Source organism: Xenopus laevis, chromosome 3S (genome assembly GCF_017654675.1).
Source record: "Xenopus laevis strain J_2021 chromosome 3S, Xenopus_laevis_v10.1, whole genome shotgun sequence".
Lineage (NCBI taxonomy): Eukaryota > Metazoa > Chordata > Amphibia > Anura > Pipidae > Xenopus > Xenopus laevis.
The window spans coordinates 34,838,937-35,117,993 of NC_054376.1; the positions used below are offsets into that span (position 1 = coordinate 34,838,937).

The 279,057-nt window shown below is 40.1% G+C and overlaps 4 protein-coding genes and 1 pseudogene across 4 annotated transcripts in view; 3 read left to right on the forward strand and 2 right to left on the reverse strand.

Annotated features, from left to right (window-relative positions):
• The first annotated feature begins 55,461 nt into the window (after window positions 1–55,461).
• Window positions 55,462–73,772, forward strand: erlin2.S (ER lipid raft associated 2 S homeolog). The gene is given in 12 exon segments (NM_001092777.1): window positions 55,462–55,499; window positions 57,507–57,623; window positions 58,512–58,593; window positions 59,865–59,911; window positions 60,948–61,009; window positions 62,626–62,751; window positions 62,893–62,966; window positions 67,286–67,344; window positions 69,849–69,940; window positions 71,068–71,157; window positions 71,285–71,364; window positions 72,750–73,772. Coding segments are annotated over 11 exon segments (993 nt in total). The 5' UTR covers window positions 55,462–55,499; window positions 57,507–57,516; the 3' UTR covers window positions 72,924–73,772.
• Window positions 73,773–74,786: 1,014 nt separating this feature from the next.
• On the forward strand, window positions 74,787–86,225 carry LOC108712298 (annotated as a pseudogene).
• A 27,106-nt stretch (window positions 86,226–113,331) lies between these two features.
• LOC108712783 (adhesion G protein-coupled receptor A2) lies at window positions 113,332–226,009 on the forward strand. The gene is made up of 19 exons (XM_018255206.2): window positions 113,332–113,860; window positions 171,548–171,619; window positions 195,796–195,867; window positions 197,335–197,406; window positions 200,274–200,345; window positions 201,634–201,797; window positions 201,974–202,187; window positions 203,476–203,640; window positions 210,486–210,684; window positions 210,909–211,058; window positions 212,189–212,350; window positions 212,606–212,824; window positions 216,116–216,305; window positions 216,551–216,759; window positions 217,129–217,256; window positions 217,385–217,508; window positions 219,947–220,092; window positions 220,653–220,742; window positions 221,709–226,009. The coding sequence occupies exons 1-19, from the start codon at window positions 113,622–113,624 to the stop codon at window positions 222,916–222,918; spliced, it is 3,897 nt and encodes a 1,298-aa protein (XP_018110695.1). The 5' UTR covers window positions 113,332–113,621; the 3' UTR covers window positions 222,919–226,009.
• Window positions 226,010–227,384: 1,375 nt separating this feature from the next.
• Window positions 227,385–236,399, reverse strand: brf2.S (BRF2, RNA polymerase III transcription initiation factor 50 kDa subunit S homeolog). The gene is given in 4 exon segments (NM_001094270.1): window positions 227,385–228,867; window positions 232,060–232,381; window positions 233,577–233,636; window positions 236,150–236,399. Coding segments are annotated over 4 exon segments (1,191 nt in total). The 5' UTR covers window positions 236,304–236,399; the 3' UTR covers window positions 227,385–228,212.
• A 14,018-nt stretch (window positions 236,400–250,417) lies between these two features.
• Window positions 250,418–279,057, reverse strand: part of rab11fip1.S (RAB11 family interacting protein 1 (class I) S homeolog) — a 30,881-nt gene continuing 2,241 nt past the window's right edge. Inside the window, exons 2-6 of the mRNA XM_018255207.2 lie at window positions 268,955–269,388; window positions 266,924–267,632; window positions 260,773–262,164; window positions 254,366–254,456; window positions 250,418–251,043 (exon numbers count right to left, since the gene is read on the reverse strand). Coding sequence (XP_018110696.1) covers window positions 250,834–251,043; window positions 254,366–254,456; window positions 260,773–262,164; window positions 266,924–267,632; window positions 268,955–269,388 — 2,836 coding nt within the window. The 3' untranslated portion in view covers window positions 250,418–250,833. The remainder of the gene's footprint in view (window positions 251,044–254,365; window positions 254,457–260,772; window positions 262,165–266,923; window positions 267,633–268,954; window positions 269,389–279,057) is intronic.

Genomic DNA, 279,057 nt, shown 5'->3' on the forward strand with positions numbered 1-279,057 from the left:
AGGATTTCCTCAATAACACTTTCTGACATTCTTCCTAGTCTTTGCTGACTTTGTAGAAAGCCAAAACTTACATCATTTTATTACTTGGCCACACTAAAGTTTCCCAACTGTTTTTATCCTATCCATTAATTACATGCTTTCTTGAACAAATGTCCCTTTAATTAAGCACTGTTCTGCTCACTGTTCTGCTGTCATTACTTCAACTCTGTGTGGCCACACATAGACCAATTATCTGGCTTTCTGCTAGATCAGCACTTGGGACAATGCGTAGGGCTTTCTGCTGTTTTGGCCACACACATCTACTGGCAAGTTGCACTCCCTCAGTGGCTCATGGACCTATCAATCATAAGAGTATCCCCTATATGACTCAAGATTGACTGTATAAACACTCCAAGGGGTGTCAACAAGCATCCAGATTTTCCTTTTTCAGACACAGTATCTGCTGAAATGGGACTTTAATCCCCTACAGGCAAAGTCCACTTTTCTATCCTTATCAGATTGGACTTAAACTCTGCTTTGAGGCTGCTTACGTCTGAGTAGCTAGTGAAATGGAACACATTTTCCAAACATGCCTTGTGAGTGTCTCTAATGAAGCCTGAGACTGCTGTAACAAGTCACAATAATAGCATATTTTTGGAGAGTTAATATAATGCTGACACTCCAGTTTTGGTCAACCATTTCCTTGTCACTTTTGGCCAGGATAGAAGGTTAATGACTTGGGTCCATCAGTAATTGCTGTGGTATTTCATAAACCAAACTACCCCGAATGGAGCTGTTCCATATAGAACAACTATTGGCCAATCAGTTACTTTGTACCACTTACATACCTTTTCTCTAGTCTCAAGTACAAGCTTGAATGTGGCCATAGATTTACCTTCATATAGGACAAACAATCGTTCGGTGCCATCTACTGACCTGCCACTAACCATTCAGATCAAATAAAGTAGTAAAAGAACAGATCAGACAATGTTCTGCCCCTGACAGCAATCGTGTGAAAGTTATGTCCGACAAAAGCTGGTGACAGTCACCCACTGATATCATCAGATCGGCAATACATACAGAGATATTATCGGTAGCCGAGAAATTTTCTAACCTGTCCGATCAACTGAATGACCGTTCACCATCTCAATAAAAATGTCAGGACACTCCACACACTGCCCGAAAATCGTTTCAAAATGAGATTCGTACGATCAAATTTTTGCATCTACCATATATACTCGAGTATAAGCCGAGTTTTTCAGCATCCAAAATGTGCTGAAAAAATCTACCTCGCCTTTTATTTGAGTCAGAGATTGCAGTCACTTTTAATTATTCCTAGAGACTGCAATATCACACAGCGCCCTCTGTTGGTTATATGAAAGAATAACAGTGCGCCCTCTGTTGGTTATATGAAAGAATAACAGTGACTGCAATATTACACAGCGCCATCTGTTGGTTATATGAAAGAATAACAGTGATGGCAATATCACACAGCACCCTCTGCACATGGTAGTGGGACAGTGGGACAATGCACACAGTAATCCATTTGGCAATTCTCTGTCACCATCAACTTTGCAAAGAAGTCCAGTTGATCGCTGGGGGGGTTACTTTGGCGGAATGTGCGCTGCTGGGAGACAGGGCTGTAGTTTTGTCTAGGCTTATACTCGAGTCACTAAATTTTCCCAGTTTTCATAGGTAAAATTAGGTACCTCGGCTTATACTTGGGTCGGCTTATACTCGAGTATATACGGTATTTCCAGCTTTAGTTAAATATAAATATATGAAATCTACTTCCATATCCAGATTCAATTTACTACTTAGCTCCTCATGGGTGCAAATAAAATGAAAGCGATTTTCTTAAAACCTTAGTGCATCTTCCTAATTTATTGCCCATAATGTATTTCTGCAATCTTGTTCTCTTTATAAATACGGGCACAAATCCAATTCATTTCTAGTTGGTTTCTTAATTAGTTCAGATGACAAACTACTGTCTTTTAATTGAGATAGAGTTTTTAGAAATACATTTATTTAGCCCATTAAGGATGTCTTCAAATTAGAACTATACATCTTTTCCAGAAAAGCATTAATAAGAGTTGGGTTTTTTTTTTTTTTATTAAACACAAATGATGCTGATCTAAACAGGATACGTTTTTCATGCTGCTCAAAGGACAAAAAAATGGGTGCGAATTGCCATGTTTTGCCCACAATGCATTTTGATTTCCTAGCATTCCGACATAATTGTGTTTCCTGTACATCGCTATGCTCCATGCTCCTGATTCCATTAAAATTTTAACAGGTTGGGTTGGGTAATATTTGACATACAGGATAACAAATGAGATCCCCTGTGACTGAGCATGCTATGGATCTCCAACATAGGTGCAAACATCACAATGGCACACTCTTCCTCTGAAGATGCAAGCACTAGTCACCTATGCCTCCAGTCTACAGTATGTCTGTCCTACCCCATTACATTCTCCTGATCTTTGCCTGACTGCTTTTATCATCTGCTTTGTTCCTGACTCAGATCTCTACTGCATAAATAAGCATTTATTTACAAAAATGATCCCAATTCCCAATCCCAATTGGGTTACATGTTTTTTATTCAGTTGCTTGACTGGATAGATGGATAGACATTGTTGTCTCTTTTCTATGGAATAGACTTTTCGTTCAAAGGAAAATGATTGGTCTGTATAGGAGCTGAGCATAAAGTCAGAATCAGGTTAAACATGTTATTGTTCTTGGGGAATGAACAGACCAGATGGCCAATTGGCTCTTATCTCCCTTGATATTGTACAGTATGTAATATTCAAAAGCCCTTATGAGTTACATGTGGGGCTCATCTGTGTCCCAGTGTTTGGGATTTATAAATGCTGAGAAGCCTGGGGTTATATGCACAGATTGGTAAGTTCTTTCATGACTAAATGATGCCAAAATGTTAGGTTCTCTTGTGTTCTCTTTTTATTGTACGAGCCTAGAGATACTCTGATTTAGAGGCTCCACCAAATAAATGTAAAACCAGCAATAACTGACTGAAGGGCTTAGCTTAACTTTATATGTTTCCAATTAAACCCATAGACACTAGATCTGCTTAAAAAATAAAGGTCACTAATAGAAAATTAATTGGATAAAATAAAGGCACCACGCAAAATGCACACTCTGGGGCCATTTCTGTCCGGTGCAAGTCCCTCCGCCTGTTAATGTCTTTGTGTTAGGCCTACTGTAATGTATATCGAAGAAGGGTTTCTGATGGGGCTGTAACTTTAACAGTGGTCTCTGGTTACTTTTCTCTCAGACAGCTGAGCTTTTAAAGAGTGACTGGGTCCTTCAAATTGTCAGAGAATGATTAATGACCAAACAGGCTTGAAATTACCCTGATTGCCAAGCCTTTCCCATTGTTCCTTTTGACGCTTAATGAGTTCAGACATACTTTTGCAAACCGCTTTTCATGACTCCTGTTTAGTCTCAGGGTTTAGCTGCTCTGCTGGCTGCATGAACTGCTCTCCAGACCCCAGTACCTTTAGCTCTGGCTAATAGCCTGTCATCATCCACAAACAAGAATTCTGGAACATGAGGCCGCTTTAACCCCTTCCCTCTTCAAGCCGCTTGCAAGAACAGGGTTAAAGCTGAATACTTTAGTGGATAAAATTATTCAGCAAACAGCTGCATATCCATGTATTACATTTAAAATAAACTGCTGTTTTGATAACTGTATCCTCTTAGGCCTAATATAAGAAGGCATTAAATCATGGCATGAACCCAACCCAAAGGAAACTAGTTTGGTGATTAACTCCTTGCTCTTTGATTTGCCCCAAAATCATATTTCTTTAGCCGTACATCTTACCATACTTGATGATTATACATCAGTGGTCCCTATATTGAAAAAAAAAAACGGAGAAAAAATCTGATGGTAATTTCTACAATGACACTAGCATGGTTCTAGAATACTGGCAGTTTTGGCAGCATCTGATCCAAAGGCCACCGATATAAATAGACTTTACAAAATGGTCCAAGTATAATATATTGCCTCAACATTTCAAGTATAGTTCCTCTCCGCTGTCCTTTTTAGATGTGTTTTCTATTATTTGTTCACAGTCATAAAGGGAATAATGAATAGTAGTTTTATAGACATAATAACATCACTTTGTCAGTATATCATAGACATTATGGTTATACTGTTCCTATTACCTTGAACGACTTTATCATGTTGTCTAGTATTAAATCACCCGTAAGTGCAATATTTGGAGTTTTCTTTTCTTTGCCATGTTCGTGAACATTACACATTGATTTTTTCATGAATCTGCTGCCCAGCTGCATCAGGCCTTTGTAATGGAATCCGCTCCCAGACCAGCGGTTCTTAAAATATGGGACTGACCCTCCTTGAGCATGCTGAAACAGTGTACAGGTGTTGCCCTTAAATTCCTTGAACTCCCAGATAAAGTCTAATCAAAGATGAACCTTGAGCTACCTTTATCTCTACTGTTATTTCTACTGTTTTTTCGTTGCTAATTTCTGAAAACCTTAAAGAACCTGATACAGATCAGGCCAATTTCCTTCTTCAATAGATAATGCATTTAAAAAGAAAAAAATCCCAATGTAAGGCCAATAGGTTTATGATCTTACCATTAGTGCTCATGCCCCAGACCTACAGCTCAAGGTATATACATAGCCTTACGCGTTTCATGCCTTTAGGCCTATGATTAAGTGGCCTAAAATAAAGTTCTCAGTTCTTTTACAAGCCTGTCTATTGGATCTGTGAGTGCCTGCCATTTTCTCCTTTGGTTCAATTTCCTTCTTTACCTTTACTGGAACATTGGTGTAAACACTTTTTTTACTAGTTATTCCTGGAACTATAGCAGGGTGAACAATGTGACACTGTAAAAGCTTCAACCATTTTTATGATGTAAGTGACCCTTACCAAATGTAACCACTTTAGAGGGTAAAACAAGGCTGAATATAAAGCTGCTGCCTCCATAGGGAGACTTGATTGATGAAGTTCCTTAATTACCACTACCTCAGCCCCTTCATCTTAGAAGTTGTATTGCACATGTGCAGAGCCTGGAGCACAGATGTTCTACAGCTCTGCAGTCCATCACATTTTACTAGAAATCTTCAGCTTCAGGCATGGGAAAGCATTTAGGTGCTGTTATGGGCACAAACCCACTGGGGTATGTATGATAAATACGTCTCAGGCCTGAACCCAAAATGCTTTCAAACCACTGCTCTATATGTTTGATTGATCTATCTATCTATCATATCTCTATATCTTCTATCTATCATATCTCTATATCTTCTATCATCTATCTATCTATCTATCATCTATATTTCTATCTATCTATTATCCATGTATCTATTATCTATCTATCTATCTATCTATCTATCTATCTATCATCTATCTATCATCTATCATTTCTATCTTGCAGCCCTAAAGAATGGGCTCATGGGTAGGTTCTCTGTCCTTTTAATACCTATAGCTAATTTGTTGTTTTTCTTGTGAAAGAATTGTAAACTTGGCAGAGCCAGTCTTTTTGGAATATATGAAGCATTCAAATATAGGAAGAGATCGTCCAATAGTAAAGTAGAAGCCAAAAGTATGTAATAAAATTACTGACTGGCTTATATATGTCCTAATAAAGTATTTACATACTTTTGGCTTCTACTTTACTATTGGATGATCCCTTTCTATATTTGAATGCTTCATATATTCCAAAAAGTCTGGCAAGCCCTTGGACTGGGGGTTACCTTAGAAAGAGACCATTCTATAAGTTATTCCTTTTTTTTTTTTTTTTTACTTTCCATTCTTTATTGTTTATTTTGTAATTTTTGACAAGAAATGAAGCCACACCCTTTTTCTATGCAGTGATTTGGAAGAGCCTGTCCCTCATTTGAATTAAAGGGGTTGTTCACCTTTGAGATAACTTTTAGTATAATGTAGAGAGTAATATTCTAACACAATCTGCAATTATTTTTTTTTTGTGTGTTTTTTGAGTTATTTAGCTTTTTATTCTGCTGCTCTTCAGTTTGCAATTCTAGCAATCTGGTTGCTAGGGTCCAAATGACCCTATCAGTCATGCATTGATTTGAATCAGAGATTGGAATATGAATAGGGAGGACTTTATTAGAAAGTAATTAATTAGAAGTAATTAAAAATAGCAATAACAATAAAGTTGTTGCTTGACTTGTATTTGTTTTATGATGGGGTTAGTGACCCCCATTTGAAAACTGGAAAGAGTCAGAAGGAAAGGACAAATAATAATTAAAAAACTATAAAATTATAACTAATGAAGACCAGTTGTAAAGATGCTTAGAACTGGTCATTCTGAAACATACTAACAGTCATTTAATGCATTAAATTAATGCATTAATTCCTATTATTATTCTAGTATTCTTCTTAAGGAAAAGAGTCATAGTCCTTTCTCATGTTAAAAGATATTTATTCGCTTTATACAACAAATTGTGCATGTTCCTTCTGGAGAAGTATGTTGTTGGTTGCATTTAAAAAGGGTATGACTAAATATGGGTAGAACTTGCTTTTCTACCCAGATTAGCTTTAAAAGTACTTAACCAAAGGGTTTCTTTTCATGCTATATGAGAACATAATGGTATAGACTAGAGTAATCCACCCAATGGTTAAATAGATACTTCGATATTCCTTTCCCAAAACAAATTCCATCTCTGGAAGCAGACCTAATGACTTGCCAGGGGCTATGGCTATCATCAAGTGTCATGTGGCTGTCAGCGTGATGTCATGATGCTGGTCAATGAAAAATTGACATACAGTGTAGGGGTCAAGTACAGCTGCTGCTTCAGTCTGTTTTTGTCAGGCCAGGTTTCCTAGGCCAATAATTGATTTTAGGAGTTCAAGTGATGTAAATTCCTGCTTTAGAAAGATTTGATTAATGAGGTGCAGGGGAGAGAGTCATCACTAGTAAGGCACTGCTCAGAGGTGAAGGGGAGGGGTGTTGCTTGCAAATTTCAGGGTAGATGAGTCTAAAGTCAAGCTCAAGGGAGAGGTGGTGGGGGGGACTGTCACTCGTAAGAAGTGGGGAGAGCACAATAATGCTGAAATTATGGCAGTAATGTTTTACTGTAGTTGAAAACATGGCAAATTGCAACTTTTTTTGTATTCGTAAGTAGTAGAGAAGATATGGTGCAAACTATTAATCCTACTTATGTTGTTGTCTGCATGTAGAAGAGCATTCTAGCAAGCGCAGTGTAATGGCATTTTGTTGGGAGCAGTCAAGTTGAATAATAAAAACTTATATTTACCATATCTAAAAGCCAATAAAAGATGATATTTACCACATCTAATAGGCAATTAAAAATTATATTTACCATATCTATCATCTCATTTCTATACCACTCTCTAGCTATAAAGCTGTTATACAGGAAATTTGGCCACCGATGTTGATGTCTGCAGTGTGCATGAAAAGAGGCACAAGCTAGCAAGCACAATGCAATGGCAAGCTGTTGGAATCAGTTATAAATAAGAAGGTATTTACCATTTCATTTCTGTATAGCTCTTGTGCCACCATATGGAGCAGCAGTAACACCCAAGGCTACAGAGCACAGACGGCTAAGGCCTAAGGGCATGATCAGATTCGGGGAGATTAGTCGCCCGGAGACAAATCTCCTCTTTTTTGGGTGATTAATCTCCCCAAACTGCCTTCCCCTTCCCTTTCCGGCTAGAATGTAAATCGATGGCGGGATGGCACTCGGAGTACTTCGTTTTCCAAAGTCACCCAAAGTTTCCTCGTTTGGCAACTTTGGGCAACTTCGGATAAGGAATCGATCAGAGTGCCATCCCACCGGTGATTTACATTCTAGCCGACGGAAAGGCTTTTCGGGGAGATTAGTCACCCGAAGAAGAGGCGATTTGCCGATCTGAGCATGTGTCTCTGCCCTAATGCACAGCAGACATCATAGCCACAGTCATTACTTGTGACCCCCAGGAGCAGTTTAGAGCTTCATGGGGGGAGTATAACACAGCCCCAAGCCATTAGCGTGATCTCATTCTATTTCTAGCAGTCCAGCTATTTCTCAACAAGGGATGACAGAATCTACCTCAAATGCACTGCGAGGAACATTTAACAAATGTAAGGGGCCCATGCACCCAGAAGGGTGAGTGTTTCACATATTTCATCTAAATTTTATTCCCGTCCTGTCAAATATCCTGTCACTTATCTCCCTGGATTAGGCGGGAAAGCTTTACTAAATGTCCTCCATAGGAAAGAGCCAGCTGTAATAAAAGAATTGGATGGAATGTCCAGTGTCAGGGGTCACTGCAGCTTATTGGCATTGTTTCCCACTTCTTTTTGAGTGATACTAACTCTCAATGAGATACTCCCACCAAAAGTTTTTCCTCTTTTGCCAGAAAAGCCATTGTTGTGCTCTCCTTTGTTTTACTCAACACGAGGCTTCCAGACGCAAACACAGAAGAGGATTCAGCTTGCAGTCGAGTGCTAAAATCAGAGAGCCATTTTCAGAAGATTTGTCACCCGCAGTTGTGCATAAGGCAAGGCTAGGGCCAAACGCGGCTGAAATCAGCCTGCTGAAATCCGCAGGCCGATTTCAACCCCCGATCGCTAGCTGAATACTCTTCTTTTTTTGCGTATGGAAGTCGAGTGTCGGAAACACACTCAGCGAATTTCAGCAAATAAACGCAGGAGTTTGCTCGTGCCGGAGCTGACACAATGCTTCCGGACACAAACACAGAAGAGTAGTATGTTATCAGTCAGGGGCTGAAATCAGTCTGCAGATTTCAGAAATCTGATTTCGTCCTTTGCAGCCACTTTTCTACGTGTAACGAAATCTTATTTCCTGTAAATCATCACTTCCTTCTTGTTATCAGTCTCAATTGAAGAGAGAGAGAGATTTTTTTGCATAAGATACAAGGGAAATATCTGTTTTGCTAAAGTACCTTATGCCATTTTATAATGGCAAATATTTATTCATAACCACATGAGAATAGGGAACCCTTAATAAGACTTAAAGGGGCTTGCTTGGTTAACTGGTGAGATCTGAAGCAGAGGCTCATTATAACAAATTTATAAATAAGTACTTTTCTTTGTATGACTTGTGAATTAACAAGACGCTATGTATAGCAATGACATATAACAGTGATCCCCAAACAGTGATTCTTGAGAAACATGTTGCTCTCCAACCCCATGGATGTTGCTCCCAGTGGCCTCAAAGCAGCTGCTTATTTTTGAATTCCAGGCTTGGAGGTAAGTTTTGGTTGCATAAAAACCAGATGTACTGCCAAACAGAGCCTCCTGTAGGCTGCCAGTCCAGATAGGGGCTTCCAAATAGCCAATCACAGCCCTTATTCAGCACCCCAGGAAACATTTTCATACTTGCATTGCTCCCCAACTATTTTTACATCTGAATGTTACTCATGGGTAAAAAAGGTTGGGGACCCCTGCCATATAGGCATGTATTCCCACAGTATACCAAGCCCTAGAAACAGATGACAGTGGAATATTCTGTAAATGGAATGTCCCTGGATTAGAAACATAAGATTTCAGTTGACTTCCCCTAAAGTATGTAAAGGAGGGGTGAGAGGGGTCAGTTTCTTTGGCTCCCCACAGGAGAAGATGGTGGGGGTGTGAAGCAAATAGCCTGTGGATCAAGGATCTTAGTGAATGAGCCTAGACATTTATAGGGTTAGTGAGTGTGCTACAGGTACTTAAGAAATATAAAGTAGAGAGTAGGCTTCCCCTAAAGTATGTAAAGGAGGGGTGAGAGGGGTCAGTTTCTTTGGCTCCCCACAGGAGAAGATGGTGGGGGTGTGAAGCAAATAGCCTGTGGATCAAGGATCTTAGTGAATGAGCCTAGACATTTATAGGGTTAGTGAGTGTGCTACAGGTACTTAAGAAATATAAAGTAGAGAGTAGGCATGAGTACAGGTACCTTGAGGTCCCATAAAGAATACAATGGGTTTTGTAAGGAAAGTCATGCTGTGAAAGTATTACTGGCTTTTTTGTCTAAGCAGCCATTGTCTCTCAGGCTAAATGTGGCTAACTGCAGGCTAATAAAATCTTCCGACATTGCCTGTGTCTGGAGGTCCTGCCTAATCAATATCTGTCCCAAATCTAATGCAGATATCGATTGGCCAGGTTTGAAAAACCTGTCGGGCAAGGATCACATAAGCACATTGGTGTGGTCCTCTACCAAAGGGACTCTGCAGATCCCCTATATGAGCCAGTCATTGGCCCAGGGGCGAAACAATCAAAAAATTTGGCCACCACGTGGTGGCCAAATCAGGTATAGATTCCCTCAATTTGTTACCTAGCCAGGTGAGTAAATCTTATTATAAATATCTAGCTTAACTGTTCACAAATCCATCTGTAAGCTCCGACATCTCCCCTGTATTATTATATTTCCCGTTATAAGAAGGCAATAGGGGACATGACCCAGAAGTCCTCTTGTGTGATGTCACTAGAGTGTGGTCAGCCAAACTGGCTCATGCATGCAACGCTTAACAGAATGGCCAAATGCATATGCAATGATACAAAAGAATGACATCAGCATCAGCATTCCTTTGTATTAAGCACAACTCTGCAGGAAATGCTGAGGGCAAGGTTCAGGAAATTAGACTGGTGTATTCATTTTAATAAGGCAGAGAGATTTGGAAAAATCAAAGGCATCCACTTATGGAGAAGGTTCAGAAGATGTGAAAAGGGACCAGATATGACATTAATTGACTTACCCTGATGTGTCATTTAGTTCAACAAGGGCAGCTAATCTATACAGGAAAATTTAAAGGAGTAGTTCACCTTCAAGATAACTTTTAGTACGTATATGTATAGAATGGCCAACTCTTATCAACTTTTAATATGGTCCTCATTTTTAAGTTTTTTCTAAGTTATTTCTTTCCAGATTTCAGACGGGTATCGCTGACTCCAGTAATATTATTATCTTTGGTTACTTATCTTTCTATTTAGGTCCTCTCCTATTTCAGTTTTGCATGCAACCTACTGCTTGGTTGCTAGGAATATTTGGACCCTAGCAACCAGATACATAGCTACTAAAATTCTAATATAAAGAGCAGTTGAAGAAAGAGCTAGATAATTAAAAAACCACAAAAAGAATAATTAGAAATGAAGAGCAATAGTCCCCAGGCACGACAACATTTTACACTACAGTCTTCCACCACCCCTCACTGCAATTACTAAACCTTTCTGGTGCCAAATGCGTCAAATAAGATTTTTTGTGTTTTTAACTTCATTATAAAAGTTTTTATGCCTTTATTTATACTGTACTGTACCACTAAGGTGAACGTGGGAAAAGAACAACTAGGAAAGTTTCTTCACATCTTCAAATGAATATCGTGGTGGTAAAGACTTAAAGAGCTAGAAGTTCAGTAGATGGCTAGGGTTGCCACCTTTTCTGGTAAAAATACCAGCCTTTCTATATTTTTTAACCTTTTGCCCTGTTAATAACATTGGTATCAGAGATAATATTCACTGGTCAGGCCTGTGAAATACTATACCTCCCAACTGTCCCGTTTTTCGCAGGACAGTCCTGATTTTGACAGCGCAACTCGCAGTCCCGGATTGTTACTGAAATGTCCCGACTTTCTCTTTGATCTCCTGCACTGAACAGCTAGAAAATGATACAAAGTTTCTAAAACGTAATTGGCTTTTGGCACATTGCAGGTGCACTTTGATACTTTGTAAAAATTTAAGATAAGCAAAGAAACAATTGTAACAATTTAAGATAAGCAGGTCTCTTGGGGAAACGGTGACTTGCAGCTTAAAGGGCAATTCACCTTCATTAGCAAAACTATAATAACACATAAAAACCACAGAAATGCTTTCAAACTTTCATAAACTGCCACATTTTGTAAAATGAACCTGGTCATTAGGGGGTGTGGCCACAAAAATGGCCGTGCTCCGCGCAGCAAATCCCTCTTTCTATTTCCGAAATGTTGGGAGGTATGAAAGGTGGCAACCCTACAGCCAACTGAACTGCACCTTGAAACGTGAACTTGTTTAGCACTTAAAGGACCCAAGATTAAAAACAGCAAACCTATGTGAGTTCTCCAAAGGTTAATAGATTGCCTATGTACTGTACTACAGAATATAATGTACACAGAATATTTGCTTGTTTTCTCACAAGGGAAGCCCATGCAGGGAGGTTAACACAAGAGGTCACCAAACAATTGTTGTCTTAACAGAGCACATTGTCTCTGAGCTGTTATCTGGCCTTTCTGATCACAAACACCAGCAGAGTTCTCAGCTACTTCACCATGCAAAGTCTCCTTTCATCTGAGCCCGGCCATAAACATCGGCCTACAGAATCCCAAGCTCGGAAATGACTAATACCAAGTGCTGCTTGGTGCATGTAAAGTTGAGTCCCACTCAGCCAATAACACAACATTCCTTTTGTGTTCAGCGTTTCCTTTTTCATCTTGATTTATATACTGTTATAGAATTATCTTATAACATTGTGTGGTGCAGGCAGGAGCAGGGCTTAGTTTATTCCATTGTGTGGAACCTGCCAATGTGGTGTTTATTATTGTAACTATATTTTTGTTCTTCTATTGACCAATGAGAGCACTTGAGAATATCAAGTTAAGGCAAACATGTACTGAGAGGACTATGATGCAACAGCAACTCTTATACCTGGAGTTTATTCCTCAACTCCACCCTAGTGTGGCTCCATACTACTTATATGTTATAGAACTAAATCCTCATTTTATATACTAAATTTACTGTACCAGCCCAGAAGTCCAGCAGCCTTGTAACACTAATGATCCATGCCTAAAGGGCAGAGACACATGCTCAGATTCGGGGAGACTAGTCGCCCGGTGACAAATCTCCTCTTCTTTGGGGTGACTAATCTCCCCAAACTGCCTCCCCTGCCTTCCTGCTGGCTAGAATGAAAATCGCAGGCGAGATTCATTTTCCAAAGTTGCTCCGAAGTTTCCATGTTTGGCAACTTCGGACGACTTCGGAAAACGAAGTGCTCCGAGTGCTCTGGGCTAATCTCCCCGAATTGCAGCGTGTGTCTCTGCCTTAAAATTTGTCTATTGCATCTTTTGATCCTTTTAGGCCACCACTTAAATGGGCCAGGAAGCTATTAAGAAGCTAAGTTTAAGATTTTTTAGGCGGAATTCACTGCTATTTATGACGTTAAAGGGGTGTTTTTTAAAGTCAACTTATAATATGTTATAGAATGGCTAATTCTATGCAACTTTTCAATGGTCTTTTTTTTATTTATTTTGTTATAGTTGTTTAATTATTTACCTTTTTCTTTTGACTCTTTCCAGCTTTCAAATAGGGGCTACTGACCCCGTCTAAAAAAAGAAATGCTCTGGCAGGCTATATGTGTATGTGTTTTGTCATACGCATTAGCAAAGACTTATCATAGGTGATAAACATCCCATGTGAAAATTACCTTAAATGAATCAATTAAAAGAATCTGCTGTTGCAACATTTCCTGGAAGGGCATTCCAACACCTCACTGCCCTCAATGTGAAGAACCACCTACGTTGCTTCCAATGAAAGTTCTTTTCTTCTAGTCTGACCTCTGGTACGGTGATCCTCTTTATGGGTAAAAAGGTCCCCTGCTATTTGTCTATAATGTCCTCTAATGTACTTGTAAAGTGTAATCATGTCCACTCGCAAGCGCCTTTTTTCCAGAGAAAACAACCCCAACCTTGACAGTCTACCCTCATCATTTAAGTCTTCCATCCCTCTAACCAGTTTATTATTATTATTATTATTATTATTAACATGTATTTATATAGTGCCAACACATTTAGTAAATTTGTAAAGTAAATGTGATTATACAACTAAATCGCATGAATTATATACATAGAACATATGGAGTTACATACATCACAATCAATACAGGAACAAAAAGGTGAGGAAGGCCCTATGCAAAAGAGCATACACTCTAAAGGGAAGGGAGTAATACACAAGGTGTGGGAGTGGGCAAGATCAAATTAAGTGGGTGAGAAATGTGGTACTGTATGTGGTGTTGCGTTTGGTAGTTAAGCAGAGTGAGGGTAGGCTTCTCGAAAGAAGTGCATTTTCAGAGATTTCTTGAAAGCAGAAAGGTTGGGAGAAAATCGGACAGACCGTGGGAGAGAGTTCCAGAGGAGGGGTGCAGCCCTTGCAAAGTCTTGAATGCGAGCATGTGAGGAGGTAATGAGAGAAGAGTTGAGTAGCAGGTCAGTAGAGGAGCGTAGTAAGCGGTTGGGTGAGTATATAGAGATGAGTTCAGAGATGTAGGGTGGTGCAGAGTTATGAAGTGCTTTGAAAGTCAGTGTCATTAATTTGAATTTGATTCTGAAAGGTAACGGAAGCCAGTGCAGTGATTGACAGAATGGCGAGGCAGAGGAGGAGCGGTTGCTGAGGTGTATGAGCCTCGCAGCAGTGTTCATTATGGACTGGAGAGGTGACAGTCTCTGGAGGGGAAGGCCAATTAAAAGAGAGTTACAGTAGTCTAGACGCGATATGATGAGAGAGTGAATAAGAATTTTGGCAGCATCTTGGGTGATAAATGATCGTATTTTGGATATGTTCCTTAGGTGGAAGTGACATGATTTAATAAGTGACTAGATATGAGAGTTTAGTTGCACTTAGTCTCTGCACTCTCTCCAGCTCATTTATATCCCTCTTAAGGACTGGAGTCCAAAACTGCACTGCATACTCCAGATGAGGCCTCACCAGGGACCTATAAAGAGGCATAATTATTAGTGATGGGCGAATTTATTCGCCAGGCGCGAATTCGCGGCGAATTTGCGCGTTTCGCCGCCAGCGAATAAATTCGCGAAACGCCCGCGAAAATTCGCGGCAAAAATTCGCCGGCGTCAAAATTTTTTTCTCGAAAAAACGGACGCAGGCGCCAAAAACGGACGCCGGCGTCGAAAAACGGGCGCCGGCATCGAAAACGAGACGCCGGCGCCGTTTCGCGAATTTTTCGCCGTTTCGCGAATTTCGCGCAAAATTCGCGAATTTTTCGGCGAAGCGAAACGGCGCAAATTCGCCCATCACTAATAATTATGTTTTCATCCCTTGAGTTAATGCCCTTTTTTATGCAAGACAGAACTTTTTTTTCTTTAGTAGCCACAGAATGACACTGCCCAGAATTAGACAACGTGTTATCTACAAACACCCCTAGATCTTTCTCAATTACTGTTCATTTTCACCTTTATACTATTCACTGGGTGTTGCTTGTTAGTATATCTGCTGGTGACACTGTAGCTAGTAAAGACAGTTCTGTAAGGGTCAGGACACACGCTCAGATTCGGGGAGATTAGTCTCTTCTTCTTCAGGGCGACTAATCTCCCCAAACTGCCTCCTGCCGGATAGAAAGTAAATCGACTGCGGGATGACACTAGGAGTGCTTCTTTTTCCAAAGTTTTCCGAAGTCACCTGAAGTGGCCTCACAAGTATTTTGTTCCTAAGCGAGAAGCCATAACATTTTGGAGCTGCCCAAGAACGTACAAAATTCTACAGCTTATATAATGTGCATAGCTAAAGCGACTAACTGCACTAACTCTTTTCACAGAGATTACTGTACTTACATAACAATAGCAGCTGTAAACTGCTCCATGCTGTGTAGGGGATACATACAGTAAAATGCAAATATAAGAACACGCACAAAGATTCTGCCAGGACACTGTTGACCCAAATGCCATAAGTGTTTCTGAATATCATGTCCCAGAAATGATGATACCATTGTTCACATTTTTAATATTCCATTGTCACAGGCATGGTGCAAGCGCATCAATCTTAGCATATAGGTCTGGCTTAGCTGGAAAACCAGATATTTGGGAAAACACAAGTTAGGGTAGCCTAGAATTGTATGTGTGGTGTTTTGCCATGATGGACTTTCTGTTCATAAGTGGGAAGTTTGAGGAAATTTAACGAGCGTTGACTGATATCTATATGGCTATTGCTTTTGGACTGGCTAATAGTCTGGGTAAGGTGATATATTTCGCTTTCATTTTATTTCCACCAGATATTGTGACTTTGGACTGGTTGAGTATAAGTAATGATGGGAGAATTTGTGGCATTTCGCTTCACCAAAAAATTTCCACGAAATTTGTGAAACAGCGAAAAATTTGCGAAACGGTGAAAATGCGCCGGCATCCAAAAAAACGACGCCGGCGTCCATTTTTTTTGACGCTGGTGAATTTTCGCGGTGCTTACGCGAATTCACGCCTGGCAAATAAATTCGCCCATCACTAAGTATAAGTCAAGTTAGTAGTTGGGTTGATGATATGGCTTGTGACAAGTGATTTAGGTATGAGTTTGCTTGGTGGTTTGAGATAGTACTTGGTGGGCTACCAAAGCTCACCAGAATACTGACATTAATATATCCTTTCAAATATCTCTTTTCAAGGAAATTGCTGCTCCAGTTTGAAGGTGAGCAGAACTAGTGAATTCACGGAGTCATGCAGGACTATATATAACAATATAATATATATTATTGATGTATGCCATAATAAATGGGGGGCAGGAGAAAGCCAAGCTGAGCTATAAGCGACTGCTTCTTGCTGAAGAACTTGCTCATTTGAGCAGCTTCCATAGAACATTGCACAGCTGCAGCATATAGTCCTGTCTGCAGGTGAGGCACAAGGTACCCGTATATGTACTGTAGCCTCGTGTTACACCCTGGCTCTGCTGTTGAATAAAGCTCAGCAATGCATTTTCATGGAAGAATTTAAATATCAATTTTATGGTATGACTAGATCAGACCTCACTTCTTATTTAACATGGGTTGCCGACAAATATATATTACACTACAGGTAACTGATATCTACGCAAGAATAACAGTTTCAAGGTAACAGTCCACCATATTTACAAGGAGTTTCTTCCCGAATCCCAAGAAAAGCCTCTCTTTTTCTCATTTACCTCGAGTCTGCCTCACCCTCAATCTCTCCCTCTGTCAGTTAGCAAGTCGGCCTGGCGCTTGGAAGTCACTAAAACTATTTACAGTTGAGTCAGAAAATCAATCACGTAAAACACAATCAACATAGTGCATTAAGGGCAATAAAATTGATAGGATATTAGTGAGCCAGTAGCCGGGTAACAAATATGACAAACCAAATGGCTAATAACCAGCAGTAAAATTTAGATGATCTAATGAAAATGAATCAGGCCAAAAAATCCATGTGCAACAGTAGTCATAAATAGCAATATTGACATATTTGTGGAATCAATTCCACTCCCATGCATTATCAGTGTGTGCTGCCAAGGCTTGAGATCATCATCATACATTAGCAAGAAAAAAATGAATGGCTTTGTATGTGTGCTTATGGTTTTTTAATAATCCTGAATTTGTTTTTGTTATTAATCTATTTTTGCTGTAATATTGACAAACCAGTGTCACACATACGCTCACATTTAACTGCAACTGCTTATCATTGGACAGCTCATAATGCAGGCACAATATATGCACTTAGGCTATAAAAAAAAGAACATGTGCCATAGATAAGAAGTGTTCTGATTGTGGGGCAGCCTCCAAAAGAGGACAAAGAACCGGCTATTTATTTTGCACTTTGCACAGTGTTGTGCATTCTACAAATAGCTGCAGGCTCTGTGTTCCCCTTCGGAGTGGATTTTTGATCCAGCACTCTGTACAGAGTAAGTAGGTACTGAGGGATGAGCACCCCCAGAGTTTATAAATGAAATCCAGGCCTAAAGCACTAAGGTTCCTATCAGTGATGAGCAAATATGTCCCAAAAAAAAAAAACGTGGAAATTCGCCACAAATCCATGACTGGCGAATTGCCCATCGCTAGTTCCCATCAATGGTGAAACAAGACCGTGCCGGGCTCTACCGCCGGAAAATTTGGAGGGGCCCGGTGTGCATTACCTCGTAGCGCTCTGCTGGTTGTGTCCCCCCTGCCACATGTTTGTGAAAGCACGCGTGCGTCAATTTAAAGGAGGTGAGATTTTAATACTATAGAGGAAGCTGACCCTGGGGTCTGCTTCCTCTATAGTTACTCCACTGGTTCCTATATATCTATAACCTTGTTAATGTGAATGTTGCTAATTAAGTGTTAGCACACATCAATTTTTAAGGATGGAAATTAAGTATTATATAGGGAAAAAGTCACCCCCTGCTGTAAAATATAAGGATTTTTTAGGACACCTCGGAGTTCAATGACCATATAGAATCATGAGGCAGGGCATGGAACTCCAAGGTGACTTATAGCATCCTTATACTTTAGGATGGGGGCTATGTTATTTTTCATAGCTCAGGTCTTGTAGCACATATGACATCACTGAGCACTGATTATAATCGATGACATCACTAAGCCCTGTTTTTAAGGATATAGGTTATAGGTTGCATGATATTCATGGCTCTTGTGTATTACAAAGGACTGTTTATAACAGTAAAGACTGCAAGGATCCATAGCTTTGGCACAATGACACAATGCCCAAATTTATTACTTCATTTTGGATAACTGACATTTTCCCCGATTTCTGATGTTCTCTTGCAGCCCAAAAATTAGCAAATAGGTACACTTGGTCTGCACTTAGTAAATGATCCCTGTAGAGCAAGCAATACCTTTTATTGGTATGGCATACCTACGACAGGTATGGGATCCATTACCCAGAAACTCGTTATCCAGAAAGCTCCGAATTATGGAAAATCCATTTCCCAATTTTATCCAAATAATCCTTTTCTCTGCGGTAATAAAACAGATGGCTAATAAAACAGAATGGCTAGAAAGATGTTCTTCCCAGAAATGTCACCTACAGTAAATCTACATTGTAAAGGAAATACATGTGACCCCCCCTTCTTACCAACCAGCTTTTTTGACATTTGGACATTGATCACATTGCAGGATAGTAAATGAGAGCTTGGTTTCTCTCTTCATCTTCTAACATTCTGGACTCCCAAAATTGTATCAGAGCAATACATCAAACCAATATTACCTTAGTCACTAGTTTCTGTTTTCAAATTTAAACTTAATAGCAGAAATATCTTCACTTTTCTCATCTTCTGAAATTCCCAGATATTCCTAGAAGTGGTCATTTATTAGGATATCTTTGCTCTCTTCACCTTCTGAACCTGCTCATAATCCCAGCAGTGGTCATTACCTAGTGCTGCAATGTAGTTGTTTTCCTTGCCCTCTGAACATGCTCATACTCCAAGCAGTTGTCACTACTCAATGCTAAAATATCTTTGTTTTTCTACCTTCTGAACATCTTCATAATCCCAGCAGTGGTCATTACTCTATGCTAGTATGTGTCCATACTCCCAACTCTTCTGAACCTCCACATATTCCTAGCAGTAGTCACTACTCGATGATGGAACGTCTTCACTAGTCTCAGTTTCTGAACCTCAAGGTTTTCCCAGCAGTGGTCATGACTCAATGCTAGAATATCATCATACTCCTAATTCTTCTCCTGTTCATATTTTCAGCAGTGATCACAATTTAATGCTAGCATGTCTTCACTCTTCTGACCTTCTGAACCTCCACATATTCCTAGCAGTAGTCACTACTCAATGATGGAACATCTTCACTAGTCTCAGTTTCTGAAGCTCAATGTTTTCCCAGCAGTGGTCACTACTCTACTCTAATGCTAGAATATCACTCCTGACCTTCTAAACCTCCATATATTCCTATCAGTGGTCACTATTCAATTCAGAACCTCCTCATATTCTGGCAGTGGCCATTACTTAATGATGGAATGTCTTCACTAGAGTTTCAGTTTCTCATTGTCTTCATTTTTCTCTACTTCTTAATCCCCCAATATTACATTAGTGGGTCAGGACTGGAATAGCTTCAACTTAACCTCTCCATCTTCACAGCAGTGGTCACTATTACATAAATATGTTTTTTTCCTTTCTGCAAAACCGTAGCTGAAGTGCAGTTCACACCAACATTTCCCACAAATTCTGTTATTATTTTGAAGTCTAGAAATTCCTTCTGCAGTTATTTCATTCTATACCAATTGTGCTCTTCATAAGAGTGCCTTCAATCAAGTCAGCTGACATTAAAAAGCCTAGTCTGACTGAAGGCCCTTGAACGACATGCCTCAAGTTTCTGGAATGCATTTGCACAATACATTTTCCAAGCTTCTAGTTTTTATAGAATCAAACTCCTCCTGCTTACCCAACTCCTTCAGGGCTTCATGCAGACAACCTTCTGCATGAAGGTTACTATATGTACTGCACTGCAGCCCTCTGATACATGTATACAGCTTTTTGCTCTGCAAAATTAGAGACATTAAATAAACCCTAAGGAAATGATCTACAGCTCCAGAGTTTAACTTACTCTATAAAAATAATTCATGGCACAAACTGCTAAACCAATTGTGCCTGAGTAATTGATTGCCACTAAGGTTACAATCTGTTTAATGCAAGAACTCCACTTTATGTCTATCTCTGACATAAAATCTTGCAACCAAATCAGAGGCAAATCTGACCTCTTCTGCTTGATTGAAAAAAAAAATCTCTTTGGGGTGAGAGGTATATCATATAAATAATATTTATTATAATTTTTAAAATTGTAATCTCTATTGTAAAGTATAAGGATATTAGAAGTCACCCTATGACTATACAACTGCACAAACTGCAGAATATATCCAGCAGTGAGTGGAAGGGCTTGCTTTAAAAAAATAAATAAAATGAAGGTGAAAAACAATGTATGTTTCAGATCAAACGTTAATAAAGATACATCCCATTACTGAACATTGGTACAGTCAGAATTATAACAAGCAGCGATCTTGCTAATGGAAATGTACAGAGAATGTCTGTTTCTCTTCATTTCCCTTAAATCCTTATTTTTCAAGTGGATACACCTCGCTCAGTATATTCAAACAGGGAACAATAAATACAACATTGTGAATCAATACGAATGGTTAGAGTGCTTGTGGGAGCTTACAATCACTAACGTAATCACAAAAACATAGGCTTTGATGTTCGCTGTATCTCAATTTCAGTTTATCACTTGCCATTCCCCTCATCACACAAAAGTATAAGATACACTAGGCAGCAATCATTTGTAAAGCTATAAATGTCTTTACATATATTCCTACTGGTGCAGCCATTTGTCTGAGTGTTATCCAAGGCAGACATTTGTAGGCTCAATGAAAGTTTGTCCGCAGCTCACAAAGATCACATGGCAGCATGATTCATTTATTCACAACTAGCCCTCTCCATGCTCAGGAAAGTTTATATTAGTTTCTGTGGATTCCTAGACTTACAGCAAATATTACACCATTTATTACAAAACTCCATATGTTTGGAGTCTAAGGTACAGAGATAGATTTCAAAGATTCACCACCAGGAACTGAACCAAGGGTTCCCCAAACCTGAATGGTAAACTGCTAAGCTATCTTCACGGGGGGGGGGGGGGTAGTAAATATCATTCAGCACTAAAATGGTATGATTTGGAGCAGATAAGGAATCAGAGGCTTGATATAGAAACTGGGATTTTTTGAAAGCTTGCTATGGTCATCACCTCAGCAACAGTCACCCATTGATACATGCAGAGAAATTATTGTTAGACAACAGAAATCTTTTAACCTTGACCAAACCCAACCTTGACCAAATGGCCGATCGTCATGGTACAAAAAATGTTGGGACGATCCACACACACTGTCTAAAAATCATCTGAAACTTCAATTTGTATGACTATATCTTTGCGTCTATAGCCAGCTTAACCACCTGAACTACAATGGGGCAGATTTACTAAAGGGCGAAGTGGCAAATGTTGGCGACAATTTGCTAGCGTTACCGCCCGCAGGAACTTCGCCGATTTACTAATGGGTGCAGGAGGCGCCAATTCGCTAGCAAAAGAGATAGGCGCTAGTGCTCATTCACACTCTATTGCCAGGCGACAATTCGCTCTGGCGAATTGACATTACTCTGCAAATTCACTGAAACGCGGATGAACGTTACTGAACGTTACCTCTTTGCTAGACTTGCCTTCGCCAGCTCAGACCAGACGAAGTGCACTGGAGTGCATAGATCTTCCTCAATCTTCTGTCACTTACATCATATTCTTTAGTGGAAAAAGCATCAAAGTTTAAAAAACGCTGGTGTCTTTTCCTTTTTTCAGAGTGATAGCCTGCAAAAGTCTTTTGGGTACCTGGTTTCCCCCATACATTTTCTAACATATGGAACATTAACTATACAGTGGGCTCATGTGTAGGGGATTATAACAACTCTAGTGTTCCCCGGACTTGTGTAATGTAATGTATTTGCTGCAACATATAACATAAAGACGTCCATTCAACTTTAAATTTCACGCCGTAAGCAAATGAACCTGAGCACAAGACCTCTAGCGAATTTGCGATAGGCAGAAATGAACGCTAGCGCATCCTCGATTTGAATTGCTCACATTGGCGAGGTAACGCTAGTGAAAAGTCTGCAGCATTCGGTGTCCACAGCAAAACTCCACAGTTTAGTGAATTAGCGTTGTCTGAGCAGATTTGAAGTGTATTGATGGGTGTGAATCGGTCACTGGCGACTTTTCGCCGGTTAGTGAATCTGCCCCAATGAGCGGAACAGTATCTCAAGTGGGATCTATGAAAGCAAAGTTTGGTCGTATGGCACCCAATTAATGAGACTTCCACTTCCCACAACATGGGGCAAGGTTCGGTAGTTTTGTCTTTGCTGCTGTTCAACATGTCTTCCAAATTACTGTTCTATCCTGTTCACTATCCACAGAGGTCTCCTAAGAGGGAACAGATCTCACATGCCAGAAGGCGTGACCTCGTTTACACCATTAGCTATATCTGCCAATAAACCAGCTGGTTGGAAATAGAATCCCCTTGTCGTGTGATATTAATCAACATTAGGGCAACCCATTTATCACATCCAATGAAGTAAATAGGGCTGATGGCTTTCAGATACGGAGAAAAGTAAGTATTGCAAATGAGGGCTTTGCAGGATTTATCACAGTTAATCGAATTCTGCCTACTGATAGCATCCTCCGTGTTCAGGCAAAAAAAAAGAAAGAAAAAAAAAAGCACTGAAGATGTAAAGATCTCATTTCATCAGGAAGAGGAAGAACGCTATAAAATGAAAAACATATTTGCATGTCTAAACCAAAATCTTTATGTCTTCTTTAAAGCTCTTTATGAGTTTTCCTTAATTTTTCCCTTCAATAACCTTATTTTGTTTGATTCCTTGCCCTTAAACTGCAGGTCTGGCTGTGCTTCTGATATCCCAGCTCTCCCTTTTAACAGTGCTGAGCAATGTAAATCATTACACACAGCTAAGCAAAACAGCTTGTGTTATTTAGTGCAGCCTAATGTATGGAGCTACTGTATGAAAGGTCACTTCAGTATTAATTCTCTGCTGCTTCTATACCAAGTCTAATTTAGGATGCACAGCTTGTGCTGACAGCAGGATTTTTCTGTGCTGTTAAGGCTGTTAGGAAACACAGATCTGTCGGCTCTTTGTGATAGCCTGAGATTTAACACTCGGTGGCTGCAGTTCTACTAAATGCTGCTCAAACTCAAGCAAACATAGAGGAGAATTTACAGTGTTGTCTAGTTATTTAGAAAATGCAGAATTTCTGCTGACTCATTAGAACATTTGACTGTATAAAGTAAAGATGAGTTCCACCTCCACCATTAATGTTCAATGCCACAACCTCTCCTCTGCCATATGCTCCAATTTACTATTCTACCGGTGGGCTGCTGAGAACCCAAGCTTGTTTGTCTGACACCTTTCAGAGATGCCTGATACCTGCTGACCATCTGGGCATGTAAGAATCTCTCTGGGTGAGAGCCAGCTTCACCAGACCATTCTGTGTTTCTATATAATTGCTTGTGGTTATTTCAACTGAAAATTTCCTTTGTTGATGACCCTTCTTCTTGCGTGGATGGTGCATTGGAAGATAAAGAAATGACCTGCAGCGTTTCCTCATTGATCCATTCTTTTAAGCCATAAGCCCCAATGAATAGATCAGTTTCATGTGGCAACCCACATGGACAATCAGATTACTCAATATCCAGAAGGATGATTGGTCAAATACCTGCAATATCTCCCCATGTGTGTCCACCTTAAAGATCATATAACATAGATAAGTAGACACTTCTTGTAGTAGACTACAGACAGATTTCATGGTTTCATAGATTTTGTGAAGCAAGATGATTATTATGGCACCCAGAGGAAATAGTGATGGGCAAATTGGTGGAGTTTCGCCAATTTCCAGCGAAATGGCGTCAGCCAGCGTCTCGTTTTTGATGACGGAGTCCGTTTTTGACTCACTGGCAAATATACGCAAATTTATTCGCCGGCCGTGAATCACGGGAATTTGCCGCGAATATATTTGCCCATCACTATTAGGAAAGATTACAACTTATTTTTAACTAACTACAAGTTGCAGCTTCTGGTCTCCCTGTGTGTCCTCAACTTAGTTGCCTTGTTATTACATCTGCATTAGCCTTATTATTACCTACAAAGACAGCTTCAATGAAAGCTTTTAAGACCACTTTATCTTATTAGTCAGTATACCAGGGTTGAGGTGTTTTAAGACTACCACTAGCAGGTCTGGATTGGGATTCAAAATAGGACCTGGCATTTCAAGACCAAACAGCCGCCCGTCCGCCAAAGAAAAAGTAACTGTCTTTGGCAGCCTCCAAGGCATTTGCCGCAATCCATAGATTGTCAGACCAAGCCTGACCCCTACTGTGAATGTGGTCCACATTTCTAGAAACTTGGGCCACATTCAGATTATGGCTAGTGGTAGTCTAACATGGCCTAGTAGTTTATCTAGGGCAGGGATAATGTCTGTTGAGTGTGCACAATATTGATCCTAGTAGCTTTGGGTTCCATGATGATGAGAAAAGCCAATAGACACATCATACATCAATCATTTCATTTATCAATACTCAACACTGACTAACATGCTAATTGATTCCCCTGGCTGATCTCTTGAACGTCCTTAGTCTTCAAGAATTATGTCAGTCATTTTATCACTGAGATATATTAAATGTGGTTTTATCCTTAAAATTATTATTACAGTGCTTGAATACAGGCATTCAACACCCGTACCCTGGGTCAGTTTGAGATAAAGGGAAAAGGGCCATTAGCTTTGTTCCCCTCCTCTCAAAGGGATTGCTCGTGTCACTAAAATCAATGGTAAAAGAACAAATTATGTATAATAATAACAATTATAGATATTTTTAGAGTCTTCGGCATCACTAAGGTCCGGCCTTTGTTTCTCTGACTCCCATTTTCCCTGTCATGTAAAAAAAAAAAAAAAGCAGTACAAATGGAACTGTTAATAATGTCTGGTAAATAATATTGCCATTTAGAACAAGGTATTGAAACAGAATTGCAGAGCACAGCATTTAACATCAGTAAGGCAGAAAATCTATGTGTGAGGGGGGATGTCAATTCAGCATGGGGATCAGCCGACAGCCAGGACGTATCCGTCACATTGCCACACAATCATTTACAGTATGTCCTTTATAAGGTCACCAAAAAGCAACACAGTAATTACTCACAATCTATACCTCTTCCCTCATTACTTATCATTAAGCTTCTCTGTTATCCATCACTGTTATTGGCTGCAAATAGGACGGCAAATGAGGGCTGCTGCCTTAGCTGAACGCTCCACTCAATATGATTACTGGCTGGATGGTATTTCAAACCCCTGTCTTCTGCCACATTTGTAACAAAAACTGAAAGACACATTCAAAGGCATGAATCCGTATAGATTTTCTTGGGGATGGTAACAAAAAAAGTCAATACAACCTTATTTCATTTCATTTTATCTTGGTAATAAATTGTGTTCTCCAATGATGTCAAACACTACACAAACACTGAATAATAAGAAACGTTCACGCCGTGATGTAAGTTGCCCCCCTTCCAAAAAAAAAAAGGCTACAGCAATATACCATTACTCTTTGGGGGTTACGCAGAATAAATCTGGAGATGTCCAATCTAAAAGTTGCAGGTTGTGCTCTTGCTAAATACACGCAACAGCTGTGCCTATGTTTTATCACCTTGTCTAGTAAGAACTCGAGTTCAAAGCCTCACTTGTCATGCATCCATTTAGACTGAGGAGGTGAATATCTCAAGCGGACACTTCCCTGAGCCGATTCCAGCCTGTCAGGCAATGATTAATTGGTGGTGGGGACACTGAAAGGCTTTTACAACCAGGTGCAAGGGAGCCAATTTTATCTTTAACTCCTTGAGAGCAAGATGATGCTAATGAACAACCTATGGAGAAAAATAACAGGGCACCAATACATGACTAGGAGCTATGGCAATTCAAAAACAGGCAGGCACCACTTCGGAACATCCATCAAACAAATAGAAGAATCCAAGAGCCAAAGTTCAAAAGATATTTCTTTATTTTTTCAACTTTGGCTCTTGGATTCTACTATTTGTTTGATGGATGTTCCGGAGTGGTGCCTGCATGTTTTTGAATTGCTGAGAATTACTCCCCTATGCTGAAGGTCTGGGGCATGAGCACCGGACCCAACTGGGAAAGCGATAAGCTTATCCTGATGATCCTATTGATTCTTACTTTTCATAACTATTTTCTGAAATATATAGGAGCTATGGCAAAAGAGTTCTGCAAGTTACACGGACTCCTACAAGTAACCACAAAAACATACAGAGGAGAATGAGAGGATATAATATAAGAAGAAGCTGGATGTATCAACATAGCATCATATAAGTGGTTATTTCACATATTTTGTTCATGTTATTGATGGAGCTTAAACTTGCCATTGGAATTGTGAATATTCTAAGCAATGATTGGCTACATGAATAGATTCTAGTCCTGTCTATTTTGGAGACACTATAACAGTGAGCACTTGCATTTACGCATAGTACCACTGGCTCTTAGGCAAATGGTCAATATCCAAAAATAATGTATCACCGCACAAAGCCATAGCTTTATTGCTAGGCCTGTGGAACAACTTTTTTGGTTGATGGGTATCATAATGCAGGTATTTAGCCACACATCCATGGAGTAGTTTGTTCTTGGAACACAATGGAGTTCATTCATTTGGGTGGTGTCATGTGCAAAGCCAACATACAAGGCTGTATCGCTGCAGAACCCTAACTTTCTTTAGCAAATGGTGATTATAAGGTTGGGTGTAGAAGATGTCAGGAAGGCCTTATGTGTAGGCAAGTATGACCCGGAATCAGAATAATCATCATTAATAATTGGTGTGCCATGATATGTCAATGAGCTTAGTTTACACGTCCCTTGTAATTTATACAGGTAAAGGATCTGTTATTCAGAAAGCCCTCAATTATGGGAGGGCCATCTCCCCTTGACTCAGTTTTAACCAAATATTAAAAAAATGTTTGATTTTTCTCTGTAATATTGAAACTCTACATTGTACTTGATTCCAACTAAGATATAATGAATCCTTATTGGAGGCTTAACAATCCTACTGGGGTTTATGTAATGTCTAAATTATTCTTTTTAACAGACTTAGGGGGTTATTTATCAAAGTCTGATTTTATCTCAACATTTTCTGCTGCAAAAAATCAAATCTGCTCTGGTTTTTTTTTTTTTTTGCTTATTTATTATTACATTTTCCCAACAATTTACTTTACTGGAAAAAATCAGATTTTCAAATTTTTTTGGGCTTTTTCACCCGAAAACTCCGATTTCTTATGTTTTTTTGCACGAAAACTCAGAAAATGTCAAGGTATTGCACAAAACCCAGCCCACATAAAAAAAACATTGGGACTTCTCCCATTGACTTATATGCAACCTCGACAGGTCTGAAATGCAGGATTTTCTGATTCCGATTTTTCCATCCTCGGGGTTTAATAAATTCCAAAAAAATTGTGATTTTTAATAAGTCTGATTTTTATAAAAAGAAATCGCGTTTTTTTCAGGATTTTTGCATTCGGAGTTTAGTAAATAACCGCCAAAATGTATGGAGGCCAAATTACAGAAAGACCTCTTATCCAGAAAACCCCATGTCTTGAGCATTCAGGATAACAGGTGCCGTACTGGTAAAGCAGTGGCCTGCTGGGAAAATGGCACCTGCTGTTTTCTAGATGTTGCTTAATGATGCAGAAAAGCACAAAATGTGTCCACTTCAGTAAATTATCATTAATATATATAGGGCCCTTATGTGCAAATGCTTAAACCAGCTTCCTTCTCTAACTTTGTATTACTCGCTTCCAGAGGGGACATTTGGATATGGAAACCAGGTGGCCTAGTTTGCTTTAAAATAGCTTTAAAATAGCACCCTACCAATCACAAAAGACCCAGAGAGACAACAGCTATCCTATACTTTTGGGATATCTGATTAGAGCCTATGCCAACTGGTTTGATTACACTACAGAAATGCAAGTACATGCAGTTTAAGGTCATCCAATGATCCCATGCATGCAGAGATCCATTGACCAAATCATATCGTAGACAAATCCAAACACGGACTAATGAAGATACAGGGCAATCAGAAAAAGTCCATGTTTAAACAAAGAGATGGGCAATCCCAACGTGTTTTGCAGGAACAGTGAAGAAAGAGGAGATTGAGAGTTCACTCAATGTTGAGGAGGGCAAGCTTAAAAAACTTTTAAAAATAGTACAGCTGATAGGAATACAATAGAACACTACCAGTTTGTAACAGCATTAGGCTTAAGTTTTCTCAGCACCTGGCTGGGGATCTCTTTAGGGTTAAAGAGCCGGGAAGCAATATATACACATGTCATGAAATATGGCTGCAGACCAATACAGATGGTGCAGATGGCCCTGCTTGTAAGTGCTTGCAATCATTAACATTTATTTCAAAGGAGCCAAACATATTTGTGGCGCTCGTACAACTGTCCATCTAATGAAATTCAGACGCCCAGCCAAAATATATATAGAAACAGTGCAACAGAGTAACGGAGAGTAGAGTGTTTATCCTGCCTAAATGATGTGAGAGGGAAAGTTTGATAGACAGGGGAAATGCTGGCTGAGTCTTAGTTACGGGTTGAGTGTAGTTTAAGTTGGTCATTGGTTGGGTGTATGGATTCAGTGGTGGTGGTGAGGCCCAAATTGAAACACACTTGTCGGAGTCGGGTTATGTATGGCTCTTATGTTATTATAGGTCCCGGGATCCCCACTGCCACAGATACTACTGTATTATTACCCCACTGCTAAAAGGCACTCTTGTACTATTCTACCCACAGATGCTATAAACCAGCACTAGCACCGGCACTTCTGTGCTATTACTTCTACTGCTATAGGTGTATACAGTGCGATAATTCCCCAAACTACAGACACTGTGCTGTTAATTCCACTGCCATATACAGTATGTTAGCATAGAGCAGTGAAACCTAATGAATGGCTTGTGATAACATGTTGCTCACCAACCCATTTGATGTTGCTCCCAGGGGCCCAAAAGCATGTGCTCATTTTTTAATTCTTGACTTGGAGGTAAGTTTTTGAGGCATAAAGACCTTATGAACTACCAAACAGAGCCCCCTGCAGGCTGCCAGTCCACATGGTGCTGCCAAATAGCCAATCACAGCCCTTATTTGGAACCACTTATGAGCTTTTTTCATGCTTGTGTTGCTCTCCAACTTTAAAAAAGGTTGAGGGACCCCAGGCATAGAGTACTAGTATGGGTGCTGTTACACCTACAGAAACAGGTGCTGCTGTGTTTTCTCTCTATTGGTGCTATTATGCCCCATTGCTGCAGATGGCAACAGCTACAGTTGCTTTTCCCAAGTTGCCATCACAGAAACTTCATATATGTTTTACCATGAATTATATACTTTTTCACCAGTGGGAAAGCATTTGGAGGATATTAGTATTCTGCTGAAGAGGTGATGTATCTCAGGCGACTCATCTCCTTGTGTGCCATTGCCCTTGTGCCCACTATGTGGACCTCCTATGCGATTATCTTTACTGCCGCTACCAGTGCAGGAACTAGGGTTAAGCAGAGGAGTGACAACTAGGACACAGTTTTGGACTGGAATGCCAGGGACCCACCAAAAAACCTTAGACCCTGGGCCCATCCTCCAATATAAGTTGTTTCTTCCATTTGTCACATAACCTTTTTATTCTCTTAGGCCCCGGACACACATGCGTTTTTACCGCGTATAAACACGATTTCACAGCACGGAAACATGGCGTGGTTTTAAAAAAAAGCCAACCGCTGCGTAAATACGCTAAACGCTTTCAAAATTAGGCAGTGGCGAACTACTAGCATATTTATGCTGCGGTCCGCTTTTTTAAAAACCAGTGGCACGGACCGTGTTGCAAAAACGGATTTGTGACCGGGGCCCTTAGTACTTTTTCTTTACATTATACATTTACATTATTTACATTATATATTCAATTTTTTTTCAACTATTTGGCCCCTTTGTTTCCATACAAATTTAGAGAATGGACAATAAATTTTAACAAATGCTTATGAGCAGGAGGGACACATACTTCTTCTCTATGGCTACCCCTACTCCAGGCCCTCATGACCTGGCCGCCCACTCCTGATCATGCGCACTACCCAACACTCCATCACCATGAATGCGCACTCATTCACGCGCATGGTGAATACCTACTGTGTCAACAATTAAATACTCTTCCTATCTATTCTCTATGCAAGACAACTCTGAAGACTGATAATATCACCAGGATAGGGTGCGAGGCAATAATAAATATACATCCTACCCACCCAACCACACACACACCAAAAGTTTACTGCTTTAAATTTTCCATCCTGTGTTGTAGGCAAAGGCTTTCCAGTGCCACGGCGGCTGGACGGCTGCTTCCTGCTCTGTGTAGGAGCCACATATGACGCTTTTATAATTACCAAAAACATATGGCAGAGCTCAGCATAAAAGAGATACAAATAGCTGAGCGCTGAGTAACAAAATAAGACTGATTAATTAGCTGTTGAAAAACACAGTCCAGTTTATATTCTCAGTTTCTCCAAATGGAAATTTCAAGGGACAGGTTGAGAAGGGAAGTCTGCTGGATGAATTTCGATGATGTGCGCGTTCAAAGCGATGACTCCAAGAGCCCCCTCTTCTTTTATATACAAGTAATCATTTAGTTGCAGAGTCAGGTGGAGTAATTATATTGAACTAGGGGTCAAGATATATTTTCTGCTCACACATTTCTGTGTTAAAAGTAGTTTTCTTTGCTTGGGTATTAGCATTTAAAGTTGTTCTTCACGTCAAGTCCTCCCAGTGCATTGTCAATAATCATTAATCACCCTTTGCTTTTCTTATATCCCACAAAGATATTTATTTAAAGGGATACTGTCATGGAAAAACATGTTTTTTCCAAAACGCATCAGTTAATAGTGCTGCTCCAGCAGAATTCTGCACTGAAATCCATTTCTCAAAAGAGCAAACAGATTTTTTTATATTTAATTTTGAAATCTGACATGGGGCTAGACATTTTGTCAGTTTCCCAGCTGCCCTAGTCATGTGACTTGTGCCTGCACTTTAGGATGGAATTACTTTCTGGCAGGCTGTTATTTCTCCTACTCAATGTAACTAAATCAGTCTCAGTGGGACTTGGCTTTTACTATTAAGTGCTGTTGTTAGATCTTCCAGTGAGCCGTTAACTTGTGTTAGGGAGCTGCTACCTCGTTACCTTCCCATTGTTCTGTTGTTAGGCTGCTGGGGGGGGGGAGGGGGTGATATCACTCCAACTTGCAGCACAGCAGTAAAGAGTGATTGAAGTTTATCAGAGCACAAATCACATGCCTGGTGGCAGCTGGGACACTGACAATATCATATGTCTAGCCCCATGTCAGATTTCAAAATTGAATATAACAAAATCTGTTTGCTCTTTTGAAAAATGGATTTCAGTGCAGAATTCTGCTGGAGTAGCACTATTAACTGATGCGTTTTGAAAAAAACATGTTTTCCCATGACAGTATCCCTTTAACGTAACTATCGAAATCCTCCCACCCACCCCCAAATTATTATGTTAACTGTCAAGGTAAGGAACCTGTCATAAAAAAATTTGCAGAAAACTAATATCCACTGTTGCACGTACAAAATTGGCTGCCTCGGTTACAAATGGTACAGACTTTTAATGAAAAACTGCATAATAAGAATACAGTAGAACCCCCATTTTACGTTTTTCAGGGAACCAGAAAAAGTTGTTGTAAAATCCAGGAAAATGTAAAATCGGGGAAATGTAGTATTCATAATATACAGAAGGGACCACAAATAAACAATGTATAATGAGGGAAAACTTAAAATCAGGGGACTTAAAATGGGGGTTCTACTGTAATAACATACCGGTATAGGATCCATTATCCAGAAACCCATTTTCCAAATGATGGGAAGGCAGTCTCCCATAGACTCCAATTTAATCAAATGTTTATTTTTAAAATGTTTCCTTTTTCTTTGTAATATCAAAAAAGTAGTATTTAATTGATCCCAACTATGATATAATTAATCCTTATCGGTAGGAAAACAATCCTATTGGGTTTAGCAGACTTAAGGTAGGGAGATCCAAATTGTGGAAAGACCCCCTTTTATAGAAATTTAGATTTTAAATAAATCACGTAAATAGTTTTTCTGAAAAAACGATTTTTGTATAATAATGAAAAAATATATTTTTTTTTCTAAGCAACTTTCAAATACACATACATTAAACATTTCCTATGGTTTTACATTATATGATTAAGGGGCCGATTCACCAAGGGTCGAATATCGAGGGTTAATTAACCCTCGATATTCGACTGGGAATTAAAATCCTTCGACTTCAAATATCGAAGTCGAAGGATTTACCGCAGATAGTATGATCGAACGATCGAAGGATTATTCCTACGATCGTACGATCGAAGGATTATTCCTACGATCGTACGATCGAAGGATTATTCCTACGATCGTACGATCGAAGGATTATTCCTACGATCGTACGATCGAAGGATTATTCCTTCGATCGAACGATTAAATCCTTAGAATCGCTCGATACGAAGGATTTAAATCCACCGATTGAAGGAATATCCTTCGATCAAAAAACTTAGGAAAGCCTATGGGGACCTTCCCCATAGGCTAACATTGAGTTCGGTAGGTTTTAGATGGCGAACTAGGGGGTCGACGTTTTTTTTAAAGAGAAAGTACTTCGACTATCGAATGGTCGAATAGTCGAAAGATTTTTAGTTCGAATCCTTAGATTTGAAGTCGTAGTCGAAGGTCGAAGTAGCCCATTCGATGGTCGAAGCAGCCCAAAAAACACTTCGAAATTCGAAGTTTTTTACTTCGAATCCTTCACTCGACGTTAGTGAATCGGCCCCTAAATGTAATTGCTATTAAATGTGACATTTGTTTATCCAGTTCTGTTCTCTGTGTTTGTTCTACTTTATAGGGGACATTTACTTTGACCCCGGACCCATTGACTCAAAAGCACACACTCACACTCACACAAAAAGCACTTGAATCCGGAGTCTGCCTAGGTAGTGTTGTCCTGCCCTGCACTTAGTAAATAGACATGTCAACTCCCCCAGATTTCCTGGGAGTTACCAAATTTTGGGCATCCCTCCCCCTCACTTCTGTCATGATAAACCATTTTAACATGCCCAGAGTGTCCAATGTGCCTATTCACAGTCAGCAATTTTCTATGCTCCAAAGCTCTAAATTAGGGATGCACCGAATCCAGGATTCGGTTTGGGATTCAGCCAGGATTCTGCCTTTTTCAACAGGATTTGGATTCGGCTGAATCCTTCCTTTGCATATGCAAATTAGGGGCGGGAAGGGAAATTGAGTGACTTTTTGTTACACAACAAGGAAGTAAAAAATGTTTCCCCTTCCCACCCCTAATTTGCATATGCAAATTAGGATTCATATTCGGTTAGGTATTCTGCAAATCTTTCGCGAAGGATTTTGGGGTTTGGCCGAATCCAAAATAGGTGATTTGGTGCATCCCTAGTCTAAATTGCTGTGAGTAATTCCTGGCATTGCGCTAAGCTACCCCCCTGCATCAATTAGAACACACCCCTTTCCCCCGCAGTGTGCTGAAGATCCCAAGGCTTCACATCTGTAAATCACTAGAACTTGCAACATCGTTTCAGAAGTCAAATACTGCTTGACATTACATCTACAGATAAAGTTATAACCATTGCAGTTTTTAATGTATATTTGGAACTCATTTGGAACTTTTATGTAGGGACCCATAAGTGTAATGGCCCTTATGGCTTAATTTCCTGACAGTGCCTTGGTTCTCTGTTGCTGGGCTAACACCCATGTAACTTTTGGTACCTTATTTGCATACCCATTTCATTGGCTCTAGGTTGATGACCATATCCTGCATCACTGTAACAAAGTGCTTTGCAGGGGGAGGTCCTTCCTCTTTGGCCTGCAGCAGTTGATCTGCGTGGAGGTGCCTGGAGGCAACAAGCCCCCAGAAGTGTTAGGCCCTAAAGGGACAACCCCTTTAGTGAAGTACAGAGACCCTGTGAACAAGATGAAGCCAGTGTGTAGTGTAGCTCCTGTAATAGCACTCTATAGAGAGAGTGAGGCAGTGAGGCTTAGTTAGAAAGAGCAGCTCAAGCTCCAATTAGGAGGATAGAAAGGAGTAGCTCTCCTCCAGGCTTTGCTTTGCTTGTAGTGAAGGGACCACAGTACTGATAAGGGAATCAGGTTATATTTTATCCCTGTTCTACGTCTGCTGTAGGGGAACCGGGCTACATGAGGTAATGAAAATCTGGTGATCCTTTAAACTCCCAGTGCTATTCCTACTATGGTGTCTTTCTTTGCTGTGTCTGCTTCTCCTGTGAATGTACTTGGAGAATGTACTTTGACTACCTAATGTGTGAGTATGATAACCCTGGGGCACTTTATGCCTGAATAAAGCCTGTTCTACTTTTTTGCAAAGAACCCCTGGCGTCCAACTCTATTCTTTTGCAAGTTTGACAGTAGTGAGTTGTAGTACAACAGAGTACATGATCTTAACATTTAGCAAAAGCCCATCCTGTCGAAAGAGGGTCTTGTGTAGCCCATGCTCTACCACACTCGTTGGTATTTGTCATATTCAGCCTGAAAGGGACTTCTTATGGAGACTTGTTGGGGCAACAGCATGGCTGCTGGGGTAAATTAGTGAGACTAGAGATCCCATTAGACACTATTAATTTAATTAATAATTAAATCTTCTACAGATTTGGAAGAACATTTCTGGGCCTCAACAAGGAGTAGGCAGAAGAGGCAAGTACTTAGGGCACAATGGTGGGGGGAGCTATGAACATACTTCTTCTGCCAGTCTACCCTTACTTACACTGTAACTGCAACAGCTAACTGAGGGAGCAGCAGGATTTGCTAAAGAAGTAGAGTAGAAATATTGTACATTATGTATTGGCCTTCTGTACCAGCTAAAGGCAAACACATTACTTTAGCAGGGAAGATCTGTGTCTCCAAAGAAGCCCCAGTAGCTCAACATCTTCTTTTCTGCTGATTCACTGCACATGCTCTGTGCTGCTGTCACTTACTGAGCTTAGGGACCCACTCACAATATACAGTACACATAGAATATAAATGGCACAATATAAGACTGATTAGTAAAATATTCAGATTATTGGTACATGGCAGCTCAGAAACCAGCACAAGGCCTGGATCATTATTATTACAGAGATGCTGAAACTTTAGGCTAAAATATGGAATTACTAGCCATATTCATTTTTAGGGTTTAGCTCTCCTTTAGGGTAAGGCCACGTGAGGAGATTCGGGGTGATTTTTTCACCTGGCGACTAATTGCCTCGTCTTCTGAGCGACTATCTCCCCGAATCTCAGGAGGCTACTTTGGGCGATTATTGAAAACGCATAGCCGCGTGTGCATTAGCGCAGGCGACTTTTCATTGTAGCCTATGGGGGAAAACGCTGAGGCAGTTCGGGGAGATAGTCGCTCAGAAGACGAGGCGATTAGTCACCAGACAACAAAATCTCCCCGAATCTCCTCGTGTGGACTAGCCCTTAAGGTTAATGGTCCAAGAAAGATTAATCACCTGCTACAAATCTCTTCTTCTGCAGGCGACACACTTCCTATAAATGCTTTCCCACCAGCGATAAAGTGATTGGCCTGGGGTAAAACCCATGTGTTTCCACTTGATGCAACTTCAGGCGACTTTGGAAAATCAAAGCGACACTTGGATTTTACTGAAAGCAAATCGGAAAATCTGTTCCTCTTCAGTGACCTTAGAGTAGTCATTTCTTCTGTAAACCAGGCATTGTGGGACCTGCAGCATGCACCAGCACACCGCCAACATTTTTCCAGGATTGTGACGTCACCGGAAGTGATGTCACTATCACATGCACATTTCACTCTGTTGACATCACTGAAATGTTCTGCACATGCTCACATCGGATTTTTGCCTGCAAATCATTTAAAAATGTCAGAAATCCTAAGAAATTGGGGGAACGCGAAGAGTGATTGGAGACCCGAAGACAGTGTGAAAAATCTGCGGAGAAAATAGGAGGGGCTGACAATTCTGCTACTGCAAAATTCCAAACCTATGCATCTAAAATGGATCTTCGGTTGTGAGATTTGGGGAATGGGATGGGTGAATATTGTCGTGATAGGTGATAATTTGAGATAGAAAGATGCGTATCTAGAAGTACTGGAGCTCACAGCAATATTCGTCATCTGCTCAGCCCCAGCTGTCAGCATAACTATCTGTGAATAGGAAAAGTAAATGTGAAACATTAAAGCTCTCTATTCATGAAACAAGGAAAATAGAGAAAAAGATTCTTATACTTTTGAGTTATGATTATTGAAAGAAAATCTTCGCTCTTCATATGTATTATCCTGCCTGTGCCGTCACCTGTAAAATCAGTATATTGATTTAGCGATGCCAGATTTACTCTCAAAATCCTACTTATCGGATCATATTTTTTTTAGAGAATTCTCAAAAGAGAGGACTTTTGAGGACATGAAAACTCAGCAGAAATGTTTAATGTCAAACTGCAGCTGCAAATATTTATATATAAAATGGGAAAGAAACGGGGATTTGTTCAAGGGCAGGCAAAATATGTCACTCGATAATCTTAAACTCAGAATACAAAAGAAGTAAAGTGTATGAGGAAGGGTAACAAAAATTGTATAGTGATGAAAGGCTGCTCTGTATAAAATCAGACCAGATATCGTTTTATAGTACAGATACTGAATTTGATATCTGGAAACTCATTATTCAGAAAGCTCCAAATTTCCCATAGACTCCCATAGACTTTTAGGGGCCGATTCACTAAGCTCGAGTGAAAGATTCGAATGAAAAATACTTCGAATTTCGAAGTATTTTTTGGGTACTTCGACCATCGAATGGGCTACTTCGACCTTCGACTACGACCTTCGACTTCGATTCGAACGTTTCGAACGAAAAATCGTTCGACTATTCGACCATTCGATAGTCGAAGTACTTTCCCTTTAAAAAAAACTTCGACCCCCTACTTCGGCAGATAAAACCTACCGAAGTCAATGTTAGCCTATGGGGAAGGTCCCCATAGGTTTGCTAACCTTTTTTTGATCGAAGGATTTTCCTTCGATCGTTGGATTAAAATCCTTCGAATCGTTCGATTCGAAGGATTTAATCGTTCGATCGAATGAAAAATCCTTCGATCGATCGATCGCAGGATTAGCGCTAAATCCTTCGACTTCGATATTCGAAGTCGAAGGATTTCAATTCGAGGGTCGAATTTCGAAGTATTTTTAACTTCGAAATTCGACCCTTAGTGAATCTGCCCCTTAATCAAACAATGAATTTTTTTTAAAGATTTCCTTTTTCTCTGTAATAATAAAACAGTAAATTATACTTGATCCCAATTAAGATATAATAATTGTTACTGGGGGTAAAACAATATTAATGGATATCATTAATATGTAAATGATTTTTAGTAGACTTTGGCGATCCAAATTATGGAAAGACCCCTTATTCAGAAAACACCAGGTCCTGAAAATTCTGGATAACAGGTCCCATATTTGTTATATTGTAGATTACATTAAACTCAAGCCGACAGACCCTGATAATTAGGGAGTGCTGTCAATCTTGAAAAGTGAAGTGGTTTCAAGAAAAAGAGGTTCTTCAGCCTTCTCACTAATGTGTTATAGTTTGCTAACCTCTTCTATGAAGAGAAAACTCTTGAAATAAGTAGCCTAATTGGATAGGGGACTCAGAAGAGGGCATGGACCCCCGGGTATTAGTTAGCAGCACTAACAAAGGAACACATGGAACGTGAAGAGAAGATGAAGACAAGTGTATGAAGAAAAAGTGCAATGTGAAATTGCTGAGAAGCTGACCCATTAAAGCTGTAATAGCTGCACCATTTTTCAGAATTAAGCCCTGTTTGGTGAGTGTCATTTGCATGAAAAAAAAACATGTATCTTCCTTAACAGGCAGTTGCGGCTGTGCATGTGACAATCCTCCATTCTGTTCTATGTAGCAGCGACCTGCATCATGAATTGTTTTGTCATAAATAATGTTGTACACACACTCAAAGATTTGCACTGATAAGAATGTCCTTTATTTCCTTTCCCACCGAAGATAAAACAGTGACCACACAGCCCCCTATTCCAAACACTTCCTCTGCCTGACAGAGGCCAAGAATGATTACTGCCCATTAATGGGGCTAATGAGATCTAACGTGCATCCGTATAAGGAACCTGCTGTTGGAAGCACATACACGGCCCTTAATGGCTTCTTGTCGCCTTCATATATTTGATGTATGTACATTAGGTGTTCTATTATGATGGGAAAAAAAGGCGGATGACAGACGACTGCAGGAGAGGCAGATATAAACGGTATGTTCCCTTTTTTATTTCATCTTTAATTCCCGATTATTCTGCTATCTGTGTGCGTTTGTCTTATATAAATAGAACATAAAGGGGCAAATTTACTTACCTCCGAAGATGCGCCAGCGTTGGCTTTGCCGCACTTCGCCAGGCGTAGTTTCGCCAGTGCTGCTCAAATTCACTAAAATCCTCAGGGAGGCGAAAGGTAGCGATGTTGCGCTAGCGTTAATTTGTCAAGCAAACTGAAGTTACGCTAGCGATGCCTAATTTGCATACAGCACCAAGTTAAAGTACAATGGACGTATATGTAGCAGCAAATACATTACACTACACAAGCCTGGGAAAGCTTCATAAAATAAAATAAGAGTTGTTATTTTGCCCTATACATGTGCCCACTGTAAGGAAATGTTGGGGGGAAGGAGGGTACCCCCAAAAAAATTTACGATCTTTTTCAGCCTTTCACCCTTTAAAAAGTAAAAGAAGCCAACATATTTTGAGACTTAGAAAAAATTTCAACAATTTTTTGAAGCAAGTCCTATCTACTCTATTGCACTTCGCCTGGTCTGAGGTGACGAAGGCAAGTCTGGCGCAAGAGGTAACGTTCACTAAAATCTGCAAGTTAGTGAATTAGCGTAGTTACGTCCCTTCGCCAGAGCGCAACTTCGCATGGTGTAAGGGTGTGAAGTAGCGCTAGAGTAGGTCCACTTCGCTAGCAAATCGGCAAAGTGGAAAAATGACATCACGCTGGCGAATTTTCACTAGCGTTAGCCACTTCGCCCTTTAGTAAATTTGCCCCATAGAGCTTAAATAGAACATATAATATCAACAAGAATGAAAAAATGTTATAGACAATAAAATACACATGAATTCTATCTACCTGCAGTAGACTGATAGAAGCTAACTGGATATTGGCTGGATTTAGGACCTGGTGCTGCATTTTGTTAAGCATAAACCCTTTAGATCTGTAAAACAATATATATATGTGTGTGTGTGTGTGTGTGTGTGTATAGATTTGTTCAAAGATCCGCACTACCACTTTTTTGTAAATCAAAATAGTGTTTATTTGTTACATGTCATTAATTCAACATTTCGGCCCACATTAGGGCCTTTTTCAAGGATGTGGGCCGAAACGTCAGATTAATGACATGTAACATATAAACACTATTTTGATTCACAAGAAAGTGGTAGTGCGGATCTTTAAACAAATCTGTATACTACATTTGATCCAGCACCCAGATTTACCTTCATAAATCCGGATTGGAGTGTGTCTGCTTTGAATTGAATATATATATATAAGCACAGCAAAACGGCTCGTACTCACAGGATTTACAAATAAAAATAAGGTGTTTATTTGGCAAAAACAACTAAAGTTTTGGCTAAATCACTTGCCTTTATCAAAGTGCTTAAACAAAATAACTGCAACCATTTAAAGCCCCTGTGGCGGGAAAGGGAATTAAGTGACGTCACCACACCATACTAACGGGGGAAAAAATGAAAGTATATATAATACATGTGAAAAACACAACCAAATAAAATATAGTAAAAAAGGAAAGTAATCATAGTTGTTCCTATCAGTAGACAATCGATACAGCAATATTGTAACAAAGTAATCGTGTGAAGCATATCGAGCAATCATAGTACAAAGTTTCAAGAATGTTTGTTTTAAAGAAGTCGGAACAAAATTACTAGTAGAAGTATCTCAATTATAGCAGTAAGCCAACATACCACCGTATAAACTTATTTAAGCAATTAATTATATTGATAATGGCTTTTTGATTAATACACTATTCATGAAGCCGTGACGTAGCTGCATGTGGTATACACCTAAATAACTAGCAGAAAGGTCTTCACGTCAAGGGTCTGCTGTGCTTACATACAATTGTTTTAGCTTTTTGCACCCAAGCATTGTAAACCTATACACGAGTTGTGCTGGCATCTACTAGTATATATATATATATATATATATATATATATATATATATATATATATATATATACTGTATATAATTCATGGAATGGGTGGCACTCCGCTTCTGAACATCACCCAGTCGCACGGTTAAAGTGTAGTATAGTTTCAAGAAGAACCAGCAACACAGGGTTATTTATATTAGTGAAAAAAGTGTATTTGGTAAGGAATCTGAGGCATAATATATATATTAAACCACAGAAGAAGTGTTAGTTACCCCACTGGTACCTATATAGCATGTTAAATCGCCAGTAATTAACTAGAAAATGAGCGCAACTGAAATATTTTCACTTGGTGGTACTGATCTGCCAAGAATTACCTGGTTGATGAAACTTAGAGAATGATTCACAAGCCCAAACAGCCCCCCATAGCCCCAGTGGTCAGTCAGTTCAGGTCAAGGCAGCACCTTGTTCAGAGGAAGAAGTTGAGGTCAGGGAAATAGCAGTCAGTGCCCAGCCTGCAAATTTGTTGTGATCCAATTGTTTGGCTCATATCCCTGCTTCATTTAAATAAACAATTTTCATAGTAATATCCTTTCTAGTAGAATGTGCCCTTGGGTAATCATAAATAGAAAAATATTTGAAAAACTAAGGGCCTTATCTTGGGATCCTGCGATTCACGGGGCCCACAAACAACTATAGAGGAAGCAGACCCTGCAGCTGCAGGGGGGCCCAGGAGGAATAAGGGGCCCCATGAGACCCAAATAATGAGCAATTTTAAAATTTATTGGTAAAACAGGGCAACCTCTGGATATATTGGGGGCCCTAAAATTAATTTGCTTCGGGGTCCACTAACATCTAGTTACACCACTGAAACCAAACAAACCATACATGTTAGGTCACATGAGCCGATAAATAGACAAAGTTCTGTCTTTTCCTCCCACACTTCTTCCTGTTACCTTCTTGTTCAAGCTGCATTATTTCTGGTCATGTGAGCACAGAGAATATCATAAAAGGGGGTTCAAGGGAAAAGATGTAGAAGAACAATATTTACTTAAATATACATTCCAGTTTGTTAAAATTCTTTAATATGCCACTTAATATGATGTAAACTCTCTGTTGGTTAAGTACTCATTTTGGGGGTATAGTTTAATTTTAAATGTGCTTGGCCTGCAGATCAATGCAAAGCAAGATTCAGCCTACCCCTGTGCCTGCACCTTGAGCAACTTACATAGGCCCACATGCAGACAGATTTAGGGGGGCAGATTTGCTAAATTCACTAGCGTTGCCAACCGCAGGGACATCGCAAATTCACTAACAGGCGCAAGCGCCAATTTGCTAACAAACCATCCATCGCTAGCTCTTGGACCCTATAACCAGGCGTATTTTCGCTCCAGCGAACGGGCGATAATCCGTAAATTCAGTGTGGATTTTACTGAACGTTACCTCTTTCGCCAGAGTTGACTTCACCACCTCAGACCAGACGAAGTGCTAAAAAGAAGCCAGATCTTCCTCAATCTTCTGTCACTTACCTGTGTGCCGAAAATGCATTAAAATTCCAAAAACAATGGCGACTTTTCCTTTTCTGAAGCGGAATTGCCTGCAAAAGTCCTGACAAACTTTTTTTGGGTAACCGGTTTTCTCCAGACATTTCATAATATATTGAACATTCATTTTACAGTGGGCTCATGTTTGGGGCATTATATAAATTCTCTTGTCTTTATTAAGGTTCCCAGGACATTTGTAATAAAAAGTGGTAACTTCAAGCATTTGCAGCGAATAAAGCAGCAGAACTCCGGTATTTTTGAAAAATTTGCAAAACTTTACTCAAATGCCATAGGCAACGTTTCGGGCTACACAGGCCCTTTGTCAAGCCAGGCTCGCACTTCCGAAGTATCGCTAGTGAAAAGTCGGCATTCGGCGCCCAGGGCGCAACTTCGCATATTAGCGAATTTGTGTAGTGGTATTGAATTTGCACCTGGCGAAGTGGTACAATGTGTGTGAAGTGGTCGCTGACGACAATTCGCCTTTCAGATCAATGCAATCGTATTGAATTTGCAGCTGGTGAAGTGGTACGATGTGTGTGAAGCGGTTGCTGGCGACAATTCGCCCATCAGTAAATCTGTCCCATGTAGAATGTATTTTAGTGGCAAAATGCATACTCACGCATTTCAGTGCTGAAATACACTTTGGTGTGTATTTATCACCCTTTGATAACTATGCCTTTGAAAATCCCATAGAAATGAATCTGAGAATGGTGGTATTTCATTCTAGTGGACTGTGGTGATCTCTAACTTCACTCTTTGATTAATATACCCCAATGTCTGCCTGCACCCAAGCCAATGCATTGGCTCTGGGTGCAGGCACAAGGGTACGTTGTAGGGGCTGAATCTCAGCATATATTTATCTGCAGAACCAGATTTAGCCTGGTATGGCCCTAGCCTAGACTCTTGTATTGTTTAATGGTATAAGAGATAATGCTGCTTTTGAAAAGTGGGTGTATAGTGCTTCCTTCTTTCTTAAGGTGGCCACAGACGCACCAATAAAATTGTATGAAACTAAATTTTATACAATATTCGGTGCGTGTATGGTGGGAGATGAGCTGAGCGATATCGGCAGAAGACTTAGATATCGGTCGGCTCGTTAGTCGGCTCGTTGCCTTTGAAGGCACCTGAACATCGGCCATTGTTAGTGCTCAATCGTCAGACACAGGTAGAATTCTATTGTTTCTATCTGTATATCTGACCATTCAGCTCTACATGTGTTTGTTGAAACAAAAGATCTTTTACAGGAAATATAGTAATTGTTAAGTCTATGGCCACCTTTAGTCTCTCCTGTAGTGATGGGCGAATTTATTCGCCAGGCCCGAATTCGCTGCGAATTTGCGCGATTCGCCGCCAGCGAATAAATTCATGAAACGCCCACGAAAATTCGCGGCAAAAATTCAAAAATGAGACGCCAGCACAAATTCGCCCATCACTACTCTCCTGTATATTGTAGCATATGTTTTCCACAGCTACACATTTAGTTGGTTTGATTTATCCACCAAACTGAATCCTTTACAGTACTACTTGGCACTGCTGAAAAAGAGAAAGGCAAAACAATTAAATAAAAAAAACCCTCCTGCATCTGCCATTCAAAATCAGTAAAAAAAGAATTCCAGACTACTGAATGGCAATCTCTTATTAACTCTGTCATTAAAGTCCATAATAGTTTGCATATCCAAGAATATATAAGTTATTGATGGAAGCTACCATTATGCCTCACCACTCAGCACTCCATAGCTTTACTGCTCCTTTCTACTTTGCTGAAGGTGGAAACACCTTTTCTTGTAATCGAATGGGGTGACCTCTGTTCTTTCTACATTGCAGTGATGAATGAAGTCCTCTAAGATTTATCTGGGTTGACCTCAAACATATTTGTTATCATCTCAAACATCTCAAACAACCCCAGTTTTGACAGCCTTTCCTCCTAATTTTGCTGTTCCATTATAGTTATGAATTTAGCTGCACATCTCTGCACCTTCTTTGCAGTTCTGTAATATCCTTTTTCATACACAATTGTACTGTGTGTCTTCCCAGGGATTTATGAAGAAGCCGAAGTATGCTTTTATCCCTTGAGTCAATACCTCTTTTCATACATGAAAGTACTTTGTTGGTTTTTATAGACACTAACTGACGGTGCATACGGTTGCAAAGTCTGTTATACACAATAACCCCGAAATCCCTCTCAATTAAAGAGCCTTCAAGTACCGTCCCATTCATTTACTTTATAAGTACTGTGCATTTTCTTTTCTTTCCAGCTGTACCTTTATCTCTAATAAACCTCATGTCCTTGATCCCCTAGATTATCCCAGTCACTCTGTAGAATGGAAACGTCATGCATAGATCTTATTATTTCATGCAATTTGTATTATCAGCTGTCACAGGAACCATTGCTTCAATGGCAGCTGCAAGGTCAGTTCTCCATAAGCTAAAAAGAAGGAGATTTGAGCACAATCTTAACTGCCTTGAGAAATGGCACATTTATCAGCACTCTATATCTACATATTATACATCAGTTGTCTGTCCAAGTACAAATATTTTATCCAAACTCAACAGGCCTTCATATACCTAATATCTTCCATACCGATGCTGTATTACAATCTTTTACAATAAATCCAATCTGCAGAGCCTAAAAGTCTACACACATACCTCTATGGAGAAGGCAAATTTGTCCCACAACATTTATTTTTCATAAAACCATGGAAGGTCACATTTCTAATTTTTGCATCCCCCTGTTACAGTGTATAGTTTAGACCCTTAGCTATAAAAAAGTGTCCCCTAGCTATAAGAAAAGGCTGGGGACATGTATATTTGAAACAGAGCTCCAACTTTAACCATTTAACTGGTAGGTTAGACATCCCCAACTGAGAATCAGCGGCACTAATTGATGTGCACAGTCATCATCTCATGGACCAAAATCGCTTCCAAACAGTGTGTAAAACTTACATACAGTTTACTGTGTAGGGGACTGGTAAATTAGCCACCCGTATTATTTAACAGGAATCCCACCCTGATTATATAGACTTCTAAAACACAGTTAGGAGGGGGAGCTGTTTCCTGATCCTGTAGTTAGCTATGCCCTCTGCAGTTTAATAAGTGTCCAGTAGATGGCCATGTACCCAGGGTCCATTTTGTTAATCTCCTTACCTGAGCAGGCAGGAAGGAAAAAGGGGAGCCTAGACAGGTCAGGTCTAGCAAGGATAGGCTACTCATCATAACAGGTCACTCTAGGAGTGACAGATAGTCAGGCTACTTAGCTGAGAAGCCTGAGGCTCCGCCGAGGAGTGTGAGTGGGATTAGGATCCTGGGTACTAATTGCCCAGAGTAGGGACTAAATTTCAGCCTTTTTCCCTGGGTTCCACTTAGGGTAAAGGCTGAAAAATGGGTGTACCTTCATTGCTAGTGTGTATTCTCTTCACTTGGTGGGATTAACGCTAACCATTGGTGGGTGTGAGTATATATGCCTATCCACAGTTGCTCTATGTTCCTGCTTATCTTTATGTCAACTCCTATGTGGATTATTATGTTGAAAAAATAGGTTCTCTGGTTAAACTTCAAGAACCACTTGCGCCCAATTTTTGTGCACAGCACTCAATTACAATAGTACAATACACTGCCTCCACAATGTTGCGAGGGCTCAACCCCTGAAAAATAAGGTCTCATCCAGAGCAAGGAGAAAGGGCCACTCAGTTTACTAAAGCGCTACAACTGTAAACCATATACTATATTTGAAAATGGGGTTGGATAATTGCTTACAAAAATCATATTTGAGTTAATTTTTAACATTCCGTAATCATCCACTCTAATGTACTTCAAGTTGAAACCAAAGATCTGACTGGTTGCCTAAAGTAGCTGCACTTGTTCAATATACCGCCACCCCCCAGTATTCAAAAATACATCTTTTTTTAAATATGACTTTAATAAATTTGTAGTTGCTTTTACATGGAATTTAGACCCACTAAATACCGATCACCAGTCTGAACTTCTTTTCAGTTAAGTAGTTGGAACTCTACTCTATTAGACTGATGGCAGTACCATGTCATCGATTTAAAATCCTGAAGATACATCCTTTCTTTATTTTATTTAATTATAATGATTGTTAAAACAATTTTATTTCAGTCTAATTGCACATTAAATTAATACAATGACAATCATATTGCTAAATGATTCCAGCACAATACAATTCTTCACTGTACTGGAAACAGAAGGAAAAGACGGCTATTACAAAATGAATGTTAAATCATCCTCTGGGATACAATCAGAATGATGAGGTTAAATCAGACTACAATATTACGATCAGAATAATCATCATAACTGCCACTGTAGTTTGTGGTAGTGTGACACACTGTTAGGGAATCTCGTAGACTTTGGAAATGTCACATCACACTGGATCATACAGCAGAGGTTGTCGTGTGGGTGTATGTGCAAATGTTTATGTGTAGGGAAAGAAGCAAAATAAGAGAAAGTGAGATGGACCTGGTCTGAAGGTGCAGATGTTATCTAACCTATTATTCTGATTATTTTAAATGAAGACAGCAGTCTCTGTTCAGTTTGTTGGGCTTATCAAGGGCATATAGGATGCTATCAAGACTGAGTCAACTGGCCAACATAATTGTCTTTTGAAAGTTGTTGATAGCAATTTCGTCATAATCAGACCGATGAGGTGAAATCACAGATTCCAAAACATTGGAATCAACATCAACAAGCAGCAATTACTAGTCCCTTGTTTGAAATCTGATAGGTTGATATGGGTTACTAGACATAGTGCAAAGCTTTGGTCACTTTAGGAAGGTACAAAGGGTTGGTTGGTTCTGCTTTTCAGAATCTCTTATTGGGTTTTATATTAGACTATATATTCACATTGCACTTGTCTGTCTATGGTAATTAACCTGTCCATGTCTAGCCAGTCCTCGTCCAGTCGTTCCTCAATGGATCCCCTGTCTCGCTTACTGGGAGATGAGTTTTAAGAATAATGAAAATATGTAAGTGCTCAGTTCTGGACTAGCAATAGGTAGATTCTGGCATGTGCCCGAGAGGCTCTAAGATCCCTTAGACCTATGGGGGCTGCTTGTGCCTCTCTGAATTTGGACTTATAGGTGCAAATGCATAGGTTGAGCCATAATAGGGTGCCAGCAGGATTGACTGAACAGGGTCAGGTTGAACATTTCAGAGTTAAATAAGACAAAGAAGTCTGTTGAGACAATATCTGGCCTGTAGGTACCAATGTGGCTAATGGGAAGACAAAACACATGGAAAACAGAGTAGAACAAAGCACAAGTACCTTACTCATTGGAGACTAACCATTAAGATCACATTTACGGATTGAAATTGAACATGACTATACAAGGGCTATAGGACATAACTAAGGACGGGCAGAAACAGTTAATATCTGCTGGAAACAAGAATGCTAAGGACATAGCAAGACAGGCTTGACAGGAGCAGTGGAGACTGGAACAAAGAAAGGTGGCCTTAGGCTACAGATACAAAGCTTAATACAACGTGGCAGGACATAACATGGAATCCTTTTAATGGGCAATATCTAACAGGAACACTGCTTTTTAAAGAGCAACCAAACAAGAGCAATGTGAAGCCACATGCATGACACCAAGCATTCTTGCCTGCCAGGAGTGAGACACTAATGTGCTCAAACAATAGCCTTGATATGACATAATCTCACTCCCCTCATTGCAATTTCCCTCTTCTCAATGGATGTCCATGTGACTTAGGTATAAATTATAGAATGAAATCACCTGAAGGTTCTTTACCGTAACCCTAAAAGTACATAAAAGAGTAACAGCCTAATATTTGGTCCCCGTGCTCTTCGACTCAAGAAATAGGTAATGAAAAGTAGGTCACCCTTTATTTTGTTGTAGTCTACTTAAGTGTGGTTATACTTTCAGGGAAATGCCTCCTGTGTCAGACCACCGGGATAAAATATTCAAAGTAGGGTTTGGCTTCCCTCCAACATGATGTGTGGGCAGTCATCAGGTGGAGGAGAGAGTAGGAAAGTTTAGGGCTCCCATACAGTTAATTCTAATTGCTGGAAAGAGAGTCAAATAATGATCTGCCCCTATAGGAAAACCAAAATATTTGTAGCAGCATATGATTTTCTGGAATCCATTAGAATTTGCCCTACATTGTTATTCCTACATTCTAGCAGCAGAAGAGTTAAGGGTCAGGGAGAAGAACTGCAGGCTCTTTAAGTGCCGTGTGAGAAAGGAAGGGCTGTCGGACCTCATTAGTTGTCAGAATCAACAATACAGAGCTGACAATGAAGGTAATTTGGAGCCTGTTGGCCATTAATCATTTCCATGACAAGCCTGACGGGAGCATGGAGCCTCTGTTCAGTTTAGGGTTACATGTGTGTCTGTTTATACATGTGCATTACTGATGGAGCTTCTCATGTCAGGGAGGAAAAAAGACTCATTAGTCAGGAATCCTGCGCTGTTAAGTGGAATCGGTGACAAGGTCCAACAGTTGCCACAGATGTCACAGGGATACACAGACAGAACCATCTTTGTTCTCCAAGGCAGGACAATCAAGAAGAAAAGAGGAGCGACACAGAGGCTGAGTGACACATTTTAGCAGGAAAATCATTTAGAGATGCCACTGTGATGACAATAAAGGGCGTTAGACACAGGACTGGCTGATTTACACTTGTCAGGAAGGTTACCTATTTTACATTGGAGGAAATGTGGCTGCCACCTGTGCAAGTATAGTTACAAATAGCCTTGATTTTCAAAGAGAGGAATGTTCTGTTAACCCAGTGGTTTTACATTATTTTCATAGAGCTGGTCTATCTAGCTGGAGGCTTGCAGGCCAGATGTGGTCATCCAACAGACTTTTATGGCCCCAGAATGCTCCATAGCTGCACTGGATGGCATTAAACTATATCATCCTATCATTGTAATCTGGTACCCAAACATGTAGTATCATTGTCACATTCTTGAGCTTTTTTTCTAAGAGGCATGCCTCTACCACCCCAGCAAACCCAGAGGAAGGGTTAGACTGAGCCAGTGGGACACTACTGACCCTCTATATAGAAATATCTGTGATAAATGTCTTAAAGACTTAGTGGCCATGTATATTACAAGTATAGTAATATCAGGCACTTTTGCTTTTCTTATCATTCTTAGAATTATATTCTTGAGCTTTTTTCCAAGAGGCATGCCTCTACCACCGCAGCAAAACCCAAGGAAGGGTCAAACCTGGCCAGTAGGACACTGGGGAAACCCCCAGTGGGCCCTGCCAACCCAGACCTGCTCCTTCTGAAGCCCTGAATGCTGCCGCGTTAGTGTACTCTGTTTTTCCAGCACAGGGTGCATTAAGAATAACTGAAAATACTACACCATATTTTGTCCCTGTTTTTTCTGCTTTGTCCGTTTGCTTTAGACACTGTTCCACAAGAAAATATTGTTATATATTTTTATATGCGATATTTTTTTAATGCCACAATTTTTCTACCATACCTACACGGCAGGGCTCAAAGTACAAAAAAAAAAATAGAGGATTGTGCCTGTTGTTTTGCACCCAGACCTGCAGACAGCGAATGACCCCCCAAGCTTTACTTTATACACTTGCCATTGATTGGCTTTATCTACGTGACTGAGCGAGTAGCCCATATTTTAGGGGCTGCCCTTAAACAATAAAACATATAATAGTTCTGACATCTCCATTTGCCACTTACAATAAGTGCTGGATCTCTAATAAAGGCCTACTTCCGTTTTCTGACAGCTCCACTGTAACTCTAAATAGATGTGTTTGCCACTAACATGTATAAAGCAGTTACTGCTTTGCAGATTATATCATCTGCCGAATAGGCATTTGCCATATTGCTTTGGAGCAGTAGATCACTTATTCTGACGTTACAGCAAGTTAGAAGTAATGAGCATATTCTCATTAAGAGAAGTGTGTCACATGATCATGATTTGTTGTTTTACGCCTGGTTTCACTGATTAAACGGCAAAGTCGTGTCCCCTAAAGTGACTGGCAGCGGTTTTGAGTATAAATCTATACCCTAAGCTTGTGTCAGTGATAGCTGCAGGCAAGGAAGTCCTGGGTTATATGTAACTGTACTGTAAAAAAAATCCTTACCCCTGTCTTTCTGTCAAACTGCCCAGGGGCACAATATCAGTAGAGCTGAGACTTAAAGGAGACATTTTGTTTAAAAAATAAGACTGTACCAGTGTGTTATACTCACTTAGACATAGAAGAATTGTGTTTAAATTAGTAGTGTTTCCCTGCTGATTTACTGAATATTTCTGAAAAAACCCTAATAATCCCTCCCTTGTCTTCCACTTCCTGCTCCCTGAATTCCCAGGCTGTGTAGGGGAGCTGGCAGCACTCAGCTCATTGCACTGTAGGACAGGAACCAATCAGCGGCTAGCAGGACCTGATAGAGAACTGAAGCTTGTATGTGCTTGTGTGACTCCTACTCCTCCTACTGTGCTTCTGGCAGGGACCATTAGGACAAAATTACCGGCACACAAGTCATTAATTGTGAAGGATAAAACGTTGCTTTATTTTAGCTGCGGACTAGTGATGTGCGGGCCGATCCGATACCGAGGGACCCACGGGACCAGCGGGACCCGCGGGTTCGGGTCGACCTCAAAGGGGCTGTTAACTCAACGGCGAACAATCCCTTTAAGTCTGTAGCCACTTACCCAAATGGGCTTTATGTTTGTGTTCTGATTAGTGATGGGCGAATTTGTCCTGCTTCGCCACAAATTTCGAGACTTTCCCTCAAAATTTGCGAAATGGGCAAAAAAATTTGCATAATGCTGAAAATGGGCGCTGGCGTCACAGTTGACGAATTGTCGCTGCATCGATTCCGTCGCCAGCGTCGAAAAAAAAGAAGCTTTGACACGAATGTGGAAATTTGCCGCCTGGCGATAAATTCGCCCATCACTAGTTCTGATCTTTATGTTATGCCCATACTGAAGAGGCCTGTGGTCAATGTCTCTGTTCCAAACAGGCTGTTAAAAAGCATAATTCTATTACTCTATGGCTTTTTGTTACCTGCTGTTATTCCTCAATGTTTGGTTACATCAGAACAACTGATAGTCTGCACTCTCTGCCATTATTATTATTTTGTATTTATAACAAGCCATCTGCATGTAATATATTGTTTAATTGACTTTTCAAAGCATTACTATATTGCCTGATATAGCCACTGGTGATGTACAGACCAGCCCAAAACCAGTAGGTTTGGATAAAAAAAAATCCTCAATTCTGCTCATAGCCAACATTAGTGTGCCATCTATTTATCTAGGATGGGCTTAGGTTGGGGTTTAGGTTGCACACATCTATTTTCATTGTACAGCAGCACTGCAGAATATATTGGCGCTTTATAAATACATAATAATAATACATCAGTACATATGAATCAGGGGCCTCATTTGCTATTTGTAGGCACAACAGGGACAATAATGTGCAAAAGGCACAGTGCAGTTAACTTTTTGAGACAAGATACCCTGTTCACTTTTAACACTGTCTTGCCAGCAGGGAGATTGTATAAAAGAATGTGATTATCCTGCCCATAATGATGCCCATGCAACACAAGTTCCATTTATAAGCAGAAGCAAGATGAGGGTATTACTGGGTTGGATTATGATGTGAGTGATTATGGTAACTGAAGTTCAAGGGCAACCAAAATGGGGCACCTGCGCCAATTTTTTCACCATGGCCTTATTGTACATGTACCAAAGAGGCAAAAAGGCATCCTATACATACATGTGCCGTCAGGAGGGAAAAGCAAATGTAAGCTCTTCTGGAACAAACCATATCTCTCAGTTTACATTTTAGGTCATAACTTGTATAATCCCATTCCAAAACAGACACATGGATAACGCCTGGTACTTTATAAATAAACAACAACGATAATAACAAAACAATGTATTTTCCAGGTGAAGGCCAAATCCCCCCCCCTCCCGTGCTAACAATAAATCGCCCCGGAGTGATATCTGATGCTTAACAGCCTCCCTAGATGGATTCCTTACTATGCCAAATCCACAAAGGATCATAGAAACTCCAACATAACTGTGTCTGTCCTTCCTCATGTATATTAGTCTAAACCTGTCACCGTAATTAGGCTTTAAAGTACATAGTTTGTACTATGTAAATAAAAATACACAGGCACACAAGGCATCAGTCTACTCACAGACCACAAACTTCTAATTGGAAGAAATAACTCCATGTGCTGAAATAGATGTTATAACTGGGGGAGGGGGGGTCTTCAGTTAATAATGTAGTTTCCTTTAACACATTTCTTCTGTCCACTCCCCTATTGCCACTGAAAGAAACTACCTTGCTAGGTGTTATTAATAGAATACAGAGCTTTCTAGTTTTAGGATTGCCACCTTTTTCTTTGGTAAAACTTGGACATGGGGGTCAGAATGGTAAAGATTGCAGAATTAAAGGAGAGTGAAAGTGCTCTATACAACATAAGGCCCCTACAGAGGAGTCCCTGAACCCCACAACCCACACTCCTGAACAATGGTCCGTCTCTGTAACTAATCATAAATAGTATAGTAGCACAGTGGGGTTCAGGTCTAGATTTGTGGGCAGGCACACATCCCGGGCTCATTAAGCCTCTCTTTAATTGTGGGAGGTCAGCCAAGAAGTGCAGATACAATAGATATCTGCCCATGTTGGGGTTTGTTCTGCCCTTAACTCTCTGGATGTTAAAGCCAATCCGGTTCTAACTTCCATTTACCTGGTAGTATTCCATAGCGTGGGTGGTATGGACTAAGAGGGAATAATAGGTGCTATGGGGCTCTGTAATGTTTGTAGCACTTCCATTCTCCATTAGGATATCATTTTGTGGCATGCTATTGGATGGAGCTTACTTGCAGTAGATCTAACATACCAGAGCAATGTAATAAAAGGTGCAGAGTTTGCTACAGGTCTAGTCCCTAAGCAAATATCTTATCTGGCTACTAGACCTGGGCAAAATTTGCACCTTTTGTTTTCCAGTATGTCTAAGTTATGCCTTTTGCTTTTATGGTGATTAAGGGGAGGCCCATAATATAAAGTGAGAATACTGTAGTAGAAGTAGAAAGACATATAGGATCCTGAATGGAGAACAAAGTATTCCTGAGTCTTGCTTTGTACAGAGGGAAGGATCATGGACTTGCTGTGTTTTTTCTTGAAGACCTTTTACCAGTCATCCAACGAAACAAAATTTCTACCAAACTATAATTCAAGTTAAATCGGAAGTGAGAGATAGGGATAAAAATGGTCCTTTTCCTTGCATAAATTGCAATTGCTGTTCTAATGTCCAGAAAGGAGAATTTCTATACCATCCCAGGAAGGGAACTCCGATATTCCCAGACGGTTCTCTTGTAATTCCACATATGCAGTGTATGTCATCAAATATCCATGTGGGCTTGCATATGTTGGACAAACTACGAGGACCATCCGGGAAAGTTTCCGGGAACATAAGTCTGCAATTAGAACAGGCAAGAAGGAACAAGCAGTTTCTGGCCATTTTATTGAAAAATGCCATAATGATAACCAACCAAGGTTTCAGGTCATTGTTATAATTCAGCCAAAACGTTGTGGTGGGAATAAATTGAAAGCTTTACTATACAGGGAGGCCTATTGGATTAGGAGATTGGAGACACTCACTCCATTTGTCTTGAATAAAGAATAAAGAAGGAAACCCCCTGGGCGCAAAAATCCAGTGTGCGCATGCACATTTCAATGATGTTAGTGGAGCGGAGTGTGCATATACAGAGCGCTTTTTTGGTGGCTTCGAGAAGAGGTTCTGCGCATGCATGTAAAGCAACTTTCACTGACGTCACAAACCTAAAAAGTATTTGGCGGCTCACTGAGCGTGCCATGAATCCCTCCCGCAAATCCATTTAAAAAGTTGACAGCTCTGTGCATGTATGGTGGGAGACGAGGCAACCAATATCGGCAAAAGACTTGGATATCGTCATCTTGTTGATCGGCCAAATGGGTTACACATTTCATTAAAAACAGGGATGCCTACCTGCCTAAGCTGATGATATATTGATCGAACCGCGTCAATGTCCAAATTTATTGTGATGCAGTAAAGCATTATTTCTGCCTTATCAGATGATTGCCGTGAGTGCTTTCTTCCTCTACAAACATATATGTTTTTCGGTTAGTATCAGGCTTATGCTATTAAGGAGAGGTGAGTGCCGGCATCAAATATTTGTGTGCGTGTGTGTATATATATATATATATATATATATATATATATTTTTTTTTTTTTATACTGTATATTAGGGTTGCCACCTTTGTCAGTGGCTAAACTTGAACAAAGGGGGCCGGGCAGATAGCATTGGGGGATGAGCAGTGATGTTGGGGTGGGCATGATGACTTAAGAGGCAGGCACAATGATGTCGTGGAGTTATGAGGCCGGGTCAGGGTTATTGCATCACTTATATGCAGCTGGGTGGATTTCTTTCCAGTTTTTCACTTTTTGACAAACTGAGGTGTACAGTTGAAACCCACAAGGCTGGAAACCCTACCTCTATCTATCTACCCTACCTCTGCCCGATGAGTCAGACCAATCTTTTAACTACAGGTATGGGTCCTGGGATCTATTTTACAGAAATCAGTTATCCAGAAAGCTCTGAAAATACATATTCAGAAAAAACTATTTTTTATTTTTTATTGATTTGCTTATTACTTTAATAACAAGAAATGAGCTGCACTTGATAAGCCATGTCAAGGTGAGTATCTTAGAGTTTAATTGGTTTTCCTTTATTGGCCAGATGATTGCTTGGGTTTCACAAGTTTGAGAAACGAACAGAAAGTTGAGACCAGAACAGGCCTTAAAAAAACCAAACAAAACTTTTTACCCCGTGGAATCTGGGAAGGGGGGACAGTGACTCACCAGGGAGTGTCCGTGACATCAGAGGCAGGGCTATGACGTGGTGATTGGCCGGTCACCACATCAATTATAGGAAATCCTGCTCTGTTTTCCTAATTTGTATAACCAGGCAGGCAGTTTTTGAGCCCTTCAAAAAACATTTATTTTATTTATTTTTTAATGTCCATCAAACTCTGAAATTTCAATCTTATGTCCCTAGGCATAGAAACACTAGTATGGTACATCTGCCAGTATGACTAATAAAGCATATTTAATAACCATTATTTGATTGAATGATTTATTAAGGAAAAAAAACCCAAGTATTGGATAAGTTATCCTTACTTCCAGTGCTAGCCTGCCTTGCTTATACAACCAAAAATCGGAGCTCTGGTTCCACCTGCTGGCAAGTTGCTACATTTGCACTTCCGCCATTAAAAGGTCAAACGCGCCCTTAACAAAGATGTCTGCTTGTTCGGCAGCCAGGGTAAAAGAGATGACGTTCACCGGAGCGACACCCGGAAGAAAGTGCAGCTCGTGCAGGTGTTGCAGAAAGAAGATTAGGATCGATCAGAAGCGGTGCTCTAAAGGTCGGGAGGGGTCTGTTTATGTGTAGTCTGTCTCTAGCACAATTTATAACGTGGAATTCAGTTCATTGTGGGTTCTGGGTGTACTGGTGAGGCTGTGACATCAGAGCAGGGGGTTTATATTGGCACTGGGAGCTTAAAGGCCAGCTTTATCTAATTCTCTTATTAAGTCCTCGTTAATAAGGATTTATTTTTAAAAGGAACTTACAAATTGCAAAGACATTGGGCAATTGAAACTAGATCGCAGTTTCTAGAGCATGTGCCCCCTCCTTGTCTGTAAGCCAGAGCCAATAGTGGAGATCTGGTTTATTATATAGTATTAGTTGTTTTATGTTGTTTTAAAAAGCAATGTGTTGTATAATATACTGTGTGCACAGGCACTATACCCATTCAGCCCTTGTAGGGCCTTCTTTCATTTTACTAGATACACTGAACTCTGTATAAACAGCTCCCTCCCTTTGTTGTGGCTGTCTGGGCTTACAGATAAGCACAAGACAGTTGCGGGGTTATCAGTGCGCTGGTAATAGAATTATCTGCCTTGCGGGTTGGAAACACTCTCCTTGTTTGTCCCAAGAAGTAACAAAAACGTATTAAATTAATAAAGTTAAAAACAATATATCCCCTTAAAATGGTAAAAAAAAATGTCTAGTATTGCTGAGACAGTGAGCAGATTTCTGACAGGGAGAGGGACAAGCAGGAAAAGTTGCAGCTGAATTGCTGCGCTGCAGCCTTGTCTGTTTTAATGCATGCAGATATTCCTCTTCTTTTAAAGATGAACTAAAACTTCTGGTTTTAGTTAAAAAAAGACATGCCTGCTGGCATGTCGCATTTCCTTAGCCTCTGCTCTTCTTGTGTCTCAAAGGGCTTTTCCGTTAAATGGTTACAGTGATCCCAAATAAACTACTTTAGAGTTCATTATTTTGCAGCCACATGGATGTAAGTGTTTGTACATTGCCCCATGTATATACACTCTCTAGTAGACAAGTTAGTTGTTAAAGGGAAAGTAAACTTCCTCTACTGACGTGCCCACATTCAGTTTTTCTGTAGAAAAGGTACATAAACACTTTCTGAACTATATATCTTTACACAGGCATACTTAATTTAACAGATTGAAGGAAGGCATGATAGGTTCTTGAACAAAACATTTCCGTAACCACCCTCTTAGGCTCACAGTGTATGCAGCAGTGCTCTCTCACTTTTTTCTATTGTGAAGGGATGGATTCTGGCACATGAACACCCACTGTTTCCATAGTGGGTGGCAGTGGCGTAATTAGATGTTAATGGGCCCAACAGCACATTCATTTTAGGTGACCCCCAACATATCCAGAGATTGTCCTGTAATACCAAAAAAAGTTGAAATTGCTCATTATTTATATCCCTCCTGGGCCCCCCTGCAGCCACAGGGTCTGCTTCCTCTATAGTTACGCCCCTGGTGGGTGTTGCACGGATTCTCTGCAAAGCAGAGGGACCTTGAGTCCCAGAATCAATTCCTTCATAATGGATCAAGGTGAAAGAGGTGTTGCAGAACACTGTGGGGCTCATTTATCAACACTGGGCAAATTTGCCCATGGGCTGTTACCTATAGCAACCAATCAGAATGCTGCATTCATTGTTCTTCTTTCAGCTGGCTTTAAAAAGCTAATCACTGATTGGTTGCTATAGGTAACAGCCCATGGGCAAATTTGCCCAGTGTTGATAAATTAGCCCCTGTGAGGCTAAGGGGGTTGGAAAATGGTTCTAGAGAGTATCATGGTTTTCTTTCAGTCTCTGGAATCGCGTATGTCTGTATTAAAAAAAAAAAAAATACATTCATATTTATATCTGGCAGTTCAGATAGTATTTATACACCTTTTCTGCACAATCCCAACAGAATTAGCTCACATCAAGAAGGGAATTATATTTTCCCTTTAAATAGTTTGCCTTTGATTTATACCATGTGTGCCATTGTGCTGCTGCACAGCATAGAAATGCCTTTTACAGCACTTTGTGATTTCTGTTTCTTTTCCATAGGAAGCTGAGAATGTCCCACGCTGGAGCTATTGCTGCCCTCGGAGTGGCACTTATTGCTGCTGCACTCTTCTCGGCTATTCATAAGATAGAAGAGGGGCATGTAGGGGTGTATTACAGGTAAGCACAAAGCATATGATATTAGGTGTATCAATGGTGGTACAGTATGGGTCATAGATACTGCTAGGCGGTGGTATGTTTAATTTAAAAATGAACATTGAAAGTAGACTGAGCTTTTCCTTCCTATAGCCCATCAGACTGTTTTGCCTGCCTTAAAGTGGGGGCTTATCTCCAATATGAGATAATCATCCCTCCTCAGGCTGCACACAAGAGAGTCTTGTCCCCTACATGGTAGTTTTACATTAGTAGAGAGAATAAATAATACAACATTACTAGAATTCTGATTTTAACTGATTTTTTCACCGCTCGCATCAGCCCCTGTAGAGGGTCCATCCAGTAAGAGCCTAATTAGTGAGAAATTTCAATGTATCTTGGTAAAATAGCTCAACTTTGACTTTGCTGTGGGGCTCATTGACATCTAGTTACACCACTGGCCAGTTGAGCTTACTATTTATTACATTCACACACACACTATGGTCAGCTTTATTAGAAACCAACTAACCTGTCTGTATATCATTGGAATGCAGGAGGTAACCAGGGTTATCCGAAGTTCACATTTATATTTGTATGCAGAAAGGAATTAATTGTAAGTGCACTGTTTTGCTGGCTCTCTTTTTAACCCTTTCCCTGCCAGAATCATAAGTTCTACCTCTTCTGCATGGAAAGTGAAAAGCCTACTGATGACACTGAATCTACGTTTCAGGGTTTAAGATTAAAGTGCGATATTAAGCATTGTGCCATTCCCAAATGCTGGCAGGGGTTGGGTTAAACAGGGATTATTCATGTTTACTTGAGGTACATGTATATCTAAGACACAAAGACACAGCAGGGCTACTTATAGTGGTGAAACCCCAGTGAGTTTGAACCACGTTTTCTTTCTTTCTGTAGGGGAGGAGCCTTGCTGACTACCACCAGTGGCCCTGGGTTCCACTTAATGCTGCCTTTTATAACCTCATTCAAATCTGTGCAGGTATGGAGAAGACCACACAACTCAGTGTTTCATCTTGTCAGCCCTGGGTGTTGGACAGGGTATCCTTGTGTAACCCCTTTCTGAATTGTAGTGATTCACGCCGTTACACTTGGATTATCTGTAGCATTCATCTATGGCTGATTTGTATCCATAAGCTTTTGTGTGGTTCTGTTCTCTAAGGTAACACTGGACAAGGCGCCTTATGTTTAGCAAAAGCTTGTCCCCATACAGTTCTACACACTGGGACTTGTTTTCTTTGGGAGGCGTTGCTTTTTGAAACTGTGTATTTTTAATGGGTTATTCATCTGCTGGGAATGCAGGGACTTGTATAACTAGCTTTGCTTGCTATTGTTCTCGTGAGTTAGGCAGCATGTGACTCTTAAAGTTTGTTTATGAGCTTTAAATCACATTCAAAAAATCCCATATGCATGAGCATGACCCTGTCTTTTGTGCAACATTCAGAGATGCCAGGAGTTTTCTGTATGAGTAGTTGCAAAAATGGTGGGGTGAATAGCAAACCAATAAAGGCATTTCTATTACTGAAACATAAGCAGAAACTACCATGTTCAGGATAATGTTTTGCTGTAGAAAATATTGCTTGCAACCAGGTTGAGTTTGCTTTTTGGGCCCACACATGGAGCAGTGCAAACTCACTTGAGCAACACTATCTCATACCTCCCAGCTGTCCCCTTTTTTGAGGGACTGTCCAGATTTTAACAGCTCAACCCACAGTCCTAGATTGTTACTGAAATGTTCTGACTTTCTCTTTGATCTCCTGCATTGAACGGCCAAAAAAAGATACAAAGTTTCTAAAACGTAATTGGCTTTTAGCAGAGAGCCCAGAATAGATACTTTTGTCATAATTTAAGATAAGCAAAGAATCAATTGTAACCATTTAAGATAAGCAGGTCTCTTGGGGAAAGACTTGCAGCTTAAAGGGCAATTCACCTTCATTAGCAAAACTGTAATAACACATAAAAACCACAGAAATGTGCTCAAACTTTCATATCCTGCCAAATTTTGTAAAATGAACATGGTAATTAGGGTGTGTGGCCACAAACCGTAGCCACAAGCAAGGGCTCTGCGTGCAGAACAGTTGTATGAGATGTTCCAGTTGTTGGTTTGACAAGTATGTTTGTATAATTCAGCCCGCCATTGGGTGCTGCCTGTGGGTAACTGCTGTGTAAGAGATAATTGGATCCATTGATGTCCATGTTTGGATTTGTTACTTAAATCATTTAGGAAATTGATCTTTATCATTATTCCTACAGAGTACACTACAAACAGATGAGGTAAAGAATGTCCCCTGTGGTACCAGGTAAGGACTGAATCTTTTCCTGAAAATGCTGTTCCTGTTAGGCCAATGATGTTCATTCTGGTGACTTTCAGTTATTACTATATTAAAGAAGAAGGAAAGGCTAAAACTAAGTAAGCTTTATCAGAAAGGTCCATATAAATAAACCAGTAATCCCTCAAAGTAATGTTGCTCTGGGTCCTCTGTCAAAAGAAACACTGCATTTCTTTCCTTCTGTATCAGACTTCCTGTTTTCAGCTTAAACCTCCAGGGCTTGGGCTTGAGCATGCTCAGTTTGCTCCTCCCTCCTCCCCTATCGGCTGTAATCTGAGCCCAGAGCTATGAGCAAGCAGGAAGTGATGTCACACCAAGCTAATATGGCAACTACTATCCTAAACAAACAGAGTTTCTAGAGCTATTTACTCAAGTATGGTAAAGCATTCTACAGAATAAATATAGTGTTACAGATTGCACTATTGTGGCTAATCTATTGGCAATAAACTTCTTCGGTAGCTTTCCTTCTCCTTTAAGCCTATTCCTTATTTTATGTAGTGCAGCCAGTTTCTTGATACCCCCCCCCCAGACAAAATTGTTCAAGCATAATTGGGAAATGTCCATTTGCCTCTGAAGCCAAATGTGTTAATAAAGGAAATGTAACCCCTTTAAAACAAATGCAATGTCAAATTGTTTAGAGTGCTCTTCTGAGCACTTTTGAAATTTATATTTTTATTCTAGTTGTGAAGATATTAGCAGTTTTTACACTGTAAACAGTTGAATGTATTTGAAACGACGACACCTGCTGTTCATTATGGCCAACTGGCGGCGTTGTACAAAACTGAGTATATTTGCTGTAGAAAATGGCAAAAATGTTCAGAAAAGCAATTTTACATTAAGTGGGTGTGTACACATCCCCTTTAAATGGAAATGCCTTTTTAATGCTAGCGTTTGAGTATCATATATTGTAAAGATTTCATATGCAGTCAGTGTGGGTATTTATTTGTTCTGTTTTATTTTAACCTTAATCATTTACAGAATTCCTCATTTCAAAATTCTCTTGCAGTGGTGGTGTCATGATTTATTTTGACCGAATTGAAGTAGTTAATTACCTAATTTCCAGTGCTGGTGAGTATTTGAAGTGCCTAGAAAGAGCTGAGAACTTCCTCTAAGTGGCCAGTGAATTAGAGTCAGCCTTTTCCAATTGGTTGCAGAGGTTACTGAATGTTCTAGTTGAGCTAAAGCATGACTAGACAGAGTGTGGATTTTGAGCTAGATTGGTCTGGCTATAGCCATGCTGTTGTTGGGGCAGATCACATCCTTTAAAGGAACAAGTCATTATAAAAATAAAAACTGGGTAAATAGTCTGTGCAAAATAAAAAAATGTTTCTAATATAGTTAGACAAAAATGTAATGTATAAAGAGTGGAGTGACTGGTTGTGTAACAGAACACTACTTCCTGCTTTGCAGCTCTCTTGGTTTCCACTGATTGGTTACCAGGCGAGAAATACGTGTAATAGAAAAAAGTTAGTCCTTCAGTTATGTTCACTCCTGCCAGTCCTATTTCAGTCTCTCCACTGTACAAAAAGTGGATCAGCGCCTAAGGCTACGGAGAAAACAAACAACAAAACAAAAATATGGTGTAGTAATTTTGAACAATTAAGTTTGTCACCATGTGTTGGATTAGGAAAAGAAAGTGCTGTTTAAGGTTAGTTCCCCTTGAGATGGCAAGTCTTTACTTCAAAAGGGTAAAAAATATCCTGTGCGAGTTCCCTTTAAACGGACGAAAGAGTTTTCCATGCATGCATGAGTGCTTAAAAAGCTTCCACCAAATCTGGCTAATGTGTAAGTAGGTACTTTAGCCAGATTCGGTGGAAGCTTTTTAAGCACACATGCATACATGGAAAACTCTTTAGTCCGTCTAAAGTAACCAATCAGTGACTTGAGGGGGTCATAACTGTTGCTTTTGAATCTGAGCTGAATGCTGAGGATCAATTGCAAACTCACTGAACAGTTATGTCCCATGTGGCCCCCCTTCCAGTCGCTGACTAAAGGTGGCCATACACGGGCCGATAAAAGCTGCCGACAGACCGAGTCGGCAGCTTATCGGCCTGTGTATGGGGGCCCCCGACGGGCTTCCCCGATCGAGATCTGGCCAAAAGTCGGCCAGATCTCGATCGGATGGGGTTAAAAATCCCGTCGGATCGCTGCCGCATCTGTTCGTTGATGCGGTCCCGCGATCCGACCGCCCGTTTGCGAACGTGAAGGATCCGATCGTTGGGCCCTAGGGCCCACGATCGGATCAGCCCGATATTGCCCACCTCAAGGTGGGCATATCGGAGGGAGATCCGCTCGTTTGGCGACATCGCCAAACGAGCAGATCTATCGGTGTATGGCCACCTTTACTCTGAGTTAGAGAGCTGAAAAGCAGGAAGTAGTATTCTGGTTATTATGTTAGACATCCAGTCACTCCAGCCTTTATAGATTACATTTTTGGCTAACTAACTATATTAGAAACATTTTTTTATTTTGCACAGCCTATCGATGTACCCAGTTTTTATTTTTACACTGAACTGTTCCTTTAAAGCATACCTTATAATGAAACAGTTCATTTGTTGCACCAGTTTTACCAAACCCAGACAGTACCTGCCTAGTCTCTGCTAGGATATTGCAGTGTTGAGGGGATATTAATTGAAACACCATGGAGCACAAACCTGTTCTGCACCTTCTCTTTCCCCCTCTAGTGTATGATATAGTGAAGAACTACACTGCCGACTATGATAAAGCTTTGATATTCAACAAGATCCACCATGAGCTGAACCAGTTCTGCAGTGTCCATAATCTGCAAGAAGTGTACATAGAGCTATTTGGTAGGTAACTGGAAATTTCCTCAGTAACCCATAACCTTGTGGAGCTTTCTCTGATCCTTCTTCCTAAACTAACCTTCTTTATAAACCCTACAGTTTATGTGATTGGACCAGACATTTAATGCTGTATTGTCCTTTCCCCAGACCAGATTGATGAGGATCTGAAGCTAGCGTTGCAGAAAGATCTCAACTTGATGGCTCCTGGGATTATAATTCAGGTACCTTGTTGGTGTTTCATAATGAATTGCTGATTGATTGTTATTGAGGCCAGTACATATACAATGTAGCAGCAATGTCCTAATCAGGCCCTATATGTATAGCTGCACATTATGACTGTGATACCTCTGAAAAACTGGGGCTGTCTCTTTTATTTGGGTATTTAAACCTGCCTCAGTCAAAGAGACTGCCTGCAGGGAAATTCTGATGTCAAATGCATTGCCTTTGAGATAAGCCCATTAAAATTATATAGTGCTAATCCCTATGTGTCCTGACTGCCTACAGCCTTGATACCAGGGATTAATTAGTTGGTCAGAGTGTTGTTACAGCCATCCATGTTCAAGCAGAGCAGAGAACATACACACATACATACATACATACATACATACATACATACATACATACATACATACATATTGGGAATTACTGCAGCCACATTTTCTTTTCGCATTATGGCTGATGGATTTAAAGGGCTGGTTCACCTTTAAATTAACTTTTAGTATGTTATAGAATGGCCAGTTCTAAACAACTGTTCAATTGGTCTTCATTATTTATTTTTTTTATATTTTTTTTTATTATTTGCCATATTCTTCTAACTCTTTCCAGTTTTCAGATGTGGGGTCACGGACTCCATCTAAAAACAAATGTTCTGTAAGGCTACACATTTATACTTACTGCCACTTTTTATCACTCATCCTTCTATTCATCCCCTCTCCTATTCACAATCCAGTCTCATATCAGTGCATGGTTGCTAGGTTAATTTGAACCCTAGCAACCAGATTGCGGAAATTGCGAACAGGAGAGCTGCTGAATAAAAATCTAAATAACTCAAAAACCATAAATAATAAAAAATGAAAACCATTTGCAAATTGTCTAAGAATATCATGTTGTACATCATACTAAAAGTTAATTAAAAGGTGAACCACCCTTTAATACAAATAAGATTTAGTTCAATAAAGAATTTACTTTCCTTTTTGGTCAAAAGCAAACTGTATTTTCACCCCCCACCACCACCTCTATTACCATTTCAGACAATACGATGGTGATCCAAACTTCTTAGACCACTGGTAATAACACTTGTTACATAGTATTTTGAAATACACTGCTTGTGGCACATAGGAGGAAGCATGGTGCAAAAAAAAAGGAAGAGAAATCCACATTTTATCCATATAGGGCATGTTTATCATAGGCTGAAAATAGTGTAGAGATACACACACACACACACACAAACACACACACACACTTGTTGTGCTCAGACTAATAGCAGTGTGTTTAAGAAAGTGAATAAATTATCCTTATAATAGCTTGTATTTCCATACATGCAAATGCATTGGGAACACTGCACATTCTATTCCAAATAAAAACACAGATTTGTGTTATTCCTTTACAGAAAATGAAGAAAAGGGAATATTAGGTTGTTCCACAAAACAGCAGCGTCTGCATTCTCCTTTATAGACTCAAACATTCACTGTATAAACTGAAAATGTTTTCATGATTTTGCTTTCCTTTGAATCACTGAACTAATAGTTAGTTGAAGAAGAAGTGTTACTGAGAACTGCTGCACATCTGTGTTGTATGGAGTCCACCAACTTCCAACAACCTGTTACATTCCACAATTCTTCTGCATTTCTTGGTTTTGCATCAGAAACAGCATTTTTCATGGCTGGCCACTCCGTAACATCAATCTTGTTGGTCTGGAACCAAGATGTTGTTTGTTTACTTGTGTTTTGGGACATTTCCTCTTCGACATAAGGCAACATGACCTCTTCAAGTATTCTGATGTATTGAAACTGATCCATGATCCCTGGTATGTGATAAATAGGCCCAACACCACAACATCCCCATATCATGATGTATGTGCCACCATGTTTCACTGTCTTCACAATGTACTGTGGCTTGAATTCAGTGTTTGGGGGTTGTCTGATAAACTATCTGCAGCCCCTCGACCCAAAAAGAACAATCTTGCTTTCATCGGTCCACAAAAATGCTGTGCCATTTCTCAATGTGTTCTTTGGCAAATTGTAAGCTCTTCAGCACATTTTTTTTGTCAACTTTACGGGAGCTTCTTGCCGATAGCTTGGCTTCACATAGGCGTCTTCTAATTGTAACAGTATCACAGGTAACTTTAGACCTTCATTGATCTTCCTGGAGCTGATCATTGGCTGAGTCGTTGACATTTTGGCAATTCTTCTATCCATTCCAATGATAGTTTTCTTCCACGTCTTTCAGGTTTTGGTTGCCATTTTAAAGCATTTGAGATCCTTTTAGCTGAGCAGCCTATCATTTTCTGCATGTCTTTATATGTTTTCCCCTCCAATCAGCTTTTTAATCAGTACACTGTTCTTCTGATTTTCAGAGAGAAATACACTATAACCAGAATGCACAACATTTACTGCCTTTCTTCCTTAAATAAGGGCCGTAATTGACACCTGTTTTTTCACAGAATGAATGACCTCACTAATTGAAATCCATACTGCTATTATTTGGAACAAGCTATTATTATTATGAACACTGCTATTATTTTGAACAAGCCTCAATTAATGATCCAAATCCACAGAAAACCAACAGACCCAACAGTCGTGACATGCATGCATGCTGCTGATCCTATTACTCTACTACACCTACTAGTAAATTATTTGCCATGTAGAAATATAATTTTTTTACCAAAAAGGTGATTGATCAGGTTAGTGATGTTGGACTGCTATTATTCTGAACATACACACACTGAACATGTCATTTATACCAGATGTCAGTAACAACCCAAGTAATCAACACATACAAAGAACTCAAAACACATAAGTCCATAAATAAAGTTATGTGTAGTAATGTGGAATGACACAGGGAATAAGTATTCAACAAGCTACTGAAATGTATTTAATACTTAATAGAAAAGCCTTTGTTGGTAATGACAGCTTCAAGACGCCTCCTGTATGGAGAAACTAGTCACATGCATTGAGATTTTGGCCCATTCTTCCACACAAACAGTCTTCAAATCTTGAAGGTTCCGGGGGTCTCTTCTATGAACTCTGATATTCAGTTATTTTTTTCATATAGTTAATGAATTTAGGTCGGGTGATTGACTGGGCCATTCTAGCCGCTTTATTTTCTTTCTCTGCTGAGAGTTTTCTTGGCTGTGTCTTTGGGATCATTATCTTGCTGAAATGTCCACCCTTGTTTCATCTTCTGGTAGATGGCAGCAGATTCTTATCAAGAATGTCCCGGTACATTAATCCATTCGTCCTTCCTTCAGTTATATGAAGTCTGCTAGTACCATATGCTGAAAAACAGCCCCAAACTATGATGTTCCCACCTCCAAACTTCAGGTGTTTTTGGGGTGATGTGCATTTCTCATCAAAACTCGGTATGTGCAATGACAGTTCAGTTTATATATTCAGTACTATACTCTCCCAGAATTTCACTGGCTTGTCCAAATGTTGTGCAGCAAAACTTTCAATGCGCTTCAACATGCTTTTTGCTCTGCAGTGGAGTTTTGCACGGTGAGAGGCCGTGTCGGTTGAGTGCATTACTCATTGTTTTCTTTGAAACAACTGTACCTGCTAATTCAAGGTCTTTCTGAAGCTCTCTGCGAGTGATCCTTGGCTCTTGGGCAACTCTTCAGATTATTCTTTGTCTTTAGAGGAACACCTGGTCGTGGCTGGTTTAGGGTGGAATAATGTTCTTTCCACTTCTGGATTATGGCCCCTGGAACATTCAGAAGCTTAGAAATACGTCTGTAACCAATGCCATCAGTATGTTTTGCAACAATAAGGTTGTTAAGGTCTAGAGAGAGCTCTTTGCTTTTGACCATCAGGAGATGCTTCTTGTGTGATACCTTGGCAACAAGAAACCTTGTTATAGGCCATCAATTAGGACCAAAACTGATATTCATTTCCACTAATAGGTGGCAGGATTGCTTTCTAAATACTGACAAATTTCAGCAGGTTCATTGGCTTTCCATGCCTTTTTGCCTTTTCTTCATTTGTTCAATACTTATTCCCTATGTCATTCCACTTTACTACACATCACTTAATTTATGAACTTGTTTGTTTTTTGTATGTGTGGATTACTTGCGTTGTTACTGACATCTGGTGTAAATTTCATGTCAATAGCCCCGTGAGAAAAATGTTGAATGTGTTGAAATGTTGATGTTGTATTATATCCGCTGGCGCTATGAGGTCTATAGCATCCATTTCATATCCAAGTATTCTCTTAAAATCTCTGAGTGCTGCTGCTGTCATAATTAAGATGAGATGCAAATAAAAAGAACTTGTATAAACCTGCACATATAAGGGTGTGTAATAACAACTGTTTTTCTTTGCAGGCTGTGAGAGTTACCAAACCCAACATCCCCGAAGCCATCCGAAGAAACTATGAGCTCATGTAAGAAATTAGCACTTTTAAATGAAAAATAACAGACAGATTTATCAGATATCAAAGCAGGAAAATCTAAATGGCTCCCAGCAGTTAGATTTTTTTTTTCTCACTCTGGGGTGGTACCACTTCAAATACTTACTCTCTTCTAATTCAGACAGTTCTTTACTCTCCAGCACAGAAACAAAATAGAAAAACTGGGCATTGTGCTTGGTGCAGGGTTTACCTGTCTTATGATATCTGTATTTGCTACTCTTGCTCTTTGCAGTGTTCAAGCACATTCTGTTCCCCAAGTTCTAATGGGGTCGGATCACCCCTTCCTCAAAAGCTTCCCTAAAACAACAGATTAGTTAAGCAAAGCTATGTTGGCGAAGTAAAGGAATCTAAGTAGTATCTCTCTATAAGATATCACAATCTCACATACCAAACTTCATTTTATTTTTGCATAAAGCATTGCTAGTCTGGAACATAAATCTGAGATGCAGAAATGTGGGGAAATTCTTCTTACCATTCCTTTTAATTATGAATGGTAACTAGTTATATAAAAAGTCCAACATATGTATTGCACACTGGCTGAAAAACAGCGATTAAGCTGTACTGGGTGCGTTATCTCTAAATGTGGCGAGTCACTCCACTAAAAATATGTATATTGTCCAACGAGATCGCACACCATGATATAAAAGTTTAAAACATAGCGTTTTATTTCGTAAGCATAAAAACAGCCAAGATAAGCTTAGGTATACTCATCCATATGGAGATCTGTGCAATGTTTCGGGTGCTTGCTGCTCCCTTTCTCAAGCTGGTCTCCATGCAGTGCTAGGACTACAGTTCCCAGAAGCTCACTTAAAGGAATTGTACAGTGTAAAAATAAAAACTGGGTAAATAGATAGGCCGTGCAAAATAAAAAATGTTTCTAATATAGTTAGTTAGGCAAAAATGTAATGTATAAAGGCTGGAGTGATTTGATGTTATAACATGTCAGTCAGATCACTACTTCCTGCTTTTCAGCTCTCTTGGTTTACACTGACTGGTCACCCTGGTTACCAGGCAGTAACCAATCAGACTTGAGGGGGGGGCCACATGGGTCATATCTGTTGCTTTTGAAGCTGAGCTGAATACTGAGGATCAATTGCAAACTCACTGAACAGAAATGTACCATGTGGCCCCCCTTCAAGTCGCTGACTAACTCAGAGTTATAGAGCTGAAATGCAGGAAGTTGGATTATGGCTGTTTTATTAGACATCTGTTCACTCCAGCCTTTATATATTACATTTTTGGCTAACTAACTATATTAGAAACATTTTTTATTTTGCACAGCCTATCTATTTACCCAGTTTTTATTTTGACACTGAACTATTCCTTTAAGCCCTTCGCGCGCAGCAACGCAGTGTAAATACGTTTGTGCGCAGGCAACGGTGTCAGCATGACGGCGCGGCGCAGAAGCGTCACGCCGGCATAATTTCCCTCACCATGGACGTTTCAACAGTGGCCACCATTTTAGAAATGGGCTCAATATGCAAGACATTATTGTTTCAATACACAAAAATAGAAGAATGGCAAGATACATACATTGATAATATCGGCATGATTATGAGCATCTTTGAAGGAATAGAAATAGTTTATACATAATGCATAAATAAACAGATGTTATAAGCATCCCTGAGGGATAAAGCTAATTGATGAATAAATGAAGGTCAAAATCCTTATTCAAGCCCAATGGGCTAAGGGTTTTTAGCCTATGTATCCATTGAACTTCTGTCTTTTTCAGTAAGAGTTAGGGATGCACCGAATCCACTATTTTGAATTTGGCCGAACCCCCGAATCCTTCGTGAAAGATTCGGCCGAATACCGATCCGAATCCTAATTTGCATATGCAAATTTGGGGTGAGAAGGGGAAAACATTTTTACTTCCTTGTTTTGTGTTAAAAAGTCAGGTGATTTCCCTCCCCGCCCCGAATCTGCATATGCAAATTAGGATTCGGTTCGGCCTGGGAGAAGGATTCGGCTGAATCCGAATCTTGCTGAAAAAGGCCGAATCCTGGCCGAATCCCGAACCGAATCCTGGATTCGGTGCATCCCTAGTAAGAGTACCCTATCACCTCCCCTACGAGACTGGGGTACCTGTTGAATCACCCTAAATTTTAAATCCTCCCAGTCCCTGGATCAACTTGTACTAAAATCTAATCTTCCATAACCCTGTATTCTTTCCCTTGCTAAAAAGCCAACCGACCCCTTCTTAAAGCTATACTTGCTTTGATATTCGTCGTCCTTTACTGCTCATTCCATGCTCTCCATCAGTCATTCGCCAAAGGGAGTATCGTGAAGCTTTGTAACATCTTTTCGGCCTCCTTATTACAAGTGATATCACAGTAATATTGAGACCTTCAAAAATTAAGAAAAAGAAGGGGTTACTGGCTGCAGAGATGAGTACATGTGCACACAAAATATATGTAAGTTCTAGATTCCTTTGTCTGGAAAGTTATTGATTTCCATTTGTCGCATGTTGTCTGCAGGGAAAGTGAAAAAACCAAACTACTCATTGCTGCCCAGAAGCAGAAGGTTGTGGAAAAGGAGGCCGAGACTGAGCGGAAGAAAGCCATCATTGGTGAGTGACAGGCACAGAAACATTATTAATAGAGTCTACTGTTTCTTCATGCTGCCCAGATCCCTATAGGAAGAACTGGTGGTATACTCTTCCGCTCTTGTAATTTGGCCACACACATTGGGGCTCATTTATAAACACTGGACACATTTGTCCATAGGCAGTAACTCATGGCAACCAATCAGTGATGGTCTTTTTTTTCAGCCAGCTGCTGGTTAACCAGTGAATGCAAGCATTTGATTGGCTGGCAAGGGTAACTACCCAAAGGCAAATTTGCCCTGTGTTTATAAATAAGCCCCTTTGTTGTACTGTCTATCATAGATACGGGATATTTGTGTAAAACTGCTCATGACGTTCTTCTTAGCTGTCATTTTCCTCACTGGCTAGAGCGAAGATAAAAGAGAGCTTGCCATGTTGCTGAGCAGCAGATGCCACTGTTTTAAGTTCATTAAATATAGTAGGAAAAAAATTATGTCAGTATTTGTTTTAAAGGAGAAATCAACCTGTTCTGAAAAAAAACCCGTACCCCCCAACCCAGGTAGACCCTCCTCCCCCCAGGCTAACTACCACCCCCCACCCCCAGGGGAGATGCCCCATACTTTATACTTACCTCTCGGCGCAGATTCTTCCAGCGAAGTTCCACGCGCCCATCTTCCGGCTCCTCTGTAAGCTGACTGTGAGATCGGTATTTCTGCGCATGCGCAGTTGGAGCAGTTTGACGGTTTGCGCAACTGCGCAGAATTACACGGAAATTGCCAATCTCCCAGTCATCTTACCGAGGACGCAGAAGATGGACGCATGGAGGGTAGTTAGCCTGAGGGAGGGGGGTCTACCTGGGGTGGGGGGTACAGGTTTTTTTTTTAGAACAGGTTGATTTCTCCTTTAATGATGATGCTCAATGTGCAGAGAAGAGTCCTATAACATTTCTCTGGTCCGTTCTAAGCAGAGCAATATCACAAGAAAGGCTATCACTTGCTTGACTTTTAACTGCCCTACTTTTTAAATAATTTTACTTACAGACATGGAAGTACCAGTTTTGTAGCACGTAGGCAAAGCCACTACCATGCAAGCTTTCTCTGCACAGCAACAGTAAATCACAATAACAAGCTTTGCTTTGTGTCTCCCAACAGAGGCAGAAAAGGTTGCACAGGTGGCACAGATCAAATACGGGCAGAAAGTCATGGAGAAGGAAACGGAGAAGAAAATTTCTGAAATTGAAGGTGGGCGTTGGGATAAAAAACCAAAGAGATAATTACAACACCACAGAGCTAACAGTGGCGCTTATAGGAGACTGTAAGGTCAGCTTAGGCCTATTGGAAAACAAACAGTGTCTACTTTTCTTGACAGATTTTGCGTTTCTTGCACGAGAGAAGGCGAGAGCTGATGCTGAGTATTATACTGCACAGAAAGCAGCTGAGGCCAACAAGGTTTGTAAACTGATACTGCCATCAGTTTAATTGTCCTTCGTACCTTTCCTTCTCTTTGCATCTCCTGTCTGTCCTTCCTTCTAAAACTTTACCTGCACAATTGGGGCTCACAATTAAAATTCCCCAATAGCCAATGCCAGCATTCCACACAATAAACTGTACATTCTCCTCTCCAGAATTAGGCCCAGACCGGGATTCCAAATAGGCCCCGACATTTCAAGTACACAGAGACTGGCATCTTACAGCAGCCCATCTGGCTGTCTGGACCTGCACAGTATATAAAATACACTGTAAATTTTCAATTCAATTTCCAGTGAATTGCCTATGCTGAAGGTCTGGGGCATGAGCACCCCGGAGCCGCAGTTGAAAGCAGTAAGCTTATACATATATATGTCCAAGGATTTTCCAGCTTCTCGTGTCTCTAATCAGTATATAAAATACCCAGGTTACAATGCTGTTCTTGCTGCATGTCTATATATGAGCAGTTCAATGCTGTGCTATACCACACTTTCTAATGTTTAGGGATGCTCCGAATCCACTATTTTGGATTCGGCTGAACCCCTGAATCCTTCTCTAAAGATCGCATACCGAACCGAATCCTAATTTGCATATGCAAATTAGGGATGGGAAGGGGAAAACATTTTTTACTTCCCTGTTTTGTGACAGTCACGTGATTTCCCTCCCCACCCCTAATTTGCATATGCAAATTCAGATTCGGTTCAGCCGGGCAGAAGGATTCGCCCGAATCCGAATCCTGCTGAAAAAGGCCGAATCCTGTATTCGGTGCATCCCTACTAATGTTTGTGTTAAAAGTGGCCCTTACTGATGCATTAATGGTTTTATTTTGGGTTCATAAACACTTATGAACACAAGGATTGTGGCTTGCTGCTCTTGTGCTCTTTTCCTGCTAAATATATCCTGGGTAGTTGATAAGGGATTGTGTCCTCAGATAGGAACCTGCTGTATCATCTTTGCTAAGTTCCACTATAACATAAAATGTCACATTTTGGGGGCCACTATATCCCCATTATGCAATAAAGTTTGCTAAGTTTGCCCAGGAGCAGTAACCCATAGCAACCAATAGGATATTTGCTTTAACACAGGTGACCAGTAAATCATATTTGGTTGCTATGGGTTACTGCACCTGGGTAAATTTAGTGCCTTTTATTACATAGCCCCAAGACTATAAGGCCTGTTTAAACGTTATTATCTGTACCCCACTGATAAAGGCATTTATATGCTCTATGCTTAGGGCTCTGCTACCCTTTGCCTCTGTCCTGCCCCATGTACATCTGCCTAAACCCTGCACTCATTTCTTTAACTTCATCCCTATGTCACTACCCCATGAATAACCACCTTCTTCATTTCTCATTCTCTCTGTGCAGCTTAAACTAACCCCAGAATATCTGCAACTCATGAAATACCAAGCAATTGCGGCCAACAGTAAGATCTATTTCGGCCAAGACATCCCAAACATGTTCATGGACAGCAGCTCGGCAGGGCCTCGCGTTCAATCTGCGAAACGTAATGAACCCGCAGCAGCTGAGGAGCTAAAGTAAAGCCTGGAGAGCTCAACTTTTTTTTTAAGAACAAATCTTCAAATTGGAACAGCTATCTTTTTTTTTTTTTTTTAAATTAAAAAAATTTGTATGTAACATTCAAACATATTTCTGTAACACCTGCAGTTTCAATGAGGTAAGAGGATGTTCACTGTGGATCTATAGGAGCGAACGCTTTTGTATTTCATCAAGCGGAACAAACCAAATTGCTGACATCAAAGGTCACAGGTATTATAAAATATACATTCAAGGTTTAAAGTATTATTACTAAAAGGCATATTTTTGCTTATAGTGAACTATAAATATTTGGCAATGTTTTTAAACCTGTAGGAAAAGAATTGGGCATGCCTAGGCAGTAGCCATCTGTCTATAAACAAAAACTCCCCAAATTACTCTCAGTTGTCCCCTGCGAGAATCACCTGCAAGCATCAACACTTGTGCTTTCAAGTGAGAATCAAGAGCTGAAAGTGGCTTTCTCATAGGGGACACCCGATGAATGTGTAACTGTCTGCTGTTTGGCCCTGTCAAACTGAGCAGGGAAGGGGCAAGAGATGCTTCCTCTTCAGTAACATGCTGAACGGATATAAGCTGTGAAAAATCTGAAAATCAAAAGAAAAAAACTGAAATCTAAAAAGATGTAGAGCTCAAAGAGCAGTCTGATCAATTTTGTGGTAGAATAAATGTCCCATTAAAATGTATAGGTAAAGTTAAAAATAAATACAGAACCTGCTACGTTCATGTCAGAAATATTCAACATCTGTTCAACTATAGCTCTCAGTAGCCTTCCACTGATGTCAGAAATGTTTGTTCAGTCACAGATGGACATCCCTGTTGCAATAAAGGACATCTGGAACATTAATGTGAAGCAGCTCAGCTTATTATGAACCTGTAATACTATTAGCAGCATATGTGTAAGCATATCCCTCCCCTAGATGCTCTGCTCCGTTTCATCTACAGACTCTTACAAAGACATATTCTCTTGATGTTGGAGGATGCTGAAAGTTAGGGTAGGACTACACGGACGTTTTCAGCGCAATCCGACGCACTGCAACAAAACGCATGCGGCAAATCACATGCGACGGAAATAAAGTAAGAGATAGAAATGTCAGATGAAGTCGCAGCATTGATACGACACGACTGTCGGACGCAGACGCTGTTGCGCCAGTATGCGACAGTCGTGTCGGATCAAGGCTGCGACTTCATCTGACATTTCTATCTCTTGCCTTATTTCCGGCGCATGCAATTTGACGCATGCGTTTTGTCGCAGCACGGCGGATCGCGCCGAAAATGTCAGCGTAGTCCTACCCTAAGGGGTGGGAGCTGTAGGTTGGGAGTTACATTACTAGTCTTTTAATACATGCATCCACCTCATGTCCACCCATCTATTAAAAGAGAACTGGAGCCTAAAGGTGGCCATACACGGGCAGATAAAGCTGCCGATATCGGTCGTTTGGACCAATTTGACGGCTTATCTGCCTGTGTATGGGGGCTTCCGGCGGGTCTTCCCAATCGATATCTGGCCACGATATCGATCGGGAAGGTTTGATTTTTAACTGACCGACCCGTCGGAGCCCCTTGGCGTATCGAAATTCGATGGTTTGGCCGAACATTCGAATTACCCCCGATATAGCCAAGCAGTTAGTGGCATATCGGGGAAAGATCCGCTCGTTTGGCGATGTCGCCAAACAAGCCGTTCTTTGAGTCTATGGCCAGCTTAAGAATAAAAAGGCCAAAAATGCTCTATTTTATACACCGATTTTCCTGTATCAGCAGAGAGGTTCAGCAGCTTTATGACAGTAATGATCCAGGCCATTTACATTTGTCCCAACTTCCCATCTTGGATCTTGTTAGGCCATCTTTTGAATGTCGGTGACACTGCACATGCTCAGGCAGCTAAATTTAGGAGTCATCAGAAATCATCAACAGACTGAGTTTCAACTGTCAATTGAAGTGAAGCTACTGATTTCTGTGCTGCCATGTAATGTGAACCTGAATTGAATACTAAATTAAATACTAATCACACTTGTATTGTCATTAAAGGAGAACTAAAGCCTAACTAAAGAAGTAGCTAGAAATGCTGTACATGATGTTTTGTGCTTCTGCACCAGCCAAAGACAAACACAGCCCTTTAGCAGTAAAGATTTGTTGTCTCCAAAGATGCCCCAGTAGCTCCCGGTCTTCTTTTCTGCACCCAACTCCTGCATGAAGACAGAATGAAGAGAAACGGATGCTGAGAGAGGAATAGTGAACATAAACTTGATCATTTCAGAAACAATACAGAATATTTAATTGAATTGTATTAACAAAGTTTCTTATTCCAGAACGCTGAAGATTATATTAAATTTTAATTTTCGCTACAGTTCTTTAATAAAAAAAGTGAATATAGTTTCCATATAGATATAAACACAAATGTTGTTTTATTTTTTTGTTGCAGTGGGATCTGTTTACTTTTATTATATAGACAATTTGATTAAATGGAGCATTTTAGATGATTTGCTTCACATTTAGATCATATGAACTTCTCAGGGAATTTCATCTTTGGGCAGTTGCTCTACATTCCCATGGCTCTATTATGCAGACACATTTCTATTGTACACCTGTTCTCCCTTTATCATGTTTATGTTGGCTTTTACTTTGCACAGCCAGTCTCTAGCTTCTTGCAACAAGCCCAAAGCCCCTTTTACCATCTTATAGTCACTCTGCTCCCCCTGCAGGTAATATGATGGTATGAAAGCTGCAGTGCACAGATTACCGTATGCAGCAAATTTTTGTTGTTTGTAAACTTTATAGGGCTGCTGTCGGCAACTTTGGGCGATTTTAAGTTTTAGTCTTACTCCATATGATTGGTGCAGGAGGTCTGTAAAGGAGCTGTAAACCAGCTGCTGTTCTGAACAGTTTTGCAATTTATTTAAAAGGAGAACTAAGCCCTGCGTTATTCTAAGCCCCCTCCAGAACCAGTGGCCCCCTTCCCATACTGCACCACTGGGAATCCCCTAAAAGTGCCCATTTGTTGTTGTTGTGAAAATCATGTTGGCACAGAGGGGCAGGAGGAGCTTGTGCATATTCAGGTCCTCTTTTGCAATGATAGGAACTTTCTCAGTTGAAGCCTGTCTGGACCTGGTGTCAACTGTGCATGGTCATATTGAAGAGAAGAAGAATAAAAGCAGCACAAAGTGAAGTACACCAACCCTGCTGTGCTACTCTGCTTTTTGTTTGTTTGTTGGTTTTTACAGCGTATGGCCATTTTTAGAAGGTCCCTACTGGGGTGGTTTGGGAGGGCTCTGGAGGCGAGGTCAGTTATAATTTAGTTTTTAGTTCTCCTTTAGGAAGGCCTGAAAATAATCTTTCCCGCGATGATTCTCACAATGATCTGGAGTTGCAGGGTAAATTCCCTGTGCTGAAGGCCCGTCAACTACAGCACATCTAGATCAGAAGATGGTCCAGAAAGATCACAAGGTGGACAATTTGGAAGGCTTGCATCATTTGTGTTGTAGCCTAGGGCTGCTGAACCTCTGAGCTTCTAATTTAGTAGAGGATCTCTGATCTAGTCCCATTATCTGACCCGTGCCATTTTTAATAATGTCCAAGCATCAATTTTTTTTTTTTTTATGCCATCAAGCACAAAGTCTTCATGTATTTTTGATTTGCCTTGTCAATAATATATATTATTTTATGTATTTTAATTATATATAATATATATTTTATTTCAAAGGCACATGAAGGGAAACATTAGGCACAATTTCTTTAGTTTTGTATGAGGTTATACAACACCTTTGTTTCACTGTTAATTTCACATTTGCACGTAGATGAACGTTCTCAAATCTCAATAAAGTCAAAGGTAGGGAAGTGCAGTAGTTCAACGAGTTGATAAATCATCTTAAACCCTTGTTACTTTAGGTTGTATGAGCGTAAATCAAACAATACACTCTGAACTCAAGGGAAGCGTTTGTTTTTTCTTTATGTCTCGAATGATGTTATAGCAAATATTTGATGTACTGAAATCAGGCAAAATCGTTTCTTGGCAAGTATCTAAATATTTATTTATGGTAAATAGGTGTGTATTCTATTGGGAGAAGATTTATCCAAACTGAAGAGACAAATCTGCAAAACATGCTCAAAAATATTTCTACAAGGATTTTGGAATGCTCCTTCCTACCTATAGATGACCATACTTTGAGGATAGTGGGCCAAATGAATGGATATTGGTCGATTTGCTCACTCGTTGTAATAGCCAAATAGCCTTGTTCTGCCAGACTGAACTGACAACCTAATTTGGCAGATAGGAAAAAGAAGCTTAAAGGGATACTTTCATGAGAAAAAACTATTTTTTTTCAGTTAATAGTGCTGCTCCAGCACTGAAATCTGTTTCTCAAAAGATTTTTTTATATTTAATTTTTAAATCTGACATGGGGCTAGACATATTGTTAGTTTCCCAGCTGCCTGAGTCATGTGCCTTGTGCTCTAATAAACTTCAGTCACTCTTTACTGCTGTACTGCAAGTTGGAGTGATATCACCCCCTCCCTTCCCCCCCCCCCAGCAGCCAAACAACAGAAAAATGAGAAGGTAACCAGATAGCAGCTCCCTAACACAAGATAAAAGCTGCCTGGTAAATCTAAGAACAGCACTCAATAGTAAAATCCAGGTCCCACTGTGACACATTCAGTTACATTGAGTAGGAGAAAGAACAGCCTGCCAGGAAGCAGTTACATCCTAAAGTGCTGGCTCTTTCTGAAATCACATGACCAGGCAAAATGTCCTGAGATGGCGCCTACACACCAATATTACAACAAAAAATACACTTGCTGGTTCAGGAATTAAATGTTATATTGTAGAGTGAATTATTTGCAGTGTAAACTGTGTAATTTAGAACTAAAAACATCACAGAAATCATGACAGAATCTCTTTAAGCTTGTCTAACAGTATATAGCCCGTCAGCCAGAAAGTGACATCAGCAGATTACATTTTCAGTTTAGACAGAATTGGATTTTGATCCAATGGGCTCAATAGATGGTCTGTCAAAACTGCCACCTTAAAGTGCCATGACTAAAGAGCTGGACTGTCAGGCAGTATGGTTAAAACTAGCCAAAGTGTCTGACCAAATCAGCATGTATGATCATCCAATGGAACATACACAAAACATATGGTGGAGGTGGAAGCATAGCTTGTTGTGTTGGCAGAGCACACAAATTTGATAGGCAGCCAACTGCCATTTGCCGGTGTGGATCTACTGTGCATGCGCCGGAACTCACAAAGTTTCCGAAAAAGAAATCTGAAACTTTGTGACTTTTGGGCGCATGCGCAGTTGGAGGCATTTTCCGGTACGGAGCTACTGCACATGCGCCTGAAAGTCACGTAGTTTTCGATTTCTTTTTCGGAAACTTTGTGACCGCCAAATGCCTCCTACTGCGCATGCGCCACCATATGCCGATGACTACAGGAAGAAGAGCGCTCGGGAGAAGATGGCTGCCGTGAACTCTGCTGGAGAGGACCTAGAAGGAGGGGTAAGTAACAAGTTAGGGGCATTTGCCCGGGGGGGGAGGTAGGCTGGGGGGGAGGAGAGAGGGGGGCCTACGCAGGGGAGGGGGGAGGGATTTTTTCGCCTAGGGGTTGAATTCTCCTTTATTGATTGCTATGAGCTACTGTTCCTGGGCAAACATGGTTCCTTTTATTCCATAACTCCATATACCTGCTAGAAAATTATTTAACCATGAAATAAACCCAATAAGATTGTTTTGACTCTAATACGGTTTAACAATACATTAGTTTGGAACAAGTACAAGGTACTGTTCTATTGCTGTTTTAATACTACAGAGAAAAAGGAATTATGTTTTAAAAAATGTAATTATTTGATTAAAACTAAATCTACGGGAGATGACCTTTCCATGATTTAGAGCTTTCTGAATCATGGGTTTCCAGATAACGGATCCGATACCTGAACTTTTGGTTTGAGTTTTAACTTACAGAACCCTCCTCCTAAATAGGTATTACTACACCCCTCTTTCCTTTTGACTCCTTGTGGTGCTACACAAAGCTAATAAGTTCAAGAGATTCCACCGCAGTGGTTATGATGATTTATATTCATTTCAGTGCTAGAGATATCTGCTTTATGTCATAAAACAGGCTGTCTGCTATGTCTGACTAATGAGAAACAATCCATGCCACAGAGGCTTACGATATTATCTTCTGGGTAAAATAAGTAAATTTTATGAAGGTGGAATCAGCTGTTGGAAAGAGAGAGCAGAAATCCCTCAGACCACATAAAACCTCAGCGCAACGGAGGGACCAATTTAAGTACAGAGCGAGGATACCAAGAAGAGAAGGAAAGCAATATAGCACATTTTAAAGGACAAGTAAAGGCAAAAAAATAAAATCCCAGTTTTACTTTCTTTAATGAAAAAGAAACCTATCTCCAATATACTTTAATTAAAAATGTGTACCGTTTTTATAAGAAACCTGACTGTATGCAGTGAAATTCTCCCTTCATTTACTGCTGTGGATAGGAATTGTCAGATGGTCCCTAACTGCTGAGCAGGGAAACAATCATACTTATGAACAGCAGGGGGAGCCCCCGCCTTACTTCCCAGCCATGCAAAACTCAAGCAGCTTTGTTTATGAAGATCCCTAAGCAGCCCAGACCACACTGAGCATGTGCACAGTCTTAGTCTTGCAAAGATGTTTAACAAAGTTAGAAGATGGTGACCCCCTGTAGCCAACTTTGAAAGCATAAATTATTTGTTTGATTAGGCTTGTGGTGCAGTAAGTTCATGCTTATATTTAGTATACAAAATACAGCATTTCTAGCCTTATTCTATTTTAGACTTTCCTTGTCCTTTAAGGTGAGGTGGTTAGTGGTGTCAGGGAATATGGCAGGACTATTGAGTAGGACATGAATCCAAAAATATCTTTTTAGGCACCCTGCCTCTATATAATGCTTAGGTAATAAAATAATATACCAGAAGAGAAGTATTGATGTATCCATGGGAACTCTCAGCTCTATGAGTCCTATGTTCAGCATTAGAATAGATCCAGCGATGATAACTTTGATTCACCTGACACAGATGTAGGTTAGGGGTGCATAGCGCTCTTATTCAATAGGGATGAAAGATAACAGCCTGCAAGTTATAAGAAGATAATAATAAAATAAGAGAGCCAAAAAAGAAAACACCAAAACACTGGAAAGTACAAACTGTTTAAAGTTACACATGAATTGATGTCACAACCAGGGCCACCATAAGAAATCGCAGGGCCCCATACAAAATAATTTCCTGGCCCCCTAGGCTGCACCCACCACAAGCCCCACCTACAGGTCCGCCCTCCCCACCCCACAGGTCCACCCCCCACCACACACTAAAACCTTGGTAGCTATGGTTCCCACAAACATTTGTGGTCAGGGCCCCCCCATTAAAAAAAACATTTATGGTCAGGGCCCCCCATTAAAAAATATTGGTGGCTAGGACCCCACATGGGGAAAAAATTGGCGGCCAGGGCCCCCCCCCCAAGTTATAAGAAAATTGGTGGCCAGGGCCCCCCTTAAACGTCCATGTAAAAAACATGAAGTTTAAAAAAAAAATGGTGCCCAGGGCCCAACCACACAACAGGGACCACAAAGGGTTACCTTTAGGGGGGCCCTGCCATGTTGTACTTACTTCATTAGTGTGGCCCACCTGCTGTCAGTGAGCTGCCAACTACAGAAGGGAGGAGGGGAGCACAGGTGGCTGCATCTTCTTCCAGTGAAAGCATTTTCTTCCCTTATTGGTCACAGAATTTCAAGTCCTGGTAAAGCTGCATGGTGATTGGATGAGCTGGAGGAGAAGTTCAAACCTCAGCTATCCAATCCCTGAGCAGCTTAACCGGGACTTAAACTCAGTGACCAATAAGGGGAAGTAATGGGCTTCCCCTTGTGCTCCCGCCCTGCCTTCCCGAAGTCGGCAGCTCTCAGAAAGCAGGGGGGCCCGACTAATCAAGAAAGTGTGGCGTGGCTGGACCCCCCTTACCTTCGGGGCCCCCTTCAACTCTCCCCCCTGTCCCCCCCTGATGGCTGCCCTGGCCACAACACCAGGAACCAGCCTTTTGGTGACATATATGTGTTAAAAAACAGTTCCAGGGGCTTTCTGTGCAGTCCAGTTTTCATGCAAATACAGAACCATGAATTGAGATCCAGTTTGTGTGTTTCACTGGTAGACAGCTCAATTAGGGGTCCCCAACATTTTTTATCTGGGAACTACATTAAATGTAAAAAGAGTTGAGGAGCAACACAAGCATGAAAAATGTTCATGAGGTGCCAAATAAGAGCTCTGATTGGCTATTTGGCAGTCTCTATGTGGTCTGTCAGCCTACAGGAGGCTTTGTTTGACAGTACACACGTTTTTATACAGCCAAAAGTTGTGCGACATTTTGCTCTCGTGCCACTGGTTTAAATGATGAGTTGCTGCTGTAGGAAAACCACACTAGTGCAATTTAGCACCTTTGTTATTAAATTAGCCCCACAGACTTATAGCCCTGTGTTTCGGTCCCACACAGGAACCTTTGATGAAGGTTTCCTTGATAAAGGTTCCTGTGTGGGACTGAAACGTTGGACTAATAAACCTTTTTCTTTTTATCCTCATTTGGTGTTTTGTATAAATCCTGCAAGTGCCATCACTTTATATCTTTTATGCATGAGCACCCAGGGGCAGTAACTCCCTATAAACCAATATGACGTTTGCTTTTAAACAGCCAACCATAAAATGCTAGCAGCTAATTGATTATAGACCAGTAGCTTAATTTGCACCTTTTATTACATTTACCCTTAAAATTAGAAGTTGGGTGCTACATACCTTTGAATGGAAATATATTTTTAAAATATGGTAAATGATAGCTTGGATTGTTATTATTGTTTGAAATTAGTTTTTTGTCTGTAATACTGCTGGTTAGTACTTTTCAGCTTTTGTCTTATTGTCCAGGCATCAAATGGCACTTTCTTGGGCATCAGCAGAAGACACACATCAACAAGTTAAATAGTAAGACCCTTTAGTGGCACCCACTGAAACATGTTTAGGAGGGTCATGAGTCACAAGTAGATAAGATCATTCTATAGACTTTCAAAGCAAGAGAGAGCCCTTTGAACCTATTATTTGGCTATAAATCATCTTTTGATGTACTGAATCTAACTTCACAGGTGTCCCAAATCTCTATATTCTGGAGACCATTGACACAAGATAACACAAGATAACAGCTGCCTGGTAGATCTAAGAACAGCACTCAATAGTAAAAATCCATGTCTCACTGAGACACATTCAGTTACATTGAGAAGGAAAAACAGCAGCCTGCCAGAAAGCATTTCTCTCCTAAAGTGCAGGCACAAGTCACATGACTGGGGGCAGCTGGGAAATTGACAAAATGTCTAGCCCCATGTCAGATTTCAAAATTGAATATAAAAAAATCAGTTTGCTCTTTTGAGAAATGGATTTCAGTGCAGAATTCTGCTGGAGTAGCACTATTAACTGATGCGTTTTGAAAAAAACATGTTTTCTGATGACAGTATCCCTTTAAAGGAACAGTTCAGTGTAAAAATAAAAACTGGGTAAATAGATAGGCTGTGCAAAATAAAAAATATTTCTAATATAGTTAGTTTGCCAAAAATGTCATGTATAAAGGCTGGAGTGACTTGATGTCTAACATAACAGTACAGAACACTACTTCCTGCTTTTCAGCTCTCTAACTCTGAGTTAGTCAGTGACTTTAAGGGAGGCCACATGGGACATACATGTTCAGTGAGTTTGCAATTGATCCGTAGCATGCAGCTCCGATTCAAAAGCAACAGTTATGACCTATGAGGCAACAGTTATGACCAAGTCAGCAACAGCTGGATATTCAAAAATGTACATCCTTGATAAAAATGCATTGCTGAATACCCAGCATCCTAACTGACACAGGGAGTAGAGATCTTTTAAAAAGCTAGGATAATTTGTTCATGTAAATAGTGATTTAGTAAAATACACGGCCCAGGAAGACTTGGCAATATTAGGAATAGTAGACATTTTGCCGTAAGATCTCCTGCATTAGCAGCCCATTAGCCTTATTAACCATTCCCACAGTGTGGACTTTACAATATCCACACAAGATATTTGTTGCATATACACATTCTGTAGATCTGGTTATTGTTTTATGTACATGCGATGGGGGAATAAGAAATCGGTGAATGAGTTTCCAGTGTTACACTTTAACTTAAAGGAACAGTAACGTCAAAAAATAAAAGTGTTTTAAAGTAATGAAAATATAATGCAGTGTTGCTCTGCACTGGTAAAACTGCTGTGTTTGCTTCAGGAACTCTACTATTGTTTATATAAATAAGCTGCTGTGTACAGTACCGGGCCTGGCCGGCCAGGCGCCCTAGGCAACCTGGCCAGCAACTGCGCCAAATAGGCACACGCATGCAGAGCAGTGAGAGTAGATGCGCATCAACGCGAGTAGCACCAGAACTTACACGCATGCGCACCAGCGCGTACAAACACGCATGCGCACCAGCGCGTACAAACACATGCGCACCACGAAGTGCACCAGCGAGAACAGATGCGCATGTGCAACAGAACAAACAGGAATGGGCAAGGGCAGAGAGGGGACCGGATTAGGGAGGCAGAGAAGGTACGTGTCTGGCGCCCTCCCCAGCTTTGCGCCCTAGGCACGTGCCTACTCTGCCTACCCCTAGTTCCGGCCCTGGCTGTGTAGCAAAGGGGGCAGCCATTCAAATGAGAAAAGGCTCAGATTACACAGCAGGTAGCAGATAAGCTCTGTCTGTCTAATGGTGTTATCTGTTATCCATTAGTTAACCTGTGCCATATAGCCGTTTTTCAATTTCCGCCATTGCTCCACAGCAGCTTGTTTATATGAACTATGGTAGTGTTTCTGAAGCAAACAGATCAGTTTTACCAGTGCAGGACAACACTGCATGATATTTTCATTGCTTTAAAACACTTTCATTTTTTTGGTGTTACTGTTCCTTTAAATTTCTCCTTCTACACTGTTTCAGGTAAGCATGGCCTTGCACCGGCTGAAACCGTAGGGCTTGTTAAACATATCAGAGAGAAATACCCCTGCCTGGAATTTGTGGCGCTGATCACAATTGGGAGCTTTGGTTATGATCTAACCCAGAGACTCAACCCTGATTTTCAGGTAGGGAATGGGAGTGGGGTGTGATATCAAATGGGAGCTATGGTTGGTGCTGGAAATAGGTTATTTACTTGCTATAGCTGAGGGCTTGCAGTCTGCTAAGGATATGTTTGTGCCAAAACACAACAATTGATATAGATTAGTAAAGCTCATGTCTTTAAGGCTACAACCATTGCTGCAATCATTGGTGTCAGATCCAATTTCTGGGATTAGAGACACAAATCCATTAGCTACTGTTGTAGGCTAATGCATGTTCCAGATATTTCATCCAACTCCTCCTGTCAAACTTAGGGGGGTTATTTACTAAACTCCGAATGCAAAAATCACGAAAAATTCCTGATTATTTTTTTTAAATCACAAAATTTTCTGAATTTATTAAACCCTTAGGATGGAAAAGTTAGAATCTGAAAATCCGGCATCTCAGACCTGTTGATGTTGCATATAAGTCAATCGGAGAAGTCCCAATGATTTTTTTGGTGTGCGCTGGGTCTAGTGCAATACCCCGAAGTTTTCGGGTGAAAATTCTAAAAAAATTTGAAATTCATATAAAAAAATCCGAATTTTTTTTTACCGCAAAGCAAAGTTTGTGAAAAAGTAATAATAAATAAGCATGAAAAATCTGAGCGGATTTGATGGGAGTTTGTAGCAGAAAATATTGAGATAAATTCGGACTTTGATAAACAACCACTTTAGTGTACGGTGTAGGCTTTATAACAGCGATCAGCTTGCAGTACTTGTATATAGTAAATATGAATTAATACAGATAATGTTTCTTATATAGATGCTGCTGGCTCAGCGGGCTGAAGTAAGTGAAAATCTGGGACTTCGGGTCGACTCCGTGGAGCTCAGTATAGGACATTGAGCATGCAGTGAGTTTATTGATCACTACTTTATTTACAGAGATTATACACTATTCCCTGCACTAGTAAAGCTTACAATTTAAAGGAACAGTAACACCAAAAAAATGAAGAGTTTTAAAGTAATAAAAATATTATGTAGTGTTGGCCTGCACTGGTAAAACTGATGTGTTTGCTTCAGAAACACTACTATAGTTCATATAAACAAGCTGCTGTAATTGAAAAAAAGACTATATGGCACAGGTTAAATAGCGAATAACAGATAACACCATTATGTTCTACAGAGCTTATCTGCTGTGTAACCTTAGCCTTTTCTCCTTTGAATGGCAGCCCCCATTGCTACACAGCAGCCTATTTAATAGGGATGCACTGAATCCACTATTTTGGATTCGGCTGAACCCCCGAATACCGAACTGAATCCTAATTTGCATATGCAAATTAGGGGTGGGAAGGGGAAAACATTTTTTACTTCCTTGTTGTGTGACAAAAAGTCACACGTTTTCCCTCCAAGTCCCTAATTTGCATATGCAAATTAGGATTCAGATTTGGTTCGGCCAGGCAGAAGGTTTCGGCTGAATCCGAATCCTGGCCAAATCCCGAACCAAATCCTGGATTTGGCACATCCCTATTATTTATATAAACAAAAGTAGTGTTTATGAATCAAACACACCAGTTTTACCAGTGCAGGGCAACACTGCATTATATTTGTATTACTTTAAAACACTTTAATTTTTTGACGTTACTGTTCCTTTAAGGTACCAACAATGGATACACACTAGGATCAATTTCTCCAGGAGCAATTAACCTATCTGTATATGTGTGGGTGGAAATCAGAGTTTTTGAGAGCAATCCATGCAGACACAGGGGAAATATACATACGTATAAATATTACATATTTTCATATAAAGTCATACATTTGATTTTTTTTTTTTTTTTTGGATAATTCATATCTAACAAGTCTTGGTTATAATTTCAGTCTTGCTTTTCTCTTATCTAGTATCTTCAGTAGGTAGGGTGCTTAGGTCTAATACAATTATGCCAAACAGTATCCCAAAGAATTATTATGATTGTGACTATATAGTGTCTATTTCTCATATAATTCTATGTTCATAACACTTTCTCTCATTATGATAACTCTGTCTATATTATTTTGCCATCTTACTCTCTTCCTTGGTCTTCAGATTGAGGTCGGATCCACTAATGTACGAATTGGCAGCACTATCTTTGGTGATCGCGTTTACTCTAAAGCTGGTGAAGGAAGACACACATGTAACCAGCCCCCAGGATACGTCATAGGCCTTTAAAGTACAAGAGTAGTGACTAAAGGAGGGTACAAGTAACTATAGGTAAAGGAAGAAGGTGCTGAAAAATGGATGTCAAAAATATTTTCAGTTTCACCTCCTTTGTGCCAAAAGTCATATTTGTTTTTGATAACGCATACATAAATCCGCACAATTGTACACGATTTTTTCTTGAAATGGACCTGAATGAAGAACCAGCTTATGGGGTATATTTATCAAAAAGTGAAGTTTAATCTTCTTATTCTGCATACTATTTGTTATCATATTCAGGGTCGGACTGGGGGGCCCGGGGCCCACCGGGACTAATGTCCAGGGCCCCCTCCGACCCCCCCTGCCTCCCTACTATGACGCGCCGAGCACGATTGCATGAAGGCGCTGCTCGGCGCTCCTGCGCGTAGGTGCCATTCCTCAGTAAAAGGTGCCGCGTGCATGCGCAAATGACGCTGCGCGGCACGTAAAAAAAACTTTTTTTCTTTTAAGGACGATCGGGACGGGGTCGGGGCCCACCGGGTTTTTTCCCAGTATCCCGCCGGGCCAGTCCGACACTGATCATATTGATTTTTATGGTTTATTGTGAAAACCAAATAAAATATTTCAAACCGGAAAAAGTGAAGTTAGAGATCGCCACAGTCCTCTAGAGTGAAATTCCGCCACTCTCCATTCATTTCTAGGGGATTTTTAAAAGAGTGTTTATCAATGGGTGAAAGTAAAAGTTCATCCTTTGATAAATACGCCTTTCGAAATCCCATAGAAATGAATGGAGAGTGGCGGAATTTCACTCTAGAGGACTGTGGCGATCTCTAACTTCACTTTTTGATAAATATACCCCTTTGTGCTTACTCTTTGGGGCAAATGATGAAATTGCATCTCATGTCACTGCCAAAACCATAGATTTCCCATTATGACAAGTCACATTGACTAACGCATTTCAGTGCATCAAATCTAACCCCATTGGATGACCTGGCTGTGCAGAAAATTGTTTTTGAAGGAAATAACTTACATGGCAATGAAGTAGTCCATGCAGTCCATAGTAAGATGCCTTGGGCTACAGAAACTCAGAGTTTAGATAAGTTCGTTTTTTTCATTTCTTTGTCTTTTTAATTTCCCGTCAACTAATGAATGTGAAATCCCAGTTGTGCTTGGTGGTCATGAAATAAAAGTGCAGTCTGGGGACAATCTTTTGCCTCTGTGAAGCATCTTTTTGACCCCTGGTTAGTAAGAAATAAATAGCTGCTGGTCTCTGTAGCTAACAGTTCTTTAATTGTGTTGGAGACACATGCTTTTTGTTCAGCATGTTGGTCCCAAAGTGGCCACAAGCCCACAAGCATTAATCTAACATGCATTCACGGAAGCGCATCTGCAGATTAAAGAAAGAGCATTCTCAAATGTGTCCTGCAGGTGTCGCTGTTTAGCAGTGTAAAGCCAGGAATCCAGGTATAGGATCCGTTTTCCACAATGCTCGGGACCTGGGGTTTTCCAGATAGTGGTTCTTTCCCTAATTTGGATCTTTATACCTTAAGTCTACTTTGCTTACAATAAGGATTAATTATATCTTAAGTTGGAACAAGTACAAGGAACTGTTTCAATACTACAGAGAAAAAGGAAATATTTTTTAAAAATTTGGATTCTTTCGATAAAATGGAGTTTATGGGAGATGGCCATTGCGTAATTTGGAGCTTTCTGGATAACGGGTTTCCGATAAGGGATCCCATACCTGTATAATATATTTCACAGCCCCTGCTTTTTCAGGAGCAACAGATACCAGACGTGTACTTTATATTCAATATTGGGCCTTACCATTGATTTGTAAAGGGGAAGAATTACCCTCTTTTTTCATGACTATATACCCCTTTATACAAGGACAACACCTTTCTGGCTGCTCATGCTTACTGGCAGCACTACATACATCTACATATGTTTAATATCCACAAGTAGCCCCAGGTCCTCCTTTGTCACCTATCCTACTACCATTCATGGTATAAGTAGCCTACATTTATTTAAACACCAGATTCAGTAGTATTTTCTTGTTATACCAAGAAACAGAGCAGAAAGTTGAAAAAAAAGTGCTGTTTTTCCCTGTATGGGAGTACAAGCAAATGCTCAGCCTGAGTATCTTAAATGGCTGTTCAGCAAAAGTGCAGCCAACCTGGGCAGGATCATGCTAGAGCTGATAAGCACTTTCTCCTCTACCTTATTTCATGCAGTCAGGCCAATTCATCAGATACATAAACACGTAGTAGGGAAATGAAGTCACTCGCTTCCCCATATACCTTTCAATGACTTGCTAAGAATCTGAATTTAACTGAGCCGAATAAAAGCTAAAAAGCACAGAAAAGGGGCAACCACGGTGGAATCACTGGAAAAAGAAATCTTAGAGGCCATGGGGGCTCTTCAAGGAAACCATGCTAGATAAGTCTTCATTTTGTCTATGGTAGCTATCAAAGTCTTGAGAGCTTGGGGACCTGGAGGGGTATTTGGAAGTACATGAGAGTTACAGTATATGGCACATTTGCTCTAGTTTAACACCAGCAAAAGTGTTCATTAAAAGTCCCTCTGAAGCTCATTCCCTTGTGGGCTTTCTGCTTGCCTGCATGCCCAAATACTAAATAACCAAGTGAGCAAGTTTCTTACTACAGGTATGGGACCTGTTCTTCAGAATGCTCGGAAACCTTGGGTTTTCCAGATAACAACGGATCTTTCCGTAATTTGGATCTTCATACCTTAAAGGGCATGTAAAGGCAAAAAAATAAAATCCCATTTTTACTTTCTTTAATGAAAAAGAAACCTATCTCCAATATACTTTAATTAAAAAATGTGTACCGTTTTTATAAGAAACCTGACTGTATGCAGTGAAATTCTCTCTTCATTTACCGCTGTTGATAGGAATTGTCAGACGGTCCCTAACTGCTGAGCAGGGAAACAATCATACTTATGAGCAGCAGGGGGCGCCCCCGTCTTACTTCCCAGACACGCAGAAGTCAAGCAGCTTTGTTTGTTTCTCTGTAGAGCAGTCGGCGACTGTGTAAAGATTTGTATTGGATTTTATTTTTGCCTTTACATCCCCTTTACTGTTTCCAACTCCAGCTGGAGGGACAAAGATCATAGATTCTATTTGGAGGATTATCTTGCAACAGCCACTGGTTCTGCAGAGTTGGAGAAAGTTTGTATTAAACAATAGAAAAACTATAAAATCCACATTAGATTACATGACAACACAGGACCCAGTGCAGTCTGCATATTCTGATTATTAATCCCTTTTGCTGTATCGGCTTCTGGCAGATATTATTTGACTTGTGCTGTTTTGATAATTCATGACGATCCCTAAGCAGCCCAGACCACACTGAGCATGTGCATAGTCTTGGTCTTGCAAAGATATTCAAAAAAGTTACAAGATGGTGACCCTCTGTGGCCAACTTTGAAAGCATAAATCATTTTTTAATTGGGCTTCTGGGGCAGTTCATGTTTATGTTTAGTATACAAAATACAATATTTCTAGCCTTCTATTTTAGACTTTACTTCCCCTTTAAGTCTACCAGAAAATCATGTAAACAATAAATAAACCCAAGAGACTGCTTCTGCTTCCAATAAGGATTAATTTTACCTTAGTTTGTATCAAGTACAAGGTATTGTTTTAGTAATAGAAAAAAAGAAATCAATTTTAAAAATCTGGATTATTTGATTATATGGAATCTATGGGAGACAGCCTTGCTGTAATTCTGAGATTTCTGTATAACAGATTTCCGGATAACTGATCTCCATAGCAGGGACAACTGCAAAAGATATTCAATTTTGAAATCTGACATGGGGCTAGACATTTTGTCAATTTCCCAGCTGCCCCCAGTCATGTGACTTGTGCCTGCACTTTAGGAGAGAAATGCTTTCTGGCAGGCTGCTGTTTTTCCTTCTGAATGTAACTGAATGTTACATGGGACATGGGTTTTTACTATTGAGTGCTGTTCTTAGATCTACCAGGCAGCTGTTATCTTGTGTTAGGGAGCTGCTATCTGGTTACCTTCCCATTGTTCTTTTGTTTGGCTGCTGGGGGGAAAAAGGGAGGGGGGTGATATCACTCCAACTTGCAGTACAGCAGTAAAGAGTGATTGAAGTTTATCAGAGCACAAGTCACATGACATGGGGCAGCTGGGAAATTGACAATATGTCTAGCCCCATGTCAGATTTCAAAATTGAATATAAAAAAATCTGTTTGCTCTTTTGAGAAATGGATTTCAGTGCAGAATTCTACTGGAGCAGCACTATTAACTGATTCATTTTGAAAAAAAATGTTTTCCCCATGACAGTATCCCTTTAAGTCTACTAGAACATCATTTTAATATTAAATAAACCCAATAGGCTGATTTTGCCTTCAATAAGGATCAATAATATCATAGTTAGGATCAAGTACAAGGTACTGTTTTATTATTCCAAGAAAAAAGGAAGCAATTATAAAAAATGTGGATTATTTGTATAAAAAGGAATCTTGGAGATGGCATCCCTGCACAGGTTGGTTAGTGCAATGTCTTGCAGCATTACTTGTGTTCCCTGGCACAGACCAAAGAAAGGCAAAATGTAGACATAAATCAGATGTGTACATCAAGCATGTTCCTGGTTGGTGATGTGTACCAAGTAAGAAGGTATAACAGCGGCCTCTGTATTATGTGCTTCTCAAAGAATCCCTGGCTGTAAGTTGCTACTGGTTGTATTAATAACCTCACACATATGACACTGGATGCACAGTTGTGTTTTATGCCCTGCTGTGTGCGTTAGTGTCTATGCTTTGCTTTGTGTGTGTAGGTGATTGTGTGCGTGCAGATCCTACATTCAGCCATTAGGATTTAACATCTGTATTTAGTTACAGGTTATTGAGGAATGTTTCTTATACGAGTGCAGTTGTAATTTGTACCCCCCTTCCAGTTTCAGGTTTAATACAAATTGGCTCTTCGCATGGAAAAAGATACTGGTGAAGAAGCAAAGCAAATATCCAGAACACTTACAGCCTCTTGCAATGCAGGATGGATAGGGGGTGATAGGGAGGAATGTAGAAGTGAGCTCTGTCAAACTATAGTCCATCGGATGTTTATACCCTTACAACTCCAGGACCAAGACAAATGCTCTTTGCGCTATACTTAAATCCATTTCTATTTACCAGCGCCAGAATTAACACTAGTGCAGCAGATGTAATTGGGTTGAATTATTAACATAGTAAATCAGGTTGAAAAAAGACACACGTCCATCATGTTTAACCTTTTAAGTCTATATATATAACCTGCCTAACTGCCAGTTGATCCAGAGGAAGGCAAAAAACCTCATGAAGCCTCTCCAGTTTGCCCCAGAGGGGGAAAAATTCCTTCCTGACTCCAAAATGGAGTCCCTGGATCAACTTGTACTATGAGCTATCTCCCATAACCCTGTATTCCCTCACTTGCTAAAAAGCTATCCAACCCCTTCTTAAAGCTATCTAATGTATCAGCCTGTACAACTGATTCAGGGAGAGAATTCCACATCTTCACAGCTCTCACTGTAAAAAACCCCTTCCGAATATTTAGGCAGAACCTCTTTTCTTCTAATCGGAATGGGTGACCTCGTGTCAGCTGGAAAGACCTACTGGTAAATAAAGCATTAGAGAGATTATTATATGATCCCCTTATATATTTATACATAGTTATCATATCGCCCCTTAAGCGCCTCTTTTCAGCGTGAACATCCCCAATTTGGCCAGTCTTTCCTCATAGCTAAGATTTTCAATACCTTTTACCAGCTTAGTTGCCCTTCTCTGTACCCTCTCTAATACAATAATGTCCTGTTTGAGTGATGGAGACCAAAACTGTACGGCATATTCTAGATGGGGCCTTACAAGTGCTCTATACAGTGGAAGAATGACCCCCTCCTCCCGTGAATCAATTCCCCTTTTAATACAGCTCAAGACCTTATTTGCCCTTCAATTCTCTGTCAAATTCTATAAAATGAGGCCTCCATTATAATCCTGAACTGGCCAATCAAAGTATTGATTGAAGAGTCCACTCCTCTACTATCCTGGGGTGATATTGTGTAGACCTGTTCCTGTAGACCAGGAAGTTTGGCTCTTAAAGTGATTTCCACTCCTGGAAGGAAGAAAGGTAATGTATGCCCTAAGGCAGGGATCCCCAACCTTTACAACTTGTGAGCAACATTCAGAAGTAAAATGAGTTGGGGAGCAACACTAGCATGAAAAATGTTCCTGGAGTACCAAATAAGGGCTGTGATTGGCCATTTAGTAGCCCCTATGTGGATTGTCAACCTACATTGAGGCTCTGTTTGGCAGTGCACCTGGGTTTAATGCAATAAAACTCACCTCCAAGCCTGGAATTCAAAAATAAGCACCTGCTTTGAGGCCCCTGGGAGCAACATCCAAGGGGTTGGAGAGCAACATGTTGCTCGCGAGCTACTGGTTGGGGATCACTGCCCTAAGGTAAGTGCCAACAAGCATGCTGAGAATTGTAGTTCTCAAAAACAGCCGAGAAGTTTGATATTACTGTTAATATACTGAAATAATTTTTACTAGAAATGTGAATGCGTCCATGTTCAGTGATTTCCATTTATGATACAGCAGGAGCTGGTTTTACTCTGGAGGTTGAAGCAATTGTCCCTGGACTCTGTACTTCCTGCTGTTTTATAATATGAATAAAATTAACATGACATGATCACCTTGGTTCTTAAGGATCCTTAGCCCCACTGTGTGTAGTTACTGGGGAATTAGCAGAGTAAGTGATATGGCAGAGCAAGGGCAAATTTTTTAAAAAAAGTTAATCCAATGGGTTACTATCTATTAAAGATTCTGAAGGCCTCCCTGGACCCAAGTCTCTTACTTTATTCTTACCCACTTACACCCTGTCTTGGAACTTCTAAATATTCTCTACTTCTGGTTAGCACCATCATGTTTCCTGGTGTGGTAATATAGAGGCCTGCTTTCTGGGATAGCGCTCATGAGCCTTAGGGGGAACTAATGTGTATTTCAATGTGCTGCCCAATACAGCTCTTTAATACACATGCCAGGACAGAAGGCTTCTGCTGGAACAGGCCAGGAAAGACAGCAGGATACAAAAGTTGCCGGGAACAGAGAAGACTTCACTATATAACTAATGGGCAATAACACATTGAGTTTCCTTGTGCTTTAAGGAATAGAGTCTGGGTAGGATATTGGTAACTGCTGATTTCCCTTCTCCTCACCTTAAAGGGCAACTATTGCAAAAATGAAAATTTAATATAAGCTTCAGCATACAGAAAAAACAAACTTTCTAAATACGATCAATTAAAAATTCTGCACCATTTCTGAAATAATCAAGTTTATCTTCACTATCCCTCTCTCAGCATCTGTTTCTCTTCATTCTGTCTTTATGCATCAGTTGGGTGTCAGATATTCATTGACAGTTGGATCCAATAGATCTTATAGGGGGGCTCCTTTTGCCTAGAAGATGTATTAGAGCTCACTCTATTAAAATCACCAGACATCATACATGCAGGATTTGTACAAAAGAAAGTTATTTTGTTAGATTTTGTTTGTACTGGAATCAGGTTATAGAGTGATCTCTAATTTTTGTGCTAGGAAAGGAAGCCCCCCTATAAGATATATTGGATCTAACTGTCAATGACTATCTGACACCCAACTCCTGAATGTAGAGAGAATGAAGAGAAACAGATACTGAGAGAGGAATAGTGAAGATAAACTTGATTATTTCAGAAACAATGCAGAATATTTAATTGATTGTATTTAGAAAGTTTCTTATTTCAGTATGAGGAAGCTTATATTATATTTTCATTTTCGCAATAGTTCCCATTTAATAATAAAAATACCATGTGTGGATATATGTATGTGTTTCTTGCAACTGGTTACAAATACTGTAGGTTTCACGCCAGGACTGACATGGAACCTACTTGTTGTTGCTACAGAAGGTGCTTTAAACCTCTATGTGTGACATTAGCCTAACTTTTCATCTCTCCCTGCCACACTGGTTATAGGATGGGATTAGCAAAAGAGTTCTGTGGACCCCCACCCCACAATCATTGAAACATTGTATGCCTTAAAGGAGAACTAAAGCCTAACTAAAGAAGTAAGCTAGAAATGTTGTACATTATGTTTTGGGCTTCTGTATCAGCCCAAGGGAACCACAGCCCTTTAGCAGTAAAGATCTGTGTCTCCAAAGATGCCCCAGTAGCTCCCCATCTTCTTTTCTGCTGATTCACTGCACATGCTCTGTGCTGCTGTCACTTACTGGCTCACTTAGGCTGCTGCAATAAGTTCAGTATAGGGATTGTTTGTATATATATATATATATATATATATATATATATATATATATATATATATATATATATATATATATATTTATTATGTCAAAGTCATCCCATATCTGGCCAGTCCTATGCTCAATTTTCACCTGATTTATTTACTAGAATTCTATTGCTTGATTATACATTTTACCAAGGGACTAAGTTTTACCTGCAACTTACTTGCTGCTTTCAAGGTTAAAACTCCCAAATTTTGTTGCCCTTTTATTGGCCACCAGTAAGATCACCTGACTATAGCTGGGAAGGGTGGGAGCTACAACATGGAGCTGGTCACTGCTCCTGTATAAACTATAACAAACAAGGGAAAGTTGTGCTCACCACTAATTTTTAAAAACATTAAGCAGGGGTGCAAGAGGATAAATACATTGCAATATAAGGACAAACAATCCCTGTTTTGTTTAAAGGGTAAGGCATTTTTGGTAGCTTTAGGGTAGGACTACATGGACGTTTTTCGGCACAATCCGACGTGCCACGACAAAACACCTGTGACAAGTCGCATGCGACAGAAACGCTGCGACTTCATCCGACATTTCTATCTCTTACCTATTTCCGACTTGTCGCAGGCGTTTTGTCGCATCGAGTCGGATCGCGCCGAAAACGTCCATGCAGTCCTACCCTAAGGCACGAAATCTTTCAATGTCCTTAAGATAATGGGTTGATGCAAGTGCAGAGGACTCTTGTGAATTTTGTGGTTGCACCCTCGCTTAATGTTTTTAAAAATTAGTGGTGAGCACAACTTTCCCTTGTTTGTTATAACTCCTCACATTGTTATTATTGGGTTCATTCAATTTGGAGAAAATAATTTGTGCAGCCCTACTAATGAAGTAAACCCTACATGGTGGGCTGGAGGGCATATTAGAAAAATAATGCTACTGAGTTGCAGCCAACCACTGAGGATTTGTACTTGAGATGACCTACTCTTATATAGAGGGAAATTAACTGTTTGTGAAATGGTGTCGCTGTATTTTTGGGAATTTGCCAAGATACCATAGAGAACTGAATTGTGCCTTTTGTTTGGCTGGCCCTGTGTTTAATTTCTCAAAAGGTTGTTTTAAATGTTGGGGGGTCCGGCCTGGTTATGCTGCAGAGGAGCTGAGGGCACATGAGCAAGGTAACGGTACAAGATGCTCATACATCACTGTGGCTCTCAGGAAACCCGTGTTTGGGTGGGTGAAACAGAAGTGGTAAAATAAAGAACAATGTGGGTTCTAATGGAGAGACTTGCAGAATACCACAAAAAGAAAAAAAAAAAGCCTGGGAACAATTAGGTACAATTTGGAGCCCTGAGCCCCCTTGGATGTGACTGAATGAATGAAAAGCCAAGAGACTGGAATGATGGCCATGCTCACATGAAGGAACCCTCTGTATGAATATGACCTATGTGCTGCTAGTTAACCCCTTGTCTGCAGGAATTCAAGTCATTTAATGCCAATCAGACAACAAGTGAGCATTAGAACAAGAAACTATTCAGGCCCTGTCTCTTTCATTTAAGTATGGAAAAGTCTCTGTTGGAGGGCACAGAATTAAGGGTCACAGGCAGATATTAATAAAGGCGCGGAAAGGCTAAACTTTCCCTGTACCAGCACCAATATATTTACAGGATTATGCATGGTATAGATCTGCCATACATTAAATCGACCCCCTCCTTATCCTGTCATGTGTTCTGGGTCCGTTATGGGGTATTATACATAGACCTGGTACTGTGTTTATCCTGCCAGGTGTTCTGGGGACATTATACATGAAATTGCCATTTTACATGGTATTGGCGCTGCATTTATCTTGCAGTGTTCTATGGGTAATATTATACATGAAATTGCCACTGCATTTATCCTGTATTGCTTTGTGGGCTATTATATCTTTAATTAGCCTCCCTATACCCAGGGTCACCCCTAGGCCTGCTGCCATTCATCAACCCTGTCCCCTCCCCTTTATTCACACACATTTTTATCATTCCGACCGGTGCATTGGGGATTGGCACAATGGAAATTGAAAAGCTATTGTATCTACTGCTTATCCCCAGTGTTTCTGAACCAATGTGGGCAGCATGCCCTAAAATCTGCCGTCCTAGGCCCGGGCCTTGGGGGCCTTTCCACAAATCTGAGCCTGCCTAAACCTGACACTCACCCTCCACCTACAATAAGGACATACACGATGGCTAGACTTGCCTTGGGTGCCATCTCTTGTTTTGCTGTTTGGTCTAACAGGGATTATTAAAGGGGACCTGTCAACCTAAGAAACAGTTCCAAATTCTTTTCTATTGTGTTTGTTTAGCAAAATAAATGTTACTTACACTATAAAATTATTTGAATCCTTGTTGCCACCAGCCTTTGAAATCACAATCACAGGAAGCAGGCAGCAGCCATTTTGTGGACACTGTTATTAAAGGGCATGTAATGGCAAAAAAACAATATCCTATTTTTACTTTCTTTAATGAAAAAGAAACCTATCTCCAATATACTTTAATTAAAAGATGTGTACCATTTTTATAAGAAACCTGACTGTATGCAGGGAAATTCTCCCTTCATTTACTGCTGTGGATAGGAATTGTCAGACGGTCCCTAATTGCTGAGCAGGGAAACAATCATACTTATGAATAGCAGGGGGAGCCCCCACCTTACTTCCCAGCCATGCAGAACTCAAGCAGCTTTGTTTATGATGATCCCTAAGCAGCCCAGACCACACTGAGCATGTGCACAGTCTTAGTCTTGCAAAGATGTTTAACAAAGTTACAAGATGGTGACCCCCTGTAGCCAACTTTGAAAGCATAAATAATTTGTCTGATTAGGCTTGTGGTGCAGTAAGTTCATGTTTTTATATAGTATACAAAATACAGCATTTCTAGCCTTATTCTATTTTAGACTTTACATGCCCTTTAAGGCAAGCTTTGTAGCACTTCAAAATCGTATTTATGCGCCAGAATGGGGACCTGATGCCCAAGCATAATTATAATTATAAACTACATAATTATAAACTATGAGGAGGGAGGGGGAATGTCAATAGTGCAGTAGCATGTAGGAAATGCAGAATGGAAAGTGAAAGGCATAGAGGAGGGGCAGACAATATATGATTGACAGCTGAAATCTTTAAATGCATTTATAACAGGTGTGGATGTTTTAATGAAAATAAAATGTGGGGTTCATGTTTAATTTGAAAAGGACTTTTATTACACAGCTTTTTATATCTGGGTGACAGGTCCATTTTAAGCAAACTTTGCAAAAAGTACAGTAGCACCTCCTACACAATAATAACCAGTAATCAGCCTCTTAGGAATTAATCCCCCCCCCCCGGAATTACCTCCAACTTGAAGTAGCAGTAGTTCCACTAGTGAGTTAGGTCAAAAGATGCTACTGACTACTGAATCCTAACATACTGCAAGACGAACCAGACCCACCAAAGGGTCAAACTATGCCAAGATCCCTTTTTTTTTTTTTGCACCACTCAAATAGCATGTACCACTTCTTGACTGTAATGCAGTGCATGTAATAGGGATACCCAAGCTGTGGACCTGCAGCCATTTTTGAGCTGCAAATCTTGCAATATTCCTCCAGTGTGCAAAGAATGACATTATAAATACTGGTATGGGATCCATTATCCGGAAACTCATTATCCAGAGAGATCCGAATTACTGAAAGTCCGGCTCCCATTGACTCCATTTTATCCAAATAATCCAAATTTTTAAAAATGATTTTCTTTTTCTCTGTAATAATAAAACAGTGCATTGTACATGATCCTAACTCAAAGATAATTAATCCTTATTGGAAGCAAAACCAGCCTATTGGGGTTATTTAATGTTTACATGATTGTCTAACAGACCCAAGGTATGAAGATCCAAATTACAGAAAGATCTGTTATCCGGAAAACCCCAGGTCCCCAGCATTCTGGATAACAGGTCCCATAACTGTAGTAATCATAATTTTCAATTGTAACTGTAAGTAGTCACCATAATGGCCTTATGAAGGACAATCTCGCCATACAGATTGACCGTGTATTATGATGTCCATTGGTGTTCCAGTAGACGGGGTCTACCAAACCTTCTGATACTGTGCCACATAAAGCACTTGCTTTATAAATGAATCTCTGTCTTGGTGGCATAAACAGTGGCATGACTGAAGGATGGTATACAGAGAATAATTGCCCATGTAACATAGAGTGTTTTTACAATGTGAACTTGTGACATAAAGTAGGACCTTTATGAGATGCAGTCTAATTATTCCATCACCCACGCTATGTGTTCTTGTAGATGGAAGAGAGATCATCTTGTCTGCCCATAGTGTAGGGAGACAGGTTGGCACTTGAGTTATGTCCCTGCCACTTCTATACAGCAAAATATACAAATATATATATATGTTCAGTTACACAATAGAATTATCAGATTAACGTCTTCCATTGTTTAAATATATATATATAGAAAACCAAAGGCACGCTTAAAGAAAGTGGCACAGCATGCCATATGTAGATGGCCAATTGCAACCAGCAGGGCTTGGGATGAAAGTAGCACACTTTATTTGTGTACTTGAAGCTTATGAGCACATTTGTTCAGTTGTTATATGATATTTAATTCTTTCTGGGGTTCCCTGGAGAACGCCTGGCCATATGTCTTTGTATGGAGATCCGTGTAGGGTCAGCAGGACTATGTTTAAATAGTAGTAGAGAAAATGCCGTGTGCCCTGCTGGCTGTATGTTTGTGTTGCCGTGTTGTTGTAACGGATGCTCAGTTTACACAAGCCTTATTATATCCCGCCGGTCAATTTCACAGAGTCCTGAGTTTGTTATTATAGGATCCAGCTCCCCCCCCCTTTCTACCTCTCCTCCCTGTCCGTGTACTTCTCTACATCGCTGTGTGGTCTCTCTTTCGTTTTTTTTTCTTATTTTCATTTTTTGTGGTTTGTTTTAATAAACCTTAAATAAATAAAGGGGACATTGCCTTGCATATACCCAGTGCCTCCTTGTATACACAAACTCTGGGCCTCTGCTATGCTGAGATATTATTAAATCTCAATTAATTGGAATGGCATTTGTGGAGAAGGCTCTGGTTATAGTAACAAACCCCAGCCCATCCTGTATGAGGGAAAACATTCCTTCACAGTGGGATACTGTTGGGTCAGTAGGATGCTCTTATCCAGTAAACACTTTCTGCGGCATGTATAAAACTTTTGCTGTGACGGGAGCCACAATCTTATATTATGAGTTGTGCCGACAGTTTGTTTAATTGAAACCTAAAGGCTAAACATGTAGTTGTTATCTGATCGTTCCATATTTCCAGGGGCGGATAGGCATTTACAACAAGTTTACACTACAACTCAGTCCAGGAATAAGCAGTTTCTCACCATGTCTTTGTTTGGGTGTCAGCCCATATCTACACATCTTATAGACTTTCCCTAGACTTTGGCTAAGGGCAGAGACACTGCTATTTCGGGAGATCGGTCGCCCAGTGACAAATTGCTTCTTCTTCGGGCAACTAATCTCCCCACACTGCCTCCGGAGGGATGGCACTCAGATCGCTTCGGCTTTCCAAAGTCACCTGAACTTTCCTCGTGAGGCAACTTCGGGCGACTTCGGAAAACGTAGCGTTCCGAGTGCCATCCCGATAGTGATTTACCTGAAATAGCAGCGTGTGTCTCTGCCTTACAGTGCATGCTGGGGAGGGGAGTAGTTGGTCTAGTCATCTACATACTAACGTGACCCTGCAGGAGCATCTAGCTTACTAGCATGGGGCCCATGATTACTGTTGTCCCTGGATGGTCCCTGGATTCTCTGCAGGCTTATTCGAGGTCAGCCAACTTTAAAGTTGCCTACACAGCCAATAAAACAATTAGGGTAGGCCCTCACAGTCCATAGATATATTAATTGATACCCTTAGTCAGTGTAAAGTTGTTCTATTAAATGGGTATATCAGTAAATGGGCCAACACCCAAATGTTTTAAATGTAAATACAACCCTAATATCAGCTGAATTGTTGAATCATTCTTGCTTTTTTGAGTCAATAAAACTGCACAGAAAATGAAGGGAGGCCTGACTCGGGAATGGGAACTTAGTTGTTGTTACAACCCTTTGACTACAAACTTTGCATCACATCAATTTCATTTCATTGTATCTTATAGTTCCAGGGATATACCAATATCTGTGTGTCTTGTGGGTTTCAGAGCATTTGTTTTTTAGATGGGGTCAGTGCCCCCATCTCGAAAGCTGGAACGAGGCAGAAGAAGAAGGCAAATACAAATAAAACTATATAATGAAGGCCAATTGAAAAGTTGCTTAGAATTAGCCATTCTATAACTAAAGTTAAAGGGATCCTGTTATCAGAAAACATGTTTTTTTCAAAACGCATCAGTTAATAGTGCTACTCCAGCAGACTTCTGCACTGAAATCCATTTCTCAAAAGAGCAAACAGATTTTTTTATATTCAATTATGAAATTTGACATGGGGCTAAACATTTTGTCAATTTCCCAGCAGCCCCTGGTCATGTGACTTGTGCCTGCACTCAGGGCCGGAACTAGGGGTAGGCAGAGTAGGCACCTGCCTAGGGCGCAAAGCTTGGAGGGCGCCAGGCACGTACCTTTCTCCGCTTCCTACCCCTAGTCTGGCTGAGTGCGCTCCTCTCCTCTTCAGTCCTGCGTACTGTTTGTGTGCCTGCGCGTGCGCATGTGTGCGCGTACAGGAGGAGAGCATACCGGAAGGGGATGCCGGTCAGTCAGTGCGCATGCGCACGTACTGCCAGCGCTCACGGTGGAAGGGGCGCCACGGCTGGCTGGGTTGCCTGGGGCGCCTGGCCGGCGTGGCCCAGCCCTGCCTGCACTTTAGGAGAGAAATGCTTTCTGGCAGGCTGCTGTTTTTCCTTCTCAATGTAACTGAATGTGTCTCAGACATGGGTTTTTACTATTGAGTGTTGTTCTTAGATCTACCAGGCAGCTGTTATCTTGTGTTAGGGAGCTGCTATCTGGTTACCTTCCCATTGTTCTTTTGTTTGGCTGCTGGGGGGGGGGAAGGGAGGGGGTGATATCACTTCAACTTGCAGTACAGCAGTAAAGAGTGATTGAAGTTTATCAGAGCACAAGTCACATGACCAGGGGCAGCTGGGAAATTGACAAAATGTCTAGCCCCATGTCAGATTTCAAAATTGAATATAAAAAAATCTGTTTGCTCTTTTGAGAAATGAATTTCAGTGAATTCTGCTGGAGCAGCACTATTAACTTATTCATTTTGGAAAAAAATTTTTCCCCATGACAGTATCCCTTTTAAAGTAAAATTAAAGGCGAACCACCATTTTTCCTTTTTTGAGTGGTAGCAACTCCGCTATATGTTTGTAACTAGAGTATATATAGGGTGCTGCTAAGAAGTAGGGTAGGATCTGTTTAACTCTATCAATGAACCGTGACATCATGCAAACAGATCTGTTAGGTCCTCGACAAGTTCTGCTGAGACGTTTTCATGTCTAATAAACATTTAGAAAGTGAAATAGAATTCTCAGTCGCAGGAGAACATTATTTTGGCTGGAGTCTTCCTTAGAACGCAGGAAAAGATCTGCCTTCCTTTGATCTGGTGGATTGCGACACTGGATTGATCTTAGATGGTTACATGGATTTTACCTACTTAATGAATGACAAGTTGAAGACTTAGCAGCAAGCGATGGGGACCTCGACTTTTCTGGACACCATGGGAGCTTGCTGCAATCATGATAATGTGCAAAAAGGGTCTGCTAGTGTTTACATAGCAAGCACTGGTTCTACAGGAAACGAGAATTAATCTTTTATCCAACTTCTAAATATCACTGAGCTAATCACAGGGTGGTGATGGAAAGCAGAGCAGCAGATCAGGCCCATGTGTGATTAGCAGTCATCCCTACAGAGGTTCCTAAATCATGTGCAGATAGCATGAAAGTGACACATTTTAAACAAGGGGATAATAGAGTCAGCTGGTTCTCATAATCATCCTCCAGAGTTCTCACAAATTCAACAGGAATTGAGCTGGTGCTGTAAGAGCTCAGTACTGGGCCCAGTTCTGTTCATTCATATATTAAAGGAGAAGGAAAGCTTAGGAGGCATCTTATTGCCAATAGATTAGCTGCAATAGTTCAAAGCTAGAATGCTATATTTATTATGTAGAATGTTTTACCATACCTGAGTAAAAAGCTCTAAAAGCTCTCTGTTTGTTTAGGATAGCAGCTGCAGTATTAGCTTGGGGTGACATCACTTTCTGCCTGAGTCTCTCCCTGCTCCCTCATAGCTCTGGGCTCAGATTACAGCAGAGAAGGGAGTGGGGGGGAGGAAGAGGAGCAAACTGAGCATGCTCATACCCGGGGAAAGGAGGTTTAAGCTGAAGGCAGGAAGTCTGATGCAGAAGTCCATGTGTACACAATAGAAGGAAAGAAATGCAGTGTTTCTTTTGACAGAGGACTCAGAGCAGCATTACTTTGATGGTTTACTGGTATATTTAGGTGGACCTTTCTGAAAAGGCTTACTTAGCTTTAACCTTTCCTACGCTTTATCTGAGCAGGATATTTGTTCACAGCTTGTGGCAGGTTGGGCATAGAAATAGTGGTTTAGGTTCTTGTTGATGTAGCTCTTCAAGAGTTTTTTGGTATCTGAACTGTTTCATTTCTGAAATAATCAAGTTTATCTTCGCTATAGCTCTCTCTGTTTCTCCTCATTCATTCAGGAGTTGGGGGTCAGATGAATGAGTCAATATATCTTATAGGGTGGCTTCTTTTGTCTAGAACAGGGATCCCCAACCTTTTTCACCCGTGAGCAACGGATGTAAAAAGAGTTGGGGAGCAACACAAGCATGAAACATTTTCCTGGATCAAGCCAAATAAGGGCTGAAATTGGCTATTGGTAGCCCATATGTGGACTAGCAGCCTACAGGAGACTCTGTTTGGCAGTACACCTGTTTTTTATACAACCAAATCTTGCCTCAAAGCCTGGAATTCAAAAATACGTGCCTGCTTTGTGGCCACTGAGAGCAACATCCAAGGGTTTGGGGCGCAACATGTTGCTCACGAGCTACTGGTTGGGGCTCACTCTATTAAACTACCAGACATCAGGGCAAATTCACTAACATGCGGAGTTGCGCTAGCGCAGGCTTTGCCGCACTTCACCAGGTGTAAGGGTGCGAAGCAGCGCTAGAGTAGGTCCACTTCGCTAGCGAATTTACTTCAGCGCCCGGCGAAATGACGTCACGCTGGCAAATTTGTGCTAGCGTTAGCCGCTTCGCGCTTTAGTGTATTTGCCCCTTCATGTCTCTCTACATGCAGAATTTATGCAAAAGGCAGTTATTTTGTTAGATTTTGTTTGTACTGGAATTAGTTATTTGACTAAGCTCTAATACATCTCCTAGGAATAGGGCCGGAACTAGGGGTAAGCAAAGGTGGAGGGGCGACACGCACATACCTCTTCTTTCGCCTTCCCCTAGCTCAGACCCTTGCATCCTCCACAACTAGCAGTTTCTCTTCCTCACACACGCGCTTGTGCTCAGGCGTTGAGTCTCCACGGTCGGCAGCAAGCCTAGCATCCTCATCGTGCACTTGTGCGCTTTTGCGCATGCGCACGTATGTGCTTTCGCACAAAAACGATTGGGGAGGGGGCGACGTAGCCGGCTGGGTTGCCTAGGGCACCCAGCCGGATTGGCCCGGCACTGCCTAGGAAAGGGTGCCCTCCCCATTTAAGATATATTGGATCATTCATCTGACACCCAACTGCTGCATGAAGACAGAATGAGAGAGGAATAGTGAACATAAACTTGATTATTTCAGAAACAATTCAGAATATTTAATTGAATGTATTTAGAAAGTTTCTTATTTGCATATCAGGAAGCTTATATAAAATTTTCATTTTTGTAATAGTTCCCCTTTAATAATGGGGAAGCTGGGGGCAGTTCACGACAAGAGTGGGGGCTCTGCGGCTTGTGCAGTGGGTCCTTTGGTGAAGGCCCATTGTGGGTCCCCAATACCCCATTCCGACACTGATGGAAATGGTAGTACAACGTTGATGTAAATAAATAAGATAATACATCTAGGAAGCAGGCAGTAGCTAGTGAGCTACCTGTAGATAAAGGGAACACATTTGGCTGCACCTCCATTGTTGCTAACAAAAGGCTATTTTTATGGATTTAGATCGAATTCATGAAATGCAAACATATTTTGAGGGTTTACATTTCCTTAAAATGGTAACTCTTTGCTTCTTGGGTGTTACTACCTCTACATCAGCATAGAAATATTTCTCACATCTTTTTCAGATACGCTTACTTCATTACCATGAGGCAATAGAGAGCATATAGGGGTCTCACAAAACAAGGGAACACCCAGACAGGGTCATGGCACGTACAGGTAAGAAAAAGGATGACACGAAATGAGCAACAGACGGTCCATGGACCAACAAGTAGAAAAGTCACTGGACTATACACTAAGTGATACAAGATGTCACATTCCTATGGATTATGCTATTGGAAAACTGCCTCAGGAGGGGAAAATATTTGGATATTGTGTAGTTGCTATTAATATTGTAATACATGAACATCTATTCTGGACTGGGCAGAAAGCCAGCTATACCACATAGGTTTAGCTCCTGGTCCTCTGGGCTGATTTTTCCCCAACTGTTGGTGCATTTCCCCAATGGACCCCCTATTTCTTGTTGCCCCCAGACGGAGCATTTAATTCAGCTCCACGCCCTCCATTTGCACATGTTTTATTTATGAGGACAAATATGCAGGTGCAGTTTGGGGTGCCATTCCCTTTTAACAGTAGATAAGTTATTTTCTACCTGTAGCCTAATAAATGACATCTTAGCTCCCTGTCTGCACTGCAAGCCTTATGCATGGATAATGGCTTGGATTCCCTGCAAATTGCTCTGCAGTATGACAACCCGACGGACCCTTTGAAATGGGCGGTAGTCTAACAGCCTAGAAACGATAGAGTCTAATTCAAAACCAGGAAGGTAACCACATTACTGTGTTTCCTTTTCCCTGTTATTTTTGGGTTTCCTATCAACTTCAGGTTTGTGGGAAAAGCAAAAAAAAAAAATTCCCGGACAATCCAATATCTTTGCTTCCTATATCTTTCTATCCCAGCAGCACATTGCATGTATCATATTACATACAGGAACAGAAATGGGAAAAATCAAATATTGTATGGCCCTGTGTAATTGCTGGTTGAATTATTCCAGTTCACAACCCTTGGTCAGCCTCCCCTATAGTAGATACAGGAACATATCTTGAGCCATAGCACAAAGAATATACTGTATAAGGTACCACATATCACCCTAATGGATATTCAAGTCGGGCTTTCAGGTGTATCCAAGAGAGAAAGTTGACATGTCCTCCAAGTATTACCCTAACTGGCCTTCAGACTGGGATTCCAGGTGTATCTAGGACATTAATAACATACATTCTCTCCAATTCTCATTCTAACTGACCTTCTAGCTGTTCTTTTGGTGTGTCTAGAACATTAATATACATTCTCTCCAATTCTCATTCTAACTGACCTTCTAGTTGTTCTTTCAGGTGTATCTAGAACATTAATAATATACATTCTCTCCAATTCTCATTCTAACTTACCTTCTAGCTGGTTTTTAGGTGTATCTAGAACATTAATAATATACATTCTTTCCAATTCTCATTCTAACTGACCTTCTAGCTGTTCTTTCAGGTGTATAATGAACATTAATAATATACATTCTCTCAAATTCTCAGTTAGGTCGGCAGCAAGTTTGGATGCGCCGCATTTTTGTGGGCTGGGCTCGGACCAGCGATTGGGGCCCCCTGTTCTAACTGACCTTCTAGCTGTTATTTCAGGTGAATCTAGAACATTAATAATATACATTCTTGCCCATTCTTATTCTAACTGACCTCCTAGCTGTTCTTTCAGGTGTATCTAGAACAGGGCTGTCCAACTGGCAGCCCGCGGGCCACATGCAGCCCATGCCACCCCCTTGTGTGGCCTTCCACATGAAAGTCTGCCTGCTGTGTCTGCATACCTTGTGTAAGATTTACTAGGTTTCACTACAGAGATCAACTGGCCCCTGCATCATTCATCATAGTACATTTTAGTGTGGTCCTGATGGGTTTCCCTGTCTCCTGCTCTGTTCTGCCCTATGGTCCCTGTGTGTGCCATACTCTGCCTGCCCTATGCTCCCTGGGTGTTCCATAATCTGCCTGCCCTATTCTCCTTGGGTGTGCCAAACTCTATCTGTGTGTGTGCCATACTCTACCAGTATGTGCCAAACTCTGTCTGTGTGTGCCATACTCTGCCAGTATGTGCCATACTCTGCCTTCCCTATGCTCCTTGTGTGTGCCCAGCTCTGCCTGTAAAGCATAAACCTGGTATTTGTTGTGGGGGTTTGTTAGCTTTTGAAAATTATTGTTAGGGGCACCTAAGGTGTTTAATCATATGCTGGGGGTGCTGTGTTATCCACAGGGGAGATACATGGATTTAAGGGTATGTCTTTATTTGACTTAACTTTTTTTTTTACATATGAGTGACATCCCTGCAGTGAGCACCATCCATTTGGTTTTTGGTGTGCTATTAATGTGAACATGGTTTTGTGGTAACATGGGGGTGGTTTAAAGTGGGTGTAGTCTAAAACAGGGAGTGGCTAACACTGGCTTCATTATCTGCCCTCCACTATGAAGACCAGAAAAATTCCGGCCCTCAGTAGCACCGAAGTCGGACAGCACTGATCAAGAACATTAATAATATATATTCTCTCCAATTCTCATTCTAACTGACCTTTCGGTGTATCTAGAACATTGATAATATACATTCTCTCAAATTCTCATTCTTTAACTGGCCTTCAAGCTGGGCTTTCAGGTGTATCCAGAAGAGCAAATTAACTTGCCTTTAGGCTGGGCTTTCAGGTGTATCTAGTACATCAACAATAGACATTTTCCAAATCTCACTGTTTTTAAGACTGAGCCTCCGCTACTGATGCGAGTTCCACGATACCTGCATGAGCAAAGACTAAGAATGGAAGCTCCTAAACAGAAACTAGGCATTTTATGACATGAATTTCAGTTCGCATTGAAATCACATTTTGAATCACAGGAAAAAATGGGAATTTCAAGGCTGCAAAGTGCAGTAATTCCTGTGAATTTTATTGTTTTAAGTAATATATCTAACTAGCCTGTACTGCTGTTAGACAAATGGAGGAGTGTGATGGTTGCCTCACTAAGCGGGCAGGGACGTCTGAGGCCAGTGACATGTACCTTGCAAGAAAAAAAATCCTGCGTTCTATTAGTTGTTCACTTGTTATGGGGAGAGACAGCCCTTTTAGTGGCCATTTACTAATTAGCAGTACAAACTGGCTTTTAACAAGTATCAAAGGGGGAAGGCTGCTGCTTGGCACAGGCATCTGCCAAACCTCAGTCTAAACAACACGTAAAGCACAGCACCTTCTGGCACCCCACTTTGGAAAAAATACAAAAAAGGATCGGCGCCTGTGGCAACAGAAATCAGAAACTAACATAGTGTAATATGTTTCATCAATATGGGGTCCCACCAAGTGTTTAGAATGGGTGTTTGCAAGAGTGCTCCCCTTCTACCAATTACACATCTCCCTTGTATTTCCCACAACTTTGGCTAGAAAGGAGAGGATTTTCAAATCAGTGTAGCAGTTAATTTTGTGCTTAGAGCCAGAACCACCACCACCACCGGTTGGCTAAATTGCCTACTTCCAAACCACTCAAGTGGTGTATCGCATGTAGTGAATCCTTGTAACGGTCCCTCTCAGGCCTCACACTTTCTGCCGGCTCCAAGACAGAGATAAAATCCAAAAATAGTTTAATACTATTTTCTTCAATAAAATCTTTAAAAAACAATTGCACTCTTTGGGGTAATCGCATTGAGTCCAGTTTTGGTTGTTACAGAGTTCCAGGAGGCCTCTTTTTTCCCTTTTTTGTATTTTTGGGAAACATTTATCTGCAGTTGAGAGACTGTGAAGCGATCGGCAAGAAAAAAACTTAAAGGACCAGCATTTTTAACCAATTGTTATTTTTATTCAGTTGTATTGTTAAAGGTTTGTTATCCACGTTGCACTTGGCTCTCAAGGGATTAAGTGCAAAAAATATTTTAGGTCCCCCTAAGTTTTTGCTCTTGGATTTGTTACATGGTACTAGAGGACTCCGTTCCTTTGTCAATGTAAAGGAAAGCTTTTCATAAACAATGTATACAATAGCTGTATGCACAATAATATATACATCCACATTTCAGCCCAACATTGTGAGCCAAATTGGGTAGATCCACACATTGAACCCTAAGAGAACAATTAGACAGACAACCAGAGCCAAACCTGCTGTCTGAATCCATTGCGTAATCCTGGACACCGCTGATAGGATTTCTCAGCCAAACCGATCAGTATCTAAATGCCTATAGACCAATAGGCTGCCAAGTCCGAGTGACTAATTTGACTGCCAGTGTAAGGGTATATGCATGGAATTAGTGTACCACAATAATATTAATAATTGCATCATTGTGCCAAGGTTGCACTGGGGTCCTGCTTTGATCACCTCCAGGGCCCTATCTGTATGGAGTTTGTATGTTCTCTCTGCATCTGTGAGGGCTTTCCTCCCCTTCTCCCAAAAAATATACAGGCAGGTTAATTGTCTCCTTGTGATTCTGACTCCTAATTGTGGCAAAGAAACTAGACAGTGAGCTTCGCTGGGCATTGGGAAAAATATAAATCTATAGAAAGGCTGGTAATTGTTCCAGAAAACCCTAGCCTCACTGAGAGCATCTGCCCGTAATTAATAGTAAACAGAACTCATTGACATGCAGTAAGATGCTTGTGGAGTATCTAATGGCAGTTGACATTGTTGACATTGAAGAACACAACTAAACCCTAAAAATAAATAGAGCTATAAATGCCCAATTTCATATACTGAATTAATGAACCAGCCTAAAGGTTTAGCATCTCTATAGTAGTAATGATTCAGGCCTTCAAAGTTGTCACAGTAGTTTCCCATCTTGGATTTCGTTAGCAGTGTCTGCGACACGCACATGCTCAGTGGGATCTGAGCAGCTGTTGAGAAGCAAAGCTTAGGGGTCGTCACAAAACATCAAGCAGAAAATGAGGTTGGCTTGTCATATAAGCTGATGCTACAGGGCTGATTATTAAATTCTGATGATAGTTGCAGTGGTTTTTGTGCTGCCATCGGTAATCTGAATTATTTACTAACCAGCCTTACTGTATATTATGACATTTCTATGTGTACTGTATATTGTGAGTGGGTCCCTAAGCTCAGTAAGTGACAGCAGCACAGAGCATGTGCAGTGAATCAGCAGAAAAGAAGATGGGGAGCTACTGGGGCATCTTTGGAGACACAGATCTTTACTGCTAAAGGGCTGTGGTTGCCTTGGGTTGGTACAGAAGCCCAAAACATAATGTACAACATTTCTGCCCTACTTCTTTAGTTAAGCTTTCGTTCTCCTTTAATGCCCTTCAAAGGCCGACACGTTGTTAATTTCTTTTGTCCCTTGAGCAAAAAAACACAATCTCCTGAACATGATCTTCTTACATGGTATTAATACCTTACACTGTAGTCTTACTAGCGCTGCAATCCACAGACCACCTCAGTAGTTGACCACCTTTGTAGCTTATTGTGACTGAGGCTTTCTCTTCTAGACCGTACTTGGAAACTGGAGGCTAATTATTTCTTTTAGTAATTGGTTTAGGATAACTGCCTGCAGTGGCGTAACTAGATATTACTGGGCCCCACAGCAAATTATTTATCATGCCCTCAAAATGTCTATAGGTTGATCTGTTTTACCAATATTTATTGAAATTGTATAGGAATTAGGGCCTCATGGGGCCCCTTTACCTCATGGGCCCCCTGCAGCCGCAGGGTCTGCTTCTTCTGTAGTTACTGTATACCCCTAACTGTCAGAGCAGCTATTCACAACTGTCAGCACTGCTAGCAACCAACTGTATCATCGCTGGAACTAAAACCTGAGCCTAGACAGCTAGCTAGATTCCCATGTCCATCTCTATGGTATATAAAGTAACTTGTTCAATGAGACACATTGTTGGTTACTTTCCGAATGCACTTTTTTCACAGCACTTCATAGGATCTTGAGAAGGAAGCAACCCCTGGTGATCTCATGGATTCGCAGAAAAATAAGTCTGTTATAAGGTTATAGGGGCTGTACAACATAAGCTTCTATGTCTCAGTGATGGTAGGTGACTACTCAGGGGCTGCATGTTGACATCAACATTGCTAATAGCCCAATGTAATACTTTTTTATAAAACAAATATATCCATTTTGCTTTTACAAATTGCTCTCCCCCCCGCCTTGGTCTTGGCTCAGATTAGGAGACCTGGAACACATAGGTGATTATATGAGTTGCTTGGCATTCAGATTCAGATTTACGGTGAAGTTAAAAGGTTCTTTTCAGAAGACCTCAGGCTCCTCTACATAAAGGAAATCACTTTCACAGCTCCTGAAATATTTCTTCTCAATGGATCTTCTGTGTTGGCTTTGCCTTTCATGACTCTGGGGCACTTCAGGGCTATAGCACTGACTCAAAGTAGTGTGTAAAGGCTTTGTAAATCAGACCTGGGATACCTGTCTGGCCCTGGCTCTTCATTCATCTCTTGGTAAATTATTGAGTTGTGTTCATGGCAGAGAATGTAGGTTCTTCTGGCAAAGTAATATAGAACTTGAGTTTGAAGGGAAAAAAAACCCCACAACCATCAAGAATGTGCCTGACTTCAATGTATGTGGTCTGTTCTATTAAGTTGCTATCTGAGTCTCTCAACCAGAGGTTCCTTATATCCAGAGACAGATCTGGATTTAGAACCACTTTCATATTCCATTGTTGGGGCGTACCTAATATTTTATTATTGGCATGGCTTACGTTATTTTGAATAATGAACATGTATGCACTGTAGGCATAGTTACAGACCAATATTTATTGATGCAGATCTGGAGCAAGTTCATTTTAGTGATAAGAGAGGTGTTTTGTTGGTGCCAAATACTTCAATGAAGCTTTAAAAGTTTTCCGTTAAGGCCAGTTACACCCTGATATGCCCCAACCTGCCCACTTTTCCCAGTGGTCCAGTTTTTTACAAGACATTTCAACATCATGGACCAAAAAAGAGATGGAGATCTCTTTTTTGGTCCATGATGTTGAAATGTCTTGTAAAAAACTGGACCACTGGGAGTTATGACATTAGGCACATACTTTGGGCAACTATGGCTTGGAGCATTGGTAGATCTCTTAATGGTTTAGCCATGGACTTCACTACAGTGAAAGCAGACCCTGCAGTCACAGGGGGTCAAAGAAGTGTAGGAGGCTCAGGATTGACTTTTAATATATCTTGGTAGAATAGGTCAACTTATTAATATTTTGGGGCCCTAAATTGAATTTGCAGTGGGGCCCAGTAACATCTAGTTACACCCCTGGGTTTAGCTTATGTGTTCAGAGGATCTATGCAAGAAAATCTGTCAATCACAAGAGGCTGGAGACTCTGTAGCAAGGTACATGAAACAGACTGGCCAACTTTTAGTTCAGAGATGTCCACAGCACTGCCTCCATGCTAAGGCGCCCACCATCAAGTCAAGTCAAGTGGATTTTATTATCATTTCAGCCATATACAGTAATACAGTACATAGTAGAAACGAAATAACGATTCTCCAGAACTCCCTCCCGTGGCCTTCCACTTGGTAACATGCCTGGTTATGCGGCGCTTGCGCAATGCGCACAGTTGCGAGCATGCACTTCTCAGCACGTGTCTGCGCGAAGAGTTCCGAGTGCACGCACGTGCGCGCACATGGGCGGGGGGTATCCTGCCGGCTGCCTAGGGCGCTCTGTCAGCACGGCCCGGCCCTGGTTGCACATTCTGGAAGTTTGCGCCCTAATAACCGTGAAGTGGTTAATACTGGTTGCCAGGCCACGACTAGCAATCTGTGGGTTCTGGCAAATGTAACAGCAGGGACTGCTGTAAGATGCCATAGACAGACACTATTTATTGGACTGATGGGTGTACTATATGGCTTATTTTGATTCCCTGTCCAGACCTGTTGGTTGCTATGAGTTTCTGCCCAGGTGCAAGTTTGCCCATTGTTGATAAATCAGCCTTTTTGATTGCAGACTTTTAGGGGCTGTACCAGTGTTTGACTGGGGGGCCCAGGGCCACCAGGCCACAGCCTCAGGGGCCCCCCACACCATCCCCCGGGCCCTCCAGCTGCAAAGTACAATCTGCAGGTAAACCACTTTCCCCGTACGCCGCACGTGTGCAGGGTAGTGCAGGGAGCAGGTCTAGGTCGGTGGAGCCCAAAATAGCTGGGGCCCACTGGGTTTTTTCCTGGTGTCCCAGTCTGACCCTGGGCTGTACTATAAAACATAATGGGGCTCTTTTATCAACATTGGACAAATTTGCCCATGGGCAGTTACCTATAGCAACCAATCAGTGATTAGCTTTTTAAAGCCAGCTGCAAGTAGAACAATGAATGCAGCAATTTGATTGGTTGCCATGGGTTACTGCCCATGATCAAATTTGATCAGTGTTGATAAATGACCTCCCAGTGTGTGATGCTGAATCCTTGTAGGTTGCCCATCACTTGTTGAGGGGGGCGGCTGTATGAAATGCACCTCTCTTGTGACTATGTTTTCTGCCATTGCAGTTGCCAACACCAGTTCCCTATGTGCTCTCATTAGTTACTTAGACACCAGAGAGCCCTAGCGCAGTGTTAGCGCACATATAGAGAGGAGAGCGGCCCGGGGCGCAGCAACAGGAGGCATTAGGACCCGGCGGTGAGGCGTTTTAAGTGGGAGGAGAGAGAAAGCGCTACAGCCCGGACTATTAGGCGCTCGCCTGCGATCCGTTATGTGGCGGCATCATATGGGCAGCGCTGCAGGGACAGCCTAGAAATGTGCAGGACTGCACCCCTGGCGCACTGTGGGAGCAAGACATAAGCAAGGGACTTCTTCTGCACAACTTTTCCTCAGCAGTTTGGGAGTTGGGGTTGAGGGTGCTGCAAAGGGCACCCCGAGTTCCTAAGCAGCAGCACCTATGGCACGTGCGGGGCTCCTGGCTCTGCGCTCTCAGCTCTGGAGCTTGGACTCATTGTGACATCACTACATGCCAGTCAGGATGGAGGGCACTCGGGCGCCTCGCTGCCAGCTGCTGCTGCTCTTTCTCTGCCTTCTGCCGTGGAACCTGGGCTGCCCGGTACTGATCCACAGCTGCAAGTGTGTAGGGGAGAGGTCCAAACCCAGTCTGAGTCCGGCCAATGGCCCCAGGAAGAAAGTGGTTTGTACCAACGAGGATCTGTCAGAAGTGCCCGACCCTGCCCTGCTGCCCGACAAAACTGTCACCCTGTAAGTACCTGGGGACCACTTGCCATTCCTATAGGTGACTGTCTAGGGGGAATCATGCTCCTCATTATATTATATACATATGCTCATTCTGCTTATTGCCTTTCATTTATAGTTGGTGGGATCAGTTCAGCTTTATTTAATGCTAGTTGTGTGTGTGTTGGTACTCACTGTTGCCTGTAATCTCACTAAATATATATATATATGAATATTCTTGCAGTGAGTCTCATCCTATTACATCTCTCTGGGACACACAATGACAAACTTTAGAGTGACACAATTACACACTATCTGCCCAATGTGCTTCTCATTGATTCACTGGCAACTTCAGTGCCACCTTCTCTCCAACCGCATGAGTCGCTAGCCAATGGGCAAGTGTATACTAACGGGGCACTGTATTGGCATCACAGCAAATGGGACAGTCTTTAACTTGATATGGTTGTTGAATGACTAGCTACAGTATATGGAGTTTTCATAGAGTAACATATAATTCAGCCTGCAGATGCAGTTGCTCTGGCCTTTCCTAATACATGGCAGTCAGTATTTTCTACTTTTAGTGTGCATTTCTATGTGTTGTTTTACAGCGTGTCCTTGTTATTCATTGGGCAAGTCAGTGGCAAGTGCACTCATTCTCCTATTGATGTACTATATGTATACTTTATAAGTATGGGATGTTAGTCTTGAGGGGGGTCACGTTGTTAGAAGATACAATTCACAGGCTATGGGAGTTGTGCTGCACAACAGAAGGACGGTACACTCTTACTATACTCATTCATTAGAGGAACCTCAGTTCTGCATCTTTATAAATAAATATTAAAGGAGAAATAGCCGAGACACTTGCAGAAGTTTTAAGAAATTTAAGAAAAGCTAGTGCAGAAAGCTAGAAAATAATATCCAAAGCAAATAATATCCAAATATGCCATTATTAGTTCCCTCCAGCTTGCTGAAACCAGTTGGGCTATGGCCTTGAAATTCATATTAGACAACAAATAACTGATCTCCTTTAAGTGTAGAATTCTGTGGATTAAACTGCCTGCATTAATGTACAACTTTGCCTGGAAGTGCCTGAGACGTTATAAAGGCAGCGGAACTTGATAACAAATGCTATAGAGCATCTCCAATGTGCCCCTATATTCTGAGCAACAGGTCTCCCTTTACCACTGTAAGTATCAGTATAAAGGAGGATGAGCATAATGTAGGTTTGAGACAAGTCTTGGTGGTCTCTTAGTGTAGAGCATCTGCATTATTGCACTGCTCAGATTAGGTCAACTTGTTTAAAATGTAACGGGTGCCCACATATTTTACTTTGCCTTGTAGTTCTTAGAACAGATGGGTAATACTGTATGTTATAACTAAAGAATTTCCTTTCTTAGACCTGGTTGAATTCAGTTTTGATATATAAATATGGGTTTTCTTGATTTGTATACCACTTTTATCTGCCCTACCTGTGCCCAAAAGAGCTGGTTTTAAGGATATACAGATGGCTTTGGTCCTCATATTGACTGTAACCACTTGGGCCAATACACATTTGCCTTTAAAATGAGAAGTGTCCATTAGACAGTGAATGAGAAGTGGCAGATATAGGTATGTCATGTCTTGGGTATCAGCCTGGACATCTGGCACAAACTACCATTGTGCAGCATCTGGTTTTCAAAAGTCAGTGCACCACTGGGTATTACCATACAGTAGAGTTGTGTATATCTATATTGTTTACTGTGGGAAGATGCTGGTTGGCATGGCAAATTCCTGTGCTAAGCTACTTATGTCTTTATTTGCATTCAGATTTACATATACTCACTATCTGCACTATTTTTGGGGAATGTAATAAAACTATTTAGAAAATGAATATGTGAAATCATATTTTAGGGGATAATCGTGTTCAGCTTGAAGGTGGCAACATTTTGGAAGAAGGTTGATTATGTACCCAGAGCACTGGCACAGACTATAAAGTGCACAGTCTCTTTATCTCTGGTACATTAGTCCCTAATAACTTAATGGTTTGCACAAAGGAAAGATTGTCTCCAGTGCACATGTTGTTTCTGTTAACCATGTTTATTGTATGCATCATATGTCTGCTGTAAATACACCTCCTCTGGCAAACAACTTACCTTTGCTCATAGCTACATGCTGTAATGCAGCCCGGGCCATCTCTTTGCAATCAGTGCAAAATCCTGTTGCCATGTGGCGTCCTTGTGGTTACGGGGGCCATAAAAATGTCTTAAAGGGCCACATCTAAACCTTCAGAGCAAGTATCAGGTCTGTGCTTATGCCCTGGTGCTGTTGTTAAATAAGAAATATACTTTACTATGTTTTTGTCTAGGGTCTCGGGAGTCTTTGGAAGAACACTATTTCCTAGGAACTGGCTAGACAGGGCACAGGGCAGCCATAACTAGATCATTGCAAGAACAGACCAAAAATGTTGGTATGGGATTTGTCATCTATATACCAGTTATTTAGAACACTCTAAAATATTTTCCCCGACTGTCCTAACAATTACACTCCCTTGCACCCTAACTTTTCCTGTTTCCCCAAAATCAGTAAGTCAAGCCATCCTCCTTGGGCTCATCTTTTGTACCAGTCAGGCCCGGACTGGCAATCTGTGGGTTCTGGCAAATGCCAGAGGGGCTACTATAAGGTCCCATAGAAAGTCAGTATTTAGTGGGCTGTTTGGGTCTCTGTGTGGGCTCATTGGACCTCTGTGTACCTGAAATGCCAGGGCCTATTTCAATTCTCAGTCCAGACTTGGTACCAGTATTTGTGCAGAAAAAACCTTCAGCTTCAGGATCATCAAGGTTTTGGTGGGATCATTTAATGCCCAGGACTGCTATGGCAATATGGTTAGTAACTCTATTTAGATATTTTGTGTGAAGTTGAGAAGAAACCTCTTGTCAGTGCCCTGGTCTGCTTTACAAGCTCCCTAAAACACTAGCACTAAAGCTGCCATACACGCAAAGATCCGATCGTACGTATCCTCGATTCGTATGATTTTCGGAACGTGTGTGGAGAGTCCTGACATTTTTCGTCCGATGGAGATCGGTCGTTTGGTCGATCAGACAGGTTAAAAGATTTCTGTCGGCTGCTGATAATATCTCTGCGTGTATTGCCGTTCTGACGATTTCCAGTGGCAGACTGTCACTCGATTTTGTCGGACATAACTTTCGTACGATTGCTGTAGGATCGGTTGATCTGTTCTTCTACCACTTTATTTGATCTGAAAGGTTAGTGGCAGGTCTGGAGATGGGAAAGTCAGATCGTTCGAGGACTTGAACAGATCTTTGCATCTATGGCCAGCTTAAGATACTAAATGTAGGTTTTAGGACCCCCTGCCTCATTCTTTTATCTGCTTTATTATCTTGATCTGATGTCCCATAATGACACCATGTTGTGTTTAGTGAGAAGCTAGTTACATAGTTAAATCTGGTTGAAAAAAGACCAAAGTCCATCAAGTTCAACCCCTCCAAATGAAAACCCAACATCCATACATACACCCCTCCATACACTCACATAAATTATATATACTCATACACTAACTATAGATTTTAGTATCACAATAGCCTTTGATATTATGTCTATCCTAGAAATCATCCAAGCCATTCTTAAAGGCATTAACAGAATCAGCATCACAACATCACCCGGCAGTGCATTCCACAACCTCACTGTCCTGACTGTGAAGAACCCTCTACGTTACTTCAAATGAAAGTTCTTTTCTTCTAGTCTAAAGGGGTGTCCTCTGGTACGGTGATCCACTTTATGGGTAAAAAGGTCCCCTGCCATTTGTCTATAATGTCCTCTAATGTACTTGTAAAGTGTAATCATGTCCCCTTGCAAGCGCCTTTTTTTTCCAGAGAAAACAGAAAAAACAACCCCAACCATAACTGGTAAAGGTTATTTCTGGCTTTATTGCCCTTTAGAAGAGCACAGGCTAAAATTATTTAGGCGTTTTATTTGCCGTATCGGTTGTTTAGTCATGAAAACATCTTCTTTAAAACCAGTAAACATTTCAAATAAATGACTCTTTCATACGGGAACAACAGATATATATTTATTATATTCTGATCCACAGCAAAATCCAGCCCTCGACTGAAAAAGGATAGTGAAATTGTAGAAAACCAATCTCTAGGGGTCGGTTCAGTGCTGCTTATATAAATGTTTAAATGGCACCAAGGATCTGCATGACGTGAAATGTAATCACTCTGAAGATCAAAATTATATATTCTCAAATGCATTGGAACAGCCAAAACAAGCATCTGAACTCAGAATCAGCTACAAATGTCTGAGCTCCCCCCCCCGATTCGTAATCCTTGCATTCCTAATTCATAGTTTCTCATCTCAGATTTGAATTTAGAAAAATTTTTTACATATATTCACCGTCAAACACTTTTTTCAGTTCAATTGGTTTCAAATTGTTCATCAGAAATTAAGACATTTTCCAATTACTTTCTATTTGTGACCGGTTTTCTAATATTGAAGTGTAAAGTTTAAATGTTCACCTAAAGTAGCTCTGGGGGGGGGGTCGCTGACTCTTTAGGGTAAGGCCACACTGGGCGTTTTGGGGAGATTTGGTCGCCTGGCGACTAATCGCCTCGTCTTTGTGGCGGTCCAGTCTCCCCAAAAACCTTCAATCACTCTTCGCTGGCTACAATGAAAAAACATCAGCGCTAATCACGTGCGGCAGTTCATTTTTCGAAGTCGCACAAAGTTTCCTGCAGTTTCAGGCGACTTCGGAAAACGAATTGCTGCGTTTGATTAGAGCCAGCGTTTTTTCATTTTAGCCGGCGCAGAGTGAGGGAAGGCTTTTGGGGAGATTGGTCGCCGCAAAGACGAGTCGATTAGTCGCCAGGTGACCAAATCTCCCTAAAACGCCCAGTGTGGCCTTACCCTTAACTGTTCTATTTGATACATTTAGTTGATACATTTGTTATCTTTGTCCCTGCTGAGCAGAATCCCTGAATTTCATTAAAGGCAGCTGTTAGAATTGATACAATAGTTGCTGATATTCCACAGATACTGCTGAGAAATGTATCAACTAATTGTATCAACTACATTTAGCAAAGTGTAACAGTTCAGATGCTCCTGGATCACTGAGCTGTCAGACTGAAACTCTAGAGACACGAACATTAAACTATGAACTTCAATTTTGGGAAAAATGTGAAGAATAAAAGATGGAAAGCAATTGAAAAAAAAAAGTCTTTGTTTGTGGAGAACAATCAGAAAACAACTCAACTGGAAAAAGAGTTTGGAAGGTAAACAACCCATTTAAATACTCTATATAGGCTGCTTCCAATAGGATTAATTATATCTTAGTTTGGATCAAGTACAGGGTACTGTTTTATTATTACAGAGAAAAAGGAAATCATTTTTAAAAAATTGGATAATGATATAGGACATATAATATCCTGCATAACAGATTTATGGATAATGGATCCTATATCTGTATTACTCGTTGGTCACTGTATGTTTCATCCCTGTCCTGGGATCCTACCAATGTCACCAATGCCCTTAAGTAATACCACTCTTTTGGCCCATATTTGGTCTACCCCTGCCTTAAACGACTTCCACTGATTGGCCCATGTATGAGCAACCCCTGCCCCAATAATACAGACACTTACTGGTTATTGGAAACCATTGTGTAAGTAGTAAGCACAATAGCTTATTGTATTATTCCAGAGATTCGTTTTGATTTCAGGCTGCTTTATATTTCCTGTAGAATATACAGTTCCCAGATTATTTTTACCATGCTAGGGGTATTCATTCCTATGCCAAGTCTCTGCATCTTATTAAAGTGTAAATCTGTGTACAAGGGTTAATGCTAGGGTGATTTATGGGAAAAATTCCTCCAGATGAGGGTTTGTTACATATAGTAACGTTCTGATCAGAGAGCTCCTCCCATGTAATTGCCAGGACTAATCAAGGGATATGGAATAACAGAATGCTGTTCTGGCAGGAGATTTCCTGGAAATATTGGTGCACCACACAAATGACATTGATACCAGCCTAATGCATGATTTTCCTTCTAAATCAGAAATACTGTAACAGATTGATGGATGGCTAACTATAGTTCTTCTGTTCATTGGGGCCCTTTGTTCAGGATGGTGGCCTAAGCAAACAATTTGGAAAGGAAGTGAGGAGCAGCTGTAAGTTGCAACTCATCTAACTTCCTCATATGCCAAAGTGCCAAAAAGTTGTGTTGGTAAATTACATATTCATTGTGGATACACATATTACAATCCCATAGCATAGTAGAATTGGTGTTGAAAGTGCACTTCTAGGTAGCATAAATGCCCAAACAATCATATTCAAGCTACCCTGATGAAATGCAGTTCGATATTTCAACATCTCCTTTTTAAAAAAAAAAACGGAACTCTGTAGTACGTAAAAGGGCAACGTCAGGCATTGTGTCTCTTAACAATTCCCACTCACTGCCGCCTTTCGGAGCAATAGCACAATTACAATGGCAGAGTCGAAGTGAATACAAATTTGGCCTATGAAGGAGTATTTGCATGTGTTCTGTCACCCACCAACAAGGGAAATCTTGGTGGGTGAAGGCCAAAAGGGATATGCAGCCGGCAACCCTTTGAGCTGATATTGTTCTTCAATGTCCATCATTCCTGTTCAGGCAGTAGACCAGTGATCCCCAACCAGTAGCTCGTGAGCAACATGTTGCTCTCCAACCCCTTGGATGTTGCTCCCAGTGGCCTCAAAGCAGGTGCTTATTTTTTAATTCCTGGCTTGGAGGCAAGTTTTGGTTGTATAAAAACCAGGTGCACTGCCAAACAGAACCTCAATGTAGGTTGACAATCCACATAGGGGAACCAGATGGCCAATCACAGCATTTATTTGGCACCCCAAGAACATTTTTCATGCTTGTGATGCTCCCCAACTCCGTTTTCTTCTGAATGTTGCTCACAGGTTCAAAAGGTTGGGGATCCCTGCAGTAGACGGTGGAGTATAATGCCACAAGTGTTCCTATCTATATGACTGCCAGCTCATATAAGGATTTCCAGCAGCAGTTCTTTACAGTGACTTGTAGTCCCAAATAAATGTTCTTATGTTTAAAATATAAATGGGAGGTCCCCCAAAAGAATATAATTCATTTATATCTAGTAGAAAGTTATGCTAGGGGAGTAAATTGCCATGAGAGCAGGCACTTTGAAGAACTCATGCACAGTGATGGTTTTATTCCAAAAACAGGTCCAAAAAGGAAGCCTAATAAGTTTATATGGGCCTAGAACTAAATAAGAAGGTGGCTCCAAGACCTTGTTGTGTGAGATTTAGTAAGTCATCTTTTGCTGCTAACTCTGATGATGGGGTTTTAATTTCCAGCCAATTTCTTGCCCGTGAAACTTAATGAGACTGAAACGTAATTGCACATCTGTGGAGCCATGGAGGATGCAGTCTTTGGCTTCTCTAAACAGAGAAAGGAATAGTTTATATATGGAACATCTTTGAACCATTTAGCAGGGCTGGGTCTTGTGTCAAAATTGTATTGTTTCATGGCTTCCAACTTTAGACGAGGAGCCTTGTCCGAAAATGTCCCACATAAGGGACATATTGTTACACTATGTAAGAATGATTAAGGTATCCAGCTTGTGGATCTCTGGCTGCTGTTGACCTACAAGAACATGACGGCTGCTGATGGCTTCTTAGAACTGCAGATCAAAAACAGCCATAAATTGGACATTACTGGGATTTTTTTTATTTCGGTTTGATGCCCCCGACCTTTTAACAGGTTCTAAAACCCCTGGATCCTACATCAAATTCTAGAAGTTATTTTAGTTAGGCCAAGCTCTCAGATTTCTAAGTTACCCCACATCTTGCTTTCTCATTGCGTTTGAAATCCTGCAGTTAGGTGCAGCAAGGTTTGTATGACACATTCAGTCTCACAAGTACTCAAGTGTTTCCAGATGTTGGGAGAGCAGAACAGAGTCTTCCAATGTGCCTTGTGGGAGCGAGTGAAATTCTATACCATGGGGGGAGAGCGGCTCATTAAAGAAGTATAAACTTTGTATCAGCGTTCCTTAAGACATGAAGGCATATATAAAATCACATTGGTAATTGTGCCGTCAAAACGGTCTCTCCTGCTGTGCTTCAGCATACCACTGTGCAAATGGCCGGAGTATGGTCTCTTGTAGGTTAAGCCACACATTCAGTTTTCTAAAAAAGATAAATAAAACGACAAATCTGCAGCCTTTGTGTTCCAATTAGTACTGGCTCTCCATGATTTTGTTAGATACTCTCAGTGACTTGTTGCCATAGTGCCTAACACTTCTCAGTAAAGTTATAGAACTTTACAGATTGTAAGCTCCTTTGGGGCAGGGACTGGTGTGGCATGATGAACAGTCTCTGTAATGTGCTGCCAATAACATGTTGGCTTAAATTAAATTAATAAGAATTATCAATTTTTTTTGGTTATATGTTTATTGCCCTTGAAAAGCTGCATCTCTTTCACTGTTGTTCCAGCTTCCATCAATCTTACGTGAGGATTATGGGAGTTCACGTTTGACAGAAGCTAGAGCACAGCCTGACTGAGATCCATGTGGAATGTTAGTTTACTAACAAATCTTCATTTTAGCCAGTATATCATTTTTCAACATGAACAAGAAAAAAGGCTTTTTCCCTGCAGTACACTGGAATAATAACCAGGCTGCTCCCCAAGCTTCCAACTCTCTACCTATGAAATCAATACTTACTAGAAAATATGCTATTGCTTTTTGGTCAAGGGTGTGATCTGAATGTCCGAAATGTCTGTATCCATATCGGCCATTGGGTTTCCATAATCACAGTGAAAGGAAGCTAGAAAATAATAATATATTATTCTTATGAGCATAGGAAGAAAGCCAATGAGAAGGATTAACCTTCTGTGTGTATATTAAGATGGTGCAGGGTTCACTGTGTAAGACAAGCAGTGCTGGCATTGTGCAGAGAAGAAGAATAGAACAGTAACAACAAAAATTTAAAATGTCCTAAAGTAATGTAAATATAATGTACTGTTGTGCTGCACTGGGATGTTTGCTTCAGATACTCTACTACAGTTTATATAAACAAGCTGCTGTGTAGCCACGGAGGCCGCCATTCAAAGATGAAAAAGGAGAAAAGTCACAGGATACACAGCAGATAACAGATAAGCTTTGTAGTATACAATGGGATTCCTCAGAATTTATCTGTTATCTACTATGTGTCCTGTGTTTCAATGGCTGCCTCCAAGGCTACACAGCAGCTTGTTTATATAAACTATAGTAGTTGAAGCAAACACAACTGGTTTTGCCAGTGCAGGCTACAAGTACATTATTTTCTATCCTTTACACCACTTACTGTTCCTTTAGGGGTGATCCTTAGATAAAGTGTCAGCTCCTATTTAACGTCTTATATCTGCTATCTTGTACAAAGGCTGTAGAATCTGCATTGGATCTTGTGAAACATATCTCAAAACCATTTGGGGTATGCTGCATATTCTTATTTTTTCACAAAATACTATAACTAGTAAAGTGAGGAGAGCAATCCAAGGCAGAAGATCTGCAACAGTGTAGTTTATTAGCAGCTACAAAACACACAACATGTTTCGGGCCTCAAACGCCCTTTATCAAGTGTAACAAAATGGAAACAAAGTGGGTATATTGCACAAAATACTAGTATTAATCTGTTTTATGGAATCTACCGAACATATGTTATTCCAAATTACCAATGAATCCAAGATGGGAGGACTTGTTTAGCTAGCATTTTGGTCTTTTCATCTTTGGAGAACCTATCAGGTGCCTTCTTTTGTCCTTTCAATCCTTTCAGGACTGGAATTGCAAATGAGATAGTTGCTCAAGGACATGCATGGATTTTTGCTTTGCCTTGGGTGCATATAAAGTTGCTCTCCAATTTTCTTCAGGATATTTTTATATGGAAATTGGATTTCTCAGCAAAAGGAACCAACACCAATGTTTGGTACTGAATTAAAGGAAAACGTATATCTTCTATAATAATGTCTCTTAAAACAGATATTGCCTTCAACAGTACCTGGAGCGTTAATATATATAATATAATATAATAACATATATATAATATAATAACATCTGCCTTCCATCTCTGAAATAGGATGGTAGCACAGCATCTTGCTTGGTGCTGGATTTATAGTTGGTTTGCTGGCATGTTTCCAGGGACATATGTTAGAGGTTTCCCAACTGGTAGGAGAACTGGATCTGTGCAGAAGAAAGACTGCAAACTCTCTGTTCCTAATTAGTGCTGATGCATTACTAGTGTCCGCTAGAACTGATCCTCCACTCCATAAATTTACATTATGAGCAATTTTGGTTATGGCTTACTGAATGTACAGCCTGCTTATACTATCTGTACTAGGTTATTCAAGAGCCAGTAGCATACGCCTTCCTTTGAGGCCTTCCTATGAGATGATGAAATACAATTGTTTAAAGGTTATGTATTGTGGTGCTTTTGGGAAATAAAAATCAATAAATCATTTATTAAACCACTTGTCAGCTAAAAAAATATTCCCTGGCCATGCACGTAGTCCCTTTTTATGGTTGGGGCCCCATGGACCTGAGGATTAGGCTTAGAGTAGGTTAAAGTTCCATGTCTTAGGGTCAAACCCTGTGTATTGCTAAACATGTCCATGTGTGGGGCTAGGCCAGGTTCAAAATAATGGAATTTATAGGAAAACAGTGGTTGCACAAACATATCTTGCCTACAAAGGTGGTTTGAGATGCCAGTATTCATCGGGGACAAGGAGCAGTGTATCATATTTCCTTCTGAGCTGCTCTTCAGTAGTTGCGCCATTATTATCCAGCTAAAGCAGTCAGAGTTGGACTAATTGGGGGTTATGTTGTAACATGGGTAAAGTTTGCCTGGGCCATTTGTTTGCTTTCCTTGTTTTAATTGCACTAGCCCAGTTAAATGTAATTTAAGTAATTCTCTTGTTTTTTTTTAGGTGTTGGATCCTTTGGGTGTACCAGTTTTTTTCTCATGTGTTGTTAGGTTTGAAAAACACATTGATTTGGTGTTTGTTGAAAAGTGTCTCTGAAACTCCAGCTACATATGGGATGACTATATTCCGCCTACTACAGTATGTGTCTCAGGGTGGTTATTTCTTTTGGTGTTCCTATACATTGCATGTACCTATACACTGGGGAGACAAAACAACTGCTCACCAAGCGAATTGGCTCAGCATTGGAGGGCGAACTCTACAGGACAAGACTCGGCTGTCTTTTTACACCTAAAAGACAAGGGACACTCCTTTGTAGATGTCCACATTTTGGACAAAGAAGACCGCTGGTTTGAACAAGGTTCAAAAGAGGTGATTCATGTCAAGGTGGAGAAACCTTCCCTAAACAGGGATGGGGGCCCTCGACACTACCTGTCTACACAGACTGGGATGACCAGCCTGTGGCTCACCAACTGTTGTTAAACTAGCTGGTTGTCTCAGCATTCATTGACAGGTAAAGACAGGTCAGAGATCTCAGTTTTAGGGAAGGCAGTTACCCAGGGACCCCTATCCATTAAATATAATCAGTGGCATTTACCCTGGGCACCTGTCACAACCATTAAATATTATCAGTGAAATGACATATTATTAGAAAGTGTAAAAAATATTTCGTCAGGCACCTTGGCAAAGATCCAGTTTTGTATTTCCAGTTAGAGAACTTTATCCATAGCGCCAGCAATATCTTTTTTCCCCCCATATTAATGTATTTTACTTCTCCCTTTCCAGCTGCTTTCCTTATCTATTTATTGCAGCTTTATATGGGCCTTAATTTGGCCAACAATGATTCCCCCGGGGCCCCCTCTGGAAGAGAAAGGGTTGATTCAAATCCTAGTGGGAGTGAGAACGGCAAGCTTTGTGAAATGATATTCGTAAAAACAACAGCCGCTTAGACACTCCCGGAAAGGTACAGAACGGAAAATGTCTCCAAACGAGAGCTGTTTATTTTCCTTTCTCTGGGCTTGGGCAGCCTTTGCTATTCAAGGCTGTAACAGGAGCCCCTGCTTCCTTCTGACTCCGCCGAAATGAAAAAGTAACCTATTTTAAAAAAAATTTAAATACTGTTTTTGCCATTAAAAATACATCCAAATTAGGACTGTTTGATTTATTTAAAGTGGGATTGTTCAGCCACCCCCTGACAACCTTCAACTGTTGGTGGGGCTAAACGATTAAAGGGTTGCATGATTGGAACCAATGTAAATAAGACATTTGAAGCTCTTGAACAGCAATTTGGGAAAATTCTTGCATCAAATTGTATAGTATATCACTGTGTTTATATTAGCAGTTTTGGCCTGTCTTTATTAAAGGCAGTATATCAAGGAAGCACTGCACAGACCAGTCTGACCACAGCGGTCTGAAATCCTATTTGAGACTCAGGGAGTGTCCATTATACACACATACAGTACATCATTTGCAAGAGCCATGAACATACTGTAACAAATAACCTTATATTCAGTACTTTGTGATGTAACTTGTCATACGAGTAACTGTAATTGTGTATCATGAAAAATAATGTACCCCATGTTGTCAACTATGAGAATATTAGGAGTCGCCTTTGAGTTCCATGACCTGAATATTCACAGAGCTCTGTGACCTCTTTTTATTTTACAATGTGGGTATATGTGGGTATATTATTCTCTACATTTACTTTGTGCTGTCCTGTAACATAGTACCAGCTAGGTTGGTTTCATCTGAGCCAGTTCACTTACCTGTATGTTTTTGGAGTGTGGGAAGAATCCAATGTGGACACTGGGGAGAAAATGAAAACTCCTTGCAGACAGTGTCCAGGTCAGAATTGAACTTAGCACCCCATCAAAAAATGGTTTCTCCTCCCCCTTTGGATGCCATCTAGATACCTTGATCTGCCCTACAGTTCCTTCACTTTCACCGTGTGTTTCTCCACACATGTGCTTAGCTGTGGCTTGACATTAGTAAATAATAGTTTTCCTTCACCTGAACAATTTAATTAATTTTCTTAGTGCTGAACTCCACGGTGTGCTTAAGTCCGAATCGTCGCCATGCAATGACATGCATGCTAGTCGGATGTACAGTCGCAGGTGCAAACTACATGTACCCGACTGTCGGATGAAAATGCCGTAAGCTGTGTTTTCATCCGTCAGTTCAGCCCTTATAGAAACAAAACCCAAATAATCCATTATACCCAATTAAATTTTTTTAAGAAAAAATGCATTCCTAACCACCAACACTCAATGGCCATTTCCATTTGCCAGGGCCAAGCAACAACAAATCTAGCTGCAGGATTTGGGGATCCCAAATCAACCTTGATAAACTGTGGCTTTCAACAATTCCAAGATGTATAATAGGAGAGGAGGAGGTGCAACAGGAATGCAAAGATTTGTAAGGGCCCTTAAGTCATGTAGTACTTTACAATATTGAATGCAGTGCTGTTGCTATCAGTGGACCCCCTGTGTATTTGCACCTTTGTGTTGCTTATATTTACATAATTGAGTGGAGTCTCAATACTTTGGTTGAAGGCCTTCAAACTCAGTCTAAGTAGTAAGACAAAACAGAGGCGCCAAAAGGATAAAAATAGCTAAAAGCACTTAAAAACCCAATGGGTAATTCAGAGGAGGTAGTAATGAATTTACCTCCTCCAAGCAGACACCAACGAAAGTGGTAATTTTCAATAATAGTTTATTCACAAAACAGTATTACAGTATTTCAGTCTAAGAATTACCTTGAAAATGCACGTTAGTTGTTACTATAATGCCTTAATTATTTTTGGGGCCTGAGATTTGAGAGCCTGCGAGTTTGATGGCGAATCTCCAAGGAGGGGGCACAAGGTCAAGAGAAGTTTTCTTCCAGTTAAAAAACATTTATGTAGCACACTTATTGCATAAATATAGCTTAGAGACCAAGCCCAGACCAAGGGAAAGTAGTTTACCCAAAACTCTACTTTACAATGATTGGTTGGTCAGTTTTGGAACTTTTCCAGACATTGTGACTGTCCCAAGGTGTTATAGGCTGTTGATAATGATGTGCAATTAATGGAATTTTTAAAATCTTTTTATCAATGTGTGGTGTTTATACAAATGGCCTGTAGATGTCGCTGTGCTCGTACTTATACTGTGCATACTTCCTGGTAGCTTAAAAGTGAAAATGGAAGCTTACTATTGTGTAATGCCTGCATGACTCTGCTAATAAAGCACTGTTATATTCTACTCATCCTCGGCTACCCAAAACATAACACAATGGATGAAAGTTAGAGTTCAGATTATTCATAATCTCATATTTTGATAAATCTGCACCTTAATATTCCAAGATGAGCCTGGGATAAGGTGGTGACAGACAGGAAAATAATGAGTAGGTGCATCTTATTGACTTTCTGGAGCTTATATTGCAGAAAGCACTTTCATCGGGCTGTGAATTTTCTGCAGACCGTTTATTTATTTTATAATTTTTACTATGTTGTTTCTGCAGTTTTATTTGTTGGTGTTTTATAGCAGTATTTAGAAGCTCCAGTCCTTAAGGATTAGTAATGGTGCAGCATTTTTCGTATGCAGACATTTAAGTGCAGGTGGCTTTATTTGTAGATCATTTTTTCCAGACTGTCCCTAAGGGCAGAGCCACACTGTCAGATTCAGGGAGATTAGTTGCCCAGCAACAAATCTCCTCTTCTTCGGGGCGACTGATCTCCCCGAACTGCCTTCCCACCAACTAGAATGCAAATTGCCGGGGGGATGGCACTTGGAGCGATTTGTTTTCCAAAGTCGCCCGAAGTTTCCTCGTAAGGCAACTGCATTCTACTTTGGAAAACAAAGTGCTCCGAGTGCCATCCCCCCGGCGATTTGCATTCCAGAAGACGGGAAGGCAGTTCGGGGAGATTAGTCACCCTGAAGAAGAGGAGATTTGTCTCTAAAGCCTTGTTTTACTGGCCATTAAGGGACAGTGTTAAAGGGCATGTAAAGTCTAAAATAGAATAAGGCTAGAAATGCTGTATTTTGTTTACTAAATATAAACATGAACTTACTGCACCACAAGCCTTATCAAAACAAATAATTTATGCTTTCAAAGTTGGCTACAGGGGGTCACCATCTTGTAACTTTGTTAAATATCTTTGCAAGACTAAGACTGTGCACATGCTCAGTGTGGTCTGGGCTGCTTAGGGATCGTCATAAACAAAGCCGCTTGGCTGGGAAGTAAGCGGGGGCTCCCCCTGCTGTTCATAAGTATGATTGTTTCCCTGCTCAGCAGTTAGGGACCATCTGACAATTCCTATCCACAGCAGTAAATGAAGGGAGAATTTCACTGCATACAGTCAGGTTTCTTAGAAAAACGGTACACATTTTTTAATCAAAGTATATTGGAGATAGGTTTGTTTTTCATTAAAGAAATTACAAATGGGATATTGTTTTTTTGCCTTTACATGCCCTTTAAGAAACACACTTTCCAAGGATTTATCTGGTGCTGATTAGCCTTGACACATTCTGTTTGTCTTTGGTTTGTAGTGTGTCACTATTTTGGCCTAAAGATGATGTAATCACTGAGGTTGCAGGCTTCTGACTCATAACTTTCCAATGCATCTATATATGAGCATGCGCTGCCATAATCAACAACATTCCATCCCGTATGTATATGCATTCCACATTCCAAGATATGCTGATAATTACATACTATTGATATAGAATGTTGCCTAGTATTGAATTAATGGTTGGCAAGAGAAGAGCAGATATGCTGATAATGACATACTTTTAGGATAGAATGTTGTCTGGCATTGAATTAATAATTTGTGCAGTCTACATCCCCCACCACTGCTTTGTGTGTGGGACCATAGTCAACATAGGTGGAGTGAAGATCGCTTCTCCTGTGCATGTATAATAAGTTGTGCATGTGTCCAACTGCATGGAAGCCATAACAACAGCACATTTTAAGTTTTGTATGTGACTGTTGCAAAATAAATTATGTACATGTTCAAATTATGGTTAAATGAACACCCACCATCATGCATACATCTTGCACCCCAATCTATAATACAATCGAAATAGATTTCATTATGTTTTCTAATTATCTCCTGTGTTTCTTTTCCCCTTTTCCACTTGATCCAATTTCTATTTTCCAATGATATTTTACTTCTTTGTGACATCCAACCTATCTATAACTCCAAGCATCCAAACAATGGGTAAAATTAGTTGGGGGTGATGGAAGGACAGTCTCATGTGGTGTTCTTAGGGCAGTCCACACAGAGAACACACTTCACCCCAACACATAGCATGAAAGAGGGTTTAGTCTGGAATGACATTTGTATCTGCTTTTGGAATCGGAAACCTCCCATAATCCAAACAGCATCAATGGAAACTCAATAGGATTACATCCACAATGAAAAGCTATTATAAACCTACAATTTGGGGCTAATAATGTAGGCTATAGGCAGATATTAACCCATCTTTTTGCTGAAGGCCTTTTTGAAAAGGGAAAACCCACCTCCAAAACTCATGTACATCTGCAAATTGCTTACAGATTTGTGTTATTAGATTTATTCTTCTATAAAGCTACTTATTATTCATAGTTCAATCTCTTTCCCAAAGAATCTCAGTCTGTGTTTGGTGCCTGCTGCACAGGCAGTGTAAGCGATTTCCCAAGGCTAGAACCTTGCCATAGTTGCAGATTTTTTTGACAGGTCTCTTGATTAGCCATCAAGCTTTCCTCATCAAGCATGCAGATGCAGAAAAGTAAAAAAACAAACATTCTATTGCAAATCATATGTTTAGAACATAACAGTTGACAGTACATACCAGGGCCCTCTAGCTCAAGCTGAACTCCTGGGGATGGCCACAGATTGAACATCCTTTAGGCACCCCTTCAATTCATGCTCCACAAGGAGCCTTACATTGTTTGTATAATAGACATCCCTACCTATAATATTATATGTTCTTGAAAGTATAATGTTAAATGTAACTTTGGATTACTAATAAACATTACAAAGAAGATACAACTTCTTTAATTTGCCAATAGAGTGTATGGGTTCCCTTGCAGTTACTGTTGCAGCTTTTCATTTGTCCACCAGAAAATGTGTGTCTTCATCTTCTTTGTTCTACAATGGACTTTCACTTCGCAGAGGGTTGTGCATGTGTTGAGCACCAGTTTGCCCTAGCCAGTGTGAACAGGGCGTGCATGAAAGTATTATATTGCATAAACAAATCTTCTTTCTTTTATGCCATTTTAAAAAAGCTGATGTATTGAATTTGCATATAGTATTCCATACTGAAGCTTACTTGATGTAACCACACTTAGATATACTATATCTCCTTGTGAGATGTATTCATAAGTTATAGTTGGTCATGCATCAGACTTCTTCCGCTAAAATCAAATCCTGTTCCCTACAGAACTACTAACCATTTGATCTTTCTTTTGATTTGCTGGGTGCAAGTCTGGTGCTAGTGTTGAAAAAACCGACCGTGGAAACCAGGAAGTGGCAGAAGCTCTTGGGTTCACCAGCAACTAAAAGCATACTAAACACCGATTTGGCAGTTTATCTGCTCATGTATGGGGGCTTCTGACGGGTCTTCCCGATCGATATTTGGCCATGATATAGATCGGAAAGGTTTAATTTTTCCGGCGACTGACCTGTTGGAGTCCATTGCTCCTCAGTATAATCCGATCGTTCGGCCCTAGGAATGTTCAGATTACCTTTAAATAGCCCTGCCATTGCCAGACGAGTGGATCTCTTCGTGTATGGCCAGCTTAAGCATTCATCATAAGAGTAGTGGTGGATGCAATTTGCACTCATATGGAAGTGCAGGAGCATTCTTGGACACACGTACTTTAAAGAATTGCATCAACCTTTGCTCTACATTGAGTCCATTTTGGGGTGTTCAGAAATTACACCTTAATCATTTAGCTTTGCTCTCCATATGTACTCAAGGAAGAATTCACTTACCTTGTACTTATACAATGTAATTCTGTTTGAATGTGTTGGTTGCTAGGAGTACTTATATAGCACGTTGGAAGCATACGGTCACACCAAGTCCTGCTGAATTATGGCAGTAAACTCTGAAACACCTGCAATTGAATGTACCCATTATAGACAACTTTAATAATAACACAAGCTATTGCCATATGCAAAAGAAGTATTAACAGAAATGGTGTGTGAAAGCACTTGCAAGAACAACTAGATATTACTGTACATTGACACCGAGTGGTTACAATTTTTAAGGTCGAAGAAACTGATACCTTTGTTGATGCTCAAAAACCTGAAAGCGCTCAAGCAAAAATTCTCTGGTCCATAAATCCACCTTTATCAGTTCTGCCTGTGTTATATCTTCCATCTCTTTTCTCATAGTTCAGCTGAGAAGTGATATTGAAGAGTTTACAGTTACATACTGCCTGCATTATAATGTGCCGACAAAGATACTGCTTGACCTGTCTCACCCACATTCATCTTTATGCTTAGCCTTCCACTTTTTATTCCCCAGAGGAAATCCCTTCTACTCTCTCCACCTTATCTTTGTTTTTCCCCTTTCAACTATCTCTTTTATTTCTTCATCTCCTCTTATATGGGTTGACCTCCTGACATCCCCTTGCTGGAAGAACATGGTTATTTATCACCTGTCACAGTGACCTTTGCCTTGTAAGTTACTGATCTGCAGCGAGTCAGGTTTGCTGCCTCCATGCTTATGTGTTAAGCAGATGTTTACAGTGGTGAGCTGGGCAGAGGGATAATGTGAGGAACCCAAAAAAAGCATATAATTGCAAGCAGAATACACACAGATGACACTTGCATGTATATGGGTCTGCAAGCCTGATTACCGAACTGTGTTGTATGTGCTAAACAGATATCAGGAGCTTAGCTGTAGCCACATGTATTTCCACTTATGCATTTCTTATTTTCTTTTTAAGTCTTGTTTAATAGGAACATTCCAAGAGTCTCCTAAATCTGGCCTATAGAATGTATGTACAGTATCAGCTAGAGACGGATTATGTGAAACACTTTTTCATAATGGCTGAAAAGTGAAATACCCTATTCAAAAAAATAGCATTGACATATTTCCATAGACGTCGACTTGAATCAGGGTTTCTTAGTACTTTTGAATAGGTTATGGATTAAACCTGGAAGTTATGTTTGCAACCCAACATTCAGTTTAGAACAAATAATGTATCTACTTTATATTATTGCAATTAAATGAATCCCACAGTATTAATGGGGAATGTGGTGGCCTTTTTTTTTGTGCCTGGACATAAATTTGAAGGTGTTTTTAAATGTATGGTCAAGAAACACTCTTTTTGTTTTGTCCCATTAAAAGGCCAAGGATGGTTTATTCTACTGTATCCATCTCCTTTGCTCCAAGAACCCTAGGGATTCATGATTGTAAAGTTCAGTAATAGCTGAAACATAACAGGTTGTACGTCCCAGATTTAGACCATGATGATCTAGTCAGTGATGCAGACCAGAAATATTTAAGCCCAAAAACTTCACCAATGGGATAACTCACCAAAGTAGATCGGTGGCCCAAGTGCTCCTGCCCCAGGCCTTCAGCTCAAGGGAGCGGATAATCTGTATACAGACAAATAAATGTTGGCACTCTGGTAGGCCACAGATAGATCACACTGATAGTAGTTAAAAAATAGAAATCCTTTATTTATATGAACATCTCTTGCCTAACGCGTTTCGTGTCGCTGGGACACTTAGTCATAGGCTTAAACAATTACAAACATGGGTCAATATTTAAAGGCCCAAAAGCCAATCAGAAAAAAGGGGGAAGGAATCTGATCTAGTCGGTGATCCCTCGCCTGTAGAAGAAGCTTCCATACAATGGGTTTACATTGAGGAAAAACATTTTTGCCCATCTCTCTCTGTAATATTGTCCCAGTAATATTATATTGTATGAATGCACTGTACCTGCCACATAGTTCACAACTGACATGTTAGCTGAGAATTAACAATCGGTATAGACACAATTGGGTAGGAAGTGTAGTGAAAGACATGCCTACTTTTGTTTCATCTTAAAATATATTTTCTGTATATTACCTCTTGTCTCTACTATGTTTGACTACTGTATTTATCTTCTCCTGCCATTCTTCCACAATGGTTAGCCTGTGGATTGGGAACCTAAAATAGTTCCTCTTGCTGTTTATGTTGCATCTCCATGATCCCCCTAAATAATATGAAATTTCTTCATACAGTAGAATGAGGGGCATAACTGGTTCTATACCAGTTTTTGGATCTGTAGCTGATTTTGCAACTTCATTTTGGTCCCCAGAGATGATGGTTAGGATACACAGTTGTGGTAGACATATTGACTAAGGACCATTCTAGACATTTGCAATTGCAGTCTATGGGCACTGGACCTTGGCAATAGCCCTGTAATTTGGATTCTGCTACTACAGTGATAAATACTTACAGCGTGCCATAGCCCTCAGGCTGCAAAGTGTAACCACCTTGTGAATAATGTACAAATGATTTGCATTTGGTGTATATTTTGCCTTATTCATTGAATAAGATGGAAGTGGACTGTACTCTTGTAGCATAAGGCTTCCCTTGTTTCTGTGCTCATGAACTACAGCTGCATGTTGTCACTGGCATGCTGTCCGTTGAGTTCTTTGCTGAAGAGCCCAAGGTTGGGTGCCCCTTTATTTATCCATAGCAAGTACTATCCATAGAAAGCCCGTTTGGGTTGTAGATTAATGTGCTAAGGTTTCTCAATGGGTAGTTGGTTTTTGACAGGTTAAAAAAAATATTGTACTGCCCTATTCTCTCAGCCTCATGGTCCTAAGTTTACCGTATGGCTCCTCAGATAATAGGTATAACTATTGAACCCAACATTGAGCCAGCATTGTTGTCTTTGCCTTACCTTAAATTAGTGTTGCACCCACGCAAGCTAGTTTCTCAAATACTAGCAGCTACTCGTTGGGTCATAGCCCTATATTGGGTGACCCCCCTCCCTTTCTATCTCATTTGTTATTAATAGACTCAAATGTATTCAATCTATGCATTATTTTTCAGTCTTCCTGGAGGATAAACTCAATCTTTATGTAGCCATTTGGGCAATGTGGGACAAATTTCTTGCTGACACACTATAGTGATGTTGATTGTGAATGTGTTTGTGATTGAATTATACTTTAACTGCTTTTTTTTTTTGTTTGTTTGTTTTTTTTCTTTTTGTTATAAACATATAACTATAAATAAAGAGTTATAAAAAATATTGTAGACTGTGCCTGTTCAGTGACAGTATAGACCTTCCCATAGACCTATTTACTGTATCTTTACCTAATAACACCAGTAAATTAATTTCTTACTGTATTTGTCAAACTGAGCTATTAAGAAATTCCTCCTTCAAGTAGCTCTTAATTACATGCTGAAAAATTATTCCAACACTGTAATCGGATTTGATGAGGATTAACATTCTACCTACTTTATTTAATAATTGTAACCCTGTAATATCCTGCTTTACAAGTAGGCTGCACATGTGTATGACGTGTATGCACTATATATAGGCCATGATATAAAGCTCCATGCATTCTGTGCTCTACCAGAACAAGCATGTCATCTTGTCATCAATGTCCATGTCCCTATGTTTGCACATTCTCACCGTATATACTTGAGTATAAGCCGAGTTTTTCAGCACCAAAAATGTGCTGAAAAAGTCTTCCTCGGCTTATACTCGAGTCAGCGAGCAACATCCCCCTACTGCTTCACGAATGTCTGAGCTACTGACCGGTGTCCCATGCCCCGCAACTTTGTTTATTTAATTATATTAATAATAATCTGTCTGCTGACTAAAATTAATAATAATATGAGCCAATTCAGTCAAACAGACTTTAGCAAATGCTACAGCCTGCAGAGATTTTTTTAAGAAGGTTTTTTTGATTATTGAACTTACTAGTAGCTACTGCATTTCTCACCCTAGGCTTATACTCAAGTCAATCAGTTTTCCCAGCTTTCGAAGGTAAAATTAGGCACCTCGGCTTATACTCGGGACGGCATATACTCGAGTATATACGGTAATTGTCTTGGGAATTGGCTTTGCTGCTTGAGTATTTCCAATTAAATGCTTGTTTTCTGTGGTTCCAAACATACTGCTTAATTTGCAGTTTACATGGGTATTCCCTACTAAGCCATAGCTTTGAAAAGAACTTTGTATCAAATATATACAGTCACCTTTAACCATGGTAATGTTTTTGTAAGGTCATTGCTTCTCTGACCATAATGGTATGTAGTGCTAATACCATGCCAGTGACGTCCTTGAATTTGTTTATTTGTACCATACTGATCAAGAAAGTCCCAATATGTGGTCATTTTTACCCGACTCCACAAGTTCTTTACAGTGTCATTATTATGTTCATTGTACCACTTATACCTTTGTGTATCAGAACAATGGCATCCTTATAACAGCTGACAGTTACAATCTGATGATCTTATATATACATATAATACAGCATTTCTTTTTCCTTTTTATGGTGGTATCATCCAGGCACTCCACAGCTTTTTGGTGGTACTCACTAGCCTATAACTGTGCAAGGTCATTGCTAGTGCAGTTGTCCAGATTTGTAGTAGACTGAGAAACTACTTGGTTGCTATGGACAATGTAATGACTATGACCCTATTGAACTTTTACAGTATGTACAGTAGACAAAGACGCTGTGTATATGATATCACTGATAATCACATTTGATATACTCTATACAAAACCAATGTCTGTAGGTTGTCACTTTACTTATTCTGCCAAGATTCTTTCTTGGGTTTCTAATACACTTTATTAAAAATGTTTCTCTATCCTGGCTTTCTGTATATTGTAATTTATTGCCCTTGTTATTTTTAATGTATAAGGTCATTACTACTGAGGTCTATTTGACTCTGTCTACTCCAAGGCCTGTGGACCCTGCACACTCTGGAAAGAATTGAATCACTCTATGAACTTTGCTCAAGTTCCTTATTATGCTGACTGCAAACCCTTCCTTGCTGAATGCAATGTCGGTTACATACTGTGTGGTTGTTTTACAGTCAGTGTTGTGCTTACTCTGCCCACTCTGCCCCAACTCAGCCCACTCTGTTCAAGCCATTACTGTGCTGACTTCGCACTCTGTATAACATGGTAATTGCTCTGCTGACTCTGCACAACTTCTTTGTGGCTCGAAGCTCTCCTGGGGTGACTCGGAATCTGACTCACATTCCACAGCAGATCCACATGCAAGTTTGATAGGGGTCCAGGATTTTTTTTCCACCGAACCCTTGAACTGATTCCATCTCTGTATGCAGATGGAGAAACAAACAGCACTAAATATAAATCCCAAAGCTGCCTAGTGAAATAACATTTCCTGTTGATTTTATTTTCCTTAATCCTTACCTTCATAAGACAACTATAGACTAGGAACTCAACCCGCACCTGAAGCTAACATGCAAAATTGTACCCACCATTGAAGGACCCACACCTGACCTGTACCCACTTCTTCTCAGTCTGTACGCTACTTCTGTGCACAATTTTGGTTCAAAGACCTTTGTGTAGTGGGGCTTATTTATAAACTTTGCGCAGGGCAGGTTCGCACAGTTAATATATTTGCCCTGCACATGGTTATATTTATAAAGCTGAATAAGAGTGTGCAAAAAGAATTGCGATTTTTTTTCACACTGCGAATGTCAATAAGAGCTTTTTAAATATGGCAAAAATCTCAAATTGCGAATATTATTGCACGCTCTGCGTTTGAATTATGCCACAACTTTGCTGGCGGAGAAAATATTCGCAGAACTGTTTTGCAAATTGCGAATTTAAGTAACTGTCAACGTTATTTTTGTGCACAAGAACCTCGCACAGTGGGCGCAAACATTTGTGAACCATTTGCAAAAATGTAATCTCAATGCGAATTCGCAGAAACCGCAAAGATGGCCACGGCAGTGCAATATTTTAGCGTTCTGGAAAAAACATGAACAATATAACCATTTGCGAATAAATATGCGCTGCTCGAACTTAATAAATGACCCCCAGGGACTCTTCAGGAGCAGTGGAGGAGTGTACCCGCTTCCAGCCTTAACCAGCAGTGGTTAGCCACATTTCAATCCGAACCCACCCAACCAGTGGACATCACTACTAAAAAATGTATCAGCTTATATATACATAGGATAATGCATAATGTCTTCATTGTCACCTCTTCAGCTGTCTTCTCCTTGATGTAGCACATGGAGTGACCCTAGATTCTTACAATCATTCATTGGTACATGTTGAATGAATGAATGTACTGCAAGATGAATCGTTGATTGTCCTGCAAGAATATACCCAAATCACTGGTTTATCAGATTAACCGTTTTAGCTGTCTCTTTGATATACCGCAGACGGTAACTTCAAGAAGTGTGGCAGTGGTGAAATATTATATGTATGATGGTGTTCTGATAATTCTTTTTGACCCCCCCCTGGATGGTGAAATTATTTGGAGTGTCTATGCTTGAGAACCTTCTTCAGGACAGAGGACAACCATGTCTACCACCAGAAATAAATGATAAGGATACAGCAGCAGGTCAATTACAATAAACTGGGTTACAGCTACCACACACAGGGTCATCTTTTCAAGTGTACAATATCAAACGCATTACTGGGGATCAATCTTATTCTTACTGTCCCTAATCTGGTGCCTGCAGAACTGGCAGGTGCCACTCTACCCTTGGAAGGAGAATGATGGCCGGAGCAGGCCTGTGTGTTTATGAAGGCACAGAAGCCCCGCGGCACCTCATCAATATTTGTAACAAATGAAGGAAAAAATAATACAGATACAAATAATAACCAATTCAGTAGAGATATTTGGTGAGTAGCCATTTTGCCCTATTTCTTCGCTTTTTGGTGGGAGATATCTGTCATGGAACATATGGCTCCTTTAACAAGTCCGCACTGTTTTATCAGTGAGCCAAAACCTCTGGGGGGAAAGAAGGGGGGGTTAGGGGGAAAGATTCCTAACCAAATAAATACAAAAGCTCTCTAACAGGAAACAGGCTGGAAAGAGTCAGAAAGACAGCAGTAAAAGGGTCTCTTTCACACAGGCCTCTTGGCTTCCCATTAGGGCCCATTTGAATAAACATTGGCCTGTTTTGGAGACTGAGTTCTCCTGAAGCTCATTTTGCTGGTTAGAAGGGTCGCTTGTCTGTTTTGTGTGTACTGGCGAAAGGACTGAAAAGTCACCCCTGCTCATTTCACCGTTCTGTAGAGAGATGAAGGGATTTTTGTGTCTGAGTGTTTTATCCGGGCTTTTTTTTTCTTTTCTTTGGAGTGTAATCCCAAACAGCTCCTTCCAAACTCAATTTCCTTTCTGCTTTGGCTGTCTCTATCCATAATTCATACCACTCTGCTATCATCCAGACTTCATATCACACGCAGCCTCCACACACACATCAGCTTCTCGCCTTGGTCTTCAGACAGATCACTCTGCCACACGCCATTTGTAAAGAGCACTTTCATAACATCACTTTCGGAAAAGTAACCCATCACACTTCCTGCGGTTTTAATACACAGCAAAGGCTTGAGTATTTCTCACAACCTTCATCTCTTTTTTATTTTATTTTTGGCCAATAGCTCTCCCACACAGGCTGCTATGGAAGTAACTGGTTCAGGAAAGCAGCGCTTACCTTGCCTTTGTCTGAGCAGTGTAAATACTGTGGTTACTCATTCTCTATGCACCATTTTTCTTCACCACCATCTGGGCAATGCATGTTATTGGTATCTTCTTACCCTGTATGGAGTATACATATCTGGTGAAGTATTCTGCATACACAATTCTCCTTGGTCTTTGTCTAGCCTAGGGATCCCCAACCTTTTGAACCCATGAGCAACATTCAGAAGTAAAAGGAGTTGGGGAGCAACACAAGAGTGAAAAATGTTCTTGGGCTGCAAAATAAGGGCTGTGATTGGCCATTTAGTAGCCCCTATGTGGATTGTCAACCTACATTGAGACTCTGTTTGGCAGTGCACCTGGTTTTATACAACCAAAACTTGCCTCCAAGCCTGGAATTCAAAAATAATCACCTGCTTTGAGGCCACTGGGAGCAACATCCAAGGGGGTTGGAGAGCAACATGTTGCTCACGAGCTACTGGTTGGGGATCACTGGACTCTAGCCAATGCTCAGGTCTTGTTACATATTTGGAATGTAGTGTAGTGGAATGTAGTGTAGTGTATCATACACCTTGACCTCAGCCAATGCAATGTATACCTTGTTAGGGGAAAGAACAAGAGCTCTTATTTTGGATGCACCACTCACCTTGGCCTGTGTGGGTTTTGTTGCTGGTTACTTGTTCTGTAGGCATCTTTAATCTGGGCTCTCTGTATGAGCAAAATATGTATGGACTTACTCAACTGCTTCTACTGCTTACTCCATCTCTTACTTATCTCTTCTGCTTGGTTATGTCTACGTTGCATAGATAGGTGTCCACTCCTATGTTTATGGAACACAACACTGTTTCAGACTTTTTGCATTGCCCCACTGGAGTTGTATTTTTGAGACTATACTGCTTCTTAGTCTCAATAATTCTGCCTGTATTTTCACCAGGGTACTACAACAGGTTTTAAAGTAGTAGGAAAAGTTGGACTATCCAAAAAGGGCCAATAATTAATTACTACAAGATTTGTGTAGACACGTTATCCATATTCTATGCCAATATGTGTACTATCTACTTATCTTGGCTGCGTTGGTGGGCCTAATAAATAAAGGTGGCAGCTTACAAGTAGTGTAGTATGGATTTGTCAGCATATAAACTGTTAAGCTTTATAGGTGAATCTACTTGTTCCTCAAAGAATTCTGTGGGTAGAGCATTGTGTGTCCAGACCCAGATTTTTTCTTTGATGAACATGTTGAACCAAAGGGATTCTAGAAGTGAACCTAGAATTTATTACCACCTAAAAACTACGAGTCTCACCATTTACAAACCTCTATTACTTGATCAGCGCATGTATACTGTAGCAGCATGGAGATACAAAAAGGACTTAAGGCATCTGATTCTCCCCAAAAGTCAGTGATGAACTGCTTTCCTCAAGGACCTAGTCATTTTCATTCTGTTACGTCTGTTAAACGTTTCTTTATCAAAATGAAAATTCTTCCTCCTTATGTTACATCATTGGGAGAAATGTAATGTATTTCTTCAGATATTTCTTCAGATTACGACAATTTATTTTTATTCACTTTATAGGATTTTCTCACATTTTATCCAAATAATTCAAATTTTTAAAAAAGTATTTTCTTTTTCTCTGTAATAATAAAACAGTAACTTGTACTTGATCCAAACTAAGATATAATTATTCCTTATTGGCAGTAAAACCAGCCTATTGGGTTTATTTAATGTTTACATAATTTTCTAGTAGACTAAGGGGGTTATTTGTCAAGGTCCGAATTTATCTCAATATCGGCTGCTACAAACTCCGATCTAACCCGCTCGGATTTTTAACGCTTATTTATTATTACATTTTCCTGAAAATTTGCTTTGCGGGAAAAGCTCAGATTTTCACAATTTTTTCGTGAATTTTCCCCGAAAGCTCCGAAAACATTGTGAAATTGCCCGAAACCCCCGACACAACCCAAAATCAATGGGACTGTTCCCATTGACTTTAATGCAACTTCGACAGGTTTGAGATGCCTGGTTTTATATTCGGGCCTCGGGGTTTAATAAATTCCGAAAAATTCGTGATTTTTTTTAAAAGTCCGATTTTATAAAAAAAATCACAAATTTTTCGGATTTCAGGGAATTTCGAGTATTCGGAGCTTAGTAAATAACCCCCTTAGGGTATGAAGATCCAAATTACGGAAAACTCAGATTATCTAGAAAACCCCAGGTCCCAAGAATTCTGGATAACAGGTCCCATACTTGTACATGGTTACCAAATATACTGTCCGTTTACTTGCCTTCTGATAAAATTGCCCCATGTTTGTGTTAAGTTACACATGTACACTTGCAGATTGGAACACTGGCACATGTACAGTATGGGATCCGTTACCTGGAAACCTATTATCCAGAGGTTTCCAAATTATTGGTGGGTCATCTCCCACAGATTCCATTTGAATCAAATAATTCTAATTTTTAAAAATGATTTCAGTTTTCTTGGTAATAATAAAACAGAACCTTGTACTTGATCACAACTATGATATATTTAATCCTTATTGGAGGTAAAACAAATCTATTGGGTTTATTTAATGTTTTTCCAACATTTTATTAAAGTTTTACAATAAACATGCAAAATTTAAAGTTATTCGCATACAGAATCAAAAACAAATGCCACAAAAATTACCTTACCCTCATAAAGTAAGGACAAGGAAAAAGAAAAATCAACAAATAAACAAAATTTTAATGTTTAAATAATTTTTGTTAGTAGACTTAAAGTGTGATGATCCAAATTATGCAAAAATCCCTTTTCCAGAAAACCCTGGTTCTGAGTTTTCTGGATAGAAGGTCCCATACCTGTATAAGCACATATATAAACTAAAATGCAGCCACGATTTGCATATTTGAATCTTGTCCTAATATTAATAAAAAAGTATATGAAATGATAGGCAATTGTGCACGGATCAGTTTGAAACATTTTCTATACATATACTTATTATTACTTATGTTATTGCTATAGACATAAAGTATAAAAATTAAATGTGTGAAATTTGTTCTTATTGCTTTTAATTGCTCTTAAATTCACATTTAGGGATATGAGATACAAACCCAGTCAGTTTAGTTAAAATGAAATAGAATCGGCTACAAATGGTGGCAACGTATTCATCCAGCCTCAAATGACCAACCTTTTATTTATTTTGCCAGTTTTTATGCTGTGACACGAGTACAGGCACCTGTTTATAGACTGTACACATTCTGAGGGTCAGGGACTTGAAGACAGCAGGACTGCAAGAGTCATCTCAGGGGTCATCTCCCAAATACAGAGAGGATCCAGCTGCAGGGATGAGGGCAGGAAACTGTTACATCCTCCCCCTGGTCCTGTTATTTAGCCCCCAACCTCCAGAACTCCCCCTCCCATACATGATCCCTCCACTTCCTACAATAACTTGCATTTGTCTAGCTAAAAACTTGCTTCCTTTTCCTGCTTCTCTAAATATCCCTCTATGCATTGACATGCCATGAGCTACTGGGATATATATATACATATGATGCACAAGAGCCATGAATATCCTTTAAAGGAGAAGGAAAGGCCTTTTTACTTGGGGTTGCACCCCTAGTTAGGCACCTTCAAGTGATTATATATACTTTCCTCACACCACAGGCCGATGCTCCTATCAGGAGAAAACTCCACCGGTCCCGGACTTCCTTCTTCTTCTTTCTCCAAATTTCCAGGGGCAGACGCATGCGCAGTAGAACGAAATAGTCGACTAGTTCAGCTTTACGCGCTACTGCATATGCACACACGCCCGAAGAAAGAAGAAGCCAATCGATCCGTGGTGCACGCTGGAACACCAGCCCGGGGTTTGTAAAAGATAAGGATATTAAAAGTCCTTGGACCTTGGAGTTTCATGACCTGTATTAAAGCACTGGTCCTTCCGACTTGTGCCTTTAGATGGTCATGAAACTCCTCGGTGACTTAAGCTCCCCATAGACGCGACGATTCTTCTTGCCCAACGACCGATTTTAGGGAAGCCCGACCGATCCTTCGAAATTATTGTGCGGTTAGTGGTAAATTCGTACGATCGCACGATCGTTCTGAGAAGATCGTGGTCTCACGATCAGGATCTGATCTTTTAAAAATCTCAACATCTATGGCCGCTTTATAATATCCTATTATATATTAAGGCAGTGCTGTCCAACTTCTATGGTACCGAGGGCCGGAATTTTTCCAATCTACATGGTGGAGGGCCGATAACGGAAGCCAGTGTTAGCCACTCCCTGTTTTTAGACCACACCCACTTTAAACCACACCCATGTTACCACAAGACCATGTCCACATTAATAGCACACCAAAAAACCAAATGGTTGGTGCTCACTGCAGGGATCAGGGCTGGATCTAGGGGTAGGCAGAGTATGCGGCTGTCTAAGGCGCCATCATTGAGGGGCACACTTTTTTCAAGCGTTTATTTAATAATTTGTTTCAGTAATCATGGTCGCCCAGCTGGGTGGAATCCATCTCCTTCCCCTTCTCCCTCTTGCTGGCAAGTAATAGCTCCTTTGTGCGGTGCAGCGCGATGTGCGTATACGCGTCAATGACGTCACTGATGTGTTAGGTGACAGAGAGAGGCAGAGAGCTGGGGGGCTGCTTGGTGTGGCTCTCGCTGCTCTCAGCCTTGCACAGTTGCACTGAACTCAAGACATTCTTTCTATTACTGTAAAGTAACAGCTTCCTGCTGGCACAGCCAGGTACAGATTTGGGGCCATATGTTTACTGTTGCTGCTGGGCGCTGGCACATGTACATAAATACTTGGGGGCAATATGATGTGATCAGATTTAGTTTTGGCTGCTGCTGACACAGGTGAAGATTGGGGGCAATATGATGGCTGCAGGAGGGCTGTATAATGGATGGCTGTATAATGGATGGCTGCTGAGCTTGCTTGCACAGGTACAGGGGGCAGTAATATAAATGAAAAAGTGTTGTACATTTTCTTGCTCTTTTTATTTAAAAACCATCATGGTAAGGAGGGAAATGGTAATGCAGGACAGGGGGGCACTGATTGAAGCTCTTGTCTAGGGAGCCAAACTACCTTGTGCCTGACCTGGCAAGGATGTCGCTCATATGTAAAAAAAGATAAGTCATATTAAGACATACCCATAAATCCATATGCCTCCTCCTCCCCTGTGTATAATACAGTACCCCAGCATATGATTAAACACCTCAGGGGCCACTAACAATAATTTTCAATTGCTAACAAACCCCCAAAACAAATGCCAAAGTATGGCACACACAGGAGCATAGGGAAGGCAGAACAGAGCAGGAGACAGGAATCAGGACCAGTCTAATATGTACTACATACAGTGACACAGTGCTGGTGCTCCATTAGCATTTTGTATAAAGTGTGAACAGGTGAACAATGTGGGCAGTTTAGTCTGGGTCTCAGGTGTGAACAGTACAGGGTTTAGGGGAGTGAACAATAGAGGTGTCACAAGTGTGAACAATACAGGGGGATTACATGTGTGAACAATACAGGGGATTAGTCTGAATTTGAGGTTTAGACAATGCAGGGGCCAGTTAAATCTGTAGAGCTTTTAAAGTTTACATATGGTAAACAGACACAGAAGAAAGACTTTTATGTGGAGGGCCACATGAGGGGGGGGGGGGTCGCGGGCCGCCAGTTGGACAGCCCTGTATTAAGGTATCAACAACGTATAAAGCACTATCAGTGTATTTAGTTCAGTAAGCAGGCATCAGGGGAAGAATTTACCATTTAACAAAGATAGGCCCAGTGGTGTAACTACAGTACCATACAGCAGACCCCATCCATTGTCATGGGGGGACAGGTGATAGTCCCTATCCAGTCCCCATGTATGGCAGTGTAGAGGGCTAATTATATACTTATTCTTATAAATTGCATCTTAATATTATTATTATTAATCAGTTATGTCATTAATTATGGAAATTGTTCTTTTTGGTCAATTGAAAGAGCCCAATTGGGCAATATGTTATAAATATGGCTCATTGATTTTCCATTAAATATTTAAAGCAAACCATGTGACCAATTGTGAGAGCAGTGCCTTTCTACCCTGTGTCTCTATCTACCCTGTGTACAGGTTGGAGCTGCCATATCAATCGATCCAAGTGAATAACTCAAGGGAGGCAGTCATTTGTTGCCGTCTATGACAAATCCTACATTCAAGGCAAAACTCTGAATGCAACAGAGTAGAATTGAGATGCTGGTTACATAATGGGAAATAAATTGATGTAATTTTGTTCATGTAAATAAGTGTTTCTGCGCACATGTATGGTATAATGAAAAGTTCCCACGGCCCCCCTCAGATTGAACCATTTTTCTACCCTCCCTGCAGAACCTCTGCCTTGGAATAGCACTGATGTGTGTACAATGTAAAGCTGTGCGGATCCCGTAGCTTCCATAACCACCATTATAATTAAGGGGACTGTACAAAGTCTCTTGCATCTTTACCATCACAGTCCTAATAAAGAACATCTGGATATATATGGGGATTTTTGCTTAACCCCTTCCTATTTGTTACTGGAAGGATCATTTGTATGGTTGGCTACGTAAAAGCCCTGCTGGCTTCTTTTATAAAGGGATCTTATTCCCTGTTCTTAAAAATTTCGAAGATTTTCCCAGTGAACTAATAAAGTTGCTCATAGGGAAGTCATGTTGTTCAGTCTTGGTCCATAAAATGATTATTTGTGCTTTGGTTTGTCTTTATATTTATCCCATGCTAGTCCATGTCAGTTGTAGTGATGGGCGAATTTATTCGCCAGATGCGAATTTGCAGCGAATTTGCCCATTTTGACGCCGGCGAATAAATGAGTGAAATTGGCGTGAAAATTTGCTGGTGAAAATTGGTGCCCATTTAGACGCGGGCGACGATAAACAGATTTTACAAATTTTTAGTTTCACTAATTTTTTGCCAGTTTCGTGAATTTTGCGGGAAATTCGCAAAATTCGTGGCGAAACAAAACGGGACAAATTCGACCAACACTAATCAGTTGCAACCTGATCTGCTGAAATTCTATGTCGTATTTATCACCCTTTCTCTAAAGAAGCCCTTTCAGTTTATAGAGCTCAGATTATAAGGCAGGCCTACTGTGTCCCTAAACAGTCTGTGCCCGATGGGATTTTCTAAGATGCCCAATAGGTGCCAGGATAATTTTCATATCACCCCAAAGCTGTCCTTGTTTTTACTGGGGCCCTAAGTTTATTATAAAGCAGAAGGTCATATAGAAACGTAGGAGAGCTCAATAAAAAAAGATTAGTGGTATATAAATGCATTGCTTGGCTGTTTTGAGCACTGGTCCTTATTAAACTTACTGCACCGGCTAAAGCATCCGAATTTCTGCAACAGTAATAATCCAGGCCTTCACATTTAACCCAGGGAATCACCATTTTGGATTTTGTTAGAAGTGTCAGTGGCTCTGCACATGCTCAGTTAGCTCTGCACTGCTTTTTGAGAAATTAAGCTTAGGGGTTGGCGCAAATCATCTAGCAGAAAATGACTTTGTAATGTACAATTGTAACATTTCTATTCTATATAAAAAGTAGAATGTGAGTCGGCCTCTAAGCTCAGGTAACTGGCAACAGCCCAGAAGGAGCTACTGGAGGCACTCGGAGGCAGAGATTTTCACTGCTAAAGGGTTGCGGAGGCCAAAATTGTGATCTATTGTGCCCTGTTAGAATCCTCAACTGGGAATGTATACTGCCCAGATTGACCCTTTTTGCCATTGCCCTAAAAATGGTTTTTATTTACCTATCACACCAATAAGAACCTTCCTTTAATGACCCAGAAAATGGCGACATTATATATTCCTATAACTCAGTGATTCTGACTGTATGACTTTCATCACTATATCAATCTCCCATTAAAAGCTTAAAGAGTAAAATCATTTACGCCAGATTATTTCCTGTTAGGGTTTGTTTCCAGTCCCAGTGGACCATTTACTGAGCGAGACTGAACACTCCCTCGCGGCGGCTTTACAACATAACGACCCCCATTGCGTCATGGATCTCCTCTTTCTAAATAGCTGGAAGGCACGGTCATGCCTGAGTGTAGAACTATTACTGGGAAGGGATAATTGCATTAAGAAAAAGATACACTAAACATTAAGAGATCTATTTATTTGTCCATTAAGATTTTAAAATGGAAAAAGAACCTCCGAAAGCTGCCCCGTAGCGTTGGCCATGGGCCTAATGTAGCTCTAGTGAAATGTAAATAGAGCCCAGGTTTATTGATGGCAGAACACAAATGGACAGATGTTGCCTTGCGCTGTTTGGACCTAACAGTGTGTGCGGCTGTAATGGTTCTGTAATGAAGGGTGCAATTAAGGGCACTTTGCGTGGTGGTTTTTTTTTTTCAAGCATTCCTGTTAATTAGAAGCTATAAATCAGCCTGTTGGATAATTAGAGAGCTGCAAGGCTGGGGTTGGTCAGTCAACTGTTATTACATGCAGTTTAGTCTGCTGGGAACATTTCTGACATGAGGTTGGGTAGGTCTCTGTGGATGATGGGAATTAACCCCTTTCTAAGGGTGCCAAAGCATACAGATTTACTCACGGAGAAAAATATAGCTCAGCATAATTCATCATAATTCCTCTCAGAGCATGGACTGTTTTTTGTTGAACATTCCTTATGCTCCTCAGTAGCGCCTGTTTGGCCCAGTTAGATATGAGTTCTTTACGATGAGTGGTGCAAATTTGCACCAATGTAGAACTCACAGCAGCCAACACTAGTTTAGTGTTGTAGGTATGGGACCGTTTATCTGGAAACCCATTATCAAGAAAGTTCCGAATTACAGGAAGGCCGTCTCCCCTAGACTCTATTTTATCCAAATAATCCAAATTTTTAAATGGATGCCAGGATACCAGAAGATCTGCTTGTGGGCTTAGGCCATAGTAGGCCCCAGTCTGGGAAAATTCCCATCAACCCTCACGTATTGCAATCATTAGCCTATATAACCTCTATACCATCTAGCATTGTCCCCATCTAATTGTTGTGAAAGTGATCCCTGGATGTTAAATTCACTGAAGGGCCCTAGGAGGTCTGACATTGACTACCAGGGCTGCTGTCGCAGGGCCCCCCTCCGGCCTCCCTTGCTGAGCCGGCGCGCTGCACAGTAAAGACATTTCTGCAGTGTCGGATTGGGGGGGCGGGGCCCACCGGGACTGCTGTCCAGGGCCCCTCCGCTCCCCTACTATGGCGCCGAGCGGCTCCTTCATGCTCCTTCAAACAGCTCCAGGCGCATGTGCAAACGGTGGCACTCGGCTCGCAAAAATATATTTTTTTCCATGAGGGTCTTGGCCCACCGGGTTTTTTCCCGGTGTCCCGCTGGGCCAATCCGACACTGCGTTTCTGGCTGCGGATCTGGTCCGGCGGGGCCCACAAAAGCCGAAGGCCCAATGGGTTTTTTCCCCGGTGTCCTGCCGGCCCAGTCCGGATCTGTTGACTCCCAGTTATCTATTATTTGTTGCCAAATTGTTCAATGAGGGGGTGGCTTACCTTTAAGATAACTTTTACTGTATTATAAAAAGGCCAATTGTTATGAACTTTTTAACTGGTCTTCATTAATTATTTTCTTCTTCTAACTATTCAAGCTTTCAAAAGGTGGGTCGCTGACCCCATCCAAAAAAAACAAATGCTCTGTAACGCTACAAATGTATTGTTATTGCTATTTTTTATTACTCATCTTTCTATTCAGGCTCTCTACGTTTCATATTCTGGTCTCTTATTCAAATCAGTGAATGGTTGCTAGGGTCGTTTGGTCCTTGGAAACCAGATTGCCGAAATTCCAAACTGGAGAGCTGCTGAATACAAAGCTAAATAACTAAAAAAAAAACAAAACACAAATAATAAAAAATTAAAATTGTCTCAGAAAATCACTCTCTACATCATAGTAACTCCAATGTGAACAGCTCCTTTAAATTCAGTGTGCCGAAGAATGTAAATGAAATGTTTTTGGATGTTAATATTTTTTGCGCACAATTGTCACGTGTCTTCCAATAGAACCTGTTTGCTTGATAATGAATAGAGTGTCCCACATATTTCCACTGATCCGTGCAACCCCAAAGCTCAGACTCTTCTTTTCACTCCTCTTGTATTCTGTGAATGGCCCAAGCGCTTATATGAAGTATTTCTATAGCATCCCATCTCCTATTGTGGGAGCACTGAGGGAGCCAGCACTTGGCTTGTTCAAACACTGACACGTGCTGACTTAGGAACTGACCTGTCAAGTGTATTGTGTTGGGTTAAAGGGGCTTATTCTCTAGACGGCCCAGAAGAGAGTCTTATCTGCAACCTCCGTGCACCGCCCTAATGACTTCTTCAGCATCGCTAAGGAAATAAGCTTCCTACTTGTTCCTCAAGAAAAAGAACAAAAATGAAAAGCTGTATGGGCATATCAACGAATGAGCTCCATTTTCCCTTCTAACGTACCCTTGTATTCATATGCGGACATTACTGGTAGTTGTAGTACACAAGGGTTATTAGTTATTATAATGAGCACTTGCACGGAGCAGGATAAATGGCCTTTCATTTAAAGGTGATGTTCCTCATTAAATGAACAACTAGAATGTTGTATACTAAAATATTCGAAGCGACTGTGCAGTTGCTCTTTATCATCTCCCATTGGGACAACAGGCGGCAGGTTAAATGTCAAATGACCAGAGCGTTCATTTGTTGTGTATTTGTATATACAGTATATGCATAATTGTATTTACACAAGTGGAGACTGCCCTATTGCCCTTCCAGTCTTCAGCTGGAAAATACTGGGCACCCTTCTATTTATGGAATTAACCACCTAACATCTAAATCTATATGTCTATTGCTTATGTGCAGTAAAAGAGTATCCACCTGTTTTCTAGTCTGTGTCGTGTCTAAGGTACAGAGTAATGCAACTACATTAATAAAGGGGCTTGAGAGATTTCCGCTATGACTGATTATGATTCTCTTCTTCAGTATTGAAAAAGAGGGACAAGGGAGGCAAAGCATACCAACATTTCTCTGGGGTTGTTATAAATATAGTTACATGGATTAGCTTGACACCTAAGGAAGGGATTGGGTTACACACCTCACCGAAACATTGAGTATGGTATGAATTTGTGTCACGCTGAACTACACTAAATCAGCATTTTTTACTGCAAGTGGGTATACTCTTTTTTATTTCTATGGGTGGGCTTTCTCCCATTCCAGTAACCAACTCTAAGACCATCAGGAAAATGGTTAGACTGGGCCAGTGGGATACTAGCAGAAAACCCAGTGACCCTGCCATGGTTCCATTCAGACTGGGGTCTGGATGGGCCCTAGAGGTGCCACCTCAGTCCCACGCTGATTAGAGACCCTGGTGCGGTGGTTAGCATAGAGACTTTCTTAGCCAAGATTGTCAAATACATGTCATTGCTAGTGCAGTGGCACACTTTCCAGCTGGAGCAACCTTTGGTATTGACGCCAGACCAGAAAATACAAGCATTTAAGGAAAAGGAAAGGCATTGTACACTTGGTGTACCAGCCCTGGGTTTCAAGTAAGTCAATACAATCATTTGGGGGTGCCTAACATTTGGCATCCCCAAGTGCACTAAGCCTTTCCATCTCCTTCATGGAAAAGTAACATGCGTGTGCAGGGTAGGGGCATTAAAACAGGATTTATGGGTTCATTGAAGAACAAATTCGTCATATCTAGTGGCCAAGACAAGACTTTGGACATAGATAGTAACTAAGTAACATTAAGTTAGGTTGAAAAAAGACACACGTCCATCAAGTTCAACCTTTTAAGTCTATATATAACCTGCCTAACTGCCAGTTGATCCAGAGGAAGGCAAAAAAAACCCCATCTGAAGCCTCTCGAATTTGCCTCATAGGGGGAAAAAATCCTTCCTGACTCCAAAATGGCAATCAGACTAATCCCTGGATCAGCTAGTACTATGAGCTATCTCCCATAACCCTGTATTCCCTCACTTGCTAAAAAGCCATCCAATCTCTTCCAAAGATGGTACAATGAGTAAAGCAGCTTCAGATTCCCTGGTAAAAGCCAGAAATGTTGTTTTAAATATTGCACACAGCAGCTGAAATATTGCCGTTCTATATGTATGTAGATGTATAGACCTTGATAAAATTCAACTGTTTCTGCTGCTGATTAGTGGATGTGTCATTTGTATAGAGGGAGACAATCTGCACTTTACTAAACTGAACTTCTACATACTTACCCAATGCCCCATTATTCTTGTATTGTAACCATAGATTAAGGGCGTCATTGGATATATTTAGTTTGGAATAAAGAGTGCTGCCTTAAGGGGGGACACTGTTAAACATGACCCTCCAACCCACTTTCCTGCACACAATTCATTTGTATTCCCACAAGATCTGCTCTGTCTGGGAAAGGAAATGTGCGGTGCAGCTGTGGGTCGGGCCACGTGTTAATCCCACGCACGCGGCTTACTCTATCCAGCCGGACTCAGCTTTGTACCCTGAATTAAATTGGCATCTCTTTCTGTCCTCTGTCTCCTGCCGGGCACATAAACACCTTTACAGAAAAGAAAAGTGGTTCATTATATAGCAATACCCTGATATATGACATCATTCATGTACATAATTATGTATGCAGACTGTGCTATTTAAACTAATGTTTACTTGGAGACAAGGGCACAGGGCAATAGAGGAAGACCAACTGTTCAAATCAAGAGTTCCACTCTTTTTCCCTCTATCTTTGTATCCCTTTTCTTTGCCAAATAGCTAGGCAATGTGTATCTACTGCATACTGCAGCTCCATTAAAATACCCTACATTAAACTACAGCAATACTTGCTCCTTATTAACCATGTACACCTATTTGCCAGTTGTGCCTCCTTGCATGTATGGAGGTGCGAGTTGCAACCCATAATGTCCTGAAGGCAACACCTGCCCCGACCAGGAGGTAAATAAAGGGCTCCTTTTTAGTGATGTGGGGGCTGACCCTAAACCCGCAGGTTAGGCAGATTGGGGTCGACTGCCACAAAAAGTTTGCGGACTGCAGATGGGTACGGCATGAGTCATCTCCTTTTTATAAACTCATACACTAGCGTGCCCTGTTCCCTTCCCTGACATTACAGTCAAGGGGTTGGGCACAATTACATACAGTATACTGTCTGATGTCCAAATAATGTTGATGTGCGACGGTTTTGATGCCAGCGACTTTTCTGACGCGCGTCCACTTTTTCTCGCCTGCCGAATTTATTCGCACATCACTAGTGCCTGGTTGAGAAGGAAGCAGTATGCTACAATTCTTGGAAGCAATGTATGCGATAATATTACTGTTGCCTGACCGAATCAAACCCTTAGCGTAAATTGCCTTGGGCCTTTCTGTCCATGCTCGATGCTGCGGTACATTATATATAAGGATGTGAGCATACACTGTGTACGTTTTCAGGCCTATTCATATTTCATGGCTGCAGAATATCCAAGTGGTTAAGTTGTTACCATATGTAAGTCTGTTAAAATGCCTGAGCCATTGATTGATGCACTTGTGCACATATGAAAATATCCCAAATATGCACCCTCTTGTTGAGTTTGCAGAGAAGCAGAAATCACGCTTCTTGTTCCATGTGCAATGGATAGAGTTCTGTTAACAAGTATTCCCGTGCTGCTCTTTCTGCTTAGTAACATTGTTAATTCGGGTTGAAAAAAAGACCACTAAAGTTTAGCCCTTCCATTGAACCCACATTTTCCTTTAGGAAAGGGATGTCCGGCCTTGGGAACATCAAGCTATTGGCAAGTTGCAGTACATCTCTTAGCATTCACAGTTGAAAGCTGAGGGTTGTAGTTGAAGAACTGGTGGAGGAACATTGGTTGGAGAACTGTGTCCTAGGTTTTCCAGTGTGCAGAATGTGGACCAAGAGATGGTGTGTGGTAGTGTGTGCAACTTTTATATTTAATGATAAAAATAATAAAAGTTTTGAACGTTGTACCCATTCTTTATTGAATACCAACAGACGGAGGCCAAAGTCCAATGAGCATTGAGGAGAGGCTTTCTCTATGGTTGTCTATTTAAAAGACCTCAGTCTTATAAAAGCCCTGGATGCAGGGGCCTTGCTGCATTTGGCTTCTTGTGCTGGATTTAAAACAGAGTAGAGCAGATGGTAAGTACAGTGTGCCTTGGCCTGCTTGTGCTCCTGAACTACCTACCTGATTCCCCTCTAGCTCACCCCAATTAAATGAAATTCTGCTGACTTCTGGCAGCACTGTATTTATAGGGGAGCACAGGCCTAATCTACTTAATTTTGGAGTGCAAAGACCTGCATATGTGGTGTAATGTATATACTATATATACCCTAGATACATTCATGAATTTGGGAAAAAGCCACCGTATTAAACAGGGCAGTATAGTCCTGTATTCACAACAAACAATGCTTTTATACTTTCCTCTCTCTAAGAAAATGGAAAGTATCACTGACAATGGTTGCCAGGTCACTCTGACTTGGTACATTTTATAAGCACTGCAAAAGTATAGTAATGCAGTAAACAAAAAATAAGCGAATAAGGAGAAGAATTCATGATGATTCACCCCAGGCCAGGTGCACATAAGTATACTACAAAAATCAGATGTTGAGTTAGTAAAAATAAAACAACATTAATTAGGACAAAAAGGACAAGGCCTAATGCATTTCATGCCTACTGGGGCACTTACTCATAGGCTAATGGACATGCCCCTGTAAATTCCTTTTATAAGGGGCTGTGGCCAATCACAAGCATACATACATTTACCAATCACAAATGTGATTACATTAAGATATGGGCTTTTTACATGGTGAAGTGAAACAAAGTTATCACACAGACTGAAAGAGGAAATGTAACAATAAAGAAATAAGCAAAATAAAGGTGGAAAAATAAAGAAGAAAGGATAAACAACGCAAAAAAAAAAGAAAAATAACATAAGTACTCCAAAAAAGGACTTTTCTTAGGACAGAAACTCAGGGATATATTGTGAGTAAGTGCCCCAATAGGCAAAAAATGCATTAGGCCTGTTCCTTATTTTTACTAATTCAACATATGTACAGTCATTTTTGAAGATCCTCACATCTGATTTTTGTAGTACATTTTAGGCCTACCAAAGCGGCAATTTTCTCTACTACTGAGTTTAACTGGGTGTTTTCCAAGCACAGTAGCAAGAAACATAATTGGAAAGTAAATTAAAATGTGGATTCCACTAGACATGGAATGAGCAGCTTACAATTTTCACCCCCAGGCAGGGCTTGCCTTTTGAGCAATTTCTTGTTTTTGTTTAATTGGTAACAGAACTATTATGAGCCTGTGTGTGTATGTGTGTGTATGTGTGTGAGTAAGTGTGTGTATGTGTGTAAGTGCACTGTCAATACTAATATAAGCATAAGAATTCTGCACAAAGCTGATCAGCACCGGCTTTACAGAGAGAAAGTGACGGCCCTGGAATAGACTACTAACTTTATTCTGACATGATTGTCTGTTTATTGGGCAACGTGATAAAAATGTAGTTGTTTGACCAACTTGAAATAATGGGCTGGCATGACAGGTGTCAACTGCTGATATCTCTCTTTATCTTCTTTTCCATGCTGGGTCAAATACTGTTTCATTATTATACCATAAGGCCATACTATACTGTATAATGGCAAGAGTCAGCAGGGTGTGCAAGGAATATCTCATGCCTTCTATCTGTATCATTGGGTGCACACAGATATTTGCACACATCTCTCTATACATTGCATTTGTATGTATTTGAGGCATCAGGCTCAATTTTAATGTAACAATGCAATTGTAGGAAAATTCCATAGGGAATTCAGTGGAAAAGAGGGGGGGGGCAACAGGCTATTCCTAACCATCAATTAAAGTGTTACCATGGAAGAGTGTATTCTTTATGTTTATAGAAAAGCAGCAGCTACTTCCTCAAGTCCTCCTGATATATTTATGCTAATCGCGGCTGGTGCGAATAAATTCGCAAAACTCCCGCGAAAATTTGACGGCAAAAATTCGACAGCATCAAAAGATTTTGGACGCACATCGGAAAAGTCGATTGCGTCAAAATCGCCATGCGTCAACACTATTCGGAAGGCCCATTGACTTTAAAATTGACAAGAGCGACTTGAGTTTCACAAATTTTCGCAGTTTCGCTAATTTTGCAGGAAATTTGAGAACTTTTAGGCAAATCGAAATGGGAGAAATTCGCCCAACAGTAGTTGCCACCTTTCCCCAGGAAATTTGAGAACTTTTAGGCAAATCGAAATGGGAGAAATTCGCCCAACAGTAGTTGCCACATTTCCCTACCAGTAACTCCGGGTGAGGCAATGACGTCACAGGGCGGAGTAGTGACTTTGCAGGACTGGTTGGTGACTGGGCAGGTAGTTTTGACCCGGATAGCTCTCCCGAAAACTGGACTGTCCGGGCCAAAACTGGACAGGTGGCAACCCTACTGTGCTGGCTCCTCCCACTAGGGCCACCATAAGGGGGCTACAGGGGCTACTGCAATAAGGGGTCCCATGGCAGCGGGGGCCTCAGTAAAGTATGGGAGTAGGCAGGGGTTTGGATGGAAAGATCAGCTCTCTGCTAACAGGAAAGTGGGCAGAGTTTTGTCATAATTGGTGAGCCTCCTGGTAAATCAAGGGTTTTTTGTTTTTATTGGGGGGGAGAGGGGCCCTGCTAACTTAGTAGTAACAGCACTATAATTACTGAAGGCAGCACTGCATCATAGTACAGTGTTTGACAGCTGACTTTGCAGAGCAGTAACCAATTGCATCCAGACATTTGCTTTCATAATGTAGCAAAAAAGAAACCATATTTAATATATATCTTGCATAACAGTTATTCTTTACATAGAATATTACATATATACCTTTGTATTATTTAAGAAAGTAATGAGTTTTTGACTTTATACACCTCATGCCTTGGTTTTTTGTTTTGCTCCTGGATTCCTATTGTTAGGCTGTTAGGAATTACCGTTGGCGATTAATGTAATAGATATGAAATTAGGGATGTACCCAATCCAGGATTCGGTTTGGGATTCGGCCAGGATTCGGCCTTTTTCAGAAGGATTCGGATTCGGCAGAATCCTTCTGCCCGGTTGAACCGAATCCTAATTTGCATATGCAAATTAGGGGAGGGTTGGGACAGTGCGAGACTTTTTGTCACAAAACAAGGAAGTAAAAACATTTTCTCCTTCCCACCCCTAATCTGCATATGCAAATAGGATTCGGATTCGGTTCGGTATTCTGGCGAATCTATTGCAACAGATTTAGGGATTCAGCCCAACCAAAATAGTGTATTTGGTGCACCCATTTACGAAATACACCCCAATGCAAAGGTCACCATGTGACTTAACGATGCACAGCTGAAAACATAAAGATATGTATTTATAAAACATAGATAATTTAGCTTTCTTTTTTCCTTAAAGGAGAAGGAAATGTGTTTTTACTTACCAGGCACCCCCAAGTAATTGTATCTACTTACCTAACACCCCGGGTGAGGAGAAAACTGCACTGGCCCGGGGTTATTTCAGGGAGCATCACAAAACGATCGTCTTCTGGCTTATTCTTTCTTCAAATTTCCCGGGGCTGGCGCATGTGTAGTAAAACAAAATAGCCGACTTCTTCATTAAAGTTCGGCTCTACGGTGCTCGCTGGAATAACCCCGGGCCAGTGCAGTTTTCTGCTGATAGGAGCACGAGGTGCCAGGTAGGTAAATAGAATCACTTAGGGGTGCTTAACTTTTGGCACCCCAAAGTATAAAATGCCTTTCCTTCTCCTTTAAATAAGTGGACATTTGCCAGTACCCAGTGTATCATTTTAATGATGACATGGAACAGGTTAATCCCGTATGCAATGTTTATCTCCCTCTCTGCGGGCCCCATATCTGCTTCCTTCTGCCAGAAGGTTTCACAGTGGAACATCCCCTCCTCAACCCCCAGCATCTCTCCTGGAGGCTCAGATATGTTGCAGAGCTCTTCATGACTGGTGCTGGGATTCTGCTTATCACACACTATATGTCTGCAGCTTCTCAACAAAAAGCAGATGTGAACAGCCGCCCAGCACATACGCTTCCAATCCAGTCGCAAGATGGCCGCCAGAAATCCCCTTTGAGGAAACTTGGGACATTCAGTCATCCTGCTGGGGTGGCAGCCAGTAGTCAGTCAGCTGAGGCCAAGGGCCTGTTGCACGTGACAATGGTTAGTGGATTGTGTTTAATGGGACAGATTTCAGCCCATGACTCCTGTGGATAATGTGATAACTGTGTAGATTGCCTATAATTATCCCGGGGCTTTATAGAAAAGACTATAGGCCGGTCAGAAAGCAACTGGTTGGTTCAGAGCATGAGGCATGGATGGCAGGATTTCTTGTAGTAATTACTAAATTACTATGGCATTGGCAAATATATGCAAAGGAAAAATATATGGACCAAAGGGCACATTATATTCACTGGTTGTGGATTTAGAAAAAAATACAAAGCAAAGCTTGTCTTACTGAGTAATGCAATGGCACGGCCATGTCTGAGAGATGCTTGGCTGAAAAGTTCATCCATTGTAGTACAGGAATGGGACCTGTTATCCGGAATGCTCGGGACCTGGGGCTTTCCGGATAATGGATCTTTCCATAATTGGAATCTTCAAACCTTAAGTTTGCTAGAAAAACATGCTAACATTAAATAAACCAAAAAGGTTGGTTCTGCTTCCAATAAGTATTAATTACTGTATATCTTAGTTTGTGAAGATTCTCATTCATCCAGGTCACGGTATATCTGTAGAAATAAGTCAAACCAACTGGACTTGCTGTGTTTTTTCCTTGTAGACTTTCCACCAGTCATTCATTTCTCAATTTCTCAAATAACTACAAGTTATTCTGAATTGAGAAAAGCCAGTTGGATGACTGGTGAAACGTCTTCTAGGAAAAAACACAGCAAGTCCAGTTGATTTGACTTATTTCTACAGATATAATTATATCTTAGTTTGGATCAAGTACAAGGTACTGTTTTATTACAGAGAAAAGGGAAGTCATTTTTTAAAAAATGTTTTTGGATGGAGTCTATGGGAGATGGTCTTTCCAGAATTCAGAGCTTTTTAGGGTCTTTTCAGGAACCTTATTGTCTGGCTATACTTAAGTAGGAAAGGTTCTCGTATAGAGTTCAGCAGAGAGCTCAGGATGCCCTAGGCCATCATAGGTGCATATTCTGCTCTGTCACAGAGGTTCCATGCTCATGAAACTGCAGCCAATAGAAGTGACTGGATAGCGTCTTTGCATGATTTGACCTCAGCATAGGAGTTGTGGTTATTGACACTAATATACAGGAACACAAATATGCAGTTAAATACGTATGTTTAATGAATAATTATAGAAGAATTAAGACTGTGACTTTGTTTTGCCTCCTACCTCATAAAGTTATGTTTTCATTTTAATGGAAGCTGCCGACTGACCGGGGCATGACTGGGTTAGCTCAGCATCTTTCTTTTGTGAAGTACGTGAATTAAATGAATCTATATGGCTTGAACTCCAGGGGTCACCCCAAATGACCTTGTAGCTCCAGCAAAATCAATCTGTTGCTTACACATTTTCCATCTCTTCATGGTAGAACCTTGGCCTATTTGTCATCTGTCAGCTTGCTAATTAAGTCCTGATGTCTAAATGTCAATTCTAGGTAGTGTTGGTTATTTTTTTCCTTTTGTCAGTCACTGGCAGCACAATAGTGGGTCCCAGAAAAATAACAGAGAACAGATCCTGTCCTACTTCTAATGGCAACAACCATTCCCAAAGCTTAAAAGTTGCTAATGTTTCATTTCCCTTTGACTCTGCACTCTAACGTTGGTGTCCAGACCAAATTCCTGCGATAAGGACATTTTGTCCCATTGACTTGTTCAAGGTCTTTAAACTACAGCAAGCTTCAGGTATCCGAACTGTTACCACAATGACCATTTATTCCATTATCTCCGAGTCAGTTATCACTGTGTTATCACTGATTGGAGATCAAATAAATTAATTTATTCACACCTTGTAGCAGGGTTCTTCAACTGCACTGTTCTTTTATTACAGCTCATCTCACCCCTTGATTGAATGTTTATGGATTACCGATGTATTGGCAAAAGTAAGTCACCTGACCCATGAGAGCATGGTGCATGTTTAGGTAATTTCCATTCCAGTAAAAGGAGAGTCAACCAAAGTTTACAGTATGTCCGGCTATGAAGACTTGAATGGCAAAATGCTCAAAATTACCCTGCCAATGGCAAGCATAAGAAGTCATGGAGCCAGATTCTAATAAGTTAGCTGGACCTTCATTCTACTGTGCCTCAATTATTTGCACAACAGTTACCTAGAACACAATAAGTAGATAATAAATAGAATGGGGCCCCAATGGGCAAAAAGCCCTGTGCACATGCACCTGATCCACCCTGCCCTTCACCCATGATCTGTCTAAACCTCACTTACAATTCTGCCTCCCCTCACAAATTGCACCTTCACATTTCATGGAGGCCCTCTTCTGCCATGGGTCTCCTGACCATTCTGTACCCCTCTGATGGCAGCCCTGACCCTGCCTGACATTGCCTTCAATCTAAAAGATGCATATTTGCTACACTGAGACCTAGAGATGTCTGCAACTAATTTAGCTTAGACTGGAAGAAATAAAAAAGCTTAGTTGAGACCAGGTCCGGACTGAGAATTAAATTAGGCCCTGACATTTCAGGTACACAGAGGCCCACTCAGCCTAGATAGAGGCACAAACAGCCCCATCAGCCCACTAAATACTGACTTTCAATGGAACCTTATAGCAGCCCCTCCGGCATTTGCCAGAACCCACAGATTTCCAGTCCGGGCCTGGTTGAGACAGAGTTATTAAAACCACCAAACTTTCTTCAAAATACAGGTATGGGATCTTTTATCCAGAATGCTTGGGATCTGGGGTCTGTCTGTAATTAGGATCACCATAGTCCAAGTCTACTACATAATAATTTAAACATTGTATAACCCTAATAACATTTTTGCCTTTAATAAAGAATAATTATGTCTAAAGGTGGCCATAGACGCACCGATAATGTTGTACAAAATGAATTTCGTACTATATTCGGTGCATGTATGGTGGGAGACAAGCCGACCTATATCGGCAGAATACTTGGTCAGCTCATTAACCAGGCTGGCCAGAAAATTTTGATTGCCCACCTTTGAAGGCACGCGAACATCAGCCATTGTTAGTGCTGAATCGTCAGATACAGGTAGAATTCTATTGTTTCTACTTGTATAGCTGACCATTCAGCTTTACACGTGTGTATTGAACGAACAATCTTTTTTTGGAAAGCTCTTTTCCAAGAAAGATCGTAATTGTAACGTCTATGGCAACGTTTTGTTGGGGTCAAGTACAAGGTACTGTTTTATTATTAGAGGGTTGGTTCACCTTTAAGTTAACTTTTAGTATGTTATAAAGTGGCTAATTCTAAACAACTTAGAATTGGTCTTTATTTTTGTTTTTATAGTTTCTAATTATTTGCCTTTTTCTGACTCTTCAGCTTTCAAATGGGGGTCACTGACCCCATCTAAAAAACAAATGCGAGGTATTGATAAAAGCAGTGGCGTAACTAGATATTACTGGGCCCCACAGCAAATTATTTTTCATGCCCCCAAAATGTTTAGAGATTGGCTTGTTTTACCAATATTTATTGAAACTGTATATGAATTAGGGCCTCATGGGGCCCCTATACCTCCTGGGCCCCCCTGCAGCCGCAGGGTCTACTTCCTTTGTAGTTACGCCCCTGTATAAAAGCCTCTCCCACTGCTTGTAATTGCCAAAGCTTACTTCATATTCCACTCTTCATATATACTCTCTAGATCATACTAAAAGTTAATTGAAAGGTGAACAACCTTATAAATAGATAAAGGAAATTATTTTTTAAATTTTTAATTTTTTAAATCTGTAATTCAAAGCTTTCTGGATAATACTTATATAAACTTCTAATATATATATAAATGATATATATTATATAAATAACATATAATTATATAATATAACATAGTGCATGTAAAGACTATTCAAAACAATTAAAGATGGGTCATTTGTGATGACAGCAACTGTTATATTAGGGCAAACCCTAATTTTTCCCTAAAATGTTGACTTTTTCCCTAATTAAAGCATCATATTAATATTAGCTGATTTGCCTCTGGTGCCATAAGATGGCAAATGACATGTGCTAGTGGCCCTTGGGCTTTTCTGCTCTCAATGTTCTGCGGATGTATTGCAGTTGTGGCGGCACTAAGATGGAGGTGCAGACAGACGGCACACAGTTGACATCAGCACTACTTCAGAGTTATTTATAATATTCCAAGGTCCTCTCCAGTCAGTCCATTCTGTTTTCTTTTTCTCCTGACACAGAACATGTGTGTTTTACATTCCAGGCCTTTTCTGGACGGGGCTTCTATTTACATTTTCGATTTTACCAGGTACTTCAAGATAAATATGCCATTCACAACTTGTCCTGGATTACATTAGCGAGATGTTATGCAGAGTCTGCAGAGGAAGAAAATTCTCAGTGTTCATAGAGTAATGCAATGAGAGGCAGAGACGTAACGGCCTTCGGCTCAACCATTTCTGTATGTCGCCATATCTCTCTTAGAAGTGGGTGGACGGGACAGTCCCTTTCATTTGTCTCTTTTGTGCATTAGATAACTGGACTGATCCATTAGGCATTGGTCTGTGTCATTGGAAGATAATGGTAAAGTTTTTCATGGGCAGAAACACTTCTAACTTGTTTTAGCCAACAGCCTAAGAGGGATGAGGGCAAGAAAAGAGCACTACCAGTCTTAATTTGTTACACAAAGATGTCTGAAATGATAATATAATGGTGATAGGAATTTGCAAGAACCCAAAGAATGGGAAGCTGGATTTCAGTTAAAGGAGAAGGAAAGTCCTTTTTATTTGGGGTGCCAAAAGTTAGGCACCCCGAAGTGATCGCATTTCCTTACCTGACACCCGGGTTTCGCACCACGGAGCAATTGTCTTCTGACTTCTTCTTTCCCCCCTGGCCGGTGCACCTATCAGAGAAAACTGCACCGGCCCAGTATTCTTCCAGCGAGCACAATGGATTGATCATTTTCCTGCTTCAGGAAGGATGAGCCAGATGCATACACAGCAAATAAATGTGATCTCTTGGGGGTGCCTAACTTTTAGCACCCCCAAGTATAACAGGACTTTCCTTCTCCTTTAAGGCCTCCTGAATGCATTGCTTCATAAAACAAACTGTTTACTATGCAACCACAAACAGGTGGATTAGCTCACCAGTGACCACGTATTGTCTGGGTGCACATGCCAGACCTACAGCTCAAGGAGAATGATCATACCAACAAAGAATAGTAGGCACTCATAGTTTCTACTGACAGGCAAAGCAGAAAAAATGGCAAACTTTAATTCAAGGAAACATAAGTGTTACACAGCCATACGCATTTCGTGCACCAGAGCACTTAATCATAGGGTCCCCAATGCAATACCATTTCTACAATATACATGATGGAGGTATTATACATCAAGCTAGTACTGCATTTATTCTGCCATCTAGGAGAGTAAATAAACATTCTCACCAGTTCTCACCCAGCTTGGCTTTCTGGGTCCCCCATGCAACTTCTCCAAGCCAATCCACAGGGGCCAGACCCACAGTTTGGGAACCACTAGCCTTGGGTAATGTCTCATTACCTGGAAGTTAGGTTTGCAGAGATGTCTGCTCAATGTTCTCTCCTTTGAGTTGATGACTTTCTCCCAGAGATCAGAGCAAAACTGTTTTGGCAACCTGCTAAAAAATAGCCAAACATAGTCATAGGTCTGTAGGTCATGGAATGAGCAAAGTAAGATCTGCAAAAGCTGTTTGGTAGAGGCCCACTCAGAGGATAAATGTAGAGAAATAGTAGGAAGGCTTTATTTTCTTCAAAATATATACATAAATACTTTACTTACATATTGGGCATTTGATAGTCTATCTGCATCTATCCAGCTAACAACCATGTCTTCCACAGCAAAGCTCCTTTTAAATACCTTGTGATCTGTATAGGTGCAAAAAGCCTGAAGATTTGGTCCATCTCATCTTATGCTAATCATTGATGGACAGAGCTCAGAGTCAATCTACCTTCCTCTGTCCAGCAAATGACCTAGGTGCATGGTGCACACATGAAATCACCTGACTGGAGCATTACTGGAGCAGGACTGGCAGCCTTTTCCCCCAAAATGCTCCACAATTGTGCAATACAATCTCCCTGTACACCTACACACATCACCAGAAAATGTTAGGAATTGTCAGAGATAATGTACCCCCTGCTGTGACATATAAGGATATTAGAAGTCAACTCAGAGTTGTATAACCTGCTCTAATCCTGAGACTTCTCCCGGTACTGGTCCCGGTACTCAGTGAACTTTAAAGTGATCTTTACTTATATTTAAAAGTAAGGTAGTGCGAGTTCTAGGATAGTACATTATCCCTTATATCTCTTGCTCACCACATATAACCAAATGTTCATAACCCTCTTTCTTTTTTTTTCCATCAACACAAACAACTCTTTGTAATTAAGTTGACCTACTTATCTTTGCAGTTGTGTTTTAGTGAGCATTCTGAGTTTCAGGCCCAAAAGTACATCTTTTCCTGGACTCCTTGCAAATAATATCTTGTTCTGTTTACTGTACTTGCATTGGTGTCTAGACACAATCTGGAAGCACTTCAGGGGCTGATCCTGTGCTAGAACTGTCTGTAACAGCAGTTAGATCACATGGACAGAAACCTGCATACAGTAGCATAGTAAAACAGTGACAAAACTTTACTGGGTGCACCTTATATATTGTATATCAGCAATGACCAATAAAGGTATAATTCTTAACTTAACCAAGGATGCATTCTAAAGTTGGCCATAGATGCAAAGATCCGATCGTTTGAATCATCTTCCCCTTCTCCCGCCCTGTCACTAACCATTCAGATCAAATAAAGTAGTAGAAGAACAGATCAGCTGATGTTCTGTCCCTGACAGCAATCGTACGGAATTTATGTCCGACAAAGCTGGTGACAGTCTCCCACTGAAAATTGTACGATCGGCAATACATGCAGAGATATTATCGGCAGCCAACAGAAATGTTTTAACCTGACCGATCGATGCAAATTCAGCTCTTGGGAAAGTCTACCTTAGGCAGTGTGGGGGGAACCCTGAGCAGAAGGGTCCCTAATAATCAAAGCCTATTATGGGACGTTTGTTATATTTCAATAGCTAGGGACATACAAGTTGACAATTACCCGGTATAAAAAGAGATTTTTTTTCTTGATCTAAGGGGCAGATTTATCCAGGGTCGAAGTGAAAATTCGAAAATTTGAATATCGAAATTTATCATGTTCCGTCTCTTTAAAAATTTGACTTTAACCATTCGCTATCTAGACACCTGCCAAATTGATGTTTTAGCCTATGGGGAACCTCCTAGAACCTATTTGGAGTCAATTGGTGGACTTTTTTTTCTTTGAAAAACTTCCAATCGAATTCGATCGAATACGACCTAATCAACCGCAGAAAAAAACAAATTTTTAAATAAATTTCGGTTGGTCTTTTTTTATTCGAATTTCGAAGTTATGGGAGTTCATAAAAAACTTCCATTACTTTGAAATCCGACCCTTGATAAATCTGCCCCTAAGTGTTACATGAAATGACAATTAGGTCCTGACTACCTGAGAGCTTTGTGTTATTATTAACATCTGGACTCTCTCTAACCTCCATACAACCTGTTCTTAGCATATAATTTAGAGGGGCCCCACAGCAAAATCTCTTTATCTCTTTTCACCCAAACCTTGGGGAAAATCATCCATTTTAGGCAAAAATATATTAAAATTGGACACAGTTGACCAGGCTATACCTGGGACCCCATTCTTCCCCAGCAACCACTGGATCTCCCATCTCTGAGATCTGTTCACCTATTATCAGAATTTGCTATAACTGCTTAAAGGGCATGTAAAGGCAAACAAAAATAAAATCCCATTTTTACTTTCTTTAATGAAAAAGAAACCTATTTCCAATATAGTTTAATTAAAAAATGTGTACCGTTTTAATAAGAAACCTGACTGTATGCAGTGAAATTATCCCTTCATTTACTGCTGTGGATAGGAATTGTCAGATAGTCCCTAACTGCTGAGCAGAGAAACAATCATACTTATGAATAGCAGGGGGAGCCCCCACCTTACTTCCCAGCCATGCAGAACTCAAGCAGCTTGAGTTCTACCCTAAGCAGCCCAGACCACACTGAGCATGTGCACAGTCTTAGTCTTGCAAAGATGTTTAACAAAGTTATAAGATGGTGACCCCCTGTAGCCAACTTTGAAAGCGTAAATTATTTGTTTGATTAGGCTTGTTGTGCAGTAAGTTCATGTTTATATTTAGTATACAAAATACAGCATTTCTAGCCTTATTCTATTTTAGACTTTACATGCCCTTTAAGCAAATGGGTGGGCACAATCTTTATTGCCACTGCTGACTTTCTTTTCTTACACTAGGTACTGTTGTGTTGCAGGAGTTTCTTTTTGCAGAACATGATCTAAAAAGGACCAGAAACAGATTTTTCTAAAGCCAGGAAATGCCAGGATATTTAAATTCTCTGCAGGAACAGCGATCTACATAAATCATTTTAATAACATCAACAATGTAATGTGTAAACAGTGTCTAACTACTTGGGGAAGAACAGCTTTACCAGCCTGATCAGTTATTCCCAGAAATAACACAGCAGCAGCGATGTGCAACCTGCATGCCAAACTATATGTAGCTGAACTACAAGTTCCACCCTGATGTGGCTTGAAGAAGATCCGGGGGGTCCTGGGTGTTTATTACCTGCACCCCTTGATTTTTGGATTTCTAAAGGGGGTGGGACAGGGGTGTAGTTTGTTCCAATTTGTAGTAACAAGTGATCAATTCTAAGAAAGACATGCCATGAAATCAGTCTGACTATTAATGCTCAACATAGGCCCAGCACTCAAGTTTACACGGGAGGCCCTGTGCTGAGCTCCAGCTTTCCTGCTCACATCTTCTTCCTTAAAACATCTTCAGCCAGGGCAGCTCTACTGAAGAAATGAGATCCAGGGTTCTCTTTATGATAAAACAAAGTCATCTTTTTATCCCATTGGCCAATCTTTCGAAAATTGTCCCGTTACTTATAGAAAACCAGATGTTGAAATCTTTTGAATCCTTTTTTTCATTTCATGAACTCTTCGCAAATGAAAAGTACTGCATGACAAGCGGGGATATTTTTAAATTGTGGAGGGCAAATTAAGCTTTATTTATTTCTTTTGTTTTGTTTATTTAAGGTTAAATTTATATCCGTCCTCACTTACTCCAGGCGACACTTTAGGATGATTTCAGCTTCAATTCTCTGATGTGACACTAACCATATAAGAGATTTAGAGGAGGATCAAGTTTTTGCATGTATTGATTGCTTTGCACCAGGAGTATATAGAATTAGAAATAGTTTTACTTTGTAGCCTTGTGAGAAACAAACATTCAGTACACTGTATAGCCACATAACAACACAGCTCTGAGGCCTGTGCCCTCTTTAGAATGAGTTAATCTTAAGGAATGTGCCCTAGGCTGCAGCAGTCAGAGAGCCAACAAACAAGGACAACACAGTAGAGGCCAAGGGCCTGACCCCATTAGTCTGTGCCTCTATCCACAAGCTCTAATTGCTCATTAAAAGAGCTTTAATGAGCCTGTGCATGAATGGGCCGGTGAATGGGTGCTGGCTGTTGGCAAGGCTCATTGCTAAAGGAAGATGCATTGCTGAGGGAGGAATAGACATAAAAGGGACTGAGTACCAAGGACATGGAGATGATCTGTTCTTGACCTGTGAACTCATCAAAAAGATTGCTGTAGCCATAACAGTCCCCATGTCCAGCTTCTGAAGCATCCACTCTCTTCCCCAGGTCAACATTTCTGCTTGCCCTCTGCAGACATATCTGCTACTGCTAACAGATAATCACAGATCATGTTAATTGATAAGTTCTGGAATCTGTCTTTTTTGGTCTACTTGATTCACCGGAGTAGGATTAGGGCAAACACACATGTATATGTGAGCTTATTGCTGTCATCCTACCTCTTAGCTGTGCTGGGAAAGGCTGCAGTTTCTGGTGCTCTCATAGATGAAAATGAAGGGTGTTCTTGGGTGCTTTAGCCCTGTGTTTTTGGTCTATTAAATATTAATTTACAGAAGAAGTAAAGGTGCTCCAGGATGTCAATGAAAATGTAAATATAAATTTCTTACCAAGTATATCCAGTGGTCTAGGTGCGCCAGACCCTCAGCTTCAGGGAGCGGCAAGCCAATATATACAGACAAAAAAAACATCCGGCACTCAAAGTAATCCACAGGGCCAAAAAAATTAAGTAAAAAACTATATTTATTAGTAGATGTTAAAAATGTATCTCCATAAGCCCTACGCATTTCGTACCCTAAGGGCAATTAATTATGGGCTTTTTTTTTGTCTCAGCCAGCAAATGCTCAAAATAAACCCATGTATCATTGCCTTGAAATGTTTCAGGATACATTGAGTGGGTTAGGTTGAGGTACTATGCCTCTTGTTCGTGGTGTGCTCCATCTAGGAAACAGAACCCACCATGAATTCAAAACAGCAAATGGGCCATCATGTATTTGCCCAACCTTAGTGACATTCTGTGTAGAAGGTTGGACGTGGCTGCCTAGGGCCTAGCTCAGAACCTGACAGTCTCTTAACAATTAGATGTAGGCAGTGCTAAATTTAATAGGTGTCATGTAGGTCTGTAGTGCAATAAAGGACTGCCTGATGCATTTTCCTTGGCAGATCCTGATGTCTACTGACATGCCAATCAGATGACTGTGTACCATGTATGTGGAACTTTATGGGAGATACACCATTCTGTTTTACAAACATTTACATTAGGGGTCAACGTACACCTCATTCTTGAACGCTGCACATCATTTAAAGTGCCATTTTGAGATGCAAATTGCTTTGTTTTTGTTTACCCACAATGTAGCATTATTCCTATAATTCTAGAATAATTGCAGGTGCATGCTAGGATAATACCCTTGCAACTAATATGAGATGCACTAATATGAATGGACATTAGGGTCCCTTTGGCAAACCGCTTGCAATTTGCTTTGGACATAGTTTTCAGAGGATATGGCTTAGACTGGTGTCACTTGCAGAGGGCCAGTAGTGCCTATTTACGCAACTTTGTAGCAGAATCTTCGAACTACTGCCATGTTAGCATTGCAGTCATAAAGGGCTTTGAGGTCTTTGGCCACTAGTATCATTTATACATCAACATACAGTAGTCAGGAATTATTGTATTGTGTTCCCTGCTGTGTTGTTCATTGTTTACACTGTTCTTGGTAATCTTGGTATTACATAATTACAATACAGGATATTAAAATGGCACAAAGCAGCTGTTATTGAGCTGATACTGGTCAGCGGCTATTGGTCACGAGAATGGTCACGAGAATTAGTCCTATATTAAAAAAAAAATATATATATATATATATAAAGTTCAAGAGGACCCGCACACCTTGGTTAGTGAACCAAAAATGTCTTTATTTTTCAAACTTGTGCATCCAATGTTTCGACCCACATTAGGGCCTTTATCAAGGTCCTTGATAAAGGCCCTAATGTGGGTCGAAACGTTGGATGCACAAGTTTGAAAAATAAAGAAATTTTTGGTTCACTAACCAAGGTGTGCGGGTCCTCTTGAACTTTACATAAATACTTTGACCCAGCACCCACGTTCATGGAAGACTGGTTTCGAGTGCAAGCGTCTGATTCAGGTTATATATATATATATATATATATATATATATATATATATATATATATATATATATATATATATATATATAGTATATATGTTTATATTATGAATAGTGCATTGTTATTGTAGATATGTCTGGTGCAGGCAGTCTTTTAGAGATATGGCAAATTAACTGGTTTGCAAAATTTCTGTTGGTTCTTGCAGGTGGTACTGTCGATGGCAATGGAAAGCTTCTGCATGTTCCCTGTTGCCATTGATGGGAAGTAGCCCTAAACACTTTTCTGTTTCTGTATATATACAGTATGTGTATAGTTTTACATTTGCAAACCAATGAACTCTAGATATGCTACTGTGCTGAATCATTAATATGGGTGCAACTTTGGGCCAATGAAGTAGACCATAGCTAACAGATATTTCTTATCAATATTATAATTCCACAAAGCTGTCAAAACACTCACAACCCTGAATATAGTGGTGTAATGTATTCCAGAGAGCAATAATGAATAGAAATTGAGTTGCTCTGCCTGGGTACTATTAGCTTCCATTCCAATAATAAGAGAGCCTGAGTAAATTCCATCATTAATTTCTAGCTGAATGTTCCAGGACCCCCTGACCCAGCATTGTGATTCCCTAACCCTGCAGGAAGTCAGTTAAGTGCCGATGCTTGTAGAACTCCACCCACGCTGAGTGCAACTTCCTGCAATAAAGACCCCTTGGTTGTCCATATGGCTGCATTGCACTAGAGAACAAAGAGCAGAATGTACAGAGGTTAGGGCAAGTGTATTAACAGTTCCAGTGGAATTGCACATTTGGAGCATTTCCTTATTATGGCTCTGATTCCTCTGCGGATACACACTAGGGGGTCACCCAAGTGCGGATGCTCTAAAATGGATGCAATAATCAGTGTATATTGATGCTTGCGTTCGTTTACACTCCTGCACTTTCACATTGTTTGCAAGACATCCTTCCTGCCTTTTCTGATGAATAGTGGGCAACCGCTCCTATTGGCACTTAGGAACCCTGGAGCTATCACCATCTTGACGGTATCTCTAGGGTTCCCACAGTGGGTTGTGGCAATAGGTGCACCAGACTCGCGCTCCTTAAATTTGATGCAAATTCTGAAAATGCTAAAAGAAACTTGAACCTGTGTCACAGTTCAAACAGAATTTCAACCATTATGACACATTATGACTTCTGCCTCTCCAATCAGGATATCGGCATGGATACTGGTAGCAAAAACATGATGGAATGCATCTGTTATTTTGCACTTTGCACCCTAAAGTTGCACAGTAATCCTGCTGTGTGTGGCCTGCTATAATAATACCCATATGTAGGGGCATAATACTTACACAAAGGCTGAATAATGCTCGCCACGTAAACAACAAAAACATCAATCTTGTCTATGACGAGTGTTCATTGGTAGCTGAATTGTATGGCCATAAGTGTGCAGTAGACTCCAGAATAAGTATTATGAACAACTGAACCAGAGCTGGTCACCCAAGAAGCTGCTGAACCCTAGGGGGCAAATTCACTATCCTCCGAAAATTCTCGTGCGAAGGCTTCACTCACATCGCCACACTTCACCAGGCGAAAATTCGCCAGGACAAAGCTAATTCACTAAGATGCGAAGTTGAGTCCAGGGCGATGAACAATGGCGTTGTTTCGCTAGCGTTAATTCGGCAAGCAAATCGAAGTTGTGCTAGCGCTGGCTAATTTGTATACGGCGGAAAGTTAATGTGCATGTATATGTTGCAGCAAATATATTACACTACACAAGCCCAGGGAAGCTTAATAAAAGAAAATAATGTCCTACACATGAGCCCAGTATATAGTTTATGTGCCATATGTAAGGAAATGTAGGGGAGAAGCCGAGTACCCTAAAAAAAATGATGATCTTTTGCAGCCTATCACCCTGAAAAACTGAAAAGTCACCAGCGTTTTTTGGAACTTTTTTTGAGGAAGTCCTATCTACTTTATTGCACTTCGCCTGGTCTGAGGTGGCGAAGGCAAGTCTGGCGCAAGAGGTAACGTTCAGTAAAATCCTCATCTTAGTGAATTTGCGTAGTTACGTTCATTCGCCAGAGCGAAAATTTGCCTCGTGTTAGAGTACAAAGTAGCGCTACAGTCTATCTCCTTCGCTAGCGATTTTAAGCCAGCGCAAATTTTCGCTAACGTTAGTCACTTCGCCCTTTAGTGAATTTTCCCATAGGTCATTTGCCAGTCAGAAGATGGGACCATGTCTTATTATGATCTGGCTTATTAGCCTGCAGGTTGTTTTTGTATTGATCTATCATTCTCATAAGCGGACAACTTAATACCTATTAATCATAGACTTTGGACGGAAGGAAAATTATATATACTTTTTGTTCTGCCTAATATATAATACCTGATAATCAAATTTTTTTATCTTATATTTTCAGAATTCTGAGCAACAACAAGATCAGCACAATACAAAGCAACTCCTTTTATGGGCTTAATATCCTGGAGAAACTGTGAGTAGCTGATGGCTTTGAAGTTCTGTTGATTTTTTGTTTCTGTTTCATGACTCTATTAAGCGATCCATAGACGTTAAGATTTTTCTCTCCTTAACAACTGATTTTAGTGCGATCCGAGATATTGGTCAAATCATCGTGAGGTTAGTGGGCACCGAACGATCGTGCATCTAACGATTTTGAAATCTATCATTGTCCAATTGTTTGCAGGGCCAAGCAGACAGCTACCCACAGTTTTCATGGGTTCAAATAGACAATATCTCTTGAAATGGACAAATTGTACATTTATAGCAGATTTATCGAGGTCGATTTTTTGAATGAAAAAAATTATAATTTTGAGCTATTTTTTGTGTACTTCAGAATACTAGGGAATAGTCCAAATATCAAAATTTACTGCCTCTACTCTTTACTGTCTCTTTAAAAATTAAACTTTGACCATTCGCCATCTAAAACCTGCCAATTTGCTGTTTTAGCCTATAGGGGACCTCCTAGAATCGATTTGGAGTCAATTGGTGGACTTTGAAAAATCAAAGTTTTTTTTGGGAAAAACGTTGAATCGAATTCGATCGTATGCACTATTCCTTCGATTCGTATGATACGAATTCGGCTGAATACGGACCTATTCGATCGAAAACGGACCTATTCGACCAAAAAAAAAATCCTTTGACTAAATTTCGGTTGGTCTTTATGAATTCGAATTTCTGCGTTTTTTCAATTCGAAATTCGACCCTTGATAAATATGCCCCTTAAACGATCGTTTCAAGATAAGCTTGTTCTTACTATATCTAAAGATCTTTTAAAAATCTTAGCATCTATGGCCACCTTTAAATCTCATTCTATGTACAAATTAAAAATTGAGCAAATATTATAGAGCATATATTATAGAGCATATATTATAGAGCATATATTTCTATAGGAGACCAATGGGAACTTTGAAAGAACATGGGAAGTTTCCTTGTAGTTTTCTTTTCTCTTGTTTACTTTATCACATATATTTCTTTTGAGTTTTCTTTTCCTTGTATTTTTTTTTCTTTTGTATGGGTATACTGCAATCTATCAGCTGAAGCCTGGATGTAAATCAGCCTTTCAATAGGTAATTTGTCTTCACTGACTGTGATTGGTTGATACATGTGTGCTGTTGATTGGTCACAACCCCTGTGTAAGCATTGTACAGGGGTGTACCATTCAGCCTATGAGTAAGTGCCCCAATAGGCATGAAACGCATCAGGTCATGTCCTAATGTGTTCCAATAAACTTTTGTATTTTTTTGCTGTCTGAACACTTTTTTGGAGGAACTCACATTCTTGGTTTTGGTTTCTATGTATATGCACCCTTGGATTGGATGAACTGTGAGTATGTCCTCCTAACTCTTATTCTATTTATGAAATTGAATTGACTGTAGTAGTGTTTACATGGGTTGGATGCACCATATCTCTTTTTTCTGTCTAAGTGTGTATAATGGTAACGTACATACATACATACAATGTATGGGTGGTGGAGGAATATGATCAGTTACAGAGAAATAAGAGAATAATATTTAGCAAAAAAGGGTGGTTACAGACTGGGTGGATGAGTCAAGAATAGGGATGGGCGAATTTTTTTGCCTTGTTTCTCCTCGAAAATGACAGCCATAGACTTGTATGGGTTTGCGCGTAGAAAAAAAAGGACGCGTGTCAAAATAAGAATTTGCTGTACGTCAAACAAAAAATAATGGGCGCCACCGTCATTCCGCCAGCGGCAAATTTTTGCCGAAACGAAACGGATCAAATTCGCCCAAGCCTAGTCAAGAAAAGTTGCAGAGAAAATTGGAAAACATGCACTGTAGCCTTTTCCTTCACCTACCCACCTTTGTATCTACTATTGTATTATACTGCATTTTTAATTAATACAGGTATGAGATCCAAGCCCGTTATCTAAAAAAGCTCCTAATTAAGGGAAGGCCATCTCAAATTATTTAGAGATTTCCTTTTTCTCTGTAATTAAACAGTACCTTGTACTTGATCATGACTGAGCTTCATGAATCCATATTGGAAGCAAAACAATCCTATTGGGTTTATTTCAAGTTTAAATGATTTTTTTTTTATGGTGATCCGGTTACCGAAAGATCCCTTATCTGGAAAAAAAAAACCCTGGTCTCGAGCATCCTGGATAACAGGTCCAATAGTTGTACTAATACTTTTATTAAGTAATAAGAAACAAACCTATAAGACATATCCCTATGCAGTGCTAACCAAAGGCCATGGAAAGCCCTACCTTTTTTTAAATACATAAATAAAGTAAAATGATGGCAGGTGTGAACCTATTGTCTATTCATATTTACTAGAGCCAACTGCTATTTGTACAATCCTGCAGCCAATGATCGGTGGTCAAGTAATAGATGACTGAAAGTGGCTCAGGCATTTGCTTGGAAGAACCCACTTATCTGGAGCAGAATAGCTGGCAGCAGAATACAGAACAAGGAATGTGATTATTCATAGTGGCAGAATATTGCTAGGAACGTATTAGGCACAGGGGTGCCCATGTCATTCACTAAGATATCCTGCTGGCGTGAGCTTATATCTTCCCTATTGTGTTCATGGCAGCAGTTTCCTTCCTGACAGCAGCTCTGATTGGATGCGCCTCCTTGGGCACTGCCCATTAGTTCTATAATTGGATGGGTATTTATATTGGTTTCCATTATGAAGAATCCCAAAAATTTATCCAGGACGCTGCTGGCTTGTTTTTCATTTTTTGATTCAGTGCTACACCCTACTTCTTGTCCCTTTCATGGAAATATTTGCACCACACCCTTGTTTCGTCATAACCCTGCCTAAAAACCTCATTGACAAGTCTTTTTTTTTATCTGAGAAGTCATGGAATTCAGGGAATTCGTATGGAAACAATGGAAACTTTATGAAACAATTTGTGAACAATATCCATTCTCATTGCTTGAATGTTGCTTTTAATGGGGAACTTGAGTTTTAAATGTGTTTTTCATATATCAAGGGGCCTACTTATCAAGGGTCGAATTTCAAATTTGAAAAACTTCGAAATCCAAATTCAAAAAGACCAACCGAAATTAAGTTTAAGGTTTTTTTTTTAGCCAAATAGGTCAGTTTTAGATCAAATAGGTCTGTATTCGGCCGAATTAGAATCGTAAGAATCAAAGGAATATCGCATTCGATCGAATTCGATTCAAAGTCCACCAATTGACTCCAAATAGGTTCTAGGAGGTCCCCCATAGGCTAAAACAGTAATTTGGCAGGTTTTAAATTAGCGAATTGTTAATTTTTAAACATAAGTTTTGATATTCGATTTTTTTTCAAATTCAAATCGAATTTGGGCTATTCCCTAGTCGAAGTACATAAGAAATAGCTCGACCTTTGATAAATCTGCCCCTAAGAGTACAGTAGTATGTTAGTAAAGAGTACATAGAGCAGAACTGAGATGGCATTAAAGTGATGTTATACTTAATATTGTGTATTGTCATATAAATGAACTGTATCTTTATAAGCATTCTCAGGAAACCATACATACATGAGTTTTGCATTTGTCCTGTGGTAGAGTCCTGCAGTGGGTTGGGCACCCGTGGGTAGGGTTGCCACCTTTTCTGGAAAAAAATACATATATATTTATTTTTCTCCCCAATTAATAACATTGGGATTAACCATCGTTTTTACCGGCCAGGCCGGTAAAATACCGGCCAGGTGGCAACCCTAACTGTGGGTTACCTGCAAAGAAAGCGTGTACCCTGCGGAATGAGGGAAGGATTTTCAGGTGCGGGTATCGATGCGGGTCTGCGCGTTGTGGGTCGGGTTACGGGTCTCATCTAAATTTCTTAACTTATGTTATATTGTCTAAATTTTACTCCTTTTAACATTTTACAAAACTTCTATACCTGCCCACTTTTGATGATGTCACATCCGGGTTGCAGCAACACCACTTCCTGTTTGATGGTGGTCGGCGGGTTGCAGATAAGGCAGTTGCGGCTCCGAGTGGGGTAGCGGATCAAAGTGGGTAAATATGTGGGTTGCGGTTCCGGTCTGGGTCTTAGAAATTGGTTCCGGGCAGACTCTATCCTGTGGTGCCTGAGTTTCATAGAAACGGGCAGGTCTTGAACACTCCTACCCAGGGTTAGAACTATCCACAGTGCTTCCAGGACAGTGACATTAATCACCAGGCTTTAGAAATGATGGCAGTTATGTTTCTGAGCTTTTTGAGGATATAGATGTGACCATTGGTCTATGTCAAGCTACATACAGTTAAGTAACAGCTAGAGGTCCCTGAATGTTTTGTCTCCCATTGGGGGCACAACCTTAATTCACTGACCAACCCTGACCTGGTGATACAGATGTTATTTCCATGATGTGAATTAGTGATGCATTAGACTTAAACGAGTGGAGGTTAATTTCCTAGAGTACAGCTGCTTGTGCTGCTGCCTGCATTGCCAGGGTCTGGGTGCCAGGACCCAGAACAGAGGTCTCTTATCTGCCAGAAATAGGAATCTTTGTAGCCTGGCCCCTTACAATAAGGCAGAGCTTCGGGTTATATGTAGGTTTTGAGAAAACTGGGAAGAGCAACAGACTAATTTTATCCTACAGACCCAGAGGGACTCCAGTTATATGTTCCAGCTGGGAGATCAGGGGGCGGGTGGGAAAGTTCCTTTGATGTATAAAGTGAAGTGTCTAAGGGGTAGGATTCCAGAAGCCCTACGCACTCAGAATCACAGAGGTTAATGCCCTATTAAACTGCAAACCCTTTCTGCAATAGGTTCGACAATCACAGTAAACTTGAAAACAGAGCCTTTATGATGCTGCCAAAGGATGAGATTTTGAAGATCGGAAAATAAAAGGAGCATGAATCACATGGTATCTTTGGGAACAGATAGCCGCCTTAGCTCCCAGAGTGTTGGATCTGCCCGGCACATGGAACGCTGTGTGTCTGACATACAGTCACATGTAAGAAAAAAACACATTTTCTTGTCCACTTATTTTATGTTGATTAAAAAGTGAAGCTGAAGATGCACAGGAAGTGCAAGTAGTGTCACCAAACAAGCGGAAATTTGGGGCCACCCACATTGGGGGCTTGTGATATTCTGTAGACCAAACCACATTTTTTCACCTGGTGTGGTCAACAGTCAGTCTTGTTTGTCCTTTTGATATCTGAACAAACACTCAGAAATCAACCTGGACAGCCATTATTTTGGCCCCAAACATACATCCAAAATGGCGACACTGTCTATCTTTATCTGTCATTTGGCATTTTATGGGAAGATGCTCTTGTCAGACTAAACAGGGCCAAATCTCACCATTTCTCTAAACATCAAGTCCATGGACTGATCCAGTGGTCAGACTACAGGATTTTCTATCCATCCCAAACAATATCTAACAGAGTTTAAGGTAATGCTTGGGAAGGGTATCATTTTGGACATACAAAAAAAATGGGCTGACCTAATTATCAGCATAGATTTCTTTATGTATGGACATCCTAACACATAGGATAGCGTAGCCCAGCTTTTTAGTGATTATAGTCTAAATAGTATAATGATGTCTAGTGATGGGCGAATTTATTCGCCAGGCGCAAATTCGCGGTGAATTTGCCGGCATCAAAAAAATTTCGGAAAAAAACGGACGTTGGCGTCAAAAACTGACGCCGGCGTCAAAAACGGGACGCCGGCGTCAAAAACGGGACACCGGCGCTCTTTCGCAAATTTTTAGCCGTTTTGCGAATTTCACTGGAAATTCGCAAATTTTTCGGCGAAGCGAAACGGCACAAATTTCGCCCATCACTAATGATGTCTGCGGAACCCAAGGACAGCTAAAGGGCCATAAAAATATTCACATTCCTCCAGATGAAGGATCCCTGGCAAAGGACCTACAAGATATAAGAAGTTATGTAATAAAAGGCACTTAGTTTGCATAGGAGCAGTAACCAATCAGCAGGTAAAATGTAATGGTCACCTGTTTCAAAGCAAGTATTTTATTGGTTGCCATGGATTACTGCTCCTGGGTAAATAGTGCCTTTTATTAGATATGGGGGAATATATAATAAAGATAGATTACAGCTGTAACTATAGCTGCCCTGCAATAGCACACATAGGGCAGGTACATACAAAGCTTTCTATCTGTGCATATTAAAGGATACACTGGGGCTCATTTATTAAAGCAGCGCAGCGCATAAGTGGACGCAAAAGGTTGTCTGCGCCATCACAAGCGTGATCGCTAATATATTTGCGTGATATTGCGCATAACACAGAGCTTTTGCGATGGTTTTGTTTATGCGCATTGCGCAAAAGATTGGGCATTTATGTCGCAAACGATGCCGTGGTTGTTAGGGGCGTGGCTGTGGGCGTGGCTACAATGCGCTTGCACTGCGGCCGTCGCAGATTTGCGTCTGTATATGTGCAAAACTGCACCCGGGCAACAGCACCACAATTTTTACGCCTGCCTCTTCGTGGCGTAATAGTAACGCTCTTCAAAATGCGCATTCCTGCCCAGCTGCGCTAGTATATTCAAGATGAACAACCCTTGTAAAGTGCATATTAACCACGCCTTCCACCCAACATGTTTATATTGACCAAGGTTCCTTTAAGGGTATCAGGTAGGCTAAACACCTTTGCAACCAAACAAATATTAGCACAGAAACAAATGCAGATGCGTCTAAGTGAACGCAATATGCGCAATATGTGACGCAACTAATTAAAGCAGCGCATTCATACATGAGCACAACTAATCCTTACCTTTGCGGTATCTTCCTGTGCGCACAATTTATTATAAGCACTGCGACAGCTGATACGCAGTTTCACACGTCGCACCTGTCTTGTGTCTACATTAGCGCACAAATCGCACTGTTAAGGTATCGTGCGCTACATTATTAAATACTCGCATGCGCTGGGCAAATGTCTGGCCACTGCGCTCTTTTTAGCGCTGCGCTGCGTTAATAAATGAGCCCCACTGTGTCATCAAAGTGACATTGAAGAAATTCTGGATGCAGCTCCCTAAAAATGATAAAGCATCACATCAATACACCTTTCTTCAGCCAATAGTATAGTACCCCAAGTTAGATTCCTGCATCTTGATGTTGTACCTGTGGTTTAGCCAAAAAAAGAGGTAAACTGCAGGATTTGAGTCGGACTTTCGGATGCGGGCATAGAAGCTGGTTGACTAGTTTGTGCATTATGGGTTGGGTTGCTAATAAATTAGTTTTACACATATTTTAAGAGGCACGTTTATCAAAAGTTGAATTTCGAAATTCGTGTGAATTTTTTTAACTCTAATAAGAGTTTGAATGTACTCGAAATTCGATTGGGAGGATTCGATACTCTAATTTGATTCGAATTCAACTAAACCCTAATGAATGTCAGGACGGCTATTAACATCTTCAAATGGGTCGCTGGACCTTTCCCATTGACTTCTACATGAACTCGGCAGGTTTTAGATGGCAAATAATCAAATTTGAATTGTTTCCAGGGTAAAGGTTTGATTAATCTCAATTTTAATTCGAAATGAGTTTGGATTATTCCCAATTTGAATTTGTGAGTTTTGAGCAAAAAAAAAAAAAACAATTTGATAATTCCAATTTCATATTCGACCCTTGATAAATCTGCCCCTAAAAATCTCTTTTGGTGGTCAGTGGATCGGGTTGTGGATAAGGCGGTTATGGATTAGGTAGTGGCTAACAATATGGGTTGCAGGTCACGGTTTCAAAAATTGGACTCTCACAGGCTTGAAGGGGTAAAATAACCAACGGTTTTGTTGCAAAGGATGTCGACGGAGTCAAGCGAGAATCCATCTTGTATTTAGAGTGTAGAAATGCAAATATGTAGGGCTGAAAAAATTCCTCTGAGCACAACCAGCTGTGCCTTGATGTTTTTTTTAAAGGGGAAACAATATGAAGGTTAAAAAAAGGGGGATAGAGTTTCTTGATAAAAGAGGATAGTGTCTCTTGATATTAGGCGCATAATAACGCCCTGGAGGTCCTTGGGAAAATAATACACCAGTCTGGTGTTTTTTTTCTCAATACTTCTGTATTTCTGCCTGGTTTGTTTCTGTTTGGATTTCTTATCCCTGTAGTGCTCATTAAGTCACTGTAGGTCTTATTTAGCTCCACTGATATAAACATTCACATTCCTGTGGCTTGTCATAGAGAGACCACCAGGGGCATAGCGGCCTATGGAGAAAGCTCTGTGTGAAAGATCCACTGTCTCCACCCCACCATGATTGGACTGTAGACCCATTATTTCCAAATTGTCTCTTCCCAGCGACTGCAGGACTACAACTCCCAAAATCCTTAGCATCAACCCAATCACACTGGCATTATTATTATACTTTATTGATACAGACCTAACACATTCCATATAAAGAGATTATTCAACAGTCCCTGTGCCTGTGGAGCTGGCTAATGGGGTTTCCTATCTCTCATATCTCTCATGGGGCCACTGACCCTGGCAACCAAACAATAGATTGCTTAAAGGGGTTGTTCACCTTTGAATTAACTTTAAGGGGCCGATTCACTAACTTCGAGTGAAGGATTCGAAGGTGAAAAACTTCGAATTTCGAAGTTTTTTTTGGGCTACTTCGACCATCGAATGGGCTACTTCGACCTTCGACTACGACTTCGAATAGAAGGATTCGAGGTAAAAATCGTTCGACTATTCGACCATTCGATAGTTGAAGTACTGTCTCTTTAAAAAAAACTTCGACCCCCTAGTTCGCCATCTAAAAGCTACCGAAGTCAATGTTAGCCTATGGGGAAGGTCCCCATAGGCTTGGCTAACTTTTTTTGATCGAAGGATATTCCTTCGATCGTTGGATTAAAATCCTTCTAATCGTTCGATTCGAAGGATTTTATCGTTCGATCGAAGGAATTATCATTCGATCGTTTGATCGAACTATCTGCGCTAAATCCTTCGACTTCGATATTAGAAGTCGAAGGATTTTAATTCCTAGTCGAATATCAAGGGTTAATTAACCCTCGATATTCGACCCATAGTGAATCGGCCCCTAAGTATGATATAGAGAGTGATATTCTGAGACAATTTGCAATTGGTTTTCATTTTTTATTATTTGTGGTTTTTGAGTTATTTAGCTTTTTATTCAGCAGCTCTTTAGTTTGCAATTTCCGAAATCGGGTTGCTAGGATTCAAATTACCCTATCAACCGTGCACTGATTTGAATAAGAGACTGGAATATAAATAGGAGAGGCCTGAATAGAAATATGAGTCATAAAAAGTAGCAATAACAATACACTTGTAGCCTTACAGAACATTTGTTTTTTTAGCTGGGGTCAATGACCCCCATTTGAAAGATGGAAAGAGTCAGAAGAAAAAGGCAAATAATAAAAAACTATAAAAAAGAAAAAAATGAAGGCCAATTGAAAAGTTGCTTAGAATTAGCCATTCTATAACATACTAAAGGGTAGATTTATTAAGGTTCCTATTTCGAAGTAATGGGAGTTTTTTTGAACTCCCATAACTTAGAAATTCGATAAAAAAAAGACCAATCGAAATTTATGAAAAAAATCAAAGATTTTTGGCTGGTGAATAGGCTGCATTCGATCGTTAGAATCGGAGTAAGATCAAATTTGATCGAATTCGATTCAAAGTATTTTTTAAAAAAAACTTTGGTTTTTCAAAGTCCACCAATTGACTCTGTATAGGTTCTAGGAGGTCCCCCATAGGCTACAACAGCAATTCGGCAGGTTTTAGATGGCGAATGGTGGAAGATGAAGTTTTAAAGAGACAGTACATGATAAATTTCGATATTCTAATTTTTTTAAAATTCGAATCGAATTTGGACTATTCCCTAGTCGAAGTATACAAAAATAGCTCGAAACTCGATTTTTTTTTATTTGATAAATATGGCCCTAAAAGTTAAGTTAAGGTGAACCACCCCTTTAAAATTCTGGTCTTTTATAAATTACAGTATCTGCATTTCTGACTTTCCACCTGATGCCTGATTGCTAGGATAGTTAAGCCATAGTAACCAGATGGAAGAGGTAGTATACACCTATATACACTTTTGTTTAATATGAGTACGATAAGTATCCCTTGTGTTTTACCTATTCTTTTAATTAAAAAAAAACACATTTGTATTATATAATAAATAATACATTTTAAATAAGAAATAAAATTAAATTAAATAAATAATAATATTTGTATTATATGTTTAATAATAAAGCAGTTACAGATCATTGTTTTGTATTTACGCTTACCGGTCCCCCCTCCCACCTCTGGTAATCGTTTTAATCAAGAGTTTGTCGTTGAGTTTGTAAAACACGTCACACAATAGATGGCGCACCCCCTGCCTCTATTCAGACTTGGGTTTTCAGTTTTAAACCAGTCGCTCTCCCGGACTAAAATCTGGAAAGCTGCAAAATGAAATCACTTTCAGTTTCCCTGTTTCTTCTCTTTGATGCAACACATAACAGAAACCATATGTCATTCTTAATTAGAACCAAAAGCAAAAAAAAGTAAAAGCCTGACTGATGCAAAACCAAAAAATGTAGGGCTTACAATAAAAATGTGTTGTCTAGGGATTGTGGATGAAATATTTGTTTGGGGAGGCTAGCAGTAGAACACTTACAAGTGATTACATAGTGCTTGATCTTTTTAGGGAGAGGCTAAACCTCCTTAAATCTTCATCCTTCTCCACGTGTTGGCAAAGGACTATCATTTGTGCTACTAACTGTGCCAATGTTATAAACTACTAACATATCTCATTATAAATACAGAGTACTAGTGATATGCATGTGAAAATTTGCCGGTGAAAATTCGCCGGCGTCAATTTCCAATTCTCACAATTTTTTCGTGAATAGGTTCGAATTGCTCGATTTTTTCGTGAAAAGGTTCGAATTGCTCGATTTTTTAGTGAAACCGTTGGAATTGCTACATTTTTTTAGTGAAATCGTTCGAATTGGTCATTTTTTTTAGTGAAAACTTTCAAATTGCTCTATTTTAGTGAAAATGTTCCAATTGCTCTATTTTAGTGAAAAACGTTCCAATTGCTAGATTTTATCGTGAAAACTTTCGAATTGCTGGAATTTTTAGTGAAAACGTTGGAATTGCTCGATTTTTTTGTGAAAACGTTTGAATTGCACTATTATTTTGTGAAAACGTTCAGAGCTCAAGATTTTTTCATGAAAACATTCGCATTTCAAGATATTTTGCGGGATATTCTCAAATTTTTTCGGGATACGAAACGGGAGAAATTCGCTCATCGCTATTTCTAAATGATAGTAACACTCTGACCTGGTAAGTCATGCTTCCTTTAAGGGGTTAATTGAGCTACAAGAGGCTGTGGAATGAGAGAAGGGATGTAACTGGACAGCCTGAGGACAATGGATAAATCACAAGGGAGTCACCCATTCATGGGAGCTGGAGGAACAAAGGAATAGGGAAATAATTATTTTTCATCTTTTCTATTTTCTTTTAATCAAATGTCTGGAGCAAAGTGAAGGTATAGTTGTACTTTAAATACATATAAATGAATGGTAAACAGAAATTCTAAAGTCTGAGCTGGTTATAATTACAGAGGAAGGAAAGGCATATGGAGAATGGTCTCATCTCTGCGCATTGCTTTCTGAGTCTGCAGCCTAATCACCCCCCAGGGAAGGTTAAGTGGGAAGCTCTGACTAGGGAGCAGTGAAACCTCAATAGAGAAGAAGAGACAAACAAGCCGCAGGCACCAACTGGGGGCTCAGTGTGCTACTGTGTCCTTTAATAGACAGCATGCAGTTGGGCTGATGGTAGGGAAAGTGCCTGGAATTAATGCCAGAAGCTGGGACTTCATTAAAACCACTTGTGAGGGGACTGTCAGCACTAATAGGTTGGAAACCAGCATTAATAAGTATTTAATTAGGGCAATAAGACCGGGCTGCTGTACAGTTATATATTAAAAACTGATAAGAATAAATATAAGTGTTTAAGCAAAATTGCAACCACAGAGCCCATACCTCCCAATATTTTGGAAATAAAAAGAGGGACAAAAAAAAGTTGGCGCGCGTAGCGTTCATTTTACAAAATTTGGCAGGTTATGAAAGTTTGAATATATTTCTGTGTTTCAGTTACTACAGTCTTGCTGATGTAAGTGAATTGCCCTTTAAGATGTTAGTCTAATTTCGCAAGGGACCTGTTATCTTATATTGTTACAATTACTTATTTGCTTATCTGGAAATTGTTATAAAAGTATCTTATCTGCTGCTGTGACTGTTCTGGGCTCTCTGATAAAAGCCAATTAAGTTAGAAACTTTGTTTCTTTTTCTGGCTGTTCAGTGCAGAGAAAAACTGGACTTTCCAGTACAAATGAGGGACTGCAAGTTGAGCTGTCAAAAGAAGGACTGTCCCTCTGAAAACGGGACAGTTGGGAGGTATGACAGAGCCCCACCCAGCAGTAGTTCACCTTCTGACACACATAATAATGCCTTTCTATTTTCTACCGTTTTCTAAAATGTGTTTTTAAAAATGAATCTGTTTTGTGTCCCCCCCCCCCATGTAGACCAGTAGCAGCTCAGTAAGACAGTTCTTTGCATTTCTGAACTGTTGCAGTCTGATCTAGGGGTTTTTGTACGTTGTCTAATTCTGGGCAGTGTCATTCTGTGGCTACTAAAGCAAATAAAGTTCTGTCTTGTATAAAAAGGGCATTAACTCAAGGGATGAAAACATAATTATGTCTCTTTATAGGTCCCTGGTGAGGCCTCATCTGGAGTATGCAGTGCAGTTTTGGACTCCAGTCCTTAAGAGGGATATAAATGAGCAGGAGAGAGTGCAGAGACTAAGTGCAACTAAACTGGTTAAAGGAGAACTAAACCTCCCCCAATTAGAAAAGCCCCATCTACTATCCTAGATAGACCCCCTCCCTGTTTCCTCCCCGCATAGTGGATTAGCCCAGAAAGTGTCCCTGGACAGCATGCTCACTTATATTATTCATGCAGAGTAGCGCAGCGGAGCTCACAGGGTACCATCTTCCGGGTCTTTGGTCTTCTTCGGATCTTCTTCCTTCACTGAACTTTTCGGCGCATATGAAGTTGGTACGAATACCTGACTGCTCCAACTGTGCACGTGCCAAATACGGCGTTCCCTTACAGAAGTAGACAGAAGACCCGGAAAATGGCCGCCATGAGCTCTAGTGCACTACTCTGCATAAATAAGTGAGCATGCTGTCTGGGTAGAATGCAGGAGGGGTGACTATCTAGGGTAGTGGAGGGATTTTATAATTGGGGGGGTTAGTTCTCCTTTAAGGGATGGAAGACTTATATTATGAGGGTAGACTGTCAAGGTTGCGTTGTGTTCTCTCTGGAAAAATTACACTTGCAAGGGGACATGATTAGACTTTACAAGTATATTTGAGGGCATTATAGACACTAGCAGATCTATTCTTCCAAAAAAATGATCACCGCACCAGAGGCCACCCCTTTAGACTAGAGGAAATATTTTGGCAGGTTTGTTCTAATATAGAGTGAAATTATTTTATACGGTATTGTGCTCTCAAGTTCTTTAGGTGTGTTCGCATGTAAAGTGAATTACAATGCCTTTCATATTACAGCAGTTTGTACTGTTGAATTATTTATTTTAGTGCTAAATAATCGATGGGAATATACCCAGTGCCATGGCCAGTATTGATTCGTATGTGGTACCATGAATTGAAGATGTGAATGGGAAATATCTCTGTGTATTACTGCAGAAGGGTCATCCTTGTCCTTTATAAAGACACATATCCCTTTATTTCTGAGAGCTGTTTATATCAGGGAGACTGTATTCATTCCTGATCCAGAATACAAATGTGACTCCCCTCAGCACAAAGGAAAACATTATTATTTGGAGTGTAGAACTATATTTTATAGCCAGTGACAGCAAATGATTTTCCATCTTGTGACGAGTCATTAGGAAGTTTGCCATCAGCCTATCGGGGTCATTTACGAACCCACCTGATGTGCTTTTAAATGGAGAGTGCATATTCTCTAGTATTCTAAGTGATGAAAACTTCTAGGTTTTCTTTTTCTCTCTCTGTGGCGACAGCCTGAAAATGTTACTTATTTGGAACTAGGAATGCACCGAATCCACTATTTTGGATTTGGCCGAACCCCCGAATTGTTCGCAAAAGATTTGCCGAATACTGAACCGAATCCTAATTTGCATATGCAAATTAGGGCTGGGAAGGGAAAACATTTTTTACTTCCTGGTTTTGTGACAAAAAGTCACAAGATTTCCCTCCCCGTCCCTAATTTGCATATGCAAATTAGGATTAGGATTCGGTTCGGCCAGGCAGAAGGATTTGGCCGAAGCCAAATCCTGCTGAAAGAGGCCGAATCCCGGAATCGGTGCATCCCTATTTGGAACACATGAGTATTTAAAGGGATACTGTCATGGGAAAAAAAAAAATTTTTCAAAATGAATCAGTTAATAGTGCTGCTCCAGCAGAATTCTGCACTGAAATCCATTTCTCAAAAGAGCAAACAGATTTTTTTATATTCAATTTTGAAATCTGACATGGGGCTAGACATATTGTCAATTTCCCAGCTGCCCCAAGTCATGTGACTTGTGCTCTGATAAACTTCAATCAGTCTTTACTGCTGTACTGCAAGTTGGAGTGATATCACCCCCTTTCTTTTCCCCCCCAGCAGCCAAACAAAAGAACAATGGGAAGGTAATAAGATAGCAGCTCCCTAACACAAGATAACAGCTGCCTGGTAGATCTAAGAACAACACTCAATAGTAAAAACCCATGTTCCACTGAGACACATTCAGTTACATTGAGAAGGAAAAACAGCAGCCTGCCAGAAAGCATTTCTCTCCTAAAGTGCAGACACAAGTCACATGACTGGGGGCAGCTGGGAAATTGACAAAATATCTAGCCCCATGTCAGATTTCAAAATTGAATATAAAAAAATCTGTTTGCTCTTTTGAGAAATGGATTTCAGTGCAGAATTCTGCTGGAATAGCACTATTAACTTATGCGTTTTTAAAAAAACATTTTTTTAAGGACATTTGTGGCTTTACATGACGGTGGCAATGTTGCTCGCTAGGTAATTGTAGGAGAAACACATCTCTGTCTCCATAAGCCAGATGGTTGGTGAGAGGGGTTAAAGGAGCTGATCATCTGCAAATGTCATTACTCAAAATAACAGATGATTAGTTTGGCCAAATCAGTGGCACATTAATGTCCACCAACATAAATTTTGTTTTGCAAACTTGAAATGTCCAATCCATTATAATATATCATGTCATACTCTCAGTCTAATGGTGCTGACCAACTGGCTTTTGGGTAGTAGAGATCCAGAGTATGTGGCGGAGTAGATCCCACAGGGCTTTAATGGGTTGTGCTTACTAGATTATTGACAACATAACAAATCCCATAACAGCCTTTCTAAATGATTCCAAATTATTTTCTGCTGCCGATCGTAGTTTATAATGGTTTATATGAATGTGTGGTGAAGCTCAACTGTGTTCTACTCTCCTAAAAAGAAGATATCTAGTACTGAAATGTACTGGTGGATCCAGAAAATAATGGTATACTCTAAAATGTCATTATTATTTCTTTGCATTAAATTATTTAAAAAATCAGCCGAAAACGTTGTCGCGGTATCACAGCTACTAGGTATAAGACTCTGAACTTCATTATTCTGTACCCACTACAGTTATGGGTTGGGTTGGTTTAGAGTAATTTGAAAATACTTATCTCCTAAAAATGCTATCCTTTTCCAAATAGCAAGAACAGTTGGGACCTAAACTACATATTTTCAATATGACTAAAATATGACATCCCTTCCCAAACTTTATGTGAGAATTAACATTTAAAATGGAATGCAAGTTGCATATATGAACTGACAGTTGAGAGTCGACTGACAGTTGCATCACATGCTTATTTCAACTTATCTTTCATGATGATTTATAGTTTTCCTGAGTACTTGCATATTCAGGCCCGATGACTGCAATTTTGCATAAATACAGTTGAAGACAGGGTAACAGGACGGTACTATGAATAACGGGATTCTGCAGTTCTGTGTATACTTTGCTACACTACACACTAAAGGCAGAACTTTCCACAGTGTGACTTGTGCATTGCTGCTGGGGCCCAGATGCTTTAGGTGGTCCTTCGCTAGTAGAGCTTATTAAAGGCTTATAGAATTTGGTGTCCTTATAGCCTTCCAAAATCGATGTCTCCAGTGTCCCTCAAATTTTAAGTGATGGGTGAAACTGACCTTTTTTGATTCACTGAAAAATGTGCAAAACCACAAAATGTCGTAGAAATGCACTGGATTCAATGGGAATGTGAAATTACATTTTAGTCTGTGAGTTTTGTTGGGGCCAGTTTGGATATTCAATGGGTTTTGTCTCAGCTTCTTCTGATTGACTGCAAATTTCACCACAAACTATAAGGCCATGGGCACACGGTGTAGGCTCAGCTACTCTCAGCCTACATATTATTTCTATTTATTTATTTATCTGCTCCGCTCAGCTGCATGAGACTAAATGCAAATGGAAGAGGCTCTAAAGAATGAAGCAGGGGCAGGGAACAATTCCACATCTCAGCCTGCAAAAATACGCATGCTAAGAGCATCCGAGTCTACACCATGGCCTAATAGCCGAAAAAGTTTGATCATCCTTAGCCACTAGGACTCGTTTACAATAGGGATGCACCGAATCCAGGATTCGGTTCGGGATTTGGCATTTTTCAGCAGGATTTGGATTTGGCCAAATCCTTCTGCCCATCTGAACCAAATCCGAATCCTAATTTGCATATGCAAATTAGGGGCGGGGAGGGAAAACGCGTGACTTTTTGTCAGAAAACAAGGAAGTAAAAATGTTTTCCCCTTCCCACCCCTAATTTGCATATGCAAATTAGGGTTCAGATTCGGTTCAGTATTCGGCCGAATCTTTCAAGAAGGATTCGGAGGTTCGTCCGAATCCAAAATAGTGGATTCGGTGCATCCCTAGTTTACAATGCCCTATGCAGTTTGCAATGTGCACATAGAGGCTGCAATTATTAATTTTTGTACTTTATTCACTGTGTGTGGCATTGTAAGGCAGCACTTGATTCAAGAGACAGGGGGGGGGCACCTAGGCTTCTCCCTTCCACCCGGTACCTTGTTCTAAGGCAGGTGGTCTGGACAGAGTTGGGATGTGTTTCCTGACATTGCCCATTTTTGAGCTGATGCTTTGTGCAAAGAACTCTATTACCTCTAAAAATAATTTTAAAGATCAGATCCGATTATTTTGTATATATCCCTGAAAGAAGCGTACTCCACTATATACTATATTTCACTACATACTATATTTCACATCTGGGTACCTGGGGACTTATAAATTAATTAACAGCGCACCGATCTTTGAAATTACTCTTATTCTACTCCATGGACGAGTGGATCCACACCTGCCTTTGGTGCTGCTAATCATCTACTTAATTAGGACTTTGCGCAGAGCTTACACCAGACTGTCATCTCTATTATCTCTGTCCATCATTTTACCACAGGGCCCATGTGGACTGGCCTCTTCGTAGTGTTTTCACTTCCAGTGGTGCAAGTTTCTGACATACGAACAAATTGTATAGGACACACGTGGAGTAATGTAATAAATGGAGCAAAGTTTGCTCAGGTCTAGTAACTCATAGCAACCAATGAGCTGTTTGTTTTCAAATAGCTGACAAATATCTACTAATACTATAGATTACCAGACCTGTAGCAAACTTTGCACCTTTTACTACTTTATCTTGAAAATCTTGTTCTGCTTTATATAAGTACAGTAACTAGGGGTCGTTGGGAGTTTGGATTTTTCAGCAGGTGGTTGCCTTTCTCATACTTATCCAACTGTATCCTTGACAGGGCAGGAAACATGGGACCTAAGTTATAGTTAATAATAAAAATATAATTTTCAGTCCTTATCTTCAACTCTGTTATTATAAACTATTTTTACTGAAGGTCAGAGCCTGGTCAGTCCCATAAAAACCTCTGGAGCTTACATTTGTAGCCTTTTTTGTTATAGCCAAAAAAAGCACCATTAAAAAAAATAATATTGTTTCCTTCAAAAGAAGGAAAGCCTCATTTGTTTCGAACAAAAATGCACCTTTAGCCCCTTAAAAACGGCCTGAAATTCCTGCACTCATACTAAGTAACCCCCACAGTAAAATCCCAACCTGTGCTGAGAATGATGGGAATTGCCATTCGAAAAATGATGAGGGGGGCACAGTATGAACTTCCCTGCTCTGTACACAATGGTCATTGCAATTTTAACAAATATTTGTAATAATATTATTGGAGGATTTTTAAACATAATTACTAGCGAGGAAGTGGGTCCCATGCTGCTAGCACTCCATATATGTGAGGCCTATCTCATTTGTGTTTGTTCTTCCAGAAATGTTCTGTTTGGGTTGGAAATGAAACAGGCCATTCCTGCCAGATACATCCATTCCATCAATGGCTCTAACCACAGCTTGAGAACAGTGGGATTTTCACATATAACTGAAGAAAAGCAGGGTTTGTCCATGTATGAGTCTTAGTGACTTCACTAACTGTGCATATTAGCCAATAAACTTGTACTGTCTAAGGTTTTAAGCCTCTGTGCTGCATGATAACTCACGAATATTCTATACAGCTGCTCGCTTAAGGGCTATTCTGGCCTCTTAAATATGTGCGATTGAAACGGGGACAAGAACCCATTGTCTCAGATCATTTATCTAGTCTTCATATCTTCTTTTCATTCCATTATGTTCCGCTTCTTGAGTTCCTCTCTCACACAGAGTTCAGTTAATAACCACGTGGGTGGAACTGACACATATGGAACCTTTTCTCGTATGGTTTGAGAAACGCCTGGGTTGTTTTATTTGGAAGGCTTTAGACTGAAATCCAGCAATGAGGTCAGGGTGACATACAGACCAAAACATTTTCCTATCATGAATCTTTGTTCATCTACACTGAGCTATCCCACCCTGTCAGCAGAGTCTGCTTCTGGATCCACAGACTCCGCTTCCATACCTGGAGGACTTATCCTTTAAGAACACTTGGGTTTTGGGAGTACGAGTGGCTTGAATTTGCCAGTGCTTCTCTGAAAGAGTTTACAAGCTGTTAACAAAGCCATATCTAGAGAAAGATTCACTACTCCTCCTGGGTCACCAAAGAAGTGTATCTTTGGCTGATTTAGCTGCACATTTATTGGTTGATCTGAGTGTTTGGTCCTTAGATTTACAACTGGATATAGCCTGTACTGGTCAGTTGGCTTCAGAATGTTTACAGAAGGCAATGTGGTCCTTGGCCAAGCAGTATTTATTCTGATGATATCTCCAAATGATGATAACTCCAAACTAATCCGGTGGGAAATATAAATAGTTTTGGTTACATTCAAAGGTTCAAGAGTCTGTTAAATTGGTCAAGAAAGGCTCAATCAGAAGGCAGTATCTCCCCATGTAAGTCAACCTTCATAATATCACCTTGGCCATGGAACTTTCCTTTCAGAAAATAAGAGATTGCATAGAAGCTCCAACTCAAGTAACCGTTGTATTGCTGCAGGTTGGACATGTCTGCTTTCAGAATGGGGGCCAGTGCATAAAAGCATCCATACAAAAAACTAGGTTCAAGATTACACTGAATCCCAGGGCTGCAATGCCTGAACATTTGATCTTCGGTCACTTTTCTAATATATATATCCCAATGTAGTCTATCCACTGCCATAGACAAGATATGATTGACAGAATTGGCAGTTAGAGTTCAGATAGCAGTTGTGAAAGCCCATGAGTTCTTTATTGACAGGATGGGGGAACAATTTAATTTGGCTGCATTACTTTCCATTGTGTTCTATTTAGTACATTCCAGTTTTGTTACAGGAAAGTGACAAGAACAAACAAAAAATTCTTCCCCCATCCTACTGAGAAATAGATAGATAGATAGATAGATAGATAGATAGATAGATGATAGATAGATAGATGATAGATGATAGATAGATAGATAGATAGAGAGATAGATAGATAGATAGATAGATAGATAGATAGATAGATAGATAGATAGATAGATGAAAGATAGATAGATAGATAGATAGATAGATGAAAGATAGATAGATAGATAATGCAGATAGATGATAGATAGAACATCCACAGTGCAGAAAAAAACTGGAGCACTGAATGTTGTATGTGCTTTGCATTAGTGCATAGGTTTCCTCCAAGAGATACAACAAAATGGGTCACAACCACACCCAGCCTAAGTTCAGATGGGGTCAATGGACACAAGAACGAATAAGACATATTTTTCAAGGGCAGATTTATCAAGGGTCGAAGTGAGAATTCGAAGTATAAAATTAGTATTTCGAGCTATTTTTGTGTACTTTGACTATTGAATAGGCAAAAATTCGATTAGAATTTGAAAAAAATGTGACTATTCCAATATCGAAATGTATCATGTAGTGTCTCTTTAAAACTTCGACCATTCGCCATCTAAAACCTGCCGAATTACTGTTTTAGCCTATGAGGGACCTCCTCGAAATTTGGAGTCATTTGGTGGACTTCTAAAAATAGAACCTGAACCTGGTTGACCTTGTTCTGCAGAACATTTCATATATGTAATACCTGCAGGCATATCACATGGACAATAGTATTGTACAAACCAGTGAAAGCCTTACCCTGGTAGGGTTCCTGCTCCTGGTACATTATATTAGTGGTGCCACCAGGAAGAACCTACCTTAATATCTCATTCTAATTGTATTATGGTATAGAAGGCAGACCTTGTACTGATGTATGAGATTCCCCACAAAGGGAAAAACTGAAAGCAAGTAGTACATTCCTACACATGAGCATCAGTAACAGATATGTTACGGGTCCCGTGAATAATGGGCTCCTTGGAAGCCTCGTCCTTCTCCACGGAATTATGTTTTTCTGTTGGCCTGCGGATAAGAACTGTACAACAGTGATGGATTTCCTATAAGCCTTCAATAAATTATAATTTTTTCTTTTGTCCAAAACACTACATTCTTTCTCAATTTGATCCCTAAGCATATGCATCCCATCAAAATATAAATCATCGGGTTAAGTAAAAAGACATGATGCCAGACAGAAGTTGCTCTTTTTTCCTCTTTGCCCTCGCTGACCAAGGAAAGTGGGTTTTGTCCCTTTTCTAACAATGTACAATACGGCTATTGTGGGGGCTGGCAACTCGCTGGGTAGATCACATCAATGAAGCCCTTTATTAATTGCCGACAATCATGGCATCTGCTGCTTTGATATTTCACTTTGTGCTTGTCTTTTTTACGCTGACCCTATGGAACTTTATGGTGCCTGAGAATTTGGATTTCTATTCAATGCTCAGGTCTCCCAGAGGAAGTGAAGACAATCACTGGCATAATATGGATGGTCACTTTACCCAGGGTGCCAAGCGGTAATTACACATCATGACTGTGGGAATCAACAGCAATGTGTCTATTTCAGTTTTCAGAATCATGCATTTTACCAGTGAGAGATAGGAGCCTCATGCATGTCACACAATTCACATTTTCTATAGACATCTCTGGCAGAATAGAGGTTAAAGGAGAAGGAAAGGCTAAAATGAAGTAAGCTTTATCAGAAAGGTCTATATAAATACACCAGTAAACCCTCAAAGTAACACTGAGTCCTCTGTCAAAAGAAACACAGCATTTCTTTCCTTTTATTGTGTACACTTGGGCTTCTGTATCAGACTTCCTGTTTTCAGCATAACCTCCAGGGCTAGGGCTTGAGCATGCTCAGTTTGCTCCTACCCCCTCTCCCCCCATCCCTGCTATAATCTGAGTTTAGAGCTGTAAGTGAGCAGGAAGTGAGGTCCCACCAAACTTATATGGCAGCTTCTATCCGAAGCAAACAGAGGCAGCGTCTAGAGCTGTTTACTCGGGTATGGTAAAGCATTCTGCAGAATAAATATAGTGTTTTAGCTTGCACTATTGTGGCTAATATGTTGGCAATAAACTGTCTTGGAGCTTTCCTTCACCTTTAAGCGGCTGTTGTTCTGACCCCCAGACTCTGATCTCTTTTTGCTTTATCTCTCGCAAGAGGCAAGAAGTCAGCACTGAAATATTCTCTCCTGGCCATGCACATGATTAATAGGGATGTAGCGAACTGTTCGCCGGCGAACTAGTTCGCGCGAACTTCGACTGTTCGCGTCCGCCGCAAGTTCGCGAACGTCGCGCTACGTTCGCCAATAGGCGTTCGCGTCAAAATCGTTCGACCATTCGACCATTCGGTCGCTAAAATCGAACGATTTTCGTTCGATTCGAACGAAAATCGTTCGATCGAACGATTAAAATCCTTCGATCGTTCGAAACGAACGATTTTCGGATGTTCGAAGTTCGCGAACAGTTCGCGAACTGTTCGCATTTTTTGCCGGTGTTCGCGAACGGCGTTCGCGAACACATACTCGGCGGTTCGCTACATCCCTAATGATTAATTCCCTCTTTTTATTGGCTCTACATATATCTCAACTTTCAACTGCAGCAAGAAAGAAAGGAACATCTTTTTTTTATTAAATGCAGAGAAATAGGTTCAACTCCTTGACAAGTAGAGGGAAGGAGTGGTCCTACTTTAAGGATCCCCAAACTTTTTTACCCGTGAGCAACATTCGGATGTAAAAAGAGTTTGGGAGCAACACAAGCATGAAAAAGTCTCTGGGGTGCCAAATAAGGGCTGTGATTGGCTATTTTGTAGACCCTATGTGGACTTGCAGCCTACGGGAGGCTCTGTTTGGCAGTACACCTGGTATTTATGCAACCTAAAATTGCCTCCAAGCTTGGAATTCAAAAATAAGCACCTGCTTTGAGGCCACTGGGGGCAACATCAAAGGGGTTGGTGAGCAACATGTGGCTCACAGGCTACTGGTTGGGGACTACTGCTATATCTTGTTAACAGTGCACATCATCATATTAAACCCCATTAGTTTTCTATATAGCTCACAGGATCAAAGATCACAAGGAAGGATGTATAGGGTCAAGAAAGGCATTCAGCTTTGCAGGGAGAACAGTGCTAAAGGGTCCTGGATTCTCTGGTCAAATGCTGAGCACAGAGCAACAACCTATTGCTACAAATTACTTAAACATAATAAAGTGTAGAAGAGGTAAGGGAGGGCCCCGTTCAATAGAGCTAACAGTCTAAAAGGAGAATGGGGGTTTGATGGCTTGCCCTGGTCTATCTTCCACCAGAGTACCACAGTGAACTTTGAAATTGTACCAAATTTGTGCAAATATTGTTATTATTAAAGCATTTAATTTAAAAATTAAAATGGGTCAAAATGGCACGTAGGCTGCACATTTGTATTTTTGCCTTGGAAGATATTGTAGAAAAAACCTGCAGTCCCATCTTGCTTTCGGGAGATGACACATAAGGGGTCATATACAAAGACACTGGGAATAAGGGATGGAAAATCATGCCCCTTAGTGCTCATTTAAAGGGTTTCTTCAACTTTTAGTATGATGTAAAGTAGTGATCCCCAACCAGTAGCTCGTGAGCAACATGTTGCTCTCCCACCTCTTGGATGTTGCTCCCAGTGGACTCAAAACAGGAGCTTATTTTTGAATTCCAGGCTTGAAAGCATTTATTTGCATTGAAACTAAGTATAGTGCCAAGTAGAGCCTCCTGTAGGCTGCCAGTCCACATAGCGGCTACCAAATAACCAATCACAGCCCTTATTTGGCACCCCAAGGGAATTTATCATGCTTGTGTTGCTCCCAAACTCTTTTTAAATCTGAAAAAAGATTGGGGACCCCTGATGTAGAGAGTGATATTCTGAGCAAATTTATTTATTAACTTTTTTAATTCAGCAGCAATCCAGTTTGCAATTTTAGCATTCTGGTTGCTAAGATCCAAATCACCCTAGCAACCATGCATTGGTTTGAATAAGAGACTGGAATATGAATAGGGAAGGGCCTAGAATAATGAAAACAATCATGAGAGTTTGCATGGTGCCTTTTTATGCAAAGCTCTTATTTAGAACTTCTATAGAATGGGGAAAATACTTTTACTGTTGTATGAAATCCCAACTACTGTAAGTTTTTAAAAGATCTAAAAAGGGCCAAATGACTGAGCATTTGCCAGCCAATCTGCAGCTTATATATATGCCTGGCAACATTCGTGAGCAATGGGAACCAGATGGATAATTCTGAGCGAGTGCCTACATTGTTCCTGTTATTGATGAGGGCTGTCTGAGAACAGTTCAAAGAATTTGTTTTATTTCTTATTTCTCCTCTGCTTTCATATCAGGGACCTGAAGAATAACCTGATCAGTAGGCTGGAACCTGGCGCTTTCCTGGGGCTCTCGGAGTTAAAGCGGCTGTAAGTGAAACTAGCATGAATCATTTGTTCATCACTATTCCTGAGTTACTTTCTCCGTACCTTTTAATAGCCTACTACAACTTTTATTTTTTAAAGGGGACCTGTCACCCAGACATAAAAAGCTGTATAATAAAAGTCCTTTTCAAATTAAACATGAAATCCAAATTCTTTTTTTTATTACAGCATTCATAGCTGTTGTAAATGCAATTAAAAATCTTAACTCTCAATCAACTTTCGCCTGCCCCTCCTCTATGCCTTAGACATAGAGGCAGGGCAGGCAATTACTTTCACTTTCCATTCAGCACTTCCTAGATGTCACTGCTCTCCCCACACTCCCCCAGTTTTGTGTAGCCAGGGCATGGGGATGGACATCAGTTCCCCCATTCTGGTGCACAAACAAGATTCTGCGATGATACAAGGCTTGTCTTAATAACAGTGTCCACAAAATGGCTCCTGCCTGCTTGTTATAATTATGAATTCCCAGACTGAAGGAAACGAGATTCAAATAATTTATATAGTGTAATTAAAGTTCATTTCGCTCGACTACATTGATAAAATAAGATTTAGAATCATTTTTTCGGGTCTCCTTTAACTGGTTATTTTTCTTTATGCTATTTTGAGTATATATTTATATATATATATATCTCCATACAAACTATAGTAGAGCCCAGTCCCAATCCATGACTTAATCCACTCTGTGGACAAATTATTTAAAATAACAAAAAAGTCCAGGCTACTTATATGCATGAAACAAAAAAGATTTTACCAAACAAATATGCAATGTTTCAAAGCTCCCACTTCGAGTGTTGCATCATTAGTTCAACTAGTGACATCATATACTATTTAAAGACATAAGTAATAGACACACCCCCTTTCAATGGAATATACTTAGGTTCATATTAAAGTTCAACATAATATTTGATAATATTTGACCAATAAATGGTTCAGTCTAAACAGCATGTATCTCACAATTGTATAACGATATACATTATCGTTATACGTTAATGGTCAAAAAAAGGTTATTAACTTTTGGAGTGTGTCATATTAATAATCCCAAAGCCACCCCTCCCAGTACAAAGTAATTTCTCTAAATAAAGGCATACAGATCATACTCTGTATTGAGTTCCTTCGTTGCAATGTCTGTAAGGTGTGAATCCGAAACTTCTCCCTCTTTTGGAGTTGGAAGAGTCTGTTGCCCCTCCGTCGCTTTATGTGACACCAGAAGGAACTGGACAGAGTTCCTTTGCTGCATTATTGGACTAGGCAATAGTTTATCTGTGCTGTTACTAAACAGGCAAATACCAGGCAAGAAAGTGAAATTATAAAAACAAATCTGCCGAGAAAGTTGCAAATACTTTAGAGCTAATATAGCATTTAGTACCTTGTGGATATTATATCTGTCTGAGCCACTGCCAGTGGGGCTTATCGCTATAAGATCTAATACATTTTTATTTTTCTCCCCTTTAGAGACTTATCCAACAACAGAATTGGTTGTGTAACAGCCACTGCTTTTCAGGGCCTGAGCAGCCTAAATCGCCTGTAAGTACAATCTAATTTCTTTCTGATTCCTCTGTATTCATAGTTTATGCACCGAATGAGGAGCCTTAACTGGTTACACTAAGGGCATGTGTTCATTGTCCGTTTTATCCACCACATTTTATACAGTAGACCAAAACACCTGAGATCTTCCTCCACTGACCCTGTAAGCATCAGTGCTTGGTGGCCCTAGATCTGATCATGCTCATTTAGATGATTCTTCCAGGGGCCAATGGAGGGAGAGTGCGTTGGTCTAATAAAGATAAGACAATTTTTTCTTACAGTGGTAAGCTTGAGCTTTTGACTTTTTACTCTTTCAGAGATTGGGCATCAAAATTTACACAGCCTTTATTGCTTGCCTAAGTTGAAAGGTTACTCGCGTTCAGAAGATGTATATTTGTAGGGGGTCAAAATGGAGAAAGGCTTGCTTATTTCCCATGAAGAAAAACACCTGTGGAATGGAGAAAGAATTCTGATGAATATTGCTGTTGGCATTCTTTAATAATTTCCTGCGCCAGCATTGTCTTCTTATTGCTCTCCAGCAGTCAGCCATAATGATGGAGCACTCTTAAAGCCAATGGGTTCAGTTTATAAAACTAGTATCAGCTAGATGGTGTGCATTTGAGGTAGAATATCAGACCAAGGAACATGTTATATCTTGGGACCAATTCCAGATATACTAATTTAGCTGCAACAAAGTTGAATATCTCGCTTTGACCTTTGCATTGTAATGGCATCCTATGCAATTAGCCATTGCCGTCTCTAGGTTGTCTTTATTAAGCACAAAGTCTAGAAACTTTTCTGAATCCAAAATGTGAAAAAAGGTATTTATTTTGGCAGACTCTTCATCCAGCGCTTAGAATAAACCCTCTTATTTCACCAACCACATGGCACAGAACGTATACCCACTCCCTAAAGACTACCTGCTATTAAAATGCCAGCACTCCTCTAACACTTCTTTGGCCATAAAATTATCTGACTAAGCAGTTGCTGGACTGGGTTCTATTTTGGGACAATGAAATTAAGTTCTTTTTTTATTTTGCATCTTGAAGTTGCTGTACTATTTGTGGAAGAGTCAAGTCTCCCCCGCACACCACTATGTGACAGCTCTTCATTCCCAGCCAGAGAAGAGTTATAAAGTCTAAGCCTGAATTATAGCTTATTATTCCAGTATACATAAGAATTTCTACTAACACAAGCAGAGCAGGCTGATCCATTGCCATTTTGTGGTATCATCAGGCAGAATGCTGCCAAGTTAGACTTGGCCCATCTCGACTCATGTCAAACACCTTGATTTATTTGTTTTCTAATTTCTCTGTAGTTCATCTGTCTTGAAGGACCTTTTTTCTACAAATTTCTTTTCTTTTTTTGTCATTTTTTTCATTCAAGGAGGCTCCTCGTGAACATCTATAAAACCATTGCTCTGTGTAGGAAAAGCAGGTTGTCTCATAAAAGAGCCCAGCAATAAGTCTTTCAACTGAGCTTTTTGGAACCATGTTTTTTCTCAAGTAGAAATTCGTTTATAGTAGACCCCTAACTGGAAAGGGAGAGGACGATGGAAACCTATGTGCTGTGCATTTGAAAAGTCAATTCAGTTCTAAAATGGTTTTTGACCATTAAATGCCAGTAGTCCTTTGTTCTGCAAGTTGGTATAATTTCCGGCGATCAGCATGAACGTAATACGCGCACCCTTTAGTCACAACTGTGTGTAACAACCTCATTGTCAGGAACCTTGCAGACGCACAGGAGAACACTGCGGGTTTCGGTGTTCACCGACGCCCTTTTGGGGCCCGGGGCTTTATGCTGCGGAATCCAACAAGGAAGTGCGTAGCAAAAACCGTAAGCGAGTTACCGGCAGGGATGAAGTGAAGACGTAGTTGAAGTCGGGCAAAAAGGTTCCAGGCAGGCGGCAGAAATCGTAGTCAGAGTCAGGCAAAAAAGTAAAACAAAACAGGAATTCAATAACAAAGAACGCTTCGGCAGGATCAGAAAAACTGGAACAAGCTCGGGCATTAACATAATGGTGGACTGGCCTTTTAAGCAGTCTTTGGCGGCAAAAATTCAAATTTGACGCATACTGATGACATCATGACGCCTGTGACTTGACACAGGCATCAAGACGCTTGCCGTGGATGCCAGCGTCACTAGAAATTGAATCTGGAAGCGCGCGCATGCGGGCCATCATTTTAGGAGAGACGCGCCGGCAGGTAAGAAGCCGGGGAAATCTCCCGGCACGTCTTACACTGTGCTTCAGTAATTGATGTAGGCCAATGTGGGAACCAAAGAGCCACCACCTGGTTAGGAGGTGATGGTAGCCTCAGGGTTCCTCTGTGTCAGTAAACACAACTGTTCAGAACAACTACATACAACACATGATGATGCAAATGAATAATTTTGTTTGTGCAACTGACTGTATTCAAGCTCAACTCCACAGTTTTAACATGATACATGCACATGACCTTTAAAATGTAGATGGAACATTGACCACTAATTTCCTATGTTAAGCCTTTAGAGTTCAAGCTCATTACAAGGTTCAAGCACATTCCTAATGTCAGGACTGAATAAAAGACCAGGTCACTGTTTCCAGTCCTTCACTGTGTGCCCTTCTAACTGTTGTTTAAATCTAAATCCCATTCAAACCCATGTTTATTAAATACACATTTCCCAGTAAAACGCTTATAATTTAACTATGTAGTTATGTAATTGCGGAAAAGAGAAATGCTTACTCTAAAATGCCATTATGTCACCTCTACATCAGTTGTAAGTATAGATGCACAGAGCTTTCTGGTTTGGTCATAAATCGCATTGCTATCCTGTACTAAAGCATAATTGCACTGGTTATATTCATAAACATTTTTTGTGTTTCATAGGTCACTTTCAGAAAATATCTTCTCAACTTTGAATTCTGGGGTGTTTGATGAAGTGCCTTCTTTGAAAGTTGTGTAAGTCTAACAAGTGTCTATCATCATCATCATCATCATCATCAAACAGTCTCTCATGATAGTCACACATAGTACTTAGGGTGTTTTCTCCAGTAAGATCCAGCTGGAGGCCTGCATGACCCTCCAGTAGATTTTTATGGTCTACCATGCATGCCCAAAATCTCAACTGACCACTTTGTGCAACATCATTGTTTTGTAGTACTCTGACCACAAAACATGTTAAAGTGATACTGACACTAAAAACAAATCTTCAAAATATTAATGTACGTTAAAAGTTACCTAGAGGTCATGTAGACCGCTTTTTACTGATAGGTCTCCCTTTGTAAGCAGGGCAGCCATCAGGGGGGACAGGGGGGAGAGTTGTAGGGGGCCCCAATGGTAAAGGGGGCCGGCCACGCCACACTTACTTGATTAGTCGGGCCCCCCATCTTTCTGAAAGCTGCTGACTTTGGGAAGGCATGGACGTTTAAGGGGCCCTGGCCACCAATTTTCTCATAATGTGGGGGGGGCCTGGCCACCAATTTTTTTTTCTCCTGTGGGGTCCTAGCCACCAATATTTTTTGATGGGGGGGCCCTGGCCACAAATGTTTTTTTATGGGGGGCCCTGACCACCAATATCTTTTAATTTTTTATTAACATGTGGGAACTCTAGCCACCAATATTTTTTTTGTTTTTTTACTGTGTGGTGGGGGGCGGACCTGTGGGGTGGGTGGACCTGTAGGTGGGGCTTGCGGTGGGTGCAGCCCAGGAGGCCCAGGAAATTTTGTCGTATGGGGCCCTGCGATTTCTGATGGCGGTCCTGTTTGTAAGTAATTGTTACTTGAAATCCCTAAACCTGACTGTTTTGCCATCCAGACTGTCGCCTATCAGTTTTTGCAGACTATTGCTTCACAAATATGGCAGCCCCCTCACAGAAGTACACGTGGGATCAAACAGGCAATGTAAAAGTGTGGGGCAAATACTTTCATGGCAAAATTATAAATAGCATACAAAGGCAATGCTATTCTAGATGCATAAAAGGTTTAATTTCTGGTGTCAGCATCTCTTTAAAGCAGGGATCATTGGCCCACATCACACAACATCTTGAACGGTACTGCAATATAGTAAGGTAGCAATGTATTCTAGTTCTGAACTCTTCGAAGGGGGCATGTTGCTTTAACTACAGTGCGGTGTTCACTGTGATATTGAGAAATAAAGCATAATAGGAAGGCAGTGAGAGTGAACAAACCATGTGGTTTCGAAGGCCATATCTTAGGATACTGATTGACTTGTACACTTGATCTCCCAGGGACTTCTCCACTGAACATCTCACCTGTGACTGCCACCTGCAATGGATTGCATCATGGGCCAAGAATGGCACTGCTCAAATTTCAGACAGGACTGTGTGTGCTTATCCAAGTGCCCTTAAAAATCGACCACTAAGGAATCTAAGAGAAAACCAGCTGACTTGCGGTAATTTATCCAACTTAATCTGACAATGGGGAAAAGAAGGATGATCTGTTTCATTCAAGATTTATAATCAAGGAACAGTGATGTGAACACTGTACATTTTCTGAATGTCTCAATGGCAGGTTGATATTGCTCAATAATGGAGCTCTAATATGTTCTTGTTTTCTCTCTGCTCACAGAAGGGACGCCTGAGCTTCACACCCACCAGCTTATCCCGTCCTTACGGCAAGTCGTGTTCCAAGGGGATCGTTTGCCCATCCAGTGCACTGCGAGTTATTTGGGCAACAGAAGCCAAATCATCTGGTACCACAATGGGAAACAGGTGGAAGAGGACAAGGAGATGGGCATCATATTTGAGGAGACCATTATTCATGACTGTACTTTTATGACCAGGTACCAAAAGGTTGAAATATTAAATACATTTAATACATAGACAAAAGTTTTTTTTTTTTTTAAGGAGGTTTAATACTGGAACCAGTGCCCCAGCTGTGGTTTTCTGATGCCTATGAGCCTGCTGTAAGGGCTTACATGTGAACTTCTGGCAAATGGTATACATTTTTGATGTAAACTTTGAGGCAAGGCTCATGGTTTTGAGGCTTACTTGCAAATCTGGTGAAGCACAAGTGGATTGCTTGAGGCCCCCCAAAGGCAGTGCTAGCCATGCAAAGGTAGCAGTCCTCCGGGTAATGTGTGCTGTTTCAGACTAGGGACTAAATATGTTATTAGGTTCCTTTAAATACACTCCATTTCCATATATTTCTGTTGTCTCTCAAATACAATTATAACATACGAAGCTTGACAGCTTGGCCTAACATTATCAGGCTGTTTTACGTCCATGCGGAATCCTTGTCTGTAAGATGATGAAGTGGTGGCCACTCCCTGGACACTGTATTATGTACAGGGCCATATGAAACGCAGGGGTACGCATCATGTAAACTTTTCTCAGCTCTGGAATCAGGAAACGCAATTTATGAGTGGGTTATACGAGCACAGGGAGACCAGAAATGTCTTGTTTACATTTATTGTCTTAGTTTAAATTTAGCAAATGGTTCTTGTATTACAGTCCTGCATCCTGCTGACTCCAGCGCTGATAAACTGTTTATTCCTAGCTGGCAATACAGCCATTTCCTCTCAGCGTGAAGGCACATCCTGTGCGTTGAGGTTCTCATGTTGGATGTAAAGTTCCACTGCCAATATGCTCCCCCCAAGCCCTAGCAAGCGATGGCTGCACAGAATCACCGACCCACCTAGTCTGTGCATGTTTCATTGTTGTGATGAAAACAAAACAACCTCAGAACATAAACATGTGTCACACTGAATCATTGGGTGGTTGCATACTGTAGATAAATCTTATGGTGGAGCAGGTTTTTTAGGGCTGATGTACATTTAATTTTCTTGGTGCATCTTTTGGCACTCCTACACTGTCTCTAAGCAGGACATTTCCACTGCTTAGCATCTCTTCATCATTCTTACACTCTCTATGCAGAACATTCTTCCCTACCAAGCATGTCTTCTCCAATGTCCAACTGTATCTAAGAAGGACATTGTTCCCTACCATCCACCTCTTCTCCACTCCTACGTTTCAATGTTTTGCTTATTGGCATTAGTATTTGAATAATTACCACCCACAGACTGCTATATCAACTTTCCAACTACTGATCAACGTCCCTTTTAATTTTAGCGAGCTGCTACTCTCCAACATATTGCTGTCAGCCAATGGAGAATGGGAATGCATGGTATCAACTGAGCAGGGGAATATCAGCAAGAAGGTGGAGCTGGTGGTTCTGGAGACCTCTGCATCATACTGCCCAGCTGAGAGGGTGTCCAACAACAGAGGAGACTTCAGGTAGTCCTGTACCCTTAACCATATATACACAGATCTAAAAGGCACACATTTAATTTTATCAGAACGAAGTAGTTATAAACTGTAAATTGTATTTGTCATAGGCCTGTTTTGGATTGGTGCTGTATGATAGGTAAAAAATAAACCAACTTCAGAATGTGGCATTTCTTCACTTCAGTGTGACTTTGCACCATCTTTAATAATTCTAATGTAACTAATTAGCATCATGAATAGTGATGGGCGAATTTGACCCATTTCAATTCCCTAAAAATGTGAAAAAAGTCCATGGGCGACAAATTGCGCAAAATAATTTTGACGTGCAACAAATTTTTTTCACCTATAACTTTCTATGAGCATCATTTTCGTGGCAAAACTTGGCGAAAACATTTCGCTCATTGCTAAAGGTTATGTTTGTTTCTGTTCAAGTCAGCCTATTCAAGTGACCTTATTCTTAACTGTTCTACAGCCAAGGAAGATCTGTGGGGATGACTATATTTCCTCGAGCTTTTAGATTGTGCGGGGAAGCTCCCAAATTGTGTATTAGCTGATTCTTTAATGGGAAGGAAATAGATGAAAATAATATATAACTTTATTTCAATCTGTCCCAGCATTTCTAAATTGAAGACCATCTCCTTTAGAGTCCATTTCAGGTTCAAATTTTTAGATAATTCACATAATCTATAATTCCTTATTCTCTGAACAGTATCTTGTACTTGATCCAAACTAACATATAATGAATCTGTATTAGAGGCAAAACAATCCTATTGGGTTTACCGAATCGGAGTTAATGTTAAATAGACAATGTATGCACAAAATAAAGGCATTGTACCAGGATTAGACTAATGTTCTAGTTCTCCAAATGGTAGATTTAGTACTGCTGGCGACTAATCTCCCCAAATCTGCCCCAAGTTGCCTCACGAGGAAACTTCTGACGACTTTGAAAATCTGAAGCGATTTGTATGCCATCCCGCTGGCAATCTGTATTCTTGCCGACAGGAAGGCATTTCAATGAGATTAGTCACACGCAGTAGAGAAGATTTGTCGCTGGGTGACTAATCTACCCATCTGATACAACTCTTACAGAGGAATTCAGGGATGGAAGTCCAGAGGTAAGGAGCAGCAAGACAGAAAAATCTGAGATGAGAGGTGGCAGTAGATGTGGATTGTGTGAAAAGAAGGTGGCTCTGAGAGGAGCGGAGGAGCATACAGTGAGACAAGTGAGGAAAGTAGTGAGGGTAGTGAGGGGCAGAGGATTGAGGGACTTTGAATGTTAGGAGAAGGATTTTATAGGCTATCCTTTGCTAGCAGCCATGCTATTGGTTTTAATTGAAGTTGAGCAGGAAGTTGAAGGTGGCAGTCTCAGAGGCCCCCTCCAGACCTCCTAACTCCCGCCCCCGTCGCACAAAAGAAGTGCTGCACCAATGTAATGGTGTAAGAAAGAGAAGGACTAGGCTTAGGCAGGAAAACCATGAGCTCAGTTTTGGCTAAATTGAGCTTGAGTTGGTTAATCCAGTAGGAAAAAGCTAATAGTTTGCAATCTGCATCTGAAAGCCAGTGGTTAATGAAGGGGTAGAGTATCTAGAAAGAAAACCAGGATGCAGCTCAATCAAGTGAATGAAGAATTTGTATTAGAACAGAATGGTCAACAATAACAAAAGCAGAAGATAAGTCCAGGAGAATGAGAATAAAGTAGTGTCCTTTGGCCTTAGCACTCTGGAGATCATTTGCAACTCTACATCATGCCCTAGGACATCACTGACTTCTTTGAATGACATAATAATTGCAGTATTTACTGTAAATTCCCTCAACACGTGGTTTGTTGGAGAACTGGCCCATCACATGGAAGAAGTTGGACAGCACTGAAAAGCATTTCAGTCCTGAGACTTCTCTCCCCTCAGCTCCAATGCAAATAGACTCAATGCACTTGGCACAAAAACAGTAAGAACTGTATGAAGAACATGGTGCAACGAGGTCTGATTTCCAGGCATTGCTCTGGAAAGTGTTCATGGACCCAGTGCAGTCAGGAAGGGGAGAGGATATGTTTGCAAAGCACATCTGAAAAGTTTCCCAAAATGTAAATGTCAGTGCTTAGAAATGTTTTGTGCTAAGCCATCAGGCACACTATCAAGAATGCAGCCATTCAGTTACAGTCCATTATTAGGAATTTCTGAGGCCAATGGTTCAGTTTCAAGGGCTTTACAGGAAAAGGGGAAGCAAAATAAACAGAAACTTTAACATATGGCACCTGTGGATTTATTAGAGCTTTGATTCGCTGGTGGTTGGCCGTGCAGTCTGCTCTGGAATATCAGGTGTTAAATACTTCAGATTTGGGATCATCTGTTAGCTATTAGACGGCACGGCAGAGAAGGCCTCTTTCACGTAGTCTGTGCTGGCAAAATGCGCAGGGCGTAAAAATCAAGGTGTTGGAATCTCTCTTGGCTGCAGAATAAAGGAAAGTGTGCTGTGCATTGCAAACAGCGTCTGTTCCTTTGTGGAATATAAAGTATTGGTAGAACCAATGTGGCTTCAATTAGCCCATCCCCTCCTTCTCTCGTGCCTTCTGAAGCAGAGAAGGATGTTGGAATAGGTATCTAGGGGAAATGAAAGATTTTTTCTGATAATATCCAGGCTAAGAAAGTGAGGTATTCTCTTTAACCAGCAGATATAATGTGCCCTGGCTTAATCTTCCTTATGCATCCTGGAACGAGAGCACAGGCAGCACAAGGGTGGGGCTTTTTATGCTTCCTTGAATCAAGAGAAGGGAGGTAGCATAAAAAAGGTGTCAAGGATCCCAAACCTTTTGAACCCATGAGCAACATTCAGAAGTAAAAGAAGTTGGGGAGCAACACAAGAGTGAAAAATGTTCTTGGGCTGCCAAATAAGGGCTGTGATTGGCCATTTGGTAGCCCCTATGTGGATTGTCAACCTACATTGAGACTCTGTTTGGCAGTGCACCTGGTTTTTATACAACCAAAACTTGCCTCCAAGTCTGGAATTCAAAAATAATCACCTGCTTTGAGGCCACTGGGAGCAACATCCAAGGGTGTTGGAGAGCAACATGTTTCTCACGAGCTACTGGTTGGGGATCACTGCAGCAAGTGGTCTGAGGGGAGACCAAAAGAATCCATTCTATATGGAGAACACAGTTAAAGGGCACCTGTTGGCCTAAAACATTTTCCCCAACCAAAGGTGCAGGCTAATAGAGCCCGCACTCCAGTTGGGGGTAAAAGGATTTTTTTCTTTTTTAAATCCCCCCGCCAGGGTACCTGCACCTGGAGGGAGCTCCCAGTTGGAGCACATGCATGTGCATAATAAGTGAACTTGCTCACTATGCGCATGAACGTGAGGTTGAATCGCATTATGCGCATGTGCTCTGCACAACATCGCCGCTCACATCGGGATCTCCTATTGCTGGAGGGGCAATTAAAAAAAAACTAATGTTATTCCTAACCAGAGTGCAGGCTCTATTAGCCCCCACCTTTGGTTGGGGATAATATTTTCAGCCAACAGGTGCCCTTTACAGAATAACAGAATTGGCATTCAGTCGGCTGTGAACTCTATTACTTAGTAAGGTGCAGAAATACTCAAAATTTATTATACATGGGAGTATTTACCAAAAACTGAATTTGTGAGCTTTTATAGGTTTTTTCTACTTATTCAACATTCTGTGAATCTTATAAAAGTTTATAAAAAAAAAATCGGAATCTAAAAAACATTGAATACAATTGTGGGGAAAAAACTCTCAAATACAGGTATGAAACCTGGGGGTTTTCGGATAACAGATCTTTCAGTAATATGGCTCTTCATACCTTAAATCTACTAGAAAGCCATGTAACCATTAAATAAACCCAATAGGCTGGTTTTGCTTCCAAATAAGGATTAATTACATAGTTGGGATCAAGTACAAGGTACTGTTTTATTATTACAGCGAAAAAGGGAATCATTTTTAAAAACTTAGATTATTTGGATAAAATGGAGTCTATGGGAGATGGCCTTTTCTTAATTTGGATCTTTCTGGATAATGGGTTTCTGGATAATGTATCCCATACCTCTAATTTGTGAGTTTACAAGCTCAAAAAAAAAGAATATTAAAAACTTTTAAAAAGAAAAAATAGCTTGAATTTTGCCTGGGATGGCTCCCATGAACTTTTACATGAACTCACCAGTTTTAGATGTCAGAGTTTTTACATTTGGGTTTTTTTCTGCTTAATAAATACAATAACATTTGAGTTTTTGAAAACATACTGTCATTTGAATTTGCGAGTTTTTGTCCACTAAAATTTGAAGCGTGGGAAAAATTTGAATCCAAACATTTATAAATATTATATATTTTAACAAGGATATTTTTTGGCCAAGGGGCCCAGGTGAAGAATACAAATATTCCTTATTTTTGCTAAATCTTGATAGAGGAGAGGCTGCCAGAAAGCTTATGTAGAGTCATTGAAGGCTTTAAGTTGGCTCGGCCTGAGTTTTTTCTCTGAACTATTGATAGATATGTCAGCCACTAACGCCCTTCTACTGTGCCACTACCTTAAAACCAACCATGGGACTTTAAGGACACGGCTTTCCTATTTGAGTGATTGGCTCATTTGTTGAGCCACAAACATTAGAGATATATCCAGTTGGCAAGAGACTGTATATCTCCAGCTTTTTATTATATTACGTCATTGTGTCCCAACAGCCACTTTTTCCTTCTAACTCCAGAATTACAGAGAGATGCTAAAGGATCTCCATGTAGCCATTTAGTGGGACATGGCCGGATTACCAGCTACAGTCACAGATAAAGAACGCTTCTAAAACCCATGTGTTTTGTATTTTATACATGAGTTTTTGACACCTCTTTTAAATGTACAGCAATTCAGATTTCTATTGGCTCAGGAATGAGAGAGGTACAATGCTGACATAAGTAACACATTGACAGATGGTTCTGATAAAGAATATTTGATGTATCCTTCATGCTTCTAGAGAAAAAAATAGTTGGGTAAAAAAAAGGAAGGGAAATGGTTGTCAGGAAATTGGAAAGGAAAATATAAAGGGAATTAGATAAATTAAGGTAGGATGGAAGGAAAGTGATGGCTAAAAAAAAGAAGAAGAATTTCTAAGGAGTTGTAGGACAATGGAGATCCCTGGTTTAGAAACTTTTTTGGTTCTTCTGATTTTAGCCTTCTCTTTCCTCCCATAAGTTGGTATGGGAGGACAGAGAAGGATAAAAAAAAGAAGAATCCTATCTAAGTGGAAACGTTTCTAAACCAGGGATCTCCATTGTCCTACAACTCCTACCATACAAGGTTGGGGAGGTAGTTCTAGTTCAGTAACAGCTGCAGGTTGGGCATTCCTGTTAAAGGGATTGATCACCTTTGAGATAACTTTTAGTATGATGTAGAGAATGATATTCTGAGAAAATTTCCAATTGGTTTTCATTTTTTATTATTTGGGGTTTTCGAGTTATTGAACTTTTTATTCAGCAGCTCTCCAGTTTGCAGTTTCAGCAATCTGGTTGCTAGGGTCTAAATGACGCTAGCAGGCATGAATAAGAGACTGGAATATGAATAGGAGAGGGCCTGAACAGAAAGATGAGAAATAAAAAAGTAGCAATAATGATACATGTGTAGCCAGAGCATTTGTTTTTAGATGGGGTCAGTGACCCCCATTGGAAAGCTGAAAACAGTCAGAAGAAATGACAGATAATTAAAAAAACTATAAAATATAGATAATGAAGACTAATTTAAAGCTTAACCACCCCTTTAAGCATTTTAGGAATACAAGACACAGATGTAGAGTTATAGGGGCAAATTCACTAAGATTCGTAGTTGCGCCAGGCGTAACTTCGCCGCACTTCGCCACACTTTGCCAGGCGTAGTTTCGCCAGCGCTTCGCAAATTCACTAAAATCCGAAGTTGCGCTCAGGGGTAGCGTAAGGTTGCGAAGTTGCGCAAGCGTTGATTCGCTAAGTAAAGCGAAGTTACGCTAGTGAAGGCTAATTTGCATACGGCGCAAAATTCAAATTTCAATGGAGGAACACGTATCAGCACTACAAATGGCTAGAAAAGCTTCAAAACATCAAATAAAATTTTTATTTTGCCCTACACATGTGCCCACTGTCTAGGTAAGTTGCCATGAGTCAGGAAATGTAGGGGGGAAGGAGGGGAGCCCCAAAAAAAATTTCGATCTTTTTCAGCCTATCACCCATAATGTAGAAAACACGCCAGCGTTTTTTGGGACTTAGAAAAAATTTTGACTTTTTTTTTAAACAATTCCTTCGCCTGGTCTGAGGTGGCAAAGGAAGTCTAGCGTAATAGGTAGCGTTCAGTACACTGCGCGCGTTAGTGAATTTGCGTAGTTACGTCGCTAGCGAAACTTCGCCAGGCGTAAGGGTGCGAAGTAACCCTAGCGAAACTACGCCAGCGTTCGTTAGTGAATTTGCGCAGTAACGAAAATGACAAACGCTAGCGAAGTAACGCTAGCGTTCGGCGCTTCGGCGCTTAGTGAATTTGCCCCATAGTCCATTAGGTGTATAACTGAAGAGTTCCAAGCAAATTAAATCAGTAGGGCTCATGACAAACATAGCTGTACTGTACCTTAAAGAAAATAATTCTTAATATCAAGTAACAACTATTCTTCACTAAAAGAGATCTTTAATTAATTGCCTTAAAGGCACCATATTATACACCTTATTATAGCACCCTCGTTTGTTCTTTGTCCAATTTTGTTGTAGATGTTTGTGTGTACTTATTTGGTAGTGCATTTATTATTGTCTGTGAGTTCTGTTGAGTAGTTTAACTCAGATTGATATACAAAGAATTCTAACACAAGGAAGTGATCCAATCGAATGCACCATGTCCCTGCAGGTGGCCCCGCACACTGGCTGGTATCACTTCCTACCAGGCCTGCTTTCAGTCTCCCTTCACCTCCACCTTACTGAATGGAACAGGCCAAGAGATAAAAGCTTCCCGTAGATGTGACCGCTCAGGGCGCTGGGAGGAGGGAGATTACTCCAATTGTCTGTATACAAACGGCATAACCAGAGTGCTTCACACATTTGTGCTGGTGAGTAAACAGTTCTCTTTTTTTTTTTAATATACAGTATATCAGCTTAGGTGATAAAGTAAGTTTTAACTTCCTGAAATCATTTGTCTTTATGTGGTTTTCGTAGTGGAAATAGAAGTCTCTAAAATGTCCAGTATTTGTAGATGTGGCAGGCGAATGTAGAATGCAGTATATCCAATCTATGGAACTGCATAGCCATTAAGTATCTGTTGCTCTTTCTTCAGATGCCAGTCAATGCTTCCAATGTGCTGACCTTGGCTCACCAGTTGCGGATGTACACAGCCGAAGCAGCCAACTTTTCTGACATGATGGATGTTATTTATGTGGCTCAGATGATGGAGAAGTTTGTTGGGTTGGTGGACCATGTTAGACAGGTAATTGGATTCATTTTGTTGGCCTGACACAAACAACATCTGGATTTTCATTGTCTACATTGGCCATGAAGGAATGACACCCAGCAACTTTGATTTCTTTTTTTTTTTTTTACTTATATTTTATTAAGAAATTTTTTTTTCTCCAAGTAAAAATGTACACAACAGGAATAACATAAAAAAGAAAAATACAACAAAGAAGAAACAGAAATACAAACAACACAGAAACAACAACAAAACTCTTTTGATGTCCATTAAAAAGCTGAGCATATATATTCATGTGTAATCTCCCTCGAATCCCCCTCCAACATATCTCCATTTATATATTTTGCTTATTCTCCCTTTCGTCACCTGTAGCCCCATCTCTTCCCCATCTATATGTTCTAACATTAGGCCACATTACATCACTGTTTCAATGTTATTCCTTAATGAGGAGCTTCCCTCTTTTAAGCTTCAAATTATATATAGGCTTCTCACCCCCCATATAAGCCCCACATACTCATCAAGAGATAGTAACAGCCCATTTCAACCACCCTATCTACCAATTGTGGCTATCAAGTGATAGAGAAAAAAAAAAAAAAATTCCAAAAAGTGTATATCCTAATTCAAATAAATATCATTTATCTATCAATATGTAACTAAGTGCATTATTAGTAAGAGGAAAAAAAAAAAAAAGTTTTTGTGGTAATAAGTGTACAATGCGAGGTGTAACTGCCTTCTTTTTCCTGGTGAATATTCCCCTATTTACTGGGAGTCCTTTATATTATGTTCATCTTATGTGCCCCTGTGTTTCCTATAGTGTATGTATATATCGTGATAAATAAAAGAGAAGAAAGAAAAAAACAAAAAAAAAATATATATATAAAGTAAATAATAAATAAATAAATAAATAAATAAAATTAGGATGGTGATTTTATCGTCAGACCCTCCTACTGTTTTTTCTAATTATCAACACAGGGGCTGAAGAGCTTGAGTGTGAGAGCTTGAGTCGGAGCTTGAGGTGTGAGCTTGAGTGTGAGCCTGAAGTGTGAGCTTGAGTGTGAGCTTGAGGTGTGAACTTGAGTGTGGGCCTAAGTGTAGGCTTGAGAGTGAGCTTGAACATTTAATTAACAGGTTTACCTGTATTTTTTCAGCTGGCGGATGTGATGTTGGAGATGGCCAGCAATATGATGCAGGTAGATGACCACATCTTGTGGTTGGCCCAGGTTGAAGACAAGGCATGCAGCAGCATTGTCCAGACTGTGGAGAAGATTGCTGGCATGACTCTTAGTAGTAACTCCCAGGACCTATCTGTGGTATGGCATTATTAACAAGTTATTGTTTTTCTTGAATTCATCTTTACTGGATAGTTTCCCAATTTATGGCACTTGCAATAGCATTCTACTAAGCTCAGATACTGAATATATCTGATAGGCATAAACATTTCCGTGCATAATACTCATATTGTCTATACTGTACTAATCTCGTTGTCATCTCTGTTTACTGAATGTCTCAGTTCATATGCAGGTAAGCATTTATTTGATTGGTACTTTTCATAAATTGTTTGGCAGATCACTCGTAACATAGCTTTGGAAGCATTCCTCATCAAACCTGAAAGCTTCATTGGCCTCGGCTGCACTGCATTTCAGAGAAGAGATGGGCATCGGGGGGGCCACCGACGTGACAAGGACAGGAAGGAGCAGGAAATAGAATCACATGCTGACCTGAGGCTTAAGTTTCGCTGCACGACTGGGCACATCAATGTTTCTCTGCACCATTTCCATGTTAAGGTACCTCCTGGAATAGACATTCCTATCTCCACTATATTCACTACATTCTCAATATTCGTTAACACCACCCTTTTGTGTGTCCATGGGCAACTAGGGATCTTACCAAGGCTCCCCTGAACTGCATAATTGCCCATCCCTTACAGATCCATATTGCTTTAGCTCATTCCTGCAGCCTGTATAGCTGGCCAAGCACAGGCAAAAATGCCCCCACTTTGCCAGATGAAAGCATAAAAGCAGAATGAAAAACATTAATATATTGAAAGCCTTTAGTGGCTTTTATTATAATATAGCTAAAACAAGTTCAGTCTTAAAAGTATAGTTTTTATTAATAAATTACACTGTGTATATAGCAAGTAATTCAACCATTTAAAATCTAATTCTTGAACCAATAATTGTATTTTTAGTTGTAATATTGTTGTGTAAGTAGTCATCTCAGGTCATTGTGTCTGATCCTGTGCTTTCAGAAAGAGCCAGCATATCACATACTTTCAGATAAACTATTGTTTCTACTACTCAATGTAACTGAAGAATTGGCTTAACCGTGCTCAGGTTTTTACTATTGCATTATTTTATCTACTACAATTTTTAGCAATGCTGACATGGGGGAGCTATTATCTTGTTACATTTCCATTGTTGCTGCTGATGAGCTGCTGAGGCTGCTGGAGAGGGAAGGGAGGGGTAATATCATTCTAATTTACAGTGCAGCAGTAAAAAGAGACTGAAGTTGATCAGAGCACCAGTCACATGTATGAGGGTACTCGTGAAACTAAGAACATGTCTCAAACCATGTCAAATTTCAAAATTAAAAAGTCAACGGAATCCTATCTCAGCAATTTGATATCACTAACGGAACCCGACAGGGATGCCCCCTATCCCCAATTCTCTTCATACTAACTATGGAAACATTTATAACAGCCACCCGACAAAATAAAGATATAACCGGAATGAAAATGGGAATCCATGAACACAAAGCAGCAGCGTTTGCGGATGATCTATTATTAATAATTTCACAACCAGAATTATCTTTACCAAACATCATCCTAGAATTCAAGAAATTCAGTGAAGTCTCTAACTTTAAAATAAATTATTCCAAATCGGACATTCTAAATATTAATATACCAATGAACCACACAGAAATGTTAAAGAGAAAATTTCCATTTAAATGGGCTACAAAATCAATTAAGTACCTGGGAATTAACATCCCATCACATCCCAACAAACTTTACGAAATGAATCATCTACCGCTACTATCCGAAATGCAGACTCTACTCGCCAAATGGAAAACACAATCCTTGTCCTGGTTTGGGAAAATTAATATATTGAAAATGATGATTATGCCGAAAATTCTATACTTACTACAAATGATTCCAATAAAACTCCCCAAACAATTCTTTCTAAAAATTAACTCTCTTTTCTCACAATTCATATGGGCTATGAAAAGACCTAGACTTAAACTTTCTATTCTTATGACATCAAAACCTAAAGGAGGACTCTCTATACCAAATGTTGAAAATTACTATTCAGCCACTCACCTACAGAGAATCTGGACTTGGAAACAAGACGGAACTTTTAAGCTGTGGAAAGAAATAGAACAAACTGAGATGCAAATTAATATAAGCAACATCATGAATATACATTACGACAATATACCAACATCAATCAAAACACATCCCACTATAGGAGCAACGTTGGAAATATGGCATGGTTTACAGAAGAAATATAATATCTCTCCTTATCCGTCTCCAGAAACAGAGCTAATAAAAAACCCGGACTTCCCACCAAGTTGTGATAGAGGCCAAATTGATAGATGGGCTTGCACAAAGGGTAAACCCACTAAACTCAAACACTTTATTAAAAGAGGAAGAATAATTCCCCTAGATGGGGACATCACTCCAGGGACCAGTGGAACTATCGTCAAATCTATAATTATTTAAGCTCGTTAGGTCCCAAGAACATCACAAGACCACTGTCAGAATGGGAGGTATTGCTGAATCAACCCATAATTAACCACCCCATAGCTAAATTTTATAAGAAACTATCAGATGAAGATAAAACTAGTAACCAGAAAACCAAAGAGAAATGGGAACGGGAATTAAACATCAAAATTGAGAGGAAAACATGGGAAAATATAATGCTGACAGCACATAAAGGGTCAAGAATGACAAAAACACAAGAAGCCAACTACAAACTACTCAGTAGATGGTATAGAACACCAGTATTCTTAAACAAAATTTACAACAATGTTTCAGAGAAGTGTTGGAGATGCAACCTTGATCTAGGAACATATAGCCACATCTGGTACAAGTGTGCTAAACTTTCTACATACTGGACAGAAGTATTCGAAATAATAGAAACTCTAAGACCTGGAACTTATAAGAATTGTATAGAAACAGTAATCCTCAACGTTAATAAACACACTGAAGAGGTAATAAAAGATAAATAAATAATACAGATCATACAAGCAGCTAGAAATCAAATCCCAAGAAAATGGAAAATAGAAGAGCCACCGAGTAAAATAGATTGGATTAGAGCACTAGAAGAAGTTAAAACAATGGAAGAATTTATAGCTTTAAAGCAAGGAACAATGAAACGATTTGAAAAATTATGGAAGTCATGGAATGAATACAGAAATGGAAACCATACAAAACAAAGACAGGTGGAATAATGCTGTTCAAGAAAAAGGAAAAAAAAAAAAAAACTGAGCTAAAAGAAATCATTGATAACAAAATTACTTACCTTTACTCTTACGTATCAAGTAGTCTCAAACTGGAACAATATTGCTGGAAATGAAAGAAAAGAGAATTTAATCTGCTTCCCTATCTCTTATCCCTCTGTTACCCACCCCTATTCTATCTGTTCATCTCCCACCCCCCCTATAGAATACAATAACTTAGTACTAAGCGAAGATAGATCCTACTTATTAAAGAGATTCTAAAAAACAGAGAATAAAGATAGTTAGGACTTAGATATACTATGTGAGAAAATGTACTATGATATTGTATATGTATCTGAAAAACATAAATGTACATTATTATTCATCCCCTCTCCCTTTTTCCTTCTGTACCCCTCATTTTTCTTTAAAACTGAAAATAAAGACTTACTAAAAAAAAAAATTCAAAATTAAATATTAAAAAATCTGTTTGCTCTTTTGAAAAATAGATTTAAAGGCAGGATTCTGCTGGAGGAGCACAATTAACTGATGCAATTTGTTAAAAATGGTTTCCCATGACAGAATCCCTACTAATGTTTTACTTGAGAGTTTCATCTTTGATTTTATCCTGCCCCCTTCAGAATAACCATGCCTTAGCTGCTGTACATCTCCCTCCAAGCCTCTTCGCCTCCACCTCCTCTTCCACTTGCAAGCTACAGGTTCTGGCTTTTAGGAATGGAAAGCTATTCAGAAGTGTTGGAAACTCATCTCGGCTCGCTGAAGATGGAAAGAGGAGGAGTATTTCCACTCCAGTTATATTTGTAGGAACAAGTAAGACAATTTCACATTATTTATTTATTCCTGAATATTTGATCAGAAAAAAAAAACACTTTTAAGAGACCCCTATCGACTGATCTTTTAGTTCTGGTTTAAAATGACTGTTTGTGTGGAAGAATTGCCCTTTGTTGAGTCAACTTTAGTCACTCTAAAATACTAATTTTAGATTAACTGGTGCTGAAATACTGGTGAATATTGTGTGCGAAACTCATGAAGTTCTCCCCATGTCCTTTTTAAAGGAGGTTGTGGCAACACCAATTTCACCGATCCAGTAACAGTCACTCTCCGGCACCTGGTGATGGGATCCAACCCGCTTCCTGCCCGATGGAATTTTAAAGCCTTGGAAGGATATGGAGGATGGAGCTCTGAAGGATGCCACCTTCTTTCTGAGCAACCCAACATAACTATCATGCAGTGCCATCAGCTGAGCAACTTTGCCATCCTCACTGTAAGTTCTTTCAGTTGAAGTGTCCCAGACTCGTGACACTTTCCATCATTTCAAGTGAATGACATCATTTTTGTACATCATCTCTGGAATTTGTTTACCTAATGTTTTCAGTACAGATCCTACTAGAATTGCTCACCTATCAGTAGTTGATTTAATTTTATCCATTCTCTATTGGCCTGTTCCATACAGTTACTCTGTACATCTACAGGAACAAACTGATCAGCACATCTGGCTGGATATGGGGATCTAGGGTTATGGGAACTGAAATTTAGTCAAAAGACTGATGTTTAACAAACCAATGATAGCGTATATGAACTTTCCTTTGAAAAAATGTATTTAATTCCTGAAATCCTGAATTGTTTTTTTCAGGAGCTGAACACATTCCCCCAGGAGGCTCGAAATGGCACTGCAATTCTTCATCCAGTCATCTACTCATGCACAGCAATTCTTCTCCTGTGCCTCTTCACTACAATCATAACCTACATTGTAAACCACAGGTAAACAAGATGGAGAGGCCAAAGGCCTATATGATATTGAGGTCACTACAAAAGTTGGAAAACAATAAGGTATCTGAAAGTTATGGCTTACACCCAACTGCATTTTTTTTTCTATCTTCTACACGTAGCTCCATCCAGATCTCCAGGAAGAGCTGGCACATGCAACTCAACCTCTGCTTCCACATAGCAATGACATCCGCAGTGTTTGCAGGAGGGATCACTGTAACTGGATACATCATTGTGTGCCAGACTGTAAGTGTTTTGATGGAAATGGGCAGTGGTACCAATGATTTCTGGCACCAAATACAGTATTTTACTATAAGGTGAAAAAACCTCTCTATGGGAATGAGGGTCTTAAGGCTCAAGGGAGTTATCATGGGCCACAGAGGTGTACGTAACACAGTGTCCTTCAAGGGGACATTACTGTAAGTCCATGAAATTCAGCCTTACACAGATTTAAAGCAAGTTCATTGAGAGTGAAAAACACTCAAAGAATTAGCCTGACTGCATGCCAAGGTAAAAGAAATGAATCCCAACACCAAATTACATTCTCCCCAGGGTTTTCATTCATTACAAAAGCAGGTAAGCTAGTTAATGTTTTAAAAAATATGATTATTATTATTAGCTTCTATCGGAGTCTCTCCCAGTCACGAAAAACACACCAGTGTCACTCCCATAGTTCTGGGAGTAGTGTTCCCTTGAAAAATCATGTGCCCTCAACCCCACATTGCATAGCATTTTTCCTAACTCTCACTCTCCAACCTGATAACTAGTCGATAACTAGTTTTGCTGACCTTCTCTCGACAGTATTGGCTTTTCTGTGTAACTGTTATCACAGGAAATGTCTAACCAAGAGCCTGCAATCCCTGATTTCTACTGCATGTGCACAAAATATAATTATAATGTGATCTGAGCCGCAAAGGCTGCAGCAAACAGACAACCCACAAGAAGCCCAAATACCCAGTTTAATCGTGGAAACAGCATGGATCACCCATTGGCATATGTATGTTCTCAATAAGTAGGCTCCTCCTAGAGAGGTTGGAAAAAAAGACACCAGTCCATACATTCCAACCCTGCATACATAGGTAAAATGATCCAAAGGGCTACAAAGTCAAAGAAAAACAGATCAGAAATTAACAGTAGAACTATAGGAATTAAAGTAGGCCACTATGTTGTCCATATCAAGAACCTCTGCCTCTTTATGCTTTTGAATAAAGTCCTTTTTATTCCAGTTGCAATGGATGGCTGTATGTAACTTGCATAGATCTGGGAACAGAGTTCTCTTGGAAAAATCTCTGTGCTGGCTGTACATACATTAATCACATCACCTTGACTGGAAAAACACCAAACTTAAAAGCATTTCCTCATAAGTAAAGCTCTCCAGCACCTCCGTTAGTTTAGTTGCTCTCTCTCTGAACTCTTTGAAATTATCTCTTGTTTCTATACTTTCCACCTATAGTTCATGTGGAGCATTATTAACTACCACTACTCTCAAGCAAAGAATCATTTCAGCCAAAACATTCCTATGAGCATATTATGGTTCTCCATAGTAATATATGGGAAACATATGGGAAGCAAGTGTGGAGGCTGCAAGTCACCATCTTGCCAGAAAAAATTAGAATGTCTAAAATTCATTCAAATAGTCCTGACCCAAAAAGTCAAATCAAATTAAAATCAAATTCGAATTGAGTTTTCCTCCAAAAAAAAACCAAAACTCTACTTTTGCAGGTCAAATTTTTTTTGACATGCAACACTTTTTTTCTCTTATTGAAGTATATGGGGCGTCATTTTCGAAGCGAAACTTGGCTCATCACTACTATAAACATCATAAACATGAACTCAGCAGGTTTTAGGTGGGGAATAGTCGAATTAAAACTTGTTTCCAGGGTTGAGGTGTGATACATCTCACATTCTAATTCAAATTCGAGTTGGTGGTTTTAAATTAGATTTTGTGAGTTTTGACCAAAAAAAAAAAAAAATTTGAAAATTCGAATTTACCATTCAAACCTTAGTAAATCTGCCCCATAGGGGCCGATTCACAAAGGGTCGAATATCGAGTGTTAATTAACCCTCGATATTCGACTGGGAATTAAAATCCTTCGACTTCGAATATCGAAGTCGAAGGATTTAGCGCAAATAGTGCGATCGTACGATCGAAGGTTTATTCCTTTGATCGAACGATTAAATCCTTCGAATCGAACGATTCGAAGGATTTAAATCCAACGATCGAAGGAATATCCTTCGATCAAAAAAACTTAGGAAAGCCTATGGGGACCTTCCCCATAGGCTAACATTGAGTTTGGTAGGTTTTAGATGGCGAACTAGGGGGTCGAAGTTTTTTTTAAAGAGACAGTACTTCGATTATCGAATGGTCGAATGATTTTTACTTCGAATCCTTCGATTCGAAGTCGTAGTCGAAGGTCACAGTAGCCCATTCGATGGTCGAAGTAGCCCAAAAAAACACTTCGAAATTCGAAGTTTTTTTACTTCGAATCCTTCACTCGAAGTTAGTGAATCGGCCCCTAAGTGTCATTAGCCATTTACTTTCCCATTCTTTGAACGTACCCAAATACCATTGCTAAGAAAATACATTGACAAAGAATACTTTCTATTTCATACCAACTTGTTGAATGAGTAGGTCCAGTACTGAAGCCAGGTCTTGCCTTATAAAAATGTAATTTTCTTCCTAGGTCAGCATCATTCTGCATTATTCTTCCTTATCAACGCTGCTGTGGATGGGTCTAAAGTCCAGAGTAATCTACAAAGAACTAACTCACAAACCTCAGCCACAGCAAGAAGGAGAGGGCAGCCAGCCTCCACAGAGGCCAATGCTTAGGTGAGTTACAACTACTTACTATTTGTTCTTTTGGAATCATTGCATTATATAGCATAACACTAACACTTTTATGGCAGAAAGTCACTGGGATTGTAGGAATGTATATTAAGATGTTTAACTAAATAGCAGAATGTAAGGATACTCTTTAAACGGCACTGACCTAAGGGTAAGGCCACACTGGGCCTTCCCTTACTCTGCGCCGACTAAATTGAAAAAACGCCGGCGCTAATCACACGCGGCGGTCCGAAGTCACCCTAAGTTTCCTCGTGAGACAACTACGGAAAACGAACCGCCGTGTGTTTATTAGCCCCGGCGTTTTTTAATTTTAGCCGGCGTAGAGTGAGGGAAGGCGTTTGGGGAGATTGGTCGCCGCAAAGACGAGGCGATTAGTCGCCAGGCAAACAAATCTCCCCAAAACGCCTAGTGTGGCCTTACCCTAAAGGTTTGATTCAATTGCAACTGCTCTGTCTTATTTGCCAGCCTTATCTCTTATTTGGCATTTTTTCTGTTAATTTGTTATATTACTATTGGCAACTGACTTCTCTTTCTGTATTAACTAGGTTCTATTTAATTGCTGGAGGAATCCCATTGATCATTTGTGGGATCACTGCTGCAGTCAACATAAACAACTACAGGGATAACAGCCCTTAGTAAGTTTCTTTCTGCATATCTTAAAAGCTGCTAATATCTTGAAAACTAGGAAAAAATGAATGTAAAGTGCCTAGAAGAGAGTAGATTTCTAAATAAAGTTATGATTTTTATTCAATGCTACGTGTTTTTTATTTCAACAATGAATATCACTGTACTAGTAGTGAGACCTTAGCCTTGGTCAGTGATTTTACTCTCAAGTTGATAGTCTTCCCAGTATAAGAGAAACGGCATATCTGTTTGAAACAGAAGCACATCTTGAGGCTGAGCTTCATTCGATAATCCCTTGTGTTTGAATCTGCGGTGTAAAAGTAACCCCTGCAAGCTTCAAGCTCTGGCTACCTTCACTAACCTGTCAGCCTTTCTCCTGCCATGCAATGCAATACATTGCATAAACATTTCGGTTTTCGCCATTTCCCCGTGTCCCAACCCAAAATGGTTACCATAGCAACCCATGCACTCAAGGAAATAGGGGAAAGGATCAGCCAATGCAATATAAAAAGTTTAAATACATGTATAAACAGGTAGGGCATTTCAGACACAATAATTCCATGCTATTATGTACAAAGATCTTGACAAGGGTCTCAAGGAAGAATAAATAAACTTTATCTCTTTTCACCTTATTTTTAAGTCCTGTGAGTGCCTTACTTTACATGATATACTCTATATATAAAATCTACTAGAAAATCATGTAAACATTAACTAAACCCAATAGTCTGGTTTTGCTTCCAATATAGAGTAATTATATCTTAGTAGGGATCAAGTACAATGTACTGTTTTATTATTACAAAGAAAAAAATAATTCATGGTTAAAAATGTGGATAATGGGAGGTGGCCTTTCCATAATTCAGAACTTTCTAGTCTAGATAACGGGTTTCCCAGATAACAGATCACATACCTGTGTATATAAAATATAGATATGCTGTTTTCATATCAATTTCATTAATGGGTGTTTCTCCTTTTCATAGTTGCTGTTTAGTGTGGAGGCCAAGCCTTGGTGCATTTTATGTCCCGGCAGGATTAATTCTTCTCGTCACCTGGATTTACCTGTTGTGCGCTGGAATAAACTTAAGACGTCAGCCAGCTGAACAAAAAGATGTGCCAGAGACAAATGACCCTCAGCAGCAAAGTGGGGGCATCAGCCATCTACTGAGTGATTCAAGTTCAATATCAGTCAATATTAATTCAGCAGCTCCTGTGGCAGAGGTGGACAATGTGTATTGTTTGGAGGTACAGTTCTGGGCCCTATTGATCGTCCATATTCTCTACATCGCACTTTGGGTGTTTGGAGCTTTTGCTGTGTCACAGGGCTGGTACCTCAATGTCATTTTCAGTTGTCTTTATGGGGTGACAGCGGTGGCTCTTGGACTTTTCATCTTTATTCATCACTGTATACGACGGCGGGATGTTCAGCAGTCTTGGTTCTCTTGTTGCCCGTCGTACACAGAGGCTTTGCCTATTGAAGCGTATGTAAAAACTGGATCCCCTGTGGATGACCCACCTCCTGTGTACAATGGATGTAATCCAGAGGTGGAAAATTCCATCAAGTCTTCATCCTCCCCAAGCAACAGCAATAACTCTAATACCGGGCCATGTAAGATCACAAACCTGCAGGTAGCCCAAAACCAAGCTGAGAGCTGCCCACCAAAACAAGCCAGCTGTGAAGAGAGTGAACCTGCCAACAACAAAAACATGCCAGTTCCAAGTAGGTACATGAACAACCTTCATACTCGCCGCAACCATAAAAGTAGAAGTAAGCAGTATCGTGATGGGAAGCACCATAGATTAAAGATGCTTCGTGGACCCTCGTCTGATCAGCATTCCAGCGAGAGTGGGAGTATTCACAACAGTCACTCTGAAAGCTACCACAGCAAAAACAGCCCATTAAATAATGGCAGACTTGGGGGGACAGATCAGGAACCAGAAGGGGCAATAACACACTCCGAAGGGAGTGACAGCAGTGGGCATCATGCCAAGGCACAAAGGAAAAGTGCAAGTCGGGATAACCTGAAACAGGCTAACAGCATGGAACGGGAGTCCAAACGGCGATCTTACCCACTCAACACCACTAACCAGAATGGTGTTCTAAAGGGTAGCAAACATGACATTAACTTTACAACAGCGGAAAACACCACAGCCATGAAAACTGGCCTTTGGAAGAGTGAAACTACAGTGTAGCCTTAGGTGCAGAGATGTGCCTTAAACATGATATAAAGAAGTGTCTTGACTCCACACAAACGCATTCCAGGAACTGGGCTCTCCCGCGGCTCAGCTGACTGCAGATTGCTTGGTGGAGATGACTGGACTTCTGATGGAAACACGAGCTGTGCCCAGGTGCCTGTGTTTGGATAAAGGCATGCACAGCAATAGCATATGTACAAGTATACATACATGCTTGGGAGCACTGCCCCCTATAGGAATACAGTTTATAGAGGAATGTCATTCAATCATCACACGTGAAATCCTTTGTTTTTCTTTTTCAAAGATGGATCTGTTACATCTCTGGTATATAATGATCACAAACAAAATACCTCATTCCAATCAACTCACTTATCCTGTGTCTTGCACTCACTGTCATATTGATTCCATGGTCGTATGGAGATGTATGGTTAATGATTTGCGTATAAGTTATGGAGGTCCATTTCAACAGAATACATGTTTCTACCCTAAACTAAGAAGGCAATGGTGGGTCATTTTCTCAAACCGTTATTAAACCTGCCTTATTAGAAACGTTTCTGGTTTATATTCCTACTGTGCACTTTCAAAGGAATAACCTTGAGGGGAACTCTAGGATGCTCTGAATATCCCTGTCTGAGTTAACTCTTGCACCTTTACCCACAATTCTTTATACAGTTTCTGAAATCTAATTTCAAAATTCATCAACTTGCCAAATAGTTTAACAAACACTGGGTTCAGGCGTAGCTACGAGAAAATGGACTGCTTCGGTGTCATTAAAAAGAAACAAAAGTACAGGTAGGACTGTTAAAAGCAGACCTGTTTGCCCATAGATAATCCTGTTTCTAAAACAATGGGCAAGTAAATCCACGAAGGACAATCAATTTAAACATTCAAATATTTGTAAATCATTTTTGCATGTTATGTTTTTTTGTTATATAAAGCAGAGGAGAATGTTTATTTTTCAAATATAGAACTATATTGTGTATAATATATATATATATATATATATATATATACACACACAAGATCCATTTTTTCCCAGAACTCTATATTTCCATATCATTATAAAATTTTAGCATTTTTCCACTCTCAAAAACGGTCAGGTTAAATATATAAAAACGATATGCTATGGTCTGTTTCCTCTAGAATTGCCAAGGGATATGTAAACTGTTATTTCAGCCCATGTAAAAGTGCCTTCAAAAATCTATGGTAAACCAAAGAACTAGAGTTACAGAATTATGGAAGTTGCGACACTCAATTTTCGCTTTCCCTCTTCATTAGTGTTCCGCTGTTTGTGTCGTATCCATGGATTGCAAAATTGATCTCCGAGCTTCTAGTGGTCAAAGTGAAATCATCCAGAGCTGATATAAAACAGCACTTTTCATCATGTAGCAACTGTAGCAAAGGCTTGTACAAATATGGCTTCCGTCAAGTTTTCTGCACTATATCCAGAGAAGCATACAATTAATTCTGGTCAATGTTCTCAAGACCTTGTATAGATAAGCATTTCCTTTAAGTGGGAATAATCCATTTTGTCTAATGATATTTCTGTTGCAGGGCTTCCCTAGAAAGTAGATTCTAAAGCTGACCATAGACATTCAGGATTCGGCCATTTTCAGCAGGATTCGACCGAATCCTTGTGCCTGGACGAACCGAATCCTTTAAAGCATGTGACTTTTTGTCACAAAACAAGGAAGTAAAAAAATGTTCTCTTTCTTTTTCCCTTCCCCTCGCTGATTTGCCTATGCAAATTATAGTTTGGTATTCGGCGGGAATCTTTCACAAAGGATTCGGGGGGAATCCAAAATATCGGATTTGGTGCATTCCTAGTTCAGATGTTATTCTTTGTGCAGGGAACATCGTATACGGAATGTTCATTTGTTTCAATAATCTAAAACTAACCATTCAGATTTAAATTGTAAGATTAAGTCGGAAAGATAACAAACCAGACGATGTTGTGGCCATCCATTGACGAACCATATTCGTACGACAGTTATGCCCCAGAAATAGTAGCGACATCCATGGTTATTGTCAGATGGGCAAAGATTTGAACGTTGTCATATAGAAATTTTCTAACTTGTCCAGTTAATTAAACGGCTGATCTCTACAGTACGGAAATTGTCAGGACAATTATTTGGAGCCCACACATGGTCCGACAATCATACATTTTGTACAATATCTGCAAGCTCTATGGCCATCTTAAAGGTGTCCATACATGCTACAATTCTGATCTTTCCCATTCTACTAAAGTTGCAGATATGCAGGTAGAAACTAAAAGAATTCTTTAGCTATATTTGGCGAATCAGCATTATCGTTATAATGTTCGGGAGCCTTCAAAGGTGTCCAATCGAAATTTTCAGTCCTGCCCGATCGACGAGGCGACCAATAACAAAGGCTTTTTACTGATATCTGTCCCCTTGTCTACCTCCGCACACCCAACAATTAATGTACTAAGATCTTTCGTATGATACTATTGGTGCATCAATGGCAACCTTTACTGTTCTCACCGATTCTGCATTGTCCTAGAGAGCCAGTTTGTTTCTAGGATGCATAAGCCTTCCTATCACTTTCCAGATCCCCCCTTTCCATATATTAGTAATGTTGGATAATCTCACAATACTACAGATAAGAGTTAGGGAAAAAAAAATAAAATAATAGATATCACCCCGCATTTCGCTCATAGAATGAGCAGAAAGAGAACATAAAACTGTGTTTAGCTTTGAGGCCAAATTGTAACTGTATATTATGTATATATGCAAGTACTGAGGTTACTGTCAAGTTTTTGGCAGCACCTGGAGGTTGGAGGAACGTTCCTTCATACTTTGTGTTACTATTATACAAGTCCATACAATGATCCTTAAAAGTGATGAAAATGTAAGTATGTATTAAGTGAAAGCTTTCCAGACTAGACAGGGCACTAGTTCATCATATGTCAGAAAACAGGAAAAATAAAAGTTTTCCACCAATAAAGCTTTACCAAAATTAAATACCACATACCAAAGAATTGATGTCCAAAGCAAATTGTGTAATCTTTGAATGCCCCAGAAGACATGTTTAAAACAAACTATATATTAAAGAATTTACAAAGGAACAGTGAGTCTCTGCGATTTCTGTCTGTGGCTTGGAATTCTGCTCAATGTGATGTTCCACCATTTGTGTTGGAAGCAGGGGAAAAGGACACTTTCTATAGAGCAGGTTTTCAGACTTTTTTGGTTCATGTTCCCTTTTATATCCAACACAAGGAATCGTTTGTGTAGCTACGGACGCTTAGGCAGTGCACAGACGAAAGAGGCCTGGTCAACGAATGTTAGGCCAATGTTTGATGTTAGGGTCTGAAATGTCAATAAAAGAAAAATACAAACCTCCAATTTATATTTTGGAATCTCTAGAAGCCAATGTGGACTACTTGCAAAATGTATACTAAAGGTGGCCATAGACTAACAATTACGATCTTTCTTGGAAAAGATCTTTCTACTGTGTGTAGTAAAGTGAAAAAGTCAGCTTTTTGCTAAAAGTTTTGGTTCCCACTCAACTCTACTGCACGTCTGGCATGAAGAAGCAGTAACAGAAATGCTCTATGGCACTCGCTCAGAAGTACTCTATGTTGGTGCAGTTTCTGCAAACAGGGGAACTAGCCTGGGAAAACAGGTAAGCAATAATAATGGCTGGGGGTGTCTAAAATTCTCCAGTGATTTATTCTTTCCTTCTCCTTAAAAGTTTAAGCTGGAAAATCTGTTTTGTTTTTTTTTTTAAATGATCTGCTCGTTGGTAGTTTTGGTGACAAAGGCATGAATACCCATTTTATTTTCTTCAAGATCCAAAGTAAATCTGGGCAGACCTAAAGTGATCACAGCATCTGTAGACCGGTATATCAAGCAAACTTTATTAGTAGATAGAGTAGCACCCATGATTCTAATCCAATTAAACAAACACCATCCTATGCCAGTAAACAAAAGTACAGTCGATAGGCAACTGGCAGATTGTGCCAATCAAGAAAGAGCAAAAGGCTAACCCTTTATGCTATATATTACATATATTATGGAGGGAGCTGATATGAGGAAATGACAACAGCAGTGCATAAAACCTATTGTCAAAGCCAGCAGGGGAAATATTCATGTAATGGTGTTGCACCTGTTCTGTGACTTGCACATTGTCGACTGCACACTTAGCAAACACAAGTAATGCTCCATTTAGTTGGGTAACCCTAAAACTGTGCGGAAAAGGATTATTTTTCAGCAGAACAATGATCCAAAACAGCGATGGCAAGCTGTACCATCCCTACCTGAAGTTCAAAGACGATAGAGGGAAACTGAACACATGGCTTTTCCCTCCAGTCCAACTTAACAACACTTAAAAACAGAAAAAGCCAAACATATGGCGGTGGGAAACAAAAACCCTCTTGGAGATGCTCAGAAAGAGTGCGGGAATAACGACCACTGCAAAAATAAGCAAAACAGAGGCCAGAGTAAATACTGACAAAACTACAATTGTATTTATTAAAAATGATGAAAATCTTGTTTGTCTTGTATCATTCGTATTAAAATCTTTGACTACATTTTTTAGACATCATGAAATAACCACATACATACACACACACATACAAATAAACAGAGAGAGACAGAAAAATCAATATCCAAAAAGACAACGTTGCTATGATGATGATGATTTATCATTTGTGTTTTTCACAGACCTCAATGGATAAAAAAATATATCTTCCCATGTATACCTCAATTCAGTTAAAAATGGCAGAGCAAGGCATTTTCATAATCCGTGCTAAGTGACCTTTGACCTATGTGTAGTAAGTACCCCCTTTCAGATGTATTATTTATTAAAGTATCCTCCTCCAACATATATCCCAACATCCAGGGATACAGGAGATATGAAAGGCCTTGATGTTGCAGGGCTTCTGTATTTCTGGCCGCGTGGAACACAGATTCATTTCTACCCCAAGGCCAATGTTTGTAGAGCTTTACTTACCCTTTATCTGAACCAATTTAGCACTCGATGTCTCAAAAATTCTTAAAACAGAGTATTAATAAACCCCCCAAAAACAGTTCATGGGTGGTCGCTAGAACCCAAGAGAAACAGGACACCAATCATTTGTCAGTACCTTATGCAAAGCCAAGCTCATCACATGGATAACAATGGAGTGGACATGAGATCATTATTAGGGATACTGCTTCCAATCCAGGAAACCGGAATACATACTAGAAGGACTTGCTCGAGGTTTAAAAAAAATCTGACAAGCGACTCCCAGCGGACAAGCAGCTTGCATGCGATTTATAAAATAACATTTATACACTCGAGATGCAGCTTTGGACCTGCTGATAATCTTTCATTTCAGCGGGTGTCCGTAAATACTGCTCAATCTCACTGTCGGAGATTTCCTCATCCCCGGTTATGTCCAGATCACCACAAGGAAATGCAACGGAGCGACTTCTTTTTTTTGGGTTGCTCACACATGGGGGAAGAAAAACCAAGGTAGAATTGAGCTGATCAGTGGAAGAAGAGGCTTCTGTCCCTTTGGATAATTCTGCCTCGGTGACAGCCAGAGCTCGCCTGAGAAGTAAAGCACGGTGCTTCAGTAAGTCGCCCAAATGCTGCACTATATTCTTTCGATTTAATGATAATATCTTTAGCCAGGGGAGATGATAAGCCAACTTAATAAGGGTCTCCTGCAGCTCCTTCAACCGAATTGTTGACGGTGGCGGCATGTCGACGTCAGACAACTTGCAGAATCGCGATAAAGAACAGGATAAGCGACGAGATGGTTGAAAGGACTGCCAGGATATATAGGCAGCTGCAGTGATCATGGGAATTGGGTGTCGTCCAGTCACCAGCCACGTCTCATACGCCAGCTCCACCGTCTGTACAGTCCTCTCGGATACCGTGTCCAGTTTCTCTGCGTATTGTGGAGGAACCTCAGACGAGTCCTTAAAAAGCTTGAAACTGCAATCACATAAATGTCTCCTATTCATTTCCAGCACATAAATGGTTTTGTCACATACAGCAATGTTATAAAAAAGGGTTGGTCTCCTTTAATAAATGGCAGCATTATTTAGGTATATTCTGCTGCAATCGGGTTTCATTTTTATTAAATTGAGGTTTTTGAGTTATTTAGCTTTTTATTCAGCAGCTCTCCAGTTTGCAATTTCAACCATCTGTTGGCTAGGGTCCAAATTACCCTTACAACCCTGTATTAAGAGACTGGAATATGAATAGGAGAGGGCCTGAATAGAAAGATGAGTAATACAAAGTTGCAATAACAATATGTTTGTTGCCTTACAGAGTATTTGGGGTTATAAATAAAAAAATTATAAAAAATAAACTCCATTTGATAAGTTACTTAGAATGAGTCATTCTATAGCATACTTAGGGGGCTATTCATTAAAGTCTGAATGCCAAAAACTCGAAAAATTCGAGTTTTAGTGGCTTAGTGGCAAAAATACGAAAAATCTGAGTTTTCAGCTATGGATGCACCGAATCAACTATCCTGGATTCAGCTGAACCCCCGAATCCTTCGTGAAATATTCGGCCCAATACTGAACTGAATCCTAGTTTTCATATGCAAATTAGGGGTGGGAAGGGGAAAACATTTTTTACTTTCTTGTTTTGTGACAAAAAGTCACACAATTTCCCTCCCTGGTCTTAATTTGCATATGCAAATTAGGATTCGTTCGGCCTGGCAGAAGGATTTGTATCCTGCTGAAAAAGGCCGGATTCGGTACATCTGTATCTTTGGCCGAAAAATCTGAATTTTCGTATGATTTTCACAATTTTTTTTCTAGGTATTTTTCAGAAAATGAGATACATTTGGATTTTGATTAATAACCCCCTACTATGTTACTGTGTTAACTCAAAAGGAGAACCACATTGTTAAATATAATTAAAGCTGGAAAAATAGATAGGTATTTCAAAATAGAAAAATATTTTCCATACATTTAGTTAGGCAAAAATGTCATCTACAAATGCTGGATGTCTAACATAATAGCCACAACCCAACTGCTCTCTGATTGGTTACCAGTCAGTAATCAATCATTGACTTGGGGTGGGGGGCATATGGGCTATAAGCAGTTGCTTTTGAATCTGAGCTCCATGCTAAGGATCAAAAGCAAACTAAGTGAACAATTATGTACCAAGTCACTGACTAACTCAGAGTTAGAGAGCTGAAAAGCAGGAAGAAGTGTTCTGGCTATTATGTTAGACATCCAGTCACTCCAGCCTTTAGACATTACATTTTTGGCTTACTAACTATATTAGAAACATTTTTTATTTTGCACATCCGTTATATTTGCCCAGTTTTTATTTTTACACTGAACTGTTCTTTTAAGGATCAAATAGAGATGGAACATTTTAACTTTAAACTTTTGGCAAAATGGTAAAAAATAAAAGCTGGCGAGAATTAGAAAAAAAAGTCTGTTTCTGGTGAACAATCTGAAAACAACTGAATTGGAAAAATGTTTGGAAGGTGAATAACCCCCCTTTAACTTTTAGAATGATGTAGAGATTGATACTGAGAGAATTTGCAATTGGTCTTCCCTGTTTATTTTTTTGATTATTAAATTATTGTGCTTTTTTTTAGCAGCTCTCTAGTTTGAGACATAAACATCTAATTGCCAGGGTCCAAATTACCTTAGCAACCAGGCAGTGCTGCAAATAAGTGACTGGAATATGAACAGGAAATGCCTGAATAGAAAGCGAAGTAATAAAAAGTAGCAATAACAATAAAACTTTAGCCTTGCAGAGTTTAAAGGGATCCTGTCATCGGAAAACATGTTTTTTTCAAAACACATCAGTTAATAGTGCTGCTCCAGCAGAATTCTGCACTGAAATCCATTTCTCAAAAGAGCAAACAGATTTTTTTCAATTTTGAAATCTGACATGGGGCTAGACATTTTGTCAATTTCCCAGCTGCCCCTGGTCATGTGACTTGTGCCTGCACTTTAGGACAGAAATGCTTTCTGGCAGGCTGCTGTTTTTCCTTCTCAATGTAAATGAATTTGTCTCAGTGGGACATGGGTTTTTACTATTGAGTGTGGTTCTTAGATCTACCAGGCAGCTGTTATCTTGTGTTAGGGAGCTGCTATCTGGTTACCTTCCCATTGTTCTTTTGTTTGGCTGCTGGGGGGGAAAAGGGAGGGGGTGATATCACTCCAACTTGCAGTACAGCAGTAAAGAGTGATTGAAGTTTATCAGAGCACAAGTCACATGACTTAGGGCAGCTGGGAAACTGACAATATGTCTAGCCCCATGTCAGATTTCAAAATTGAATATAAAAAAATCTGTTTGCTCTTTTGAGAAATGGATTTCAGCGCAAAATTCTGCTGAAACAGCACTATTAACTGATTCATTTTGAAAAAAATGTTTTTTTCCCATGACAGTATCCCTTTAAGTTTGTTTTTTGACTACTGGGGTCAGTGACCCCTATTTGAAAGATGGAAAGAGTCAGAAGAAGGTAAGGCAAATAATTAAAAAAAAACTATAATAAATAAAATATCAAGACCAATTAAGAAGTAACTAAAAATTAGCCATTCCATAGCATACTAAACATTAAAGGAGAAGGAAAGGCTACAATTTAGTAAGCTTTATCAAAAAAGGTTTATATAAATACACCAGTAAATCCTGCTGTGAGTCCTCTGTCAAAAGAAACACTGCATTTACTTCCTTCTATTGTGTACACATGGCCTTCTGTATCAGACTTCCTGTTTTTATCATAAACCTCCACGGCTAGGGCTTGAGCATGCTCAGTTTGCTCCTCTCTCCTTCTTCCCCTCCCTAATCCCCTCTCTGCTGTAATCTGTGCCTAGAGCTATGAGTGAGCAGGGAGAGACTCGGCCAGGACAGGATGTCACACCAAGCTAATATGGCAGCTGCTATCCTAAACAAACAGAGAGAGCATCTAGAGCTGTTTACTCAGGTATGGTAAAGCATTCTACAGAATAAATATAGTGTTATAACTTGCACTATTGTGACTAATCTATTGGCAATAAAGTCCTTTAGTACCTTTCCTTCTCCTTTAACTTAGAGGTGAACCACCCCATTAAAAAGTCATTAGTATTAACATTTAAAGGCACAGTCACCCAGTGTGCCAAAAAGGTTATTCAAAGGTACCTTTGTCATAAGAAAATGCTCATGTCTCACCTTCTGCAGTGACTTTTCACAAGGTTCTGGAGGCTAATAGATGGGACATCCACTTTCAGGACTTGCACGATGTCCATGAAAAGGCTCGCAAACAGTTCTTTCTTAGCGTATATCAAAGAGCAGATGGTACCCATAGTGATAGGCCATTGCTGTTGCCTGCAAGTGATGTAAACACAGCAGCCCACAATGATCTCCTTCTTCTCGATGGAGACTAAGCGATAAAGGGGGAGCCCAACAGCTTGTTTATAGTAGGACAGGGCCGTGTCTACAAAGCCATCAGGCAGCCTTAGGACTCTGCACAGATCTCGCACACGGATAATTCCTGAGGGGAGAAAAAGCACGTTAAGTGCAACTCTGAGCAATAGAACTGCCTCAGCTATGAATCTGCTCTTTTTCCTGATCCAAATGCATTGTGCAAGATCATAAAGGGTGACACATCATGAGAGGACTGTATCAATGTGATAATATTGCCTTTACTCGATTGGATTTTCACCCGCCCAAAAGATATTTGCCAAAAACTGGGCAGATATTAGTAGGGATGCACCCAATCCACCGTTTTGGATTCGGCCGAATACAAAAGAATCCTAATTTGCATATGCAAATTGGAGGTGGGGAGGGGAAAACTATTTTTACTTCCTTGTTTTGTGAAAAAAAGTCACGCGATTTCCCTCCCTGCCCCTAATTATGCAAATTGGGATTCAGATTGGCCGGGCAGAACGATTCAGCCGAATCTAAATCCTGCTGAAAAAGCCAGAATTCTGGATTCGGTGCATCCCTAGGTATTAGCTGAATGGGCTTTCTCAAGGGCCCCATAAACAGACCAGTCATCTACCGACTGTCAGTTCTGTGTATGGCTAATCATAGGGTATGATAAATGAGATCTTTAAGATCATAGAGTCAATGAGATGTTGTATAGAGTCAAACTTGCTGTCCTTGTGTGAGGATGTATTGCACGCTAGTATTAAATATCAGTATGATGTAGAGCGTGATATTCTGAGACTATTCGCAATTGGTTTTCATACTGAGTTAATTAGCTTTTTATTCAGCAGCTGTCCAGGTTGCAATTTCAAATTACAAATTAACCTAGCAACCATGCACTGATTTGAGACTGGAATATGAATAGGAGAGGCCTGAATAAAAAGATGAGTAATAAATAGCAATAACAATTCATTTGTAGCCTTACAGAGCGTTTGTTTTTAGATGGGGTCAGTGACCCCCATTTGAAAACTGGAAAGAGTCAGTTGAAAAAGGCAAAAAAATTGAAGAGTTGCTTAGAAACTAACATTCTAAATTTAAGGTGCAACCAACCCCTGTACTGCACATCTTACATTATTCAAAAAAGACTATATAGTGTACAGTTATATTCTGCAGAGCTGTACCAAAATAACATTTTTACAATGTAAAGAACTGGGCATTGGCTTTACAACAAAGGTGTTTCATACAGACAGGGGCCTTCATGCCCAGAAGTGTTTCATACAGAATATTGCTCAAACTACCCCCCCCCGGCAAAGACTTACCCCGTTTCATGCAATAGGTCACCGAGTCATTCTCTCCTGTGCTGTCGGAATATCTCACAGCTGTAAGCAAAAACAGGACAGGGTTAGTCACATTCAGAACAGGACACAAGTACTAAAACAAGAATTTGCACTCATGGCAACAAAAGCTTATGATACAGACAGTGAAATGAGCAGATCTTTATCCATCTGGCCAACAATGAACAGGGCCAAATCAGGATAAGCCCAGGCACGTGGCTATAAAGCCGGAAGTCAGAAGCCAGCATTTGAAGGTGGCGGGCGGGGAGAGCAGGAGAAAAGCTCAACCCGCACCTGCGAAGAGGAGTGCTGGGTCGGCCTGAAACCCGCCCAACCAGCGGGTAAACCCGTGGGTATCAGGCCGGCCCGCACATCACTATAATCATAAGTGGACTTTCATCAAGGCTTGCCTCCCCAAACAAAAAATTTAAAGTGAAATTCAAAAAAATTATTTTTTCAATTGCGTTCCATCTTTTACTTTTTACTGTTTACCCAAAATTGAAGTTTAATGTTTTTGTCTCTGGGGTTTCAGTCTGGCAGCTCAGTGATCCAGGAGCATCTGGACTGTTACAATTTGCTACAATTAGTTAAAATATTTCTTAGCAGTATATGAGGAATATTAGCAACTATTGTATCAATTCAATTTACCTTTCTCTGGATCAGCTAAGAGATCAGTTTGGCTACTTTCACTTACACACAACTGTAGTGTTGATGGTTGAATGCAAGTTTATTCTCAACCTCATCTACTGTTATATTGTGTTACTTTGAAACCAACTGCAGTAGAAAGTAGGGATGCACCGAATCCAGGATTCGGTTCGGGATTCGGTCGAATCCTTGTGCCTGGCCGAACCGAATCCTAATTTGCATATGCAAATTATGGGCGGGTAAGGAAATCACACGACTTTTCGCCACAAAAGAAGAATTTTTTCCTCTTTTTCCTTTCCTGCCCCTAATTTGCATATTCAAATTAGGATTCTGATTTGGTTCGGTATTCGGCCGATTCCCAAATAGTTGGCCCCATTTTCCAGTATTGTGGATGAAATTAACTTTTTCTATAATTTGGATGATAAAAGAGCGCTATGCATATTATTTTCAAAATAGTCTGGGCTTTGTCTGTGAAAAATGAGTTTGTACTTAAAGGACATGTAAAGGCAAAAAAATAATATCCCATTTTTACTTTCTTTAATAAACAAAGAAACCTATCTCCAATATACTTTAATTAAAAAATGTGTACCGTTTTATAACAAACCTGACTGTATGCAGTGAAATTCTCCCTTCATTTACTGCTGTGGATAAGAATTGTCAGACGGTCCCTAACTGCTGAGCAGGGAAACAATCATACTTATGAACAGCAGGGGGAGCCCCCACCTTACTTCCCAGCCATGCAGAACTCAAGCAGCTTTGTTTATGACGATCCCTAAGCAGCCCAGACCCCACTGAGCATGTGCACAGTCTTAGTCTATTAGTCTTAGTTATATTTAGTATACAAAATACAGCATTTCTAGCCTTATTCTATTTTAGACTGTACATGCCCTTTAACCATGCAGCTAGTGTTGCCACCCGGCCTAACCGGTAAAACACCAGCAAAGGCCAGTATTACAAATTTACCGGCAATGTAGCTGCCGGTAAATTTGTAATACATCAAATAAATGCCCGTGGCCTGCACCCAGCCTAGTAAAAACGAACCTTTTTGCTGCTGGCTTGAGTCCAAACACGCACTGTTGCCCTGACCCCTTTGACGTCACAACCAGCCCAGCCAATCACGCGCCATGGATCCACCCCCTTAATTGTCGTGAGCCACCCCTTTGCAGCCAGGGCCCGCCCTTTTATTCCCGCCCCCTCCACAAGCCCGTGGCAACCCTACATGCAGCTTGTGGATCCATCTGTTAGTAGGACTTAAGTCAGACCATGTATGGGACAGATTTCAGATTGTGCTATGGTTTTAGACAAAAATCCTCCCTGTGTGCTCAGACGGGTGAATTACAACTTTTGCCAGTGTTTATAATTTGGGGTTGAATCAGCTGTTTCCCTGCCAGTGGAAAATCCCAGGTGAAGAAACTGTTGATGTCACATTAGACTAATATTAGAGGGTACCCAAACAAAAAAATATAATACACGAGTTTGAGGGAGTCAAGTGACAAACATGACATCACTAAGCTCTAATGGAACTGATGACATCACTAAGCTCTAATGGAACTGATGACGTCACTAAGCTCTAATGGAACTGATGACATCACTAAACACCATTTAAGGTGAGAATGTACAGGATATTCATGGCTCTTGTGTATCTGACATACAGCAGTGAGGCCTGATAAAAGTGATCGTAGCATGTGTGAATGTGACGGGGAAGTTAGAGTGTAAGCTCACTGAGACATCAGATGTATAGATTGATAGCTACATATAGATATAACAGCAAGGAATTCTGGATCAGAAACAAGGCGGAAGTGGTAGGAAAGTTCCGCCCGTGGCACACAAGTCCCAGCATGCAAAGCAGCAGGTGCAGCACGGATGCCAGACACACTGGTGTGGGTTATAATTGAGTCCGATTGACTCCACACCTTGCAAAGAAGTCTCCTCGCTGACGGTGGTGGTGATGAGGCCTTCACTCAGAATACAGCCGCAGTCGGCACACACCAGCTGATCCTGGGAATAGTGAGCATCCTCCACTATCTCTGAAGAGCCGCAGTCGGGACATCGCTTCGCCCCCGACATTTCCGCTAATTCTGCATCCAAACAACCTATGGACCGCTGTCACCTCTTCCTTCCGCTCTATCAGCAGGGGTTTCACATTGCGTGACATCACTTCCGCCACGGAAGGAACGCGATCAGGACCGGAAGTGAGAAGTAGAAAGTTTTCTACTAAATGTAAGAATTCGAAACAGAGGCGGATACTGTGCCTGGCTGCCCTTAGTTGTATATTACGGTTGTGCTCTATTGCTGGAGACTCATTTGCCTCCGACCTGAGCGTGAATATAGTGTGCGAGGGCATAGACTGTAACTGTAATTACACCGGTCCGACACTGGGAGGCGCTCAAGTTATTCTTTCATTGTTTATAGTATCTCTGTTTGATCAGACAATATTTTGGAATTTTCTAAAAGAAAAACAATTATGTGAAATGCAGAAGCGCTTAGAGTAGTATATAATCATACATTCATTTGCATTTTTACATTTCCTCTAACTTTATTTTAATAAGTCTGATTTTAAAGGGGAACTGCAGCTTCCAAACCAAAATTTGATAAAGAGGCCCACATAACTCAGAAACCCCTATTAAACCCATCACAGTTACCCGTTTCTTCAAAAAGTATGAATGAAGTGTGTAACAGTTCTTCTCTTTCTGCATCATTTGAAATCCTGGCAGAGAAGGAGGGACTAAACACTGATGTTACAAATTGTAACAACTTCTCCAGGAACTACATAACCCACAATGCATTGCACTGTGATGTTCCTTTCCTTATTAAAATCATGTGTGCAGGGAATTGTGGGGTTTGGAGGATGCAGTCTAAGGACAGCGGTTATCAGACTGGTGCAGAGCCAACCACCTGTCTCTCAATGCAGACAAAACAAAGGAGATGGTTGTTGACTTTAGGAAGACTAGGAGTGACCACCTGCCACTGTACATCGACGGCTCTAATGTGGACATTGTCAAAAGCCCCAAATTGCTTGGTTTCCACCTGGCGGAGAACCTCACCTGGTCCAACAACACCAGCTACTTAGCCAAGAAAGCCCAACAGCGCCTCTACTTCCTGCGCAAGCTGAGGAAATCCCATCTCCCACCATCCATACTCAAAACCTTCTACAGAGGGACTATCGAGAGCATCCTGAGCAGCTGTATCACTGTCTGGGCTGCAAACTGCATTGTCATGGAGCGCAAGACCCTACAGAGGATAGTGAAAACAACAGAGAAGATCATAGGTGTCCCTCTTCCTTCCATCATGAACATCTACACCACTCGCTGCATCCGTAAAGCCACCAGCATTGTGGCTAATCCAACACACCCCTCACACTCACTGTTTACACTCCTGCCATCTGGAAAAAGGTACCGATGCATTAGGGTTCTCTCTACCAGACTGTGTAACAGTTTCTTCCCCCCAAGCCATAAGGCTCCTTAATACTCAGGGACCGGACAGACCTCACACACACACTCCATCTGACCTTACTATATACCACAACGTTACACAGCCTTTGTATGGATGAATAGCCATTGGATAGAGTTGTTCTCTATGAGCACATCTGCACTTTGTCATGTTGTTTATCATGTTCTTGCTACTGTCATGTCACAACCATACACCCATCATGTTGTTTAGCATTATTTACTTAACATATTACATCTGCTGAGTGTGCCCTGTATAGTCCTGTCCCTGCACTATGCTGACCTGTCTTGCAGGAGTTGCATATTTTTGCACTTGCACTTTTTGTCTGTTGTCCGGTACATCTATGTTGTGTTGTGTAGCACCATGGTCCTAGAGGAACTTTGTTTCATTTCACTATGTACTGTACAAACTTATATGGATGAAATGACAATAAACTCACTCTTGACTCTTGTTACTACAAAGTAACAGTAGTCAGCCAGCTCAGCAAAGTAGTCAGACTGATCAGCAGGGAGCCAGACTCCAAGCCATTTAAAATCATGAAAACTCTGCATATTTTTTAATTTATGAATATTGCAAAGTTGCTTCAAACTATGTTTACTTTTCAAAAATCTTAAGTTATGTTTTTGTGGAGTTCCCCTTTAAATATTAACCCTTCCCAAAGAGGTCAGGCCACTGGATTTACTGTCTCTCTAGATGTTAAAGCAGGAGTTTCATTTAGAAGGAAGATGTTCCTCAAGTGTTTAAAGGACCAGTAAGCCTTCAAACTAAGTGAACGTAAAATTGATGCACTTGTGCAATTTATAGTCATGATTTATTTTTTTAATTAAGGGAAATATGTACTGTTTATATGAATGGATTTTGTTACAACGGCTCCGGTTTCTGACCACCAAGTAGTCAAGGAATTTTCAGGAGAAAGATGCTGCTCTGGTGTTCTTCTTCTGGGAAGGTATCAGAGGTTTCTAATGTGCAGAAGAACATCAGACCAGCCCTCTTTCTTTTTTTTAGTTCAGAAGCTGACCAGCAGGTGTCACTGCTGGTCAGCTTCTGGTGGCAGGTGACGAGTAGGAATCACCAAACCCAAGCCTACAAGAAGGAGGCACCAAACCCAAGCCTACAAGTAGGAGACACCAAACCCAAGCCTACAAGTCGGAGGCACCAAACCCAAGTCTACAAGTAGGAGGCACCAAACCTAAGATTACAAGTCGGAGGCACCAAACCCAAGTCTACAAGTAGGAGGCACCAAACCTAAGATTACAAGTAGGAGGCACCAAACCGAAGCCTACAAGTAGGAGGCACAAAACCCAAGCCTACAAGTAGCACTAAACCCAAGCCTACAAGTAGCACTAAACCCAAGCCTACAGGTAGGAGGCACAAAACCCAAGCACACAAGTAGGAGGCACAAAACTCAAGCCTACAAGTAGGAGGCACGAAAGCCAGGCCTACAAGTAGGAGGCACAAAACTGAAGCCTACAAGTAGGAGGCACAAAACCCAAGCCTAAGGGGCAAATTTACTAAAGGGCGAAGTGACTAACGCTGGTGAAAATTCGCCAGCGTGATGTCATTTCAGACTTCGCCGATTTACCAAGGGGCACTGGCGTAAATTCGCTAGCAAAGGAGATAGACTGTAGGGCTACTTCACACTCTAATGCCAGGCGAATTTTCGTTCTGGCGAATGGACGTAACTACGCAAATTCACTAAGATGCGGATTTTAATAAACGTTACCTCTTGCGCAAGACTTGCCTTCGCCAGCTCAGACCAGGCGAAGTGCAATAGAGTAGATAGGAGTTCCTCAAAAAAAATGTGAAAATTTTTCTAAATCCCAAAAAACACTGGTGACTTTTCAGTTTTTTAGGGTGATAGGCTGCAAAAGATCTTTTTTTTTTTTATTGTACCCGGCTTCCCCCCCTACATTTCCTAACATATGGCACATAAACTATCCACTGTGCTCATATGTAGGGCATTATAACAACTTTATAACTTCCCGTTGTATGCAAATTAGCCAATGCTAGCGCAACTTCGCTTTGCTTGCCGAATTAACACTAGCGAAACTTCGCCATAGTTTGGCGCCCTGGTCGCAACTTTGCATTTTAGTGAATTAGCGTTGTCCTGCTGAATTTTCAACTGGTGAAGTGTGGCGATGTGAACGAAGCCGTCGCCGGCGAATTTCCGGAGGTTAGTGAATTTGCCCCTAAGTCCTAAGACTAAATATGACCTACCTTTAGATCATGTGACATCTCAAGGTGGCAATTATTTGTTCGCAGTCATGTTAGGATAAAGGGAAAGTATTTTTTTATTTATGTAAAGCATCATGACATCATAGGGTGCAGCTTCCAACCATGGGAAAAGGGTGGGAGGGTTTTTTTTTTTTTTAATGGCCATGATAATTGGGGGGGTGTCCATAAAGTGGGTGTGTCCAAAACATTTATGCTGCAAATCTTTTCTTGTCGCTCTTTATATTTTATGTTCATGTAAACTGCAAAAGGACATAGAGGGGGGTCTCTTTCCTATGAAACACATGACAGCTCAGAAAATAAGAAGATCTCTGAGTGCAAAAGGCAGCACCATGATTCTAGTGATATAGCTGCTGTGCAATTGTGCAGGTATGTAGAATTGTGTTATTGCTGCAGTTGGGGAAGTGCCTGAGGAATGGTGAAGTGGCAGGAGTGATGTGGAAGAGAGAAATAAGAGAGAAATAAGGAAGCTGCTCAGTTTACAGCTGCACTGACTCACCAGTTAAAGGGATACAGACAACAGAAATTAAACCATTTTTACAACTATCATAGTATTGGCTTTGTTTGCTACTTATAATTTTGCCATTAAGTATTTGCTCAAAGCCCCTTGCTCGTCTATGAGGGGGCTGCCATATTTGTGCAGCTGGAGTCCATTTGCAAATCAGTGAGGGGGAGGGAAAAAATAGATATTTTTACTTCCTTGTTTTGTGACAAAAAGTCATGATTTTAAGGATTCAGAATCGGTTCGGCCAGGCACCAGGATACAGCCGAATCCGAATCCTGCTGAAAATGGCCGAATACTGAACCGAATTACCGGATAAGCTTTCACAAAGGATTCCGGGGTTCGGGCGAATCCAAAAAAGTGGATTCGGTGCGTCCCTACTGGGAACTTCAGCTTTCTCAATTCAGCTGCTCAGCAAACATTTTTAGCATTTTTCCAGCTGAAGGATACCCAATAAACTGAATTTAAGCAAACATAAACCCTCAATTAGGGGCAGATTTATCAAAGGTCAAGGTAAATTTTCGAATTAAAAAAAAAATCGAATTTCGAGCTATTTTTTATGTACTTCGACTAGGGAATAGCCCGAAATTTATCATGTACTGTCTCTTTAAAACTTCGACCATTCGCCATCTAATCCCTGCCGAATTGCTGTTTTAGCCTTCGGCAATGCGAGCATTTGATAGTGAAGATGCGCTAGCATTCATTTTTGCAAAACTTCGCTAGGGACCAGGTCAATTTGCATAGGGGGGGAAATTTCAAGTGGTATGGACGTCTTTATGTTTAATGTTGGTGCAAATACTTACAAATTACACTTTTTAAAACACAAGTCCAGGGAACCTTAATAAAGACAATATAGTTATTCTAATGCCCTACACATGGGCCTACTGTAAAATTAATGTTCCATATGTTTGCAAATGTATGGGGAAAACCGGTTCCCCCAAAAAAAGTTAGGTCTTTTGCAGGCAATCAGGCTGAAAAAAGGAAAAGACGCCAGCGTTTTTTGATCTTTGATGCATTTTCGGCTCACAGAATATGATGTAAGCTGCTTCAATGCTACACTGGCAAATTAGCTAGCGTGGAGACACTTTGCACCTTAGTAAATCTGCCCCCCAAGAGAGCTGAAAAGACCTTGGACGCTATGGGCCAGATTTAGCAAAGGTCGAGGTAGATTTACGAATGCAAAAAATTCGAATTTTGAGCTATTTTTTGTGTACTTTGACTAGGGAATAGTCCAAATTTCGATTCGAATTTGCAGATAATTTGAAATTTATCATGTACATGTCTCTTTAAAAATTAGACTTCGACCATTCGCCATTTAAAACCTGCCGAATTGCCATTTTAGCCTCCTAGAACCTATTTGGAGTCAATTGGTGGACTTTGAAAAATCAAAGTTTTCTTGGGGAACAACTTTGAATCGAATTGTTCGAATGCGCTATTCCTTTGACTCGTACCATTCGAATTCGGCCGAATACGGACCTATTCGACCCCAAAAAAACTTCGACTTAATTTCGGTTGGTCTTTTTGATTTCGGATTTCAAAGTTTTTTCTATTCAAAATTCGACCCCTGACAAATATGCCCCTATGTGTGTAAATGAAAATAAAGATTGTCGGCTTTTACCTGTGATCTTTAAGCAGAACGGTTCTTCAAGGTGGATCCAGAGTGCGCTGCCGAAACGGTTGACATCCAGTCACTCCAGACTTTATACATTACAGTTTTGGCTAACTAACTATATTGAAAACATTTATTATTTTGCACAGCCTATCTATTTACCCACTTTTTATTTTTATACTGAACAATTCCTTTAAATCACTTGCTTGCATGAAGCACACCCTCCATAACTGCTCCACGCACATTCATGGGGAGCACGTGTGAAGGTCAGGGTAGGTTTCAGGTTAGGGTTTCATATAACAATAAAATGTTATAATCTGACAGCTGCAGTTTTATCTTAGTTACACACAGAGATGGGCCGTTCCACTGGTGTTACAGTTAAGCCTTATTCACAGTATGTGTAAAACAAGTGCAGCTAATTACATGGTTAGAAAGGAAGCCAATTAGCCACTTGCATTAAAGTATTACAGTGAGTCCACAGCACTGGAATCCAACGACACCGGAGCTTCAGTGGAATAATTGGGGTTTTTTACTTATACAGGGAGTTATTTCTGCTCACTGTATAATTGGCAGGGATTGCTGTACACAGATATTTATTTATACATTTAAATACAATAAATCCCTTTTACACTTAACAATTATGTATGTAACTGATGACTACATGTGTAGAGAAGCTCTGACATGACACCTCACATATAAAGCTGCATGTAGAACACCTATAATCACATAAATACCTGTAGTGCAAGAATTCTTTATAAACATGACAGCTTGTATAGGTTATCCCTTGTTTATTATACAGGAGGAGGCAGTGCGGGTGCAGTCGGCTTTTGATACAGTGTTACTACAGCGTTACTACATTCAGTGCATGGATAGAAGATTGACGTCAGCATTATAATTGAAGGGGTTGTTCACCTTCCAAACACTATTCAGTTGAGTTGTTTTCAGATTGTTCTCCATCAACAGAATTTTCTCGATTACTTTCCATCTTTTATTCCATATAATAAGAGGAGAGCACTCCACTATAGCAATATGCGGTGATTGTGTTTATTAAAGACTACGACACGACATGCTTCGGGTCTTACATGCCCTTTTTCATGTAAGAAAAAAGGACATGTAAGACCCAAAACATGTTTAATAAACACAATCAAGGCATATTGCTATATTGGAGTGCTCTCCTCTTATTATATGGAATAATTGGTCGAAGTTGGGATAGCGGTAACCTGGAAGGGACTTCTGTGTATAATACAACTACTTTCCATATTTTACCATTTTCCAAAAATTTAAGTTTAACGTTTAGAGATGCACCGAATGCAGGATTCGGTTCGGAATTCGGTAAAGGATTCGGCCTTCTTCAGCAGGATTTGGATTTGACCGAAACAAATTTGCATATGCAAATTGGGGACGGGAGTGAAATGGTGTGACTTTTTGTCACAAAACAAGGAATTAATTTTTTCCCCTTCCCACCCTAAGTTGCATATGCAAATTTGGTTCAGTATTTGGCCAACTCTTTCGTGAAGGATTCAAGGGTTCAGCCGAATCCAAAATAGTGGATTCGGTGCATCCCTAAAAAAGTTGAATGTTCCTGTCTCTTGTGTTTCAGTCTGGTAACTCAGTGATCCAGGAGCATCTGAACTGTTACAATTTGCTAAATTTAGTTGATAAAATTAATTGATACATTTTTCAGCAACATCTGTGGAGTATTAGCAACTATTGTATCAATTCTAACAGCTGCCTTTAATGACACTCAGGGATTCTGCTCACCGGGGCTAAAAATAACAAATGTATCAACTAAATGTATCAATTTAGAACAGTTAAAGAGTAAGCAACCCCCCACCCCCAATTTAGAACAGTCGTGTGGCAATAAATCGGCTCTTCTTCAGTGGCGTCTAATCTCCCTGAACTGCCACCCACCGGCTAGAATCTAAGGGAGGAACTCCATGGGCAATTTGGAGTGATCCGACGCGCTGTGCAAAAACGCAGACGTCACGTCGGATGCGACAGAAATAAGGTAAGAGATGAAAATTTCAGATGAAGTCGCAGCGTTTATCTGACGCGACATGACTGTCCGATGAAGACGCAGCGTGCATCGTCTGCATCCGACAGTTGTGTCGCGTCAGATAAACGCTGCGATACCATCCGACATTTTATCTCAGTCGCATCTGATGTGACGCCTGCGTTTTTGCGCAGCGCATTGGATCACATCGCCCCATAATCGCCCATGGAGTTCCTCCCTAAATCGGAGCACTTAGTTTTCTACAGTTGCCATCCCGCCAACAATTTCTAGCCGGCGGGAGGCATTTCTTGGAGATTAGTCGCCCCGAAGAAGAGATTTGTCACTGGACGACTAATCTCCCCGAATCTGAGAATGTGTCTCTGCCCTAAAGAGTCGGCGACCCCCCCCCCCCCAGAGTTGCTTTAGAAGGTGAAAAATGAAAAAAACGGTCACAAGTAGAAAATAGAAAGTAATTGGAAAAAGTATTTTTTTCTGGTGATGTATCTGAAACCAACTGAACTGAAAAAGGTGTTTGAAGGTGAACAACCCGGTTAAGGGGCGCAACACATGCAGGTTTAAGCTGCTGATCCGAGTCCTTTAGACCAAAATGGGGCTCTCCAGGAAAATGGACAGATGTCGACTGGGCAGGTTTCATTTTCCAGACAGATGTTTGGACATTTGGGAACGCTCTTGAGCAGGGCCTTGAACTCCTTATTAGTAGATAGCTACGTTCAGCATATACAGTGCACCCATTTATTGCTCTATAGCTACAATAGGCAGCAGATTATTGGCCATTCAGATGAATGGGGAAGTGAAAAGAAGCCAAAGCTTGGGGTACAGGCAAAGCCTCAGATATTCTTTTCCTTAGTTTCATCCACTTTGCTCTGTTGCTGTAAGGGTAATGGCACACAAGGAGATTTGATGCCTATGGTTAAATCTTCACTACCGCAGACAACAAATGTCCGAAAGAGACCCTCCATATCCCAATGTACTTGTAGCAAAATTAAAGGGGTTGTTCACCTTTAAATTAGCTGTTAGTATGATGTAGAGAGTCCTATTCCAAAACAATTTGCAACTGGATTTCATTTTTTATTATTTGCGGTTTTTGAGTTATTTAGCTTTTTATTCAGCAGCTCTCCTGATTGCAATTTCAACATCTGCCCAAATTCCCCTAGCAACCATGCATTGCTTTGAATAAGAGACTGGAATATGAATAGGAGAGGCCTGAATAGAAAGACGAGTAATAAAAAGTAGGAGTAACAAATTTGGAGCCTTATAGAGCCTTTGATTTTTAGATGGGCAGTGATCCCATCTGAAAGCTGGAAAGCCTGAAGAAAAGGGGAAATAATTAAAAAACTATAAAAAAAGAAAATGAAGGCCTACTGAAGGTCATCTTAGAATTTACTATTGTAACATACTGAAAATTAACTTCAAAGTTGTGACTTTGAAGTTCTGGAAAACTGGAATTGTTCAGTGTAAAAATAAAAACTGGGTAAATAGATAGGCTGTGCAAAATAAAAAATGTTTCTAATGTAATGTATAAAGGCTGGAGTGACTGGATGTCTAACATAACAGAAAATTACTTTCTGCTTTTCAGCTCTCTAACTCTGAGTTAGTCAGCGACTGGAAGGGGGGCCTCATGGGACACAATTGTTCAGTGAGTTTGCAATTGATCCTCAGCATTCAGCTCAGATTCAAAAGTAACAGTTATGACCCATGTGGCCTCCCCTTCAAGTCACTGATTGGTTACTGCCTGGTAACCAATCAGTGGAAACAAGAGAGCTGCAAAACAGGAAGTAGTGTTCTGTCTATTATATTAGACATCCAGTCACTCCAGCCTTTATACATTACATTTTTGGCTAACTAACTATATTACAAACATTTTTTATTTTGCAGCGCCTATCTATTTACCCAGTTTTTATTTTTACACTGAACAATTCCAGTTTTCCAGAACTTCAAAGTCACAATTTAAGGGTTTGGATCAGTGGCGTAACTGCTCCCCTCCCTGGGTGCCTATAACAATACACACCTACTGGTATTAACCCAGTCATTGCATCTGCTAGAAAGCTATCCAATCCACACTGAATCACTGTCGCAACGTAACCTGGATAATACAAATGAAACAACACACACACAAACATGGTGAATACACATTGTTTTTATTTTCCAGATTATAAATATATTTCAGACTAACTTAAAAAAAAAAAAAAAGAAATCCTGCGTATTAATAATATTTAAGCTAATGATAAAGTGCTGCAATATGTTTAGAAACCAGTGTGAGTAGCACTGTGCCCTCTGAACAGGGGCGATCCGCCAATGAGGCGAGCTGAGGCGCTCGCCTCAGGCGGCATCGCCAGCTAGGTTTCCAGGGGCGGCAAAAAGCCGCTCCTGGTGCCTTTAAGAGCCGAATTTCCGGTTTTTGAACCGGAAATTCGGCTTTACTAGGGCGAGAGAGCGCAATTGCGCTCTCCGCACTAGCGTGAATCGGGCTGGGGGGGGCGGCATTACTGGAGCCGCCTCAGGCGGCAATGGATACAGAAACGGCGCTGTCTCTGAAGATTTATTTATTTATTTTTAAAACACAGGTCCAAATATCCTCTGTCCAAATATCCTCTGCCCAATAGGAGATTTTCAGTGCAAAATATAACTTCTTGTTTAATAGTAAGGTACAGGGATGGGTAAATTGGCAATGGGTGTGACTGGAGAGATTTTATCAATACTGTTTGTTTATTACCGTATATACTCAAGTATAAGCCGAGTTTTTCAGCCCCCAAAATATGCTGAAAAACTCTACCTCGGCTTATACTTGGGTCAAGCGCAAAAACAGTCGCCAAGAATAGTCACAGGCATCCAAGAATAGTCTCCAAGAATGGTCGTCGGCGTCCAAAAACGAGACGCCGGCACCTCCAATGGGAGCAGAAACCCTAAATTTTTTGATTGAAACTTACCAGAAGCTGCTGCATTTCTCACCCTAGGCTTATACTCGGCTTATACTCGAGTCAATCAGCTTTCCCAGTTTTTGGAGGTAAAATTAGGTACCTCGGCTTATACTCGGGACGGCTTATACTCGAGTATATATGGTAGTTTATGGACCTTTTTTTTTTTTTTTAAATAGAAAAATGCCAAGGCAGCTTACAAGTAGAGGTTCTTTTACTAGCTGGCCACTCTTTATTACAGAGTAGTTCTAAGCCGTACGAGACTCATTCTCTATCCTGTATCAGAATATATTACAGTCTCCTTGTAAAGTGACCCACACAAACACCCATGGTGGTGAATCGGGTACATAATAAACTAAAGCTATTTAATCTAAATACAATGAAAATATATAAATAGAGTAGAATCATTTGTGAATCAAAGAGATTAAATAAATTCATGTGTCAGATTGTGTGTGTGTGTGTGTGTGTGTGTGTGTGTGTGTGTGTGTGTGTGTGTGTGTGTGTGTGTGTGTGTGTGTGTGTGTGTGTGTGTGTGTGTGTGTGTGTGTGTGTGTGTGTGTGTGTGTGTGTGTGTGTGTGTGTGTGTGTGTGTGTGTGTGTGTGTGATTCATTGACCCAATACTCTGCAGTGCTTTCATTATTTTGTTCATTTCAAAATTCTGTTGTTTTTTTAGGACATATAAATATATATATTTAAATCATTAAAATATATATCTCTTTTTGTACAATGAAAAGAGCAGAGAGTTTTTGGTTCATTTATATGACTGATAAGGTTTTCCAGTATACAAGGCACAAAAATATAAATATTTAACTCCCGTTTCTTTCATACAACATAGTCCGACATCGGCATCAAAGCTGCTCATGTTGAGAGGGGAACCGTTTATATATTACAGGACATTTTAACAGGGCAAAAGCAAAGAGAATGGACACACGGTAAAGCTTTAACATACATTGTACAGGTACAGGTATGGGATGCATTATCCGGAAACCAGGGATGCACCGAATCCACTTTTTTGGATTCAGCCGAACCCCTGAATCCTTTGCGAAAGATTCGGCCGAATAAAAATTTTTCTAACTTCCTTGTTTAATGACGAAAAGTCACATGATTTTAAGGATTCGGTTCGGCCACAAAGATTCGGCCGAATCCTGCTGAAAATGGTCCGGATAACGAACTGAAACCTGGAATCAGTGCATCTCTACCGGAAACCCGTTATCTAGAAAGCTCCGAATTACAGAAAGGCAGTCTCCTAAAGACTCCATGATAATCACATATTTTATAAATATTAAATATTTATAAAAATATAAATATTTTATATCAAATATTTTATAAAAATCAAACTTTTTAAAATTGATTTCCTTTTTTCTCTGTAATAATAAAAAAGTAGCTTGTACTTGATCCACACTAAGTTAGAATTAATATTTATTGGAAGCAAAACCAGCCTATTGGGTTTATTTAATGTTTATATGTTTTTCTAGGGGGTTATTTACTAAACTCAGAATGCAAAAATCACGGGAAATTCGTGATTTTTTTTTTTATCAAATCAGAAAAAAAATCCCAAATTAATTCGGAATTTATTAAAACCAGAGGATGGAAAAGTCTGAATCTGAAAATCCGGTATCTCAGACCTGTCGAGGTTGCATATGTCAATGGGAGAAGTCCCCGTGATTTTTTTGATGTGCACTGGGTTTCGTGCAATACCCCGAAGTTTCCAGGTGAAAATTCCAAAAAAAAAAAAAAAAAAAAAAAGTGAAAATCGGTTGAAAAAATCGTGAAAATCTTTTTTTTTTTTTACTGCAAATCAAATTTATGGGGAAATTTAATAATAAATAACCTGAGCAAATTGGATCGGAGTTTGTAGCAGAAGATAAATTCGGACTTTGATTAATAACCCCCTTAATGTATGAAGATCCAAATTATGGAAAGATCCATTATCCGGGAAACCCCAGGTCCCGAGCATTCTGGATAGCAGGTCCCATACCTGTACATGAAAATGCCATATTTGGGGCTGGAGAGGCTTGGTTACATTGCTAGGTTTTGTAGTTCTCAAGTGGAAGGTCATAGATTTGTCAATTGTATGTAAAATGTGTTTTTTATATAGACTACAAGAGTGCATTAAGCTTAAAAGGACATGGAAATTTAAGGAGAACTAAACACCCACTGAATAAAACTTCTCTGCCTCCATATTTTTAAAACAGAGGGTGGGCGTTTAAATTCCCCTTAAAAAAAAAAAAAAAGTCAAGATCATCTGAAAGCCACCTTAATTAGAAGACACTTTTTAAAAAAAAAAAAAAAAATTCCTTCCATGGTGTATTTGTAGGCTGAGCGTCCTTGGCTAAAATAGACACCAAATGCCCTGTCCTTGCATAACATCACTCAATAACTTCCTAGGAAATAAGATAGAACTATTTGATGGCACAAAGCCATAACAATGCAATATTCACCCACAGATTTACAATTGCCTCTCCCTCTCTAGGGGGTTATCAAAACATTTTTTTTAAATTTTTTAAGTAAAAAAAGTCAGACCAAACTAGAATACACAATTTGACCTTAACATTGAAAAAACTCGATAAAATTGGGTTTTTGCAAAAAGAAATAACTGACAACGCTCAATTTTTTTGTGAAATCACTCGACACCCCCGATTTTTTTCAGATTTTTGCCTCAAACTCAGAGCAGACCATGATATCTTCAAATTTGAAATGGGACCTTTGCCATTGACTTCTACAGGACCAGGACACCTTGGAGATTTCTGACTTTTTTAGAAGCCTCTGGATATAATAAATCTCAAAAAAAATTGAGTTTAGTTACCACAAAAAATTTTAGTTAAAAACAAATTTTTTTTTCGAGTTTTGTGCATTCAGACTTTAAAGGGGAACTCCGGCTTCCAAACCAAAATTTGATAAAGAGGCCCACATAACACAGACACCCCTAATATACCAATCACAGTTACCTGTTTCTTCAAAAAGTATGAATAAATGCCATTTTCTATGCTGAAATCCAGCTGGTTAACAGTTCTTCTCTTTCTGCATCATTTGAAATCCTGGCAGGGAAGGAGGGACTAAACACTGATGTTACAAATTGTAACAACTTCTCCACAGCTTACAGACAGCATGCAGGAACTACGTAACCCACAATGCATTGCACTGTGATATTCCTTTCCTTATTGAAATTAAAAAGGGAATTGTGGGGTTTGGAGGATGCAGGCTGAGGATAGCTGGTTGCTGATACAAAGTAACAGTAGTCAGACAGCTCAGCAAAGTAGTCCGTCAGATCAGCTGGAGAGCAGGGGGCTAGGCTTACGGAACTGTCAGAAACCATTAAAAATCTTGAAAAGTCTGCATATTTTTTAATTGATGTATATTGCAAAGTTGCTTGAAATTATGTTTACCTTTCAAAAAGCTTAAGTTATGTTTGTGTGGAGTTCCCCTTTAATAAACAAACCCCTAAGTGCAAATAAAAGCAATAGTTTGTTTAGCCTGGGCTGTGTAACTGGAGGCCCATGGACGACAGGCAGCACATCTGGGCATTTTTTTAGTCCCAAACATTATTTACGGGCTCCAGAGCCTTCACTGCATCACATCAATTCAACACAATCAGGCTCTATTATATGAATTCAGTAAAAAGATCCTTCACCCTTGGCTTCTCCAATATCCAACATATAATACAGATCCACCGCCTCAGTATCTTGTGAGAGTTGGAGTGCAGATTTTAAAAGCCCAAGCCTTGTAGCATAAATTGGTCAGAATAATAGACATTTTCATTGGAATAAGGCATCCGTCATCCTCACTGCCCAAATCCAAAAACTCGACTGAGCAAGGTTTGTCACAGGACAATGCTCACTGACCTACATTATGAGAAGTTGTGTCCATTTGCACATATTCACCATTTGGCCGCCTTCTTGCTTACAGCCCGTAGGATGCTGGGTGTCTCCTCCATAATTCGCACCAGCAGGCTGTCAATATAATCCTCCAGTTCCCGCACTTGGACGTCCTTCTTCGAGATGATGTCTTTCTGCTTCAGAACCAGCTGAATTAACTCATCGTGCGTGAGCTGGGAATATGCCGCCACAGGCTCCGAAGGGTCGTATTTCTGTTGAGAAAATAAATAATGATCATGCATATGTGCAGTGTGCCTTGCCAAGAGCTTGCCATATATTTGTTTGTTATAGTTTATACAGGAGCAGTGACCAGCTCCATGTTGTAGCTCCCACCCTTCCCAGCTATAGTCAGGTGATCCCACTGGTGGCCAATAAAAGGGCAGCCAAGTTTTTGAGTTTTAACTTTGAAAGCAGCAAGTAATTTGCAGGTAAAACTCAGTCCCTGTGTAAAATGTATAATGAAGCAATAGAATGTTTAACTAATCAGATGAAAGTTAACTTTCTAAGTAAATTTTCAATTGGTCTTTATTATTATTATTATTATTTTAATTATTTGCCTTTTTCAATCTGTCTCTTTCCAGCTCTCAAATGGGGGTCACTGACCCCCATCTAAAAAAAAAAAGCTCTGTAAAGCTACACATTTATTATTGTTGCTACTTTTTACAATTCATCTTTCTATTCAGGTCATCTCCTATTCATATTCCGGTCTCTTTTTCCAAATAAGTGCATGGTTGCTAGGGTAGTTTGGACCCTAGCAACCAGATTGCTGAAACAGCAAATGGGCTCAGAATAAACAATTTATTTAAGGCAAAACATATTTCAATTTCCTTAATACATTGATAATGGGTTGAGTGCAGAGGATCTCTCTCTCGATACTTAAATTCAATTTTGTGTTCTTAACCCCTCTGTTTTGACTTAAGACAGTCATTCCACCTCTCATCCAATGGCTTAAATTACCTTACCAAACAACCTGTTTTTTTAACTATAGCCCCAAAATGAATACTTAAGCAACAGACAGTTTATATCATATTTTGTGACATATTAAAGAATCTTACCAAACTGGAATATATATTTAAGTAAATATTGCCCCTTTTACATCTCTTGCCTTAAACCCCCATTTTGTGATGGTCTGTGTGCTGCCTCAGAGATCACCTGACCAGAAATACTGCAGCTCTAACTGTAACTGGAAAGTGTTGAAGTAAAAAACTGAATTCTGTCTGTTAATTGGCTCATGTGACCTAACAAGTATGGTTTGTTTGGTATGTTTGTGTGCACTGTGAATCGAATGATCCCAGGGGTGGGATCATGAAGCAAGGTTTTACACATGAGCTGTTTTATGAAATATCTTTTTATAGAGACCTACAGTACATTGTGTGAGGGGTATAGTTTTCCTTTAGCATCTGATGGAAGCATTAGGGAGCACTGGGCTAGGAAAGCCATGGTACAACCACTGCAATAATAGAGTGTTTCTTCTGTTTAATAGAAAACACACGTGGTAAGCCAATAATGCAAAGCACATGCACAGCCCGGTTATGGTTAGTCATTGTGTCTTTACTTAATTAACAATCCTCTTGTATGAAAGTTATTGTGACTGAAAACATGTTAAATGCCTTCTGTTCCCACAATGTGTTTTTATTATAGAGACCCTCTGAAAATGAATCCCACTGGCAATTAGTTAGATTAAATCACTCATTACTGCCAGGCCCCAGAGGGAAGTAAAATGCAAAGATGACAGATAATTATGATCACAATGACTTCACAGGGAAATGACAGACTGCACATTGTTTAACCTTTATTGTCAGAGGCATGCTATTGGAATTCAATCATTTGCTTTTAATTACATGAAGTGACTGACGATTCACAATGCAGTATGCAATCTTACCCTTATATATAAAATACCTTCTCACATAGCCATAAATGATTAAAGGTGTTTGGAATGAGAAGGGCACAGAAAAAAAAACAACCACTTAAAGCAGCAGTTCCACAAAAATAGTTTGTCTGTCAACACCCAGAAGACAAATTAGCACGTATATTTATTTAAAATGTTAAATTAATTTTTATTAAATCATCAGTAGTAAGGACATCAGTGGTGGCATTGAAGGGGTGGTTCACCTTCAAGTTGACACCCATCTAAAAAATAAATGCTCTGTAAGGACACAATTTATTGTTATTGCTATTTTTTATTACTCATCTTTCTATTCAGGCTCTCTTCTATTCATATTCCAGTCTCTTATTCAAATCAATGTATGGTTGCTAGGGACCCTAGCAACCAGATTGCTGAAACTGCAAACTAGAGAGCTGCTGAATACAAAGCTAAATAACCCAAAACACACAAATAATAAAAAATGAAAAACAATTGCAAATATCACTCTCTACATCAGTGATCCCCAACCAGTAGCTCGTGAGTAACACGTTGCTCTCCAACCCCTTGGATGTTGCTCTCAGGGTCCTCAAAGCAGGTGCTTATTTTTAAATTCCAACCTTGAAAGCAAGTTAAAATTGCATAAAAACTAAGTATAGTGCCAAGTTGATATTCTTGTAGGCTGCCAGTCCACATAGGGGCCACCAATCATAACCCTTATTTGGCACCCAAGGGACTTTTTCATGCTTCACCAACTCTTTTTACATTTGAATGTGGCTCATGGTTTAAAAAGGTTGGGAACCCCTGCTCTACATCATACTAAAAGTTAACTCAATAGGTAAACAACCCCTTTAAGTACTTTAGGGGAGTAGCTAAAGTAGCTTCAGGTGGCTAAACCTGATGTTGGCCATGTAAGTATACAGGACAGGTGTCTCCCCCACCCCCCACTCCCAATAAAAAACAACACCTTCCAGAAGCAGTAAACAAAAAAGGAAGGTTAAAAAAAATTAATCAATTGTATTTAAAGCACCCATTTAAAAGATATAATTAATACACATAAATGAATATAAAATAGTACATTTAAATAAACAGGATAACTGCAGGACCATAGCAAGCCCGAGGGCCTCCTGTTGTGGTCACATTTGATGGCTGCAATAGGAGACCCATGCGGCAGATATGGTCCTCAAATATATTTTAAATTTAACTAGATACTGTTGCACAGATGCTGTACATGACATCATTTAGAGAATCCTATCCCCTAGTTGACAGTGTTATCATATACACTTGGACATAACAGAAAGCAGGAAAGCCAAGCTTAATTAGAATGGAAAAGCAGGTTATTTAGAACACACATACACAGATCAATCATTTGCGCATTTGTTCAGCATTAACGTACACTGCTGTAACCGCTCAAAGAGTCACTGGCTGGCTGCAATTCTCTCATTGGTCAGTCTGCTCACAATACCCATATCGGATATGTCGAGAGAGGATAGAAGGTTGCCCTGCACAATGTAGCCTACCCTCCAGTCATACAAAGATTGTCCTACACATCCCAGAACACCCTACAAGGGGTAACAGACATTACCTGCTCTCAAACAGCAGGATTCTTACAGGTCAGGAAAAAAACAGTAACAGTTGAATCACAGCAGACAAATAATTTCCCGTATCGTTACCTTTATAGCAACATCATGGCTCTTGATTGGCTGAGAGAATCCTGAAACAGTTTTGTTTTGTGTTGCGCTCATGGGCTTCACTGGATTTGTCCTACAAAGATACAGAGAGAAGATTAATACAGTAATTTTTTTTTTAATAACCCAGAGTGAAACTGTGGAGACATTATGCAGCAATAGTAAGCAGTAGGTATGGCATACTAGGGATGCACTGAATCCAGGATTCGGTTCGGGAATCGGCCTCTTTCAGCAGGATTCGGATTTGGCCAAAATCATTCTGCCTGGCCGAACTGAATTTGCATATACAAATTAGAGGCGGGGAGGGAAATCACATGACTTTTTGCCACAAAACAAGTAAGTAAAAAATGTTTTCCCCTTCCCACCTCTAATTCACATATGCAAATTAGGATCCAGTTCGGTATTGGGCCGAATCTTTCACGGATGTTTCAGGGGTTCGGCCGAATCCAAAATAGTGGATTCGGTGCATCCCTATGGCATACAATATCTGTGTATTCCCAAATGGCATACCTACTATAATTAGAATTTCTAGCTTCATATCAGATTAAAAAGTAAAAAGCAAAAAGTACATTTGCAGACTGGTCAACCAAAAAGCATAAATGATCTTTTTAACTTGGCACAGAATCTTTTTTTTTTTTGTATTTATTTTACAGCTCTTATGTGCTACAGCCACAGGAAACGGTTTATAATCACTAGGGGTGCCAATTTGATAGGCAAAACCCAGTGACTATAATGGATTTAAATCCGACCCTGGGATCCATCTTGTCCCCAAGGATTTCTTTTTTTTTAGTTGAAATATTATGCCCCTTTCCAGTTTTTTAGATGGCAGTCACTGACCCCAGCAGCAAAAACACTATTGTTCTGCGAGGCTACAATATTATTGTTATTGGATCCTAGCAACCGGTAACTGCTGAAATTCCAAACAAAAAAACTGCAAAACAAAAACCTAAATAAACCAAAAACTACAAAAAGAAAAAAAAATGTCTCGGAATATCACCGTTTATATCATACTAAAAGTTAACTACCTTAAGTTTAAACATTCTTTGCCCCTACTACAAAGTTAGTTCCCCCGCCGCACCCCACCATCCCCACGCTTGCTTTGTTTTTGCCACGACCTGCCGAAAAAATGGAGGTCACGGCTGGAAGCTTATAGTGCAGGGAGAGAGCATAATAAGCGAATGCTGCAACTTGCTAATTATACGCGTTCACATGATGTCAGAAGCACGTTATGAACATGCGCTCTGACCAACTTGGCCGCTTGCACCTGGAGCTCCCTTCAGATGTGACTGTCCAGTGCTGGTGTGTGTTTTTTTTTTTAAAACACCTACTGTTACCCCCCAACCAGAGAGCTGGCCCTATTAAACCACACCTTTGGATGGGGATAATACATTTTGGCAGCAGGTTCCCTTTAATCTCCTCTACATTTGGTGGCAATAGTTGGTCACCATCACAGAACACCAGAGGCACACCCCATTATTTGAAGAACATGCATGCAGTCCTATTTTGTCTTAAAGGAGAAACAAACCCCTACCCCCCCCCTCCCTCCTCATCCCCAGCCTAGCTATTACCCCGGGCAAATGCCCCAAACTTTTTACTTACCCCTCGGTGCAGATTCAGGGATAGGAGTTCACGGCAACCATCTTCCGGGTCTTCGGTAATCTGAGAACGGCGCATGCACAGTTGGAGCAATTTTCCAGTTTGCCACAACTGCGCATGCGCCGAAACGGACAGAAATTGTCGAAGCGCTGGAAGTAGACACTAAGACCCGAAAGATGGCTGCTGTGAACTCTGATCCCTGAATCTGCACCGAGGGGTAAGTAACAAGTTAGGGGCATTTGCCCAGGGTAGCAGCTAGGCTGGGGGTGAGGAGGGACTATGGGGGTAGGGTTATTTTTGTTTGTTTCTCCGTTAAGATGGTTAAACTGATTTTTTTAAATATAACTTTTGGATGTATCTGTATGTGTAGACATTTAAAATGACTGGCTTTGGCTGATTAGTCTTTGTGGTGATCACACTAAAACTGATCAAAAGTGTAAAACCAAACACAACTGTGACTGTATTAGAAGAAAGTGTAATTTATATTTTACACAGTTGTATAGTTAATGTGAGACAAGCGCCAACCAAGTACAACACCTCTAAATGAAACCCAATGTATCTACTTGCGTATTTAAACTATACAGTATATACAGATACCTATGCTAAACTAACTGTAGATCTTAAGATCCCAATAGCCTTGCTCAATAAATCATCAGCCCTTCTTAAAGGGGACCCGTCACTCAAAAAAATGATTCAAAATCCTATTTTATCACATTAGTCAAGCAAAATGAACTTTAATTACACTATATAAATTATTTGAATCTTGTTTCCTCCAGTCTGAGAATTCATAATTATAGCAAGCAGGCAGGAGCCATTTTGTGGACACTGTTATTAAGACAAGCCTTGTATCATCTCAGAATCTTGTTTGTGCACCAGAATGGGGGCCCTGATGTCCATCCCCATGCCCTGGCTACACAATAAAGAGAAAGGGGGAATGTGTGGAGAGCAGTAACACCTAGTAAGTGCTGAATGGAAAGTGAAAGTAATTGTCTGCCACGCCTCTATGCCCAGGGCATAGAGGAGTGTCAGACAATATTTGATTGACAGCTGATATTTTTAAATGAGCTTACAACAGCTGTGAATGCTTTAATAAAAAATAGAAATTGGATTTCATGTTTTATTTGAAAAGGACTTTTATTATACAGATTTTTGTGTCTGGGTGACAGGTCCACTTTAATATTAGCATTTTAACAGAATCTGCAATGACAACATCATCCATTGGGGCATTCCACAAGCTCACAGCCCTCACTGTGTAGAACAACATTTGCTGAAAGTTCATTTTCTCAAGTCTAAAAGTGTGGCCTCTGGGTCTTTGATTATTTTGTATGGGAAACAACATTTTACCTGCGGTCTAAAACGTCCTCTAATTTACTTATAAGTGTTTTTGATTAATCATGTCCCCCCACAGGCACCTTTCCTCCAGGGAAAGCAACCCCAACCTTAACAGTCCTTCAATTCTTTCACTACTTTTACCAGTTTAGTAGAACATCTTTATACTCTCTTCAGCTCATTAATATCCTTCTTAATGAAAGACTAGAGTCCAAAACTGCACTGCACACTCAAGGGGAGGAATTATCAGTGATCTATAAAGAAGAAAATTTATGTTTCCATGCCTCCATTTAATACATTTTTACGCAACACAGCATCATGGGACCGGTTATTCAGAATGCTTAGGACCTGGGGTTTTTCAGGTCAGGGATCTTTCTGGAATTTGGATCTTCATAACTTAAATCTACTAGAAAATCATTTAAACATTAAATAAACTCAATAGGCTGGTTTTGCTTCCAATAAGGATGAATTATACAGTATCTGTACAAGTTTTGATCAAGTACAATGTATTATTTTATTGTTATAGAGAAAAAGGAAATCATTTTTCAAAATTTGGATTATCTGGATAAAAATGGAGTCTATAGGAGGTGGCCTTTCCATAATTCAGATCTTTCTGGACAACGGGTTTCTGGATAACGGATCCCATACCTGTACTTTATTTGCTTTATTGGCCACAGAATAACACTGCCTACGGTTATACAACTTGTTTTCCACAAAATCCCCAACTTCTTCTCAATTAAGCTTGACACGTATATGTGCCTTTTTTCTACATTACAATAGCCAAGGCTGGCTATAAATGCACAGATTTTGGATTGTCTGATTTTGTCCATACTGTCCAACCACCTGGGCATAGAGTTTCAACTAATTATTCTATGATAATGTCAAAACTGACAACAATTGCACATACCAAAGCCCCTTCTCTGTAGATGTTTAGTTCATGGGCAGTTGATATAGGGAAGAGCTGCACTTAAATCAGTGTTTTCTGGAGCTGAAAAACTGAGTTAATGCAATCACCCTCAAGCATGCAATAAATGAGTGAACCATAAGAAAGCCAATATCAAACTAAGCAGTTTCTTTTACTGCGTTTCCCTTTAAACTGGGTCACTAAGCAGCTTATTTTGCCACTGGAGAACAAACCTGAAGGAGAAGCAGGAACAAACCAGTTTAATTGGAGAAAACAATCATATCTGAGCATTACCAAAATAATTCTCTAGCACAGAACGTTCCCCTTCACCAAATGTTTTTCTTAACGGTTACACAATTTCACCAGAGCAAGATACAGGTATGGGACTGGTTATCCAAAATGCTTGGGACATGGGGTTTTCCAGATAATGGATCTCTCCATAATTTGGATCTTCATACCATTTAAACGTGAAATAAACCCAATAGGCTGCTTTGTCTTCCAAAAAGTATTAATTATATAATTTAAACATAATTTTGCCTACAGTAAGGATTCATTATATCTTAGTTTGGATCAAGTACAAGGTACTGTTTTATTATTACAGAGAAAATGGAAATCATTTTTAAAAATTTGGTTTATTGGATAAAATGGAGTTTATGGGATTCAGAGCCATAATTCAGAGCTCTCTGGTTTCCGGATATCAAAACCCATACCTGTACCAATATGAGAACTAAGGTTTTAAACCAATGAAATGTACATATACATTTCCATGTGAGGGAGCACATGACTGTACCTCTTGCTGCACAAGGTGGATGCTACTGGACAGCCTGGAGCATAAGGAACAAAGCCCTTCATGAAAGTCAGGGGAACAGGGACCCATGAATGGGGTGTTTAGTAAGTGACAAAAATAGTAGTAAGACAGACAGGCAAGTTAGAAAAAGCAGCAACCCCGCTTTAACTAGGATGAGTAGATTGGAGATACCTCTACCAGGGAATACACTTTCTAAAATTGAAGGGGCACCAAGCTGCATAAGGCATGAGGTTGGTATCTACTCTATGATTTGTCCACTGAAGAGGGATCTGGACCACTAAAGTGTATTTACACACGTTGATTATCCAGTCCTATCTCTACAGTGTTACTAGTGAATTTACTCTGCTCTCGAATGGAAAAAATGCTTCTTTAAAGGGGTGGTTCACCTTCAAACAACTAGTTGTTTGCAGATAGATCACCAGAAATAATGACATTTTCCAATTACTTTCTATTTTCTATGTGTGACTGTTTTTATAATATTGAAGTGTCAAGTGTCTTTTTTCACCTTCTGAAGCAGCCCTGGGGGGGTCGCCGACCCTGTAGACTGTTCTAAATGGATACATTTAGTTGATACATTTCTTATTTTTGTCCCTGCTGAGCAGAATCCCTGGGTTTCATTACGGCGGCTGTTAGAATTGATACAATAGTTGCTAATACTCCAGAGATACTTCTGAGAAATGTATCAACTAAATGTTGCAAACTTGTAACAGTTTAGAGTCTGCACCTGAATTACTGAGCTGCCAGACTCAAACACCAGAGACATTCAACTTTAAACTTAGATTTTGGAAAAACAGTAAAAAAATAAATAATGAAAAGTAATTAAAAAAAAGTCTTTATTTCTGGGGAACAATCTAAAAACAACTGAATTGAAAAAAAAGTGTTTGGACGGTGAACAACCCCTTTAAGTGAAATACAGAGTAGCTAAACAGGGTGGCAGGTGGATTAAGTAATATAAAAATGTAAGGTGGCACTGCAGTTTTAAGAATCAGAATTTTCAAAACTGAATAGAGCAGTTTTGTCTTCACCATCAAACAAACTGCTAATGGGTCTTAAAATGGAAAAAGATAAGTTTGAGTTATTTTCAGCCTATATATAATATATATATATATATATATATATATATATATATATAATTTTTTTCAAATTTCTTTTCTGCAATTTACACAGGGCTTAGCTGAGCTTTTAGAAGAAGCCATCCTGTAGAAGACTCTAATTAACTATGGAATAATGGAGCTAGCCAACTTCACACTATGAGGGCTGGTGCCTCCTTATGTAATAATGGTCAACTTAAAGGAGAATTTAACCCTTTAAAAAAAAAAAAAGCCGTACCCCCACCACACGTAGACCCCGCTCCTCCCCCCCCCAGCCTAACTGCGCCCCCCCCCCCCCGGAAATGCTCCATACTTTATTCTTACCTCTCGCGCAGATTCTGGCATCGGAGTTCCACACAGCCATCTTCCGGGTCTTTGGCAAGCTGAGTGGGAGATCCGGGTGTTGGTGCATGTGCAATTGGAGCAATTTGCCGGTTGGCGACAACTCCAGATGCGCCGAAACTCAAGAAAATTGGCGAAGCCCGGGAGGTATGTATAAAGTATGGAGCATTTCCCCGGGGGGCAGTTAGGCTGGGGGGGAGGAGGGAGGGGGATCTACATGGAGTGGGGGGTACGGGTTTTTTTTTCTTAAAGGGTTGAATTCTCATTTAAGTTAAAACAGGAATTACAGAGAAAAAAATCCACGCAAAACAGTTTCTCTCACCTTATTCTGGAAGACACTGTTCCACCACTCTGCACTGTAGGGATTGGATGTGTCTCAGAGGGTGAAACCCATGCCCGCAGAAGCTTCTTTTTGCCAGAGTTATCGACTTTATCAGTACCCTCAATGGCTGTTTTTTTCAGGGAATCAGCATTAGGAGTGGTAAGTTTGTCAGTTGGAAGGGAAGCAGGTGTGGGAGAAGAATAGCCAAGAGAAGAATTAATAGGTGTGTGTTGGTTTGCTATATCACTGCTCTGGCTTTTCAAGCCAACAGTGCTAATTTCAACTGTGCCTGAATTTATATCTGGTGCATTGGTCTTATCCTCCCATTCAGGCATAAGATTTTTCTCATTTCTATGCTCCAAAGCATAGTTGACCTCATTAGGATTTGTTTTTGAAACACTGTTTTTCTGCATACTGAGATGTAAATCTGTTTCTCTGTTAGCTGAAGCATTTGCTGATCTGTTGGAAGAATGACTGTAAAAAAGCTCATCTTTGGTTTCAAGCTGCTCATCATCTGAGGTTCCCTCTGGATTCTCTGGAATTACTGGAAGTTCATCTAGCCTTAAACTAAAGTCATTTGCCTTAGGAGTTGCCATCTTGACCTCAGTAATTCCCTGGCTACTTTTCATTGAAGAACCAACATTTGAAGCCTGTTCTAGCTCCTGGTTGGAAAATGTAGCCAGTGCCTTTTCCAGTTGGGAAGAATTTGCAGGCACATCAGCAGCTTTACTTAATCTAGCAGCACTTCTAGGGGCTGGTCTTGGTGGTGTTGGTTTAGCTTCTTCATTTAGTTCTTGTTTTTTAGGAGCAGACTGTGTTCGAGGTGCTGGTTTTGGAGTTTCTTTCAAGGTTTTGTTCAACTGCACATCACCTTTTTCACTTTCAAGACTACTAGTATCTATATGTGGAATGTCAAAGAGGGAGTTATCTTGATGTAAATGAAAAACTCCTTTACCCAAATCTATATCAATTGCATCGGCATCAGTCACACTATTAGTTGGTGACTTGCATGTTGGCTGGTCAAGAAGGGACTTAACATAAGTCTTTCTCTCTTTGTTTTTTTCATTAAATGGTTCAACAACCCGAACATCTCTAGACTCTGGCTCTTTGCTTGGTGACACACCTGACCTCCAGAACAAAGGCACAGAAGGTTTTTCATAGTCCGTATAAGACTCTACTGGTGTGTCACTTTTGTTGCCACTTTGTAATCTTAGGTAGCGTTCTGAAGGAGAAGATGGGGAAGAACCTGAAGCATTGGAAGCAGTAGGAGAATCAGGCAAAGAAGTTGGAGCACCATCCTGGCCACCAGAAAAAGATACAGCAAAGAAAGAGTTAGAGGGAGATGAAGAAGAAAGTTTGGCTTTGGTTTCAGCCTCTGAAGACACGCCCAGTCTGTAAAAAATAATAGAATAAGATCTGCAGGTCAGTTACCGTGCAGATATTTAAAAAAATATCAAGGCAAATTTAAAACATCGTTTTCCCTGCACACTTCAAACTAGTAGTAACAGTCAGTCATTATGTAGTACATTTTAATATTACAAAGCTCTCATTCCTGCTTCTGTCCCCACCACTGCCCAGCACTCGCCTCCTATTCTATGTCTATAAAAGAACTGTCAAAAAAAAAAAAAAAAAAAATTGGCTGGATAGGAAAAAATTTGTGCTCTTACGTAATCTGCCTTGTTTTTCCATACCTGCTTCTCTGAGAAGCATTGCAGTTCTCATTCCTTTATGTTATGGCTTTTTATTAATCTACAGACACCAGAGGGTCCTAGAGTGATATCAGGAGCTTAAAGGGGCAGCATTTCGTCATTAGTTCAAAAAATAGGGCTTGTGCTAAACTCAGTTAGCAGATCTCTCCCCCATTGATAAATACATTTCTAAAAATTCCATAAAATAGAACAGAGTGTGGGTGAACTTTTCTGTGGTGAGCTGTAATATTACATTATGAGAAATCTGTCACTTGTTAGTCTATTGTTTTAATTAATCCTGAAATTAAAAGTGGTCACATTCTGCTTCTCTGTCCAGACTATCACAAATCAGGTCCAATGAAAATCACTTTGTATATTTAAGTCCTTTCACCGATAGCCTTGTAGGCTCCTTACTTCACAATTTATCAGGCTTGGCTTGTGCGCACAAGGAAGTAAAATGTGACCACTTTCAATTTCTGCAAAAAAAAAAAAAAATCATATTTCCAAATAAAACTATATGCAAAATGTATTTTCAGCACAAACACTATTCAATGCACTAATATTAAACAATGGGGTATACTGCTCCTTTAACTGACTGGGAGTATCAGTGTTATGTTTTGCTGAGCAGCAATCAAGTCATTGTAAACATAGCAGTACTTGCTAGCTGTCAAAGCCACAAGCAGCCCCAATCCAAATAGACTATATTTGCTACATGATAGACCTAATACAGTGTCAACAAATGAATACATATGGCAGGGACCAGGCCTGCCCTCTTGTTACTCAACAACAAAAAAATAATGGCACCACGCCAAGCTCCATAATACAGTTTTAAAGTCCTAACTGCTTAATGCATAGTTTTCTGAAACTACTAAAACTAAATTCATTTTATAAAGAATGATTCCAATTTCCAGGACTTTCCATGTGTTTTCATGGAACTTAAAATTCCAATCATTCTCAAGCTGATTAAAACTGCTGCCTGGCCAGTGCTGTTCTTTGAGAAGGACAGATATATACAGAAGGGCAGCAATTTGTATGCAAGGGATTGTGCAAGAAGAAATGGAAAGATTTGTATCTCCTGTTATCTGGCAAAGAATCCCACTCATTAAAAGCTATGATATTTTGAGTACTTGATCTGTTAACTACTAACAGTGCTATGCTAAACTACTTTTTCATGAATTTGAAGCCTTACTTAGCACTAGAATAGCATTTATTGTGGTTCTTCTGTTTACACATAAGGCTTATTTATAAAGGATTTATATATTATATACACACACACAGACAATCAGAATTTCCTTTTCCCGTTTCTAAAGGCATTAAGTGTACTCAGCCTTATTACTATTCAAAGTAGGCACAAATAAACCAATCAAAAGAGCCTAAGAGGAATATGGAATGGTTTGTTTTACTTTAAAACTTGAGGAAAAGAATAGAATACCTGGAGATTACTGATCTATTACTCCTAATGTTATATACCTACGTGAAATCGTAATCATTAACCTGGCCAGGGAGACTGTTTGCCAAAACAATGAAGGACTACCTATATTTTACCTTTAAAGAGAAATCATTACAAGAATATGACAGGGGCCCTGTGATCATTAAAAACTCCTTTTCTGTAATAGAAATCTTAAAGGTAACCTAAAGCTACAAGAATGTGCCATGGCGTTATGCAGCAAAATTAAAAAAAGAAGATAGAAGGAAAATAACTAAGGGTAGTGGCACACTTTTGGCAGTTCATATAGTATTAATGCATGTTTATAATATAACCCCAACTGAATGAGCTTAAGTCAAAAATAAGGGGGGTATTTTTCCTTTTAAAGGAGAAGGAAAGGTTAAAACTAAGTAAGCCTTATCAGAAAGGCCCATCTAAATATACCTGTAAACCCCCAAAGTAATGTTGCTCTGAGTCCCCTGTCAAAAGAAATACTGCATTTATTTCCTTCTATTGTGTACACATGGGCTTCTGTATCAGACTTCCTGCTATCAGCTTAAACCTCATTGCCCTGGGCAAGAGCATGCTCAGTTTGCTCCTCTCCCCCCACCCCTCCCTTCTCTACTGTAATCTGAGCCCTGAGCAGGGAGAGACTCAGGCAGGAAGTGATGTCACACCACATTAATACTGCAGCTCCTATTCTAAACAAACAGAGAGTTTCTAGAGCTTTTTACTCAGGTATAGTAAAACATTCTACAGAATAAATATAGCATTCTAGCTTGTACTATTGCAGCTAATCTATTGGCAATATAATGCCTCTGTAGCTTTCCTTCTCCTTTAAAGGAGGTAACAGTGTCCATATAGGTTGTGTCACAAACTATGATTATACCCTATATTTAAAATATTCTTATCTCAACATGCTTCTATTGATGTGTGTGACAAGACCTTAGCAAACCCAATACCTTCTTCTTCTTGAGAACTAAGGTAACTCAGCAACATGTGAAACAAAAATTGTGTATCCACTATATAATACCCTCAGTTTTGTCTAAAAAGGTTCCCTTTCAAGGGATTAACAGAATCTGGTAGTTTTAAGTCTAAAGCAACTGAAATCAGTCAGCAAATCCAGTTGCTTTAAATTTTTTTTTTTTACTAGAACTCTCCCCCTCAGAGCAGGAATATTGTTGAATAAGGGGTTAAGAGAAACACAAACACATTAAGGAGTGGTTCCATTTCCTTATTGCCACATAAAATACCAGCAAGGTGTGTTAGTTGGCCTAGAGCAGAATGACTTCATGTCCATGTAAATGATTAAACAGAGGCAGAGTTTTATCCACTTTTGACAAACCACTGACTTTTCTCATCTAATATTTGAAATAAAAATGTGTGGCAGGTGAAATGGAATATAGGTGTGTGTGGTGAAAGAAACTTAACGCCATCTGCAATATTTAGTTTCATCTCTTTACTGTGAGCATTCACACTGTTTAACCAGCGCTATTTCGCTATGAGGCAAGCTGAGAAGCCCTAAATTCATCAGTTTTCTCATTTTAGTGAACTACAAATCCTGTGTTAGGATTCTATTTAATTTTTTTTTTTTTTATTTACATACATCAGAACTTAAACCAATAAAAGTCGACTATATGTTTGTTATGATCAAGAGAAGGGAATTTACACTCTTTCCACAACATTTCTTATCAAGATCTGTGTGGATCATAATATAACTCAACTTTTTAAGGGAAAGCTGCTCTATCCCTACAGAACCGAGCACAGACGTGTTATAATATGCACCTGAGGCAACCAATGCAAGGTGGCTTTTGACTGTATTAGGGAATAAGCCACTGATCACAGTCCCTGCATTTTTTTCTTGATTGCCACAGAAGCCATCATATTAGCAAACAGTTGTAACTTCCATGACTTCAGTGTTAAAAGCCCTGTATCTTTATATCCTTTACTGTTTGCAAACGCTGAGCATTTTAACTACAACTTTTTTGCCAAGCTTAAAGTGATACTGCAACATTCCTTTTAGCTGCTTATATTTCGCGTGCAGCTTCTTTTCACGGATTCCGACACGTTCCTATTTTTATAGCAACGTGTCAGTATCACTTTAACAAAAGAAAAATGTTTTTCACTTTCCACTATTGCCTAGTTTGTGACACATTGTGCTTTGTTAACAGAAAATGCATATATTTGCAGCATATCAACACCTAAATATCACCATTTAAACTAATACAAGTCAAAGTAAAGTGTAGGTATTTTTTTTCAATGCACATATGGAGAATGTAATGCACTGGGTATACTATATTTTGCCACCCAATACATAAATACATGATCGATAACAGAGGTACTAGCAGTAAATAGTAATAAGTTGACCATGATGAAAACGAGAGATGATATTTGTACAGTACTAAAGAGTTACCTTATAAGCCCTGCTGAACAGAAGCCTCCCCCTATTGTCCTATGTCCAATAACTGGTGAAATGTTTGTATATGAAAAACGTTTGGTCCTGGATTTGTATCCCTGTCTGTGTGCACTGTGGGCTACAATGTCACAATAGAATAATAATAGATACATTTACATAGGAATTACCCTAAGCATATAACCCCACGCCAGTTTTTTTTTCCCGTCGGGGGAATATACCTAACAAACACCCTATAGTGTTTTCAAATTGAATTATCATTTAATAATATGAGAGTTCCTCAACCTAGCATTATTTTTTTTGGCTGAAACACCACATTCATGTTGTGAATTGCCGAGAGCTTTTCTCTGCATTGAATCAGAACTGGTGTTGGTGTAAAAAAAAGCGGTGTGAAACCAGTATTCTGTTTTTTTCCCCCATTTACATTTTACATATTGTGAATAGATGTCCCCTAAGTGTATATTCCCTTTAAACTAGAATATAACATGATAAAAATGTGGGAAATAGTGGCAATTGCATTAATCAAAGTTTTAAAAATGACCTGTTTATATGAAAAATAATGGAAAACCTTGCTGGTGGTGTTTTTAAATTGTTCTTGCTCGGTCACTGAGTGACTGTACTAACCTGGGTTTTACAGCGGAGGTCTTAGCTGATGTGGGAAGTGGTTCTGGCTTCTTCTCTTCTTCCATGTCATCTTCAAAAGGATTTATTGAGGGTTTCTTGCTGAGATTATTGGAGGACTGTTCTACTGTGGCATTTGACATATCCCCTTTCAAGGACACACCAGAAGGCTCATTCACAGGGACTTTGGGAGTATCCTTTTTGCCTGTCACCAAGGAAAGAAGCGATGACTTCTTATTCTCTTGCTTTTTGTTCTCATATACCTCTTTTGGCATATCTGAAGGCAATGGAAGGGTCTTTGATTTAGGTTCTTCTGATTTGAAATTTTGAGAGGCAGACACTGTTGAGGATTTGAGAGAATCCTTTGAGGCAGCAGATGCTTGTTCTTTCTCTGAAGGGAGGCCGATTTTTGGTGCTTTGGAAGACAAGTTTTCAGCAGATGCATAGAGTGGATTCTTGCGGACGATCTGCGGGGAGTTTGTTTGGGAGCCGTCTTTGGGACTCTCACTTCTTGGTTCAGAATCTTCCATGTATATGTGATTACCATTGATGCATAGATTAGATCTGGTCATTGGGTCGTTCTTTGGCTTCATACCACTAAACAAGGACAGTCCTTCCTTTCTATTACCAGAGACGGCTTGGTTTAGCTGGCTGGTATCAGCACTAACTGCTCTTTTGTGTGTCATGATCACGGGAAGATGAGAAAATCGCCCTGGTAGAAAAAAAGACATATAGTAAGAACCCCACATTCAAGACTATAACTAAATGGCAAATACTAAAATGAAACCTCTTTTATACAAGTAATCTTCATAAATTAAGGTTCCCAAATTAAGCAGGTTCCTAATAACGTCTACAAAAATAAAAACAAAGCTCACAGGTATTAATGGACACTTGGGGAGGGAGGAGTCAATTTATTAGGCTCCTCCAAGTGAACAAAACCTCTATGCTCTTACCCATGGTCAGTGGACCTCCTCCTATGAAGTATAAAAAGTATTCCTACACTATGCGTATGCCCAGTCCAATGCAATTTTGGCTCATAACCCCAAAAATTATAATTTTTGATTTTTTTGGCACAATTACAATTGTGTTTATTATAAACATTCCCCAGCCATAGAAGTTATATAACATTCTACTTGTTTTCTTCCAGTGTTTCCAAGCATTTGTTCTTGAAAACAGGCCTGGACTGGCAATCTGTGGATCTGGTAAATGCCAGAGGGGCTGCTATAAGGTCCCATAGAAAGTCAGTATTTAGTGGGCTGGTGGGGGCTGTTTGGGCGTCTATGTGGGCTGGTTGGGCCTCTGTGTACCTGAAATGCCAGGGCCTATTTTAATTCTCAGTCCGGACCTGCTTGAAAAGTCTCATTGCAGTGTCCTTCAGTTTTCCCCTAGCAAAGCTGCGGGCTGAAAAAACCTGCTTTCCGAGTGAGGAAAACAATCATTAACAATTACGCAGACAGTCTATCACCTTGAGTGGTTACCAGCCATGGTGAGCACAAAAGCATATTCTTCCTGGTCATGCCAATGTCAGTGACGGCACAGATTACCCAACTGAAAGCAGTAATGTGCCAGCCAGCAGCTCCATTCCAGGAAATATTTACAGGGGGAATAGTGCGGTTGAAGACAACAATACATGACAAGTTAGTTGCTTTCCATGAACTTGCCCATTCATGAATCCGTAAAGTCACATCAAACACAGAAAGGTTTTAACAGACCAACATGCAAATGGTTCACAGTTGTCTGATATGAAAATTATGCCTTCAATATGCTAAAGAGTAAACACTTAACTGAACCCGAAAGCTAGCAGTGTCACGACTCATTCCTGCTTCCAGTGACCAGCCCCACAAATGCACTTTGGCAGGACATAGTTATACTGCACGTGATCCAATCTCAAAGCCTAAGCACGTGCACAATTTTTAGTGCTATGATATATACAGAGGTTATGCATTCTAGTGATGTGCTGTGATCAGCTGTACGATGCTTTATTATATATACTGTATATACATATATAAACCACCACTTATGACAACCACTTACTTTCAGATGCTGGAGACCCTGTAGGTGGAGTGAAGTCTGATGAAAATTCAGCAGGCCTTAGTACTGTTTTTGGAGAGGAAGATGGTGGAAACGTTGGCAAGACAGACATGGACTGTGAAACAGAGTTCTTCTTCAGTCCTGGCTTTGAAAACAGGTTCTTCAGTTTAGATTTCTTCTTTTCTGCTGCTGGTATTTCCTCATCACTGTCGTACTGATTCCCACTGGGAATGATGGCTGAAGCAGTGTCTGGGAATCCATCATGTCTTTTTCCCTTAATCTTGTCTTTCAATTTTCCTAGAGTTGAGCGGGATTTCTCCTTCATTGAGAGGTCAAACATGCTAGCGGTCATATTGTTTCTCATAAACTGGACCTCCACCTCTATCTGACCACGTTCCTTTTCTTTTTTTCCAGGCTTTGACCTCAGTGGGTACCATCTGTATAAAAACAGAAAAAAAATTACAATATCATGTGTGTGAAATAAACTTTTGACTCTGCTAATTAACATTTACTTTTTTTATCAAATGCAAAATAAATGTCATAAGTCGCCATTTTACCTGTAGATTATGAGAATACAAGCAGAAAAGGATCACCATAAATTTTTGAAACAAAAACAGAGGAGATTTGTTAAAAACATATGGGGCAAATCCATTCCAAAAGTACAGACAGATGTCAGACTGATAAACTTGCAGTGATAATGAACAACCAAGCAGCAGTCGAATACACAAAAAATACCATAATAGTCAACTTGAGGAGTAGGTTTTGTTAATATTTGCTTTAATTCTCGCAAAACATTGCTTCCTGACCTACATTAATTTACAACTATGAAGAGTAGATCATATTTCTGTAAAGTGAAGAAAGGGGTAGATGTATGTTTAATAATATTGTGATGGTGAAAAACATTCATGAGTTGCTTAAAATTTAAATAGATCTGTAGCCTGTAGTTTATTCAACAAATTCTAAAACAGCAAACACGATTATCCAGCATTCTTTAATATAACACACATATCCTTATCCTTTCTGTATGTATGAAATCAATTTATGTGTTTCAACAGCAATAAGGAGCTCCAGATTAGGATGTTGTTGTGATCCCCTGGCTGCTTTACTTTAAAGAAACAGTAACATCAAAAAAAATTAAGTAATACAAATATAATGCAGTGTTGTCCTGCACTGGTAAAACTGCTGTGATTGCTTCAGAAACACTACTATTGTTAATATAAATAAGATGCTGTGTAGCAAAGGGGGCAGCCATTCAAAGGAGAAAAGGCTCAGGTTACACAGCAGATAAGACATTTTTACTGGCCAGGCTGGTAAAATACTGGCCAGGTGGCAACCATACTCCTTTCGCAACCCGCTTGTTGTGTTACAGTCTACTCAAGAGAGACAGCAGGGGAAGTTGTCATTAGTAAGAGCACCACATTTACAAAGAAGTCTTGAAGCACAATTTAATGTGTGCCATAAAGCATTTTTTTTCCGCCATACACACAAGCTTGTTTATATGAACTATATTAGTGTTTCTGAAGCAAACAGATCACTTTTACCAGTGCAGGGCAACAGTACACGATATTATCATTACTTTAAAACTTTCATTTTTTGGCGTTACTGTTCCTTTAAGTTTCCAAGTGAAATGGTTTCCACCAAAAGCAGCCTCCCTTTCCTTATGTTTCTTTTTCTCACTATCTTTTTTGTATCTCAGAAGACAAACCAAAATCAAAGCTTTAGGCTAATGTGATTGGGGTCACTGAATGATAAAAGCTCTTGCTTGAGGACAAATCACATGGACATCACTCATCCTACTCACATGACATCTACAGTGATCATTAGAGCATAATCTGAAGTCATACAATAAAACCTATTGGTCGGGCATACTGAACATGAAGACATCTGGGCATTGGGGAAGATTTTTAGTAACTATAATGTTCACAACATGGTGCCCTACCTCTTTTTCAATAAGCGCCTATAGTTCCATCTGTCCAATTCTAGGTTGGTGGCCATAAAGTTTCCTTAAATATGCATTCACAATGCTCCAAACTGAATAATACCAGCATTTTGTGCTTCAAGACTTCTTTGTAAATTTGGTGCTCTTACTAATGGCAACTTTCCCTGCTGTCTCTCTTGAGTAGACTGTAACACAACAAGCGGGTTGCGAAAGGAGTATGGTTGCCACCTGGCCAGTATTTCACCAGCCTGGCCAGTAAAAATGATGGCTGATCCCAATGTTATTAATAGGGAAAAAGTTAAATATATAGTAAGGCCGGTATATTTTTCCAGAAAAGGTGGCAACCCTAGAAAGGAGAGAGGTAACATTGTTGCCGGACAGCATTAGACTAAAACTGCAAGGTAAGACAGCAGCACCTTCACAAAAGCTGGGGTAGCAAAAGGAAAATAAGATAAATACAAATGTAACATTCAAACTGAGCATGTCGTTTTTAAAATGAAGATAAATTGTTGCCCTTTGTTGCTTGCACAGGGATGCTGGTAAAAAGGATGAAGGGGGTATTTCTGTACTAAAGAGAACAGCAAAATGTAAGAAAAAAAATGAATATTACGATAAACAAATTGCTGTGAAACATAAAAGCAACCTGGAAACCAAATCAAGATGTTATTTCACTGAATCCAATGTGAAACAGCTGCATGACTGGCTACAATTGTACAATATTATACAATTGGATATGGGAGAACAGAGAATGAATGATCTTAATGGGGGGGGGGGGGTGATACATTCATTTATGATCTAGGGTATACTCATTGGAGAGAAGTAGAAAAGTGAAGATTGCATTCACATTTGTAACTTGACTGGTAAGCAGAGTACACAGCCCAAACCACAGATTATATGGAACATAAAAGGCAGCTATGACCAAGGTCATTGTGATCTATTCCAGTAACATTCATAAAAAAAGAAAAACTTGCAAAGTACGTGTACTTGTAAAATGTAACGCCCTTCACTGCAATTTCTTCTAAAAATACACCAAATGCCTTTTATGCCCTTTCCACCGAGCTGTGCAAACATCAATTAAAATATACTTAAGAGTTTTACACATTACATAAGCTAATCACAGGAAACCATTAAAGCCTTTCAAAAAAAAAAAAAAAAAAACTGGTCCGTCAAGCTTTTCTCTTGCCACTAAACAACTTATACTTGGAATACAATTTTAGATCATACCTTGGCAATTTTAACTGCTGATATGTCAGTACACATATGACTAATCAAAGTGACGCATCATGACCATAAAGGATCAATGAAACCATAAAGAAAAAAAGGGAGATCAGATGTTCAGATCAAAAAGTTTCTACAAAGTATTTACATTTAAGAAATATGGAAGACTAGGTGCAATATATCTTGCTAACCATTTCTTATGAAACCTATTCTATTAGCAAATGGGGGTGTGTGAGTGTGTGTGTGTCACCAACAAGAGTTTGGATTACAATAGATTTATCATTTGTACAGACACGGAGCAACTGAAGAGTGTCACTGTTAAAGATCTTTTATTCAAGCTAGTGTGGCAAATGTAAATTGTTGTGAGCTTCTTTATAAAACACATGGAAACTAGGGATGCATTGAACCCAGGATTCAGCCTTTTTCAGCAGGATGCGGATTCGGCCGAACCCAAATCCTAATTTGCATATGCAAATTAGGGGAGGGGAGGGAAATTGCAAGACTTTTTGTCACAGAACAAGGAAGTAAAAATTGTTTCCCCTTCCCCATGCCTAATTTGCATATGCAAATTAGGTTTTGGATTCGGTTCAGTATTCGGTCGGATCTTTCATGAAGGATTCGGGGGTTCGGCAAAATCAAAAATAGTGGATTCAGTGCCTCCCTGATGGAAACGTCAGTGGATAAACAAACGTACATGGGGAATAAGCGTTTTGCACAGCTCCAGGCATGAAGGTAACACTAGGAGGCCCATTTATCAAAGGTCGAATTTATGTGAATTTTTTTTTAATTTCAAATATACTCACAATTTGACTGAGAGGATATTTAAGAAAAAATTTGAATGGCTAATATTCGATCGAATGGTTCCGACCCAAAAATTCAAATCGATTCGTACGAATCAAATTTTTCTCCCGCAAAAAAAACCTTGAACGTCAGGAAGGCTATTAACATCTCCAAATGGCTCGGCTGACCTAAGCCATTGACTTGTACATGAATTCGGCAGGTTTTAGGTGGTGAATATTCAAATTAGAACGGTTTCCATGGTCGAGGTGGGATAAATCTAACCTTCGAATAGGGGGATTAAAATTTGAATGTGTGAATTTTTGAACTCTATTAGATTATACGACCCTTGATAAATCTGCCCCTAAGTGCTAAACTACACAGGAGATTTTTTAGGATAGTTTTGGATCGACAGATCGCATCCTGCAAGTTGGATGTAGATGTGCAGTTCACAATATAATGGGACTGACAAAAAAAATTTGATGTGCAAAATACATGAAAGATATGCTATTCGACAGAAACACCTGTCAGAAGGGAATGGATGTTGTGTTTGCATCCAACAAGAAAATGTAATTGAGACTGAAAGACTCATTAAAATAGATCTGTCAGATGTGATCTGGCAAGTCAGTCTGATCCGAATCTATCAACCCCAGAAACTGGGGAGGGTTTTCTGATAAAATTCTAGCCACATTTTATATTAGCTGTGGTTTCTGCTCTAAACAGGGCTTCCAGCTTACTGGGTCGTTGTAGCCTCCTGAATGATTATGGCACCCGTACAATAAGATCGGTCAAGTAATTTTTCTTTATTCAATTTTAACATGTAATAAATAAAAGCACAAAAAACTAGTGAGAGTGTAGAAGAGAGAAGGGGTAAGAAGGAGGGAGTCAGAAGGATAAATACAGGAGAACAACTAAAGAAACATGTCCAGTTGTAATAGTTGTCGAAATTTCAAGCCAAGGTCTCCATATATATTTTCAAACTTTTGTGGATATTCTTTGGCTAAATATTAAATCTGGAATTCTAACTGGGAGTTTACCAATATAATGCACTGATGGTGAAGAGAGACCAGCTGTCCTGGGTACAAGGGAGATTAGTCTGTTTTTTTTAAAAAAAAAAAAAAAAAACAACAGTGGCCTGTGTGTAAAGTGAAACCATTAAAAATCTTTTGAGCATGAAATTAAATTTTTAATTAGACCAGACTTACTCATTAGTGAGGTTAATAAGCTGAGCCCAATGGGCTGTTTCACCTGTGGAAATTATGCAGACAAGAGCATGGGTATAGTTATTTAACAACGTACTGAAAAAGCTTAGTTGGCGGCTGGCAAATGGCAATAATACAATGTTTGGTTTTCATAACACATTCCTTTAGAGACTAAAGTGTGTGTATGTGTGGAGAGTGGGGGTAGGGAGGATAAACATGGTCAGTCCATCATTCAGTTCCACTAATATCACTGTTGGATGGAATGCCAGGGTGAGGGGGAGGGAGCTAAACCCAAAGTCGAGTTCAAAAAGTTACCAGCATGATAAGCCTTTACTGGAAAAGTCTTTGCTGAATGCCCAGATTGCAACACAACTCCCCTGCTAATATTAAAATAAGGCCGGCATGGAACAAAAACACACAATACCCAAAAGCACACAGAGAAAAAGGAATGCAATTTAGACAAAAGCCAACGTATCTTTGTGACAAATGTCAACTGTCGGAATATACAGAATAAAATAAGCAATTTAGTCAGTGACAATGTATAGATGTCAGTATGAAAGGAGAAAATGAACAAATGATGCATTGTTTTTATGATGTCAAGAGGAATGCACTGTAACCTGCGTAAAAGGAATGGGCTGCTCTGTTGTGCAAATGACGGTAACGTGAGAGAGTGGATGGAGTACCATAAACTGGCTAACCCTGCGGTTTCAGTGTCTTATTTTAGCTCGTCAAATAAAAATACACAGACACGCAACTAAACATGGTTTCATTAGATCACCACTGAGCTCAAAACACGAGCCACACCTTGGCAACAATACAATCACAGAGGTAGAAAGAAAAGCTGTGGTTATGCTGAACACGGCTGTCGCCAACTAGATTCAGAAGTAAAAATAGTTTATCTTCCATTAGTCAATGGAATGACACTCCATATTTGTGTGTATATATATGTGTGTATATATAATATATATATATATATATATATATATATATAGATGCCTACTGGGATGCCACTATACATATAGGGACTGTAGGTTTGTTTTTAAATTAAATTTGTATGTAAGTTGAAACATATACAATTACATATTAAATGCAACTTAGACCGAGGTTTGTCTTAACATAGTATTTATTTTTACCTTTCTTTGCTCCACAGTAGACAACACACACACCAGAGGGGATTGGGGCAGGTGGTTTATTGAAGCTAAATGCTAATAAAAGTCAAGCAAACCATAGTACAGGTATGGGACCTATTATCCAGAATGCTCGGGACCTGGGGCTTTCCGGATAAGGGGGTCTTTCTGTAATTTGGATCCTCACACCTTAAGACTACTAGAAAATCATGTAAACATTAAATAAACCCAATAGGCTGGTTTTGCTTCCAATAAGGATTAATTATATCTTAGTTGGGATCAAGTACAAGCGACTGTTTTATTATTACAGAGAAAAAGCAAATTTTTAAAAATTTGAATTATTTGATTATAATGGTGTCTATGGGAGACGGCCTTTCCGTAATTCGGAACTTTCTGGATAACTGGTTTCCGGATAACAGATCCTATACCTGTATGTTACTGTAATAGCCCCCATCTGTAAGTGTGATTTGTATGTAAGTCAGGTGCATGTAACTCAAGGACTCTCTGTATTATCAAACAGACTGTTATTATGAGAATATCTCAACTATCGCCACATAAAATAAGATACTTCCCTTTAAGTCAGGATTTGACTAGAATCACTGGAGAGTACCTAACAACTCACCAATCCCATTTATCACAATCATTGATGACCAAACTGCAGGGAGCGACTTGTTTAGCCCCAAGTCAAAGCAAGATCACAAGGCCTATGTCAAATACTAATCTCTGACACTTCTGGACTGGGCAGTGACCTCTAAAGTAGCCTATGGCCTTTCAAATTTGGTAGATTACACGGAGATTTAACAGGTAGTCTACAGACTGAGGAGAATGTAACCAAAGGATTCTTTCAACCACCACTTATGGGTTCTATGGAGGAGTAATGGTCAGACAATGTATTCAGAAGGGACCAACTTTGCTTGACCACATCGCTGTTTTTCTGGCTAGCTTTAGGGCTTTAACACACGGGCAGATTCGGGGAGATTAAGTCTCCCCGAACTGCCTTCCCCCTGGTAAAATGAAAAATCGCCTGAGTCAATGCACTTGCAGCGTTTTCGATTTCTGAAGTCGCCCGAAGTTTCCTCGAAGAAGAGGAGACTAAATCTCCCCGAATCTGCCTGTGTGCTAAAGCCATTAGTGTATCATTGCTAATTTCACAAGATATTACTTGGGTTACTGTACATTTTTGTTCTCCTGTAGAACAGCTACATGTATCATTACTTCTATCTTGGGTTTTTTCCTTGCTATGAAAGTGTTAATGACTCATCTTGTCAAGGTTACACTATGCACAGGCTGTATTGTCACAGTCATATCCCTCCCATATTTCAGGGTTCAGGTATTGGGAGTGTGCTTTGCCAAGGACAATCTCCTCTGAAGGTTCTTAATATGCAACAGAAAATGAAAGGTGTAAAACAATGTTTGGGGGGGGGGGTCCCCTACTTGTGAAAGAAGGAACACTACATGAATAGGTAATGGGGGGGGGATCACACCAGTTGCTGACAGGGAAGGGCCCATTTACTTAGCTCGAGTGAAGGAAGATGAAAAATCTTCGAATTTCTAATGTTTTTTTTGGCTACTTCGACCATCGACTTCGATTCAAACTAAAAATCGATAGTCGAAGTACTGTCTCTTTAAGAAAAAAACTTCGACCCCCTAGTTCGCAACCTAAAAGCTACCGAAGTCAATGTTAGCCCATGGGGAAGGTCCCCATAGGCTTTCTAAGCTTTTTTTGGTCGAACAAAAATCGTTCGATCGATGGATTAAAAAACCTTAGAATCGAACAATTCGAAGGATTTAATTAGATCGAACGAATAGCGCTAAATCCTTCGACTTCGATATTTAACTTTGACAGTCGAATATCGAGGGTTAATTAACCCTCGATATTCGACCCTATGTAAATCTGCCCCGGAATGTCCAATCCTTAATCCTCTTTTTGCATTGCGAGTTTTAGCCTATGGAGCAATTAATTAAAATAGAAATTTTAGGAGCACCATTTTAAATTTTCGACTTTGCAGCATATGAGCAGAAACCTCCTCACTCTAAATTTGTTTGTGTTATCACATGCTCATGTGAAGCTGAAATAGTGCAGTAACACATAGCAACCAGTCATTTGCATCATTAGTCTTTTTTATCAGAGCAAAAACTTTTCCAGGACAACAAAATCCCTTTTTTTTTTTTTTTTTTTGCACTAAACTGCCTGGTGTATTGACTAGTCCCCCCCTACCATGTGTATGTAGCAAAAAAGTTATCAGACAATCACTAACTGTCCAGTTATTAACAACACATCAATGTCAGAGTAATATCAACCCACAATAAAGCACTTCCACCTTAAACAAGCATGACAGCATACAGCTAGGCGTAAGTTCTATTTATAAAGGGACAGGAAATAAGTCATGCACAATATATAACATATACTGCCAGAGAAATTTTCATGGTTGTCCTCAGAGTTGAACAGACAGAAAATAATAACTTTTTTAATGGCAAATACTCAAATTAAATAAAATTTTATAGGCTGTTCTCTTCTTTCCCCACCCCAAATAGTAAAAGTTTCATGGATTCAGGATCCATGGGACTTGCATGTATCCCTTGCATGGACCTGAATAGGCAGCTTAAATCTGACTGTGTATGTCCACCTATATTAGTGGCATAGGGAAGCAAGCTGGGTTAAATATTAACAATCTTTTCATAGAAATAAGAAGTAAAACACCTGCATGTTATATGAACACTGGCACCTCACTGATTAACCACATGGGATCAGCTTTAAATTATATAAAGCAAGAAAGAACAAAGAACAGTAGTATGAGATAATAAATCTACAGGCAGTTTCCATGCATTCAATGTGCGTTTAAACGCAGGTTTTAGTGCAAATAAACTCATTGGCTAATTGATTCCATAAGGGCAGACGGGCAGATTCAGGGAGATTAGTAGCCCTGCCAACAAATCTTCTCTTCTTTGGGGCGACAGTCACCCCGAACTGCCTTCCCGCCGACTAGAATGCAAAAATCTGAAAAATGCCAACGGGATGGCACTCGCAATGTCGCTCGAAGTTTCCTCATGAAGCAACTTTGGGCCAGCGGGAAGGTAGGGGAAGGCAGTTCGGGGAGGTTGTCGCCCCGAAGATTTGTTCCCGGGGCTACAAATAGAACAGAGGGTTTGGAACGGGAAAAAAACACACTTAGTTGCGTTTTAAAAAATGCATTAAAACCCAATATATGAGTTTTTTTCTAGCTCCGTATGCATTTAAAAAAAAATAAACGCCCGTGTGCAAGATCCCTAACAATCATCCATCACCCCCTGCCAGCTGAAGGTCATACATTAAAAATAGGCCCTGTAATAAAGCAGAGGCTACCAAAAGCAGTCACGGAATCCCCCAAACTGTAAAAGGAGGCATTTAAAATGTCCCCCAGTAAATGTGCCAAACAGAGTGCTGCAAAATCCAAATTTATCTCATATTCTGAAATATACTCTGACCAAATGCGCACAGATCGTTTCCCCTTAATTATCAATACATTTTCCCGAAATTTCAGTGCGGGAAAAAAATTGTCCAAAAATACGAATTGTACAAATTTTTCAAATTTTTGCCTGAAAACCACGAGATATTTGGATTTTTTAACTAAACCCAGCGCAGATCAGGATATCTTCGGGACTTCTCCCATCTCCCAAAAACTAGGCAGGTCTGAGATGCCTGGATTTTTGGATTCTGACTTTTTCCATGCTCTGGGTATAATAAATCACGTAAAATTCGAGTTTTATTTTTTTAACTAAAAATTTGGAATTTATATTAAAAAAAAACGAAGTCGAGTTTTTGACATTCGGACACTGCTTAACACCAGCCTCATCAATACACTA

Bases quoted from the DNA above. Each gene is read 5' to 3' on its own strand.
- LOC108712783 (XM_018255206.2), top strand. From the start codon at position 113,622: ATGCCAGTCAGGATGGAGGGCACTCGGGCGCCTCGCTGCCAGCTGCTG. The intron at 197,407-200,273 runs GTAAGTACAATC...TGTGTTTCATAG, and splicing joins CTGAGCAGCCTAAATCGCCT to GTCACTTTCAGAAAATATCT. The intron at 216,306-216,550 runs GTAAGACAATTT...TCCTTTTTAAAG, and splicing joins AGTTATATTTGTAGGAACAA to GAGGTTGTGGCAACACCAAT.